General features: G+C 39.8%; 30 protein-coding genes, 3 long non-coding RNA genes and 1 pseudogene across 55 annotated transcripts in view; 17 read left to right on the plus strand and 17 right to left on the minus strand.

The window, feature by feature from the left end:
- Window positions 1-9939: 9939 nt before the first annotated feature.
- Window positions 9940-36174, minus strand: lrrc1 (leucine rich repeat containing 1). 3 transcript variants are annotated; one of them, XM_018688259.2, is made up of 21 exons: window positions 35434-36174; window positions 28301-28418; window positions 27584-27662; window positions 26093-26182; window positions 23021-23077; window positions 22764-22827; window positions 21921-21995; window positions 21636-21780; window positions 21065-21183; window positions 20185-20268; window positions 18525-18640; window positions 17826-17998; window positions 16613-16755; window positions 16026-16145; window positions 13298-13486; window positions 12763-13002; window positions 12477-12566; window positions 12181-12258; window positions 11383-11658; window positions 11132-11230; window positions 9940-10902 (listed from the first exon to the last, which is right to left on the minus strand). In XM_018688259.2, exons 1-21 carry the CDS (start codon window positions 35590-35592, stop codon window positions 10750-10752), a joined length of 2667 nt encoding a protein of 888 aa, XP_018543775.1. In that variant the 5' UTR covers window positions 35593-36174; the 3' UTR covers window positions 9940-10749. The 3 variants fall into 3 exon arrangements, with proteins under 3 accessions (XP_018543775.1, XP_018543776.1, XP_018543777.1); XM_018688260.2 differs by lacking the exon at window positions 13298-13486 and having other exon boundaries at window positions 35434-36111; XM_018688261.2 differs by lacking the exons at window positions 9940-10902; window positions 11132-11230; window positions 11383-11658; ... (2 more) ...; window positions 12763-13002; window positions 13298-13486 and having other exon boundaries at window positions 14672-16145; window positions 35434-36080.
- Window positions 36175-37774: 1600 nt separating this feature from the next.
- eloal (elongin A, like) lies at window positions 37775-61934 on the minus strand. 2 transcript variants are annotated; one of them, XM_051076471.1, is made up of 12 exons: window positions 61894-61934; window positions 61695-61754; window positions 42494-42550; window positions 42280-42392; window positions 41255-42182; window positions 41063-41162; window positions 40817-40984; window positions 40626-40723; window positions 39204-39384; window positions 38912-39026; window positions 38257-38354; window positions 37775-38046 (listed from the first exon to the last, which is right to left on the minus strand). In XM_051076471.1, the coding sequence occupies exons 4-12, from the start codon at window positions 42282-42284 to the stop codon at window positions 37985-37987; spliced, it is 1755 nt and encodes a 584-aa protein (XP_050932428.1). In that variant the 5' UTR covers window positions 42285-42392; window positions 42494-42550; window positions 61695-61754; window positions 61894-61934; the 3' UTR covers window positions 37775-37984. The 2 variants fall into 2 exon arrangements, with proteins under 2 accessions (XP_050932428.1, XP_018543741.1); XM_018688225.2 differs by lacking the exons at window positions 61695-61754; window positions 61894-61934 and adding an exon at window positions 43582-43938.
- Window positions 44508-48619, plus strand: klhl31 (kelch-like family member 31). 2 transcript variants are annotated; one of them, XM_018688227.2, is made up of 3 exons: window positions 44508-44653; window positions 45609-46814; window positions 46903-48619. In XM_018688227.2, exons 2-3 carry the CDS (start codon window positions 45640-45642, stop codon window positions 47633-47635), a joined length of 1908 nt encoding a protein of 635 aa, XP_018543743.1. In that variant the 5' UTR covers window positions 44508-44653; window positions 45609-45639; the 3' UTR covers window positions 47636-48619. The 2 variants fall into 2 exon arrangements, with proteins under 2 accessions (XP_018543743.1, XP_018543745.1); XM_018688229.2 differs by having other exon boundaries at window positions 44538-44653; window positions 45612-46814.
- gclc (glutamate-cysteine ligase, catalytic subunit) lies at window positions 51103-59719 on the plus strand. Its single transcript, XM_018688230.2, has 16 exons — window positions 51103-51772; window positions 52761-52873; window positions 55340-55522; window positions 55715-55828; window positions 56146-56204; window positions 56314-56450; window positions 56648-56722; window positions 56940-57056; window positions 57182-57320; window positions 57446-57558; window positions 57666-57758; window positions 57876-57980; window positions 58116-58197; window positions 58286-58395; window positions 58759-58879; window positions 58990-59719. Exons 1-16 carry the CDS (start codon window positions 51623-51625, stop codon window positions 59169-59171), a joined length of 1893 nt encoding a protein of 630 aa, XP_018543746.1. The 5' UTR covers window positions 51103-51622; the 3' UTR covers window positions 59172-59719.
- Window positions 61935-62892: 958 nt separating the features above from the next.
- elovl5 (ELOVL fatty acid elongase 5) lies at window positions 62893-76026 on the plus strand. Its single transcript, XM_018688231.2, has 8 exons — window positions 62893-63106; window positions 66665-66729; window positions 67091-67278; window positions 69971-70048; window positions 70699-70870; window positions 71417-71541; window positions 71929-72063; window positions 72664-76026. The coding sequence occupies exons 2-8, from the start codon at window positions 66672-66674 to the stop codon at window positions 72790-72792; spliced, it is 885 nt and encodes a 294-aa protein (XP_018543747.1). The 5' UTR covers window positions 62893-63106; window positions 66665-66671; the 3' UTR covers window positions 72793-76026.
- A 2547-nt stretch (window positions 76027-78573) lies between these two features.
- Window positions 78574-85019, minus strand: fbxo9 (F-box protein 9). 2 transcript variants are annotated; one of them, XM_051076497.1, is made up of 13 exons: window positions 84835-85019; window positions 82972-83043; window positions 82561-82683; window positions 82387-82444; window positions 81931-82030; window positions 81356-81486; window positions 81133-81247; window positions 80786-80904; window positions 80294-80384; window positions 80120-80215; window positions 79911-80004; window positions 79102-79256; window positions 78574-79015 (listed from the first exon to the last, which is right to left on the minus strand). In XM_051076497.1, the coding sequence occupies exons 1-13, from the start codon at window positions 84868-84870 to the stop codon at window positions 78907-78909; spliced, it is 1299 nt and encodes a 432-aa protein (XP_050932454.1). In that variant the 5' UTR covers window positions 84871-85019; the 3' UTR covers window positions 78574-78906. The 2 variants fall into 2 exon arrangements, with proteins under 2 accessions (XP_050932454.1, XP_018543740.1); XM_018688224.2 differs by lacking the exon at window positions 84835-85019 and adding an exon at window positions 84061-84230.
- Window positions 85020-86023: 1004 nt separating this feature from the next.
- cilk1 (ciliogenesis associated kinase 1) lies at window positions 86024-92936 on the plus strand. Of its 2 annotated transcripts, XM_018688274.2 has the most exons (14): window positions 86024-86211; window positions 87955-88223; window positions 88340-88394; window positions 89256-89377; window positions 89493-89572; window positions 89677-89809; window positions 89915-90086; window positions 90239-90406; window positions 90507-90896; window positions 91005-91213; window positions 91356-91499; window positions 91597-91712; window positions 91806-91913; window positions 92064-92936. In XM_018688274.2, the coding sequence occupies exons 2-14, from the start codon at window positions 88123-88125 to the stop codon at window positions 92213-92215; spliced, it is 1950 nt and encodes a 649-aa protein (XP_018543790.1). In that variant the 5' UTR covers window positions 86024-86211; window positions 87955-88122; the 3' UTR covers window positions 92216-92936. The 2 variants fall into 2 exon arrangements, with proteins under 2 accessions (XP_018543790.1, XP_050932509.1); XM_051076552.1 differs by lacking the exons at window positions 91597-91712; window positions 91806-91913; window positions 92064-92936 and having other exon boundaries at window positions 87959-88223; window positions 91356-91581.
- Window positions 92937-93940: 1004 nt separating this feature from the next.
- On the minus strand, window positions 93941-94551 carry LOC127143396 (uncharacterized). Its single transcript, XR_007814768.1, has 2 exons — window positions 94414-94551; window positions 93941-94283 (listed from the first exon to the last, which is right to left on the minus strand). It is a non-coding gene; the product is annotated as an uncharacterized LOC127143396 (long non-coding RNA).
- On the plus strand, window positions 94499-96475 carry gsta.1 (glutathione S-transferase, alpha tandem duplicate 1). Its single transcript, XM_018688272.2, has 7 exons — window positions 94499-94647; window positions 94727-94847; window positions 94956-95007; window positions 95308-95440; window positions 95570-95705; window positions 95868-95993; window positions 96113-96475. Exons 2-7 carry the CDS (start codon window positions 94761-94763, stop codon window positions 96248-96250), a joined length of 672 nt encoding a protein of 223 aa, XP_018543788.1. The 5' UTR covers window positions 94499-94647; window positions 94727-94760; the 3' UTR covers window positions 96251-96475.
- Window positions 96476-96582: 107 nt separating this feature from the next.
- tmem14a (transmembrane protein 14A) lies at window positions 96583-98368 on the minus strand. Its single transcript, XM_018688223.2, has 5 exons — window positions 98269-98368; window positions 97671-97753; window positions 97458-97559; window positions 97281-97368; window positions 96583-97141 (listed from the first exon to the last, which is right to left on the minus strand). Exons 2-5 carry the CDS (start codon window positions 97744-97746, stop codon window positions 97099-97101), a joined length of 309 nt encoding a protein of 102 aa, XP_018543739.1. The 5' UTR covers window positions 97747-97753; window positions 98269-98368; the 3' UTR covers window positions 96583-97098.
- Window positions 98369-99461: 1093 nt separating this feature from the next.
- On the minus strand, window positions 99462-110041 carry agpat5 (1-acylglycerol-3-phosphate O-acyltransferase 5 (lysophosphatidic acid acyltransferase, epsilon)). The gene is made up of 8 exons (XM_018688271.2): window positions 109187-110041; window positions 108408-108477; window positions 108202-108317; window positions 107995-108084; window positions 106796-106886; window positions 105512-105673; window positions 102228-102351; window positions 99462-101603 (listed from the first exon to the last, which is right to left on the minus strand). The coding sequence occupies exons 1-8, from the start codon at window positions 109403-109405 to the stop codon at window positions 101378-101380; spliced, it is 1098 nt and encodes a 365-aa protein (XP_018543787.1). The 5' UTR covers window positions 109406-110041; the 3' UTR covers window positions 99462-101377.
- Window positions 110042-111172: 1131 nt separating this feature from the next.
- mcph1 (microcephalin 1) lies at window positions 111173-139812 on the minus strand. 7 transcript variants are annotated; one of them, XM_018688250.2, is made up of 17 exons: window positions 139713-139800; window positions 139229-139290; window positions 138818-139032; window positions 138443-138504; window positions 138249-138340; window positions 138025-138143; window positions 137830-137914; window positions 137292-137403; window positions 137079-137210; window positions 136892-136972; window positions 134911-136077; window positions 133518-133633; window positions 130755-130792; window positions 130463-130625; window positions 130295-130372; window positions 111783-112020; window positions 111173-111688 (listed from the first exon to the last, which is right to left on the minus strand). In XM_018688250.2, exons 4-17 carry the CDS (start codon window positions 138474-138476, stop codon window positions 111636-111638), a joined length of 2508 nt encoding a protein of 835 aa, XP_018543766.1. In that variant the 5' UTR covers window positions 138477-138504; window positions 138818-139032; window positions 139229-139290; window positions 139713-139800; the 3' UTR covers window positions 111173-111635. The 7 variants fall into 7 exon arrangements, with proteins under 7 accessions (XP_018543766.1, XP_018543769.1, XP_018543770.1 ...); XM_018688253.2 differs by lacking the exon at window positions 139713-139800 and adding an exon at window positions 139452-139686; XM_018688254.2 differs by lacking the exon at window positions 139229-139290 and having other exon boundaries at window positions 111173-111684; window positions 139713-139812.
- On the plus strand, window positions 116781-129212 carry angpt2a (angiopoietin 2a). The gene is made up of 9 exons (XM_018688256.2): window positions 116781-117542; window positions 120788-120943; window positions 122230-122351; window positions 122488-122726; window positions 123316-123443; window positions 123936-124037; window positions 124760-124926; window positions 126200-126330; window positions 127929-129212. The coding sequence occupies exons 1-9, from the start codon at window positions 117279-117281 to the stop codon at window positions 128099-128101; spliced, it is 1482 nt and encodes a 493-aa protein (XP_018543772.1). The 5' UTR covers window positions 116781-117278; the 3' UTR covers window positions 128102-129212.
- Window positions 139813-140279: 467 nt separating the features above from the next.
- Window positions 140280-145604, minus strand: npy4r (neuropeptide Y receptor Y4). Its single transcript, XM_018688221.2, has 2 exons — window positions 145356-145604; window positions 140280-142696 (listed from the first exon to the last, which is right to left on the minus strand). Exon 2 carries the CDS (start codon window positions 142624-142626, stop codon window positions 141274-141276), a length of 1353 nt encoding a protein of 450 aa, XP_018543737.1. The 5' UTR covers window positions 142627-142696; window positions 145356-145604; the 3' UTR covers window positions 140280-141273.
- A 60-nt stretch (window positions 145605-145664) lies between these two features.
- si:ch73-288o11.4 (beta-microseminoprotein) lies at window positions 145665-147629 on the minus strand. The gene is made up of 4 exons (XM_018688270.2): window positions 147495-147629; window positions 146683-146788; window positions 146271-146373; window positions 145665-145982 (listed from the first exon to the last, which is right to left on the minus strand). Exons 1-4 carry the CDS (start codon window positions 147495-147497, stop codon window positions 145862-145864), a joined length of 333 nt encoding a protein of 110 aa, XP_018543786.1. The 5' UTR covers window positions 147498-147629; the 3' UTR covers window positions 145665-145861.
- Window positions 147630-147763: 134 nt separating this feature from the next.
- On the minus strand, window positions 147764-154141 carry LOC108891120 (sphingomyelin synthase-related protein 1). 4 transcript variants are annotated; one of them, XM_051076803.1, is made up of 7 exons: window positions 153997-154120; window positions 152523-152680; window positions 150837-151463; window positions 150583-150678; window positions 150267-150384; window positions 149943-150093; window positions 147764-149414 (listed from the first exon to the last, which is right to left on the minus strand). In XM_051076803.1, the coding sequence occupies exons 3-7, from the start codon at window positions 151457-151459 to the stop codon at window positions 149110-149112; spliced, it is 1293 nt and encodes a 430-aa protein (XP_050932760.1). In that variant the 5' UTR covers window positions 151460-151463; window positions 152523-152680; window positions 153997-154120; the 3' UTR covers window positions 147764-149109. The 4 variants fall into 4 exon arrangements, with proteins under 4 accessions (XP_050932760.1, XP_050932761.1, XP_018543778.1 ...); XM_051076804.1 differs by lacking the exon at window positions 153997-154120 and adding an exon at window positions 153497-153957; XM_018688262.2 differs by lacking the exon at window positions 152523-152680 and having other exon boundaries at window positions 153997-154141.
- A 240-nt stretch (window positions 154142-154381) lies between these two features.
- Window positions 154382-155330, plus strand: LOC108891122 (dual specificity protein phosphatase 13-like). The gene is made up of 3 exons (XM_018688268.2): window positions 154382-154729; window positions 154809-155023; window positions 155122-155330. The coding sequence occupies exons 1-3, from the start codon at window positions 154419-154421 to the stop codon at window positions 155328-155330; spliced, it is 735 nt and encodes a 244-aa protein (XP_018543784.2). The 5' UTR covers window positions 154382-154418.
- Window positions 155331-155802: 472 nt separating this feature from the next.
- On the plus strand, window positions 155803-157004 carry zgc:153981 (dual specificity protein phosphatase family protein). The gene is made up of 3 exons (XM_018688269.2): window positions 155803-155937; window positions 156094-156311; window positions 156397-157004. The coding sequence occupies exons 1-3, from the start codon at window positions 155813-155815 to the stop codon at window positions 156606-156608; spliced, it is 555 nt and encodes a 184-aa protein (XP_018543785.1). The 5' UTR covers window positions 155803-155812; the 3' UTR covers window positions 156609-157004.
- Window positions 157005-157113: 109 nt separating this feature from the next.
- On the plus strand, window positions 157114-160805 carry LOC108891093 (dual specificity phosphatase 29-like; annotated as a pseudogene).
- Window positions 160806-161011: 206 nt separating this feature from the next.
- LOC108891121 (dual specificity phosphatase 29) lies at window positions 161012-162562 on the plus strand. 2 transcript variants are annotated; one of them, XM_018688264.2, is made up of 4 exons: window positions 161012-161214; window positions 161629-161814; window positions 161915-162138; window positions 162242-162562. In XM_018688264.2, the coding sequence occupies exons 2-4, from the start codon at window positions 161636-161638 to the stop codon at window positions 162463-162465; spliced, it is 627 nt and encodes a 208-aa protein (XP_018543780.1). In that variant the 5' UTR covers window positions 161012-161214; window positions 161629-161635; the 3' UTR covers window positions 162466-162562. The 2 variants fall into 2 exon arrangements, with proteins under 2 accessions (XP_018543780.1, XP_018543783.1); XM_018688267.2 differs by having other exon boundaries at window positions 161632-161814.
- A 1016-nt stretch (window positions 162563-163578) lies between these two features.
- On the minus strand, window positions 163579-172036 carry adka (adenosine kinase a). Of its 2 annotated transcripts, none has more exons than XM_018688234.2 (11): window positions 171869-172036; window positions 169404-169478; window positions 167836-167889; window positions 166385-166463; window positions 166079-166251; window positions 165890-165998; window positions 165488-165658; window positions 165316-165351; window positions 165101-165215; window positions 164904-164990; window positions 163579-164801 (listed from the first exon to the last, which is right to left on the minus strand). In XM_018688234.2, the coding sequence occupies exons 1-11, from the start codon at window positions 171958-171960 to the stop codon at window positions 164677-164679; spliced, it is 1116 nt and encodes a 371-aa protein (XP_018543750.1). In that variant the 5' UTR covers window positions 171961-172036; the 3' UTR covers window positions 163579-164676. The 2 variants fall into 2 exon arrangements, with proteins under 2 accessions (XP_018543750.1, XP_018543751.1); XM_018688235.2 differs by lacking the exon at window positions 171869-172036 and adding an exon at window positions 170889-171049.
- On the plus strand, window positions 171121-177309 carry ap3m1 (adaptor related protein complex 3 subunit mu 1). Its single transcript, XM_018688232.2, has 10 exons — window positions 171121-171240; window positions 172881-172962; window positions 173332-173609; window positions 174479-174650; window positions 174776-174913; window positions 175030-175115; window positions 175209-175342; window positions 175534-175741; window positions 175920-176064; window positions 176171-177309. Exons 3-10 carry the CDS (start codon window positions 173337-173339, stop codon window positions 176269-176271), a joined length of 1257 nt encoding a protein of 418 aa, XP_018543748.1. The 5' UTR covers window positions 171121-171240; window positions 172881-172962; window positions 173332-173336; the 3' UTR covers window positions 176272-177309.
- A 397-nt stretch (window positions 177310-177706) lies between these two features.
- LOC108891115 (vinculin) lies at window positions 177707-200790 on the minus strand. 2 transcript variants are annotated; one of them, XM_051076806.1, is made up of 23 exons: window positions 200361-200789; window positions 194215-194285; window positions 193038-193188; window positions 192234-192342; window positions 191064-191186; window positions 190171-190331; window positions 188025-188115; window positions 187775-187922; window positions 187529-187682; window positions 187150-187325; window positions 185889-186056; window positions 185768-185793; window positions 184997-185196; window positions 184502-184630; window positions 184191-184340; window positions 183956-184075; window positions 183497-183785; window positions 183270-183394; window positions 182488-182673; window positions 181148-181324; window positions 179922-180125; window positions 179735-179839; window positions 177707-179612 (listed from the first exon to the last, which is right to left on the minus strand). In XM_051076806.1, the coding sequence occupies exons 1-23, from the start codon at window positions 200526-200528 to the stop codon at window positions 179466-179468; spliced, it is 3378 nt and encodes a 1125-aa protein (XP_050932763.1). In that variant the 5' UTR covers window positions 200529-200789; the 3' UTR covers window positions 177707-179465. The 2 variants fall into 2 exon arrangements, with proteins under 2 accessions (XP_050932763.1, XP_018543764.1); XM_018688248.2 differs by lacking the exons at window positions 181148-181324; window positions 185768-185793 and having other exon boundaries at window positions 183497-183800; window positions 184997-185224; window positions 185897-186056; window positions 200361-200790.
- Window positions 200791-204101: 3311 nt separating this feature from the next.
- On the minus strand, window positions 204102-207932 carry plaua (plasminogen activator, urokinase a). The gene is made up of 11 exons (XM_018688220.2): window positions 207768-207932; window positions 207012-207116; window positions 206866-206911; window positions 206626-206764; window positions 206462-206544; window positions 206326-206367; window positions 206056-206236; window positions 205747-205892; window positions 205502-205642; window positions 205261-205409; window positions 204102-204675 (listed from the first exon to the last, which is right to left on the minus strand). The coding sequence occupies exons 2-11, from the start codon at window positions 207060-207062 to the stop codon at window positions 204481-204483; spliced, it is 1173 nt and encodes a 390-aa protein (XP_018543736.1). The 5' UTR covers window positions 207063-207116; window positions 207768-207932; the 3' UTR covers window positions 204102-204480.
- A 4605-nt stretch (window positions 207933-212537) lies between these two features.
- LOC108891107 (inhibitor of nuclear factor kappa-B kinase subunit alpha) lies at window positions 212538-218960 on the plus strand. Of its 2 annotated transcripts, XM_018688239.2 has the most exons (22): window positions 212538-212824; window positions 213288-213433; window positions 213528-213622; window positions 213733-213850; window positions 213925-213994; window positions 214089-214177; window positions 214285-214374; window positions 214471-214595; window positions 214744-214851; window positions 214944-215079; window positions 215212-215412; window positions 215854-215956; window positions 216149-216272; window positions 216348-216499; window positions 216599-216660; window positions 216738-216847; window positions 216940-216989; window positions 217332-217440; window positions 217568-217715; window positions 217856-217911; window positions 218169-218268; window positions 218585-218960. In XM_018688239.2, the coding sequence occupies exons 2-22, from the start codon at window positions 213329-213331 to the stop codon at window positions 218642-218644; spliced, it is 2211 nt and encodes a 736-aa protein (XP_018543755.1). In that variant the 5' UTR covers window positions 212538-212824; window positions 213288-213328; the 3' UTR covers window positions 218645-218960. The 2 variants fall into 2 exon arrangements, with proteins under 2 accessions (XP_018543755.1, XP_018543757.1); XM_018688241.2 differs by lacking the exons at window positions 218169-218268; window positions 218585-218960 and adding an exon at window positions 218009-218162.
- Window positions 218961-220873: 1913 nt separating this feature from the next.
- Window positions 220874-228538, plus strand: erlin1 (ER lipid raft associated 1). 3 transcript variants are annotated; one of them, XM_018688237.2, is made up of 12 exons: window positions 220874-220963; window positions 222126-222243; window positions 222780-222861; window positions 223679-223725; window positions 223836-223897; window positions 224007-224132; window positions 224280-224353; window positions 225072-225130; window positions 225266-225357; window positions 225523-225612; window positions 225707-225786; window positions 225881-228538. In XM_018688237.2, the coding sequence occupies exons 2-12, from the start codon at window positions 222131-222133 to the stop codon at window positions 226070-226072; spliced, it is 1017 nt and encodes a 338-aa protein (XP_018543753.1). In that variant the 5' UTR covers window positions 220874-220963; window positions 222126-222130; the 3' UTR covers window positions 226073-228538. The 3 variants fall into 3 exon arrangements, with proteins under 3 accessions (XP_018543753.1, XP_050932440.1, XP_018543754.1); XM_051076483.1 differs by having other exon boundaries at window positions 220881-220963; window positions 222130-222243; XM_018688238.2 differs by having other exon boundaries at window positions 220902-221044.
- Window positions 228539-231804: 3266 nt separating this feature from the next.
- On the minus strand, window positions 231805-235923 carry spef1 (sperm flagellar 1). Its single transcript, XM_018688236.2, has 7 exons — window positions 235768-235923; window positions 235454-235565; window positions 234823-234970; window positions 234595-234640; window positions 233354-233438; window positions 233153-233258; window positions 231805-232640 (listed from the first exon to the last, which is right to left on the minus strand). The coding sequence occupies exons 1-7, from the start codon at window positions 235874-235876 to the stop codon at window positions 232527-232529; spliced, it is 720 nt and encodes a 239-aa protein (XP_018543752.1). The 5' UTR covers window positions 235877-235923; the 3' UTR covers window positions 231805-232526.
- Window positions 235924-236065: 142 nt separating this feature from the next.
- On the minus strand, window positions 236066-245079 carry adam8a (ADAM metallopeptidase domain 8a). Its single transcript, XM_018688247.2, has 25 exons — window positions 244950-245079; window positions 244720-244829; window positions 244538-244611; window positions 244370-244448; window positions 243360-243436; window positions 242692-242923; window positions 242187-242264; window positions 241969-242037; window positions 241093-241262; window positions 240906-240987; window positions 240666-240808; window positions 240381-240558; window positions 240192-240281; window positions 239827-240022; window positions 239654-239735; window positions 239369-239549; window positions 239197-239283; window positions 239024-239108; window positions 238534-238645; window positions 238207-238405; window positions 237842-237889; window positions 237670-237726; window positions 237496-237546; window positions 237299-237379; window positions 236066-236984 (listed from the first exon to the last, which is right to left on the minus strand). The coding sequence occupies exons 1-25, from the start codon at window positions 244993-244995 to the stop codon at window positions 236940-236942; spliced, it is 2652 nt and encodes an 883-aa protein (XP_018543763.1). The 5' UTR covers window positions 244996-245079; the 3' UTR covers window positions 236066-236939.
- A 1111-nt stretch (window positions 245080-246190) lies between these two features.
- Window positions 246191-248973, plus strand: znf511 (zinc finger protein 511). Its single transcript, XM_018688242.2, has 6 exons — window positions 246191-246490; window positions 246614-246687; window positions 247337-247538; window positions 247684-247808; window positions 248186-248455; window positions 248774-248973. The coding sequence occupies exons 1-6, from the start codon at window positions 246356-246358 to the stop codon at window positions 248844-248846; spliced, it is 879 nt and encodes a 292-aa protein (XP_018543758.1). The 5' UTR covers window positions 246191-246355; the 3' UTR covers window positions 248847-248973.
- A 394-nt stretch (window positions 248974-249367) lies between these two features.
- Window positions 249368-251864, minus strand: msx3 (muscle segment homeobox 3). Its single transcript, XM_018688244.2, is given in 3 exon segments — window positions 249368-250940; window positions 251357-251564; window positions 251566-251864. Coding segments are annotated over 3 exon segments (771 nt in total). The 5' UTR covers window positions 251722-251864; the 3' UTR covers window positions 249368-250533.
- Window positions 251801-263137, plus strand: LOC108891112 (uncharacterized). The gene is made up of 3 exons (XR_007814753.1): window positions 251801-251884; window positions 257570-257674; window positions 262611-263137. It is a non-coding gene; the product is annotated as an uncharacterized LOC108891112 (long non-coding RNA).
- Window positions 263138-270825: 7688 nt separating this feature from the next.
- si:ch211-217g15.3 (uncharacterized protein LOC368914 homolog) lies at window positions 270826-272360 on the plus strand. The gene is made up of 4 exons (XM_018688243.2): window positions 270826-270916; window positions 271102-271165; window positions 271325-271362; window positions 271456-272360. Exons 1-4 carry the CDS (start codon window positions 270909-270911, stop codon window positions 272171-272173), a joined length of 828 nt encoding a protein of 275 aa, XP_018543759.1. The 5' UTR covers window positions 270826-270908; the 3' UTR covers window positions 272174-272360.
- Window positions 272361-272364: 4 nt separating this feature from the next.
- fuom (fucose mutarotase) lies at window positions 272365-274169 on the minus strand. 2 transcript variants are annotated; one of them, XM_018688245.2, is made up of 6 exons: window positions 273824-274160; window positions 273527-273595; window positions 273376-273446; window positions 273190-273288; window positions 273009-273082; window positions 272365-272733 (listed from the first exon to the last, which is right to left on the minus strand). In XM_018688245.2, exons 1-6 carry the CDS (start codon window positions 273906-273908, stop codon window positions 272667-272669), a joined length of 465 nt encoding a protein of 154 aa, XP_018543761.1. In that variant the 5' UTR covers window positions 273909-274160; the 3' UTR covers window positions 272365-272666. The 2 variants fall into 2 exon arrangements, with proteins under 2 accessions (XP_018543761.1, XP_018543762.1); XM_018688246.2 differs by lacking the exon at window positions 273527-273595 and having other exon boundaries at window positions 273824-274169.
- A 3183-nt stretch (window positions 274170-277352) lies between these two features.
- LOC108891095 (uncharacterized) overlaps window positions 277353-278181 on the plus strand; it is a 6031-nt gene continuing 5202 nt past the window's right edge. The window contains exon 1 of the long non-coding RNA XR_001962238.2: window positions 277353-277602. This is a non-coding gene — a long non-coding RNA (uncharacterized LOC108891095). The remainder of the gene's footprint in view (window positions 277603-278181) is intronic.

The raw sequence follows: 278181 nt of genomic DNA on the forward strand, positions 1-278181 counted from the left end.
CACTATACTATGACATTTTTTGACCATTTTTAATGCCTCACTATACTATGACATTTTTTGGTGGTTTTTCATGCCTCACTATACTATGACATTTTTTGGTGGTTTTTGTCTTACTATGACTTTTTGGTGGTTTTTCATGCCTCACTATACTATGACATTTTTTAGTGGTTTTTCATGCCTTACTATACTATGACATTTTCTGACCATTTTTCATGCCTTACTATACTATGACATTTTTTGGTGGTTTTTTCATGCCTCTTCAGCCTTATACTATGACATTTTTCTTTTTGACTGTGGTTTTTCATGCCTCACTATACTATGACATTTTTTTGGTGGTTTTTCATGCCTCACTATACTATGACATTTTTTGGTGGTTTTTCATGCCTCACTATACTATGACATTTTTTTGACCATTTTTCATGCCTTACTATACTATGACATTTTTGGTGGTTTTTGACTCTTTACTATGACATTTTTGGTGGTTTTTCATGCCTCACTATACTATGACATTTTCTGAACATTTTTCATGCCTTACTATACTATAATATTTCTAGACCATTTTTGACCCCTTACTGTACTATGACATTTTCTGACCATTTTTGACCCCTTACTATACTATGACATTTTTTGACCATTTTTCATGCCTCACTATACTATGACATTTTTGGTGGTTTTTGACTCCTTACTATACTATGACATTTTCTGAACATTTTTCATGCCTTACTGTACTATGATATTTCTAGACCATTTTGGACCCCTTACTATATTATGATATTTTTTGGTGGTTTTTCATGCCTCACTATACTATGACATTTTTTGACTATTTTTCATGCCTTACTATACTATGACATTTTTGGTGGTTTTTGACTCTTTACTATGACATTTTTGGTGGTTTTTCATGTCTCACTATACTATGACATTTTTTGACCATTTTTCATGCCTTACTATACTATGACATTTTTTGACCATTTTTCATGCCTTACTATACTATGACATGTTTGGTGGTTTTTGACCCTTTACTATACTATGATATTTTTTGGTGATTTTTCATGCCTCACTATACTATGACATTTTTGGTGGTTTTTGACTCCTTACTATACTATGACATTTTCTGAACATTTTTCATGCCTTACTGTACTATGATATTTCTAGACCATTTTGGACCCCTTACTATATTATATTTTTTGGTGGTTTTTCATGCCTCACTATACTATGACATTTTTTGACCATTTTTAATGCCTCACTATACTATGACATTTTTTAGTGGTTTTTCATGCCTCACTATACTATGACATTTTTGGTGGTTTTTGACTCCTTACTATGACATTTTTGGTGGTTTTTCATGCCTCACTATACTATGACATTTTTGGTGGTTTTTGACTCTTTACTATGACATTTTTGGTGGTTTTTCATGCCTCACTATACTATGACATTTTCTGAACATTTTTCATGCCTTACTATACTATGATATTTCTAGACCATTTTTGACCCCTTACTGTACTATGACATTTTCTGACCATTTTTGACCCCTTACTATACTATGATATTTTTTGGTGGTTTTTCATGCCTCACTATACTATGACATTTTTTAGTGGTTTTTCATGCCTCACTATACTATGACATTTTTTGGTGGTTTTTCATGCCTCACTATACTATGACATTTTTTGACCATTTTTCATGTCTTACTATACTATGATATTTCTAGACCATTTTTGACCCCTTACTGTACTATGACATTTTCTGACCATTTTTGACCCCTTATTGTACTATGACATTTTTTAATGGTTTTTGGCTCCTTACTATACTATGACATTTTTTGGTGGTTTTTGGCTCCTTACTATACTATGACATTTTTTCACCATTTTTGACCCCTTATTGTACTATGACATTTTTTAGTGGTTTTTGGCTCCTTACTATACTATGACATTTTTGGGTGGTTTTTCATGCCTTACTATACTATGACATTTTTGGTGGTTTTTGACTCATTACTATGACATTTTTGGTGGTTTTTGACTCATTACTATGACATTTTTGGTGGTTTTTCATGCCTCACTATACTATGACATTTTCTGAACATTTTTCATGCCTTACTATACTATGACATTTTCTGACCATTTTTGACCCCTTACTATACTATGACATTTTTTGTTGGTTTTTAACTCCTTACTATACTATGACATTTTTGATGGTTTTTGATGTTTTACTATACTATGATATTTTTTGAACATTTTCAATTTCTTATTATACTATGACATTGGTGGTTTTCGATATCTTACTATACTATAACATCTTTTGGCATTTTTTGATGCCTAAGTATACTATGATAATTTTTGGCAAATTTTATGCCTCTCTATAGTATTGACCGTTTTTGTTAACTTACTGTAGTATGACATTTTTTGTTGCATTATTGTACTACGACATATTTTTGACTTCATTTTGATGCCTTTGACATTTTTTTTATGTCAAATGCATACTATGTTATGCATTATCTTTTAAATTTTGATTCCTTACCAAGTCTTTTTTTTGGTTAAATGTTTGATGCCTTACTATACTGTCACATTTTCATCTTTCTTTGAGATTACTATTACTTCTTATAATAATATTACTTATACGTTATCTTTATATTGGAGATTACTTCTATCTTTACGCTTTTCTGATATACTGAATACTGAACAGAAACAGTTTAATGTCAGTGCTTTGTGTTGGACAGTTGATGTAAAGCAGTTTGTGAATTACCTGGAGGCCTCTGTCCTGGTCTCAAAGAACTTCTTCAGTTTACGACGACTCTCTGTGATTGTGGACTATGTCTCTGTGATCGTGGACAATGTCTCTGAGATTATGGACAAAGTCTCTGTGATCATGGACAATGTCTGTGTGATTGTGGACGATGTCTCTGAGATCATAGACGCTGTCTCTGTGATCATCGACAATGTCTCCATGATCGCGGGCAATGCCGTCAAATCGGTGACCCCCGTCTCCGCCGATTCTATCGCAAGGTCTCTACAAAGCATGGGACAATGTCTCTGATCATGGACAACGTCTCTCTCATCTTTGACAAAGTCGCTCCGATCATGGACAATGTTTCTGATCATGGACGATGTCTCCCTCATCCTCAACAGTGTCTCTCCAATCATGGACGAAGTCTCTGCGATCGTGGACGATGTCGTGGACAAAGTGGTGACACCTGGAGGAAATCAAAGAGAAACATACAAAGGAAAATGATCAATACACTACTAGCTATTCCTCATCAGCAGTTTAACCATGAAAACACAGATAAATATTCAACATTACAGCTGAAACAGAACATTTGATGGCTTTACATGCCTTACTATACCATGACATTTTAGTGTAGTAAGAAACATATCATGGCCTTTTTAAATAATATTTTTAACAACATACTATTGTACTGTTTTAACGATATACTATTGTATATACCATGCCATGACATTTTTATGCCTTACAAACTACTTCTAGTAATAGATTACATTGACCATTACATCTTACTTCTGATACTGCTAGTTACTTTTACATTTCTTCTATTAATATATATTACTTATACACTATCTTTATATTGCAGATTACTTCTATCATTACACTTTTCTGATATACTGAATACTGAATAGAAAAAATTTTATGTCAATGCTCTGTCTTGGACAGTTGATGTAAAGCAGTTTGTGAATTACCTGGAGGCCTCTGTCCTGGTCTCAAAGAACTTCTTCAGTTTACGACGACTCTCTGTGATCGTGGACTATGTCTCTGTGATCGTGGACAATGTCTCTGAGATTATGGACAAAGTCTCTGTGATCATGGACAATGTCTGTGTGATTGTGGACGATGTCTCTGAGATCATAGACGCTGTCTCTGTGATCATCGACAATGTCTCCATGATCGCGGGCAGTGCCGTCAAATCGGTGACCCCCGTCTCCGCCGATTCTATCGCAAGGTCTCTACGAAGCATGGGACAATGTCTCTGATCATGGACAACGTCTCTCTCATCTTTGACAAAGTCGCTCCGATCATGGACAATGTCTCTGATCATGGACGATGTCTCCCTCATCCTCAACAATGTCTCTCCAATCATGGACGAAGTCTCTGCGATCGTGGACGATGTCATGGACAAAGTGGTGTCACCTGGAGGAAGTCAAAGAGAAACATACAAAGGAAAATGATCAATACACTACTAGCTATTCCTCATCAACATGAAAACACAGATAAATATTCAACATAACAGCTGAACCAGGGTATTTAACAAACATTAGAGGGCTGTGTCAGAAAATATACAGTTGACTGTCATCACCTCCTGAAGAACCAATAGCAACACATATTTGGGTAAAAGTAAAATGATTATTAATTTTTATTTAATCACTGAGGCAATCATGTATGTTACTGTGAACTGCACAACAATAATAAACACTATCAATTAAGTACATTTTTGAATGCAGGATTTTAACTTGTGTTGTTTATTATTCTTCAGTAAAACGTTTAAAATGTCTCTGTTTTGTGTTGTTTTCGTTTAATAAATAACAACCGAGTTTACAAAGGTCTTAGCAGCAGCTTATGTGAACATTTTTAAGTAAAAAGTAAGTGTAGAACTGGTTGTTTCACACTGTAAAGATATTGTTAAAATCACTTTCTGACCAACAGTTAAAATTAACACACTTACAAACAACTCACTCCAATAATGTATTTGTAGAATTGATATTGTTTTGTACAGTGTAGTATAGTGTGTCTAGCACATACACATAATCAAGAATTTGTTATCATGTACAATTAAACTGAAATTAAGATATTTTTCAGTCCCAGTTTGACTGATCCTTAACAATAACATTTGACTTTTTTCTACCTTCCTATACAAAAACATTTTTTTACATTTTTGACCACATACTATACTGTGATAGTTCTGATGCCTTACTATAAAGTGAAATTTTTCCTTTTATTTTGGATTACTATTACTTTTACATTGTTTTTATATTACAGATTACTTTTGCTGTTACCTCTAATATTAGATTACTTTTCCCATTACATATTACTTTTCTTATTACGTATTAATTCTAAATTTACAGATAATGTTTACTGTTGCGAATTACATCTAGTAACAGATTACTTTGACTATTACTTTTATCTTCTGATATTGCTAATTACTTTTACTTCTATACAGACAGCCTGAAGACAGGGATGGGTATCATTAGGGTTTTATCTTTATCCATCCAGCTCATCCTCGTTCTTTTTCATTATTAAATGATTGTGAAAATGATTTCTTAATTTTTCATTTTTTTAAAGAATACATTCAGAACAGTAGTAGAGTTGAGTCATATTTTAAATACAACGAAATAATGTTTCTAGAGCAGCAACAGCAAAATCACTGTAAATTCAGTAACTCACTGAAAAGAAATCTAAAATGTCGAGAGGCTAGTTTATCTTATCAAGTGAGGTTTACAGGAATTTGCCAACTTTTTAGATTAGTGCCAAACTAACCACTTAGACTACATACAGATACCTTTCGTTAAGACAATTCGCCATTAGCTTAACCAGCACACTGTGGTTGTGTTAAACACGTCGTGAGACTGCGAACAACTGTTGAATATTTCGCTTTTCTAAGGGCTTGTTGAACAGGTGATTTGATAAAGAAAAGATAACGGCCAGTGGCTTTTACTTTTTAATGCACTTAAGAGTAATGGGCGTAGTCATCGTTAATGCGAGTTGCCTAAATTCACCCGGTTCACTTCCGCTCCGTGTGTCCATGTCCATGCAGCCTCGCCCCGGGCAGCGTGGTCAGAGAAGCAGCGTGAACATAAATTATATGGGCCGCCACAAATAAAATATTGTTTAGGAAACAAGGAAATAAGATCAAAAAAAGTAACTACAAGAGAAGGCTACTGCTAACGCCCGCCGCTAACGCAAATGCTAACGCTAGCTGCTAGCTAGCTCCTTAGCCTTACCTTTGCGCCGCAGGTGTGCTCGGCGCCCAGCCACACTCGTGTTAGACAAAAAGGCAGCTTCAAAGCTTGGTTCAGCATCCAGGCTTCTTCGGCAAATTAAGTTTTCTCACAGTACTGACAAACCGAGACGACGGCTCAAACGTTGGTTTACATCTGTTTTCCGACTTAGTTTCTCCGCCTCTCTGCGCTCCCCCCGTGGCCAATGACAATACACGCAAACCAACAACGGCAACAAAAAAAAAAAAAAAAAAAAACAGTTGCCCTCCTGATTGTGTTCCGCCTAGCAACCGCCTCTGATTGCTCTCATAATAAATCTACGGGGAGGGTAGGATAGGAGGTCTGGACCGTCAATGTATTAACTTCTAAAATTTTGATTTGAGGGGACAAGACATTTGTTTGGGGGAGCGCTGCCCCCTCTTGCTCCTGCGTAGAGCCGGTCCCGGTGATGACTGTCACATAATCCTTTTCCCCCGATTAATATCCAGCAACTGTGAAAGGCACAAAGTCACATCTATTTGCTCTGATTTATGGCATGTAACATGAGACACCTACTCTTAGCTTTTAGCCTAGAGGCACTTCTCTCATACTGAAACCTTCAATTTAGTCTGGTGTAAGCCCATTAGTGAGCACCAGCAGAGATACATCTCTAATTAAAGCGATTAACTGTTTTGATGAATCCAGCCTTGATTGTGTGATGTGTTTGGTTTGAATTGCTGCAGTACCAATGTGCAGTATTTATCATTACATAATTTGTGAAATATTAAAAAAAAACACTTCCCACAGAGAAAAAAATATGAAATACAAGGTTGTGAAAAGTGACTTTAAAGTGCTACAAATTGCCACCTCCACATCCTCTCCGTCATGTATAACTGCAGAAAAGCAGACTAAGATGTACGTGTGAATCTGCTATGGCGTTTATTTCATGAAAGTAACAGACAAAAAAGGAATTAAGAAACATGGCTGATCCAACAAACAGTTTTGGACTCCTCTCATAATTTATGCCACTGCTGAAACAATTAGTTGCATGACTGTGAAAAGGGGCAATTATGGGATAAATGTAAATACTGCATCATGATGCACTGTGTAACAGTAGCAGTCAGAAGGGTGACACAGCACAGTTTATCTAAAGTTTGTTAGCATTAGTCACCACATGATACTAGCTGTGTAAGTCTTAAGTAGGCTAATGAAAATGCCCCCAGTGTATTGAAATGGCAGTTTGTTAACCCCTGCCCCTGCCAGTTACTGTCTCCATGTCTTACAAATGATAACCATGGCAAAATGCCAGTTTGAGAAAGGGTTTCAGATAGAGGTATACAAAAGAGGACTTCTCATTTTTAGGTGATCAATCAGTTTTGCTTGTCCCTCCCTCACAAATTTAATCTATCTAAGTAATATGTGACGATTGAAAACACTGTCTCCAGTATGTTTTCTGTTTTAACAATAAGGGAAAAGACAAGTATAGTATTGTAAGGTAGAAGTATTGAATCTCTACTGATCCCTGACATTGAAACCAAATAGAAAGCACACATTATGATAATAAACTTCAGACTTTCACCAATTATCTAAAAGGGTACCTAGGAATTTTTGTTTATTTTTTATTTTATTAAATTGCTATATATATAGAAATCATTTTTACATTCTAAGTAAGGTAAATGACAGCAGAATCAATTTAAATTTACATTATGAAATGTACTATTCACACAAATTTACAAAATGATTAAATGTGCATTAGAATATTTATCAAACTATATTTACAGATCACATATATAGAATGAAAAAAACAAACAAAAAAAACAAAAAAAAAAAGACAATGAAAAGGTCCTCTAAGACACCCCCACAGTAGAAGAACCACAATAAAGTGCCATCTATAGGAAATGCAGTTCTGCAACAGCAACCTTACTTATGGGTAAATCAGTATAAGGTTCTCTATAGCGTGCCTCTGTATGTGACCATCTTGGATGAAGTGTTCTCATGTGTGCTGTTTCAGTGGAGGAAAATGTGACAATGCCCCCACAAGCAAGAAGACATGAGTGCCCTTTAAATCAAGAAGATGTAATTCAGTGCCATATGTGTTGCCATAGCAATGTGTCTGTATGGGTGCTAGAGGTTCTGTATGGGTGCTCTTCTAGTGAAAAAAATGGGGGGAAACTGCCATTTAGAGTGACCCTAAATCTAATGTACTGAAGTGCAGACTTGGGTGCACTTTCAATGTAAAAAACATAATTAAATGTGCCTCCATATTTGAGAAAATGTGATGAGTGTCCTTTCAATGAACAAAATTCATGGTGGAGGGCCATTTAGGTGCCATGCTCTGTATGGCAGAAAAACATAGTGAAGTGGGAAACACACTCAGATCTCAAGTAGATGAGATGGACATCCCAACTGACCATAACAAGGTCAGTAACATTTACAAACTCATGGCCAAAAGAAAGATTTTTCCTTTGACTTCATTCGTTGCTTTTCACTTCCCTAAGAAGCCCAAAACAGCTAATTCTCAAAATGTTAATAATTCCATGTTTGTCCTACAACATGGTAATTGCCATGCTTGAGAAACAAACATTTAAATAAATAAACATTTAGTTACTCAAAGGTCTGCTGCTAAGCAACAATGTTTACACTAAATTTCTCAGTACATAAGAGGCAGTTGAGTATTGATGATGATGAGAGATGCTGAGCCTTATATTACTTGGTTGTAATTCAAGCAGAGGCCTGGTATTTGCTGGCCCCAGTGAGTGAAAATGAGACTATTTCATATTATTAGACATACTAATGGATAACATTAGCCTAATGCTAGCTGGCACTTACTGGCAGCAAATGGGATAAAATTACAATAGTTAAGAGTAAAAAGTTCAGTAGAACAAGAACCATGTATGTGTAGAAGTATTTGTACACCTAGATGCACTGGTCACTACTGTTGTTGTCAACATGCTTACTCATTCTATGACCACAACAAAGTTCAGTAATTATACATGCATATATTAATACTAAACACCTTAAAGATTATGTGTAGCAAAGATCATTGTCCTATCTTTATGTTAACATACATTTGTTTGGAAGTCTTGATGCAGCCATCCTCTTCCCCAGGTGCAACCGCTCTGGTCATGTGACAATTTATACCAAACATGTGACACATACTTCATTGAGATCTTTCATTATTTAAGCACTATCTGGAAATGCTGTGATGCATCACTCAGTAACATCTTCAGCCTTCTAACTGAAAACATATTTTATGGTCACTATAGTGACAGATGGGATTTATTTATGGCCTAATATTGGCCAGTAATATTGTTGCACTAACAATAGCTACCTATCAGCTTTGGTCTGCATTTGAATCAGTAAATGTTGGCAATAAATGTGGAATTACAAATATTTGTGCACATGTATGTATGTTACCAATATATTATTTGCCACATAAACATGCAGTACAGTTATATAAGTAATGTTCCCAGAGTCCCAGTTTTATTACTGAGACATCCAGATCTGTGCTCATCCTCCCCAGGTCCACCCACTGACTTTACATGCCCATCTCTTGAGACAGACGAAGACTCATATCTCTCAATATGAGCCCAAGCTGCCAGTAATTGACTCTGAATTGAATTTCACACACTGGATGTGCTTTTCAACAAGTTGTGATCCCAGAAGATTTTCGACCAGCAGTCAGACATCACCGCACAGCACCGCTGATAAAACAAGTAGTGATCTCACTTTTTATGTGGTTAGGAGCAACCACACAGAGGTTGGACACAATCAGAGAGACAATTGTGTAACATGATGCAATCCAGTACAACACCACCACAAGTTACAACTTCAGTATCTGTCAAACTAACACCTATGTGACACACTGTCCACAAAAAGTGATGGAAGTGAATGTTTTTTTGCAGGGGTCTATCACTGAATTGCAGTATTCTGTGCAGGAGTGCATGTAACCGTGTCCACATAGCCAGTATAAACATCAATATAGATTTGTCTGTCCTGCCAATCAAAGAAAAAAAAACATCTCTTGGAACAATATATTTGCACTTTATTGAGAAAATGAACACTTAACAATTATCTCTTGTTACTGTGAAAATATTGTAGTATTGTAATAAAGTTGTAAAATAATACAAGGCAGGTATTGACATCTATAGTTTGTACATTCTAGACTTTAATCTGACAGCGTTTCTTTTCAGAAACATATCATGTATACTAAGAATGTCTAATCTCACGAGTCTGACTTCGACTTGTACAGCAGGTGTGTGAGGATGTGAAGCAGAGTTCAGTCTGTTTTAGGACTCTGCAGGACTTGGACACCCTGCTGTGAACTCTGTTCAGCCATGTGGTATTTTATCTCAGTACAGACTATAAAAAGTTTGAGGGCCTCACAATGTCACAGGCAGGTACGCTATTTACCAGCACATCCATAACTTACAGCACAGTGATGTGAAGTAGAGGTAGCCAGCAGCATTCAGTGTTTAATTGACTGTATTTAACATTATTTCATTTGGACATTAGAGAACAGTCTGTTCATGTTTTGCTGTTCACTGTAATTATAAAGGCAAAACTCTGTTGGTTTTAGTAACAAAAATAAAATCAGTAAGTTCCCCATTCTTGTAAATGACTTTAATATCACCAAATACTATTAGCAGCAGTTGAATCTGACACAGAAAAAGCTTTACAGTGACAGTAAAAAAAACACATTCCAACAGCTTTGTTTTACACTAATCCTCCACAGTAACATCACTGAAAATTCTTCAGTAGCTAAAAAAACAAAACAAAGATCAGGGTAATAACAGTCTGTGTCCTTCATGTACCATGCACCCCCATCCTGTGGTCAGGGTGGGTAGAAGGCACTGTCGAAACAGTCAGGGTGTTCACGTTTGTCAGGAATGTCAAAGTCATGTCTTGCCTCTCTGCCAGGGTTCTGTGTCAAGAGCTCCACATCTTCATCTGAGGTAGAAGGATGAGTAAGGATGATCCGTGGGATCTGCCAGATGATTGCCAGAGGAGGAAACAGGATTAGGAAGGAAAATAATTCATGAGTCATGATCCATTATGATGTGTAGATGCTGAAATCTGAGAAAAATCAGGTCATATAACACTCAACTGTTTGCTTTTGCAGGATGTTTGAATTTGGAAAAGGATTAAATGAAGTGATTTCAGTGCAAGATAATAAAATGGGTAGTATAACCCAATGAGGGATGAGATCTGCTTACTGTCATTGTGTGCTTGCCAACTTGAAGTGAATCATTTTTCGTTAATGCCTCTGCTTCCAGTTCAGATAAGGTCCTATTCAGGTCGCTCTCCAAATCAGACTGGAAATAAAGAGACATGAAAGAAAACAAAGAGAATAAGAATGAATGGAAGAAGGCGTAATCCACAGATGGCTTGAGGTTTCTTGTAAAACAATGGTGAAATTTGAAAAGAGTAAATTCTGTTTGTGCTGCAGTTTGAGTAAACCACCCACAATGCCGTTGCCGTTGCAGACAACCGCCTCAATCTTCTTGGACAAACAGTCTTCTGTGCTCTCCATCTTGGACTGTTTGCTCCTCTGGCCTCCGCCGTCCTGGCTGCAGAGCTGTCGTCCCTTCACAACCTGAGCATCCTGAGGCTTGTCCAGGTCACACACCTCTTGATGCAGCAGCCTGTCTCTGAGCACTTTCATCTTGATGCAGCTCCCGGCATTCCTGAGGGCGCTGACCGCCTCGTGATGGGTGGCCCCCTGCATGCTGAGGCCGTTGACCTGGATGGACCGTGGTCATATTATACTTTTAGGGGCCAGTGAAAGTAGGAGTGCAGGTCAGAGGTGAGGATTTGAGTTGCACCATGGACTGCATTAGTCACACATACACAAACAGCATTGGGTCTCTTAAAATAGAACATCTATCTATTCCCACTGCAGGCACTGATAAGGATTTCTAATAAATCTAAACCTACCACTGTGTGAATCTAAAGATTGATTTTGAATTATTATCCAGTGTTTCCAATTTGTCAGCCCCATATTGGCTTCATCACTGAACTAAGTCCCAGCTGAGCGAGTGTCCTCCTCTGCTGGTCTTTTGCTGCCCCCAATTGGTTATAAAAGGAACAGCAGCAGGAAGGAGTTGGGTTTTCTAATAATGTTCCTACAGCCAATATAAAGGACATGCATGTGATTTACATTCAGTCAACAATATTTCACACACTGATTTATGTATTTAACAGTCAGTGGTTAAGAAATGATGAAAAGACATGATAAACATGGGAAAAATTACTCTCCTCCTACCTCCAGCAATCTATCTCCAACATGGACCCCTGCCTTTTCTGATGGCCCCCCTTTTGTTACTCGGGAAATGAAAATGCCCTGAAAGAAAACAAATATTCCAGAAATAAATACACAGTCAAAGGTTTTTCTGTTATTAAATTATATTCAAGCTGCTTGTGTATTTGTAGGAGTTTAAGAAAACTAACTCAACCAAGGTAAGATACCCAAGGCTGCTTCTTCTCTTTACCCTCACAGGCAAATGAGTGAATAAGCTGCAGGAGGCTGAGCAATGCCAGCTCCTCTGCACCAGCACTTACTTCATCACGGTCTTTGTAAGGCAAAGAGCCTTTCCCACCAGCAATGCTGATTCCCAGACTACTCCTCTGGCCACACACTTTGATCTGTAACTAAGAGGAAATTGTTTCATTACATATAAAAAAGCTAGACTGCAGTTCAGGCCTGAGTGGAGCAAAACACTTGAGAGTTAACAAACAAAAAATGTAATTAGTCATAATTTGCCACAATCAGTATGCTCTCCTACAGTGCCTAGTGCAACCCCCTCAGACATCATTTGACATTTAAAAAGATACAGTGTGCAGTTACTCTTAATGGCACTTGAGAGATGAGTGATTCCTGAGGAGGGGTCTTCTCTGTCACCAAAGAAGATTTCAGATGCCCTGTGATGGAGGAGATCTTTATGTTGTGGACAGGGTCTCCATGGAGACCAGACTCAGTATTAAAAGCTCTGTGATGCTGAAATTTCCTGCCCTCTCGGGTTTCACCCCTCTGATGGCGAAACCGACGTGGGAAGGCGTCACTCTCTGACAGCTGGCCGGCACCATCCTGGTGAGGAGAAATGAGTGGAAGCTTTTATTGTCTGACTGCAAGACATGTCAGTAGAGCCTAATATATCACTACATTAGCAAAATGAGAGAATGCATACGGATGAAACATTCAGTTAAACATTTTTTCAGATAGGGTTTCTTGGCACATACTGCACAATGATACATCTGGAATGAATGAAAAACCTGCAACAGGACTACATTTGATGAATATCTGCAGTGGAGGTGCTAATAAAAATGTGTATCCCCATATCAAGAGAAGATAAACAAGGACTGGCTAAATTGGAAAACCTGACCTCCTTAGGTTGCTCAATTTCCTCTGCCGCCTTCTCTGCACTGGTGCACCCACACATGCGGTTGCTGGCTGGGAACGGTTGAGGTCCCCCCTGTGGACACTCTTTGTTTGCCACCCAGCTGAAACCTGTGGTGGCCCAGTTTTGGCTACTGGTCTTGGGGGACGGGTTAGTATGAGGATTTCTACACTCCTGGAGATGATCAGAGGACACCACCTGTTGCTGAAAATTTCATTTAATTTCAAAATAATACCTTCAAGGTAATGACTAGTGACAGTGATGGATTAGTGGTGGATATGTACTATAAAACCATCCCCCTCATCTTGAATGCAAATGTAAACCGGTCATTAACAAGATAGGATTCAAAGAGGGAGCGACAAGTTTTCTCTAATTGACCCTGGGAGGAATCTCACGCCTGCCAGTAAGGCAGCACATGAATAAAATCCTGCTTGACTATTCATAATGCATGCATATTTTGTGCACCAGGGGTCATTACTACAGAGCATAATTCTAGTCCTTTCTCATTGGAATAATTGTTTTGAATACTTGTAAAGCAGCTAAGAGAAAAGCTGGATCTCCAAAGCTTAATTTGTTTGTGTCTCTTTGTCTGAAAAAAAGATGTCTCAAAGTGCATCGTGAGTGGGAGGCAAAGAAAGAGAGAGAAAGATAATGGCGTGCTTGAAATGCAATGTCTCACTGAAGAAGCTTCCACTTAAAAATAGTGGAAGGCCACATGAAGCACCACTATATTCATAAGTACAAATGGGTCAGTGCTTGAAACTTAACAGTAACAGCTCTCTTTTCATTTATTCCAACACAAAAGGCAGCATACTTGTCTTCATATGCCTAATCAAAAATGTTCACTGAAATTCAAATAATGGTGCATTTGCCATGAACATTCGCCTTGCGACTACAATCTGGGGTGATGTGTCATTGCAATGTGTTCCTTCAATTGGTCGTTCCTGTTTCACCATGTTTGGGATGTGATGAGCACAAAAAAAATATACACATTAATTTTCCAATATTCTGGAAACATGCTTGCATCAGTACAACATGCAGCACGTGCAGGGTAGACAAGTCAAATATGGCACATGCTGGCAGAGCATTACAGAAACGTCATGCACTGCTGGACAGACAAAACAAGCAATGGAGGGGTCAGGAAATGGAATATCTGGGTTGTCAATATATTATTTTTTACATTCTTATTATATATATAGTAAGAAAGACCAGGACAAGTGTGTCTTATTTTTAAATTTGACATTTAAAAGTTAAGTTAAAGTAAAACTAAGATGACATGAAGCCAGGAAGTCTTTGATATTCCCTCTAAACTCAACAGGATGACTGGTAAAATTAAAGGAATAACAAACGTGGTTTAGTGTTGCACTCATTTTATTGATCAGTGGTTAAGAAGTCATCCAAATCTCAAGGCCCAGTGCCTATCTGAGATCTGTTTTGTGCAGTTTGATCAGGAAATAATTAAAAACATAAAACCAACACTTGAACCAATTTCTCTGGTCCACTTTTTTTGCAATCAATTTAAAAACAAAATAATACAACTTATCATGTACCATAGAAAAGAACAGGATCTGAGAAACGCTGAGAAGTGCATTAAAGTGGAACTTCCAACAACTGTAGCAACAGTTTTAAAGGATGCCATCCTTGTGGTGTGAACCTCATTGTCACCAAACTTCTGACAATTATTCTATACAGTACTCTTTATTAAAGGGTAGGAAAACTTTTAAAATAAAATACAGCTGTTTTTGGCATCTATTCGTAAAACATCGCAAAGCAGTGAAGCACAGCACATATAAATAAGATAGCATTGTTATTTCTGCATAATTACATTGCAGATGAGTAAAGTCTGATGTGCAGCACTTAAATCCAAACTTAATTAATTATCAAATCTATTTATTATCCAAAAAATATGGGTCTGGATATTTTACAGATTAATAGAAAGAGGATTCAAGGCCATCCACTCATCCAATGACAATTATATGGATCGAATAAGACATTAGTGACTGTGTTTTGTTCATTGCTTTGATTTAAAAAAAGAGAGCGAGAGAGGAAAAGTACCAAGTTTGGAACAGAGAAAAAAAAAGGTTTAAAATGTGAAACTGATTAAGAAATTTACTATACATTTTTATTTACATCTGAGCTGCCGAAAAGTATAAAAGTATCAATATTCACAAGAGACTATACAATAATCCTTAATCAGTAGGTCCAAAAACTCCTGCTTTTATGTTTGCCCAAAATGTAAAAAGAAGTATTCACCCAGTGTTTTAAAAATAGATATAGAACAAATATATAATACATTTAAGAAGATTTAACCATATTATAAAGACTTATGATAGTGCAACTACCTAATGTATATTTTTAAAAAGAGGCATTTAAAAAAGTAATAAATCTTTAAAATATCTTTTAAAAGAGCATCTCTGTGCAGATTATTGCTGTGGACGTTAATTAAAAAGAGGAAGGCACAGCGGCCCTGGTAGACTGAGTCAAACACGTTTTACACAGGACTCGAGATGGAGTAAGGTTACAGGTGTCCCGGGGTTTAATCAGGGGAGGGGTAGACCACACCAGGGGTTTGGAGGTAAAAGAAAAAAAGGGGGGGACGGGGGAGGGGGCTGCGGGGGTTGTGCAGGACGACACTGCGAGACACAGGAGGTAAAAAACATTTCTGAGGTAAAGGTCACACAGACGTGGTCAATCTGTCTGCAGCGTTATTGACCTCATTTTTGTTGGAGTCCAGGCCTTTGGCAGCGTTCAGGTCATTGCGGAGGTTCTCGGCTGCTTTCTTCATCGTTTTCAGCTCACCGGGATGAGGCGTGGCCCGCCGAAGTAGAGTTCCCTGTGAGAAGGATCAAGGGTCATTGTTTATATTTGATCTCGGTGGTGAGCGATGAACAGATGGGTTGAAGGACAAGGTCGGCTAAAGCCTACATCATTATGAAATGTCTAGCATTTCCTTTGTAAACAGCAAAATGTAACAGAGAAATGTTAAAGCAAATATGACCAAATTTTGCAACCTGATCCTGCTGAGCATGAGTACGTTATTATTGTCATTGTGAACAAGTTAGCATTAATGTTGGCATTTAACTCAAAGCAGCTCCTTATTCCAGTGTCAAGAGTCAGGAACACACAGTATCACCCAGTGCAACCATAATGCAAACAAATAAGATGTATCAGGCTTTGGAGACAATTCACTGTTGGCTTTAATCTTTTCACAGGATTTGTTGACAATGAGAAAAATCTTTAATCCTTTTGCCTTTTCTGTCACCATATGCCATATTGTGCCCTCGAGCTCACTGCTCTCACCTTTTCGTCATCCTCCTCCTCATCATCATCATCCAGGAAGTGAATGGCACTGGTCCTGTTCATGGCTTTGTTGTTCCATGTGTCATCTGCCATGTCATTCACCAGGCTCTCCAGGGCTCCAAAGCGGGCAAGTTTATCAGAGCCTGGGGTTGTTTATAGAAGAGACAACACAAATTGTAGTACAGGAATTCATGCACGCATAGAAATGCTCAGAGTGAATTACAGAGTGTGAGCTGAATTGAATATTTGAGCAGATTACAATCAATATGGTTATGATTGCTTTTCTGCAAGCTGCCAACTCAAGCAATGAAAGCTGTCACATAACCCAGCGCTTATAAGAGAGAGCCTGAAACTGCCAGATCACAGTTTCAAATCCCAGCTTAGTCACAGGCTTACAGCAACACAATCTTCCCTGCCCCCAACTTCAGCTTCAGCCTCACTCGTTTGACCTCCACTGGTCTTACATCTGCATCTCCCCCTCAAGAGAAAGACAGCACGTCATATAAGTGAATGAATAAATGCGCCATTTCTTATGGAGGGAGAGGCAGACATCTTTTGAAATGCAAAATACAGTGATATGATGGAACGGGCATTTTGCAGTGAATGACAAATACTCTACAGATTTACATGCAAGTCTGTGCATGACAGCAAAGGAAATAAAATTACAATAAACTGTTGAATCAGGCAGCAATAGAGCCAGCCCTCAGCCGCATCTCTATACCCAGTGGGCGAGCTTTCAATGGCATCAGGCCAGCAGCTAAGCCTCTTTAGCTGTCCAATCCATTGCATTTCTGAAAAACATAACCAAGGAGAGCCTCAAGGGACAGGAGAGGGCCTGATCTTTTATAGGCGCTGTGATCCTTTACAGGACCTCATAATCGACAGGGAAGGATCAGAGAGCACAGAACACACTGTGCTTCCCCAAGCACATCATGCGATAATGTCACCAAAAGCGCAGGGCACTAAATACTCAGAGGCAATGCAAGAACTGATGAGGAATATTGCTCAAATGTCATGGTGCTGGCTACGGAGTTGTTTCACTCAGAAGACTGACACTGAAGGACCATGGAGACACTGATCAAACACTGGTTGTGAACACACAAGACCAGTATGAGAAAAATGTCCACTGCTCTGGATGGCACAAATGATTCATGATTTGGTTATTCAAACCTTCAGAGGCTTATCTCAGGCCCCCACTTGATAAAAACATTACCTTTATTGTCTGGTTCACATGGCTGTTGAGGCAGCAGCACGCAGGTGAGCACCTTCTCGCCCGATTCAGGATCCTCGTCGGTCTGAAAGGTGAGGAGAGGCTGCGACTGGTTTTCTGACAACCACAAGGCTTTTAGTCGTAGCGTGGTCAGTGACATTGGTAAGTGGGTGAGCCTAAAAACAAACAGGAAATAAATCACCAACTGGCTCATGTCATATAGGTTATAAAGGAACCACAAGATACCTGCGGTTTATTTTCACAACACTGCCTTGTTAAACATTTCGGATTAGTATTTGTATTTTGACAGTGTTGTTTTGACAGCAAAGTGGAAGGGAAACACTCCCCAGACACAGAGGTGATCATGTTTGTGTGTGTGACTCAAGCAGCAGGCATTGCTGCAGCTTTCTTTGAAGACAAAGCTTGAACCAAAACAGGTAGAGGCAGAGAATCAAAGCCAAAACAATCCCTGACTGACAGTGACTGAGGAATATAGTCAAAATATCAGGATAATCTTGGGGGATCAGACAGTAAAAAAATAAGTATTTAACCAAATATCGTGTTTCATGTTTTGTAACATTTTAGTTTGTTTTTGCTTTTTTTTATCATTATCACTTAATCAGAAAGTCTTTAAATTACTGAGGCAGAGTGCGTTTTTACTGATAAGTTGCTAAAAACTTCTCTCCAGCTTGTTGCACATACCTATTGCCAGATACATCGAACACATGGAGTTCTGTGGCTTGTGACAGCTCTGATGGTATCCTCGTCAGTCGGTTCTCTCGTACACAGAAGACATTCAGACCGCAGCAGCCTCCGATCTAGGTAACAGAGGGGACATCATGATCAGGCTGCATGTCGGTCACAGTGACAAGTATCTCTTGAAGCATAAAAGCATAGTATAGGCACAAACACAAAATGTTTTCAGTGAGGCTTTTTTAATTTCCAGGTATGTGTGTATATAAATCTGACCTTTAAACAATGCCAGGACAAAAGAAACCAGAGTAAATCTCTTGTCAATATTTGGGCACTTTGTCCCAGAATTGGTGATCTCGATAGCAGATTAGTTAAATGTCAATGGGATGTGGCAGAGGGACCTAAAATTAGGAGCAATTAGGCCTAGTAGCCAGACAAAGCAGAGACTTCGTGGGCCAGCTGAACTGCAGTTGTGATCTATTAATCTGCTCAGACAATGACCTGCAGGAGCAGAATACCAATATAATTTCAGAGATTCATCATGTTAAAAGGAGCTGGTTAAGCTGATCATTTAAACGAGTAAATATGTTAAGTGCTTCATTTATCCACAGGAGAGAAGTTAGTAAATGAAAAACAAGGAACAAACGAAAGGTTTTAAATCACCATTTTTAGAATGATTCGAATACATGATTTCATGTGAGCGGGGAAAAAGTGTTCAGAGCAACTAATCAACAATCAATGGAATCCATAAAAATTGGGCCAATGGTCAAGTAGCTCGGCAAAGCACAAATCAATACTTGGGCCATGGTTACACTGTGATTGTTAGAGAGGTCATGCAATGCTGGTTTGAGAAAACAGTGACACCATCGATTCATTCTCCAGGCCAAGTGTGTTGAACTGTTATTTTTCTCCTAACACTGCAGTCCTTGCATGATTAAGACACAGGGCCATTGTACAACGTCTAAAGAAGCCTTTCAGATGAAGCTTTCGACCAGGCGTGCTTTCACTTAAACAGACAAGAGGTTAGAAAAGTATGTCACGTACAAACACAATGGAGACACTCAGTCAGTGCTGAGCAGACCAAGAGGCCAGTAAATGTGAAATGAGGAAGCACAAGAAAGTGCATTGTTGATCCAAAATGTGAGTGAACTTCAGATAGTTAACAATTTAAACCAATGAAAATCTCAAAGTCACTCAACAGTTACATTAAAGCATTATATTATATTGCATTATGCAGTCTAACGACCATCATGACTTCATGTTTATAGTATTTGAAAATGTGTCTCAAAACTACAGTTCATTCAGAAGAATGTTCAAAAGAATGTGTCTATGTACGCATCTACAGCAAAGAAAGTTATAATTCTGCAAATTGTAATACTTGTACCACCTGCAGGCAATGAGTGTTACAGCTCCTGTTTGTGGTTTTTAGCTTTACATTTATATATTCAAACCTGCTAAATGTAAGAGTTTTTAACTGGGCATATTTTCATCATGTCATTTTTTGCTGACTATTTCAACTATAAGCTTGGTGTTATTACATTATACATATATATATATATACACAGAAAACTGACCTCCTGACTATACAACCTGTGAGTTTTATGGTCATCAGTTGTCTTGGAGTACACTTTTTATTCAAATGATACTGGTTGACATATGAAAAGCTTACCTCCTTGGGTAACGACACTAGCTGGTTTCTGTCACAGTTGAAATTGGAAAGATGCTTCAATTTCCCAATACTCCTGGGCAAACTCTGTAGCAAATCAAATCAGCAATTAGAAAGAACAGCATTAGCTTGCCCAGTTTTTTAAATACACTGGAAGCTTAAAAACAAAGGCAAAGTAAAAGTATTTCCCTATTCTGTTCTGTCTCTTTACATTAACTTTAGTGTTTAGAGAAAGTTGTTAGACAGTTTGTCTCGTTGGTCGATTTAAAAAAAAAAAAGAGGACAACATAGACATCCAAATCATCATGTGTCATCAGTATGGTGTAAGACAAAAGGAGATGTGGTGGAAAAACAGACAGACTGGACGTGTATGTATCACCTAAATGTGGTTTTCAATCCCTGTCTCACTGTGTGTGTCATCACTATCTGTCAGTGAGTGAGTGCATCCATAATAACCTATCCTGAGCAATTTAACCTGAACTGGGAACAATGACCTCCCTGTGCTTCTAGCCAGTACTCAAAACATGCTGGCCCGCACCATACAGACCTCTAAATGATAAAAAATTGTTGTGTTTCTTTTAAATGATAAAATCTATTCATTCCTAAATTTGAAAACATGGGTGATTTTGGTGGGTATGTTTTTATTACTCATTGCATTCTTTTCAAACTCCAGATGTTTTACATTTCTGTGTTTAATAGATTATGTCAAGTTTAAACATGTGCAATTCAATAGTCTGCACATCAGCCTTGCCTATAGCCATTTTCCAGTTTGTTAGCATGGGCTAGTCAAGGCCAAACTCTGTAAATTAAGTGTGAAGTTACTGATTCCATAGTGTTTCCATTACATTTTAAAGACTACGTGTTAATACCGTTGCAAACAAACCTGTATCTGGTTCTCTGTGAGCACAAGTTCAGTAAGACTTTCACAGTTGCCAATGCTCTCTGGAAGGTATGTTAATTTATTCTGATCAGCTTTCAATATAGAAAGTTTCCGTAGTTTTCCTGCAGAGAAAGAAAAAATGTAAATTAGATATTATAAACCAATTAGCAGGCTGATGGCGCAGTCACTGTGACTTTGTGGAAAATGTATGTAGTTGTCTCTTAAAAATTATTATTTTCAATACATTACATTACTGTGCATTCATTTGTCAGACTCTTTCCAGAGGCACTTACAGTAAGTGCATTCAAACCAAAACATCCACTTGTCTTGGTACTGGTCACATTAAATGTAGACATCAAATCATATTGGCTCACCAAATACAATACATACAGCATCTTATGTTCCCTGGATTTAATATATGAACATGCCAACCAGCCATTTTATATTAACCTTTAAAGGAAGAAGCAGTATTTTCCCATACATGAGAATCCCCAGTGAAGACAAATAACCTGAGATCAAGTGTCAAAACATAAACAAGACAAGCTTGCAAGACAGCACGAATTCACAAGCTTACCAATGCTTTCCGGTAGAGCATCAATGAGGTTCTGAGACACCAGAAGGTCAGTTAGTGACTGCAGGCCTCCCAACTCCTCAGGAAGTTGCCCTAGTTTGTTTTCTGACACATCCAGACACAGCAGGCTTTTCATACTGCCCATCTCCTGAGGTTCAGAGCAGAGACTTGCAGTAAGCAAACACATATGTCTACAATAACCAAACACTGAAACAGTGGTACCAAAACTAATAGAGAGACAGTAACAGAATCTCAAATACAAGAAATACATCTGCATGTATAACTTACTGCAGGTATTTCAGCCAACTGGTTTCCATCCAGCCACAAGTCCTTTAAGCTGACAAGACAGCCTATTGACTCTGGCTATGTGGGAGGAAGAAATGCAGAGGTTGAAAGAGTAAGAGCCAGGAAAATAGAAGAGGAAGAGACAAGAAAAGACAACAAAGCAGAAAAAAATCAATATTAATGACTTTCTTCTAGCAATGTACTTCTTTCATTTTTTTTAAATTCAAATACGTGGTGTGTACACATAGCAAGGTGCAGACACTGGAGGCTTAAGCTCTAAAAATCAATTAAAAATATGGATCCACAACTTTCCCATGTAGTTCTATTAATGCTTATTTTCATTTTAGAATTCACTGCTTTCTACAAGAGGACATTACACCTATTGTGCTGCTTTTTGGCATCATGAATGGAAAAAAGTATAATTCTGGAAATGTACCAACCTATTATCACAGCTCAGCAGAAAAAACTCCAGACAACATCCAACAATGTTAATATCTGAGTTCAATGTACAAACAACTCAGTAATACATAGTAAATAAAACAACACATAAAAATTCATTTCTTTCCAGTCTGACTTTGCTTGATCTGTCACTAAATCATTCACCATTTGAGTTAGACCGCTCACATAAGATTACAACTTAAAACCACAGCTCAAAGCAGATGGTCATCCTCTCAACTGCATGATAAGAGGTGAAAGCTGTTCTCGAGGGACGCTAATCTACTTGGACATGACAAGAACAAGGAAATGGGAAAAGTTTCATTCTGCTCATTTTGTGAGGGGCCATGTGGCATTCTTCTGAGATTAAACAAGTTCACAAGCACCCAGAAAAAAAACAAAAACACTTACCAGACTGTATAGTTCATTATTTCCTAGGTCGAGTTCTTCAAGTCTATGAAGCAGAGATAGTGACCTGTGGATAACAAGGAGAGTGCAAATGAAAATAAGTCAAAATAAAAATGGAGAGGTTTTCAGCATGTTCCTCTGTTAACAAGACAAAGTTTCTCCTTGAAATGTAGTTTTAAAGCCTCTCTTTCGTACTAAGGCACATAAAGTAACCTTTGGAGATAAATGATACAGACACATATACAAGATTGATTACTTACTCTGGTAGGAATGTGAGCAGATTTTCTCTGAGTTCTAGTGATACCAAATTGGAAAGACTGTAATGACAGGCAGAAAGAAAGATTATTATACGCCTCTGTACTTTCTATACACCCTCTACTCATATCTCCACAACACAGATAAATATTATAAATGATGCTAGTGAATGTTTTTAAAACAAAGAGTTTTAATGAGAACTAAACATGGCTGTAAAACGTCTCCTTGCAATCAGATGTCTGGGAACAGGAAGTACTTTAGAGGTGTGTCAGGCTTATCAAGGCCCTGAAATTGCAGCAGCATAAACAACTGCTGCGTACTTTAAATGAAGAGCAAAATGTCTAAATGGCTATCACAGACCAAAGTGCAGGGTTATCTTCTTTTAATGCTGCTTATGTATGCCTGAGTGCTGTACATGTACCTAATTAATGGAGGATTTTATGACAACAGCCAACTAGTCCAGTACAAAGTCCGTCTTGTTGATCAGAACCCAGACTAAACTATTCAGCCTTCGAATAGGATTAGACATGGACCAAGGAGTTAACATCGTTTTCAACATTTTCATGATCTAAATGCCAAGTTCTATTGTGGCCAAAAAACTGATCAAGACGTTACAGCTACACTGCAGTTTTCATTCTTAGATGGTATGTTTAAACTGGGGCTTCTTAATTTAATCTACATAGAGTTTAAATGACCCTCAACTGTGACGACGTGAAATACAACCACTACTTTTTGTTAATCTTGCTTTGTGCCAGTGTTTTTCATTCACCACAGCAGATCACTGAGCCAGAGATTAAAAGACAAAATCTTCTAGCGTACGCTGTCTGAAATCTGGTCTCAGTGATCGGCTAAATGATGTAAACAACCACCTAACGTCATCAAGTGTCTCAGATTTCTGTGAACACCATTTTCTTTGCTTTCAGAAAACACTCCCATCTCAGGAGATAAATGATGTCATGTAACCCCTCGAATATTTATCTTATCCATGTTGTTCCAACTATGTTATGGTTTTCATTACCTTCTTCCCTTGACAGAGAGCAGGCCTCAAGTCTCTGCATTATGTAAGAGAGATGTGAGACAAATGTGGGGGCACATGCTGTACCATGGAAAAATGGTGAAGGGCGATCTCTTGAACTTTAGGTGACTTTGTTGATAGGAAAATTATATATGTGATACAAAATAATGTAAATCAGATACAAGCACAGTTCCAGCCCTTGTCTGTGTTCAGTTTGTAGCTGTTGCCATGGCAAACAACATGAGAAACAGCTTTTATAGACAACTAGGTAGACTACAAAACGCAGATTTCTGAAAGGAAGCATCAGTTTTCTAAAATAAATCTTTTTGGGAGAGCATAGAAATAAATTCTGTGTATGAAAAACACTGTTGCTAGGAAGCACATGGTGTGCAAGAGGGCAGACCACAAATCTGCAGTGTTATTAATGACATTTACACAGGAACATTCAATTCAAAGCATCCAAACCTTTGAATCCTGATTGACTTTAGCTGTACTGTTTTTATTTTTGTTTATAGTTTTTAAACAGCAAGATTTAACATGCTGCAGCATATTTCGCAACCGAGGAAATATATGCAACCTGAGAAAAGCTCAACACACAACACAGATACACATGTTTTAAGTCAGTTTCAGTAGCGTACAGACTATCAATGATCCATTATAATATGGCTCTCATCAAAAAATCTATCTGGTGCATTGTGTCTTGCGTGAAATCTAATTTAGGTCTGTCATTAGGCTAATATTGTATAACATCAGATTGACATTTAGCTTCAGCCCATCTATACGTATTTAAGTATTATTTCAAAGTCCATAGTTCTGACCTGTGAACACTAAAAGAAGTGAAAAATATATTTTCTTAAATCACACAGTTAGGCCGTCATCCACAGCCCATGCATTATCTCTGAGACGTTAAGCAATAATCCTTAATTTATGGCACCATGGCGAGCCAAGACAAATCTCTGTTTAGTTAAGCTCCAGCTCTTTAAGCAGTTATCTAATAGTTAAAATATGCCATCCAGACCACTGCCAATAATCATTTTAAAGTGTACTCCTGGACAACATTAATGGGAGTTTCACTGTAGTAATCAATATCAGAAAAAGTGCCTTAAAACAAAATCGCCATTGACATCTGTTCTTTATATTGTGTTTCAATATAAAGTAATCAATTAACAAGGCATTATGTATTTTTTTAAAAAGAAAGTGTCTGATGAAAAGGTCATTTGTAGCAATGGTTGACAGTAGCTCCTGAGAAAGCCCATCAAATATCAGAATATTATCAACATTTTTAACCACAAGTGCACATCTAGACTAATTTTATCCCTTAAAATCCATCCCTGTAAGGATTTAAGTTCAGATTCTTGTAAATTCCTGACTTTCACTAAAAACATCCCTTGTGGCAATTCGACCCAAAAGCACATACTTCGGTTATTAAATCCAATTATAACTGAACTCAACAATAATGGAGGAGACCTCACAGGAATAAGAATGTTGGCAGAGAGGAGTTTTCACTACTCCGGATTATATGCTATCTCACAACAAGCCTTTTGCCTTTTATGAACATGGACAATGCAGCCAAGGAGTGGACACTGACCAATGTGTCTGTGAAGAGTAATGTGATTGGTATGTTTTTCCCTAATGCAGCAAGATGGAGGAGATTTTAGAAGAAATTATTACAATCAGGGAGACAATAGAAATCCAAGTACTTTGACTTGCTATATAAGTTTCTGTTGATAATAGCATTTATGATTATTGTACAGAAGGAGCTGTACTAATGATCTGGAAACATTAAAGATTTCTTAATTCTTTTATCTAAGAAGGAACACTGTCATACCATATGTTAATTGGCTGTGTAGGAGGACCTCAAGTCATCATGTTGATTGGCTTAAAAAAAAAAAAAACGGCCAATTTGCCACTACATAAGGAGTCACTCACACAGATAAGTGCCATTGTAAAGAAATGTTCTGAGCTCAGTGCATTTTAAAAAGAATGTTGCTGCCTTTAAAGGGGAGATCCACTCATTATGTCAAGGCAAATGCGATGAACTAGCACACACAGACATACTTACTTTCCAATGTTATCTGGAAGAACTTGCAATGAAATATCATTGATGGAAAGGCATGTAAGATTCCGCAGCTCTGGAAAGCTTTCAGGTAACCTGTAAAAATAAAACACAATGTGACCACAATGAGAAACGCCAGCAGAAAATTTAAGAAAATAATCAAATTCAAATGATGATGTGTCTGCTGAGAATCTAAAGCAATGTTAAGCAGGGGTTTACCAGCACTTTCATCAATGCAATAAAAATCGGCACTCTGATCTCCTAAAAAAGGGGTTTACCCACATGCTCATTTTGTAAGTGGACACATCATCCACTTGTTCAATACAAAACTTTCTTTTGTTAAGTTTTTACATGGTTACATCATCCTCGTTAATACTGCAGGCTGGTCAGGCAGGACTACTTAGGTGCTTTTTGGATATGCGTACATGTGAGCATCGTACATAAATGTGGGAGAGGCAAAAAAAAAAAAAAAAAAAACACTACTCCAGTATTTCTCCCCAGGAACATTACTTAGAATGAATGTAAGCCAGAGATCAAGAAAGCTATCAACAAGTAATAATAACTGACTAGACATCACCTGCAGCCTGAGGCTGGTATTTGGACCCCAGCAACCTCTTATGATTTAGTATGGAGCTCTAGGTAAACTAAAACTTGCTGATATAAACCCAGTGTCCACCACTGACATTCAAATGTCTTGTTTTTAAAAACAAGACAAAAACTATTTCTATGTTTTACATTTTGATGTGTTGAATCACACACAAAATGCTTTTATTCCATATAAATTTCATATATTTATATACCTGTTATTTTTACACGTAAAAAATACAGTTTGGGCCTTTATTTCATGACTGACAACAGAATGACATCACGTTCCTGCTAACCCACAGCTGGAACTAGACCTTTACTATAAAACTGTTAAAACAGGACAGATGAAAGAGCGGAAAATGAGGTTACTACTGTGGAAAAAGAGTGGTGTGTTTGTGTGAGTGCATGTGCACTTTAAAAGTATTGAACACCAATGCCTCTGTAATACTATTCATTGTTGCCTCCTAAACTATAGACTGAAAAGCATTGTGGTTTTTCCCCTGCTGGGGTGCAAATTAGACTTGGTCTCACCCACACAATATAAAGCAAACTATGCAATTTGTCAAGGAGAGTGTATGAATTTTCACAGCGGCAGGAATAACAGCAGGGGATCTTAAAACACACACACATGGATTCCTCTCCACAAGAAAGATATATTTTCTGTTAATTTTCAAACATTTATTCCCTGCTTTTGTTATCAACATGTTTTAAATCTGGATAAACAGAGAAGAAGAGATCAATATGTATCAAGTATAAAAATCAATAAATGTGAAATGATTATGATTTTAGCAATGTTACAAACCTTTACAGATGAATATTTCTGGAGTGAAAAGCATTAAATATAAGTATTAAATATGACTGATAATTTGTTTCCTCTTTTGAAAAGTAAAACAACATAATCTGTGGGACTACCTTGTTAATGGATTTCCACTGAAATCTGCCACTTGGAGAGCTTTGCAGTATGAAATGCTCTCTGGAATTTCCATAATATCTGAGAAAAGACACATGTCAAAAACACCTTTTAATAATGCTACTCAGCTTTTAAACATCTAATTGTCACATTCTAATATTCAAAAACAAATATAAGACAGATTCAGCATTATAGTTGTGTAAATGTATACATAACAGACAGTTGCTTTGAATGCAAGTGAAAACAATAAAAATCACATTAATGGTGCAGAGCGGTGTGCAAAGATGCCATTTTGTGGTATATCAAATGTACCATTGTTTAAAACAAACAGGACAGTGTGTTAAATGTTTGTACTTTCTTTTAACTTGAATTTGATTCGCTCTCCAGCCACAGCTGTGAACAGGCTGCTGCTCTGTTGCAGTTGGAGAAACCTCACCAGTGTATCCAAAGGAAAATGTTCAGGTCTATACAGCCAACTTGGAAGATTCAGGCTAATGCAAACCATGTTTTTTATGCTTGTTTGTTGCATCAGCTCCACTAATGAGGAATAAATCTGTCAACTGTCATTCATTAGTTGAATTTAGTGCTGTCTTACTCAACTGTAAAAGCATATTCTCACAGATATGAAGAAAATACACAGAAATGCAGTTTTAAAATGTGATATGAAGCAACTGAATATTAGTTACTTTGGTGCTGCTGTGGTATATCACCCTTCTTACCATTTCGAGAGACATCCAGCTCTACCAGTTGCATGAAGTTGGCTATCTCTGGTGGAAGTCTCTGGATCTCATTGTCACTCAGACCAAGTTTTCTTAATTTCACCAGCTGGAAAAATGGCTGAAAGGTAAAAAGAAATGTGTATTCAGAATAAAGCTTTCAAGTAAAAGTAAATCAGTAAGACACACTGAATCCTATACAATATATTTATTGAATTTATATTTAACTGAAGGTGATTTTATGGTTGGTGACACAAATAAAACGTTTAAATTATAATCACATCTTTAACAACGGTTGATTTTTTCTTGCAGCAGCATGCAGTAGCATTTTCAGAAATTATAATGCCTGAGCGCATTTTGCTTTTTACATTTGAAGGCAGTCCACAGACCCACAAGCATTCTCAATCATTCTGGCTGATTAGACGTCTGCTCAGGTTGAAGCTTGACGGGGCTATGATGGGAAGTTCATGAGGTCGCCACAATGTAAGAGAGACAGACAAAGGCGCAAGATGTCTCCTGCTCTAACAAGAGTCACTCCAGTAAGAAAACAGAACTACCTGCAGAGTAACTGTGTACACATTCAGCACTCCACTGTGTGCAATGCATTTGAATAGCAAGCAAGCAAAAATGACAATAGGTGACTAGAGGGCTTGACTGGAATCGAAAGCAAGAAAAAGACTGAAGGTCGAGGCATTCTTTTCATTTAAAAGATTTAGCATGACAATGTGAGCACAATGATGAAGGCCAGTGTGTAGCCTTAACATGCTGTGTTTTATTACTGTTTAGTCAGTCAGTCAACTACTAGTCAATAAGGGCTTTTCTTTATTCCTTAGTATTGCCTTGAACATGACCTTTTTTTTTTTTGCTTTGTAACTCTAAGGGATTCTTGATATACACTGAGCATAGTCTGATATCATCCACAATTACATTCAAGCAATTTTGTGAGACGTGAGTAGCTATTATTCTTCTCTACTTTCAAATCTTGTGTTACCTTAAATAATAGCATACAAAAAACCTCCTGTTTCAGTGGGAAGCCATTTTTTGAAGAATTACAATTAACAGGACAAATGTTCTCACTGTGAAATATTTAGATTTTTTTTTTCAACAGGCTGTACTGAGGATGTCTGACAGCAGGTTCTACAGTCTCCCAGTTAAAAGTCTAAGCTGAGACCCTTCTCCTCTATACTCTGCTTTTCCAACACTATCAGATAGGATGCCAGGCCTAAACTCATAAAATTGTTTTGTCACAAGTCGCCACTTAGAAGTACAAACATCTGTCTTTGTTCTCAATCTCTGAGAGAGAAAGATCCAGTTGGCACACTAATTTAAAAAGGCAAAAGCAATTATCATAAGCAAGCACATACTTGACGCCCATAACAAGAGCGGGCAGAACCTTGCTTGTGCAGTGGTGAAACAGGTAGCTAACAATGCTGCTTCAGGTTCCGCTAAAGTTTTGGCATGAACAAAACAAAAACCAAAAAAAAAAAAAAAAAACTTCCTCCTCTGGTCTTTATATTTTCTCTGCTGTTGCCTGTTACATGGCAGGCCAACTGTGCCTGAGAGCTCATTAATGAATGAATTTTCAGAGGAAACTAGATCAGTGCTGCTCTTTAGATCCCCTTTATATCACCTTACTGTCCTGAAGCGGCATGCTCAGGTACATTTTTGCCTGCATCTCAACAAGGTTATGATGAATTGAAAACTTTACTGATGTGAAAATATGTTAAGCTGTAATAAAGGTTCATTATCATCCGTGCAGCTGGTGCGCAGACAACCCACACATCTCATTATTGTAAAATTAGCCTCACTCTTTCAGCACATTACCACCCTTAATGATCTCTGATTAATTCTTAATGATTGTGCCACTTGCTGCTGCCCTCGAACGACAGAACCTGGTGCATAAGTGTTCTGTCTCTGGATTTTTAATGTGGGCAAGGAGGGGAAAAAAAGTTATGAAAGCTAGAATCACAGGCAGCACATAATAAAACTATAATGTTATTAGACTGCCAGATCACCTGAATATCTGATCTTAGCTAATGTCAGCTAGGTGTAAAGGCAATCTGTAAAAATGTGTTTGCATTTTTAAAACTAACGATCAGGCTGCTCATTATCCATGGACCGTATCCAGATACAGATCACATTTTAATAATGCAGTGCACAATAAATACAGCCCAAGAGTCCAAAAGTCAAACTCCACCCTATTACAAAATGCACATGACATTCCAAGGTCTTAAGAAAGTTCAAATAGTCTCTAATCCATCATTTCATCAAGCAAACAAACCTGTCGTCTTACAAGTAACGACTGTTTGTCTGAGCTTTTACATCTTAACCACCTTAATTTCACTTTCAAATTTCACTCACTCATAAAAAAAACTTGAGTACAGTCTCTGTCTCCTAAGTCAGTCTCCCAATCACAAGTCCTGGGCTCAAAGATTTGTCTCTGTCTTGATGATATCATCAAGGGAGTCTTGGCTTGTGCAGACTTGTTCATTTCCAGAAAGCCAACCTGAAGCGTGACAGATCAGGAAAATACTGCAAATTCAGTTTTGATTTTGATTATACCAATGCCTTTACCACTTTCAGACTTCCTACTTGAGCTATGCCTCTCCTTTATAACACAGCACTCGCAGTCGGAGGCAAACACAGGTACTTTGAAACCTTCAGTATCAAGGACTCAAGAGAAAACAAAGGCAGCCTCATTTAAATGCTTTTATCTGGTTTTCTAATCCTCCTGATAACAAAAAAGACAGTCAGAGGAGTAACAAAGAGCAGCATATAATTGATTCTTCTGTCGCAAAATTTGTGACAAGCTTTGTGATTCTTGCATTAACATACTGAGAGAAAACCTGTTCTTCCCGTTAGTGTCATTCGGCACCACGCCCCCAACAGTCACCCATGTGTGACACACAACAACTAAAACAGGCTGAGTCAAGAATACATTAACCATTTTCTCAACTTCCAAGTCAATGTTTGAATCTTCAGTTTCACCCTCAGCACTGATGGTGGTTTTGGGAAGTGAGCAAGCTGTCACCATACAAGATTTAAGTTTGTTAGTTTTGTAACAAAAAATCTTACACAACCTAACCAAAAGGTTATAAAATCAGCATTAAACGGTTTCATTTATTCTAGATGTAGAGTTTGATAGATTATTTTAATTCTCATGTCTTTCACTTAAGCCTTCATGTCTTAAAGACATGAGTGTTGAATGCCTAATTCAACACTCATGTCTACAACACTAATTCAAGTTTCACTGTAAGGTTACATGTAGGTTACATACTCATATGTACATGTTATAGTATATCACAGCAGAGGCTAAAGTTAAAACTGTCTCAACCACAACCACATGTCAGAAATTCAGCGACTGCACTAACCTTTATGACACTTCTCTCTCTACAAGTACCTCTTTTCTGAGTCAGTTTAACCACCATCCTCCTGCTCAGGGATTCACAGCACCACTTTCTTCACCACATCAAACATGTCATAAACCCTGCAGCTTCCTGTCTCAGACCGGATATTCTTTCTTCCCACCATCACTGTGATTGTGTGTGTGTCAGTTTTGAAAGGCCTAAATGGCAGTTAAAACAGCAGACCCCCAAACAGTTGCAACTATTATTTCCATTATCAATTCATCTGCTGATTATTTTATCATTTTATTGTTTGGTCTGTGAAATGTCAGAAAATTGTAAACAAAAAAAATGCTCATCAGAGTCTGATTGTTTTGTCCAACCGAATGGTCCAACAAATTCACTAACAAACTCTAGTCTAAATGCCTTTTTTGATTTGCATATCGAACAATGAGAAAAATAAACTTGAGTTATATAATCATTTTATTGCTTGTCAGGCTGGAAAATATAATAATTTTATGGCTGCAACTAACAAGAGTCTTAATTTTCGATTAATCCTCCTAGTGCTTGTTTTATTCATCCAAAGAAAAGCATCACATCCGCTCTCTGAGGAAACTGAGACCACAGAATGTTTGGCCTTTTTACTTGAGAAATGACTGAAATTATTCTTTTTTTTTCTCAGTTGACTGATTTATCGATTAATTGTTACAGTTCTAAATAATTCTGCTATACAGAAGTACATGTAAACGGCTTCACACTGCTTTAAAAAAATGTTTAAGGGTCTTTGACGCAGCCATCAACACCTCTCCGTCTTGCAGTTTCACTGGAGCTGGGGACACTGGAAACTACATTCATTTTTAAACTGGATAAACAAGCAAACACATTTCAACAGCCAGCTAGACTTGCATTCCTATTCACCCTTGCCAGGTAGTTTCTTAGTTTGACTGTTGTTTAATAAGCTAATGACTGCTGTTTACAAACCCGTCTGATGGTATGTATAGTGAGGAACAGTTGCTTAAGGGAAACTTTGAATAAACAAAGAGACACAAGTTACTTTTTGCTAATTTAGGCCATTGTCTCAGCACAAATAATGCATAAAACAAACAGAGGAGACATAGGGCCCAGCCATCATACACACAAACATATACTTAATGTTTCCATGACTTGGTCAGCAGAACCTTCTTTGTAAAACTATTGAAACTATCTGCTCAAGTTCAACTTGCCTCATCTTGTCACTGTAAAAACACACCTTTACCGTTTCATCTTGCTGTTGAGGCTGCCCTGTGCATGTTTTTATCTGCCTGCTGTGGTTGAAATGATTGACTTGAAATATGTTACTGCGTCTAGGCTTTGTTACATCATTGTCAATACAGTAACAAAGTCAAGTGGTCAGCGTTTATTCAGTTAGCCACCTCTGAGGCAAATGTGATGAGGCCACACAGTGAGCACTGAAGTGGACGTTTCTTGGGTTCACTCAGCAAGCATTGATGACATTAGTTACATACCAAAGAACACAATAAACAGTTTCTCTTGTTGGCATGCAAATAATCCACCCCTTTACCCCCTAAACATACTTAGAATATTTCCAAACTGAGTATAGAGATTACTAAATTGTTAAACAGTTGCGTGTGTGTCTGTTGTCACAATGAGAGAGTACACCTGCTAATCACATCTAATGCAGGGCCAGACGATGGAAAGAGAGTTAACACTGCCAGCACCTAGTTTGGCAGGTGTATTGTCTTCTCTGTGTGTGTTGTTTTATGGCTTTATTGGGCTGTACTTTTCAATTCAGGTCGACGATTCATTAGAAAACACTGGCACATACAACTCCACGAGTGAGGCGACAACAAAACACATAATGCTGTCTTTGTTTTCAGTCAGAATACCTGTTCCTGTGCTTTTCTTCAATGGACAAAGTGAGCAGTGTGACACAGCCACGGGAGATTGCTAACATTATCTCAGTTTCATCAAATTTCTATGAGCATGCCAAGCCCAGAAATATTCTCTCTGCTGTCTTTTCTTTTCTCTATGGACTTCTGTAAACTGCAGACCTTCTATTTAGACGAAAACCAAGAAAGGAGGAAACATCGCAAAGGCAAATAATAGTCCTTCAATCCTATCAGCTTTACAGCTGACCCACCACGACTTCAGTTACACGAGGTCAGGACAGTTTTATTCCAGCCTAATTCCATACTCTCTCCACTTGTCAGGAACAGCTGTAAACCCAATAAATTACCAAATGTACTCCCTGCTTTTGAAGGTTATACTGAGAATAGCTAATACAGTTTTCTAAGGCTTAAAATATACTCTCCAGAGCGGAACTGAGAGTACCATCTACAGCAAAACCGGTTTGGCTGAAAAAGTTAAAGGGAATATGCCACAAGACCACAAAGTCAGTAATCCTCTCCCTCACTGTGGCAGCTCTAGGCTATATGAATGTCGCAAAGACACCACAGCTCAGACTCTGGGATCTTCAGCTTCGAGCCCGGACATAGAGACATACTAAATGAACCATTCTCACACGTGGGAAATAACATGCAAATCCGTTAACTTGTATCCCACTTAATCCGGAGCACTAGGGTCACAAGTAAGAAGGCTGGGCTTGCGTATCCTCACCTCACCAAGCTACACTGCAGACTTGAAAGATGACTTCATGTACAGCTCTACATTGGATAGACAGTGTTGCATCGATTTTGTCATTATACTTAATCACTCTGCAAACTGACAATTCATTTGAGTTGTTAATCAAGCAAAAGTACCAACTATACACTGGTTACAGATTCTCAGACGTGAGGATTTTGCTACTTCACTCAGAATTTAAAAAATATTAAAAAGACTCGATATCTGGAGCTCAACTGAGTGCATCTCTAAATGACTATGAGAAAATGATCAACAGATTAATTGAAAATGAAAATAAATATATAGCTGCAGCCCAAAATGACAACATTGCAAGATGAGATTACAGATCATTTTACAATATATTTATCATGATGATCTATGATGTATTTTTGTCAAAAAATAAATAAATAAATAAATTCTAAGCTCAAGGTCCAATTACTGGGATTTCTCTGGAGCTTTCGGCCACATCTCATGGCCTTCATCAGTGGATGCAGTCTTCCACTTCTACAGTCAGTAATGCACCTTCATCCTTAAGTGGAATAAAAGTCTTATTTGCAAAAGTGAAAGCCTCTACCTGCTTGCCAATCATACCCACATTACTGGTATTTCACCTCTACCACAAAATAAATATGCTCTGGAGCACCATTAGTCACACTCCTTTTATATTAGGGTGCTGAGTCATAAATATTTTGACTTTAGTGTTGTTTGATGTAGTTCAACTCTACTGCCCCTGAAGAATTAGATATTTCATGCCCTCTGCTTACAGTCATGGCGCCCAGAGATCACAGACAAAGGGTCATGGGTATTTCTGACCTCAGCCTGGGATCACCTGCCCAAACAGGTTTGACAAATCAGACACAATGCCAGGGCTTTGCTGAAACATCTGGGACTCCTATAAACTTTGTTTTACGATCAAAACCCAGACTGTGGCACAAGCATTGAGTTAACCTGCGGTGTGAGGAAATTTCCACCTCCACAGTGTGCCTGCCTTGCTGATCTTGCGTAATTGTTGTCCCCCAGGTCCCACCAGACTCTCACGGGACGCCTGATCAGCTCAGTTAGCGGGTCCGTGTCAGTAGCTCTTTGACCGAGGGGACACGTTACATGTGACCAAAAATAAGCTACGATACCCTGCCCCTGAACCTTAGCGAGCGGAAGCTGTTTTCTGCTTACCTTGGGCAAGTCTCGGAGTTGGTTGGCATCCAGCAACAGCTCCTCCAAACTCCGTCCATAGCGATAAATCTCATCGGGCACATACAGCAGGGAGCAGTGGCGTTTATCGATCATCTCAACATGACGGTTGCACCGCCACAGGGGTATACAGTGAAACATCACGGGGGAGGTGGGAATAAATCTCGTACCCGTGCGATAAACAAACGGCGGGGAGAAGGAGGGGAGGGGGGGGATGCAACAGATTGCTTACGGCGGGACAGTCCTGGACTAAATTCACCGTCAAACACGAGCGAAGCGAAACTCACACGCGAGTAAACACCGAAACTCCAGCTGTAAATAACGTTACCGAGCTAGCGTTGGTTAGGTCGCGGCGAACATGGGAATTACTCTCCGTCCGTCGTTGTCTCACTTTGGTTACTTTGCAGGCACCTGTTTTTTTTTTCCTTCTCCACTTGGTTCCTCGTCTCACGTCGACCCCCGCCGCTTTAAAAAGCCCTCGTTTGTTAGCGTAAAAAACACAGGCTACATCTCAGTGTAGAGGCGGGTAGCATTCTCGTTTTTTTTCGTCTCGTCCCGCAGTTAATTTCCTCTCCCGTCCAGTTTCTGACCCGGAACATTCACTCCCTCATTCCAATCCTACGTCACCGTTCCAGGCTGCTCCTCCCTCCGGTCCCTCCTCTGGATAGTCCCGTCCCGCACAGGGCCGCCATGGTGGGGCACAGAGGACCGATAGCAGCCCCTGGGGACCCCCCAAACCGAGGGAGGACACCCGGAATAAAAACCACGAACCTCTAACGTGTATTTAAAATTATTTTAGACACTTTATAAGCTTTATTTAAAAGATAAACAAGTAGAATGTAGCTATGAGAAAGGCTTTACTATGTCACTTTTATTTATTTATTTAATGTTTATTCTTATAGGGCTAAGTGTATAGCATGAGACAATGCCACATATTTATAGCTGAAGCTAATTTGCAATATTTCATCTTTTACCTTATGATAATGTGTGTTTTGTACTGTTTTGGACATCAATACATAAAGATATATTTTATGATGCTTCATTCTGTCTCACTTCAACACACATGGAAGTAAAGTATGTTCTATTTGACAGCTCTACTTACTTGCTACTTTGTAGATTAAGATTTTATATCAAAAAATATGACGACACTATAAAACATGATGGCTTATTAAAGATTTAACTACCCAACAGCGTCCTCAAGTTGTTAATAGGAGCTCCACCGCAGCTAGCTGCAATATCAAAATGCTGCTCACACAGTGATAATCAAATGTCAAAGATGTCAAAAAGCAGGAAAGTATTCAATAATTGAATGATAAATTAATGTGTGTGTCTAAAATGTCACATCGCCTCCTGCATGATTTATAATTCAGCTTTCGAGATACAAATTATGACAGATGTTACTTTAATTTTAATTTCTGAATGAAAAAACCTTTAAGATATGTTTGGATATTTTTTCCACCACTTTGCTTCCGTCTGGGTCAAAGGTCAATGTCAGCTCCAGCTCTCTGTTGCAGGGTACGCTTGCGGTAACCATCAGGTAATTTTGCCACCACCCTGCAAGGGTAGTAGAACTTCAGCTTTGTCGTGACAGCCATCCAACTCTATTACACATTTAGAGTATTAACAATCAGTAATATGAGAGTATTTTTAAAGTCCCAATCTGTTTTTATAGCAATCGGTTTGTCTCTTTGTTGTCATGTATCAATAGATGTATGAGAAAAGAGGCTTGCTCACTCATAACCTTTTTCTTTATGTCTGTTAAATCACTTGAAATAAGCCTAATTTTTTTAGGCTTCAAGTAACACAAGTCCCATAGATATGACAACAGCTCACCTCAAACCAATAAATTAAAAATGGAGATGGATTGATGACGTAGTCTTGGCAGGCTGCCACAGATGGCGCTGAAGGCTGTAGCAGTTTCAGAGCCTTTCCTCTAATATCTCGAACAGTTGTTCGAACATACCCACTGGAACAAAAATAGACAGGAAGGGTCCACAGGAAGGGTCACAGTTAGCTCACAGTAACTGTGAGCAATGAATCAAATGCTTTCAGTTATAACACTTATGGTTGCTCTTTGGTTCGCTTTTAGTCTGATGTAGTGTTAGGAGAGGTGGGAGGAGTGTTTTCAAAAATATATTAATCTTATCAAATTTATTGAGATAATCCGAAATGTTATGTACAGCAATGAGGAGAAATGTGTAAATATACAGAAATGAATATTTCTCCCTGTTTCCTCTAGAGGGAGCCACATCCCATTAAATAACCTACAACTGGCCCTGTTAAAGCTCAAACAGATTGAAAGAAAATATCAAAATCAAGTGAATTTGCTGACTTCATTGTCCATTTATTTATATTTGGTGAAGACAATTCACGGTTACAGAGAAAAAAAACATGGCAATTGCCTGTATATTAAGACAAAGACACAGAAAAATCTAAGGTGAACACAGGCCTGGTGCTGTCCAAAGTTAATGAATGATAGAGTGCACTTTCCCCACATCCTCACAGTGGAAATAGAAAAATCATATAGGAGCATTCATCTGCGTTCAAATCGTTTTCTAAATGCCTTTAAGGACTTTGCCATCATTGGAGCAATTCCTGTGAGAACAAAAACAACAACACCAAAAAAACATTTAAAACACTAAGTAAAATAAAATATAAATCAGAATTACACAAGTTAAATCTGCATTTCTGGTTTTCAATCTGACCTTTGACAAAACAATGACTGGAGGAAAAAGGAAACCAAAACAGACTTATCTGAACAGACCAGTTGGATGAGTTTGGAAAGTTGCAGCAAATTTAGCTCACTTGTTTTTTTGCGGGGGTCTTGTGCATTGCTTCCCCCTGAACTGGAGCTGCCGGGCTCGTTACAGCTCGGCCTCAATCTGTTGTCCTGAGCCTTGACACTGGAAATTTATGAAATAATAGCACAGAGCTTAATTCGATAAACAGAAGTTATTACTTACAAAACAAAAATGACACACATAAAAATTAGTCTCCATCCACCTCCAAATATCAGTGTTACGGAACAGTTAGTGAGCATAACATCCCACGTTGCAACAGTTGACAACAAAGGACCCAAGGCCGTCTCTAACCAGAATAAAACCAGTTTATCCAGCACATTGCTCCAATTCCTGTGTTTGGCTAAGCTCACCCAAAAAGCATTTCACCCACTGTTATCACACGGGTCTCCAACAGGTTATGACCCTGCTAATCTGCTGCTGTGAAGCAATCACTTTGTGGTTAAGAGTTTTTATGTGGAAGAGGAGCGGAGCAAGGTAAACACATGAACAGCAGTCTTTACAATCTCAAAATCTTCAGTTTATTCATGAACTTTATAATTAGGAAAACAGCTTAGCTGAAAGTAATGTGTTAATGTGAACAAATTCATAAAAATCTAAATAACAAACTAATCATGAAATCTATGTAGATATTTCTCTTTATTTAGGATGCTGAAACCTACCTGCACCTGGGCTGATGAGGCTGCTGAACAGCAGTTCCATGAATTTCCTGCTGAATTCGCACATCTCTCGGTGGCTTAGCAACAGTATGAATAAATGCCATCTTCACCTGCCGACCTAAAAAAAAAGTGTCACAGTGCACAGATAAGATGTAATAAGGACTAAACAAAATATTTTTGTATGGTGGACAATGTGTATAAAATAGTCACTTTTTCATGTTTATGATTTTGTTTCACAATGGATCAACACAAAAAGACGTTTCAGTAGCAGCCACATTCAGTATACAGCACACACCTTTGGGTTTCAAAGAATGTGCAGAAACAATGCTTTTTGTCAGTCTCTGGAGTTTCCTTTCCCTCTCCTCAAACAGCCTGATGTACATCTCCTTCCATGATTCATACTCCTGAAGTCTGGAGTCTCTGAAGTCCCTCTGACAGTGTTTCCCCCACAGGTGGTCTGTCACTCCAATGTAGATCTGTGGGAACAAACAGTTACAAGGCTGGTGGAAAACACACCTGTGCACTCAAACTTTCACAACAACTTTTCTAATCTCACACTCAGTGGCCACTGTAAGTAAACCTGCTCATTAAGACCAGTAACAGCCAGCTTCTTCAAATCTAGCAGGAGGTCAGGAGGTTAAGATACTGTCCTATGCATGATATGTTGTGCAAATGACTTTGGATGTGGCAGGATGACCAACGCTAGATGTGACGAAAAAAGCTGCCCTCCCAGTTTACAAAACAAACAGCATGTAGTTAATGCTTCTCTGAAGACATAAAGCCTACACCTTGACCAGCCAGATTAGCTAACAAGAAGGCCACAAGCAGGCAGTAAACAGCCAGATAAGCAGAGGCAGGTCACTGATCATACAACTTGTTGAACTTTGCTTGGATGCAGCTACACCATGATGTGTCCATGGCTACAAAAGTAGAACTGAACTAATTTATTCATTGGTGGATTAATAGAGAATTAATCTGCACATTTTTAAAGCAAAAAATGCCCAACATTCTCTGAATCCATCTTCTCAATTTTGAGGATTTTCTGCTTCTCTCCATTTTAAATCATTGCACATCTTTGGATTTTGGGCTGTTGGTTGGACAAAATAGGATATTTAAAGGTGTCACCATGGGCTTTAGGGAAATTGTGACAGACATTTTTTTACTGTTTGTTCTGATATTTTACACACTAAACAATTATTGATTATTCAAAAAGCAGAAAGTGAGCTGCACTGGGCACATGATTTAAACAGCTACGTAAACAGCAACTGTTTGGTTTAAATGTTAGTGTAATAACCAGTCCTGTTCTCTGTCTAATTTGTAAAATCAGCTGTATGTTTAACAATAACTTAAATTCAGAAAACACTCGAAGTATAACCCTGTGTTGAATTAGCTGCAGCATACAAACAAGGTCTGATACATACAACAGATATTTAGATTTAGTAAACTACCACAATACCACTGGCCTACTATATGTTCTCTCTGCAAGCTTTTCTCTAGCACCAAAATGTCAACAATGAGAATCTTAAAAGCCCAGATATCTATATGATTTTTAATCCTCTGTCAGTTTATAACTTAAAACAGGATAATGTGCCATATCACAGACCACTCATTATTTTAAAATAGTGCCAGGAAAGTTACAGTGCTCAGCAGGTGTACCTACTATAGGGGCCACAAAGTGGACGCCTGCACTAAATTCATTCACATGTCACATTCTTACTGGGTTGCATTCTTCAATGTGTAGCAGCTGCTCCGGTGTGCACCTCTCCAACACCGGCTCGAGGATTTCAAACGGGACTCCACCAGTTTCATTAAGCACTGAGAAGAGATCCCTGCACCTAAATATAAACCCAATAAAAACTGAAAGACATCAGAGCCGCACAAAATAAAGGCTCTTTGGGCTTTACTCACAGTGAATATTGTTCTGGAGTGTGCGGATACACTGTTGGTACAAGCTCATCATGGCTGGGAGGAAGACGGTCTTGGCACCAGAGTACACTTGCATCTTCCTGTTAAACCGCTGACCAGTGAAGACAGCAGACTCCTCAGGGACGTCGCAGAAATCAGACTCCTTCTCAACTTTAAGACAAAAGGAGGGGCGTCAAGACCAAAATAACCAATATGAAAATACAGCTGTATTTGCTACCCATGCAGTACCTTTCCTGTCAAAGTACTCAAAACTGGATAGATTGTCACATTCAGGCAGAACAGCAGGTAAAGGGATGCTCAACAGGTCCATTACGGACTCCTGAAACTTCTAAAATATGAAGGATTATTAGTCAATATTAAGCAGTCATGACCTGTGATGTCAAACTAAAAGAAAAACTTTTAGAATCATTGTCAATATACCTGTTTTGGAGGGCTAACATTTATAGACATCACAGCTGACTTGAAAGGTTTCATGCCAGAATCCTTTGCTTCTTCTGCTTTAACTGCAGTCTTGATTTCTTTGGCAGGTTTCTTCACTCCACATCGTTCTTTTCTCTTGAAAACATTCACGTCATAGTTCAAGTACGATTCAAAAGACATGGAAGGCTTCTCTTGGTCACCATCAGTTTCCTGGTCTTTGTGCGTTATTTTGGCCTTTTTGTTTTTGTGCTTTGAATGTCCCTCATTTTCAGACTCTTCTTTATGTTTAAGACCTTCATGCCTTTCTTTACTTGTTTTTTTCCTTTTCCCCTTTTGGGCCTCTGAGTTCCACAACTTTCCTGGAGACCCAGCATCTTTGGTATTGGCCAGTTTTAACATTTTTGGGTATTTGTCGCCGGACTCATAAGAAAAAAATTCCTTGCTTTCCTTCGAGGATTCTTTTGATGGCTTTGATTTCTTGATTGACTCTTTTTCTGACACAAATCTTCCACTTTCACAGTTGCTTTTCAATTTCTCCCTGGATCTCTTGTTTCCAAGCAAAATATCACTGTCTCCTGATTTTCTGTCACTCTGATCATTTTTCTTCTTCTTGGAAACAAATGAATCATCTATTTTATCCTCCTCAATTTTCTTTTCCAAGACGTCACTCTGAAAGATATTCCAGTTTACTTGGTAGCTTTTTTCTTGATTGTCATTCTTTTTTCCTTTCAGTTCTTCACACCGGTGTTTCTCTAAATCAGCCTCCCTACTCCTTGTTTTGAAGACAGCCTCATCTGAAGAATCCTGACTCTTCCTGCGAGATGTCAGACGATTATTGTTCAAATCCTCTGTCAAACTTCCAGCATTTGGACAGTTTTGCTCATCCAGTTTGTCCTTAACACACATAGTCTCCCTATCATCTGCGCAGCTACATCAAGGGCAAATTAAATATTAGATTTAAGATGTTAGAAACAAAACTTAAGCACAGTCAGTTGGATTGTACAATACATTAAAATACACTTCACCTCATGCACTCCTTAGGGACCAGCTTCTTCCAACCTCTAACTAGTGACTTGGCAAATTCTCCAGCCTGTTCATGCCTGCGCAGGGAGTTAACTGTTTTGCCAATTCCAGTTTCCTACACGTAGACAGTAGTTAGTGCAGCCAGTGAAAATTTAATGAATCCAAAAATGCATATGAAAGTATATCAACAGAAAATCCTTTGCAACTGACACTCACAGCAAGAATGTCTACTGTGATATCCAGATCCTTGAGTTTTTGCAAGATTTTTAGAACCTAGAAAGAGAATAATCAACATTTAAATCCTTCTGGTTATGTTTTAAATGCTTTTACTAGCATTTCAAAAAGTATTTGGGCAAAGATCTAGTGTGTGTTTGTATGTGGATTTCACACACACATTTAAGACATAAAGCTGCTAAAATGTGAACTAAATTGAAGAAAACCTGACAAGCCAAATATGGCAGTCCTGGTTTTGGATCACCACAGTTGCTGATCGTGCATTCAGAGCAGAAGCTATGTATGGGAGCCTCACACACCCACTTAGGCTGCTCCTTTTACTGTGAACTATAAATGGTCAACGCTACTGCTGACAAATAAAATCGAAGTATACAACTGAGTTCAAAGTTTTCAGGTGGTGTATTTAACTTTCATTTCATTATAATGAAATCTGAAGACCTGCATATTGGTCAGTTTATATAAATACACCTCCGAGCAAAATCGACTTGAACAGGCCTGCACTGCGTCACAGCCTCCATGGATGATAGACAGCAGACATAAGTTGAACAACTGGAGGAGCTGACAATTTTAGCAGCAAAGCACCTCCCACTTTAAACAGCCTGACCCCCACAGTTTAAGTGCCTCCAGTGCTGAGTGGCTGCAGCAGCGCACATGTCAATGACTGAAACAGAACTCAATCAGCTTCTGTCCACGAAAAGAAGCAGAAAAATCGTACACCCTGTAGAGAGCAGACGGTCAGTTAATCATAAGGCAATTCACTTTTCCATAGTGTCCAATGTAAGAGCAGGTGGTTGGAGACTAATGAATGAACGTTGACTGCCAGTAGCGTTTTATTTGTTACTATAAAACCACAACAAAGCCATGAATGAAAGATGGTGGCATTTGTGCAATAAAACAGAGTATGCAGCTGGAAAAACGTGACAACTTCGGAAGCAGCACCGGTATTTTTGAAGCAATAAGTGGTTGTGTGATTATATATGGACCGGAAAATCCTAATAAACGGGGAAATATGTTGCAAACAATCAACATCCCAAAGGCTGCGCGTATAAAAACATAGTCATTGTATCTACCGTAGCAGAGTCTGCTGTGTCTGTGAGCTTAAGTTTGAACCGCGTGACTTTCTTCACCACATCAGAGCTGCTGGCCATCTCGGTGATTCACGTGCGACCGTCTACACACACCGGGCAGCGCGCGCCCGTTGATGACACTATTATAATGGGCGGAACCAGCGACAGAAATTATGTGGTGTGTAATGGTTTAGATATGATGTAACCACTCAGAGTAAACACTTTGATATGAGAACATGATAAATACTCAGGATAATGATGCCATACAGAACAAGATTAAATATCAATGAAAATACTACTCTTCTGCGGTTTATCAAGAGCTACTGGCCTCTTGAATGGACATATGGGGCTAATAAATGAAATATTTCCCATCCTTCAAAACCAGCAGCAACAATCAATATTTGAAAACAGTTGTGGATGGCTAAATGATTTTTTTCTAATGGCAGGAGAGGCCTTAAAAACAAAAAAGAATGTTTTTCATAGATTTGTACACCTTGTCAGAAAATAAAATAAAAATATGAGCTGGACCTAGATGGCATGTATTCTCTTGCACTTCCTCAAACTACTGCATTCACCTTTCTTATGTCCCCACAGACTACTATATGTGCTCTTCATAGAAAGCTGCACACATAACATCATTAAATGTGCTGGTACTGGAGGGGTAAAAGTAACTTTATTTTTATTTGAGAAGGATTTATCAGGAGGAGTTTTGTACAATTAAAATATCCAAATCATGATGCAACACTTAGGAATACACTCACACTAATTTATTTTTCTAAAGAGTCTAAGGCCAGATGAAACCCTGAATATGACGTCCCATTGAGGATATAGGGTGAGCCCCCACAGTATGTTGACATCAACTGATTGGAGACTATTGTTGGACACTATATGTTGGGGGTGCGTGGTCCCTGCCCTCTACCACATGCATTGCACAATACTTGATTGGCACTCACTGCCTTAGAGGAGGAGTTAACTGCATGTCTCTTTCAGCAGGGGTAACTGTTGGTCTCTCTCTCCTGCTCCAGTAACTGGAGGCACAAGTTCCTTCTTCACCAGCCTCAACTTCATTTCTCAGGTAAGTGGAGCTCTCCCATGCTTTAACTGTTAGCAATTTTAACAATTAAAAAGGCAATGCCGTGCAATTAATGCTTCAGCTTTTGTCAGTCATTTTAGAATGGAAAATGTGCTCTTTCCCCACTTATTGGGGATCAAGAGGCTAATAAGTTGCCTGGAGCTGTTGACCTTTTGGTAAAATTTAGCTTTTACATGCAGCTATGGTGGTAGTCAGCTTCAAGTTTGCCTTGTGGGTAAATAATGTGAGGAGTGGCTTTTTGTGAGACGTTTTTGTCTTTTAAATGGTATTAATTGCCGACTTATCCAAGGCAAGCCTGAAACAAACAATAGAATAAAGAAAGGGGACAAAAATTGATGTTTGCTCAAAGCTGAACTTAGAAGTCAGAGGACATGAGGCCTGCTGCTCATGTCTCAAAGTCTATAAAAGGAACGTCATGGGAGAGCCATCCAGCGTTGCTATTCCTGGACATGCTGATAAATTGTGACAGATGCAAAGAGGGGCATGTTGACGCACTCACTCACACATCACCTGGTAGCACACATGTTTTCATAGGTGTCAATAAATTCCACTAACTCCAAAATGTAAGAGAACATTTCTCCTTAGATCCAACAAGTTAAATGTACAATGACTTGATATTATTGCTTAGTTTTTGGAAAAGCACTACAAAAGACATGAAATAATTGGAAACTTTTCAGCAATATAGACTATTTTAATGTAGTTCAGTCTTGTGAATGTGGTACACCCTCAACTCCTCTTTTCAGTCAAATTACTAATAATTTGATGAGTAGACCAAACTAAATGTAACCCAGTTCTTTGCCAGAATAATCATCTGTCATGATTTGCCTGTAGCATGCAGCTTCATCTGGCTGGCTGATACAATATGTCTTTGATTTCTGTGTATCATCTAGTTGTAATACCCTTTTCAAAGCCTGACATGTTGTACTTATATTTTCAGAAGGTCTGGGCTGTGTTCTGCTGCTACAGCCATGGCACCCAAAAAGAACAAGGCGACCAAAAAGAATAAAGGAGACATAAATGAAATGACCATAATGGTTGAGGACAGCCCCATCAACAAGATCAATGGGTTAAACACTCTATTAGAGGGAGGGAACGGCTTCAGCTGCATTTCAACTGAAGTTACTGATTCTGTGTATGCCCCAAACCTCCTGGAGGGTTTGAGCAACATGAGACACGAAAGCTTCCTCTGTGATCTAACAGTTGCCACCAAGTCAAAGTCATTTGACGTCCACAAGGTTGTCATGGCTTCATGCAGCGAGTACATTCGGAACATCTTGAAGAAGGATTCGACCCTCCAAAAGATCGACCTGAGCGACATCTCACCGGTGGGCCTCGCCACTGCAATTACGTACGCATACTCTGGAAAGCTGACCCTGTCCCTGTACAGCATCGGCAGCACTATCGCCGCGGCCATACTGCTACAGATTGGCACCTTAGTGAAGATGTGCAGTGATTTTCTCATGCAGGAGCTCAGCGTGGAGAATTGCATGTATGTGGCCAATATCGCTGATGCCTACGACCTCAAAGAAACCAAGGAGGCAGCTCAGAAGTTCATGAGGGAGAACTTCATTGAGTTTTCTGAGATGGAGCAGTTCCTGAAGCTCACCTACGAGCAGATCAGTGATTTCCTCTCAGATGACTCCCTGCAGCTCCCCTCCGAGATCACAGCCTTCCAGATTGCCATGAAATGGTTGGACTTTGATGAGAAGAGGCTGAAGTATGCAGCAGATCTCCTAACTCACATCCGCTTTGGCACTATCTCTGCCCAAGACCTGGTGAATCATGTCCAGAGTGTGCCTAGGATGATGCAAGACTCCGAGTGCCACCGTCTCCTTGTTGACGCCATGAATTACCATCTGCTGCCATACCAACAGAACATCCTCCAGTCACGCAGAACAAAGGTACGTGGTGGCCTCAAGGTGATACTCACAGTTGGCGGACGCCCTGCCTTGACAGAGAAATCCCTCAGCAAAGACGTTCTCTACAGAGATTCGGATAACGTGTGGAATAAGTTGACAGAAATGCCAGCAAAGAGCTTTAATCAGTGTGTGGCAGTCTTGGATGGCTTCCTGTATGTGGCAGGTGGTGAGGACCAGAATGATGCAAGGAACCAGGCCAAACATGCTGTTAGCAACTTCTGCAGGTGAGAACTAATTGGTTCAAAGTCAACATTTGTCATATTAGTTTGTGTAGAATCAGAAAATAACTTTGTCCCCTCTGACATTCTTTAGATATGACCCCCGCTTCAACACCTGGATTCACTTGAGCAACATGATCCAGAGGCGCACCCACTTTAGCCTCAACACCTTCAACGGCCTCTTGTTTGCAGTTGGAGGGCGTAATGCTGATGGTGTTCAGGCCTCTGTGGAGTGCTATGTGCCTTCATCCAACCAGTGGCAGATGAAAGCTCCAATGGAGGTGCCCCGCTGTTGTCATGGCAGCTCCGTCATCGATGGCAAGATCCTTGTATCTGGAGGTTACATCAACAACGCCTACTCCAGGGCCGTGTGCTCGTATGACCCCTCCACCGACACCTGGCAGGATAAGAGCAGTCTCAGCACACCCAGAGGCTGGCACTGTGCTGCCACTGTGGGAGACCGAGCCTACGTCATCGGAGGCAGTCAGCTGGGAGGACGTGGAGAAAGGGTGGATGTCCTCGCCGTTGAATCTTACAACCCTCACAACGGGCAGTGGAGCTACTGCGCGCCTCTTCACACAGGAGTGAGCACGGCCGGTATTTCCATTTTGAACAACAAGGTCTATCTCCTCGGAGGCTGGAATGAGGGTGAGAAGAAGTACAAGAAATGTATTCAGGTTTACAACCCTGACCTCAATGAATGGACTGAGGATGATGAATTGCCGGAGGCCACAGTCGGCATTTCATGCTGTGTTGTCACCATACCTACACGGAAAACACGGGAGTCCAGAGCCAGTTCAGTTTCATCTGCACCAGTCAGTATATAAGGGTTAAATAATAATGATGTAGTTTACATGTCTAAAGGTCTCCAGCTTGTCTGTTGCATAAAGCTTGGTTCTCAACTCTACCTATAGTCCCTTTTTTGGGGGGCTAAGATGATCAGTTTAAATGGTCATCAACTTTCTTTAGCAAAAATTTGTAAAATGTAAAAACTGCAAATTTGGGAATACAGTCTTATAAAATTGGTGACATTAAAAAAATCTCATTCATTTGAAACAAATTGCTGGCAAAGAGAAATCAGAAACTTTACATTTTAGTTAAATAATTAGTATATTTAGTATCATTAAGGTCAGATAATGTTTATGATAGAGACTGTGCATAGTAATATGTGCCAATCTTGAAATTTCCTTTTGGGGCCAATTCAGTTGGGATAATTTCATTATACCTTTATGTAGTAAATGCAATGTTATATGAAGGGTAAAAAAAAACTAAATCAGTGTTGAAATTAATTTGTAACATAACTGTCTTTTTTACCCAGTAACATGGAAGTAATAATACTGGATTTTGTGACAGTCCAGTTTATGGTGACTACAGCTACTGTGATTCTCAGATACTTGAACAGAATAATGAGCATCAGAAAGCTGGACCTAGAATATGTGTTGGCATCGCCTACCAGGAGTAGGTGCTTGTGATTAGTGTTTAAACACACCACACAGTAAGACTGCAGTTTCTCTACATGCGTAATGTAATACACAATATTCAGTAGTCTTGTGTCTTATGTTGTGTGATCATCACAAACACCATCAGATTCTGTTGGGAAAATGTTGGAATGATGAGGGTTGAATGGGCTTCGATGTGACAATAATTAACTATTTTGTAAAAAAGAAAAAGAAAAATATGACTTGGAAATGATGTTATCAGCCTGAGCTTTCCTGGAATCAGTACTCATGAATTCCCTGACTGCTCATGTATTTTCATTCTTTCTTTGTTTTTAAATTAAACTTTAAATTAAAGAGATGAAGTGTACGCTACTCTGAGCTGTGGTCATTTATTATTTATTTCTATGCTTTTTCTTTTCAAAAGAGATATATTTATGTGACAAACTTTCCTAAAAGATTGGGTCAGATTTGTTTTCACCTATATAAATCAACAATTTAAACAAAGGATTATTTTGCTCTCTCAATTTCTCTCAACTCATGTCTATTTACTCTTTTTGGTGGTTTCTTTTATTCTTTTTATTGAAAAGGCCAAGGTGCAGTTAATATTGGTATACGGCTTGATGGGTTTGAAAACAGCTATGAAAGATTCACTAGATTTGCTTGGTATTCAATACAGTGTTTGTAGACCAGGAGGAACAAGTGGTGAGGCCATTCAGAGGGCTACTTTCTCTTTCCCATTTCGACTTCCTGTATTTAATCCTACATCAGTGGTGTCAAGAGCATAAATATTGAATGTGTCCAGCCAAGAGATGCATGCATTTGTGTTTACACATTACACTTTAAGTATTTACAAGGAGATAGCAGGTTAGTGTTTATGAAACGTCAAAAATTTCAGCTCTGTGAGGAGCTGCAGCCTGCTCATTTACGCTGTAAACTCTTTACTCAGTGAGAGCAGACACAGAGCTTCAGGCATGTAACATGAGTCAAATGAATACATAAAAGGGCTATCACATTATGCAATACATAATTTTTGGTGTACTGTTTTCTCTGATGTGCAAGTTTATTGGTCGCAAAGAGTGAAGCATTTCCACCAGAGTAATGTGCTCTCGCAAATCTTTTTTTTTTTTTTTTACAAGCCATTAGGTTCACATTACAGAAACGTAATATGTAAGATGTACACTGCTGATATGGTGATGGGTCATCACAATCGTCCTAGTTTAATATTCAGCTAAATGTAAAAGAAATTGGACTATGACAACTGAGGCTTTAGCCATGTTTGTGCTTGATAATCTACATTATACTGCGAATGTGAAGTACAACATTCTACTTGATACTTTGTTAAGGCTTCTCTGTTATCCAGATATATACTGTTTGTGAAATTCAAGGCCTTGGCATAAAGACAGAGGTGCTATTACAGCCTTAACTGTGAAGTTATACAATCAAGGTTAAAGGACCTTGCTTAGCCTCTGACTATGAGTGATGATCCTGTTTGAACACAACACACAAGTTTACAACCATTTGACTGCTTGACATGAGAGATTTCTGCATTTGTGTTTTTGTCCTCATTTTTCTCACTGGGGCTCAGGTGGAAAAAGGTGGTGTCATGTAAGCCTACTCTCGTGCAGCAATCAGAGACAAGCAATATTTTAATCAAAGTATGACCTGATTTATCCACCCAATGGACACAACCTCTAAGAGAAGTCAAGTGCTGAGTCATTATTACGATCAAATTTCTTCTTAGCATGATTTTGCAGTCAAGTGCTTCTGATTAAGCGGGCGCATTCTACTCCACTAGTTGTAAACATGACTCAGTCATTTTAATGCTTTGTTTTGGACATGATAAGAGGTAAGTAAATAGCTTTATGGTGTTAATTACCTAAGAAAAAACAAACAGAACTGCTTTGAGCAACCACAGTTTTACACTCTTTGTTTGTGAGCACCTTTTTTAATTTTGTTTTTTAGTTAGGGAGTTGCTAGTAAATCAGTGTGACAAAAGAACGCAAAACAAATACTTGTTTTATTTTTTAAACACATCCAACACATATTATGTCCTAAAGTAATTAAATGTCCTATGCACTATTAACAGTATTATTAATTAGCCCATGGAGAACTTACAGTGATACATTTACCTCACTTTTCTCCAGTTTTAAGCACTGTCTATAAAGACCCACCAAGAGTGGTAACTGTTAAGTGAAAAAGAGACAGAAAATGCAACAAAAATCTGCTACTTGCATTGGGAAATAGTTTAAATTCATTATTATTGTAAAAATGTCAATCACTCTTTGTTCTAGCTTCTCAAATGAGAGTATTTGGTGTTTTCTCTGCCCTATATCAAATTAAAATTAAATAAATTTAATTGAAGTACTGGTGGTAGGACTGTTGTTTGCTATTTGAGGACATTATCTTTGCTCTGCCATATAGAGGATAATTTGGCCTTGAATTTAATTTAGATTGAATTTTTTGAAGAAAACTAATAATCTGTTGTACTATTAAGAATATTCAAGTCACAATTCTTAAAATACAAAATCATCTTACTGTTCTCCCTACTTTTGCATACTCTTTTAGATTTAGTTTTTCAAGTTAAACAGCACCAGGGCAGTGAAGTGATTTCGGTGGCCATCTTTGACATTTGAGGAAGCTGGGAGCAAACGTCGCTGCTCTACTTCTAGTATTTCTTCTCTCCCAACATTTTTCTGCCTGTGCTCTCATAAATGCTCAGACAGCACTTGAAAGCAGCACGACCACCCGCTCTGATTGACAGGTCGGTAGGAGGGGCCGAGCAGCGAAGAATGCTGAGTCACGGTGACATCACCGCGCTCTCCGCTCCTCCTGATAACGTCACGTGTGCAGAGCCAGGAGGGCGTTCATATGTTGAACTCAGCCCAGCTCTCTGGAGCAGATTGGTTTGGCAACAACGACCTACCTACCGGTCCACCTCGCTGTCAGTTCACCTCAGAGCTACACGGTAACAGCCTCAGTCCGCCGTCGTTACCGGAATCAAGGCTAGCACGCACTTATTAATTCCTCGGGTTTCTTTTGTTTTTATCAGCCCACGGGGTGTGCGTTACCGAACTAACCAGTCATTAGCAAGTGATGAACAGGGGCCTGCTTCTCCTGGATGCCCAGCTGAGGTTACCGACAGGGCACGCCGCTTAAGAGCAACCCAAAGACTGAATTCAGGCCGTGAACTCTCTGACAGCACCCCGAGGATCCAGACCCTGTCGTTTGGTTGGACCGAGACTTCATGCTAGCAACGTGCGTGGTGGACAGACCAGCTAGCTAGCTAACGCTCGGCGTGCAGGTTCAGTGCAAGCAGCCAGCCAAAAAAAAAGACAACACCAGCCTCCAGTTTACACTTTGCAGCCTGTCTGTGCGATGGGTTTACTGTCACAGGGCTCTCCACTGAACTGGGACGAAAGCAAGAAGTATGCTGACCACGTGAGAAAGCACGGCATCATTCAGTTTCTCAACATCTATAACAAGGTGAAGGATCGTCAGAGAGATGTGCTGAAATGGGGCGATGAGGTAAGAAACTGTTTTCTGTTTTTGTTTTGTTTTTCTCTCTTTAAACTACGTGAACACGTGGAAAAATGTCCTGCTGCTATTAATGCCTGTGATCTGCCAGTCATGATGGTTGTGCATGATGCAACAGTGGTCTTTTATTGATACATAAAAACTGATTCAATGTTTTTTGCTCTCCGTGCAAGAAAAAATACAACATCCAACCCAAATAACTCTTTCAGTGTTGCTGTCATCGACATTTTGCCATTATACAACGGTCCTTAATCTCAGTTGACTGACAAGATAATGGTCCAACCCGTTATTACTGGTTACAAACTCCCTGGAGCTACTTGGATAACACTGAATTTACAGACTGTTTTCTTAAACCAAGTCTAGAGATTTCTACAAGAATAAGTCTTAGTCTAAAGGAAGAGGATTATCAACCATTGTTAATAGTAGTTATCCAACAGCTTCTTAGAAATGTGCATACTGAGTATTACCAGGCAAGTAAATGTCTGCTGAAGACACTCCCTGTTGCGTAAAGATTTGACATAAAGCCTCCTAAACAATACCCCTTAGGCTATTTGTCGGGCTGGGCTGCTGCCTATTGTGGCCTTTTCTTCATTTCAGAACTTCACACAAGTTTGCATTTCTAGTTTTTGCCCGCCACCAGTCCACAAAACTTCGGTGTGCTACAGCATGAACAAAGTGTTTTGATTTCGAACAATGTGGAATGCTGTTGTTATAGATTAATCCCTCTTTCAGACAGGGGATTTACAGGGTAGTGGAGTCAAAGTCAAGGAAACATGACTGATGAATTGGAATTGATGTGATGGCGTCCCAGTCTGATCTTGAAAACGTCGGCTTTGTGCTGTAGTCTAGCACTGACTGAAAACCTGGTTTAGAAGCCAGAACCGTATGTTGAATTTAAATAACGCAGTGGCTGTAATGCCGCGTTTGACTGTGTTTGTCTCTTGTGTCTGTTTGTTTGTTTTCGATTATTTGCCTTTAGGTTGAGTACATGTTGGTGGAACTGGATGACAAGGATGAGAAGGTTCGACTTGTGCTGAACGGTGGAGATGTTTTGGACACACTCCAAGACCAGGGTGAAAATATAAACCCCAAGTAAGTAAGCTCTCCACAGCACCTGTCTGAACATTCAGCTTAATATATTACAGATGGTAAAACTTGTAGGTGTCTTTATACTGTGTCTTTTTAAAGCATCAAATAATTATGTTTACATTTGCCTTATGGCTACAACTTTGTTTCCTTTCTCCCTCCAGAAACATTTTTTTTTTGGAAGACATAAATGGGTTAAGTCATTGTTTGGAAGCCACTCAGCTGGAACACAGAAATAGCAACACTTAAGTTCATAATCTAAATGGCATTTAAGTAAATACCACACCTTGAATACCAACAGTAGCGACCGTACCACTGTAAGTTGAATGAATTGTTTTGTGTTTTGACTGGTTGGCAGTAATTTAGACTAACCCCAGTTAAATTAAACCTAAGCCTAACATATCATACATCATAAAAAGTAGAGGCAAGACTAGACTCTGCAAAACAGTTAGATAAACATTCACCACACTCACACTTTCATAAGTATTTGTGTCATTATCTGTAGAGCCACAACACAACCACTCAAGTATTTTATTTTGCCTCATAAGGCCACCTGTCAGACGGACGTTTCCCTGATAGAAAAATGCAAACATGAATAGTAGCAGCTGAGGACAAACACAGTTGCTGTAAATGCATCATGAGATTTGTAGTTCCTCACATACCATAGCTGCCAAGATAAAGGTTGTTGTTGCCAAATGCACAGGCAAAACTGACACTACATGATCGATATTGGCTAAATATTTTTATCCACACACCTGGTTTCTGTTATAGGTTCATTAGTGACTAACTTCAACTGTGACACCTGCACAAAGACAAATAACCTTGGCGTAGTTAGCTCCACTCAATTGTGAATAGACCTCTAATGAGTTACAAAAACTTTAAAAAGCGGTATCAGTGTGCAAGGTCCTTAATCTGATACTGTGTGAGGCAGTGGTTTCCCCTATGGGATCACAAGGTAAATCTTAGGAGGCACATATTCAGAAACAGTGAGAAAAAAAATAACACACACAAAAATATATTCATTATTGCAGTGTTTGCATTTGCCTCCTCAGCCATCTAAAAAAAAAAAAACCCTTCCAGTGAAACAGTCTGAATGAAAAATTCAGTCCTTGGTTGAACTCCCCACTCTGATTTCTGAGAACCTGTGATTAGGGGTCACAAGTAGATAGTGCTTCATTTTTAGTAGTAAGTAGTAGTAAAAAGTGTTGGGAGCTGGTGGTGTAGAGAGGCAGACAACACTGCTCTCTGGTCAAACACACATGAATTTGCCTGTTTACCGCTGACTGCCTATTTGACTTTCAAAGTCACCATTCATTACTCATATTACATGTGATACTTGTACTGTCTGCTTTTACTGCCATGCATGAAGCACAATACACACAAGTGCGATCCCTTTCAACACAATGCTGAGGTCTTTATAAACAGCCAGTACTTAAAAGTTTTTGTCACTGATCCCTCGCCAGCAAAGGTAATGCGCTGCCGTATGTTAATATTTTTCTTTTTGCCTAAGTTAAGTGAATTTTCAGAAATGTCAATTTATCATAAATACAAATTTGCAGTTTCCCATCCATTTAAATACATATGAAGACCCTCTACTCACTGCTTTGTGCAGCAGTAAGAGCAACTAAAGCTCTGAGTCACCCAGAGTATGTCTCTACAAGTTACACTAGGATTCTTCAGTTTGAAACCGATCCCCTCAGGTTCCATCAAGCCTGAAGGAAAGTGTCAGTTTCCAGGTGGTGACAGGTTTTCAAAGAAATGAAACTAGTCGGTCCTGAATACTGTTAGTTCCTGCTGCTGAGGAGGTCCTTCACATCATAAGGCTGCCACTGATTAGTATTGATGTGATGAGCAGTGTGTTTCTTCAGATGTTGGTATTCAGTTCAGAGGGTTACATTCTTGTCTTACCAGAGCAGAGAGGCCTTTTCCTCACACTCACAGTCAATCATTAAGTCAAGTGTGGCAGATGTGATTCTTATCCTTATCCTCTGCAGAGGATATGTTACAGTCTGAATTTACTTTGACCTATAGTGAGCTGCAGGAAAACATTTGCATGCCTTAACTGTGGTAACATACCTTTTAAAAAATGAGGAATTCTCTGCAGGCAGTGTGAATGTGTTTGTACAAGCTCGTGAGTGTTATGCTTGCTCGCTGCCCATGACGTCAGTCTAAATCTGTGGAGCCAACTTCACCCAGGGGAAATACCAGTGGCAGTGGGAATAGTAGAGCCGATGCATTCCTCATTACTGCCCCTCTGTCGCACACACCACAGAGCACGCTCTGAAGCACAAATACGTTGAGTTCACTTGCCCCGCCAAGATTATAGCTGACATACGATAAAGGGAGAGCGGTCAGTTTGTTCAATCAGAAAGGTCATTGCGATACTGAGTCCAGGGCCTTTTCTTAATGGCCTGCTTTCCTTCTGACCTATAAAAGTGACACGTTTTCGCAATGCTTTTTATATTTCTGCAGTCACCCCACGCTCTGGAGACCAGAATATGGCAGCTACATGATTGAGGGAACTCCAGGGCAGCCGTACGGCGGGACAATGTCAGAGTTCAACACCGTCGAGGGCAACATGGGGAAGAGACGACGAGAGGCCTCATCTGTCCTGAACCAGAACGAAACCCTCTGCACCATCACCTCATTTCCAAGGTATACTGAGAAAGTGTTGAACCCTCTTTAATAATTGTTAGTGGAGATAAGAAGATAAGTCTTGCAGTAAAGTTATTATTATTTCTCAAGATAAAACAATTACTTAAGTAATTAAAAAAGTAAACAGAGTAATAAAACTAATCATTAGTGGCAGCCCTATAATAGTTCTATATGTGCTGCTCCTTTGTTTAGGTTAGGTTGCCCAGGTTTCACCAAACCAGAGCACCGGCCGACTCCTGTTGAGAAGGGAGCATCAAAGTCACTGTTCTTCCCAGATGAAGCCATCAACAGACACCCAAGATTCAGGTAGGTCATCATGATTGCAACTTCAAGACAGCATGCACATGTGGTCATCTCACTGGTATGATTTTAAATTAGATGGTCTACTATTATATTGCAGCAAAAACTACTTTAAAATAAGTAAATTATTAAGGATCCTGTAACACAACTGCATACTAGTTTGTAGTTTGCTGTTGTGAAAGATTGTTTTCTTTTAGGCTGATTTTTACTGTAGATGCAGGTAGATTTCGACAATAACGTTTCATCCTTTCATCCTTTTTTACACTTATTGTTTTTTTTAATAAAATCTACATTTGTGCGTGTACATGGATTTGTTTTTTCAGCGCCCTTACCAGAAACATACGTCACAGAAGAGGAGAGAAAGTTGCGATTAATGTGCCAAGTAAGAGAGAGATACAAACAGTATTACAAACTACTATTATATAGTCTTATTTCATGTGCCTTTTGGTCTGAATGGAATAAATAAGACCACATTCCTTTCTATGTTTCAGTCTTCAAAGACAAGTGTACTCCATTTCCATTTGTGGAGGAGTTTCTTGAGGACGACGGTGAGGCAGCGAGAGCGGCTCTGCCTGATCATATCTACATGGACGCCATGGGCTTTGGCATGGGCAACTGCTGTCTGCAGGTACTGAACAAACTGACGAACCAACATGGCGTCCCAGCGGCTTTGTTGCCTTGAACGATCTTTTTGTTTTTAGTGGTGAAGTTGATGTAAGTATGATGTAACCTGGACTGTTTAGAGTTTTTTGCCACTGTAGCTGCACAATCTCAATAAGTGATTTATAAATGTACTTCAGCCTCCTTTTTATTGTGTTGTTGTAGGTAACATTCCAGGCTTGCAGCATTGATGAGGCAAGGTACCTTTATGACCAACTAGCAACTTTCTGCCCCATTGTGGTGAGTAGATAAATAAAGCATGTGCTTCTTGTCATATATTATGATTATTTACCTGACCTGTTTTTCAGCAGGACTATAACTATGTAGAACTTGGCAATATTTTCCAGTAGCATGCAAGTTTTTTATGTATAAAAAGGTTAAGGTAAAAAAACAGACTGACTACACTTGATTTCATTAAACGCTTCTTACACTTCATCATGTTTTTTGCTCTTTAAAGATGGCATTGAGTGCAGCCTCACCTTTCTACAGAGGCTATGTGTCAGATATTGATTGTCGCTGGGGAGTTATTTCTGCCTCGGTGGATGACAGAACACAGGAGGAACGCGGGCTGAAGGTGAGGAGGTGGAGTTGAAAAGCCAGAGTGATTTTCCACTTTTGTCCAATTGAGGAAATGCTGCTGTTGTTGTTTAAGCGCTAGGTTTTGTTGGTTAATGCTTGAAAAATGACTTTCCCTTGCAGCCTTTGAAAAACAACAAATACAGGATCTTCAAGTCAAGATATGATTCCATTGACAGCTACCTGTCTAGCTGTGGTGAGAAGTACAATGACATTGATCTGACGATAGACAAAGAGGTCTACGAGCAGCTGCTCAGCGCAGGTACTGTCATCTGGGAAATTGGAGAAACTGATCTAAAAACATCAATGCTGTCATCAGTAGGGATGAGTGAAATGAATGGAAAGCTTTCACAATAACAAAATGAATAATGAGCTCTCTGTTTATAGGAATTGACAAGCTGCTGGCCCAACACATTGCACACCTCTTCATCCGAGATCCAATCTATGTCTTCAAGGAGAGAATACATTTGGATGATGAAAATGAGGCTGATCACTTTGAGGTGACTTTTCTGGCATCTCTTAAACAATTTCTTAGAAGAAAGATAGCCATATAGGTTTGACTTCAGCGTACCTGACCGTTTATTCACACTTGATACACGTCTTGCAGAACCTCCAGTCGACCAACTGGCAGACAATGAGGTTTAAACCTCCACCTCCAAACTCCGACATTGGCTGGAGAGTTGAGTTCCGCCCCATGGAGGTAATCAGCAACTGCACTATCACTTAATTGCATTTGTTGTGATCTTGATTCATATTCAGTGACATGATAAATAAAATACAGAACAGAACAAATTTCTATTTTTGCGTTGTTTCTCAGGTGCAGCTAACTGACTTTGAAAATGCTGCATATGTGGTCTTTGTTGTCCTGCTCACCAGAGTGATCTTGTCCTACAAGCTGGACTTCCTAATCCCTTTGTCAAAGGTAAGAGCAGCCTCACAGTTCTACTGATTTTATGAAGAGAAATTTAACTGCTGAAGTAGGACATTTGGGTCGTTAATATGTACTTGAGTCTTTATATTCAGTGTTCTGATACAGGAAACACTTGTCTTTCATTAGGTTGATGAAAACATGAAGGTCGCACAGATGAGAAATGCAGTCCAGGAGGGCATGTTTTATTTCCGAAAGGACATCTTCAAAGGTGGGTAAAACAAAAAGTGAAATTTAAGTTTGATGCTCATGGTGAATGCATCAGGAGTAGCTGATAGATTTGTTTCGTCCATCAAAAGGCTGCAACCCGGTCCTTGATGGTACCCCTTCGGCTCAGAATGGCTTGGAGACTGATGGTGCTAATGAGGAGTACACTCTGATGAGCATCGACACCATCATCAATGGAAAGGTGATTGATGCTTTTTACTTGAAGACTTTTGACTTTTTAGCCTTGCTAGCAGTGTGGCTCAGTTGTGAGGTCCAGCGCTTTGGTCCAGACTGAAATCTCAACAGCTAGTGGTGGTGGTGGTGGTGGTGGTGGGGGGTATTTCCAGCACAGAGATGTCCACCACCTTGAACACAGGAGGTTCAAGGGAGGTTGTCCTGTTGTTCCAGTTATGTCGGCATTGCATGAATTCCTTGAGAGTATTCATCTCAAATCCCAGCTGTGCCTGAGTACAGCCTCACAGAGCTGCTAGTATTCCTGCAGACTCCTCATCTTGTTGTAAGCCATCTAACAATTACTGCTGTTTTCTTCTTTTTACATCACCAGGAGGGGGTTTTTCAGGGGCTTATCCCAATCCTTAACTGCTATCTGGAAAACATGGAAGTTGATGTGGACACCAGATGCACCATTTTGAATTATCTGAAGCTCATCAAGAAACGTGCCTCAGGTAAATCAAGCATCAAGCGACAAAACTTAATGTTCTCATAAAACAAAAACAGATTTTCTTCTCATGCAGCTTCAAGTCTGACCATAACTCTTTTTGCTGATGTGAAACAGGTGACCTGATGACCATGGCCAAGTGGATGAGGGAGTTTGTCGCAAAGCACCCGCAGTACAAGCAGGACAGCGTCATAACCGACAAGATCAACTATGACCTGTTCCGAAAGTGCGACAGGATTGCAAAAGGCGAAGAGCAATGCCCGGAGCTCATCGGAAACCCAGTAAACAAGTTCAAATAAGAAACGCAGTAGAAATGCATTGTCAGTATAAAAACACGCATGTTAAGAGAGACCAAATGTGTGGCTCAGAGCGAAAGATGTCCAAGTGTAAGAGAATGCAAAATGGCATGTGTGTGTTGTAATAAACACACCTGCATCAAATGTATGTATATATTCTGTTTAAGATTTTTATGATTACAAAATTATTTTAATAGGGTTAAGACATGCAAAAGGTTGTGTAATAGAAATCAGATCTGTATTTATTTTTCTCTGGAAATTTAAGCCTATCTGTGAGAATGTAAATGTAGCAAAGAGTTGTACAGTAGTCTGCTTTTAATCCTGTGTTCTGTAAATACTGTATCTCTGCTCTTTACAACATTAACATCATGGGTATTTTTTGTTGCTGGATATGGTTTGGTAGAGTTTTTTTGTTTGCTTTTAAAGAGAAATGTTTGCTTTGCTCTGCTGACATTGTAGTGGGATCTTGAGGGTATGTTGCATTTAAGTCGAAATGGTGAACCATTGTTTGCAATGTGATGCTGCTTCAAAATAAATCTGTACAACAGCAAGTTAGTCAGTTTTCTTATGACTATACAGATTTTTGGAAAGCTTTTTATCTTGAGGAGCCACAGGGAATTGATTACATTTTTCAAAATAAGTTGTCTAAGCCACCATGACAGCATCATCAGAGCTTGATTTTGATTAGCCCTTATTAAAAAAAAAGTCTTGAAATCCTTCCAACTAGCCACATTAGCAGCATTTTGATTGACGCACCTGTAGGAATACCCGCAGTCAGCACATTTACATCATTTGAATGTAGGAAAGCAACCAGGGAGGGCAGAGAGTCAGGCCACAGCATTGTGACTATCATGGTCTGTCAGCAGCGCAGCACCACATACTGTAATACTACATACATCTAAAATACACCTCCTGTAACCATATACGTGTATTATCTGGCTAAATCTCTCACTAAATGTCCACATGCTGTTGTTTAATATAATGTTTACCATATTCACCATTTTAGTGTGTTGGCTAATCACAAACTTAATTCAGGGAATCAAAGTAATTCCAAGTCATTCTCAAGGGACTGTGAATTTCTTCAAAAATATTTCATGGCAGTTCATTGAACAGCTGTGGTTACAACTGAGGTGGATTGACAGATAGACTGACATTGCTTTCCCTGGAGCCATACTACTTCCCTGGCTAAAAGCAACAGAACAAAGACCACCTTCTGCTACTCTTGGAGGGGAAAAACATCATTTTAAAAAGGGAAAAGAAAAACCATTGTAGCTACAACATCTCCTCCTCTCTTTTTTTTGTCAGCCAGTACCTGACCATTTTCATCCACAAGATGGTGGTATTGAACCACTGCTTTACATAATACCAACCTGCAATGACAAATAAGAGCATTGCCTCAGCTTGACCTCATGGACTAAATAATGATTATGGCTGGTACAGGCCTGCCCTGTGAGACAGGAGGCACAGTTTGATGCTGAAAGAAAAAACAACTTAAACACAAATGAAACTCTGGGACTCACTGGTTTCATTAATGCAACAGACAGAATAAAATGTGTTTATGTATTGCTGGTCTTCAGCACAAAAGAGATTATATTCTGCACAAACGTCCTGACAGGGATAGTGGGATAGAATAATGATATGACAACACCAAAAATTACAACTCACTGCAGAGTTCACAAATGAGCCCCTTAGAGATACAGCCCTGTGTAAAACGAAGAACCCAGTTTTTAGAGGTCAGTGAATTTTAGTACAGCCATCCATCCCCTCTGATCTCCAGAGACATGGAACAGAAAGCACAGGTGTTACTAATAACATTAACGGTGGCTCTGTCCTATTCAAGTGTCCCAGTAAGCCATGACAGTGTGACAGTGACCCAGCATGCACAATAACAGAACCAGCTAAATGGAATTCAGCCAGCATTCTTCTTATTATGTAAACATGTGCTATTACCTCTGTTACAAATCAAAATTACTTATGTAAAACAGTTAAAAAAAAATAAAAATAAAAGAAAAAAAGGAAGGACAAGCTCAGGCCTCACAAAGTAAACACCTGCCACAAGTTAGAGTGAGGTCACTCAGGCCCTCTATGCACAGTTTTCAATATGCAGTGCAATGAGCATTCCTATAGAAGCCCGGTACACGTGATGTTTGATCACTAGGCCCTGCAGTGGCCCATGACTGCGCTGTCACATATCTAATGAATCCCAGGACAGGTGACGCCATTCTCTAGCCCTGACCTAAAGAAACTTTGAACTGCCTGCCTTATCCATCGCATATATCACTGAACAGTTTTCCACAGCTACCCCACCCTGACAATCAGCAAAACGCAAAACACACACACACACACACACCAAGAGCATGTTGATCCAACAGGTTGTCAGGTTATCCAGCACGCGGCCACCTAGCCCCATCAGCAGCATGTGGCTCAATCCACCAAGCAAACCACACAGACATCAACCGAGCAAGCGACACACCACGCACCTCTGTTTCCAGCATCAAGAGTTCATATTTAAAGTTATGCACTCACCTAAATTGGACCCGGTCACCTTTCTAACCCGCAGCCATTCACTGGAACCGGCTGTATGCCCTGTACACACAGAGGAAAACAATGCACGTGTTTGTTAATAGATCGGATTATTGGAGCAATACTTTTCAAACACACTGCTAACACGTTCATTGGCAGAGATTTCACCACCTGAGATTGTAATGACATGAGCAAAAACTACCTGTAATTCGACAGAAATGCTGCTGCTGTGTTTTGAACGTTGTTTCGATCAGAAACAGCACCTGGCGGTTGTCAGTGGTACTGCAGTGTTCTTGTCTGCGGTGGGCATGTCCACCTAAAACTTTTACCACAGCTGAGATTTGAGACTTGGATCAATAATAATACTCAATACTTTCAGTTACATGCTGTTAACAACACAGTCATCATTTCCTGTGCTTGTCACTGTGATAACTAATCATGCTCTCTATCAGGCAGATTAATTAGCTTCTACTTACAGCTGCACTAATTAAGATTTCTATATTAATACTGGATCATTTAAATGTGCTGCTCATGGTGAATTAGCATCACCTGACTCTGCAGATCCTCTTAGCTCTAGGGCAGAGTTTTATCATCTCACAGCTCATTGTTTTGGTTTTCCAGCCCACAACTTTACTGATGTGATTCTGTTCATCGCAAAAAGTGAATATTGGACTTACAGTACAGTCGTTAGTGGTTGCTTATCCGAGGTTTTCTGCGCTCTTACCTTTGATTATTTGAATTTTGCTGATAATACTTCACACTCTCTTATTTACGATCCATTTTCAATGAAATTCTTCTATTTTGCTAATGGAGTATTTCCATGATGACACTTTTACTTTAGGGTCTGAATACTTTCTCCACTTCTCTCAGTTAATCAGAATATTTATTTGCACACAGAAACTATAAGTTTTATAAAATTGGGGGGAAATGTTTTCTTTAAGTTTCATATATATATATATATATATATATATATATATATATATATATATATATATATATATATATATATATATATATATAAGCAGCACCCATGCAGTCTTCGCGTGCCTCGAGTTAATAATTTAGGGACTACAGCCATTTCATTGTAAGTATGGGAGGGCAGAGATCGCCCTCATGTCATCTTTTTAACCCGATGTTGTATGTGATGTTGTAACACACCGGGTCACCTCCTGGCTGTAACCCTCCTGCGGGGCAATGGGCCAGTCTGCATGTTCCTCCCACTATTTTCCACTGAGCGACAAGGCTGCACATTGTGCTCAGACCGGGCCAGCCAGCCAAGGTTACACTACAGCCGTTCTCTCTCTCTCTCTCCCCCCGCCTCTGAAGGTAGACAGTCCACGGCGCACACAGCCGCATCTCTTCATCCACATTCCACATCTCGCCTCTCTATCTTAACACGGCTGTGGGACTTTATGGTAAGGCTTTCTATGATATTATTTTGGGGAGAGAAAAAAATGTTGCAACGCGCATGGCGTCTATAGCCTACTACATAAGCGATGAGTTTGGGTGATGCTGAAGCGGTGACCTCCATAGTTACTGTAGCCTGGATGCGATCGACGGGATGCGATAAGTTATCATTATTATTATTATGTTATTCATTCCTGTCTGGAAGTTTCAGTTCTGAGATAAGAGGGTGATGTAATGAGATAACCGCCGTCATCCGCTCTTTTATTTTAACTGGAGACCGGGCTGTTGTTGTATACCGTACAGTGGGGGGGCTACGGTGCGTAAAGTGCAGTTTAGATTACACGTGTGACCCTGATATTATACAATACTGAGGTGCAAAGCAGCGGCAGGACGGAGTTTTAGTTCAGCTTTCAAGTGCGTTTGTCACACATTCGCGATGCTACACGATCATCACAGTAACACTAAAATATGCCGCTGAAGACATAACCAGCCTAATGCTGCAGAATGTTTAGTTATCATACTCTACTGTGACAAAGTTATTAGTCTTCCTCCGGGTGAAAACTTTTGAATGTTGCTGCTGCTGCTGCTGCTGCTGTCTTAGGAGTGGCTGTGATTTTGCAATTTTGCATGCCTGAATGATGACATGCACAAAATATCGTTTTTAGGAAACATCTGGAAAGCCAGTACAAATTCAAAATCCTGCTCTACACTAATGCTACTATTGACCCTTTGTAGTATATTTACCTCGTATACTATACGCCTGTGTCTTCATATGTGTGTGTCTATGTAGCTCCACTGTATATATCCATAGTACTACTATGTAATTGTATACCAACACAAGACAATGTACAGTAGGCTATATACTAGCCTTGTACTAACCATGTACTGAATATTATCAGTATACATGTTCAGAGATAGAGTTGTAGACTGGTTTTTAGTTTTAGTTTGTTTCCTAGTCAGGATTTCTTTTCTGTACATATGTATGTATTCCTATCTATCTATCTATCTATCTATCTATCTATGTGCTTAACAGGGGTGGACGATGTGACTAAAATCTACTTTCATGGTATATGCAATTTTATATTGCAGCATCAATATATGACATGGTAAAGTTTATAGAAAATCTACAAAGAAACTCATGATGATACATTGGTGTTTTGGGACGATCCAGTTCCTTCTTTCACTGGGCGTGTTAGGCATGGCCTGAGCATGTGCTGAGCAAAGACTCATTGACTGGCTGCTAACATGGTCTCCTGTTGTGGCTCATCATGGTCTGATTAAGGCCTTGCAGATTATCATGTTTTGGTGCAGCCTAATGCATCTCTGATAATCAGAGCATGGATACTGCTGTGCTGGGATTGATCAGAATAAGCCATATTTAGTTCCTGCAGATAAGTGATTACGGACAAATGAGATGATCAGTAATATGTGATTTGTTGCTATTGGCAGTAATTCACTGTAACATGCATGGTATAAAACAGCCTAAATTTGTATTCTATATATCTGCACAGAAAGTCCTTGGTAAGCTAGAGTAATTTCTCTTTTTATATAGTACACATTTGCTCCTTCTAGGCTATTGTGCAACTCAGATGATAAAAATATTGTTACTTAAGTGAATTTAAGTGAATACCTCTTCATGTGGATTTTGAAAAAAGTACTGAATGTATGTAAACAAAGTCACTGACATGCCCCCTCAGTCCTATTAGTTATATTTCAATATCATATGACTTTATATAAGAGCTGCATGCAGATTAAATTGAGATGCTTTAGCTAAATTTGATAGATCTACTCACATTTCTGTCTGTAAAGTCCAAGGTTATTCTGTTAACCCATGAACCTGAGTTTTACTTTCACCTGTTAAGGAATGTGTCTTTGTGAAAGAAACAGGCCAATGTACAGAGGTTCACATGCTCCACCCCCATTATACAGCAGAGTAAAAGCCACAGTATCTCACATCTGAAGGAGGTATTGTGGAAGAAAGACATACACAGAACAGACTAGAGTCTATATTTTATCATGTGTTACTGTTTCCAGTTGCAGACGCAGGTGTAGAGGCTGTCCAGTGGTGCAGCAGTCTCTGACGTAAAAGGACTGAAATGAATGTATAGCTTGGAAGCTTGTCAGTGGAAACAGAGAATGCATACTGTAATTTCTTGTTGCCGTGAGGAGGCACTTTGTGCAAAGCCTTAGGTGATACAGCAGGGTCTTGCAAACAATATGAAGGCCTGCAGGACTATGTAAATACCTCTGGGGTGATAATGAAAAAAGAGTGTGCCTGAGAGTTGTCAGGCTTTCAGTGAGACAATCAGCTGCAGGGATTTGTACAGCTTTTGCTCGGTAGTGTGAATAATCTTGTTCACAACTTTATATATGAGCTGAAAACCAGAGGGTTTATTTTTCCTGGAACAGTTCACCTGATCATACAAGGTTTTGTGTCAGTGCTGCTTCAAAATATGATTTAAAAGATTTCTGAAAATGTCCTCTATTGTAAGAACATGACTGTGCAACTTAACATGTTTTTCTAGGCTTAGATTTCAGTCAAAATACTGCCTGCAGGTTGATGAAACGTTTGTAGGGAACGGACAAACAGGCTTGAGAACAGAACCTGGTAGTACGAACTTATAACACATTTGCTGAAAGAAAATTGCCCAGCTGTGAACATCCAGACATTCATACAGTCATGTAAATGGCCTTCTGTTTTACATCACAGGGCTGATCTGACTGTCAGAAGCAGAGCAGTGGAATCTAATATTATACTGTATAATACATATGGTGTTTATGGAAAATTACAGAGAAAACCCTCATTTTTCAGTTTTTCCCTGATAGGCAGCTGTTCAAATCAGAATGGACACACCAATCATCTGTTTGAAATGCTAACAAAGGATTTAGTGGTCAACAGATGCAAAGAGTAATACACCACTGTTACAATTTGACAGCTTTGGCAAGAGAGCACGCACTAAAATAATTGTAGCAGCACTGCCTGGGCCAGACAAGATTCTGCCATTATTATTGCAATAGCATGTTAAGGTTAATAAATCTGCACAGTTTGACATCTGCATAACCTTTAGCAATCTAAAAGCCAGAGGATCACTGTACGGTGGTCTTACCTGAATAGAGATGTAGTTATCTTCTATATACACACCTGCCTGCCGCCTTCTTGTTTTGTGTCCCAGAGTGAGAAGTGACCACATTTAATCTGTTGTTTGAAACAGGGATGTGAAGGATCAGTTATTGGGACATGGGATATAGCGTTTAGCAGACCAAACATAGAGCTAAGAAGAAAGTGAATACTGGACTGAAATTACCAAGTCACCAAAAACACAACTCCAAATAAATGATAATGTTGCTCTGTGCCTGCTGGATGTGTAAATAGGCAACTGTTTCAGAACACATTGGCCTTGTCAACTTGAAACGTTGCATAGTATGCAAAATGTGTGTGTGATACTCACACGGATTCATTATGCATTATTATTTTTTTAATTAATGAAATTAATTTTTAACATTACAGTGGATGCAAAACCATAATCTAATGGTTGTGTGTTGGCTTTCATGCATGCTGTTTTTAGGTGACAAATGGAGACCTTCAATCATAAACTGAACACTTACATAGAGACATGGATGGGTCCCAGAGGTAAGTCAAGTCTATGTAATCTTCTTAGTTGCTGATATAAAATGCATTGTGCTTGTTTGGTTTCCAGAGGTTTGCACATACTGTGACTACTATGTGAAGGCAGCGGTGAAGGTAAACATTATCTAAAACCTTTGACCCAAGTCGTTTGTTACATGCTCTGCAGACTTCATGGACTTGCACAAGAATTCTGCTGTGATTTTTCACCTTCTTTCTGCTAACCTTTCAAGGTGTTGAGCAAACACTGAGTGTGCGCTGCTACTGTTTGTCACCTCTCAAGTTAATCTGCTGTTACCAATGGCCGCCTTATCAGCCCCCTCACAATCTAGCTCTAAAAACTGGCCTCTTTATCTCCATATTTCAGATCAGCGGGTGAAGGGATGGCTGCTGCTGGACAACTACCCACCAACCTTTGCACTCACAGTCATGTACCTTCTGATCGTGTGGATGGGGCCCAAGTACATGAAACACAGGCAGCCGTACTCCTGCAGAGGCCTCCTGGTGCTCTACAATCTGGGCCTCACGCTCTTGTCCTTCTACATGTTCTATGAGGTAAACAGGCTGCCCGGCACTGAGAGATGTGTTGAAGTGGGCCAAAGCAATCACTGCAATGTCACACAGCAGACAGATTATGAAAAAATAAGAAGATGACAAAATTGACCTGAGCTGCATACTCACTAAAACTGTAGTGTGTGAATATGTTTAATTAAAGTAAAGAATAATTTGACATTTTGGAAAAATTCTTATTAACTGTCTCGTCAGTTAGATGAGATGATTGACTCTCTTGTTTGTATATTAAATATAAGGCTGACTTTAGATCTTGGAGACTAGCTGTTTCCCCCTGTTTGCTGGCTGTAGCCTTATATTTAGTGTACAGACATCAATAAAGTGAACTATATATATATATATATATATATATATATATATATATATATATATAAAACAAAAAAAAAACAAAACAAAAGACCACAACTTGCACTTTTTTGCACATCAGTTAAATAATAAATAAAGTCAGCCTCACAGGTACAGGATTTTGCCAGGAGACAGTTAGCTTAGCTTAGCAGAAAAGTAGAAAACAGGGAGAAACAGCTAGCCTGTGAAAAGGTAGCAAAACTCACGTGCCGGCACCTCTAAAGCTCACTAAAACTTAAGTGTAAGACAACAGGCTTTACTTTATCAGGTGTGAAGCTAAGCTAGGCTAACACAGCTGCAACTTTATATTTAGGGGACAGATATGAGAGTAGTATCGATCCTCACATCACCCAAAAATGTCAAACTATTTCTTTAGCACTTGACTCTGATTAGACAGGGGCCTGTGGCTGCTGGCGTCTCTCACTGAAAGCTACCATGAGAGACAATGCTATCAGGGAGTGAGAGGGACACAGCTGGACGCTGACAGGCTCATTGTTTCAGCCATCAAATCCCTCATATACCCTCACAGACATCAGCACAGCCCCCTATTGTTTGCTGGAAAACTGCTTTTTCATAAACAGCTGACTAAATAAATGAAACTGATAGATTGCACTGGTGTAAACAAACGTGGAATTGCATTCTTATGTGGCAAGTTTGCAGAGTCTGGGCTGAATTTGACGTTTCAGTCGTAGCACAAGTGGCCAGGCTTCACTTACTGTAGTGATAATATCTGTTGTTTAGTGTACCTGTACCAGGACCACACCAGACACTGTGTTTTAGTACTTGTGTAAGTCTAAGGTATCTGTAATCTCCTCCCCATCCAGCTGGCAGAACAAGCTTCTTGTCTTTCTGTCTGTGTTGCATAAGGCCCTGGTAGACTGATGTCTGTGTGATTCATTAAACCCTGTACTCTGACCATGGCCTGGGTATGGGGTGAGCTTTTGCCAGTCCAAAATCAATGCCACCTGATGTGAATGTGAAGTGCAGAGCAGTTTTGTTCTTGTCAGCTTTCCAGGGTACAGCTGTTAATAACACAATGATTGTGATTAAAACTGATTGTAATAATTTTGTTTATTTATATGCTGAGTAGTATTACTGTAGGTTTGAAGAAATAATCAAGGAGGTACATCAGGGTAGTGGGACGAGTATGTCTGTGCACACATAATAAAATATGTGATGTTCAAAAATCAAAGGTCAATCTGTTGCTAGATTTTAACTGATGGCAGTTTTTTGTCAAATGTAGTTAGCGTTTTACAGGGAAGTCTTTTACAGCACTGAACAAAGACAGTGGATCTATATTGATTTGGTGAATCAGAATTAAACATCTCTCTGCATTTGAATATTTATTCCTCAAAGAGGCACGTCATGTATTATATACATAGAGATTCATTTACTTGTCACACAGAGTACTTCTCAGCCTGTGAATGTCTTTTGTGCCTCCTGACAGTTCTTAGAAACTAACCCTGATGATGTCAACTTGGACTTAGAGATTTAATATTTACAATAAAAAAGTCTTTGTTACATGTCTAATTAAAGATGCAAACATCCTTACTTTTAGTTTGTCCAACTTCTTGGTAACATGGTGTGTGTGATTTTTGTATCATGTGTCTGACTTGTTCAAGTCTGTTTAATGTTGTATGGCACTGTATACATATTAGAATTGTGAGGGGAATTCAGATCAAAATTAGCTTCATGCTAACTCAGGTACAATACATGAAGTGGTAATATTTGTTAATATCACATATGGACCCTTAAAAAAATTGATTAAAAAACTAAAAATGGACTAAAAGTCTTGGCCTTTGCTGCATGAATCTTAACCTGTATTACTTTCCCATGCAGAATTATAAGGGGATGCCACGGGTGCATTGATGTGCAGCTTTGGATTGTTACTATCTAAATGCTTTAAAAGCATCAGCTTAATTACTTCCAACACACTCTTTGATAACATCAAGGTCTTAAATGACCTGAAGACCTTTAAACATCATGTCACACATTCCATTCCAACAGCAGGGAGAGCTCATGGTGTTTTTACTTTGAGCCAGATTAAATATTTCTAACCAACGTCACCAGTTAAAGATCGGTCACCACAATGCGATCACAAACAGATACATGATCAAATCTGGTTATCTGACTTGCTATCATGTATTTATTACTTGTCAGGAGCCGAGAGTCACATTTTACAACACCATACTGTATTTGTCAAGTTTCACTTTTATATTGCATTTGTGCATTTCGGTGTCTGTGTCTGTGTTGCATATGTATTCAAAGATTTTGGTAAAATCCAAATTCAAAATCACAGTTCATTCATTCATCTTATTGACCTTTTCTTCAGCTTGTTACTGCTGTGTGGCATGGTGGCTACAACTTCTACTGCCAGGACACTCACAGTGCACAGGAAGTGGATAATAAGGTGAGTCTGTGAGACTTAACCATTTTATGTTTATTGCAGGGGATGGGTTTTCCTATAATCACATTTCTGGCCTAATTTCATTCATAAAGTATATGATTTCTCATTCTGTCTCTTGACATTATTAACAAGACAATAAAGGTCTAAATACCAGTTACTATAGGACAGCTAGAATATATGTGTTTTGTTTTTTGTTTTTTTCAAATGTAATGCTTAGATTTCTTTAGGCAAGTAGCTGTAAGTCCTAGTAGATAAGCTGCAGAGACAGGAAATCAATTTAATCCGCCTCTTGTCATCATGATGACTGTCTTCGGTGTCCCTACTGAGCTCTGCAGTGAAGGTGAAAACAAGGCTCACAGTGAAATGTGCACAGCTTTGCAGTTCTGCAGTGATTAAATAAAAACTTTTACCAACATGTTTCTGCTGCAGATAGTTAAATTGCTTTATGATTCATCCTGAACTTTCAAAGGCCTTCGGGACACATATCTGCTTATCATTGTATTGATAAGCAGTCTGTGTCGGAGATTTTGCACTCTGTATTTATGATTTTCCATCTAATATTTTATCTCTATACTGTATATTTATCTTCAGGAATATCTTTTGTTCTATTTCAGTCTTTTAACCCATTTTTGTTTTGCTGCGTCTCCTCTCAGATCATAAATGTCCTGTGGTGGTACTACTTCTCCAAGCTCATCGAGTTCATGGACACATTCTTCTTCATTCTACGAAAGAATAATCACCAGATCACATTTCTTCACATCTACCACCATGCCAGCATGCTGAATATCTGGTGGTTTGTTATGAACTGGATACCCTGTGGCCATTGTGAGTGTTTAAGACCAACTTTGCCCTCCAGTGACTCAAATCATTCCAGTAACCACATTTACTGTTTGAGCGGCGAGCTAAATAATTCAAGTGCTCTAATGTTAAACCCATTAGCCCTGAAAACAGCCTGTTTTCCTCACAAAGCCTTAAAGGACACAGAGTGACACTTATTGACCTGAACACTGCTGCACTTTTTTGTTTTTCTATCACAGAAAGCAGCACAGCACTCTATGAGTGAGAAGTTCGTAAACTGAAAATCACTTCAGATATGATGTTTACTGTTGACTTAAATGTAAAGTGACATTTCTGTTTTATTATTCATCAGATGCTCAAAGTATTATTTTTGTATTACTTTACTGTTAATGGCCTCTATTGATTTTACATGAAATTTGTTGTGATGGTTCCAAACAGAACAGCCTAATGAAAAGTTTGTTATTCCCTGTATGATCATTGCAGCCCTGAATGCCAGTCATTTGTCATCCACTGACTGTTATTGCTCTCTGTAGATGAATAACCTCCTGTGTCTCTCTTCCTGTGTCTGCTCAGCATATTTTGGTGCGTCCCTAAACAGCTTCGTCCACGTCGTGATGTATTCTTATTACGGCCTCTCAGCCATCCCAGCCATGCGGCCGTACCTTTGGTGGAAGAAATACATCACACAGTTACAGCTGGTGGGTTCAACCTTAAGTTTATTCCCAGTGCTGTAAGAAGTAATCAGATCCTTGTCTTATCTAAATGTCGCAATACGACTGTGATTATGTCACTATTTTGGTGGGAATTTTTGCATTTCATTTGAAAATATATAGAAATGGTGAAGTGTTTTTTGCTATAAACAAACATGCACGTTCGCTATCATCTGGAGAATATGATTTGTAGGCGTATTTAGACCTTGGGTGTTTTCTTTGACTATTTTCTGCAGCACCATCTTACAGTGCAGACATGTTTACCATCCATTAAAGATATTTTAGGCTCTGGATCAATATTACCTTTCTATAGGCTCTGTGTGTCACCTTCTCTCTCTGGTATATGTGTGCATGTGTGTCATGTTTCCTCCACAGATCCAGTTCTTCTTAACCGTGACCCAGACAATGTGTGCAATCATATGGCCGTGTGGCTTCCCCATGGGGTGGCTGTACTTTCAAATAAGCTACATGGTCACGCTCATTATCCTTTTCTCAAACTTCTACATTCAGGTCAGTTGTTTTCTCTTTTAAAGTTATAACAAATGAGTTAAAATGATAACTGGTAATATTTTGTTACTGTTGGCAAACACCTTGAAAAGGCTAAAAGCGTAAATACCTGTATTTACTAAAGCACCAAATGTGTATTATTCCACAGCTGAAAATAGCCCCCAACAAATGCAACAGTTCCTCCTGATTGAGTAATGTTTGCTAAAAACTACATTGCTCAGATTGTTTAGAAAATTACTAAGCAAGTTAAACTATATTTGTGATCCATTTTGAAAAGATGTATACTCTATATTGCATTGTTGGTTTTAGTATTTTCAGGAGAATACGTCAACTGTTAAAAAAATAGAGAATAAAGCCAGTCTATCCTTTATATTATAAATAAAAGTGTATATTTGTCTTTTTAGACTGATAAAAATGTTACATTATGCTTATAGCCTGTCTGATACTAGAGGACGTTTTGAGGTCGATACTGACATTTAAAAAAGTTCAAGTTTAAAAAAATATGTAATTTTTCTTTGTGTCTCATTAATTAAATTATGATGTAATCATTCTAACATTGTTTGTAATAACATGTTTTGTCTGCTTCTCTTTCTCTCACACAAGACGTACAAGAAGCACAGTGGTTCTCTAAAGAAGGAGCACCAGAATGGCTCTCCTGTATCAACAAATGGACATGCAAATGGGACACCATCTTTGGAGCAAACTGCACACAAGAAACTGAGGGTGGATTGACATTTGAGAAACCGCCACCCAATGCTCACTGTAGCGTGTTAGCTAATGCTGCTAGGAGGTATATGTATCTTCTTATCTAGAATAGTCTAGCATTCACTTGAGATGAAATAAGCCATAGCCACATATATCCAGAGACTTTCCATGTTTTGCACACACTGCTACTCATGGTATTGAAATATTAAATTAATATAGTTAAAGGAGAAGAGTATTGTAGTATCGTTGACGCTGCACAATATTTACTCCCCTACCCTCTAGAAGAAATTTACTCCAAAGGAAAAATCTCTCTCTTGCTACCAGCAAACAGACACACATTTTGACTCATTCAATGATGCTTGACACACAAAGAAGGTCCAAAGATGAAAGCTCCAGTGAGTGTGTTGGCAAATGAAGGTTTCATCACACTTAATGACATCATCCTAAGGGACAATTAAAACAACACAGTGCTTACTATGGTCTTTAATGTGTAACCAGAGCATGCATCTTGTGTCTTGCCTTATCTAACTCCTGCCTGTGCTGTTACATAATCCTAATTTTCTTTGCCCGTTGTACTATTGTAATGCATTTTTACTGGCAGGTAGTAACAGCAGAAGTTGCATTTAGCTGTATATTTGCAGCGCAGGGGCTCCAATTTGGAATGTTTAGCCATCTAAACAAAGCATAACCAAAGTATAGCATACTTCATATGTGAGGATTCATATTTAAACCAGTATAAGACAAAATACTTGAGGGCTGTTGTTGTGTTTTATGAGCAAAGTTTAAACTCAGTCCTCCTTAACATCCTCCATGTTACAAAAATCTGTTTTTCTCCTGTCACTCTGTGTTATATCTATTGTAGCTCTATCCAGTAAATGCAGTTAGAACTTGAATTCACTGATGTAAATGAGGCAATGCCAATTAGGTCTGCAGTGCAGTGCTACATATTTAGGTATCAAATTTATTAAAACAATTTAATCATACTCTATGATTGAGCTCTAAAAAGTCAAATATATTATATCCTGATTAATTTTACTATATAGTTGAGAATGAAAGCTCACTATGGACCATGGAAACAGCAGCTGAAAAAAAAAACAATCTCATGAATAAGGTCCACATTTAGTAGATGCTCTGGAGCTTTGGCTTGTCACATTATCTTTGTCAACACACATTTGCCCAGATGTCATGAGAACATTCTCAGAAAAATGGACACATCTGCTGAGGAAGATCATGTGATACAATCAAAAGCTCTAGAACAGCTATTAAATGGACCTTGTAATGGAATTATTTTGGCAAATAATTTATTTTTGAGTCTATACATAAATAGGGTGCCTTCTAGACCAGTTGATTTGGTTTCTAATGTAGCATTGTTCATCTTTTCAATATGCTGTCACCAGCCTTATGTTGGTCCATTTCAGACAGACATACATCCTGTCCAAATCCTGTGCCTGACTCTTTATTTTTATTTTTCTTCAAATCATCAAATGTTCTCAATTATCATTCATAACAACTGGCACATACTAAACACAATAATGATGTTTATCTCTGTTGTTGCTGAGAGTTAGATCAGAGAATGCTATATTAAGCTACGGTCAGCAGCTCGTTAGCTTAGCTTAGCATAAAGACTGGTAACAGGTTGCCTAGCTAGCACTGTTCAAAGGTAACAAAATCCACCCACCAAAACCTCTAAACCTTAGTTTGAATCTTGTTAAATTTGGACAAAGCCAGATTAGCTGTTTCCACTTTTTAAGCTAAGCTAGGCTAACTGGCTGCTGGCTGTAGCCCTGAATTTGGTGGAAAGATATGAGAGGTATCGTCTAAACTATTGCCTGGCAAGAAAGTGAACAAGCATATTTCCCAAAATGTCAAAACTATTCTAACAAAAAAGAACATGATTCTTCCTGAAGTAAAAACAACAAAGTAATTGCATAAGAATTACTTCTTTTTTTGGTGGGGAAAGAAGGATGTAGTGATGCAACTATTTATTTCTATGTGTTTTGTTAATGTTGTCAGGGGCCTATTGTGAACAGTAAATGCTGGTATAGTAAACAAAGGTATAAAGATGTTTGAATCATGAACTGTAAATCTGACACCCTCACTGTAGAGCACTGCTGCATCGCCCTACCACGCTGATTCAATTTAATGAGGTACCGTATGGCCTTTACCATTGAATGAGCATGACATGTCGCTCAAATATATACTGTAGGTGACCTAGATTCATGTTCACTGTATCAGAAATGATTGTTAAAATCTGAATAATACATACAAAGGCCACGGTTTCTCTGCGTGATGAATCTGGTCCACAGACATCAGCCAATAACACAAAACTGGTTTAACAAGCATGAACCATATCTACTCAGAAATTTAACTTAATTTTAATTTAATTTTTTTTTATTTCCAGCCACACTCCCACTGGTATGACAGCTGAAGGTAACATGGTTTACATATTTAAGGGCAAAATTAAATTACTCCCTAACTTATAAGGGCCAGGGAAGCATACAAGTTTGAGATATTACATACATTTTATAAACTGTTAAAATAAATAGATAAATTTTCTGAAATCTTGGGTAAATCTGGGTTAATACGTTGTGACTCATGCTTTACTCATTGTAACACATTAAAAACAAACTGAGATTATAAACCTTCTTGTTTTCCTTCCTTGAAATGATGTAAATGCTTCAAATAATATTGTTTGAAGTCAACAACAATATCTGTAAGGCAACAGAGTTGAGAGTTCACTGAGCCGCATAAATATTCTAAATTTTAATTTTAATTCTAATTTAATGGCTTGTGACAACATTTATCAGCCATGCTTTGTGTTTTATGCTATATTAGCATGCTAATACGCTAAACCAAAATGATAAACATGGCAAATATTATACTTGCTAAACATCAGCTTGTTAGCATAGTCACTGTGAGCGATGTTAACATGTTTATGTTAGCATTTAGCTGAAACCACCGCATGGCTGTAGACTTGTTATTGACTTTTAATGAATATGATGTAAGGCAATATTTATTTTTATTTAAACTGGCTCTACTGAACAATATATACTGTAACATCATGTTTTATCTAAACAATACAGAATAATTTAGAGAAGCTTTTTAAATGAAAATGTCAACAAATATTTCGCAAAATGTTGTTAAAGATTTTTTGAGCTATGCAAAAATGCACCTTATGAAGATTCTTACTGTTAGTAAACATGATGTAAAGATTATTCATTATTAAGACAAATGAAAATAAAATGATAAACCTTCACCACATTGGCACATATCTATTTAATTTCAATTTATTATGTGTATTACCCTACTGCAACTTATTTGCATGTAGTAAAATTATATGTGAATGTTGGTCTGTGGAAAAAGCTTTTTGTAAAGCCCATTTCTACATTTGGTTATTTTATAGTGTTAATAGGCCTCAGCAACATCTGGTTCATGTATCTGCTAGTGCAAATATGACATTGACTGTGAAAATGTTTTAGCTGACAAATAAAATCCATAGATTGGCATGTAAAATACTGGCATAACGTTTTACTATAGCCGCAGAGGTTCAAACATGCTGAAAATCTTTGAATCATTTAATTATTTTATAGAAATGACAGCAGCTTCATAGTTCTACTTAGAAATGACACATAAATTGGCAACATAAAAACATGAATGAAAACATTCTTGGTCGCTTCACTTGCACAAGAACCTTCTCTAAGGAAAACAGTTTTTCTGTTTTCTCTGTCCTGATATAACTTTGTAAGCTTTGTATTGATAAGGCCGAAGCCTGAGGAATTTTTGGCATTCTTGCTAATAATAGTCCAACACTGACAGTAAGCTAAGCAAACCTGGTGTGGATCAGGTTTAATTCATTTATTCTGGTATAATAATGGACACATGGCTGGTGAAATGTTGCTGAGCTTGCTTGTTCCTTCCAAGGAACCAACAAGAAACAGATTTTCCTGAAGCTGCTCCTCTCCTGACACCTGATTTGGCTAAGGGAGTTCAGTGATTTCTCTCTCTGCAGTCAAATGTTTAGCCAGTGATCAATGCTGAGACGGCACCCCACCTTCACTCCCCTCAGTCTTTTCCACTTAAGTGGTATCACTCGGACCTCCTCCTCATGAGCGCTGTGTGCAGACTTGATGCACTGGAATACTGTGTGTTACACACACAGCTCACATTCGGAGGACAGAGCAACTGTTTGTGAGCTTTGGTGGCGTGTCTGCTGGCCAGCCACTATGCAAACAATGCCTTACTCACTGATTTTACAGAGGCCATGGCCTGAGGGAGACAGAAAGGGTGGGGTGACGGTGTCGAGGTTTTTCCCCTGAAAACAGCAGTGCGGTCAGCATTTAGTTATTTATTTATTTTTACTCTAAGTGAAGTGTCAGATTTGTAATCTCTATTTAGCATGACTACAGGTGGTCTACAGGTTATAGGTAACTGTCTATCTCACTTCCTGCACACAACCACTTTGACATTGTAGCAGTGACTTAGCCCACAACAACTACTTCATATGTCAGGCTTCAACTGAAAAGCAACAATGAAACTGTTAACAGGGAAAACTGAGTGTGAAATGCAACAGTTCAGTTTAGTTAAAGGAGTAGTTCAACATTTTGGGGAATACACTTAATTGCTTTCTTGAGTTTGATAATAAAATGAAAAGATGTAAGAAACTGTTACTTACTAGCTAATGCTGCCCTGAGTGGTGGATGCCCACAACAGACCACTCATGAGTAAGTGAATAAACTATGTACTGTTCTTGGGAGGGATTTCCACCAATTGCATGGTATGTTATTGTAAACTAAAAATAATAAACTATGGATAAAAAGCAACATGACCTCTGGTGATAAAGAAAACCTTAATCTGATTTGACTAAATGTGCGTCATCATCTTAAGTGATTTTAGTCATACCAATAGCACATCATGCAAATATAAATAGATCTTCGTGTGCATTTTAAAAGACTGCATTGTTCAGAGTAGATGACCATTTATTTCAAAGTTCCTCTAATTAAATGTACTGCACATTAGTACCTGCATTTTAATAAGTTTAGGTGCTTTAGCTCTGTGACAGATGAAAATTCAGCAGGATTAGTGTAATTAAGAACATGAGGATCACACCAAAAAACCCAAAAAGGGATCATGTGAAAATCAACTCAAACTTTATCTCAGATTTGCAGCTACAAACAAGAACATCTAAGTTTATAATTGTTCTTCTGTTGTTTTCTCCTCTCAATAGTCATTATCTGGTTTTGCCCCACATTCGTTTCCTTTCTTGTGAACTCATCCCAACAGCTGTTTAGAAAAAAAACAATTGAGGATTTGCTCATCATTTTAATTTAGGATTTACAACAGACTATAGTTTCTTTAGAATATTTTTGAAAAACCAACCAAAGTCAACAAGCCACAAATCATTTTAGTCTAATCCAATACAACTTTCACATTTATTATTTTTTTCTCTGCAAATCCTGTTTGATCTGTCCGCGCTTGGTTCCTAGAAAATGTAATACGTGGATTATACCCGTGTGTGTCCTCAGCAAGACAAATGATAAAGTCTGAAATCACATCGCCAATGTCTTTTTACTGAGGTTGCATAACAGAATCGCTACAATTTTACTGAGATGTATAATTTTTTACATGCTTAAGAATTGCTAGAGAAATTTAGCAAAGATAACCTGCTTAGTTACTCATTACTAGCCTGAGGCTGAATTTGTATTTATGTTTTAACAACACATTCTAACATTACCCAGAGTCTTTCTATGTTGGCACTTGTATTTGCCATACAAGTATTTCCATTTAAACAAACCTCATTATAAGAGCATATTCTGTTCACCACTTTTTATTTGAGGGAGAAAGTGCACCATGAAACAAAAACAGTATGAACATTCATTGCTTGGAACAGGTGGGAAAGGTTGCTAATTATTTTAGCTCTCAGCACATTACCATAATTTCTGAAATCAGAAAATAAGTAGTATTCTATTATGTAAACCTGAAACGTAACATGCTCGCGTGTGGGAAACATGAGGGTTCATACATTAACACCATAATCCAGCTGCAGCACAAATTAAACAGGCTGAAGAGTATGCATTTAGTTAAAATGTTGTTTGAACGCTTGCTGTGGTCTTCATGGGATCATGTGCAGGTCTCCATGCTGCTTTAAAGAGGCTGCTCGGAGAAAGCAGTGTAACTCTTCACACGTGCAAAGAAGAAGGGTGTGTACATCCTGTCCAGCTCAAATGCTGTGACAACTGTTTCCCCAGTCAGCCTAAAAACATAACTGATGTCAATTACAAAAAACAAAGAGGGGAATAATTTATCTTTGCCACTACTGCTGGTGCTCATGTGTCTTACTTGTAGGTGATGTGGCAGGAGTGGTGGATCCACACCAGCTTACTGAAACTCTGGCGCCCCCCCGAGGATAGATGCAGTCCCACGTGGAAGCTGTGCTCAGCTTCCGGAGCTGGGTTCCGCCTGCAGAACCGATTCCTTTGAAACTCGGCCGCTTTCTGGTAAAAAATAATACAGTTTACAGCCCGAGCCATAAACTGACTGATAAGATTTTATTTTGGAGATTTAATTGAGTTGTATTTTGACATTCTGAATTGCTCAGTAAAATGTTACTGTGAGGTCACTAGTTAAGGAGTAGTGTAACAATTCATATCTGAATTTTAGTAGTTCTGTGAGATTACAGTGACCTTGACCTTTAGCAATGAAAATCTAATCAGTTTATCCTTGAGTCCAAGTGAATCTTTGTACCACCTTTGAAGAAATTCCCTCATTACTGAGAGATCGTATTCACGAGAATGGGATGGACGGAGTCACGGAGGGACAGCATTTCAAAAACATGCCTTTGGCTACAGCTGTTGGCGACACAGAGGCCTACAAATGCTGTAATTCTGAATATGAGATAGTAAGTTTGCTTTCTTTAATAATCATTTGTTACTTTCGATCTCTTCTTTCTTTTCCTGGTGGATATGGGTTTCCATAATGAAGTCATTAGTTTTTATTTTATTTACACATTGTGCAACTTTGTTGGGAAAAAAAAAGTTCTATTACCCAGATTTTCAGTAAACAAAGCAAAACCTTATCTGCAGCACTTCAAAGAATGTCTTTCCTATATACCTTTATCTCCCCCCTCGGCACCCCAGACTTATTCTTACCTCCTCCTTTTTCTTGCAGACAACAGCGAAAACTTTGGTTTGATTGTCTGTCTCCTGTGACAGACGGAAATGACCGAGCAGAACAGAATCCATTCTGTGAAATGAAATGAAATTCAACAGTCATACAAAGTGCTGGCATTCAACACATGACATTATTTTTGCTGCTGCAACGTCCATTCTAGCCAAGTTTGCAGAAAACATAGATGGACCTGGTGTTCCTAGTACGCAAGCGAGGGACAACGGACAGAGGGTCCTCAGGTGTGGTTAGCATGATGACGTGGCCGTCAGGGAAGAACCGGAGGTACCTGGTAACAATGTCAGCAGTTAGCTCTGATATCTGTAAAACTCACAATAAAAAAGAATGATTCAAGTCAAACATGTACCTGTAGTACTCAACGTGGTGCCAAGCCCTGTAAAATCCATCCAGCGATTCCTCTCCTTGACGAATGTATGATGTCTTGCTGATATAGACACCTTTGAAAATAATATGAATGAAAAGTTCAACATCCCAATAAATCATCCTCATCTTCTTCCCAAATGTGCAGTGTAGTGATTTTCCATGGCTGTGTTGATCAACACAGTGCCAGTAAAGTCTGTTCACAACAGAGCCGGCACAGTGGAGGCAGCAATTTCACACCACAATTTGTTTTTGTGTACTGAAACCAAGTGTAACCACAGTGGTATCAAATTTTACAAACTGGCACTTTTTCAGATTTCTACGGTGATGGACTGAAATGCTCAAAATATTTTGCACCTGAATTTATGATGCACACTTAAATATGCTGATATTCTTGGGAAAATAAAAGATATCAGTACTGGTCTCATAAACTATGACAGAGCATCCTAGGTTTGTTATTGATGAAATGTTTCATTACCATCAAAACGGACACGCGGCCTTTGCAGAAACATCTCCCTCCAGGATTTGAAGGGTACAAGTTTGGTGCAGTTCCGTCCCCACACTCGTAAACAGGCTGAACGCCAAATCTCTGGATCCCTGGAGAGAAATTAAAAGTGAAAAAAAAAAAAAACATTACGAGTGAGTGAACATAAAATCGTATAAACAGAACTGGCTTTTAATTACTTAATCTATCATGCAGCAACAATGTGAGATCCTAAACTGGCTAATCCCAAGACAACAATTTTGAGTGGCAAACTCTGAGAAAAGAAAGCTGTTGACAAACAAGCTGTCACACATCTGATCTGTTATAACAGTGGGGCTGACCTCGCACAAATATAAAACCCCCGGCAAACCAAAGAGAGCTGCTCCAGGGCTCGCATGTCCAGATCACTCGACACAACCCAACGAAATATGTACATCAGGATTTCCCGTGGCAAGGCTGCAGTCAGATAAAACAGGGAACAAATCATTCAGTTACCATGAACGCAAGCTAGTAACGTCTTTAGACATGTTGATAATCTGATAAAATTATCAGATGTTTCTTTACCTGAAATGTGCATCTGAGTCATTTCCAACTCAGGAGTGCAGATCTTTGGAACAGAGCTTTCCAGAGTGAGCTGCTGCTCAAAGTAGGCAAGTAGATCTTCAATCTCACCATCGACATCACTATCCTCCATGCTACAAAAAAGAAACGATATGTTCAGTTTAAGAAGTGAGAATATCCCTTTCTTTCACTAGCCAACCTGGGTGTGACTGTTCAGCTTCAGTATCAGAAGGGTGAACATCTGTTTTTCTAACTTCAGCTTTTATTTCTAGTGCAGCAACACTTTAACATGACAGATAATTATGGTCCTCTCAGTCATAAATTTAGCTGACAAAGACATTTTTACCTTGATTAGTAATGAGACAAAGATCCTGCATTAATTTCTTTACAACAAGCACTTTTTAGTGCTGGCAAAGCACACTGACTCATGATAATCATATTAATTTTATTTTTTAAAAAATCACATTTTGAAGAGATGATAATATTTTTAAAAAAAAAAAGACTTTTCACTGCTTGTTGAAATGTTACAGACACAGTTTTAGTTCAACAGAGGCCATTCAAAATAAATAGCAACTTACTAGTTTGCTCCAACTCGGTCTGCGTCAGGAGGACGGCTGTAGTTGATTTTAAACTCAATGTCAGGCACAAGCTGCATTGCCATGCGATAGAACTTGATAGCTGCAAGTAAAGAAGTCAAATTATTCATACAGAGGAAAATGAAATGATAAAGAAATGTAATCCCATTTTGGAACCTCATACAGAATTAACAAAACTATATGGGTGGATATCAAACATGCACAAGTACTGTCAATGGCCATAACACCTATATTGTTGAAATCATTCATAGTTCATTGAAGATAATGACTGATAATTAGAAATTTAAAAATCTGACACAAAGTTCCTCAAGCTTACTCTGTGAATTAACTATGGCATCAGCATCTGCTAGTTTCTACAGAATCTGTTTTTAGTGATTAACGTCACATTTCATATTTTCACTGGTGATTTTGACCAACATATATATCCTACAGACGTACCCTCATAGACAGCTCCATTCTGCTCTTCCTGAACAGCTCTCAAGAACAGCTCTGTGGCCTGAGAAAACATGACTCATGTCAATTTATTCAGCAGCGCTATAAATTTCAATGACAGCATAAATACACTAGATGAAGAGGTGAACTTCAACCTGAAGAAATTACTTCACAGCTTACTTTCTCCTCCCGAGCAATTTCTTGTGTCCTCTTCAGACCTTTAGTTCGCAGTAGTCGGTCACTTGTCCCAGAGCTCGTTTTGAGTTCAGACATCCACTGAGCTCTGAACGCATTGAGCTCCAGCTGCAATTAAACTAAGAAGTTACGAAGAGCCAAAAAAAAGTCCTGAGCAGCCCTGAGAGCGTTGTCATACCAAAACAGGGTTTTATCAAGAACTGTTTCTGAATTGCAACCAAACTTATGTGCCCAACCAATCTAGAGCACATTTATTTAACCTTAATATACAAGGTAGGTTCAGTGAGCATACATGCTCTATTAATGCCACACCCTGTTATCAAAGAAATTACAATTACAGTGCAGAGTCAAATATAGGTGTAAGAGCTATTAAAACAGTCAATAATGAGTTCTCACCTGAAGGTTTGGGTCATCAGAACCTTCATCTTCATCCTCTACAGTACCACCAATATCTGCATTTTCTTCAGCCTGTGCAAGGAAGAAATGAAGTATTAGGAGCTATTTGTCCTTGAGACCTGTAACTACTGTGGTTGTGGTTTTGTTAATCATTTGAATGCTCTGTGTTGTCTTGTAAATGATGCTTCCAAGGGGAAATCAGCCTGTACTTGTGAGCAAAGCAGCACATTTTGTGTTATCTTGTGACTATAGTTTTTGTTTTTAACCTTTATTATGCACACTTTGTTTTTATAATCCATATTTCACAGTGTTTTTGTTGTCCTTTACACAGCCCAGAGGTGACTGTCACTTTCCATTTCAGTGTGCACCCTGTTATGTGCATGTGAAGAATAGAAATCCTTGAATTCTTCCATTATTGCTTTATCAGCTTCACCTCTGTCAAAGACATGTGATGTTAGTTGTGGGAATTTTGATTATAATTAGTGGTGGAATGTAATTAAATGCATTTACTCAAGTACTTTAGTATTTTCTTTTCATGCTACTTTACACCTCTACACTACTTTTCAGAGGGAAATACTGTACTTTTTACTACATCGCATTTATCTGACAGCTGTAAACGAACACTCACGAGTAACACTTTCAAGCAGGGTTTGTTTACTTACTTACTTTTTACGTATGTAAAGGATCTGATTACTCCTTCCACTGGTGATTATAATCATCTTATCAAAAATAGCTCAGCGCTGTTCGATAACCTCATCAATGACATTCAAACTCGCTGCTCTTTTAACAGCTGCTGAAAACAATCCTCTGTAGCTAAACATTAATTAGCTAATGCTAACGTCACCTCAATCAAAATCAAGAATGAATCTGCAACAAACTAATATAAGTATGTCATTGAAGTAAGGGTCTTGTCGCTAAATTCAGATCACAGGAACACTTTAAGGTGTGGTAACTAGCCGTTAACCCCGAAGAGACACGTCGTGCACCGTCAACTCCAGGTAGAGACTGCCAGGTGACATTAGCTACGTTAGCTAGCTAGCTGGCTAACTACTGTCTCCACGATTAACAAGTTCAAGCACAGCGACCCACCATGACAGCTCGGCCGGCAGGTATTCTTTTTGTCTTCACAAGCGGTCAACACTGGCGTTTACAGTTCACGGTCGGAGAAACGGACAACACAACGGACATATTTACGAGCTCGCAGGAACGCAGCCATTTCGCTGAGTAGCCCGGAGCTTCACAGGAAGTCAGGACGTGTGGTGAAGTTGTTGGACAGGGAGCAGAGCAGCGCCCTGCTGTCTGCCCTGGACTCTTTATATCAGAGTGTCTGGGAGCTAAAACAATTTTAAATTTCACCATATTATCACGTACTTAGGAGAGTGATCCTTGGAAAAAATATGAAGGACAGAAATGACTTGTAATATGCATAGAAACACCGGACTCTCTCAGATAAAATAACAATCCCACATTGGTTTATGTTTTGGCTACCAGTTTTGTGAAAAAAAGTAATTTCCTACAGAATGACAAAAGCCAAAATGGTGTTGACATTTCTGTTCCAGTAGCAAGGTAGAAGACTTGTAACAATCATGTAACAGGTGTTTCACCATAACATATCAACTCCGAATGAACTCTGAATATTGACAGGTGATGCGTTTGTGCTCTATAAACATACCTTAAACTACTAGCCACTAGTTACCTGCTACCACAGATCAAATTTTCTGACCACATCCAAATACTTGATGCAATTTGTTTTGGTAAAAGCTATCAAAATGACAAAATATTTACAGTGACAGTTGCATGCTCCATATTTATCATTCATTAATTCAACTGTGATTCAACTGAGGAATGAAATGACAGGCCTACCTCTGCATTGAGCAGCTCCCCAAATTTATTATACATTACTGGAATTAGCCTGTCACTGAAAAGCTTGCCCACCCCCTCAAACTATTGGTTAACTATTTTAATGTCCAAAACAACAGTCAGCTCCAGTGAAGATCACTGTAAATCGTGGTGAAATTTATCCTGAAAAGTAATGACTGACTTGACTGAGGGTTGGCACAGTAAAAATGTGAATCTCTCAGGGATATAAAAGCTGTTGAGGCAGTCTTCCCCAATGGTAGAGCTGCACACAGCATGTCCACCAGCAATGTAGCAGTAAATTTGAGGGCAGACAAGTTCTGCAAGTATAGCTGGTGGAAATATTTTGTTTTGCAAGCAGCTGCCAACGCCACTGAAATGTCTGTAAGATTTATCTGCATGAATATACCAGTACTGCAAAGTTTCCAAGAAGATCAGGTTTCCCAGAAAGGTGTTTATGTGCGTGTCAGAGATGGAACAAGATACTTTAATTTTGTAAGAGTTCAAACTTTTACACCACTACCTTTCAAGAGGGGACTGGACTTTTTCTTACAGTACTTTTCCGACAGTTGTTTAGCCAGTGCACATTGCAAACTATTTTATAAACAAAATTATAATATGAAAAACCTGCATCTCAAAGTCCGTTTGAGGAAATCTGACAGCCATGTTTTAGCAAGAAAATTTGCATTTTGATAGACCTTATTTCAAAGCACGGCAGTAACCAAAACGGAAAACTACGAACTAACACCATTAAAATATTGTTTGTTTAATAATCACTAATTTAATCAGCTTTTTAACCTCCCTTACTCATCAGTGCAAGTTTGGGTAGCTAATCAGTCCACTTTCGTGCACTTTCAAAGCAGAACTTCTTTCTCCATGCTGCATGTGAAGACGAATGCAGAGCAAGAGGTTTAACTGTCGCTCACTTCCGTCTTCGCTTTACGCCCGGAAATCTTTATAATTTTTTGTAATTTTTATTTTTCGTTTGTTTAATTGTTCATTAATTTGTGAATCATTGTTTCACTCATTTTCAGCTCATATTAAATAGCCTTTGAATGGCCATCGATTTTACACCGCGGACTTTAGCGGAGAGCAGATGGTCGAGATAGCGAAGCAGAGAGTTATTTTAACCTCGCGTTGCATCTTTGGGGAGCTGTGATTTGTTGTGACGAAACTGTTGTCACACAACGCGAGATTACCGACGAGCTTTCCGACCAACGGGCCTAGCTGAGATTTTATTAATGTTGTGTTGTGGTTGGAGGGGAGGGGGGACACTCTGGATGCGGTTATTATCTCCGCCAGCTGACTATCCCTCTCAGCCATTTGTTGAATTTCGACTACGGATGCTCGGATATGTGGTGTTGTAGATTTGACGTGAGGAGGGTGAGTGTTTTCTACTGCCTCTCGTTTTTAAAATAGTTAGGAGACCATTCAGGTCTTTACAATGCTGTTAATGTTTTGGCAGCAGCTGGGCCACCACCATCAGCGCCTCAACATAATGAATTGTACCACGTTTATAAGACATACGTTAAAATGTAACTACAAGCGTACAAGCCCTGGTGTAGTATTAGCTAAACCAAGGCATCTGGACGTAACTTCAATGTGAATTATACAATAACAATGGATATTTAGTGCTAAATTACCGTTACGCTAGCTTTCACTCCACACTGTAAAAACTAACAATACAGCTAACGTTAGCTGCGTCTAAACCAAACGTGACAAAAAGAAAAATATGGAAATAACATGGTTTTGAAGAATGTAGGCTTTTAACCCACTCTAGCAGGTAGGAGCTATGCTAGCTAGTTGCTTTTACTCACAACTAAAATACATTTCCGCAAAAGATGATCAGTAGCATGCATTATTACTTAAGAGCAGTTTTTATCCTTATCTACTACTGTACTACTATATACTACTACATCTACTATTGAAGAGGATGTCAGGATGATTCATATGTACTAAAGCTGACTGTTACACTTATCATTTAATAGTTAAAGCTGCTCCAGACATGTACAAGGTGTCTGATTGATTTGAGTTCTCCTGAATTACCTTGCTGAACATTAGTTGCATCTACTCCTTCTCCCTCATTGAAAAAAACAAAACAAAATCTAGCATCTGTGAATATAAGTTAGTAGAATAATAAATAAGCACTGCATGTGCACTGAAGACTTCAGGTTTACGCTGTGAAAACTGCATTTTAGATCATAGACATCCAAGAAAACACATTTTTAGTGAAAGTGGTATATTTTGGATTATCTTTATCCCAGACCCTTAATTTTAATTTCACATGCAGATATATGTTATTTGTCCAAGAGTCATCATTACATGTAGTAGCTTAATAAGGATATGATTGAAACATGCAAGGCAGTCCATATATCACTTGATTTGCATCACTGAGAAAGTGTTAATTGATATAACTTATTGCTGGTACATACCAAGAAATGCCAAAGATTTGTTTGAGGTCATTTAGAAACAGTGTCTCCATATAAAACACTTGATACTAAGGACTGTATTAAGGGTATGCTGATTCCCAGGTAATATCTCAAACACTGTGGGTGTGCGGTCAGGCACAATGAAACACCAGGACAAATCCAATCCAAACCAATTGTGATTTATTGCAGTCAGGTGATAAGAGTTAACATGTACAGGTGGTAGCTGGTCAAAGCAATGGAGGGTGACAACAATTGATACTGAATTTTTATCTATGTGTTAACTTACTACTATACATTCAACTTGATACACAGAAAAATATCAAAGGTTATCCAGTGTGACATACAACTATAATCATTCTAACTTAATAGCTTAGTATCTCAAGCAAAATACTGCAAGGTATCAAGAATATAGGAACTCACATTTTAACTCAGTTGTAGCCAGAAGCAAGGGTTCTGCTGCAGGTGGTGAGAAACGCTTTACACCTGAACTCAGTCCTATATTTAAGCTCTGATAAAGCCAGGCTCCTCCTCCCTCCTGCTCCTCCTCAGACAACTCCTCCTCCAGACCTGCTCTTCACATCATGAAGTTTTCCAAACTGTGGTCATGTCATACTTGGTTTATTATGGACTGTGTATAATGTAATTCATACACTTACACGTACTAACAACAAGTTTTTGTCGTCTTACTTTTTCTCAGCTAGAAGGAGGCAAGTCCATGACACCATGAGTCCTCCCGCCCTGCCCGTTGTCTTCTGCTGTTGTCACAGGAAAATCTGGTTGCATTCAGCAGCAGGAGGTGAAGACATCTCTATTTTCAACCCAACTATTATCTGCCCCCAGATGATGCTATGGAAGGACAAGCATAATGAATAGATACACTACCATCAGACAGCTCGGGGATGGCACCTACGGCTCAGTCATCCTCGGCCGCAGTCTGGAGTCAGGAGAACTAGTTGCCATAAAGAAGTGAGTGCCTGGAAGTTGTGTGTTTTACTCCAATCTGCAGTAAATCTGCAACTTTTTCAAGTTCAGAGCTGATGATCATTTCCAACAAATTAGTTAACAGGAACAATATTTTTCAGAATGAAAAGAAAATTCTACTCCTGGGAAGAATGCATGAACCTCCGTGAAGTCAAGGTGAGTTTATCTTTAAACGCTTTTAACACAGTTTCATACATTTGAATAGCACAGTAGGATTATGGGAAAATCAACCCAAAATCTTAAAAAGAGTTCCCTTTTCTTTACTGTAGTACTGTACCTTTGTGTCAACTAGAGAAGGTATAACTAACTTCATGATAACCTAATGATCTATGGGTAATGCAATGACAATGTGTTTAACATACTGTTCATTTTAGCCCGGTTGTCAAATATTCAAAACTTCCTGTTGTTTCTTTTCACACCAATTCAGCATGTTACCGTCTAAATTTCCTCGCAGCTCAAAGTCACACACCAGCTGTAACAGTAGAAGGTGATTCTTGTGTGCCATTGGTTTTGAGCTCTGGTTCCCATCCCTGGCCTACACACCCCCTTTCCTAGAGCTTTTCCTTAACACAGCAAAACATATGTAGAACACGCTGGTCCTTAGAGTCCTGCTAATTAGATTAGAGCATGTCACATCATAAAATCTAAAAATCCCTTTACAGCTTTTCCTCCTTACTAAAATATAGCATGGTTAAACCTTTATCATCCCAGTGCATGGGAAAAGTGTACATATCTCCATCCTGCTTTCTATTACTCAGTATTTATTTTCCTTTTAAATTGTGAGCAGAAATCCCACCTTTGCAGCATTTACCCCCAAAACAACGTTGTGTTCTTACACGAGCCATGTGTTAACGAGAAGGTTTTGATTTTTAGCTGTAGGACGTGCTTTTGAATGTGCTGCAGTGACTTGTGTCTATTATCCAGCATGTTTAGATTTACTTTTGTTTCTAATATTTTTTGTCTGTTTGTTTATGCATGCCACATATTCTTACATAATCTCTCTCTTTATTTTTTCAGTCCTTAAAGAAACTCAATCATGCAAATGTGATCAAACTTAAGGAGGTAATTCGAGAAAATGATCACTTGTACTTCATTTTTGAGTACATGAAGGAAAATTTATATCAGCTAATGAAAGACAGGTGCGTATAGCTGCTATTTGTTGCATTATTTATGTCCACATTTGAAACAATGTTTGGTAAATTTTTACAGCTGCTTAACTAATTGAGTTTTCGATCTGTTTGTGTCTTGTTACAGGACTCGGTTGTTTCCTGAATCTGCTGTAAGAAATATTATGTTTCAGATACTACAGGGGCTCGCATTCATTCATAAACATGGTACATCTGTTTACAATTCCAGTGTGCTACATGAAATGTGGGACAACTAACTTTTTTTTAACATTCTTTGAGTCAAGATGGTCACACAGTCTGTCTTTTGTTAGGGTTTTTTCACAGGGACATGAAACCTGAGAATCTTCTGTGCATGGGCCCAGAGCTGGTGAAAATAGCTGACTTTGGGCTTGCCCGTGAGATCAGATCTCGACCACCATACACAGACTATGTCTCAACTAGATGGTGAGTCAACATAACGAGCTTGTACTTAGCCAAAATGAAAGCAAGTTTAATAATAGTTCAGCGTGCTCAAGTCCTAGCACCCTCTCTCTCTCTTTTTTTGTCCAGGTACAGAGCCCCAGAGGTTCTCCTCAGATCCACATCCTACAGTTCACCCATAGACCAATGGGCAGTTGGCTGCATCATGGCAGAGCTTTATACCCTCAGGCCTCTTTTCCCAGGCTCCAGTGAAGTAGACACCATATTCAAGATTTGCCAGGTTTTGGGTACACCAAAGAAGGTAATATTCATAGTTGATGTGAACAGCCACACTAGTTGTATTAGAGAGGGGGAAGACTCCTACTTCTATTATTACTGCCAATAAAAATGGATTTTCTTGGTAAATCTGATATAAATGCAGCTTGTAAGATGGACTCTGTCTTCTCCCTGTAGAATGATTGGCCGGAGGGATACCAGCTGGCCAGTGCGATGAACTTCCGTTGGCCACAATGTGTTCCTAGTAATCTGAAAACACTGATCCCAAATGCCAGTCCTGAAGCCATCCACCTGATGACAGACCTGCTTCAGTGGGATCCCAAGAAAAGACCAGCTTCTGCTCAGGTACTGTCTGACCTACACTTGAAGCATTTCCACAGTCATCATTGTTGAACACACACAATGAAAGCCGATATCATTCATCAAAATTGTTATATCTTTTCAGGCTCTTAGGTACTCCTACTTCCATGTGGGCCAGGCTTTAGGCACACCTCAGCAGATCCTGGAGCAGGGTAGGCCTCAGCCAGGGCTTGTGCCACTGCAGGCTCCTTTACAGTCACAACAGACGCTGCTGCTGCAGCAGCAGCAGCCCCTGCTGCTTAAGCCTGTACCCCCCTCCCAGCCTCCACCTCCCAACCAACACTGCTCCCCCTCCCGGCCTCTCCAGCAGATCCAGCCCTCCCCTCTATCCGCAGCTGCTCAAGCAGCAGTGTACCAACGGCACACAGAGCTGATGCTAGAGCAGCAGTCAAAGCACATCCTGAAGCAGGAACAGACAGAAGGAACACCACAGAGCCATCTTCCTTACATTGTAGACAAGAGTCTCCAGAGCAAGGTGAGGCATGCATACAGTATAAATGGAGATGGGTATAATTGTGTCTATGAACATATGATCATGCAAAATATTCCAGTCATCTACAGTTGATGCTGATTATTCTTTTAGCAAACGAGACAGGAGTCGGAAAATGCCAACCTACTGAGCTATCAGTTGAAACCCAAAGGAGGGCGGCGGCGCTGGGGCCACGGCACGGGTCACCTCAAGGGTGAAGACTGGGACGAGTACGAAGAAACTGACCTGACATCCATAAGTATTCTTGGAAAAAGCAACTTCTCCACAGAGAAGTCGAGGCAGGGGGAGGACGCACTGAGCAGGTGAGGTTCTAGTAACTAAGACACTGTAATGATTTAACATCTGAGTGCAACACAGGATCTGTAGCCCGAACCAACATCCACACATCAGTGTTACCTCAAGCAGGTAATTCATTAGTGTCACTGAATGCCCACTGTCTTCCAGATATGGAAATGTTCTGGATTTCAGTCGCCCCAGTGGAAAGGAAGATGCACCTTTAAACCTAAACAAGACTACAGCCTATCAAGAGCCATCAAGAACCGCCTCTGCCAAACAACATTACTTGAGGCAGTCAAGATATTTACCTGGTAATACACTGTAGTGTATATTTTTCTTTGTAGGACCAGGGGCAGTCATGTTTTTAAAGGAGAACCTGTCTAATAATCTCTTACTGTCTCCTACAGGCTATCAGTACAAAGAAGAACGTGGCCATAAATGCCAGTAAAGACTTCAGTGGTAGCCATCTTTGGGGTAACAGTAGTATTCCATTTGGAGGGACTCTACCGAGCAGAGGCGCTCATGGTAATCTCCCATGACATTTTACACCATAACTTCACTGTTAACTGTCTCACTGTTAACTAATTAATGGATGTGTCTGTTTGTTTTGGAAATCAGGTACAAATACGATCCCAGGTGGATACATGCCGTCGTTTTACAAAAAAGACATTGGGTCAGCTGGTCACAGAACTCATCAGGGTCCTTCAGTGGAATCAACAGCTTCAAGTGAGTACAAAATTTAGAGCTTTAGCTTTCTGTAGTATTCCTCTATCTGTATTTCAAATGATATGAACTTTTATAGTACCCAGCCATCTAACAGTGCCTTTTAGAAAACTACAAACATATCTGTTATTATTCATTGTATATTTATTTTAGATTATGCAACATGGCGGTCTGGCCGGAGTCAGATGAACACCTCCACCAACATGCCGCTGGCCAACAAGAGCACCCCTGGTCTGCTGCCTCGCCCGCCGGTACAAACCATCCACGGGCGAACGGACTGGTCTGCCAAATATGGACACCGCTAGTGGCCTACCTGGAGCTCTGATCTGTGCCCTGCAAGAGAGATCTGCACTCCTATGAACTCTTTCACCTCCAAAGAGTAGGCCTAGTTGTTTTATAATCAAAATCTGTACATACATCTTACACAGCAATAAATTTTGTTTCATTATGTGTACTCTGGATGTTGTGAGTTGTAAAATATCTAAGTGTATGTGTACGGCTAAATGCAAGTGGCCAAAATTTGAGCCCAGATTTGCTCCTCAGTGTTTTATTTTGTATTTCTGTAATTTAAATGCTGTCTGACAGAGGTTACACTACATCTGTATCCTCAATTTTGTATCAGATTTATCATTGAATGTTGTTCACCAACCTGTATACAAAATATGCATATTATAACTTTATGAAAACTTCACTGTGACTTGTTTTTGGCTAACTAATTACTTTGCCTCTGTACAGTACAGTTGTTGCTTTGTTTTTGTTTTTTTTTACATTCCTGCTGTTTTTGTTTTATAATGCTCACCTTGTCATTCGGGTAACTATTATTTTGCATTATATGTTTTTAATGAATTTCCAGGGAGTGCTGTAATTTCAGTAAAAGGAATACAATGGTTGCCACATTGTATAAATCTGTTCAGTTTCAGCAGTAAAATGATCCACGTTAACATGTTCTACCCCCTTGGCCAAATTGAGTGTGATTATTGAATCGCCAGTTATTGAGCATAATTAAACTTTTGACTGGGTACCACATTTTCAACACACTGTGATTCAAATTTATTTGACTACAGTTGAGACATAATATCATGAAATTAGTTTTTGCCTGCATTAGTACCATTATATTGTACTTAATTGACACCACACAGGGTTATTTTCACATCCTAATGGCTATGTAGGGAAAAATAATCATGTCTGCAACCATAAATCACAACCACAGGACTCCAGTGAAGTCACAAGCCAAAGGAGAATAAAGGAAAGTCAATGTTTCTCCAATGTCACCCCAAAAGTATGTTGTTAGCTATATAATGTGAGAAATGACAATCATATCATTATGCAATAACATCATCCTAATAATAAATGCAGATTCAGGACATCTGGCTATATAATGAGTTGTATATAGTTCAAGATTATCAATAAAGAGACAGATTGAGTTTCCAGTGCTCAGTTGATACCTTTTACCATTATATTACATACTATGGCTGCAGCTAATGATTATTTTCATTATCACTTTATCTACCAATTGTCTTCGCAACTAACTGATGAATCGTTTTGTCTATAAAATACAATTCCCATCATATGACATTTTAAAATTTCTTTTGTCCATCAAACGGTCCAAAAGCCAAAGATGTCCACTCAAGTATGACACAAAATCTTGAAATTGAAGAAGCTGGAACCAGGATTATTATTATTATTATCTTTTTTTTTTTTTTTTTTGGTCAATCAACTTATTGATTAATGTTACACACTCTTTATTATGATAAAACCTCTAGAGAAAGCACAGTGTATCAAACAAGAAAAATAAGGTTAGATCCAGTTCAAAAAGGAAGTAATTTCTGATTCAAAATATTTACTTAGTAAATTATATTTAAAAACTTCTCTTGACTAAAGTAATTATACAGTGGATTTTAAATAGGACTAGGGTCACTGATAAAGTATTTTCTGCAATATTTCCTATTGTGCTTCATTCTTTTAAAAGAAAGTTTTTATCTATTATAACTCTTATAATATATCAAAATCAACATGCTCAAATAAACTGAAAAGGAAGGCAGACTGCCACGTGCAGCGCCGCATTTGGATGTGTCTGAAGCTTGGAGCTTGACTTCCCTACGTTTCTCCTACAAATGGGCCTTGAGCTTGTTTGGAGGTTCTAGCAGGGGAGCGCAGCTACTGGTATACCGATGGATGGTCGTCCGCCGGGGGGACATCGTCCTCTTCCACCGAGCGCGGAGCTTCGGGAGGGACACACATGGAGCGGTGAGGGAGGAAGGGGACACCCGCCTAGCCAGCCAGATCAGCCGAATCAACCCTAGCGATCAATGGGGTGACAGATGTCGCAGCCAGATCGCCCTCACATCCAACGTAAACCTTGGCGGGCGTGTCCTATATATAGCGGTGTACAAAACAAACGTTTACTATCATGGTGCGAGTATCGAAATGTTTCCGCCTACGAGTTTAGTTCGTTTGGTTTGTCTTTACATGTACACTACGTCGATACTTTAGTCGAACTTACCCAAAAAAGTCGAGTGAACGCAGCAAGTCAGGATCTTTCCCATGATGTTTAGCGGCAATGTGTTGATATCTGTGTTTCTATTGGCCAGAAACAACCAATGGTGGTCTTTGTATGTTTTCTCCGCCTTTAACGTTTTTTTTCTCTCTGATAGTATAAAGTTATATTACAGCTTGAACTTTGCTGGTACTGCTCACTTCACCCTGATTTCTCCACACCAGACAGAGCAGTGCACAGGTAGGGGAATTGACTCAAGTCAGTTTTGTTTCTCTATTCAATAATATGTAGTGTGTAATTGTTTCCCCCCTCTTTTTAGCTTTACAGATTTCTATTTCCAACATACAGTAGCCATGGCTGGAAAAGTTGTGCTGTACTACTTCAATGGGAGAGGGAAAATGGAGGCAATCCGCTGGCTTTTAACAGTTGCAGAAGTGGAGGTAAGTGCAGGGTGTGGTGGTGTCAGTCTGAAGCTTGTAGGAGTCTTAAAGGAGCCACAAAACCTCTTGAATGTGGCCTAAATCTGTTATGTAATTTAACATTCACAGTTTGACGAGGTGCACCTGACAACCCGTGAGCAATATCAAAAACTCCTGAGTGGTAAGTTGGTTACAAAAAAGTGTTAAAAGCTAAAATAATGTCTGTGGGTTGACTCTTCCCTGAACTGTTTTCGTGTCACATTTGCTTTTTCAGCAAACATTTGCAATTTCAGTCTTCTTCTTCTTTTTTTTTAATCTGTCAACTTCACCCCACATTCATGCAGCATGTGATGACACAGCACTTTTGAGGTGAAGGTCTCAGTCATCTAGTGACAGTCTCAGCTATAGTATACACGGTAGATTAATGTTTCACCACCAGTTGTGTCGTTCTGCATGACCTGTTGCTTTGTTCCCTCTGCAGATGGAGCGCTCATGTTTCAGCAGGTTCCTATGGTGGAAATGGACGGTATGAAACTTGTTCAGACAAAGGCAATCTTGAATTACATTGCAGAGAAGTACAATCTCCATGGAAAAGATCATGAAGAACGTGTCAGGTATGATCCATTACACGTGCACTGTTGGGAATGTCTACTGTACCATATGATTTTAGTATTATTAGTATTATTATATTTTTAGGATTTTAGATATGTTGACATTATCTGTGGATATATGCTTTCCCTCAGGATCAACATGTACTCAGAGGGACTGATGGATCTCATGGAAATGATAATGATGTTGCCATTCACTGCAGATCCAAAACCAAAACTGGATAATATTCAAACTAAAGCAAAAGAGCGCTACCTGCCTGTGTTTGAAAAGGTATATGAATGGTTATATGAAATGGTCTAATAAGTGTTTAATTTTGGTTAAAAGCACTTGAAAGATCTAAAATTGATCTAAAATTTATATATATATATATATATATATATATGATTGTTGATAACTAAATAACATATTGTACATCTTTGACAAACTTCTCAGGCACTGAATGGGCCTGTGTACCTGGTAGGAGGTAAACTAAGCTGTGCAGATGTGCAGCTACTTGAATGCACCCTGATGCTGGAGGAGAAATTTCCTGGAATCCTCTCTGAGTTTCCCAACATCAAGGTAAATGTGACATCCTGCATAAGGCTAGAAATATAAAAGAACAGCACAGTATCAGGGTTCAAAAATACACACCTAATACTGACTCCTGTGTTCAAAGACAACTTTCTGTCTCCCTCCAGTCTTTCCAGGGTAGGATGACTCAGATTCCCGCCATCAGCAGGTTCCTGCAGCCAGGCAGCAAGAGGAAGCCACAGCCGGATGAAAACTACGTGAAGACAGTCATGGAGGTGTTCAACATCAAACAACTATTTCCATGAACACTGTAAAAGATCTGGTACGCTTCTCACATAGGCAGTATGAATGCTTCATTATACAAGCACAGCATGTGCAACGCATACAACAGTCAATGTTTGCTGTTTGCTGAATATTGCACTAACAATGAAAATCAAACAAATCTACTTTGCATAACAGGAATTTGTGTAATCCTGTATGGTGTTTTTAATGTGAAGAGTCTGCTAAATAAATTTGTTATTTTCGAGGAACATGTGAAAAGCTGCTGTGTATTTGTTCTGTGTCCAACGAACAGCACTTACTTCTCCGACAGAATTTGAAATATCATCACATCTCGCGCACAAAAAGAGAAACATAATTTTAAAAATCACGTCCATTTATTTAGTTTTCTGTTCTTACAAAAAAAACCCACAAACACATTAACTTTCATTCTTTTTTGCTCAAAGACATAGCATGTAAGAGGTCAAGAATCCATTTTTTTCTATAAACTTGTTCCTTTTATCAGTAATTTGAATACTTCAGCTTACTAACTCAGACATTTTTGGAGCCTGCAAGATCAATGTTGTAGTGTCTACAGTAAACCCACTGACCCACTGCCAAGACAAATAAGAACACCCACAAATAAATCAATGGTAATAACACAAAATTAAAAATTAAAAAATCAATATAAAATCAAACCAAAAAGATTTACTGCAATAAAAGTTCATCTTAAATCTGTTAACACCCACTGGTAGATTTTGCGAGGTTTCTGGTCACATGAAACTTAGCTTGCAATAAAAAACAGACAACTTGTTTTAGTGTGTTAGTTGGGAATGATGTTTCCTTCAAAGTAAGGGACAGACAGAGTCAATCTGGGTCAGTGTCGTTCCTCCAGTCACACCATGATCAGGAGTAACAGTCGAAACACCATCAACAAACTGAAAGAAAGAGACAAAAGCAAATCAAAAATTACTAAAATCAACACAGTGTGTGGAAGCCGTTAGATTATTTCACAATTCTTGATTTCCTCAATAAAATTCTGCTAGTTTCAGCATGTTGTGCAAATCTGACTCTAACCTTAGCCCTGACATGAGGCCAGCTGGCAATATTTTCCCAGATTTCTTGTATCTCATTCCCATCACCAATGAGAGGACTCCTGAGGCAACTGAAAGAGAGAAAACACCACGACATGACAGTTGCCGGACATTCTCCAGTTCTCTTGTGAAATGATACAATGATCTTAGCCATACTCACGTAATGAGACTTTAATGTCCTTTGGGTCATTAGAGATGTTATAGGCACCATAAGCAGATAATCCACCAAAAACTAAACCAGCCATCAGGGACATCACGCTGGCTACAATGAAAAAAGGGACACATAAAGATAATCAGGGCTAATCATTTAATAATTTTATTGTGTGAAGACTGTCTTTGGTTGAGTTCTGCACCAAAATGAAAATACTGAGACCTTTTCTCTTGTATCCCATAAATCCTCCAAAAGCAATGGCCGCTGCATAGCCAAATCCAATCCAGTCCACTCCCATCGTAAAGCTGAAGAAATACAGGGCAGAATATCAGGTATGGTTGGTATTCATAACGAAGCTCTCAAAAGCAGCCTGGCTGATTCATTTAAGTGTTAAAAGTCTTGAGATGATTCACTTTGCACCTTCAACAAAATCCTTCTATGCGCCTTGTGTAATAAAGAAGAAGCAATGAATTATGATTATTTTGAGGTGCACATTTTACAAATACTTTTAAGTAAGTTTAGTATTTTTTCAGCTAATACGAAGAATAAGTTAATAAATTAATACATTTTTAAGTAAGTATATCTCCTTGCTAAACTTCTAAACTTTTTAGAAAACTTCTACGTTATCTATCCACCAGTAGGAAGCCTGACAGGCCGCTAGATGTCGCTGTGACTACAACATAGAACAACAACAGAGGACGCTTTCACACAAACGCATTGACGCATATACACGTTAATGAGTTACTCCATGTGGTAGCACGTATTGTGTATCTTCTTATCATTATGTTGTTGTTTGATTCGTTTCGGTGTATTATGTTACCTTGAGTCCAAAAAAGACAGCGGCAGCACTCAGAAGCGTCGAAACGTTACCCTCAACCTGTCACTAAACTTCCTTGTTTCTGCCCACAAGTCGTAATGCGCATGCGCCCTGTTGTGTTCGCCACCTTCGATAAAGTGGGAAAGTAGTACTTCAGAACATTAATATTTGGGTCGATTTTTTTCGTTCAAAATAAAATTTAAAGAATATACACCGGAAAATACACAGATAATATCTGTGTGATAAATAAAAAACATTAATTTGAATGATTGTATCAATAGGCATTGTTATATACTGCTGTGCCCGTAGGGAAAAAAGTGATACATAACATAAAAAATGGGTCATTTTAGGTCATATGGTCCCTACTGGGTTTCCATCATACTTCTTCTCCCGGTATGATCATGAAACAGGTATTACATTGCATTCTACATGGTATTTAAAACTCAATACTAGTGAAATTTTACTTGTTGAACCCTGCAGTAACCATGGTTTCTGCAAAATAAAGCTTTTGTGTTGAACTACAACTTTCCTATCCTTTACTATCCTTGGGGAAATCTCTAGTCTTTTAAGAACAACTGAAGGCAGCAGTCAGTCTTGGGCTCCTGTGCAACAATCTAGTTTTAAGAACTTTGTTATTTGTTTAAATTGTGCTACGTGGTGCTGATTAAAGTTACCACAAACTTACACAGAGAAAACCTAAGGACAGGGTGTATTATTTCAACATAGTAATGCTACTGTCTCTGTGTTCCTGGGCTTATGGCAAAAACTATCACGTATAGTTTTGCTGTGCTTGCTGTTAACATGGAAGCAATGTGTTAAATACACACATATGGAGAGCAGTAAGTTGGCTGTGGAGCTGGGTGGTCAGTATGGTCCAAAAAGATAATTTAATCTGGCCCTGAGTGGCCTTCTGGCAGCTCAGGCTTAGACCTGCATGACTTACTTTAAAATTCCAGCTCTTTTTCTTATGAAAAATTGTTCAAAATGTTTCACTGCAATTATCAAAATAATTATAAAAATGCCACCTTAGGTATTAATTTTTAACCTTAGTGAAAATGGGATTGTTCAAAACGTAAATGTACTAAGAGAGATCACTAAATCACTGTGTATATGCATATGTACAAGTGCATCTTTAATATCTGTGAGGTTTTAATAATCATGTGTTCTGCATGGCAGGACAACAGAGACAACTGGACTCTCCCCAAAAGAAAACCACTTTATTTCACTCTGATCCCCCATTTCCAGAACTTACACACATTAAAGGTTTCGTCGTTTAATAGTCCTCAAAAAGTGTAAATCAATGCATTCTTAGAGCAAAATAAGCCACTATGAACTGTAGACAATGTGACCACAAGCTGCAGTGAGCAGCAGCTCCAGCTGAGTGCCTTCATGCAGTCACCCGCTGGATAAAGAGCCACTGTGGCCCTCTGTGGGAGGGATGAGGACCAACTCCTCCAAAGAGAAGGCACACATTTCCAAAAACAGTTGGCATTGAAATACTGTCTACATAGTTTCCTGATGAGTTACAGTCTGATCTTGTCAGGATAAAAATGACTATAAAATGGCTGACAAGGGTCATTTAAGAACAAGGAAGGATTATTCAAGTGAGGTATTGGAGCGACATGTAAAAACAATGGGATTGACTGGACTATCCACATGAGGAAAACACAGTGCAGACTAACAGTAGAGGAGGACGAGACGGCAAATATGTAAAGTGACTTGTGGAAAATGCAATGGTTTCATTACAGTAAACGACGACGATGGACACAGTGCATTTCACAATACAGTGATGTTTATAATACAAATGGCTTTGAGTGCACAGGAACCTGTGATATACTGTTAACATGGCTTTGTCAGCTTTTTGCTAGGTAGATACTTTCAAGTGAGCTGTAACATGGTATTCAAAGTAACAAATGCATATAAAAGTTATGGAACAGTGAATAAACTATTATTTAAAAAATGCAATTATCATGTAATTAGGCCAAAAAGAAAAAAAACATTGTTTCTTTGCTGTCATCATGGCTGGCATTAAAACAAGTATTGCTCAACTTAAACCACCTGCAGAACATCATGGCAAATACACCAGGTTTTGGCAATAACTGACATTTTAAGGTTCAAGTAATATTTTACAATGGTAGAACATTATCATTTTTAACAGGAATTCCTCTATATGAGCTCACTGAGGCATCTGCCAGTTTTCAGTGACAACGACTTTGCTCAAAATGTACAATAGATTGTATTTTTTACAGATATTAATGGGTGTTGGAGAAAAAAACCTCTTTCATGGATATATAAATGAACATATTTTTTTATGGCTACATTCATTATCAATATAAAACAAAGTGATGTCGGTATGAATATTTCTGGTAAACAGTGCAGCTGGTGTCATGTTTATGAGCTCCTATAGAGGACTGCATGCCATTTACTTTGTTCTACTAATGTAAAAACATAACTTTAAATGAACAAAGTGCATAGTCCTCTTGACATGGGACTTGGCATAAAAAACTGACATTAAAACAAATGTCAATGAGTCAGTGCACTTTATAATAAATGATCCACGATCAATAGGTTAGTGCACTGTGTCAGTTACATACCGTAGCTGATCATCATCATTAAATGTGTTTTGAGATTACTCAGCACACTTTGTTGTCAAAAATAAATGTCATATAAGTGCTTTAAAACTGGCCAATGTTTGATGGAAAAGTGAGCATGCAAGAATACTAATTTGGCTATATCTGATGAAGGGGGGGAATATTTTTAGAGAAGTATGTAGCAGTTGTTATTTCATAGTGGAGATCAAGAGGGATTTTTGAGAAACCTAATACTTTTCAACAAATCCACTCATGTTTTCTCATCATTTCAGGCTGCAAATCCAAATAACGCGAGGGGCAACAAGTAGCACAAAAAGCTTTCATTTCTCACATTTCTCTGTATTTCCATTCAGCTTTCAGGTCAAGGTCAACAGAGAGCCAGACATGGGATAAATCTCTGAGCTTCTTATCAGATTCTGCTCTGCATCTGGAACACACCTTGTGTTGGTGTGATACAGGAAAATGGCACCGTCTTTCCATGTCTTCTGTGCATCTCATCATGGCAGCCTGTGCCCCGTTCGTTAAGGAAAAATGTTCACCCACAGCCAGCCCAGCAGTGTCCCGTACACCCAGGTTCTCACGTACAGTTTCCTGCCGTTCTCCGTCAGCAGTAATGGCAGTGTCAGCCCCCCCAAGATCATCACTGATGGGATGGTCTTGGAGAGGTTCAGCGGAGATGGTTTGCCTTCCCCGGGGAACCTGCAAATTTTGTCTGCGTCCTCAGACTCGTAGAAATCCGTCAGCAGCCTTTAAAAAAAGAGAGAACTCTTAGGAATTCAGCCTGTCTTAGAAAAGCACAGGATTTAAAGAGAAACTGCAACGTGAGGTGGAACAAAAAATCTATCTGACGAAGGTTCACATCAGGATTTTTACAACACTTTTTGTGCTTTTTGTAGCTTGGCTGGTGTTGTTAGTATTGGGCTTAATATATTACTTCTTTCTAACAACAAGTATTTCAAAGCTCTTCTGTAATTCACAGTCTACAACAATGTTTCTGGACTTTTTCTGTCACGTCCCACAAAAATGAAACTACTAATTATTTTCATTATCCATTAATCTGCTGATTATTGTCTTGATTAAATACCTGCTTACTTTATAAAATAAAAAAATGAATGAAATGAAATGGTAAGGAATTAATCATAATCTTCCAGTTTTCAAGTTATATTTAAGGAGAACCAGAGCTACAAGAAGCTAAACTAAACTAGAGGACTGTATCAGTTTCAGGATTTTTAAAAGTTAAACAGAAGCTATGATACATTGAAACTGATGGCGTTCAGAATCAAAACATTCAAAAACCTCACTGCAGTTTACATATCGATTGGATAACGTACAATTTCAGCATGATTAATTGTTCCACCCACACACACTTACCGGTCCTTGATTTCGAACCGCTCGTGCAGCCACCTGCGGAAAAACACTGGCTCTGGAGGAATTTCCTTTATGTCCACACGGTCGAAGTGTATGTGGACTCTGGGACATTCTTTGCACAGGAATTCTGTCAAACACAGAAAATAAAAGAGACTAAACAAAAACAGGAAAAGCCTTTCAGCAAAACGGCACGTAGAGTAAGCACTTAAAATCAACATGATGTGACAGTGATAGAGTAGAGCCGCTATGACGCTGTGGTGCCAGGGCCCTTTGATTCAAGAAAGTAAAGACCCCTGAGGTGCAGCAGCTTGTTGGTCACAATGGTTACATAACTGATTCTCAAACAGGAGCAAATACAGAACTGATAATGAAATCAGCTGAAAACCTGTGTCTATGTAGAGGATATTAAACTGGACCTGTAGAAGGTCCAATTCAATATCTGAAATGAAATAAAGAGAGAGAAATAAATCCAATTCATTGATTAAATATAATTTGTTTAATGATGCAGATACATTTATCTACAGTAAATAAGTTAAAGTGTGTTTAGTCTCAAGTCTCAAACTGTCAGGGAATTGAGCGGAGAAAGAACGCCAAAGTGTCTAAGAAGGTCAGACATAAAAATGTAACCAAGTGTGAACGCTCAAGGCTACACGTGCATCCCGAGAGACCTTCAAGTTCCTGTTTCCACAACATGCAATATTATCAGGAAACTTGGCACTGCTGCCAAAAGAGGAAACTTGATCGAAGTCAGCAGCGAAAAGACTGCTTCGCTGTTGGAGAGCGCACCTCCATCAGCTGCTGCGCGGATTTAAAATTGACCTTCAGACACAATATGAGACAGTTTAACAAAACAATCGCAACTCAGTGAACCTGCTAAAAGAAAGCTGAGTTTCCACTACGGGTCATGTGTGTGTGTGAGCAGAACAATGTTCCAAAACACTTTTAAAAACAACAACCTGGAGTAGATGAAGGAAATCAACTCTTCGCTCTGGAGTGACAAACAATCCTGATTTTTGAAAAACAAACTCTAGTGGAGCTGAAAATCTGAGAGAAGGAATCTTTAATATCTGGAGACATCTGCATACAAATAGGAAACCAAACAGCTACATGAGAAGTGAAGGTAACTCATTCACCACAACAAGTACTTGATGACTCTATTTTTGTTGTTGTGGAAAAAATGTGATATTCAACATGATTATTTGGCACCAAGAGAAGGTCCTGGACCACATAATGGTTTTGGAATAATGCAAAAACATTTCTCTATTCACAACTGCAGGCTCAGAGTTTAAAAAGTGAGTTTCCTTCATAGAGCAGTGAAGGCTGGTATGTCCTAAACCACCAACAAATTAACATGCCAGCCTGATTTGAATGAAAATTTTCTTACCAAAAGCATTTCCCAGAGTACACAGCTTGTTAAGCTATAACAAACAGTAGGTCCCAGTTTGTTAAATACACCTGTAAAACCTAAAAATAATCATAATAATGCATAATTTGCTACATTTAATATTTTGGACTTGTCGCTAAAAAGCAACAAAATGGAGTTTTATTGAGATTCAAATTTGTTTTTTAAAATTCATTGCTCAAATACCTTATCAGCTTCGATATTGCAGCAGTCATGGGCCACAGCAGAAGTTTTAAAACATTATTATGGACAGAAACGCACTTTCTGTTGCTGCACTTTTTAATGACTGACTGACAATCAGCTGTTAAAATGTCCAAATATCAGTTAAGGAAACTGCTTAAAAATCTGCATCCATATTCTCCATCAGTGACTTCACAGTTAAGAGCTGAATATATTCAAACACATTTTGTGCCATATGCCACTGTCCAAAACTATGCCATCGAAGCAAGTTGAAATGATTCAGACTGTTCATAACGATGAGGAACATTTGTCAGATGTGAAACAGAAAGAACATCAGTAACAGAAGTGGACCAGAGTGTGGTCTCTTGCAGCTGCAGTGTGAATGCAGCCTCGAGTCACTTCCACCTCCCCGTGAAATTACTAAAGTCACCTTCACCACATGAGGCCAGGAAGTGCGTGATGAGAAGAGTGCTTTTCTGTTCTCTCTGTTCTGTTTGCTAGAAAACACATCAATGTTTATTCCTGACTAAAGCGGGATGTTTGTTTTTTAACATTCAAACAGAGCTCGTCAAACAGCCGGGATAACAGAATAATCAAAAACTCCAAAACACAGAGTCATGCTGTTTACAGGAAGACACGGCTCTTAATAGGTGATGTTTGCTATATGATTAATTACTGAGGGAGTGTACACAGAGTTGCAGGATTGATAATACAGTGCCTGCAAGACTCTGATTAACAGGAAATAGAGGTGGCTGCTGTTTGACAGTATGTGACTGTTGGCTGATGAAATGCTACTTGTATCTCTGTGTTGGACAAATCACATCTCCTGCATTCATAACTGGTATTTACATTCATTTTTCATTATTGCTATCAGGTTGAATTTTTCAAATACCAGTATGTTAGAAGGTGGCACTGACAACTTGTCTTAATATTATTTATCATTTATAGTACTACTTGTGTGTATCATATGTACATATCATGCTAATTTGTTAGTCTGCATTGTCAGCTTGTATATTTTATATTATCACACTTGTGATGATTAGTCAATGTTCGTTAATAGGCCCCATTTACACCTGGTATTACTCTCTATCTGGGTACATTATCTGGATAATCACATCCGATTCTTGCATTTATACCTGGTATTAATAAGCACTCCTGTTATGTTGATTCTCCCAGCACTGCGTATGGATCTCAGTATGGAATTTAGTTATGCGGAGCTGGTGGATTTGTCGAGGTTGAGGGAAACATTGCCATGGATGAGCTTCATTCATTTTTGAAATACTTTTTGCAGGTGAAGAGTTAGAGCTGTGAGGTCTGATCACAGCATGAGCTCTTGCATTAACATACACATTCTCTTATCCACTTTCAGATCATTTTCATTGTCTTCTGCAGCAGTATTTAAGTTTTTTCATTATGTTATACTCATATCCAGGAGAGTGATGACTCAGAACATCTTCTGAGTCGATGTGATGCTTGAGCAGGACAGTTGTTTTTTTCTCTGTCTTCATTTCTCTGTGATTTTTTTTTTAACTGTACTTCATTGATTCCACTTGTATTATTCAGTTGATATTCATATGAGACATTTTTTACATTAGATAAATATCCAGATACAAATCACTCTCTGAAACCAGGTTAAATGGAGGAAATTGTTCTCCTGCATGGCTTAATGTGTACATTTTTTCAGGAACATGTACTGTCTGCTTACCTGGCATCGACGGTGCAGGTCTTCTTTGACCGGAGGCATCCAGCGTTCCCTCGTAGGCCACTGTGATGTCATACACGGCGTCCAGGTGGCTCTTCATTGTCTCAATGGCTATGTGAGATGCTTTCATCCTGGGTGTAAGCGTGTGCCTCAGAACAGCCAAACCTATAGTGAGGCCACAGAAAAAGTAAGAAGTTTACTGATATCATATGAGGCATGTCGTATTAGCCTACAGAACATGAGTACTGCTTGTCATTGTTTAAAATATTTTAAATATATATATAAACACATTATAAAACCATAATTTAATGTGAGAACGCTTGTGTTTGGGTCAGTTTCTGCACTGTCTGTTGTTTCTGTGTCCATTCTCTGCTCACTAATACCTCACTAATAGCAGATAATGTCATGTGCACATGTTGGCTCTCCAGAGCGATTTATTTGGATTAATGGGGGAAGGTGATATTCAGAGCTGAGGTCCAGAGATAGGCTTAATCTCTGCAGAATGAATACAGTTTGTGATCTGACCTGAACACCACACTGCACAACACCATCATAATAATCATGGTGATACAACTAATATATTTAACTATAAAATCTTGAAGCTATAATGAAATGTACATTGCAGTAAAACAGACGCGTTTTGTAAATCTGTTCACTTCCTCTTGTGACAAAAATAACCAGAGGACACATCTCTCTCAGACAGACTCTTTTTAGTGCTGTGGGTGAGCACTGAATTCTGTTTTATCGACCAGCAGCACATCCATTTATCCCTCAAAACTTTGATGAGTTACATTAGCTGAATATTTAATAAGCAGTTTTGGTAGAAGCTGACCAGTTCCTGGCACCACACCAGTAATCCAATGATGATATAAATGACTAAGGCAGTTTTGATGTTTATGAAACTTGACTAATTGATAACAAAACAACACACAGAAAATGGTCCAAAAAGCAGATATAAATGCTGTGCCAAAAAATATATTTGACCTTCATGCATGTTTGAAATGTGTGTTTTTGAGGCTGTTTCTCTTTCTGCCTCTGTTTTACAGTTCTTAACTTTTTAATCCATTGTTCTAATGGATATTAGATACACAATAAACACACAATTTGAACTAAAACTTTTTTTAAAATTAATCTGTATGCAGGTGATGATCATTGGTCAGACAGCAGCTTGCAAGGGTGACCACAGGTCACACAGCAAAACTTAGTCAGCTGTTTTACAAACTGAGTGGGCTGTGCTGAATTACTATGCAGCAGTAGAGCAGTAAATGGATGCCATCAAGCCAGTACCTTCTTTTGTAGCAAAAGCCTGACTGTCAGCGATTACGTTCTTGAGCTCTGGGTTATACCGAGTTCCTTCTGGGAAGATGACAAGGTACATCTGTGGGGAAAAAAAACACTTCTTCACTTTTGGTTCTTCTTGCACTAGCGAAAGTGGAATTTCTGACACTTACAGAATTTGTTGAACAAGAAACATGGAACTCAAAACATTGTGTTGAACTTGAAATGCTTTTTTAATCTCCTAATTTTCTGAACATCAGTTTGGTGAAGAAGACACCTCCTACTTCTCAGGTCTTAAACTGTATCATTTCTTCCCCAATGATGTCAGATGTGAAAATTTGATACCAGTGATGTTCTCTGTAAGGCCAACAATTGCTAGTAAACCCTGCCCTTCTGATAATTTACTTTAGCAGAGGTACTTGAGGTATGAATATATACTTGAATCACTATTTTTCATCTTCTACAAAATACTCAAACTGTAAAGGCTTTTTAAACAAGAGAAACATCCTCATATTGGCAAATGATGAAACAATGCAGCAGTTCACTGAATGTTTCATAACTTGTTTGTGAATTACTGGAATCATTTCCTATATCATTTAAAATTCTTGCATTCGTTTCCAATATAATTCTGATTATTCCCAAGCTAACTCTTATTTTCTGAATTTTTGTCATTGTAACAACTGATTATGCTTAAACTTTTAAGCTTTCGTGGTGCACAGGGCACCAGGACAAACGCCACACACACACACACACACACACACACACACACACACACACACACACACACACACACACACAGGGGAAAAACACTAATCTCCCACAGTTTAATCCAAAAAAGTGATTAAAAACAAGCCCTTCCGACACAGTAACACACACTGTAAGGGGAACTTCATGATCCAGTGTCGAATTATCCATTTCTGTTCATGATGTTCTGTTCATGTGCAACAAAGTCCTAATTACAAGTGGGGCAAGAAGGAATTTTAGAGGGTCATTGCAGAAAAATCTGAATTTAAATTGTGAGGGTTTAAATTCAAGCTCATAACGATCAGATCAAAGATGGAGAGTAAGACCCACTTTGTCTCTGAAGTCTTTGCTCAATACTGAACATCACTGAAAAATAAACTTTTGTCTTTTGGAGGTTGACATAACCACAGACAGTATGTCTGCCTCAGAGTAAACATTTTACAACATTTATGAGGCATACTTACTGGTGCTCCAGACTGAGTCTGAGAGAGGAGCTTCTTCTTCATCGCCCCTTCGTTAAACTTTGCACTTCGTTTCACGTAGATTCCTCCATGCTAAAAGAGAAAGATACCCCAATTGAAACAGCAGTGTGAATGTGATTTATATTACATTTCCATCTTTACATCTGTATTTTACAAAATGACATTTAAATACTCACACAGTTTCATTACCTGAGAGAAATACCATCCATAAAGTGGGAGCCATTTAAGTCCATCTTTAAGGACATATCTGACATGACCAATAGCACTCTGTCTGATGGCGAGCATGTCAGCAATGATCCAGTCGGCTACAAGGAAGGCCATCGGTAGATATTAGACACTTAAACTGTGTTTCATGCTGGACTATGGTTATTGAACTGCATATCCAAATATATTACCTGTACATTGATGATTAGACAGGTAGATCACGTTCTCTTTGTTCTTTGGTATATCTCCATATATAACAATCTACAGAGAAAGTAATAATAGTAGGAAATATGTTACACAGAAGTCCTGGACAGTCATCAATTTTCAAATTTATTCTACAGTGAGACAAACAATTAATTTATTTTGTTAAATAAACAAGCTGTGTCAGGGATTTGGTTCCAGTTGCTAATTTTTCCAAAAACTAAACCTGCAAAGACTGCAGCCCCTCGATAAACCCAAAGGGATTTATTAAAAAAAAAAAAAAAATCTATCCAATCTACTCATGTGGCCTCCAGTTGGCAGGTTGGCAGAGCAGGTAGTTAACAACACAAAAAACACATATAAGAGAAAAAGGTTACAACCCCGACAGCACTATCACTGATATGTTTGTGCACAACCTTTTGTACAAAAAAACAACTGTACAAGGAGTGACAACAGCAGGGCACAAGAATGCAGACTTTCTTGCTGTGTGTCAGGTTTATCAAGATCTTCTTGATCATCCCCTGGTGACTGACTACAGTTTACCTTTTGTTATTTTAAAACTTTCAATAAATGCAAAGACCTGCAAAGTATAAACTGATCTGCATGAAATGTTCAAAGCCTGCAGGCACAGGCAGTCAGAGGCAGCTGTCACTTATGACTGAGATTTAATGGGTAAAATTCCCCATCCTTGACAGACACAGCTCCACACATAGTGACCACACTATCAACACCAGTTTAGTCTTTAACAATCAGATTTTGTGTCACTCACCTCTACTCCTGTGTAGTTCTCAAAGAAGAAGAGGACCATAGTCTGGTAGATGGAGTACAACCGGTCGTCCAACTTGTGATACACTCTCGCTGGTAAGACAGTTGATAGTAAACGCCAAGCCCCCCATGACAGCAGATAAGCTGGAGCTGTCCCCAGCATGATCGTGGCTGGAAACCAGTACCGCAGCGAGTATGTGTGCACAACCAAGGAGAGCAGCATGATCCCACCTCTGGCTCCACTACAAAAAAAATCCCTGAAGTAGACTGTTGGACTTGGTACCACACTCTGTGAGCACTGCGGTTAAATTACGGACTATCTATCCCAGGCCACACCTGGCCTACTTTCAGCACACCTGTCCTGACAAGTCAGCATAAGAAAGTGAGAAAGCTGCAGCAGGGGGGGAGTGAGGAGCTAGCTGGCTAAAGCTAATTTTAACCTTGTGTGCAAAAACGCAGTTAGCCAAGTCGGCTTAAGCGCTAACGTCCACCCATACTGCGATACAAAAAAACGAAATTAACCGCTGCTATCCGATTAGTATCATCATCTCAGAGCGGCAAACCGGAAAACGACCTCAATCCGAACTCCGTGCATTTACTATATAAGTTAAGAGACAGCTTTAGCCTACTATTTAACGTGTTTGACCAGAGAGGAAGTTTTAACTAACGCTACGTTTGACATAAACTGTCTGCTCTGGTGTGGATGTGACAGCAAAGTCTAACCCAAACGGCAGCTAAGTTATTAAAAGACAAAATGTTTTCTATTTCCTTTCCTAGTTGTTCATCTTTATCCGGTTAGCTCATGGTAAACTAGCTTCATGCAGCAAATGTCACACACGCCTCCCTACGTAATGGCACCCTGTAACATCGACGAAGCTGATTGGTCATGTGACGCAGTAGAGGCTGCCCAATGAGCGGTCTAATAATAAAGTTTTTCTTACAAAAAGCTCAGTCAAGTATGGACAAGTTTGAGGCATGAAACATGGCGACTGAACAAACTCTATCCACTGAGGAAGAAATTAGTTGTAATTGAAAGGCCTGAAATAAAATAAGAAATTAATCTTGAGTTCTTTTTTTTCCCACCAAGAATTAACTTTTAAACAAAAGGGGAAACAGTTTTTACATATGAATGGTCTCAATTATTTTAGGAGCTCTTTTACAACAGCAAATATGCAGACATTCAAAAAAAGAAATATCAACATATGTTAAATGTGATATATGTTTAGAAGGGGTTCAATAATAAATTTAATGTAGCATTTAGTGATTCCTGGTGACTCACCTAAAAAACAGTGGTTGATTAAAGCTTAAAAAACTCACACCATAATGTTATATTTTGTGATAAGTAACTCAGCCTGACACAGTTAGATATGATTTAGTAATGTTTGCACTGAAGGTGAGAAAATAACAGAGGGTGTAGCCCAGAAGGCTGTTAGTCATATTGTGTTGAGTAAAAAATTGATATAATTGGCCTGGTTGAATGGACTGGCTTCAAAGTTGCACACAAAAATAATTTGGCAAGCAAATGTTGTAGCTAGAATTAAAAACCACTAATTTGTTTATTTACTTGGCAAATCACTTTTCTTTTTTGTAATGTTTGCTGATTTTTAATTTAATTTCTCTGTACATGAAGAATTTATCATATTACAAGTCCTGGATGTATTAAATATTTCAGAAAATATATTGCAGTTTATTTTATAACTAAAAGGTAGTAAATGAGTTACTTTACATCTCTGCTGCTTACACATGACAAGTTTAAGCCAGCTGTGATATATCGCTTGTCATTTGGATTCTGATTGATTAATCTAACCACTGTATTTTGTCCTTTTAAAAATCAGGTTATTATCAAAAGGCTGCTAAATTCATTACACTGTCAGTGTGGAGTAAATGTTACACACTCACAATTACATTTATTTCTATTTAATTGTTGAAATGACCTTGATATTTAAACAACTCTTCATTTGACAGAAAATATGAAACCCAATGATCAAAATAAAAAAAAATCATAAAAGCTTTTTATTAATAATGACATCACAAAACATTTCTATAAAGGACATAGTACTGTATCTTCATTAGAGTATTGATCTGGATCAGAAAGTATCTTTAAAGTCACATTGTTAGAAATGAAAGTAGTGGTTTCTACATTATGAAAAAAACATTTAAAAAATCAACCAGTAAAGGATTCACATACAGTTTCACAGTATCATGAACTATTGCTGACTGTCCTTCGAAGTAACTAGTTTCCATGGTAACCAGGACCAAAAAGTCTTCGAAAACAGAAGATTCAAAAGGATTTATGTAAAGCCTCCAAGCATGTTTGCAAGGTGAGACGATAAGCCTGCACAAGAGGGACACTGTAAGATAAAAAGTCAAGGTACATGTGACGTGACCAGACAATGTCCAGCATAAAATTTATAAAAACTAAACTTCACAGCCAAAGAAATAATCAACAGCTTTCACTCCAAATCGTAGTTGTCATATGACAGCTGCTTCAGATGTGTGATACTATCTGGAATAAAACCAAAAAAGTGAGAGAAACAATTATTAGTGACATGATAAAACAGTTTAGTATTTAATACAGAGATGAGCAGAAAATGTCTTACCCAGCACCCACTGCTCCGACAGGATCCTGCTTCCCTCTGGTCTCCTGCCACTGTACCTCCCTATGCAGATACCTGCCTGCCGCACAGTTTTGCAGACTGTTCCTCCACAGAGCTGGATCAGTTCCACCAGACTCTGAGTGGGCGGCTGGGAATGCTGGGACACAAACATGGCTGGTTGGCCTTGGAACAGGTCCTGCTGGTGCTCCCCGGCAGACAGGTGCCTCTGGAGACGACACATCTGAGAGGAGAAACTGACAGTTGAATACTGGACAAATTAACTCCTGTCAGAGAGGTACAATCAGGACGCAGAAGCTGATTCAATTTAGCTTTGCTATTCAAGCAAATCACCAGAACAACCAACAGCTCAATATGCCTTCTTAAAGGATCAACAGAAAAAACTACTTTTCAAAATAAACTTGTGATAACCTGTTCCCATTTTCCGGAAGTCTTGAAGGAATAGTTTGACATTTTGGAAATACAGTTTTTGCTTTCTTGCTGGGAGTTAGCTCACAAAGACTGGAAACAGGGGGAAACAGCTACTCAGGCTCTATCCAGACATATTTAAATCCACATACGACCACCTTCAAAGCTCATGAATTAACACATTATATCTTCTCTGTTTAATTTGTACAAAAACCAAGGTGTTATAAAGGACGATTTGTTCTTCTACAGAGGGTTATATGCCAGGCTATTTCTTGGCTGGGACCTATTGCTAGGCCACCAGAGAAGACTCCAAGAAGTTACTGTTCACTGCCAAGAAATATTTCACACAGACATAACAGTGGTATCAATTTCCTCACCTGACTGTCAGCAATAAAAGTAATAAGTGTATTTCCCAAATTGTCAATCTACTACTCTAAATCTAATCTTAAAACTATAATGTAAATTAAAGGTAGTGAACCTGTCGCATCAAATGTTTTCCAGCTGTAAAATGTCATTTAACAGAACTATTCACACTGGCAGAAAGTTGTTAAATTTCAAAATAAATTCATTATCATCTTTTTTTTAGTAACTCAGGGTAGTGAGTTTGTAATAAGTTTGTCAGTTTCAAGTCATCTTAAAATTTCCACTGACAACATGTAGATGTTACTATGTGGGTTTTCAAATACTCAACAACTAGTGGGTGGAGATATGCTGGGAATTATTATAATGTCACCAAACTTTATGAATGAATGAATAACAACAGGCATTTTCTCAGCAGCCTTTTTGACTTGAGATAGCACGAAAAGCACAGCTGTTACTAACAATATTAATAACGGCTCTGTGTGCCAGTGAGCCAGTATGCACAATACCAGGACCCTGAACCTGAAGATGCTAAATGTAAGTCAGACATTGTTAATTTAGTTATTTACACCCGTGCTTGTCTGTAAATAAGGTCCATGATAACAGTCTAAGTAGTGCCAAACAGCAGTGCAACAAAGCTAAGAGGAGAGTGAGGGAGCTGTCAGTCAAACACTGTATCTAGTTTAATGAACGTCCTGCTCATTGTTCACTCAACTCAGCAAATTAAGTTTATTATGAAACATTGTTAGGATGTTGGCGTGGTTCCAAGCATTCATTGTTTTTTTTGGGTTCTCAAGAAACCTTTCTCCCTTGTAGCTCTCGTGAACTGTGGCTTAAAACGGAAACTCATGTCTCCCATGTTTCATGGATGTACTGAGTCACAGGTCTTTTCTCTGATAAACATGAAAACAACGCTAACCATGATGAAGATCATCAACCTGCATTAACACCAGCCTGCCTGGATACAGTCTTTTCCCCTAAGTTTTGCACATTTACATCATGTTGATAAATAAATAAAATATCCACCTTTCCCCCGAAGAACCTACTTTGTAGGTCATCACAGCCACAAATTTAAAACCTTGATTTAATACCAAAACTGGCCTGAAGGTGGCTGCTAGTGATAGAGCAGAAGCTGAGGGAATCTGGCAGTGAGGCACATGGGAAACAGACTGTGGAGCGCCACTACTAAAAGACTAAATGTACCATGAAATCCAATCTAAACGGCAACTTTTGTTAGTGTTCATAAACACTGTTAAGTCATTGCTGAAAGTGAAACCTACACAAATTTTTCAAATCATTAATAGACTGAGTTTTACAATCGAATGCGTTTAACAAACTTTGAACAAACTATTATTAGGTATTTTTGTTAGGTCACAATTAAGATCACTTTTATTTTAAAACTGAAATAACTACAGATTTCAGGAGAATCACATTAACTAAGACAACTCTTATCTGGCTGTTGAGCTCTGAGTGCCACAAAGATGAGCTACAGTGCTATCTTATGTGCCCGGTTTAATCTCTGAAGCCCACATTGTTCAATTAGTATCATCAGCCCTGAGTGTGTGAATCTCTTTGAGTTTCTGTTTCTTTTTGGGTTAGGTGCGTGACACTCACTACTGGCCCGCTCTGTAACCTGCAGGGGTCAGTTGCAAAACTGAAGGGGACCAATCTCCTCTATTCGAAGTTGAATGCCAGGAAACAAGCTTTAAGGCTTTTAGTCTTTTGTCAATGTTCACACAGGTTTCACTTTACGTCAATAATCAGGGATTGGTCGGAGGGTTCAGGGACAGGGTCAGGTTAACGTTAACCCACATTGTGCACTTTAAAGAGAATGATTAAAAGCTATATGTAACGTCTATTATGTGAGAAAAGAGGCTTTAAAAACTAGGAAAAACAGTTCAACACAAAAGGGCAAAATAAAAGAGTGATAAACAATATGCTGACACTAAAAATATATATACAGGAGAGGATTAGTATTCTACTTCTAAGAATACAATTCTAATCCTGTGAAAACTTTTCAATAAATATATAAAGCTGTATGTGGTGTGTGGTCAAAGCTGGGTTCTCTCTTGGTTTATTACTCTGAGTTATATCACACAAACAATCTCACAGTGCCTCTAACAACAGCATCACCATGAAGACTGTCAAAGGACTATTAAACAAAATGTCACTGAGTATTTTTACTTGCTGTGGTGCGTTCAGCAGCTGTTTGGATTTGCGTAAATTTCATTTCATATCTAAAATAATGCTGCATTAAAGATACATTCCTCATAACTCACATCGGTCTGCTGTCAAACAAGACACTAAAAATATTCATTCGTAAACCAGCTGCAAGCTGAAGCCTGCCTGTTTGCTGCATTTCTTGGTATCAGAGTGCAGAATTTTTCAAATCTCTAGAGGACGGGTAACAGAGATGCCAGCGGTAACAAGCTTTCTCTGATAAACACTCTAGAAATTGTAGAAAATTTATGATTCATGTGGGAAAAATCCCACCTCCTTACTCTGATAACCTAATCAATACCTGTGCTGCCACTAATGTACATGTCTATGTATATATGTTTACTTATTATGCACAGGGAATGTGCAGCTCTAACAACCAATACCAGGCAAGAATAAATGTGGCCTAATGGTCCTGTGTAACGAAATACAATATGTGCTTGACAGTCACATTATTTGCTCACAGAATAAGCAAACCATCTATATTATTGACAGGATGTGGCTCAGTGACAAAAAAAATAAATGTGCTGTTTGAGTGATTCAGCATGGACACCTGAAAAAGTCAGTGTTTTTGGAATGACGACAAGTCCTTCCTCTTTGGTAATGCGCCTTAAATATGTTGCATTTCCCGTATACAGTAACTATTACATCAGCCTACTTCCTACCATTCTGTTTCTGTGCTTCTATCCCACTGCAGAGGGCAAATCTAAGACTTTCCTGTCAAAAAATAAAATGCAGTGCAGTTGACACTAAAATGTGGTTATGCCAAGGTAATGGCTATTCACACACAGTATAAAGCTGAATTGGGCTGTAATTATTTTGTAGACAGATAGAATAGAGTCTGCCTGTTTTATTAGGGAGTAAAGAATGAAGCTACTGAAGCAATGGCTGACTATCTGTGATGGAGGCACATTTCTGCAGCATAGGACAAAACATCCTTCCTGTAAAGCACACCTGCATTCTCTTCCCCACTGTGACACAAGAGCCTTCAGACGGACTTAATTTGACTGCAAAAGTGTTGTCAGACTGGGGAAGTGCTGCAATTAGGGAGATGACCCCAAACCTTCCATTTGTGTCTTGCAGGATAGCAACATAACAGGTAAATGCTGGATATGGCTTTATTGTTACCTGCTGTGGTGAGCCAGCCGACTAATTTTCCTGCAAAAATAACCCAGGGGTGATTCATTTCCAAAACCATTTTCTATTGAATAACAATTTTCTTAAAGCCACAGAAAACAAGTTATTCACTCAATACTTTCAGGCATGTTGTTCACAGAGGATGCCTGTAGATATTCTTTAACAACATCAGAACATTCCTAAAAATGACAGTACTGCATTTTAATCCAAAGAACATTCAGCCTTCTTGTAAAAATCTGTATTAATCTGATCATTTTCACACTCACACAGATTCATAGTTAAAGTAAACATGTGTTTATCTGTGGGCTATTTCAAGCTAGTGTTTAAAAAAAATAAATTTTTAATTTTGAGGCAAAAAAAAAGTAAAAATGCCCCCATAACTTTTCCAGTTTGAAAGGTTAACAGCAAATACTGCTTCATTATACTAATGACTGAGAGATCTGCCAAGTATGTGTTGAGTTTGAAATTGCATAAATCTACCCTGAACCAGATGCAAATAAAAAAGCCATGACTATTTTGTGGTCAGAAATCTTGATTTAGTTTGTACCAATAACAGATAATGAGACTTTATGGACTCTGAGACCCAAAGAAAGATCAGGGAATTTTGGACTGTTTCACAACATCATGAACTTGTGAAATAAGCAAAGAACAGAAAAAGTCTCAGGAAAAGGGAACATCGGTAGATTTAGCTTTTAATATAGATTAAACACAGAAGGCAAAATAAATGGAAAGAGTAATGTCTTTTAAACTAAGGCTTTCTCCTTTGAATCTCCTGTTCAAAGATGCTAGTGTGTTTGTCGTAGACCGGGAAACATTCCTCAATGAATGGGATGGACACGGCTACTATCAGAGTGTCCTGAAGGTGGACAGCTGCATCCTGAGTAGCTGTTCGACTACAGCAGAAAAAAACATGTGGGTATTGTAGAGGATATAGTGAAAGATGTGTAGTTTGTGCATCTGCTCCTCTGTGTTGTTCAGTCAGTGTGTACTCAAAGGGATCTCCACTTCACTGCTCTTCACAGTGACTGGCCACAGCAAGGGGGGGAGTGGTTAAAAAAAAATCACAGCTAGCTAATCAGAGGGGCTGTGGGCAGCTCAAACAAGTGGCTAGAGTTTTGATGAAAGGCGAACACATGCAGTCTGGCACCGGTAACCTACGGGAATAAAACACTACCTCCAATTCCTGATGGCCTTTTCTCCTCCTACCACTGAGAGGTAATAAAAGGACTCTGCAGAACCTCAAGAGGATTGTTTACACTTGGATGCTGTTGGAGAAAGACGCACAATCACTGAGAGATTGAGGAAAACCTGAAGTTCCAACTGTGCTACATTTATTTTTTTTAGCTTAATAACTCTACCATGAAGATGCTGAATGTGGACTTGCTAGTTTTAAGTTTCTGCCTTGGTCTAGGGACAGGATACAGTGCTGCTGGTAAGAGACAATATCAGATCCAAAACGGCCCATGTAGCTACACCTTTCTGCTGCCAGAGCAGGAAAACTGCCAAACCCAGAGCAACAGCTACAACTACCAAAAGGATGGACCCATGGACAACGACGAGTCGGCTCAGAGGCTGGAACAACTGGAGATCACCATGGAGAACAACACACAATGGCTGCTTAAGGTAAAGTTGAAACATATCTAACACAACAAACTCTGATACTAACGACTGCCTTTATTACAGTGATGTGAGACTTAGTGGAAAAAGAAAAAAGTTTGTTTGGGTGTCTGAGAAAGATGCTGACAAAATGTGCTGAAGAACTGAAAGAGCCTCCACACAGGTGTCAGAGGAAGGATTCTCACTTCCACTCATGTTTTCAGTGCGAAAGAGGGTAGGAGTTTTAGAGAAAACCAAACACCTAAAATGGATTGTGCAAGTAACTTGATTACGGACTGATTTTACTCTAAACTCTCCTGGAAGTACCTAATTAACTTCTGCAGGTGAAACAGACAAATTTTTGCATCTAGAATGACAAGAAACCTTTTCTTACAATTCACAAAGACTCTGAGATAGCTGTTTTCATGTGATTGGCTGATACTAAACACTTTTGTTAACTGCAATGCTGACACGAGTGACACTTGACCAATACCATAAAATAAAAGTGATAAAACTGCTCCACTGAACAAAAGACATGAGACATTACATCAACAAGAAAAACAGAACAAGAGTTTTCATCTATTTTGAGAGAGCAAAGGTGGAAACAAACAGTCTGTGATGCGCTTTTATTCAGTACAAAAGGACAAAAAGGCTTTGACGACTAACAAAAACTCAGCACAGGTGTCCTCTCGAGAGATGCATGCCTTCCTTTCAGTTTGCTGAGCCATTACTTGTGCAGGAGAAAGAAGTGAACTTCTTCTATTCTAGTTCCCTCTCTTCACCCACTTCAGAGTGTGATTAACGATCAGACCTATAAAAGATGAGCCGGACAAGACGAGAACACCTCACAGCTTGATCACACCCGTTCCCATCTTGTAACATTAAAACAAGCTCTCCCCCGTTCCACAGGGGAGCTCAGAGGGCACTCGTCTTTGATGTTTGTCAGGATCTAGACGTCGCTATTCAGTAACTACACACACATAGACAAAAACTCACATGCTGCCTCAGTTATCAAAGGCTGTTGACAACACAAGCAAACATTTAACAAAGCCAAAAAGCACATCTGATATAGTGACAGGTTGCATATGTCTTATACAGAAAGCATTGCTGATTAATAATGTCACCAAGGCTGTAGCTGTGCCTGTATCAGTATGCTTCATCTATTTCACATCATTCTGCATAAATCCAGGGGGACTCCAGTACCTTCTTCTGCTCTGTGACTGCAAATTAATTTGCACTTGAGAAGATAAATATGGGAGCAGAAATCACGGCTAAGGTGTGAAGACTAATTGTTAAATTTCATAACACAAATGTTCCCTCCTGAAATAAATGTGATATTGAGTCATGAAGAACAGATTTGTAAGAACACAATACTCACACTTTACAGCACCCAAGTAAAACACAGATTCTCACTATTAAATATTATGCTTTACTGTGGCTCTGCATAACCAAAGGGGAAGCATTGGACGCAATGGTCTTAGCAACCCAGAAAAATTATGTGAAAAAGACTCATTTAGCCTCGTAAGCTGTTGAGTGTGGCAGAGAGGTGAGGTGCTCCTTAACCTGTCATCACAGACAAAATAAGAGAGCCACATTTCTCTTACAGCTCAAAAGACTAAAGACTATCACCAGTTGTGATTTACATACTTAAAATCATCAGAGTACAGTCACTTAATTCCTGAAATTCCTATTTACACTGCACCAGCTGAAGACGGCTGAGGAAGACAATTTGCTGTTACGCTCGCATGTGAATGAGGAACACAGTCATTCTTCATTGACGCCTTTGAGGCACACGGAGTAAACAACTGATTAGATCGTTGAGTGTCAATGGGACATCCTGCCAACAATTCAAATGAAAAACTTCCACCTAGCACACATCTCTGTGTGTATTCAAGAACATAGACTGGAAAAAGAAAGAAAGGAAGACAAACAAAATCAGCACTAATTGCAGCTATTAGTTGTATTTGCCATGTGAAAAATAATAACAATAAAAATTGGATGTTTGGAGCCACATTACTGACTGATGAGTAAACAACACAAGTGATTGTGCAAACTTACTGTAGATGACAAAGACACTTTCCAGTTGTACACAAGTCACACCGTCATGAAGGATGTAACTCCTCACTCAACACTTCCATCCTGTTTACGAGTCGTGTGACCTGATTGGACACTCAGGAACACAGCGCAGGAAATAGCTTAATGATTGGTGTTGGTCTAAATCTGGCAATACTGTAAGGTACAAATCTCGTAAAGATGAAACACTGACCACCCCACCACCACCCCCCGCTCTGAGCCATTGTATTATTACTGTGATTAAGAGGCTTAATATTTGATAAGGGAAGTCAGAACTTTTATATCATCTTGAGACAGTTTATTAATTTATAGTGTCATTACTTTGCTCTGAAAATATTTCCATATTTTGACCTTTAGGACAAACACTCACATGTAAATGACTTTCCTGTTTCAGCTGAAGGAGGCTTTTAAATATTAGACAGCGTATAATGAAAAAATTTGAAATACCTACATGGGGCAATTCTGTTAAATTCTATCCTCAGGGCTCTTCTTAAATAACTTTATTTCACTCTGGCACAGCACCATTATCCTATTTTCAAAAATGGGGTGCATATTATTACTCAATTTTAGCATGCAAAAATATACAAAATATAAAATTAATACAGATTTTTGAAATTAATAACATCATTGCCAGGGCATTTTGGCAAAACCTCTGCAGTCCTTATCTGATGTTAAAGTCAGAGAGAAGTGAAACTGTTGAACTATTCCAACAAAACCACATGGTTTATAAAGTTAGTGTTAAAAGCAGGGAGCAAAATAATACAAGAATAAAATATAATAAAATATAATTCCCACTATGTGCTGTCAAGAGAGGTTTTTAAGTTTCAATATAAGAAATTGTGAACCTATGTATTTCTTAAATAGCTCTCCTGTAAGACAACAGCTTTTCAACCAACAATAATACACAGTATGTCCATTACAAAGCTGGGTAGCTGTCCATACTTCAGTGACGCTCTTATGACAATGGCATTAACTACTCCAGACTCAGCGAACAAAGACCACAAAATGAATGTTAGTCCCTGAACCAACAAGAAGAGAGAACAAGTAAGAATGATTTCTCTCTCATCAACTACAAATTAGACTGCTCAAGAACTTGAATGTAATGCAGCACTTGCACATGCACAACAACAAAATCACTGACACTAATTGCAAAATCTTACAAACTGTCTAAAGCCTATTGTGTTTCTTCTGTGTTGCAGCTTGAGAGCTACATACAGGACAGCATGAAGCAGGACATGGTCCAAATCCAACAGACAGCTGTACACAACCACACCGCCACCATGATTGAAATCGGGACAAATCTGCTGAGTCAAACTGCCGAGCAAACAAGGAAACTGACCAATGTGGAGGCACAGGTGAGGCTGTGCTTTCAGTCATTTCCTAACATACAGAAATGTAACATGCAGAAAAGTCATGCAATACATTACATACAACAATTTGCACCTGTCTCTAAATAAGTACAACAGATTTCTCAGCAGAATAATGTGGTTGCTCAACACCATGGTCTATGGTAAACCGCATTAAATAATGTCACTTCAGAACGTTAAAAAATAAGCAGGGGGAAAAAACAGGCATGACTGCGTCAGTTTATTATTGTGGCTACACGTCAATGACCTTATGTGAGCCAACTGTACAGCATTTCCTGTTATTAGCACACTCGTATTCCCACAGAAAGGGTCTATCAGTTTGTCACAATCAGACATCCGTCTGTTCAAAGACATCAACAGCTCCATTGGAGACACATAGCTAGGATCCATGTAAACAACCTGCTTTTTGCTGAGTTCAGTTCCTCCAAAATGGGAAATCAGAGGCCAGGTCCCCAACCCCAGAGTTTAGTTCAATACATCTGTCTGTGAAAATACGTGGATTTTGAAAGTTTCCCCTTGTTCAGGTACGTCTGCTGTATTGGAATTTAGTTGTTCTTTCCTGTCATGCTTTTCCATTTTGCGAACGGCTGTTTGTTCACTCCAGAAGTGCAAACTGGGCGTGTGCTGTGCTTGATCCACTAATGCAAGAAAAAATGACAAACTGCCTGTTGAACAAATATTTTTGGATTTGTATTCTAATTTGCATACTAAACTTTGTTGAGTTTATTAGGTACACCTAGATAACACTGCAATGCATTTTAATACAACAGTCTTGTGATAAAATCTCCTTCATGAAGGTTATTTTTATTCAGATTTTTATAAATGTGCTGATTAAACTTAATGATTGTTGTGCTGTATAGCATTATACAGAGGTGTTTCTGTTATTTACAGCCTCCAAAATTATGACACAGTTGAATGAACACCTCTCTGAAACAGTTTCAACAAAAAGGTAAACATTATAATCTCCATAAAGGAAGATTTCAAACTGTACTTAATAAACTGCCAATTAATCTAAATTAAATATTAAAAATGGGAAAAGTCAGATGCAACTGTATCATTTCTAATTAATATATTTCTCTGCTCGCAGTATATCAGTGTTTCATTAGAATAAATCCTGTCTCTGTGAGTTAAATTTAGGACCATGCTGTGTAGTGTCGGGAAGCAAATGGCATTACTAAAGGACCTTCAGGCCTTTTTGAAGCTAATGTGAAACATTTGCCTTGAGAGTTTACAACTCTGGTACATACCTGAACTTGGACTTATTTTATTTGTAGGTAATTCATCATACAACTCGACTTGAGCGCCGGCTTCTTGAGAATTCTTTGTCAACAAACAAGTTGGAAAAACAACTTATTGTCCAAACAAATGAAATCAACAAGCTGAGTGACAAAAACAGGTGAGAAAATCAATTGCATGGCAAAAAGAATTTCAGGGTCACTTACAGTACAAACTGTACCAACAATACAGTACTGTATCAATGTGCAAAGCACAGATAAAGATCACTGTTGAATTTGCGGTCTGCTTTTCTTCAGCTTCCTGGAGAAAAAGGTGGAGGAGATGGAGGAGCAGAGGCAGGTGGAGCTGAAGATGCTTCGAGAAGAAAAGGAGCAGCTCCAGACTCTGATACTGAGGCAGACCGCCATCATAGGCGAGCTAGAGCAGCAGCTGCTTAAAGTCTCCTCCAACAACACTGTCCTACAGCATCAACAGCAGGAGCTGCTGGACACTGTGAACAACCTCATTCAAACCATCTCTGTTGGCTCAGCTCAAGGTGAGTCAACACTTCAGGTCATCATAACCTCTTTATTATCAGTGAAAGGCAGACTCAGTATGCACTTTAAGCATCATATTAGTACACCAACAGTATTGTAGGTAGCCACTGGAACTTCTGAGGGGCTGACATTTTTATGAAAAATGCTTATTCACTCCGATGAAGCTATATCTAGCTTAGCTTAGCATTGAACAGCGCCAGCTTACCCAGGGGTATGTGATGGGCTACTTCTTGGCTGGGAACTGTAACTTCCTGGAGGCTCCAGGCTGATTGCCTGCCAACTGCTCAGAGCCAAGAAATAGTGAATTGTTTTATTTTGGACACAGCCAGGCCAGCTGTTTACCCACTTCAAGTCTTTACGGTAAATGATCGAGTGGTATAATTCTTCGGAGTTTGGCCAATGCATTCAGAGTTTTCAAGGCCATAAAGTGGTCATGGCATACTTGAGCACACAGAGGACCTACCTTGCTGCAACAGTCACACTAAAGAAGTAAATATTACCTTTATGTCATTAGACAATGTGAACTCCTCAAGGGAGGACATTTGAATTCTGTGCTTTCAATTTAACAAGGCTGATTTTCCTCTGTAGAGACCAAAACGGTCATGATGCAGGACACTCCAACCACATTCATGGATTGTGCTGCTGTCTACAAGTCAGGAAACACCAAAAGTGGAGTCTACACCCTCACATTACCCAACACTACAACAGAGGTTAAGGTAAGCCTGTTTAACTGTCTAAGTAAATATATGCACTCAGATCAGCTTAAGCTGGAATAAGTTCAATAACCCAGAGGTGAAGAAGAGGACTTGTTTTACTGGATCGTAGAAAACAAATCAGCATGTACATGTGTATGTGCACACAATGCCATGGCAGGGCACATATACATGCACAAAGGCATGCATTGACCAACCCACACTTACACAATCTTGTAAAAAAAATACTGCATGCTGCTGAATGAAGAGATCAGTAAACAGTGTTGTGTTCGAGGGCGGGGTAGTTCAATTAAAATGCTCTCAGACTTCCATTAATGATGTGCATGCTTGAGCTAAAACTGTGATCTCCTTAGATACTTTTCAATGATTAAGACTTAGACTTCAATTCTGTCCCTGCAGCTTAAAAGTTATTTTGACAAAATGAACGTGAATTCTTTACGGAGCCTTGATTTTGAATTATTAATTACACCAACTCCTTTTTCCTTGTGTTTCAAGGCTTTCTGTGACATGGTGACAGAAGGAGGTGGCTGGACAGTCCTACAAAAACGCTTTGACGGCCGTGTTGACTTTCACCGCACGTGGCAAGAGTACAAAAAGGTAAAACTATCAAGAGGAAATTCTTCCCTTAAAAAAAAAAAAAATCCTAGGCTACCAATTTCATTCCAAACGCACAAGACAGTGGCCAGATTTAGTTTTGGTCTCCTAGATGCAAACTGCAGCCACTAACATAGAGATCCTAAGCGATCACCATCTGCTATTCATCAAAGAAATGCTTACAGCCCGCTCCCCTTCCACCATTTTGAAACCACAATAAATTTAGCTATTTACCATTTTTCAAATACCACATTCAATCACAGCATATTTAATACTTCTGTCCATGCATCTGAGGCTGTGCTTATAATCCAAGAATGACTTCTAAAAATAGTGCCCAGCATTACCAATGCCAAGCAGGAAATAAATGGTCCAACACCATGCCAAAATGAATCTCAAGTCCAATCTCAAGTCCCCACAGAGCAATCTTTACAGAAGAAAGCATTCCCTTGCAGTTGAAAACTGCAAACTCTCATATTAATATCTATTTGTAAATGTGAAAATTTGTGATTGATTTGTTTAGTTGCTTGAAGTATTTTGAGTATTCTGATGAAATACGTCAGTCATATCCCAGAGAAAAAACAACAACTTTCAGTGAAAAGCCAAGAAATGAACAGCACATGGTGATCCTCTGTCTGTTTGCTGTTTTGTTAATGGAAAAGGTAATCTACATGGCTCTACTGCAGGGGTACAACAAGGTTTAATTACATTTCTTTCATGTCTTTCAGGGGTTCGGAGAACCTTCAGGTGAATTCTGGTTGGGAAATGAATTTGTCTCTAGACTGACAAGTCAACAGTCCTACAAGCTAAGGATCCAGCTGAGTGACTGGGAAGGAAACTCTGGATTTTCACAATATGATCAGTTTTCTCTTGACAGTGAAGCACAAAATTACAGGTATATCGTACTGGACAACATCTAAGAAATTTCCCCCGAGTAATTAATGTGTCATAGAAAAGTTGCCCATTACTAAACATTTAATTTTAATTAATTTTTGCTTTGAGCTGAAATTTCACAGCTCATGTAGCTCAAGTTATTGAGGACCCACCAGCAAATATTACTGCTTCTGTCTTAAAACAGTGCTTTTGAAGTTGCCTCTCCTGAATGCATAACAAAAACGGTTCCCAGTTTTCAGCCGAGGAGCAGAACTAAAGTGCACCCTCAAAACTTAAAGCTTTGCAGTTTTTTATGAAGAAATTAACGACTATGTTAATGACAAAATTCAGAAGCTATACTCCATGAAACAAGGTGTATTCTCCACTACTCATCAATTGACTGTGAAGATGAGATCATGTTCGGGCATGATTTTCCACTGAATTTGCTCTGGTTGTCAACTCCCAGCAGTGACATGCCAGAAGGCTTGATTCTACAGTCCTCTATACTTTATTCTGAGACACACCGAGTGTCCTTGAATCATACAATAAATATATTTATCTCCTGAAAACCACTTTTCTGGAGAGAAACTGGCTCATGATCATAACTTATGACCCACTGCTTCTATTTACAAGCACAGCAAATTATGTAGACATTTCTGATGGTCCTCTGGTTTGTGCTGTATAAGACTACTCACTTCCTGACACTGATGTACTGGCATGAGCCCAAAGAAAATGTAATAAAACTGGTCAGTATTTGAAAAATAGGAAATACATAAAATGTCTTGGATTTCTAACATTCAGTCTGCACCTCTTGCTAATAACACAACCTTCAGAAGTTTTTTCTGAGCCTAAGCTGATGTCAGGAGTGGAATGGATACCTCCTTTCTATTTGACAAACAGACCTTGAAATGCTCCAATTCAACACAGTTCTATTCAGGTCTTAAGTCTACTTCATTATGACCAATTTGGTCCTAAGTTACTTGGCTCAGCAACTTATAACTCCTACAAAAAAGCTACTCAAATAGCATTACACAAATCATTTGCCAAATAAAATAAAAGTAGCATGACAAAATATGAAATCATAAAGCTGGTTGTTAAATTCACAAACAGCAGCAAAAATAAACAAAAGTTAAGGGAGCACACACTTAATCCTTATGCTAAAACCCATTTTAGATCCAGTAGCAGTGAAGCTACGGCCAAACAACTATATGATTGAGCTGGACGCTGCCTTTTGAGGAACAGCACTCACGAACTTCCTCCTCCTCTTCCTTTATTTTTCCTTTTCCATTCTACAGGATACACCTTAAAGGCTACAGTGGAACAGCAGGCAAAATAAGCAGCATCGGGCAGCCAGGAAGTGATTTCAGTACAAAGGATGCAGACAATGACAAATGTGTTTGCAAATGTTCACAACTGACAACAGGGGGTAAGAAGCACACTTTTGTAAATAACTTGTTAGTCAGGAAAATACAAAAATCACATTAATTTGTGATGGGCACTCGCTGTGGGACAAATTCCCACCCGCCCAAATCTTGGCACTTCCCCCAAAAATCTTCAAGGGCATTTTAAGGGTGCCCTTACTTTTGTGGCCAGGTCAAAGAGCACAATTAGCTCAGAGTTAATCACTGATCAACTCATTGGGGAATTCAGCCCCTACAATGGCTGACATTAATAGCCTGGGAACAGAGCTTGAAGGTCCTCCCCCATTCCCTTGAAAGTGACTCCGCTGCCAGAAGTTTGTCTCCCTCTGTATTGGGGTCTGCCAAGTGAGCATGAAAGCATGAAAATGCTAACCCTATCCCTTTTTTCCCATGAGGCGTCTGAGTCTTACAGGAGACTCAATATGCACATTATGCACAATTGTGACTGACTGGCACTGACCCAGTGACAAGAGTACAATATGAAGTTGCCTGTTTTGAATGAACAAAAATTTGAATGAATGTAATAAATCTGTATATAAATGGAAGCTGAAAACTTATTAGATACACCTCTCAGGGTAATACTGTTCAATACAACACATCCATTAACTATGGTTCCAAGTTACAACAATTTTACATATCTTTCATGGCTCCAGTGGGAGCTGCACAAAATCTGATAAATGTCTTCAAAAGATGTCACTGGCATCAGTATTGTTTAGGACTGAAGATACAGATAGATTTGAAAATAGATAAGTGTAAGATAAGTGATAAGGGTTTAGATCTATGTTGCACACTCCTTATTCCTGCTTGAGACTAGCTGCTCAAGGCTACATTAGCCACTATGAGCATAACATACCCAATACTCCAACCAAAAATGTCAGTGGTTGATTTGCATTGTGGGTAATGTAGGCACCAGGTTTTGACAAGGAAGAAGAATGTGTAAAATGGATATCTATGGCTCTGCTGCACCAGTTTTGAGTGACAATGTTACAGCAGTGCAATTCTAAATATTAAAAAATAACTATAGACGATGAATCATTTCCTGTCTGATAGAGATTTGACAATAAGCTGTAGAGAGGACTATTTATTGGGTCATACTAAATTGCATTAAATTGTTTAGACATACCTTATAAACACACTGATCTTAAACAAAAAGCGGATGTATGTCGATGATAAGTGACAATCCACCACCATGTAAGAGCAGTAGCAATTATACTGTCACAGCTAATTGTGGTGAAAAGCCTGCCTCGACACCATGACATGACAGAAGAATGTACTGCCACTTCAGCTATAAGTGCACCACAGTTGTTGCAAGTGTGTTAATACTATTCATTCCATAAAAACCATATAATCATTACTATAGCTTGAAAAATCTGAGTCAATGCTCTTTTGCTCTCTGAAATCTCAGCTTTCTCTAGTCATTTAATATAGGGTAGATCAGCTTGTTAACCTCATGTTGAATCATGTCTCATGCAAAATCTTCAAGTTGCTATGTTATACTATATAAAGAACAGCAATCACCATTCATCTTCTACACAGAGCTGTATGCATTATCCTTCTTTACAACATTACAATGAAATTAATAATGTCTGTTTTGATGTTCTAGGTTGGTGGTTTGATGCCTGTGGTCCGTCCAATCTGAATGGGATGTATTACCAACAAGGCCAAAACTCAAATCGCTTCAATGGAATCAAATGGTACTACTGGAAAGGCTCGGGCTATTCACTGAAGTCCACCACAATGATGATCAGACCAGCAGACTTCACAGGTTCCCTATGAACTGTCATTCTCAAATTAAACAAAGTGGGAAGGAAACTCTGCCTGACAAACAGTAACAAACAACAAAACCAAAAATAAAAATTCTCAAGGGAGCCAAAGCACCTGATATTTTACATACCTTTGAAAATACATATTTTGGGCATGTTTATATGTTTAATAATTTGAATCAAATGGGTTGTTGCAAAAACTTGTGAAATATGGACTGACAAATATCTATACTGAAAATACTTTGCCAGTGGTATGTATAGATAACTACAGATATAATACTTACATTGAGTGTAACAGCTAGCTAACCAAACAGGAGGGACCAGAGTAAAATGTGACACTGATTCATTTAATTTTTTTGAATGATTTTATTATAGTTTAAGCAGCCATTTAACTATGTTTTGAATAATAGCTGTCTATGTAATTTTAAGAAAGAGACTATGGTACAACATGCAGACAAACAACTGGCTCAAAATGATTGTTGTGTTCTGAAAAATGTTCTGTTGAATACCTAAAATGTAAATGCAAATGTAAAAATGCCACAGAAAATATTTCTCTTGGGACCGTTTTTCTCCAGAGAATGTATGTACATTTGTTGTTTAATTTATATGTAGATTTTAAAGTTGATATTTAACATTATTATATGTGATAGAGATTTGTTAGACAGATCTGCCTCCTAGTTCCCAGCTAATTAATAATTTCATTGCACATAAACTTGGAGGATATATTTTAATATAATTATGCAGTTTACCTTCCCACATGCTCATACATGTTGATGATCTCTTTGCAGTCGTTTGGGACTTTTTTTATTATTTATGCAACATTTCTTTTGAAGCTACAACAATGAAAAGTAGCACAAGCGAGGAAGGAATTTCTCACCACTGGCTTAAGGTTTTGTAAGAGTGTTTGACTGTAATACTCTACGAGCTGTTATATACCTAAAGTTGAATATTAAACACAACCACAAGGCAAAGAACTTAAGACATACTGTAAGCCTTAGTCCAATAGTCCTGTTCTGCACTATAACAATGAACAGTCTTGTGAATGCACAATTATCAGACTACCACAACTTCTTCAGCAATGTTTTATCATTTCTTCTTTAAAATAAAAATTTTCCAAAATTCAATTTTTGTTGTTCATTTTCTTTTTAAGGTTACTAATCACACTTAAACTAAGGATTTCAAATTTACCTCCCACATCCTCAGAAGACATATGTATAGATACATGTACTATGGCTTGTGGATAAAACAGTATATTTAACTTTAAACTGCAATATTGATATATGTAGTGACATAAAATTTGGGGGAAAGTGAGACTGCTTATGGGCAAAATAACCAGATATACTGTAACAGATTAATAGAAAAACCTGTAAACCCAATACAGCCATAAAGCTGCCCTGATCATTGATTTGTAACATTTCCTATAATGTTCTAATGCAGAGATATTAAAGGGAGAGTTAAAGTAGAGCCTCACACATTGGCCTCATGTGACACGTATGCGTCAGTGTTTTAATCTTACTACGAGCTTATGGTTAGCATGGTTATTTGAGTAGTGTGAGCGAATATGCAAGAGATGTAAAATTCACTGTGAAAACGGTCTTTTTAAACAATGCTATTAAAATCAGTTTCTATCATCAACCTTGATAATAGCTGAAGGCAACACCACTGCGCTCCACAGGGCACAGGATCTGAATAAAAAATAGGGAGGCATGTGGTTTGCCAATTGCTGGATGCATCCATAAGAGTAAAGGAATGGTAAAAGGCCTTAAGGACATAAAAATATTTTGTCTGTCACAACAAAAGCCATCACACAGTTTCAAGAGGAAATGTGTTGACATTTGTCACCATCAAGACCCCATGTCTTCCCTCACAGTGGCAGGAGAGGACAGTGATTCATGAATGACGAGTTCAGGAAGAGGCAACATCCACATTTCACACAGGATGCTTCAGGAAACACAAGCGGATTGAAAATAGATGACTAGCAATAAAAATTAGCAGGTTTCCGTCTGACTTCCTCGGCTTTGGTTTTACAATGCTCTATTAGTTTTGAGTGTGAAAAAAGATTATTTACATGGATATGCTTAGATATATACAGAAGAAAATAACCATGAATGTAATGGTTTACAAGGTTTACAGTGAAGGTTGATGCTGGCAGCATCTGTGTTGTGGACACTTTTACTAATATTACTAGATTAGTACTGGTACTCACCTGTGCTGCTGGAAAGTGGTCTGAAAGTTCATATGGTTCCTCTGGAATCCACTGCCTTTGCTCCAAACACCAGAGAATCTACTCAGGGAAAAACAAAAGACAGATGATGACTTCATCATCAGTATTAAATAATATGTAAAGGCTTCTAAACATTAATAAATGACATACCCATTCAAAAGAGAGGATCCAGCAGCCACGAGCTATGCCCAACAGAATATTGAGAGTCCGCCGGTGACCCCCAGACACCACATGGGTTGTGCTCTCACAAACCCGGTCAACGATTGAAAAACCACCCAGTGCTTTCACCACCTGAACCACTGTGTGCTGTTTCCTTCAAGAGGCAAATAAAGTAGAAGGCATCCAAAATGAACAAATAAATAAGATATCTTTTTTACCAACAAGCTCACAAATGCAATGAAAGTTATCTTAAAGCAAAGTTATAAATGTCTGAGGTACTTACTCAGTGGGCATGCTTGTCATCACCAATGTTCTCATAGCCTGAAACAATGACAAGCACACAAAACTTATGACAGGGGTTAAAAATGTTTTCTTTACCAGATTTCTATTTTCTTAAATGATCCTGGACAGTTAAATTAATAATGTGTGAACAAATGTAATTCAGAAAAAAATTGACAATTGAAGCAAGAAGACAACAAATGAAACACGCACAAGTTCTTGAAGATGAATAAGTATAAGTCTGTGTTCAAATCTTTATGTTTTGTCACAATATCCATATTTTTGGCAAACAAATATATGTGGACAAGCTATAAAGTGTCAATAAAAGTACATATCAATTTTTCTTTCTTGGCTTGTGTTAGGAGCAAAAATCACAGAAATCTTTGAGCTCCATGTAGAACAAATCTATGCTCGAGTAGCCAAGATAATACAGTATCTATACGTTTTAAAAATGGCTTAAAGACCTTTTCTGAGCACAAAAATTATGATCATTCAACAGCCAGACAGGCCGTGCACTTTCAACAACACTGACAGATAAATAGTTGCATGGAGACCGAAAAGGAAATCAAACACCAAGGTCATGAGTCGAGAAAACATATTCAGAGCCACTGAAACGGAACTGTAAATTTGTAATCTGACGACTGTGGTCCATCCAGCTACGTACTTTGGCTCCCGTACAGCAAGCTATCATCAACACAAACACCTGAGCAGCAGTTGCAAACACGACCACCAGGCCTGTCCTCCAGCTGGAAGTCAGAGGTTAAGGCCTGCTGAACATACCGGTGCCAAAACGGTCTACCAACCCCGCCACTACCAGTCAAGCATCCCATTATCCCTGATAAGCAAGTTGGGAAGTCACAGACTTAATGACAGTCATCCAATCACTGCTACTCCTCGGTCATCCTGACAGAGGGAAAATGTTTTGATACTCCAATTTGTCAATGATCCAGGACAGGGTTATCTTCTGCTAACACTACAGAATGTCCAAAATTGACTAAAAGAGCTGCTCATTTTGAGGCCTTTCACTAAGTCTAAAAACTCAAAACGCGGGAAGCTATTCCCTGAAGATTCCTCAAAGGGGACTTTGGCTTATCTTATGCAGTGGACATGTTTTGGCAGTGGCACAAGAAAACAGGCACTGAAGAATGAGTTGAACATAATGAGCCCCCGACAAAGAGCTGGTGTGAACTGCAGCGGGGCCTCCGAGCACAAATGAAGGAAATTCTTCACTGTATGACTACGTCTCCTTGATGGCTACTATTTTGTGCCCACTGAAAATGACGTTATCCAGAAAGTCAAAGAGAGATGAGGATCCTGGGTCTCTGCAACAGTGGAGATCAAATGGAGCTTTGAGAGACGATCACAAATAACAGTTACAGAGAGTAGAAATGCCAGATTACCACTTGTCACAACTAAAGAATACCTTGCCAGACAGACGGAGCAAGCATTTTAAAAGCACCTTTATGCTTTATGGTAGAACTGACAGTGGAGAGGTGACTGGGAATGAGGAGAGAGATGGGGAATGACATGCAACAAAGACTTCCAGTTTTAGTGCTTTAGCTACCCTGAAAGATGCTGTAATGACAGCAAGAAAAGAGAGGAATCATGAGGGAAAAAAAAGACAAATGTCATGTGACAAATCTGTATTGGATTTGAAGCAAAGATGGCTGGGTTATATAGTACGTGCTTCCAGATCACTAGACCACTAGTGGACCCAACCTAAATTCATCACTGAGCATTTGTAATCTGTTAATATTTGCTTACAGCTATATTTAACAGCAGAAGCAAATCTGCACTGTCTGTACCCAAAGTCAAGCAACATGAAATTTATCATGGTTTACCATCTGCACTTCAAAGATTGGTGAGCCACGCAGGTGTGAGTTTCAAGTTCTCATTACAGACAACTGTGTTTACCAGTACTGCCTAAATTTGAAAACCATATTTGTATATTAATCTGTTACAACAATCTTTATAGAACCAAGAGAACAAGTACAACATCTTTGTAATCAGGCTACAATAAAGTCAACCCATAACAGATCCCTGGGGGGGGACATGACGTCACTTTTTGCTTTTTTCAGCCACAGCTTGTTGAGGTTACCAGTGTAACGAAAACAGAGCCCAGGTGCATTTCACAAGCAAGGAAGTTGTACGCTACTATCACGGAGGCAAAACACAGGAAACCCTCAGGACCAGACAGAACCTCTTGGCTAGATGCGTCAAAACGCCTACAGCCATGGAAGTGTATGACCTTATGGAGGAAATACTTAAAAAGAATTACACATACACACACACACACACACAAACACCTAATGTTTAGTTTACTCCATAAACTTCCTATATTACGGACAACCATGAACATCAGGGGTTTGTCATATTCTGCAGCTGCTGTAGTTTTGGAAGATAGATGAACTCTCTCAAAGTCAACTGCATGCACTCTACCAGACACCAAAGCAGTGTGGACAAATAAGTTTATTTTAGATTAGTTATTAATTCATTAAAGATACTGCAAAAATACAGCAATATCTTTAATGAAACCAAAGGCATCCCACTGGTGACTTAATACTCGTAACATCCTGTTTTTGCAGCCCCATTCCAATTTTTTCCCACAACACTGTAGGAAATGTACCATCAAGGTGCAGTTTTGGGGGAAACTTTCTAATTCAGTGCAAAAGAAATCTTCAAATTCAATCATCATAATCAACAGGAAATGATACAATCGTAGTTTGAGTCAGTTAGACGTTTAAAAACAACCATTGTGTCTTCTTACCTTTGTTTTGTTGACCATTTTCTGAAGACTCAAGCTGACTTGCTTATTGTGATTTTCTTCGTCTTCAGAGGGGAGCTCTGTTAAACCAGCTGCAACTGTACATTCATTTCCTCTACCTACATTTGGAAACAAGAAAAACAATTGAAAACAGTGTGGGGCGGTGTCACTCAAGCTATCATACAGCAGGCACTGTGTGTGTGTATGGGTGTGTATTTATGTTTGCTCATCTCTGCTCTGTTACACAGAGCTGAAAACCTATATTAAATTGTACATTGCAACAACACTTTTAAACTGATGAATACAGCCTCACCACTACTACATGAGTAACAGATTAATTTCAGGTTATTACAATCTAAATAATCTCAAATTAATCATTCAAGAATAAGTTCAATTAGATATAAACGCAGATATTCTCAGACCTTTTGAGCACGGCACTGAAAACTGCTACTTTGCTCAAATAAGTCTTTTAATACAGATTAACTTCATTGAACTTATTAATGTTTTCTGATACTGTAAGATTAGTTTATATCAGAAATGTTTTTAAACAGTAAAGTTGGCTTTGGAAACAGATGCTGATTTTCCACCTGAAACTTTGTTCAGTTTCAAAACTACTCAGGACCTTGGGGGGGGTGGTCAGGCTTCAGCATGTGTTGAGCCAGATGCAAGGTACGCCCTGGACAGGTCGCCAGTCTATCACATGCTGACAGACCAGAAAAACGCACACCTACAGGCAAACAGATCTTCCAATTTTTATATTCATCTGTGCTGTCACTACAAGAGTTGCTAAATGGTGTTTCATTGTTTTGTAACAGTGACAATAAAGATCTATTCTATCTATTCACCTAACTTGCATGTCTTTGTATCGTGGAAGAAAACCAATAACCCAAAGAAACATGTGGAGAATAGATCTCAAATCGTATCAAAAAATATATATATATGTATATATACACATGCAAATGTATTATTATATGTGTACTTATAGTTGAAATGTATGAGGAAGAGTAAATTATGAATTAGGCCTTTAAAGGACAAACACACATACAGAATATTAAAAGAATATTCATATGAAAAGGCCTCATGTAATTACGTCAGTTATTTCTTTATTCTTTATGTGACATCCTGAAATAAAAATTCGTCTTGAGAAAATCACGTACTGATGCGAATAAAGCAGTCCATTAAAGAGTAATTACGTGTCAAACCTTTTGAAACCGAAAACATGACCCAGAGATTAAAGACATCGTTACAAACCTCTACCACTGTGACAGTTTAAACAACATTAGCAATACTTTTGTTTTGTTCAGTTCATCATAATGAAGGTAATAGAGGAAATGTGAGTATTGGGTTCATGGTTATTGATGGGCATGTTTTTAACTCTGGCAGCCTTATTACTCACTTTCCAAAGTGTGAGAGAGGGCACTGACATCAGAGTTTTTCTGCAGTTCCAATGCTGCGTTATCCTCCGTTAACACTGTTGGTTGTACTGATGCAGATGCTCTTCTCTGTTTTACTGCATCACTTGCAGTTGTACTGGTGCTTATGAACGGCAAGGTGCTCTGTCTTTGCCTTTTAGCCACAAGTGCTACACTGGCACTTGTATTATCTAATGGAGGCAGAGATTCTTTAACATCCTGTTGCAGATGATGACTGCTTGCATCAGACTGCTGACTCTGATTTTTGCCAGTTTGACTTTCTTCCACTTTCCTCTTCTTTTTACTGCTATTTTCAGATCCACTGATTTCACTTCTCCTTTGTTTTCTCTTCTTTGGGACAGGGTCCAACTCAAAAGGAATGTCTTCTTCCACAGGTAGATTAGACAAGAGAGGTCTTTTTGATCTCTGGCGGTGATTAGCTGGGGAGAAATAGTCCTCAAACACATTATCATCTCCATCAGTGGAAGCTGTGGCAACACTCTGAGATTCACTAGACAGAGCGAAAGATCGTACCAAGGCAGAAAATGATTGTCTGGCTAGTTTAGGTGTTTTCTGTTCCATTTTCTGTAATGAAGCAGCAGTTTCTTTTGACTGTTCAACTGCAGCATCACCTGGCACTGCTGGTGACAAGAGACAGCTAGAAGAATTCACATCATCAGGGCAAATACTGGTCTTAGTCTCTGTAAAAGATTTAGTTTTCATCTTTTGTTTTCCCTTTTCAGATTTGTTAGGTGTTGAGATAGATGATTTTATCTGTGATCGCCTTTTTTCTTTACGATAGTTCTTGCTGTTGTCAGGTCTCATATCCTGGCAACTACTTTCTAATAAATCTACAGATTTGTGTGTCTCTGCTAGCTTTTTTTTGACCGAAGTCCTTGACTTTGACTTTTTTTGCCTATTCCCTTCTTTATCTTCTTCTTTGTCCACCAAGTCAGGACATTTCAATGGAGTTGAAATCCTTTTTGGCACATCATGGCAGGGTGACAGCCAGGGCTTTTCTGAGCCTTTCCTGTGTCGTTTTCCAAGATGGCCATGGTCAGTAACATCAACTTGTGTTCTCCCTTCTTCTTTATCAGGTGAGCAGCCAGGTTCAGCAACAGAAGCACTGGAATCATCATCAGACTGATCATCTATATTGGAGAGAGAATGATGATAATTTTGGTAATGGTTTTTATGCATTTATCAACAACATTTGGTGGCTTTTGTTTCCCAGTGTGTTTAGCTGGGTTTGCAATAGCACTCACTGACCCTACTACATAAAGCCATGAGCAACTGCTCGCGCTTCACAAGCTTCACACATCTAGCGTGTACACTACTTGCCCACTGTGAAATGGTGTTAAGCAGAAGTAAACAAAGGGCAGTAGAAAAGAACTGCACATGTAGCAAGTTAAAGAGACCAGGATATTTTTCTTAGCAGCTGTCAGAGCAAATGAGGTCAAAACACAAGTAAACACTGCACATTCAGAAGCTGACTCCAATGGGATGCCAGTGTTGCTCTGTGTCTGCCAGTTGTTGTTAATATCTCTCTAGTAGCTGAATTCTTTTAATGCAGCTTTAAAACAGTTAGATGCCACAGACACATAAAAGAGTATCTTTTTAAGCAAACACTGACAAACAGAAGAAGTATTCATTGTAGCTTTATGCTTACCAAACTATGACTTCGTTACTATCTTTAACAATTTGATACTAGAGGTAATTATTAGGTACTAAAAAACTTTCTTGGACTCTAACACATGGGTTCATCTGGCTTAATCTTGTTTACCTGTCAGCTAAAACTTTAACCATTCAATAGACATCCTCATATCATATTAATTATTGTGTGTATGTGTGCATGTATGTGTTACATATATAGAAATCAAATACGGTATCAGGATTGAATTTGGGAGTAGGGAAATACAACTTTCCATTGATCTGTAACAAGACGATCACACTTAATTTTCTTACACATTAATTTGAGGATGGTTGGTGTACTCCCAAGAGAAGGTTTCAGCCCAGTGGGTGAGCGGGATTCAGCCATTTGTGAAGCTGAAAGACAGCGACATTTGCGTGAATTGGTTGCCATTTCCAAAGTGGTAACGTTTTTTTATGGCCCTATCAGTTCATCAGTCTTTACACCTGCTGCTGCACATACCTGTGGGTGAGAGATTTTCCCGTTTCTCTCTCATGTCTTTCAAACGCTGTGCCATATAATCCGATCTTTTCAACGCAGGGCTATAGACTATTCCACTCTCTTCGTCAATTATGATAGGCGACACATCTGTAACTGTGTAAAAATAATTGTAAGATGGCAAACTACATCCTTTGCTCTTGAGTTAACATTTCCAAAATGGTAATAAGCTTTTACCCAGAGGTTGTTTTGGAACCAGGTCTTTCATCATTTTGTCTAATTTCTTCTTCATGCGCCTGTCATTTTCAGGTGTCCTCTCTGGGGAATCTTTTGGCTGCATGCACCGATGCTATGTGAATCAAACACAAAAAATGTTTTAAATAGGAAATAAATAAATACACATTTTGAATACCGTCAGGGTCATAATTGCAATGTCAATTAAAAGGGCTTCAACATTAACACTAGGACTAACTAGGGAGTTTCAGTCAAGAGGTGGCACAACCATAAGAGGTAATAATTACAAGGAGCCAAATGCATGTGTGTAATAAATCTAAAGGTGATATACAGAAAATACAGGTAAGCATTGGTGCTTGTATCAAAGCTTCTGGTTTTACTGCCACATAATGTTGAGGTTGAACAGCTCACAAACTCATATTTAATAATGCCCTTTAGTAATGCCCTTGGCTTGACAAATAGTGGCCCAACACTAATTTACAATGGCAGGTTAAACTGTGAAACTAACATTAACATCACATGTAAATCTGACTCAACTCACTTTTTTGTTCTTCAACACAGGATTGCTTTCATCATTTAAGGCTGGGTACAACTCCTCATCCACACGCACACCATCATCGTAACATCTGGACATCATTTCACCAAAAATAAGCCACATCAGGAGACTCAAGTAATGATACCCAACAGCAATGAAAAAAAATCGTAGAATTGTTGAAAAAGTAAACAACTCTCTTACCTGCCTACCCAGAGAACAGAGACGAGCCTGACACCACTTTTCTTGGCTTTTTTCCATGTAGCCGAATGGCCATTGTTGAAGACTACATGTGTGACTTGTTTATTGAATGTTTTTGATACCTGTAAAAGAAACAGCAAATTTAGGTTTTGCAAAAAATACATATCTGCTGTCAGTAAATGGCTTACAACATAGTACAAATGTGCTTATGTGCCCTGTGGTCTCACCTGAGCTCCCATTTCTTGCAGCTGTTGAATGAATGGTTTTGAATAGTTTGCGGTTTTGTCTGATGACCACACATCAACATAGGCAACGACATCTGCAGACACATTGAACAGAATTATGAAATAACCATATGAAAACCATATGAAACTAATTCAGCCTGAAATAACAGCAGTAAAACTAAGATGATGTGCAGTACCTTTAAGAACTGAACAGCTGTCGCTTGTGGTCATTACTGGCCTCTTAAGCACCAAGACTGACCTGCACAAAAATAATGAAGGCATTTTTGGAAACAAATGATCAGTTTTCACAATCCACAGAAATTTTACTGACAGTCCTTGGTCCACCATGTCCACCAATCAGGAACAATGACGGAAATTTTTTTTTATCGGAAAGTCAAGTCAAAATCAAAGCTGTAAAGTCCTGTAGTACAGTACTGTAGCAGTGCAGCTACAGTACTGTAAGATTCAAAAGATTCAAAAATAATGCCAAAACAGTTGAACAGTTTTTTATTTAACAACCCTTAGCCTTTAAAACAGCACCAGTTCTCCTAGCAGTTTTTCAAAGTACTTGCCAGGCAGGTTGTTCCGATTATTTTGGAGAACTTGCCACAGTGTTTCTGTGGATTTAGACTGTCTCTGTTTCTTCTGTCTCTTCATGTGATCCCAGATTGCTGTTGAGAACAGGGGTCTGTGGAGGCTAGACCATCTCTTGCAGGACTCCTTGTTCTTTTTGTCTCTGAGGCTAGCTCTTTATGAGTCTGGCTGTATGTTTCGACTTGCTGTCATGCTGCAGAATAGATTTGTGACCGATTAGATAAGAATATAAAGATTTAAAGTACCTCAAACTTTTGCACAATACTAAACTTGTTTCAACTTGTCATGCCACAGTACTAGAAATTAGCAGTCTAGTCTCTATGAAAACCTGACTTAAAGAGGTTCATTTTTTCCCTTTGAGGATCCATACCATACGCCTTCCTACCCACCTCTACCTGCATTTGCCAAACACTCTTCTTCTGTCTTGTGTTTTGTTTTATAAATCCACAGACTGAAACATGAAAAGACGTGTTGACGTTAATTAACCAAACCGCTTATGTTAGCCACGCTAACCGAAGTCAATGACGGTTATCTAAGCTTACATATTTTTCACGTCAGTTACAGCGTAACGTACAATATATATGGTACATATGTTGATAAAGCACCACTGACCTTAGCTGGCATCCCTAAATATTTACTGACCAACTAATAATAATAATGTTGATGCTAATTTTCAGTTTGTCAGTTTACGCTACTTTTGCTACTAAACGGGTGAGCTAACTAACTTTCTTAGCATTACGCTGCTGTGGCTAACTTGGGTTAATACTTCCGTTATGTGATGACATACGTGTTACGCATGTTTTTGACTCTTAGCAGTACACAGGGACGAACGCAGATATCAACCAGTATTTTCAGTGGTTGTCGCACACTTACTTTATGTGGCAGTGAGGTTTAAATTGCTCCGTTTCCAACAATACTTGACTACAAGGTGCATCGTTCGCGCGTGCAGTTTGTGATGCAAAGCATTATGGGACGGAGGGCACACATTGGTTCATAGGAAACATACGTCACTTCCAACCCAGAAGCGATGCTAAAGGGAACGTGCTACTGTCCCTAAAAAGGACGCTTAGAAATCGACTTCAACTCTAACCTTTCCTTTCTGAATTAATCTGAATGAATTCATTTAGAAGTACGAGGGCGACTGATAAATTCGTGGCCTAAAGTAGACAGAGATTAGTCAACAGTAGTCGTTACGTGCACGTGTAGTTTTAGTAATTATGCAGAAAGTTTGAAATAAATAACTTTTGTGGTATTACTGAAAATTGCAAGGTGGCACTGTCTGAGACATGACTACACTGCCCCCATACATACACAGTCACAGAAGAGTATTTGGATTAAGTAGTGCTGTTATTTAATCCTGCATGTCCGCACATGTTAGGTGTTATGGAGGATATCTGAGAATTATTAAACACTTAACTAGTGTTAGCTATAGTGCATCTACAAAGACTCCCTGATTTACAATAATAGACATTTTAATATGTAAAAGCCTCACATAAATGCATTTGTCATTATTTATTTATTAAACCTCTCTAAAGTAATTTACAGCTAAACAGTTGTATAATTTGTTACATTTTAAGTCTCTAAATTACATTAAGACAATAGATCTTGTGTTTGTCTTCACTAAGCTAACACATTAATTTCACAGCACAAATGCCATAAATACAAAAGTAGTAACAAAATATGAGGAATACAACAGCAGCTGTCCACTAATAAAAGAAATTATTTTTTACACAAGTATTTATCACAAAATGCATCTGTGTTATACAATACAATAAGAGTAGCACAGGTGCACACCTGTGCTTCTACAAGGACAAATCCAGATGCACTCTGTGATAAAAACTTATTCAGTGACCATTTATACTCTGTATGAATGCATTTGTCATGTTTCTCATTTTCTCAGTTCTTGTCACCTCTATGTACATTGATAACATACCAATATGCAGCTTGCAGTATGGTTCCAACATATGTTATATTTAGTTTTGTGATTGTTAAGTTTAATTGATACCCAAGTGGGTACATATTAGCTAATTTCCTGTTACTATAAAATGGTAAAATATGTAGATTTCTTTTATACCAACTGCAAAAAAAAACTGTATAATGGCATGAATAGTGTATACTGTTTACAATTATCATGAAGCATGGAGTCAGGATACAGCAACAGATTACCTTAAAATGACACATTCTTCAGAAACATTTTTTTTTTACACTAACACCCTCCTTTTATAATTTTGAATTAGTTGAGAACAAGATAAACCAACATTGTACTGCACACTTCACTTCAAACCACTGACAAAAATGTTGCACTTTAAACCACTATCAAAACTGTTTTACTGTCATTGAAGGTAGAACAAACAGCAGAAGTTTGCCCAACAACTGTACAATTTATGTGACTACATCCTACTACAGCAGCATCTTTTAGGTTGTAGTGTTGAAGTCAGACAGAGTTGCTCCTGCAGTTGAGAGGCACAGAGGTGCGGGACACTTCCATGTGCACAGTCGACATGGGGAAATGCTCACACTCCTCCTCTAGCGGGTAGCAGCGGCAGTGCAGGAGCACCTCTCTCACCTCCTGCCGAAAGTTGGAGTTGAGGAAGCCGTAGATGATGGGGTTGATGCAAGTGGAGGACATGGCCAGCAGGTGGCAGAGGGAGAACAGCAGGTTGTGGTGGCAGATGGGCAGAGCCTCCTGGTTCCAGTCTGACACCACGTTGAAGATGGTGAGCGGCAGCCAGCAGAGAGCAAAGGCCGTGATGAGGGCAACCAGCATGATGTTGATTCTCCGGCTGTGGGTCATGCGCTGGCTCTCTGGGGTCCTGGCGCGGTCAAGCATTTCTTTGCGGTGGCGAAGGCGCACAAAGACTCTGACATAACACAGCAGGACCAGCAATAGTGGGCCACAGTACTGGAACAGCAGAAGCCATGTGGTATAAGCGAGCCTGTGTTGCTGAGATGGCCAGTGCTCCAGACAGGCCTCCATATGAGGGGTTGTGGGGACATAAGAAAAAAGGGTGCGGAATGAATTTGGAAGTACAGATGAGTTTTTGTGAGTGTAAGAGACAGGTTGAGGTGGAGATGTATTGAGATAAGCCTGGAGAGAGGCTTGGTGATGAAGGGGAGACTGGGGCAGGATTACATTAGTGTAGGGCTCATTTGTGAGTAGCTGAAAGGCCAAGAAAGGTGTAGAGGTGAAGCAGGCTAGAATCCAAATGAGAAAGACTACCATGTAGGCCTGAGGAATGCTCGGTTTCCACCCAGAGGGGTTAATGATCAGCTGATGTCTTTCCAGAGCAATGAAAACCAGAGACAGCACAGAAACAGTCACAGACATACACTGGATGAACGGCACCAGCCGACATAACAGCGACCCAAACACCCAGTGGTCCATAAGCGTGTAAATGACAGTGAAGGGTAGGCAGAAGACACACACCAGAATGTCAGAGAATGACAGGTTACAGATGAAAATACTGGTGACATTGACTTTTTCCCTGCGACGGGTGATGATGCAGATGAGGCCGATGTTCCCCACCAGCCCCAGCACCATTGTAAGGCTGTACCACACCACTAAACACCCTGTGAGGACAGAAGACATATGGCATTGCTCATCGTGCGCAAGAACAAAGAGGTTTGAGAGGAGCTGAGTCTCATTCTCTGGCCATTCCTGCAGAGGCTCGTGGCTGGGTTTTTCTTCCTCCCCTGGTAAGGAACGTGGAGAGGAGGAACTGTTGAAGGGCAGAGACAGAGCTGTTGTCAATGGAGAAGAGTGGCTTGTGTTGCCACTCAAGGACATCTCACCAGGACTTCAGAGTCACCAGCCTCCAGGAGCAAACTGTCCATCCCAGCCCTCTAAAAGCATGCATCTGAGACACACAGAGAGAGAATGCTCAGAGGGAGACAGAAAAAAAACATTATTCACTTGCAAAGCTTCAAAGGATCTGCTCACGGAAAAGTGATATTGTTGTTCTGAGAAAAGCAACAGTGTCAAGGAGAGTTTATTCTATGGCTGAGGAGAAATAAATCCAAGGAAAGGTGCAACATGTGGAGACTTTTTGCAATTTACTGTAAGGCACTGTGACATTTGGTCTAAGAACACACTGTCATTAAAACATGCTGTATTTTTAGTCAGGCTAGTGGCATGGCTCTTGGGATTGCAATGTCAGTTTGCATATTAGTTGGTCCGCCACTTTGGTCCAAACTAAAATATCTTAACAACTATTTGATGGATTGTCATGAAATTTAGTTCAGACATTCGTGTTCCCCTAAGACATAAATTCATATATCTTCAGTGATCTTCTGCCTCTTTATTTAGTGCCAATCATCAGGTCAAAAACTTCAACTTGTCTGATACTTTAGTTTATGTCCAGTACCTACCAACCCAATAACATTCCCTTCAGCTGGACTTTGTGTTTAGTACTAATGTTAGAATGCTAGCACGCTAAACCAAGATGGTGAACACCACAAAACAACATGAGCATGTTAGCATGTCGATGATCACATTTAGCTCAAAGCATTGCTGTTCATTTTTAGTTGGTGTGATATGGAAGCTCTTGGATTATTTGCAGACAAATTACTGTCCTTATATAACAACATCATACACAATAAAAAGGAAGAAAATTAGAAAATCTTTACAAGTTCTACATAATTTACATTTACAGAGAGAATGAAGTTCATCTTTTATCAATATTATTGACATTTTGTACCAAGCAACACTGCAGTTGTACTTGTTTGAATTATTCATCTTACAGTAACCTTCACTCTTTCTCCTCTTATTTAGCCATCTTAAGATCTCAGACTTGTCAGTTCCCCTCCCACAAATGAATCCACCAGTCAGGTTTCAAGACTGAACATAATAGCTTAATGACAATAAAATTACTGTGCATACATTTGAGTACAGACTTCTATTTTTCAAGTACACAATAAATGATGAAGTGTGTTGAAGTGAAAGGGCATGACATTGTCAGAATCCTAAAAATGGATTCTAGCTGCCTCCCCCTGAAACCTTTGCCATGTGCTGTGAAAACCAGTATCGCAAAGAAAATGAGCCTGTCATTTTCCATTAATGGCACACACACTTAGCTATCAGTCACTTCACACTGCATCATTACTAACCTACTCTGTCAGTGTGTTGAGTGAGCTGCAGGCAGGGTGGCAAAGCATTGATCATCCTTTATTCAGTGAGAAAAAAGCAAGTGAAATGTCATCGGTAACCAGATGTAACAAACAGCTGCAACAGAGCGGAGGAACCATAAACACCAACAATGGGGGAAAAAAGGAAAATGCCCAGTTAATAGGAAAATTTGAAGCTGTCATGTTACAGTGATGTGACACTGTAGGATGAACATCTAGTTGTTTGTGATCAGTCCCCTCCAGAGCAAAATCTCTGCAGGATAAGGAACACAGTGACCTGGCACCACTCTGTCCATCATGTGTTTCTTCCTCAGCAAAGTGTCCTCCATCTCTGACAAAATAGTGCTCTCCGACAGGAAAATGAAAGAATGGCTGACTGTCCTTTTCCTTATAATTCGTTGTGAAATTTATTATTTCTTTTATGTTTGGAAACTTCAAGAGTTTAAAATTTAAAGGACTGTAGATGTGAGCAGTAAAGGAGGGCTGAATAACTGGATTGTGATTTGATTGTATTGAATGTTATTTTTCCTTGTAATGAATTAGGCAATTATACTGCAAATAATAAGTCTGAAAATAAAAATCACATGAGGATATCTTGCACATATGTGTAAACACAGAGAAAGCCAAAATCTCTAAATTCGACTCTGTGCAGTTACTGGTTCATATATATTCATATAAAATGAGTATCTTAAAAGATGCTTATCAGTAGTGTTGCTTCTTTTCACTTATATTACTTATATTTTTTAATCCCCCTTTTTATTACAGCTTTCCACCAGACCACCAGTCAATATTACAATTTACTGTAATCTGTTTTTATGAATTCATTTTGCACAAATATCCAAAACACCAAAACAGTATTTCCATATGCACGCTCAGTCACTCGGACTATTCAGAAACAACCTCTCTTTGCTTTTGCCTCCTGCATGTGGAGGAGCAGGAAAACGGCAGTAGGCTCTGTGATGTGTTTAACCTGAGATAATGACTTAAGCCTCACTATTCTCTGCTGGGGGTGTCAGGGATTGTGGGTGATGCCTCCCAAGACATGGTGCTTCGAATACTGTCATGGGCATTGGTTTTCTCCAAATGTCCACACAACATATGAAACATTCATGCAAATCTGGTACATATTTTTCCCTGGTTTCCTGTTTTTTCCCCAGTTTACTTGCAGAAAATTGGATGCTTCATTTAATAAATGCCTTCTGTGGACTGCTATTGTTTGGATTCATCATTCAAAAACATTTGCAAAGGTGGATACACCATATCAGCAGACACTAAGCAACAAGCAGACAGTGGAGAAAAACAAAGCAGCATAAATTTGATAATTGATTAACTAATAAAAGAATGATTTTCCTTGACAAAGATCATTTCTGTGAGTAAAAATAAAGCACTTACGTAGTGGGTTGGCAGAGTGGAGAATCTCTGTGATGCCAGGATGACAGAGAAAACGATAATCTGAGCAGGTGTGAATCCACAGAGATGAGAGTTGGGGAAGGAGCTAAACATCATAACAACCACAGCGTTTCTGTCAGAGACAGCAGCTAGGGGAACATGGCTATTATTGGGCTGTTAGAGCCCTTTGGGTGCCAGAGACCCTCTGAGCACCACGCTCTGCTGTCACACAGTGGTGGATTTATTCAATTACATCCTGAACATGACACAAGCTGCATGTGCTGTTAAAGAGACAAAGAGCAGACAACAAGCCAGGTTTCGGAGCAGGTTTTAACTTTATTTCAACTGAGATTTAAAACATGATGAATAAGACAAAGAACAAAGTTGATTAGTCTTTGTTTATTGGTTATTCATTGTACGTACACACCATAAACTAGTTGATAAAATATGAAACAAACAAACAAAAAAAAAAGACTCATCGCTTGTTTGGATGTCACTTTGTGGTGCTTTCAGTTAGGGTTACACTCCTTTGTTTTGTCTGACTTCAGCACCACCTTGGCAGAGCAGGTCTCCTTATTTACAACCAGCTCACATTCTTCAGAAATGTCTACTATGCCTGTGTCAGGGATCCTGAGAGACAAAAAGAAAGATTATTACCCTATGATAAAACAGGGACTGTACAAAAAATATTAGGGATTGGAAGGATACACATGTGATGAACACCTCATCTCTATATAATATTTTTTAGGAAACATGGGGGTTGGGTTTTTCATTTTTATTTCTATGGGAGTGCCCATTTAATAATGGTAAAACAGGTCTAGCCACCCTCCCCACCTCAGTCATTTTCATACAGTCCCTTGGAGAATAAGACTTATCCTTAAGCAGGTTTTCACAATAAATCAAGCATGAAAAACTTACATGTTACAGCAGCTCAAGCCCTCCGTTGTGCAGGAGCACTGCATGCAGTCTCTCACCCATTTGGAGCCAAAATTATGCTGCTTTCCGTCCTTATCCTCACACCCTACATGTAAAGAAATAAAACCACAGTTCAGGGGAGTTGTTGACCCACTTATCATGCTCTGATAAATTTGTTGCAGTGAAATATTGTGTGTGAGGGTGTATTGATGTGTGCACAGGTGTGGTCTTGATAAGTTTTGAGTCAGCTGGCAGGTTTTAGGTAAACACACAACAGCTGGATGATGCATCTGACTGGAACACTCAGACTGACGAAGAAGTACTGAACACTAATCCAACTTCTGTCAAACATAGCAGAGGAGTTTTTCCACTCCACTAAATCTGCTGCTGCTGTTATTGTTGTATTTTGACTGACCATTGGGAGGATTCCTCAAATCTTTGATCACTAACTGCTGGAAGAAGCAGTCAGAGTGGCACAGGACAACCAGTCCCAGCAGACAGACAAACACATGGAGAGAAACCTGATAGAGGAAATAAACAGAGGAAATAAATTACATTTGTAAACATGGTGCATGTTATATAATATTTGTGCATTTCTACATTCAGCTGAAAGTGGACAGGTAGGTTTTATTCATGCTTTAGTCGTCAGTTAATACAATTATGTGAACAGGAATAAAAAGCCCCATAAGGAATACAAAAGTGTTTTACTGTCAGTGTTGGGAGGTTTTAGTATTGTAGCTGTTGTGTAGCTGCATGTATGTTAACTGTGGTTTGTCATAATTTCAAATGATCCAGTATTACACAAAAGAATACTCTAATGTTTTGCTTGACTTTGCCTGGCTTTTTTGCCTTCATTTCATTCTGCAGAAGATGATTTGTAATGATGATTGAATGATTGAATTACAGTTTAAAGCACTTAAAATTCACCTTTAACATATGGGAAATTATCATAAGCTGTATTTTGAAAAGTCACTACCACTACTACTACTACAAATAATTATAATATTAATAATAATATAATAAATATAAATAAGTCTACAATTTAATACAATTACTTACATTTTGGTCATAACATATAAATAGTTGACGGCAATGATGACTTTAGAGTCTAATATGTCTCTCCACATCTAAATTTAAATTGATTTTTTTATTTTAAAAAAGGTTCTATGAGTCTACAAAAAGAAAGACAGTTTCTTTATTCCCAACCCATCCCAATAAAATACATACCATCCTCAGATGTGATGTGACCCCGTCAACAGGGAGCTGCTGTGTGCAAGAATTCTCTAATAGTGGCTTTATATTAAGGTGCACACCCCTTCATATCTTCATTGATGATATTTGAATAGTGATGTGATATTTGTTTTAAGGTGGGGAAGGGAAGCAGGTATGTAGGTTATGTTGATAATTTAAATTAAAGGCACACCTTGCTGAATCATTACATTTTCACCTGCAATAAACACTGTATGCACTTTTTACTAACGCACAAGGAAGCTGGATTTATAATGATAATTAAAATACATTTTGTTCAACAAATGCAAATAGAAACACATTAGTGAGAAAGCAGCTGAGGAAACGGTCAAACTGAAATATAAAAACGGTTTTCCTTATCTGTAAACCTTTATTGTTGTAGCCAAAAGGCAGAGATAGTGTACTTGCACTGAAAATAAAGTCACAAATTGTAAACAATTATTAAAAATATATTGTTTTACACAACATGAAATTGTGATAGTAAACAATATATACTTTTAAATCTTTGTTATCTTTTTGTCAACAGCTGCATTAATGAAAAGTCAGTTTCACACTGTGAAACTGAACAATAAAGCTTTGACAAACTCCAGCTCCATACATTTCTATAGTCATTACATAATTAACAACCTGTAAAAAATAGAAAACCATAACACAATGTCAAATTAGTATAACAAAATAATTAGAATAAGGGCTCATTGGCAAAACTGAACATTACAATAAATGTTCAGATATTTGGTTCAGTTTAACTGTGAATGTAGGAAGCACACTATAATGTCCAAGTGATGACACCATCAAATACAATAAAGCTGTGGGGTGCACATTGTGAAAATGAAAAAAAAAAAAATAAAATAAATAAAACTGAGTGACTGAAACAGAGCTCTGTCAGTAGAGAACAGGAAGTATTCTTCCTGTTGCACATCAAAAGAAACAACTGTTCCTTTGGTAGGAAAGTTACCAAACTGGTTTCAAATCCTTTTGCAGCAAAACATGTGAACCGTCGTCACGACCACTCCCAAAAAGTGACAACTACAGCATCAACCTGCGTTACAGCTGTGTGAAGACTGATCAGTTTTCAACAGTAAATACTGAGAGTGAACAACAACCCAAACCACATGTGAACCTTAAACATCCCCAAGGTGCCATATGAATAATGAAAGTGATTAAAAGGCAAATAAGTCTCCAAGAAAAAGTCTGTACCTGCAGCTCTTAGGCCCGGTCATAAACCACATATCTTTGTCTTACTTGGCAGTGTGTGATTTAACATAGGCATAAATAAAAAAGGAATAAGTTTACATTTTGGTAGAGTCAGAAGTTAGACACTGCTTCATTGTCCATTAAATATGAGGCTATAGCCAGCAGCTGGTTAGCTTAGCATCCTTCCCAATCCTCACCTCACAAAGTGTCAAACTATTCCATTGAACATAAAATTGCTTAAGAGAGTAAAGATCATCTATTTATGCAGATTAGGGTAAAAAAAAAAACTCCCACATATCATCCAAAGATAAGAAGCAGCATCTCCAGTAAAAGGTCTCTCATTCAAGCTGTAATATTATAGTCCATGCACATTGCAGCTGGTGATCGTTGAGAGTATTCTCTATCCAATCAGAACTTTCATGAAGGCAGGCTTGTTGAAGGGCCAGTGGTACTGGTTGGGGACAGGTCCGTTCACGTTGCACTCAAAGAAGGAGAACATGGGGAACCAAATGCGCGCCCTGCGGCTGTGCTGGTAGGCACGGGTGTTGGCTAAGGTGTGATAGTAGAGGAAGAGGCGGGTGGTGATGTAGAAGGCAATGAACACATCGATGGAGTAGTGCTCATGAGCCGCCAGGATAAAGAAAATCCCAAACAGGTTTAATACCCAGGAGATGGTGTGAATCAGATTCCATGTTCGGGGAGTGTCTGCAATTGAAAGGAATCATAAAAGAATAAGTCTGGTATATACAGTATATATAGTGGTGTATATGGCTGGTTTCTGTGTGCCATTGACCTCCAGGATGAACTCAACAACTCAACACAATCATACACGGTCCTGCTGCTGTAAGTACATCAGATGTGTATTAATCCACAACTGAAATTAATCCCAGACAAATGCCCTACCTATTACTGTTAAAGTGAAGTTTGCTATAATGACAGTGCCCAGCTGTTTTAGGAACTCACTAAGCCTTTTTTTTTTTAACTGAAACTACATATTTGTGGCCAATTTTTAAGGATTTATGTAGGAACCAACGGGCTTAGGGCTGAGAGCTATGGACAGGGGAGGAAGTCAGTGAGTGTGAAGAGACTGGCTAACATATTGTTGGTTTTAATCCCTTCATGGGATTTGCTGACAATGAGAAAAATACAGAATAATGTTGGCTTAAAAAGGTCACGCATACTATAAATCTACACATTCTGTAGTTAAAGGCCAACAAAAGTACAAACACTCACATTCGGTCACAAAAAAGTTGAGCAGCGTGATGACAACCGTGTGCCCACTGAACATGTAGTCTCCACACGTTTGGACGCCAGTCAGAGTCATCCCAAATCCACTCCAGATTGCTAGTGCCCTCTGTATCTTCCCCCAAGTATCACCATATGTCTGGGGGAACAGAAAAAACCCCAAAAAACAGCAGTCATCAGTTAGCGAGGCGATAAGGCTGAGTGGAGAGTAAACTGTAATACTGCCAAAAGCTACAAGAATTGCCAGCCACTCCAGAATGAAAAATTGCCAACACTATCTAATCTGCACAGAATCTCAAGTGTGCTTCCCACCTTACTGGCACACTTCAGGTGCTGCCCAGGCACAGACAGTGAGGTGACAAACATGGTGCAACAACGAAGTAAAAACACAGTTCCCATTAAAGAGCACAACCGCCTGAAGAGGATGGACCTAAAACAGAGACAAAACAGACACTCACATTTTATTCCATGCACAGCACCTTATAACCTGCATATATTAAGATAATATGTATGTAATAATACATATTTGCATTAAAAATATTATGTATGCTGCACTAATGTTGTCTATTTGCACATTTTATTATAATACCGTCTATCAGTGATGCAAATAAGTGGAACAGTGGACTACCTGTGTTTGTGAAGGAGAAGGATCAACAGAAACATGTAACACAGGATGACACCACAAGCCTCAGCCATTGCAAAAGCCCAAGGGATTCTGGGAACACTGTCAAGAGTACAAAAACATCTGTATCAGTGTGTAGATTAGATATGAGTGCAGGACAGTGTGTACATGAACTGTGGAGTCTCTGTAGCTGGTCAACATGCAGTGGAATCTTAAAACAGTTATTATTAAAACATACACACAAGATATATAGGCTGTACCTGTCCAGGAATATATCAGGCAGCGGTGGGTATGTCCTCATGTCTGGGACGCGCTCATGTACAATGACCATGACAAAAGATGTGAATCCAAACACAAAAAAGACATATATGGAACTGATGACTGTCTTCCACACCTCTGGGTCCAATCTACCAGCCAGATGCTGCCTACACCTCCCGTTGGAGTGTGAATGACACAGCGACGCTCCTGAACCGTATACAGATCGATCACTGTTCCTCAGCCGCAGCTCAGTCCCGTTACATGAGCGATCACCTCCGTTATACCTCCTGTCGGCTCCGTCACAGCTCCACTCGACCCCTGTGGCGCCTGGCGAGAGCCCAGCGTGAAGGCTGTCTGAAGGCCGGAGACCCAGCTCATCCAGCTGGGCCTGGTTCTGTCTCTGGAGCCGGCGGAGGGCTAAGGTCAGCCTCTTGATGTCTCCCAGCACAGTCAGGCCCAGTGGAGGACCCCGCAGGTCAGCCTCAGTCAGAGCCAGCAGGCTGAGGCCATCCAGGCGGTGCTGGGTGCACAACAACTCCACATACTCCCCGAAACCTTCTTCCTGCAGCCACTGGGCCACCTGTTTACAGCTCCAGGTACTCACACTGTCCTCTGACAGTGCCATGCCACTGCACATACAGACATATACAATGTTAAGTCATGCTGGGTGTGAAGAAGATGAAAATAGATGGTCAAGAACAGAACTTAGAATTTCAAACCAACAACTAGAGCCAAAAAGATGTCATCAAGAAGACTTTGATGATAAAAATACAATATCCTGTTTTAAGTGATCAAAGCCTCTTGAAACAATTCTCAACTTTTGATATCAGAGTATCATTACTGTCTTTGTCTCTCTAAGCCAAATTGTTTGAATGGAAAATGCCTTAAATCTATTGACTTGACTATTCAATTTGCATACTATTGATCACAACCACATGGCCTATGTACAAACGAACGACAGTCATTTGTTCTGTATGGAGAACAGGCTGCAATGATAATGATAATGATGATTTCACACTTTCTCAGAGCCAACACTGACAACTTCATCCAACAGCCCTCAAACTCAGAAATCCACTATATTCATTTCATTTGCTACTATTTTGATAATCAATTAATTAGTATAGTAAGTATTTGAGAACAAATTCCAAACAATCTCTGTTTCCAGCCTCTTAAATGTGAGAATGATCTGCTTCTCTGTGTTTAAGACTGAATAATTTGTGGACAAAACATGTGATTTAAAAACATCACCTCTAGGAAATTATGACTATTTTAAAGACTAAAGACTGAAGATCTGAAACCAGAAAAAAAATAACACTTTTGGTGAATAAATGATTAAAACATTTGATAAAATCATTAAGATTGAGAGTCATTGTGTATATGCAGGCATGTGGCAGTAATGTTACACAGCTAATGACGACTAATCAGGAGTCTGTGCAGAGGTAATCTGCTGTGGGGAAGCTTATTTGTGTTCTTATTCGACATGACCCAGCACTGAACACCACCGGCTACTTAGTGCTATTACATCATCTGTGTTCAGGTCAGAGACTGTACAGGGGAGCAGAGGCTTACAGTGTAAGTATGCACTGACACCCTGATCCACATACAGAGGGCCAAAGCAAAACAAACAACCCTGTTCCATGGGTGTCATCTCATAATAAAAGTTTTAAAAAAGACAATGAGTCACTAACCAGTCAGGTTCAGAGTCAGTGGGTTCCTCTCCCGCAGACAGACTCAAGTGCTGGTGAATCACTCTTCTTTGCTTTGCCTTTCTCCCATTTCACCCTTTGACCTTCTGATAAACTCACCGCAGTTCTGCTCGCCCTGTACTTCCTACTGCTCCAAAGGTCTGCCAGGTTCAAACAACGCAATTGTACCACTGTTAACTGCTGAATGGGAGCGATAGCCAACATGCTGATTGGACTGTAGATACTAAATTACCAAAGTAAGCAGCTTTCAGCTATCAGTAATGCATGAGGCGTCACTGGCTTTTAGATAGCTAATAAGATGACTATGACCAGCACCAATAATCCAAACCCAGACGTATTCGGTTTACCAAAGTGTGAAACAAGAAAAAGCAGCTAATCCTCAGCAGAGCTGAAACATTTGGTTCATTAATCAGTTAGTAGCAAAAATCTCAACTATTTGATGCTTTCAGCATTTGCTGCTTTTTGTCTTACAGCATAACAAACTAAATATCTTTAGATTTTGGACTGTTGGTCAGACAAAAAAAAAAAAAAAAAAAGATATCTGAGGATATCACCCTGGACCAGAAAAAAATTCTGATACGTAATAGAACAAAAAATTAATCTATTAGTCAAAAAAATGTTGGTTGCAGCCCTAATCTTGGCTGATACCAATAAATGTTTGGTATTTTTGCTTGAAAATTGACATCTGCTAATCTACTAATCAATTAACTGTTTTTTTTTTTTTTACTTAAATATTGTATTCTAGTCTTAAAGGTTGAATTAGATGTCAGTTTTGTAACTTACTTGAATGTATTTGAGTGAAATAAACAATTAGAGCTAATGACAATCACACCAACTACAGTTTATTGTATACCATCAAAATGCAGATCATATGGAGACTGGCTGCGAGTAAAGGATCCAGACAGAACAATAACTATCAAATTAAGCTAATAAACTGATTAATATTAAATACTTACATGTCTGAAAGCTAAATCACCTGAGTAGCTGCCGCTCAGTCCCCTCACAGAGAAATGTTATTTTTAACTAGCCTCTAGATTTTACTGGCAACATCCTGCAGCTTCTCTGCCCTGAGGCTTTACTTGGGGATTCATAAGTGCCATGTCAGCTTGTTTGGCTGGCTTACAGTGAGTCACAGCGAGCAGTGACACACAGCTGTGAGAGAGAAAGCTCTTCAGTGTGAGTGAGACAGAGACAATTTGACAAAGGGCTCATAGTCTGTTCACCACAGGGCCACAATGTCACGTCAGACTGCCACATTTCAGCATGAGATCAACTCTGAGTGGTTAGAGATTTTTTTTTATCATGGAGTGGAAAGGTTTAAACAGGATTTTCATGACATTTTCAAAAAAGTAGAGGGGTACACGTTCAATACAGAACAAAAAAGTCACAGAGCGTACACTTAGATGTCTCAAAGTTACTTTAAAAGATTAAATGTAGCTGTTGTTGCCTCTCTTACCTAGAAATCCACTGTCACTGTGCCGTTAGAGGGTGGGGGTGAGCTGTCTGTTTGTGCTTCAACTCACAGGAGTACTTCTTGGCCAACATGCTTCTGACAACTAGGCAACACCAAACAGGAAGAGACAATGATAAACAAGACAAAGAAAGAAGAGCTGGTGGCCTCATTCAGGGCTGCTGCTTAAAGCACACTGACATCTACTGGCCACATGAAGGAAAAACTGGGACATTTTTATAGCATATGTTTCTCTATATCCCTCCAAAAATGTGGATTTCATGCACAGTTTGTTTGAATGTGACATAACATGTACAAGCAGTGCTTTTCAAGCTAGAAATGTAACGCTGTAAACACATTTCCATGAGCGAGAGTTTGACTGAGAACCTGTGCCAAAACAGCCACCACCTGTTTTTGACAGTCACAGGATGCGTGAAGTGGAGCTGCTGCTGAAACAGAATCACAGCAAAGGCAACAGGCAGCAGGGTGATTTAGTTTTAGGGACAGGTCAGAACAGTTTACGGCCTTTAAACCTGAAAATGTCTGACAGAGAGTCGATCACAGCTGCTGTCTCGAAGGTGGGATGTAACACTCAAAACTTAGATCCAGAACAGGAAGACCCAGAGAAGAATTTGTGCAAGATCCCATCTCTCCAGGAGCTGGAGGAGGTTTTACATTCAGCCCCACGCTCCTGTCGCCATGGAGATGAGGTGTGGCCAAACCTGTATTTGGGAGACATGTGAGTGTTCTGCACCTGATTTCAGTTCACATGTACAGTATGAGTCTGGATTGTTATTAATGTATAAAATTTGTGCCAGGTTTATGTCTCACGACAAGCTCGGGCTCTGGCAGCTGAGCATCACTCACGTGCTGAATGCCTCGCATGGTAAACTGTGCTGTAAGGGCAGTGATGATTTCTATGGAACCACAGTGAAATACTATGGAGTCCCGGCCAACGACCTGCCGACATTTGACCTTTCACCTTTTTTCTACCCGGCAGCTGAGTTCATTCATCAGGCTCTGACATCAGGAGGTACTGCACGTTGCCACACTACAACACTACATAGAAACTGTAAATGATAATATAGGTGGTTGGGGTTACCTATCCCTCCGGTGTCTTATGATTTCCAGGAAAGGTGTTTGTGCACTGTGCTGTGGGCGTGAGTCGCTCAGCTGCGTTGGTCCTAGCCTACCTGATGATTCACCACCACCTCACTCTTCTGTCCTCTGTGCGCTGTGTGCAACAGAAGCGCTGGATTTTCCCAAACAGAGGCTTTCTGCGACAGCTTATAGCCCTGGACCAAAAACTGCAGGAGAAAGGGTTGAATGAGCCCAAATAAAACAAAGCAAGGAACAAACCTACATAATAAACCCACAGAAACTGTCCTGACTTAGCTGGCAGGAGTTAATGTCCTCATTTACAGCATGCAAGACTTCCTCCATTTGTACCATTTACTGTATGTTCACACTGAACACTGTGTCCAGCCCTCCCCTCCTTTGTCCTCTCCTGGTGTGACCTCAGCGGTCACAGAGAAAGTCCCTGTCTCCTCACCCCCACCCCCACCAGTGGATCTTTGGCATCAGTGAACAGAGCAATCAATGCAATGGCAACATTAAATAACTCTACATCCAGTCAGAGAGAACACACTAAACACAGAGAGCTAATTTTGGAGTCAAGCAGCATTCACAACAACCACCTGCTCATGTCTCTCACTGAGCTGCAGATTCTGTTGGTGGTGGCGGTGTAGGTGAGGGGACAGTGGACAGAGGCAGCAGGAGCAGCGCTGGAGTCTGTTAGAAGAGCGCTCTGTGTCCAGGGAGAATGTCAGGGAGCAACCAGCGACAGGACCTGGTGCTCATTAAAGAGCTGGAGCTCATTTTGGATTCCTGCGCGCTGGAGCTCACACCAGTGGATGAAGTCTGGCCTAACCTGTACATAGGAAATGTGTGAGTGTCTCATGTTTGAGGAGTCTGTTGCAGTGGAAAAGGACATCTTCCAGAGCTTTGGAAGAGGGGCATTGATGAGTTTTAATAGTACAAGACATGTGCAACTGTTTGAGATGTTTATTCCCTGTGTTTGTCTCTTTTGTGTGTGTTTTCCAGGGCTGTGGCACAGAACAGAAAGACATTACACAAGCTCGGCATCACTCATGTCCTGAACGTAGCGCACTCCAAGCAGGGCAGCATCGGTGACCAGAGTTTTTATGGGAACACCTGTGTTTACTTAGGGATCCCAGCAGAGGATTCAGACCACTTTGACCTCAGTCAGTACTTCAAACCTGCAGCTGACTTCATACATAAAGCCCTGAAGAGCAAAGATGGTAATGTATATGAATGTGACAAACACTGTCCCGTCAAAGTTTTACCATTTTTGTCTTCTCTTACATTCTTCATCCTGCTCTACAGGGAAACTGCTGGTGCACTGCATTATGGGCGTGAGTCGATCAGCCACTTTGGTCCTGGCGTACTTGATGTTGTGGCAGCGTCTCCCTCTGAGAGATGCTCTGAAGCATGTCATCCAAAAACGAGCCATTTACCCCAACCGGAACTTCCTGTCCCTCCTCCTCAAGCTGGATGAACAGCTGACACTCAAGCGAAGGTTGTGTCCTCTTCTCTGACGCCCATCATCCATTAGTCACCTCAGGACCTCTCTCTTTCCATGTGTTACACTCCAGTCTAATCAATATTTCATGACAGTATTTGTAAATAATGATTTGTTATCACAATGTGTGTGTGATGTAGTTAGCGGTGTGATTCTGATGGTGGAGTTACACTAAATTCCATATTTTTATTTTTAAGGTAGTCCACTTTTGTTGCACAAGTTTATAATCTGGGTACAGCAGCAATGGTCATGTTGTTAAGTACTGTAAATATTTAAGTACAGTGTCAGATTTGTTTTTCATATTCAAAATGTTACCTGTCAGTGTTGTCAAGCATGTCCACGAGCTTTGTAAATATAGTTTCATGATCATTGTCAATGTCCATTAAAGACATTTTATGATATTTCATTTAAATATTTTGGCTGGATGGAGATTAAACAACTGTTTTCTGAAATAGCTTTTAAATTACGCACATTAGATTTTTAACAAAATCTAACTTTGTACAGTTTACTTGATAAGGTACCTTGTCGTTCTTCCTTAATTTCTTAAACTGCAGTTTGTTTTTCATTTTCAGCCAAATCATTTTTGCATCAATGAGAACACATCTTCTCTGATCGAAAACACTTTTCACTGTTCCATGCTGACAAAAACAAGCAATAGACTGATGTAGCACAGTTACAAATTCAAATCAAAAATTTCATTTTCACTAAAAAAGGAAATCTTTGATGAGATGAATAATCTCAGCTTTCTAGATGGCTTTCAGTGTGAACTTAAGTGTGGACCTGCGCACTGTCTGATCAGTCACTGAAACACCAATTTCCATAGATAATCCATGTGCCAAGTTAGAAGAACATGTCTGTCTGTTCTTCAGTGCAAAATTGCATTAACACTGAATCATGCATGGTGTTATTTTTCAGAGAAAAGCCACCTTTTATTGGTAGTATCTTCCTATACTTCCTAACAACTGCTGCAGCTGTGTTTCACCTTATGTTCAGTAGCCTGCTGATGCTCTACCAATCTGTTTTCTTACTAGTTCAGGCAATTCCTTACCATGTGCAGCTATGCACAAAAGTACTGTGGCTTGAAGATTTTTTTCAGCACATTAGTTGGCCATGTTAACTGTCACTTCTATACTTTACAGTCATCTATAGAAGTAGAGAGAGCTGTACCTACTCTGTATCCTAAGGCCATACATGTATTTTGTTTGTTTGTTTTTTGCAAAATACAATAAGTATTACCATGCATCTAAAGTTAACACATTACCAGTGAATGCTATAGCCTTGATCATATTTCTTAAAGGAGCAGAGCAGCACACGTCACTTGGCTCCTGGATGGCAGCACAGAAACACATGCAGGACAGTGGTGTATTACATAACAGTCTGTGGTCGTCGTGGAAAGTCAGCAAGTGAGCTAATGTTGAAGTTGACAGGATAATGCTGCATTGTTGTCCTAAAGAATGAGACTGCAGGCATGTAGTCAGAATTGATTAAATGTGTTTTAAAGTGCCTGAATACAGTCTGCAGGATGTGTTTGTCACTAATGAGTGTATGATTACAGAGTTATAAAAGGAAACAGGCTACAGTGGTGTGTGGCTGTGAGTGTGTACAGAGAGATAAGAGCAAGCACAGTAAAAGAAGAGTTTGCGCCACCTTGGAGAGAGGTGAGTTCTTATGATTCAGAGTGGAAACAGGTTAGCCTGGAGATTTTTCAGGTTTTTTTGCTCAGGGTGTCACCTCTGGCTTTACCACTTAAAATGTTTGTTTGCTTTTTAGTGTGGCTTTCTAAGAGATCTATTTACTGTTAAGAGAGGCAGCACTTTGCATATGTCTTTACATTTACAGAACATATTTCACATATAGTGAAAGCTTAAAAAGTTCTTTGCCTCTGTTTGTGTGTTAGTACAGTATGTCTCTTAGGGATCCACCATATGAACCTCCCTCTGTCTCAGAGCTGCAGGAACTCCTGTTAGCAGACAGACGACCTACAGGACACGTCAATCAAGTCTGGCCAAACCTTTACATAGGCAATGAGTACGTTTACACACAACGACATGCTCACGGTGCATCTATATAAACATCTTTGAGACATACAGAAGTGAATGTGTGATTGTGTTTCAGGGTGGCAGCTCGTGACAAGGGCACTCTCCACAGTCTGGGCATTACTCACATTGTAAATGCTGCTCATGGACCCCCCAACCCGGGCCCCGGTCCCTGTTTCTGCGTCAACACCGGCCCACGTTTCTACAGAGACATGACAGTAGATTATTACGGGGTGGAGGCAGATGATGCAATAGACTTCATTCTTAGTCCTTTCTTCTACCCAACAGCACGATACATCAGAGCTGCACTGGCCATGGGAGGCAAGTCAGTCACACTGACAGTTATTTTAGTGAAGTCCAGTATAACACCATCTTAAATTAATGACAGCAAAATGTCCCTCTCCCAGGACGGGTGTTTGTCCACTGTTTGATGGGTGTGAGCCGCTCTGCGACCTTAGTGCTGGCCTTCCTGATGATTGCTGAAGGCCTGAGGCTGCAGGAGGCGGTGGCTGCCGTCAGACCGCACAGAGACATCTGCCCCAACCCAGGCTTCCTGCAGCAGCTCCGCAGCCTCGACATGAGCCTGGAGAGGGAGAGGAGGAGACGACGACAGGCCCAAACACTGTAAAGACCCACGCAGACGCACATGTAGCCATAAACAACAACATATACGCACACAGACGCACACAGACACACACATCTTTATTGCTACAGAGGTCACTTAACTCAAGAGGAGGAAACACCATCTCTGACAGAGCTGAGGCAAATTATCTGGGCAAACAGGAAGCCAGTGGCGCCTTTCAATCAAGTCTGGCCGAACCTCTACATCGGAGATGTGTAAGTAAAAAAAATCCCATCCAGCACCTTGAAATGTTATATAAAAATATTACAATAAATCAGCTCATCTGTGGTGTGTGTCCACAGGTCTGTGGCGCGAGATAAAGCCACGCTCTCGTCTCTGGGTATAACTCACATACTGAATGCTGCAGCAGGTCGACACCGGATCAACACGGGTCAGCAGTTCTACAGTGACCTTGAAGTGGAATACCACGGTGTTGAAGCTGCAGACCATCCCGAGTTTAACCTCCGACCTTTCTTCAGCCCAGCTGCACAGTTCATAGACAGCGCTCTTAAGAAAAATGGTCAGTGGTTCCTTAGATCTGTTATATTTTTGGTTAAAACATCTTCCGACTTTTTCAATGTGCTGTAAAGGCCTATAGTAATGTTATCATGACGCATGTGTTGTTCAAACAGTCTGTAAACTTGGATTACAATTGAGTGGAAGCTAACATCTGAGGGCACTCAGGGTTTTCATTTGTCAGTTCAGCATAAACAGTTATATGAGCACACATAATCAGCACAGAAACACCTCTGTAACACTCACAGTGTTTGGTTAATTCAGCTGTGATGATGATCTGGCTGTGGATGCTCCTTATGCAGCCAATTATAGGCAGCCATATTCTGGAAAAAGAACCTTCGAAAGTGTGTGTTGGTATTTATACCTTTCGGTTTCCTTTTAAAATGTTTTCAAGACTTGACCTGTCTGTTTATGGGCTATGAGTAAATAACACATATTAATGTTGGGTTGGGAGGGTCTGTACAATCTTGTATTGAACATATCAATCAGTTAATCATTACTGAATAAATGAATCACTGTGTCTTCCAGGGAAGGTGTTTGTCCATTGTGCCTATGGGTGTCAGTCGCTCTGGAGGGCTGGTTCTAGCGTATCTGATGATCTGCCATGGCCTGTCGTTAGTGGAGGCCATCATTCGCTGTGCGTCTGAACCGAGACATTGGACCCAACTCTGGATTTCTGGAGCAGCTGAGACAGTTGGAGCTGAGCCTTAGTCTAAAGAGCAGACAGATCACAGAGGAGGATCACACAGACGTGTCCTGATAGTGAACGCAGGATCATGCCATTTCACCTCGTCAGTCACCTGTTTTATTAGAATCCCCATTTTCTCTCATAATAATTGAATCTGACAAACAGTTTATCTCTGCCTCAGCAACAATTACTAAAGTTTAACAACTGAATGCTTTCAGTTTTATGTCTCTGGAAATAACTCTGCACTGACAAATGCTAACTGATCCCTACACCTGTCCACACATTAGTGGCATTCCTCTGATGACAACAATGCAACATGTCACTCTTACTAAACTTCTTCTTGTTTTTTGAGTTTGTGCCTCACAATTCAGTGTGTTTCTTTACCACACAGGCTAAAGGAAAGTAATCACTTGACATTAGAGTACACAGTAAGCTGTGAGAAAAAGCATCTGTGTGTGTGTGTGTGTGTTGTGTGTGTGTGTGTGTGTGTGTGTGTGTGTCACGTTGTTGAGGTCAGGTGTTGTAGCCCAGCTGCCTAAAAATATCATCTTAAACACAGGGCCCTAGAGAGCAGTTACCATTCAAGATCTGTATTTCAGCCTTCATGCTCACTGTGGACGGAGGTCTCGGTTGATACATGCACACAGACGCACACACTCACAAACACACACACATCCATTGAGGAAACGTGGAAGTGCTGGTCAGTAATTGTGCTCAGGAACAGATAAACGGATAACTTTTCACAATTACAAGTAAAGAGGTAAGTCATTTTTTGACCATAGAACTTGTATTTTCCAATATCAAACACCTAAAGTCTTGTGGTTGGATTTAGTTAACCTTGGCTCTTCTCAGCACTGTTTTACCCCAAGCCACTTAACCTGACAATGATGTATGTGAGGAGCTTAGTACAAAAAAGGAGCATTAAAAGTTTGCCAGGTAAAAAAAAAATGTAGAATGAAATTAGAATGAACTGAGATTAATAAGGGAAAGGTTAATACGCTACCTCATAGCTCAAAGTAGAAATTTAATAGGGATTTTATAAATAAAAATCAGATACTGTATGTGGTGTATAGGTGTTAATATTACATCTACACAGCTTGGAGCAGATAAAAATGTTCAGAGCTTATTTCAGTTTTTGATCAAGTTCAGGGATATATGTTTTTTTTTTGGGCAGTAGAGACATGTCCTCGTGTGTGGTGAAGTCCAGGAGTAAAAACCCATACACAGCGGTGCAGGTTGACCCAGACAGCAATTACATCACACCAGGGACATTAGACCTGGAGCAGCTGTTCTGGACCGGCACTGGGGCCCAGTACGCGCATGTCAACCAGGTCTGGCCCAGTGTCTACATTGGGGATGAGTGAGTAAATGCACAGAGATGGTTTTGAGGTTCTGCAGTACAAGTGTCAAAACTCATGATGACAGCTTCATACTGACTCTGTGTGTTACATTAAAAACAGGAAAACAGCTTTGGAGCGGCCTGGCCTCAGGGACCTGGGTATTACACATGTTCTGAATGCTGCAGAGGGGAAGTGGAATAATGTACTGACTGGTGCTGATTACTACAGTGACATGGGCATTCAATATTATGGTGTGGAGGCTGATGACAAACCCACCTTCAACATTGCCCAGTACTTCCACCCTGCAACTCAGTTCATCCATGAGGCCCTCAGTCAACCACAGAGTGAGTCCTGAAGGAAACCAAAACCTTTAATTGAGATCATTCTCTGGAGAAGAAGCCTGAACTTGACTCCACTGACTCCATATTATTTAAATTTTTGTTCTAGACAAGGTGCTGGTGCACTGTGTGATGGGTCGGAGCAGGTCAGCGACTCTGGTCTTGGCGTACCTGATGATGAAACACAGCTTGACTGTGGTGGATGCTATTGAGCATGTGCGACAGCGCCGTTGTATCCTGCCCAATCATGGCTTCCTAAAACAGCTCAGGGCCCTGGACATCACACTGCAAGAGGAGAGGCTCAGACAAAAAAGAGAGATCCAAGCCCTATAGTGCACAACAGACAAGACAATAATCCATCTCAGGTATACAAAAATGTTCCTTATGTTTCTTAAACTGTATCAATAAACTCTATTTTGTTTTTTCACAACTGTGTCATGTTAGCGTGTGAAAGGTGCTTTCAAGGGCCTAGTGATGTTTTTCAGCGTATACTGTTGACCAGTGCTGGTACTGGTCATATTTACAGATGCAGATCGGGGAGTGGATAGAAATTGCCTGGGACAGGTAAGAGTAAAATGATTATACCTAGCCTGGATGCAGCACTGCCTCAGCTCTGCCTCTGTATCCAGCAGCACAACTGTGACTGATTCAGATATGGGACCATGTGTGATATTCCACCATCTTATAGCTAAAAAATAAAATATTTATTTCAGAGAACTGATGAGATTATTCTTCAGCATCCCAAAGATATTTACAAAAGTGGTCCAACAGAAAGAGTGAATTGAGTTGTTGACATCTGTGTGTGAATACTGTGAGCGTAATGGATTTCATAGACCAAGTTTCAGAGCTGAAGCTACTTTTAGAGGGATTTATAAAGCAAACATTAAATTTAAAAAACCCAGAGAGGAAAAATAAATAAGCAATTGGATCAACTTTGTAAGGATTTATTTTAAGTTTTCGGCATCACTGTCTAGCACAAAGATGGGCGACTTGAGTGCTACTGAGACCAGAAAAAAAAAAGGTCACGAGGCTTTTTGGTGTACCTGAAAATATAACGAAACAGTCTGTATCTTTCTAGGCTATTGTGACATTATTTAGATTATATTTATATTCAACATAGTTGTATTCAAGTATTCATTGTTGTGCAGACCACAACATAACACAGACCCATAAGTACAGTTAGTTTGAAATGTTTGGTCCCATAACACAAGTTTAGCCTCAGCCTGAATTAAGCTCATGATCTTGATTTCCCTGCAATTTTTTTGTTATCCTCCATTTTCAATTTGTAGCATTTGTCAGCAGTGGTAGCCCAACAAAAAAAAATGTAATCTGACGATGTGAAATTTATATTTCCACTCCAATTAAATCTGATTTAGCAAAGCTGGTAGTGCTGATGCTGGGTTACACATTCTACAACATAGCAAACAATCAGCATACACCCAGAAATAAAGTACCAGTAAATTTTAATGCCCACTGTATACCTCTGACAGAAAACATTCAAATACAATGACCTCTTTCCCACAGTGCCAGATACCTTACATGCATTTTAGCCCAACAAGCCAACAGCTGCTCATCACTGGTCTAACATGCAAGCTTCCCTATAAAGACAAATGCAGTTTCACCTGTAGGCCTCTGCTCATCAAGACTTTAAACTTATTAACATTTACATAGAGGGAAAGGAAAAAAAGGCACTCATGATTAGAAGGACCTGCCCAAAAACTGCCACAAACTTCCACAATATTGATGTTGAAGGTAACTTCTGAACATAAGTGACATAGTACAGGTGACATTTAACACTGATCACAGGACGCATTGGGCAGAAGCTTCGACATATTTAAAAGAATGCACTTAAAATAAAAACATTTGGTTTCTTAACTAGTCTGTTCAATTAAAACAAGTCTTAACTAATATTCAAGATTAATTCATCTTTAAAAAAATCTAAAACAAATCACTACTGCACATTATCAACGCAGTATACGAAACCTTTAGCCCTCTGTTTTCATATAAGGTGTCCTCCCGTTGTAAAATTAGCCTCTTGTGCATTGATTCTGTCTCCAAGAGGAAGAAGTAAAAAACAGACTTGTGGGATGTCAACACAAGAACTTGCAGCAGAGTCTGATGAGTTTAGTGCAGCCAGATGCTGGCACTGTCAGAGCCGAAATACATCTAGAAACAATCCTAAAACTACAGCCTATAAAAACACTGCATTTGAATTAAAACTGGTCACATTCCATGGTGTTATCACGCCTCCTTTACGGTCCATTTATATGTGAATAAATTCCTGCATTGGCTCATGATCCTCTAGTGGCCCCAAGTGGAGGACACAGAGACAGACACACATATCAGGAAGCACCAAACCAACAACTGGTAAGAAATGATGTGTGGATGGATTGAAAAACATGGACGGGTGGCTGATTTTAAGAAATGGTGTTACAAGAACTGATGGCAGCACTGGTACAAAATAGCAGAGTTTATGGGTTAGAGTTGTGTATGGTATGGTGTGCATGCGGTTTCGGGCTGAAGGAAAAGCTGTCCATGAGTGTGTCATTTGAAGTCAGGCTTTTCTGGGAAGGTGCAACCTGCTCGTCTGATGATGATGTTGGCAGCGTAGTGTGCAGCCTTCACGCATTGATCTAGAGGTTTCTCCTGGACCAGCTCAGACAGGAAACCTGCATAAGAGAGGACAGACTTTAACAGAAACCCACAGAAGACGCGGGAAAGATGCAAAGCAACCTAGAAACGTATTAAATGACAACACAGGAAAATCTTACCTCCTACAAAGGCGTCACCTGCACCATTTGTGTCGACAATGTTCTTGGGGTCAATCTTCAGTACAGGGAACGTCTCAATCTTGTCGCCTGAAGGGATATGAGAAGAAAAATTATACCTAATTAAAGTATAGCTCTGTAAGAGGACATGGGACAGAGAAATTAGAGTGACATGAGGAAAGGAAAAAGGAAAATCTTACCCATGGCCATAACAGTGTCATCCTTCCCCTGGGTCAACACTACAATCCTCTGTCTCTTTGTGTTGACTTTGGGTAAAGCCTGGGCTTTCTTAGCAATTTCCTTAACATCATTGGTCTATAGACAAAATACACATTAACACAACCAGTTTATAATACACACAATGCATTAATAAACACAGCACCGATTGTGTTCAAATGCTAAATGTGTCACTCACCTCAAAGTCTTGCTCTTTAGCAAATGCTGCTGCCTCCTGAAGATCCAAAAAAAACAAAACAAAACAAAGACAAAGACTCATATTTTACATACTTAGTGTACAAAGTGTTGCATAAACATGTGCAGTAAATGCAAAAAGTATCTGAGGAATATACAGTGAAAATCTGGCTTACCGTCTCATTGCCAAACAGCACATCAACGTAGGGCATAACCTGCATGAGGTTGTCCTTGAAGAACTGGCAGATGAAGGGCGCAGAGAGGTTCAGGCAAAACAGCTTGTTATTTTCAGCCGCGTGCTTTGCCACTTTCAGGATGGACTCCAAAGAGACAGTCAAGAAAAAACCCTGGAAGGAAGGAATGACACCGGGTCATGGCTGATCTGTTTTTTATATCTTGATGGGCTTTAATGAATCACATGCAGTAAGGTCCTGAACAGAAACTGCAGCAGTATGGCCAGAAATCCCCCTGTGGGTCCTCTGATGATCACACATGGGTACAAAGGTGAAGTGATAGGACATGAGTTGTCCTGAATATCATATGTAAACACCATACAGTGTTTGGTAACCACTACTCACTGCAATATAACAGACTTTGGCCTTTTCCACCAGCTTCCAGTTTTCTTCCAGGTCTAGATGCTTGTCCTTCTTATAACAGTTAGCAGCAGCTAGGTTAGCTACCAGAGACCTGAGAAGGGAAAACAACAAATATGTTACAACCAGATAAGATTTATAGTGAGATAAATACATATTACTTTATTTAGCCACCTGTTATCCCCAGTGATGCAAGCAGCACACGTCCCTGTGGGCTCTTCATCTTGCTCGTAATAGTGGGCGTCGACATGGGCCTCCTCAGCCTTATGCTTCAGGATCTCTCCAAACTTGTCTTTGCCAATGCAGCCAAAAAATGTGCCCACTTTATGGGGTTCTTGAATCATCCACTACAAGACAACAGCTCTGATCAGCAATGGTCAGTGAGACCAGTGGCTACAGTAAAATTTCACAGAACATTCATGTGGTGAACATTCCTGTAACAGCACAGGAAGTTGGCGAGTTTGTGTGTGTGTGACCAACCTGAGCAATCTTTATAGAGTTCTGTGTGGCTCCTCCAGCGTGGTACTCAACTTTAAACTTCTTCACCAGCTCCTCAAATCTACACAGAGAGAAAAATGATGCCATTCTCATAATTCATATATTCAAAAGAGGATTCAGTCTTCACTTCTGCAATATTGAGACTCACAATATCTTTCTGTGGTTGGTGCTGGACAAGGTTCAAACCTCACCACACACAAAGTATCAATTATGGCTGGGTAGTGAAACTGTGCCTGTCTGACACCGAAGGCTTGGCCAGATTCTTAAAGGAACAGTTACGACATTTTGAGAAATATGTTTATTCACTTTCTTGCTTGGAATTAGATGTGAAGAAAATATAAAACTGCACCCTGTAGCCAATTAGCTTAGCTTTACTGTGTCCACCCCCATGGCGTACATGGTGGGGGTTGTAGCTTGACGGCACATAACTTCATCTGGCGTTGGGCTGTTCTCTGCAAAATATTTCCTCCGGGTAAAATATAAAACACATGCATGACTGATCACTGATTATACTACTTGAACCATTTATGCCTGTTACATAACACAATGACTGGAGCAGCGCTTTGATGTTCCGCTCAGGGCTCTCTAATTTGCCATGTTATGCGATCTAAATATAGCAGTAATATCAACCCACACACAGTTATACAGCACATCTGTGTGGTGTATTTGAGTGAGAGACAGTGAGTGTGTTCAAATATGTCATTGGGAGGAAGAACAGGCCGACTGCTGTTAAAGGTCCTGAGACTGAGCCAGAGGTTGCAGAGGAGGAGACATCTGGGAGGTGGAGGGAAAAATCAAGTAGGGGTGACTGTCTATTGTGGAGATTATCTCACCTTTTTTGTGTGTGTGTGTGTGTGCATTGTGTCAGTTAAGTCTTTTAACTTTGCTTTTCTATCCCTCTATCCCACTGAGCTCCTGACAACATTACTTGACTAACGGACTAACGGTAATTATGAGTACAGTTCTCCCCTGACATTAATAATTCATATGTCTGTAGTGGTTGCATAAAAGCTGACTCTATCTTTATTAATTCAAAAAGTCAGAATACATGACTATAATCCTCTCTCTCTCACAAGTACAGTCACACATGACTTTCTTATCTCCTGCTGTTAAATGTTTGCTTTCTGGCTCTTGTCTCAGAGGGACTGGGAGGTGAAGTGCCCTGTTTTGCTATTGGCTGAGACCATCTCCTTCTGCTGGATCTGCTGCTCTGCCATTGGCTACCTACAGAGGAACGGAGGTCAATCGCGGTGATTTCTGGTGTGTGCCTGTTTTGACTGGCCAGCTCCAGAACAGTGAGGAGCAAACTAAATAATGATACAGACATATTACTTTCCTCCCTGTACAGACTACAAAACTCAGTTAGTAGATGTGTAATAGCTCTCTCATAACCTTTAATCTACAGAAAATAGTGCAGTGTAGGAGATACGAACAGTGCTTTGTGTTTGTCCTCTGCCAGAATCTGGTCATTGGGCTTCAGAGTGTACCTGCAAATAGTTAAAGGAGAAAAAAAGACGCATTAGTTTCTCCAGGTCGTTAGAAACACATGCTAAATCAAACCCTGCTCATTCAAAACACACACAATAAGAGTCTGGATTATGGTTATGTGGATAAGCACTGGGAAGAAAATGGTCGTGCTGCCAAATAGGTTGGTCACTCCAATGGAAAATGTGATTACTGAAATTTTTCAGCTATCAAGTCACAGGGAAAGGCTCTGTGAAACCGGCTTTGTTTCTTGCCACCACCACTCGGTACAAATCAATATGTTGGTCAATAATGCTACACAGACAGTAGCTTCCTTGAAAGACAAACACAGGTTGGCGATTAAGGTTCTGCTTAAAAACTTAGTTCTGCTTTATTCTACATGAGACTGAATTAGAGCTCTGGTTGGATGGTTTAGCTCTAATCCAGGAGTTTACGCAAGGGGTTTGACAGTGGACTCTGAGCTGGCACCCAAAGAAGTCCTTTGCCCTGGTCAACTGTGACAGAGCTTGGACAGACCAGAAAACTACTAACCTGATTGTTGAACGAATGAGTAAGTAAATAAGCATTGAAGTAAATCAAATCTCTGGATTACTGCAGCATAGAATAGTGCCTTTACAGGAACACTACAACCTTAAACTTTTACTAAAAGACAAACTGAGTCACAGAGTGAGTTTTCTGTGGTCTGCTTACAGTATTAAAGGCTTGACTGATAGGATTGAATAACGCTGATAAACAATCAATAATGTGAACGTCACAACAGTGTGGAGTGGCACTCATTGTGTCTCTCAGCTAACACAGTCTAATACATATCACTGTCATGCTAAGGATACACGGTCTCATACATTACAGTATATCTGCTGGACATACAGCTCTGCTGATGCTCTGCTCTCTTGTATAATCATTATCTTGTATCTCCATTGATCAAATTACATCATAGAGCCTGTTTCCCTTAAGGTCAGCCTGTCATAGGGGTGACCTCACTGATAACAAATATCATTATATCACTTGATCTAATTATGTCTGAGCTTTACAGAGACTTTACGACTAGACTAATTTACTTTAGGTTTTCTATCATTTTACTGTATTTTACTGTGTATTGATGTATTTTGTATTATTGTCTTAGTGTTGTATTTATGTGTTCTAGTGTTTTATGTGTGCTGAATGTATGCATCCCACTACTGCATAACAAGTTGCCCTACAGGGGACAAATAAAGTCACTGAGTGATTGAAAAGATGGACTCAGGCTCTTTATCTTGAGTAGTGCATAGTATTAGCCAAATATTTGCTATTTCTTGTGCTTATATAATTCTAGAGTTAATTGTGCAATCTGTGAATTAATGTTTGAATCTTTATTCATAATAACCTATAAGGGGACTTCTGTGCAACTACAGAGTAGCATTTTAATACCACACTAAGCATTTCTAAACCAATCAGCAGTGAGGATTACAGCCATTCATGACAGTATTTTATTTAAGTGACAAGAATTTTATTCCATCACCTCAGTCCTTTAACTTACTTGTCCAAGAAGTCTTTGTCCACTACAGCAGAGATGTCCAACAAGGGGTTTCCCATTCCAAAGAGTGAATTAGGGCTGAAACATAAAGAATAAGTGTTAAAAGAAAAACACAGCTACAAAGGGCAGGACATTAGTGTTATTTACATTAACTTAACCAACATGACAGTAAAAAAGGGAACATCTCACAGAGTCCAAAATGTTTTGGCCTGTTTGTCTCTACTTTCTGAAGCTGCTCTTAATAATTCAACAGGATTTGAAATTAGTTATAGCTTTAGCCTGGCCGGTTGATTTATTAAAAAAGCAGAAGGTTAATTCATTCATTTCAGCACAGTGTAGAAAGTTAAAATTCAGCTGAGTGTGCTGGGTTTTTATCCCTGTATTGCCCATTAATTTGCACAGCTTTGTTTTCATGTGACTTCAATCACATGATTTAAAACCTCCAATTTACACACACACACACACACACACACACACACACACACACACACACACACAGCGGAAATAAAACAAGTCCGAGAGACATATTTTGGAAACACACGACTCATCAACAAATAATACAAAAGAATATGAAGGTGTTCAGCAGTGAGACAGACAAGTCAGTCATGCATGTAAACATGTTATATCATTCACAGCAAGGCAACATCAGGAGAGTAGTAGGCTGTGTGTGTCTTTGTGTTTGTGCATTGTGTTCTTTCCTGAGGCAAACAACTGAGTGCAAGGCTCAAATATCTTTGCAAATCATAGTCTTGTGATGCCAGAAAACATCATTTTAAAAACAGCATGACAGCATTCCCACCACTGAGGCGCAATGAAAGCAACTACAAGGCACCTCTGTGCTTTGTGTCAACACATAACATTCCCACTGGAATCGGTCTTACACATCAGTAACCACTTAAAGCCAGCGAGTCGGTCTGAAACTTTCGCTTTCCTATAAGCTTATTATCATACTATCTGTGAGTAATACTACAAAACCACAAAGCAAATGTGGCAGCATGTTAACAACACATGCATCAGATCTGTGTCTCGTGTTGTCTTCACTTTTGCATGCTATTTCTCGATGTCGACTCAATCTTGTCTGTGTTTCTGGGAAAACCCCAGATGGAGGACACAGCCCTTGACAGATGCCAGCTCCACATGAACATGTGCTTGCACATTTTCCCATGTAGCCTGTCTTCCTGCAATCGCCTGAGGACAAGCAAGAACGTGGAGCAACATGGAAGAAGGCTTTTGAATATGCAAAGAGAGGGGAGACGTAGTTACCGAGCAGACAGTGACTCAAGCTACACAGACAGGTTTTTGCCGCTGAAAAACAGAAAAATGCATCAACCAGCGTGGCAGAGGTCTTAAGTCTCATCATCATTTCCTACTGCACATACATCTGGCAATGTGCATTCAGGTGATAGATGGGGTTCAGCAGCCAATTACACTACACCACAACCAATGCCTGGCTTTACATCAATTCCCTATATGTCAACGTGGTCTTACCTTGCAGTAGACATGGTGTACCTCTCTCTGTGTAGCAGCTAGTTTCTGATAGACCTGTTGAGCAGCCTAAAACCGGCTCAGAAAGAGCTAATCATTCAAAAACTTCACAATTTCAGCTCAGTGTGCGAGGTTATAGATTTTCCACCTACAAAAACAGCTCCTCCTACTTGGGACTGTATGATTGGAGGCATCTCGGGGAGGAAGGTTCAGGACACTCTGTCTCTTGTCTGATGATTGGCTTGTCTGGTCGAGTCTAGCCTCGATCCACTCACTCTTTTTGAAGCTAAAAACACGGCGTGAGAGGCGTGCTGATGACAGAGATACCGTAACTGCAAGGTTTCGGCTGGGCTGAGTAAGAGACGTCGCCGGGTGATGCACCGTGCCGGAGGCAGATTTATTCAGGAAGGAAAAAACACCATAAAAACATTACACATTCACGGCCATGTGACTGCTTCGCATTTCATTGTTTGGGAGCTGGTACAGGATGGCTCAGGCCAGCTTTCTCTGCAGTAATCGATGCTATACCAAGAATGGATGGAGTGCCCAGAGTAGTCCAAGTATTTCTTTTTGCAGCTTTAAAACATGCAGGGGCAGTTGGTGGTCACGTTAAACTTAGATTAGATATTTGGCACGCACACACCTGTACAAAAAACTTGTTGCGAGAGCTAACAGACAGCAGCAGCGTCTGAAGTGTCCCTGACACTCAAGTTTACAATTAGCAATTAGCTGCAGCTGCGTGTTAAAAGATAACGACACTGCAAAGGACTTTACACTGACGGCCTCCTCTCCCCCGTTGTGGTGGTTCGTACATTTAATGGTTTCAAGACACCCACCGTTTTCAACCTCAATTATTCATAATGTATTCAGGTTAACACTGCAAACTTAGAGAAAAGAGCGCACATTAGCATTCAAACAAGTCGTGTCTCCTGCTTTCCGACGGCCAGTTTGCTAGCCTTTTTTTGTTTTTATCTTTCGGTCACCTTAGTTTGGCAGGAGTCTCTTTGGTCGGAGACTCCGTCTTCTCCTCCACCGAAAGTTTGGGTTTCTTTGCTTTGGGTTCTTCAGAAGCCATGGCTGACACGGTAGTGCAATGCACGCTGCAAACACCTTATTAACCGGCGTAAAAAAAAAAAAAAATGCGGTCGAGCTAACGGAGCGAGAAGTTTGTCGCCCTGAGTAGAGCCTCGCAGGCAGCCGTCGCCTTGCCCACTCCTCCACCAATCAGTGGTCTTACACTGAGGTCTTGCTGAGGGTGAGGGGACGTGGCCGACCACTTTTTCAGCGACCCTGCAAGGCATGTTTATTTGTGTAACACAAAGTGCTTTACGAAAGGCATTAAGACAACTTGTAAAAGAAATACAAGGCAATGTAAGAAGAGTCACACATAAATAGGATTTTAAAAGAGTAAAATAAATACAGTACAGTGCAAGATATGAAGAAAGTGTTCCACATTTAATTTAAGGCAGCTGCACACAGAAAAATTAAAAGTTAAAATATGAAATGAGAGTAATTTTAAATATTAGTGTTTAAGTTTAAATATTGAAAAAGAAAAAGCTTGAACAGTCTGTAATCTGTCCTCTAGGGATTCTGTATCATAAAGTCAGGTAAAGTCTACATCAAATTACGGCAGCTATTTGACCTGTGACATTTGAAATCTAACACGAGGATTAAAGGTTAGAGTGTGCAGAATCTGCTACATCTCTTCCAAAGGACTAAAATGTATGTTACTCTAGGAGGAGGGATGGCAAAAACACCTGAGAGGCTCTGCACAGGGCAACAAAATCCCAAATAGCTGCCCGCAAACCTCGCCTGATTAAAAAGTCAGAAACTTTGCTCCGAAAGTGCTCATGAGATTGACACAAGATTCACTAAATATTTAAACTTTCCGGAATATATTTCAGTATTTTACTAAACTTGTTTTGGCCTTTTTGTGTGGATTATTGACTTGTACTTGTACTGACTGCGTTGCGTTTACGTGTCTTAAATCTACAGGCGTCTCTTTCAGCAGCTCACACAGTTCTGCCATATTGGCACCGAGTTGTACACTCCTGATACAATCAGCTGGAGTTAGCAGGTAAAACTTTTAACAATCCGTGAAACTTTGTTCCCATTATCCTCTATTTAGTGCTTTCATGTCAGACTCGTGGTTGTTTTGTTTTTAGCATTAGTATGTAGATGGTAAAAATGTTGACGAAGTTGCCAATCAATCAGGGTGTTACCCAGCCGGTTAACTTACCTGAGGTTGAAGTTAGTTTGACTCATTGACAGTAGGTAAATGTTTACATTATTACACATTACATTAGCACTGTGCTTTGTTTTGATTTGTGGACCAACAAACTGTTGATGAGGGCCAAAGTATTTAAAACCTGCTGATGTAAGGTGTCTGTCTCAATAACACGGAACACGACTAACAAAATCAACAACAACCGCTTCATTGTTGCAGCTGAGATGATCCACAGTCTGTTCCTAATTAATCACACGGGGGACATCTTCCTGGAGAAACACTGGAAGAGTGTCATCAGCCGGAGTGTGTGTGACTACTTCTTCGAGGCGAAGGAGAAGGCGGTGGACCCGGAGAATGTGCCCCCGGTCCTGCAGACCCCACACCACTATCTCATCACCATATACAGGGGCAAGCTCTTCTTCCTCTCCGTCATCCAGACTGAGGTCCCCCCGCTGTTTGTCATCGAGTTCCTGCACAGAGTGGCAGACACATTTCAGGTGTGTTTTTCTAGATATATTCCAGGTTTTATTGTAGCCTGTGTAAGCAGATTGTGTTCAGATGTGGTTTAGATGGACTTTGGATCACATGACACTAAACTGCATCTCAAGTGATCAGATTTTACTTCCTTGAAACGATTTAATAGGAAATTGCAGCAGCTGATGAGGACATATTTGCTCCTAAGCCCACAGCAACGTGCAGTGTAGGGCTACAACTCACAATTATTTATTTTATCAGTTCACCTGCCAGTTATTTTCTGAATTAATTAATCTCAACAGGTAGTGAAAAAGCCCACTGACCTTCCCACAGCCCACGGTGACACCTTTAAATTGCTTGATTTGCCTGTTCATCAGTTCAAAACTCAAAGATATTTCATAAACTATCATGTGACAAAGAAAAGCAGAAAATTCTTACTTTTAAGGGCTGCTACTGTGGGTTTATAGTGGTGTGTACTTGTTTTTTTCAATCACCCAAGATACATTTTAGTGTCAAGTGTGAATAGGAGCTGTGGTGTAATTTCACATTATGTACTGAGCAGGTTTTCAGTCTGCAGTGTGTTCATGCAGAGAGAGTAAATTTGGTAGCTTTTGGGTGTGCTGATGCAACACAGAAAGGAAATGGAGGAGCTACTCACAGCCACATGTTAAAACAAATTTCACAGTGTGAAGTTAAGGCAGTGGGTGTCTTTGTGTGCACGTATTGCAGAATTTCCCTTTAGTAGTGAAGTACTGTATGTTTCTTTTCTTGTATACTCATTGCAGAAAGAATATTCAGTACTCTCAAATTTAGTGTATTGCACACACTGCATGTATACATTAGTTTGTCAGTCAAATGTTTGCTTCAGTGTAACAGGTTTTTTTGTCAACAGGACTACTTTGGAGAATGCTCAGAAGTAATTATCAAGGACAACGTGGTGACAGTGTACGAGCTGTTGGAGGAGATGCTGGACAATGGCTTTCCACTGGCAACAGAGTCCAATGTCCTCAAGGAGATGATCAGGCCTCCCACCATCCTGCGATCAGTTGTCAATACACTTACAGGTAAACAGAGGTCACCCTGACTCTGGTGTTGAATTTCAATCTGAACTCTCTAAACCAAATCTGAAATAAAATCTGCAACGTTTATGTGCACATTAATGTTTTTGCCTTTTTCGTGTGCTTTCCAGGAAGCAGTAATGTTGGAGATACGTTGCCAACAGGTCAATTATCCAACATCCCGTGGAGGCGGGCTGGTGTTAAATACACCAATAATGAGGCATATTTTGATGTGATAGAGGAAATAGATGCCATTCTGGACAAATCGGGTATGGACAACCACTTGTTTGATCACCACAGATGAGGAGTGTGTCCATGGCAGTAATGTTGGATATAATTAAACTCCTTAAACACGCTCGCATCTCCGTCTACCTTTCTTATTCAGGCACAACAGTATTTGCAGAGATCCAGGGTGTGATTGAAGCCTGCGTGAGGCTCACTGGGATGCCTGACCTGACTCTGTCCTTTATGGTGGGTTCATGTCCTTGTTGCTCTGTGTTTCTCGGTGTAAAGTGTAAAACTCACTCATCATCATCGTGATTGCTGCTGCTTTTGTGGTGACAGAATCCTCGTCTTCTCGATGACGTGAGTTTCCACCCGTGTGTGCGGTTTAAGCGCTGGGAGTCGGAGCGTGTCCTCTCTTTCATCCCGCCAGATGGAAACTTCACACTGATGACCTATCATGTTAGCTCTCAAAAGTAAGCACGAGCACAGCTGTGTGTCTGATTCATAATTTTGAAAGAACAAAGCCAGTCCTGGGCATCTCTATGGTCATGAACAAGGAGACGTAGACTTTATACATGCTTTCAGTATCGTTTAAATATGTGATCTAGCAATCAGCCGAACTGTTTATTGTACCGTGGTCAATTCTGTCTGTGTCCACCCTCAGTCTCGTAGCCATTCCAGTGTACGTGAAGCAGAACATCAGTTTCTTTGAGACGGGAAATTGTGGTCGCCTGGACATAACGATCGGACCCAAGCAAACCATGGGGAAGACGGTGGAGGGCTTGATGGTCACTGTCCACATGCCTAAAGCTGTGCTCAGCACCAACCTCACAGCCTCACAGGGAAACTACACCTACGACCTCGCAACCAAGGTAACGAACCACGTATAGAGTGGTCCTATGGTTTTTGAATGTGGACCCTTTTATCCAATCAGTGTCTATAATAATCCTTGTTTTTTGTTAGTCTTAGTACACTAAAATTAAATAAGAATAAATAATGAAATACATTTTGTTTACTGTCCTCACTCTGATCATGTCTGTGTTTTCTCAGGTGCTGGTTTGGGACGTTGGAAAACTGAACCCCCAGAAGCTTCCTAACCTGCGAGGCAGTCTGAGCATGCAGGCGGGAGCCCCCAAACCTGAAGAGAACCCCTCACTCAACATTGACCTAAAGATACAGCAGCTGGCCATATCAGGTAATCATCAACCAGTCACTCCCTTTTAGCCCCATTCCTTCTTTCATGATGTAGTTGATTTGCACTTTCAGCCGTTTCTCACTTTGCTTCACTCCCCTTGGCACAGGTCTCAAGGTGAGTCGTCTTGACATGTACGGAGAGAAGTACAAGCCATTTAAAGGGGTCAAGTATGTGACTAAAGCGGGGAAATTCCAAGTGCGAACCTAAGTGATGACTGTCAGAGGCCAAAGGTCAACAATCCAATGTGCCAAATAGGGGGCAAAGTTACCACACTGCTGAGTCAGCTCTCCAATAAGTCTTACATATGCTCATGGCTCATTGTTAGAATGCAAAATCGTTCATTAATAACAGTTATTTATTATGTGTTTGGCATTACATATATGTATGACTGGATGATATGTTTGGCCTGTAAAGGGATGCCTTAATAATCAATGTGACCTTTTTGAAGTGCTATTAGTTTCTACCCAGTTTAATTGTGCTGCATTGTATGAATCATTCCTCTATCTTTTTGGACTATTCTTTTTTATTTTTTTCTGTTTCTTTTCTGTTTTTGTCTAACACCTTCTGAGTGTTGCCTAAGGGGAATATTTCAGGTTGAAAAGGGACACTCTCAGCTCACTGCCTTGCTTGTCACTACTTCAACTCACCTATACAATCTTACTTGCATGTTGCCTGAAAGTAAGCAGCCATGCCTTTGAAAACCATTTTACATAATATAAGGTAGCCAGTTTTATACTTACACACACATATGTGTATATATATATGTGTTTATTTTTGAAAAATCTAATGTAGTATCTACTTTCTGAGTAGCTGCAGTGTGTCTTAAGGCACTGTCTTTAGTGCAGGTATTTTTGCACACATTCACTCTTCAATGTGGCCTTGTAAGAGTAGGTTTAAGTGCTTTGTGAAGCACACACTACAGAACAAACCACATGTTTTCTAGGCCTGAGGGAAGTACATCTTAAATTTATCTTATATCTAAGGTACATATTTTGACTTAGGAAGGGAGCACAACAATCTTCAGGGCCTAGAAATGACCTACTGATTCACACAGTCTGTTGGGAACAGTTGTATAAAAAGCACTCAAATCTATAAGATCCTCTTCACAATCTTGAATGCAACTTCTTTACTCAGCACAGCATTTGCACAATCTATTGTCCATGTGGAAAATACTACTTAAAGCTCTGGTATGAAGTTGAATCTGTATTTTAGTGTATAAGATGTCTTATAAAAGCTTTAAAATGATTATTATGTTTATGTGTGCTTTTTTTCTGGTCTACCACTTTGGTCAAGACTGAAATATCTCATCAACTACCCAATGCTTAATCTTGACGTTCATAGTCCCCAGAAGATGAATCCTACTTACTGCAGTGTTGACATTTGTTGTTTTAGTGAAATGTTTGCTTGCAAACATGATAAATTACATAAGATGAACATGTTTAACATCATACGTGCTTAAAAGTGACATGTTAAATTGCCACTGTGAGAGCGTTACCATGCTAATGTTAGCATTTAGCTCTTAAAGCCGGTAGCATAGCAGTAGACTCTTTGTGTATTGATCTATTTTAAGTCATGAACCCCCACAACTCTCTCTCACTCGTTTCACGGTAATGCTACCAGTGACTTAAGAGGCCGACTCCAGTCATAATTATAGTCTTTTATTCTTCCAAGGCACAGCAGATGTGTTGGCAGGGCTAGAAGCTATCAGAATACATTCAGGGTGTGAATGAACACATCAAGCACACACAGAACCACACCCTGTCGCTCTCAGTGAGGGGTCAGTGACTGCTACATGCTCAGTAGGCCCAAATAAAAACAAAAAATGCTGTTTACATTCTGTGCTGCTATCCAGAGCTCCATCCCCGACCATCATGGGGACGGCTCACTAGTAGTGTCTAAGTGAGGAGGCTTCACACATACACACAGGCACACATGTACAAATTCTCCATTTAACAGTTAAATTTTCCCAGCCATTGTAAAAATAAAAAAAAGGTAATAAAAATTGATGAAATACTGTTGAGGGAATGAAAATATGCATTCACCGACCTTTACCTTAAACTGCTGTGTAATTACTCCAGACAAGAACACTCCTTTAAAACAAACTAGACCACTGGACTGGTGTCAATGCCTGATAATACATTAAAAGGTTGTTTTTGTTCTCAAACCACCAGGGTCGTCTCATAAATCTCCATTAAAATGATGCTTCAGAGCATTCAGAGAGGGACTACTGAGCTCACACAGGGAGAAAAGTCTCAAAACAGGATGTTGGATGAATGTCTATGACTAATTTTGAAAAACAAAAATCCAAACAGTTCAACTGTTACAGAGATAGCACAGAAACAAAACAATAAAATTAGTTAAAAAATGCAAAGGAGAAGAAAACATTTTTTTCTAAAAAAAGTAACAGACCTCAGAAAGTACTCCAGGGTTTCCAAAGAAAAAGGTCTGTCTGTTGTTTTTAATAACCTGGATTTAAATGTTAAGAGAACTTTCTGAAGCTTACAGTAATAAAACAAATCCTTTGGCATTGTTCACTGTGAAAATGAAAGAAATTAAAACACACATACAAACATTTGAACTAACCTTGATTTTTACGTTGCTGTCACGCAAGTGAAAACCTCTCGTCTATCTCAACCTTCCTGCAGTCAAAAAAAAACTTTATTGACAATCATACATTTTGTCAGTTATACAATTGCTTTTGAAACTGTATTGTTTGCCTAAAGAGTCATAACACCTTAAATCCAGAAGACCTTTTAGTTCTTCAAGTATAATCATCAATGGATCACAGCTGTGAGGATGTGTCACCTTTGAATTAATAGATCCAGATAAGAACAGTGTTATCACTAAAAGTAAACATGAAGAGAGGAGCGTTCGTCATCAGCCCACACAAGACTCCACACTTTAGTGTCAAACTCAGTGAATAAAGCTCATAGCTGAGTGTTGTTCATAAAACAAATAATTACTGTATATACAATAGACAATAAGAAACTCTCACTGAGAAAAAAAAATAATGAAAAGTAAATGTTCTCTAGGAGATAATATCTTACTGTCATAATTTGCCTTTAGAAAATAGAAAAAATTTTCATGCAAAAAATATATACCTGGGATCTGGATAAACTCTTGTAACACAACATACCAAAAATATATATTAAAAAGTTACAGGTAAAGGGAACCAGAGAGCAAAAGCTGAATTCACACCAATAAATGAAACTTGCTCGGTACCAAATCTAATGGTCCTGATACATAACACCCAAACTACAGTGGAGAATGGATCCAAATCACCTGCAGTTTCCTCTTTGAAGAAGTGCATGTTCACCCATTACGAGTATGCACGACGCTACTTTCACATGAGGTGTGTGCTATCAGTGCAGAGTTTTGCTAGTTTCAGTGACCCAGTTTGTTCATTGGTACCAGGGAGTCTTGCGTACCCAGCGAAGGGTGAACCCTGCATCTGTGCGGATCTTGATGGAAGCTGCCTCTGCCTCTCTGACAGTCTCCTTCACTGACTGCATCAGATTCTGGGCGTTATGGACCAACATCTCTGTGGCCTGGTCAGGGAAATGACAGGGAAGTGACACAGTTAATAAATGACAACAAGTTATTAGTGGTGAGGTACTTGTTGGATAAGTGCATCCCTATATGTGATGTGCAGTTTTGCTTGTGAGTTTACCTGCTCTGACTCCTCTTCACTGATGTTTGTTCGTCCCAGCATGGTGGCTTTCACAGTAGAGAGGATCTTCAGCTGAGTGCTGATGGTAGGGATGCGCTCACACACCTTTGGAAATAGAAAAATGTGTTAGGTATTTTTCTGTAAGAGGACTTTTCTGTGCATGTGCTCATATCTGCATGTTTCACACCTGTAGCAGATTAGTTCTGATGCGTCTGTCGGTGCACTGCTTGGCCACCTCTTTGGCCAGTCTCGTCACCTCGTCTGAGGCTTTGGCGATGTCCTTAGCGCACTGAATCAGGGCTCGTTTGTTCCCGCTTCCACCGCGCACCAGCCGAGACATTTCTGCCATCAGTAGAGCCATACGCTTGGCTGCTGCGATGATGTCATTACCCTGTGAAGAGGCGGGAGGGAATAGAGGAGGAAGAGCTGTGAGCAGGATACTGGAGAGAGTGCATGGCTTTGGATAAGAGATGCCATGGAAACATATTGCACAGGTAATGTTTCCACTCTTCTCTGATAATAATCTACTGAAAACAGCGTTAGCAAACACCAAAGAATGCTGCTTTCTGTGAATGAGTTACAAAAGTAAAACAGGCACTTAACTTAGAAGCGTGTTTAGCAGAAAGCTACATGCAGTGTCAGTGCACGTTAGCACATATTCTTCAACCCTCATGGAGGAAGGTAATTCTGATCAATATTTTAGACAGAAACAGTGTTGAGGTTCTCACCATCTCCTTCACATCACTGTCGACCTGAGGTTAGTACCCACATGAGGTGAGGTTCACAGTGTTGGAAGTGATCATTACACACCCTGAGGCTAAGAAGCAGAAGCAGGCAGTCATACTAGGCAAGCAGGCAGTCTAACGCCAAAGCTACGTCACCCAGAAGTCTTTGGGAAACTGTCATCCTTGGCTTCACAGGTTGGCCAGGCAATGAGTGACTGCCAACAGCGATAACAGGGAGACAGGGAGACTTCTTTAAAGCACTTTACCTAATTGTGAACATTGGGGAGGGACTTGTGAAGCCAGTACCAGTTTATCCACGTGGTGCAACAAACAAACTTGCCATTCCAACAATCCCCCGACCTTTAGTGCAACCTTAGCATGGTGTCAGCATAACCGCGTGTCAACCATGTCTGAGTGTGATGCAACAACTGTAAAAAGAGCAGCCACAGCTGGTTGGAGGTTTCCATGGTAGTGTCAGATGCAGAGCTCATCACAGTGATGACAACTAGTTCCTCCAGAGGGTGTTTCTTTGTCCTGCAGGATTTGTCTTGTGTGTTTGCATGCTTGGGTATGTGTGTGTGTGTGTGTCTGCATGGGGGTCAAACAGTACTTGATCCTCCAACTACAAATACTGTCTGACCCACATCTGGTTGTGTGTGTGCGCTCATGTGCATGTATGTGCGCAGACCTTGCTGGACCACTTGCGCGCCTCCTGGTGGAGAGACTGGGCAGCTGCCAGAATGGGTTGATTGACAGGCTGGTTGGAGGGCATCATCAGCAGCTCTGGCTCATAGTCATCCTCACCATCAGTAAATTCATCTTCATCATCTACCTCCCTCTCCTCTACTGCCTCCTCATCCTCAGGCTGGGCAGGGCAAGGGGGAGTTGTTGGAGGTGTTGGTGGTGGTGGTTGGAGGAGTAGGGTCGATCAGGATGGGGAGGAAAGGGAGGGAGGCAAAGAGGGTGGGAGGAAGAGGAGGAGGAGGAGGAGGAAAAAAAGGAGGAATGTGGAGAGGACGGGGGAAGGAGAGAGCAAGGGGTGGCAGGTGGGAAGGAAGCACGGGAAAAGGAGGCATTTAGTACAGTATGAGAGGCACCGGATGGAAGAACAGAGGACAAGAGAATCACAGGAGGGAGGAGGAGCAAATGCAAGCACAGAGAAGGAGCGGGGAAGAGGGAGGCGAAACCGCACACACAGGCAAAGATGGTTTTGGTGGGAAAAAAAAGAGCAGAGAGGAGCTGGTTTGGGCAGGTGGCAGGTGGGTGATGTGCCTTACTCTGAAGCTGTGGCTGACAGTTGATTAAGCAAACAGGGTCTAACTGTAACTAAAACCAGTGGCTGGCATCCTCATAGTGTATTTAAGAGCCTAGAAGTGTGTTTGTGAACATAGTGTGACTGTGGAGTTATAAGAGACATTTTGTGCCTGGTTTCCAAAGACACCTCTGATGCATAGATCATTAAACAAGCGTGGAAAAACTTTCAGGAGAGCTATAGAGGGGAAAACAGTTGTGAGCTTCACAAAGAGAGTGACTGGGCATTATTCCTGGATAGATCAGTGGGTATACACACAGTTTCTCCACACAAAAAACACTTGGACACACACATACAGAAGGAACACAAACACCAATAGTTCTCTGCTTTCATCGTAGATGCTGTAGATGGGAGACTGTCTCTCCAAAGATGGCTCTTTTTCTGATATTTACTCTGTGCATGTAAGTGTGCACGTATATGCAACCTTACATGCAGACACTACGAACAGATGACAGTTTCCAGTTTCCGTCTGAAATTGGAATTGAGCCACTGATCTCCACATTTCAGGATCAACATTATTTCAGGATATTCCCAGAGTGCGAGGGGGCACTTCCTTATCGGAGGAATCATTTCAGTCATGTCTGCTAGCATGATATATGACCAGCTAGCTTATTTTACCCAATACTCTATGTATGCTTCTGATTCTGAAACTATACACATTTGATGGGGGTGAATATGCAAACTGTATATCTCTCAGTGTGTCTGTGTGAACTGACCTTGCTCGACCACTTGCGTGCCTCGTCGTGCAGCTGCCTGGCTGCCACCATCATGGGCTCGCTGAGCACCTCTCCGGCCTTCTGCTCTGGGAACTCCTCATCCTTTTCCTCTGGAGGAGGGGGCCGAGGCGGGGGCACCTCGCCTTCTGGCAACGGGGGCTTGGGTGGTGCCTGTTCATCACTGACCTGGAAAATACACACATATGTTACTTACACATATATTATGTTGTTCAAGAGCAAAGAGGGATATGAGGAATAGGTAATAAAGATATTTAAAGCCCCTATAGCCCAGAATATTTGAAAGATACTATAATCAGATAAAACACTACACACTGGGCCTTGTGATGAAACATGTGGTACAATTTTGGTGTTCATGTAACCCCCCTTGGCTTGATTTCCCAGACACAGAAAAGTTATTACTAGCACTTTTATCTCTAGCAGTCTGGACTATCGTAACGTGCTCCCATCTGGTGTGTCACATGATCTAATAAAGACCAGACAGAGAGCTCACATTATTACTGTCACAGAATTAACTTTAAGATTCTTTTATTCATTTTTAACTCACTGAATGGCTTTGCTCCAACTTATCTGTCTGACATGTTCAAGACTTATGTGTATGGAGGGGATTAGTTTGTTGACACTTTTAACGACATCTTAAGACATCTTTCTACCACTGTGTTTTTATATAACCGGTTGTTTTATCTTGCCTTATCTTATATAATTAAATTTAATCCTATTGTTGCTGTTAATGTGGATAATAGAGAGCACGTATGTCTGCTTACATGGAGCTGGTCCAGGTCAGGAGGTGGAGGTGGGAAGTCAGGCTCCTGAGGTTGGAAAGCTTCTCTGACTTTTCCGACTGCAGCCAAGATCCTCAGACACGAGTCCAAGTAGGCCTTTTGCAGAGCTGCAGGGAAACGTGTATGAACATTTAAATGAATAAAGCTGTGTCTCTCTTTGTCTAAAATATAGTCTCTAAAACATGTGTTTACATAGTGTATTCCTGTACCTTTATCTTGTATATTCCCAGCTACCGCCTTGGCATCCATCACCATGGGCGAGATGGTGTGTGAGAGGATGTCTGACGCATGTTTCACTGTGTCTCTGAACCGCGGATCTTCAGAGTTCTCCACTTCCCTCTTAGCCACCAAGAGGACCCGATTAGCTCGTCTTGCTATGCTTGTTGCCCCGGCAACAAGCATTTGGGGCTGAACATTTGCCATGGCAACTCGGCACTTATCGATGTCTTTCTTTATCGCCTCCTCAGAGGCATCTAACAGAGATTTGGTGTCGATGGCCTCAGTCCACCAGACCTGAGACACACATACACACACACAGATTAACCTCTTTAAATTCTACCTATGTTAATGTAGTTTGGGAACTCTATCTGTTCCAGGTTTCTGTAACATTGGAACTACTTCAAAATGTGAAACTGTCAACAATTTAAGTAGATGTAAGAAATGTTGACACAATCCTCACCAGTGAGTTTCTCCACATTGTCGATCCACTGGTTCTTCATGGTGTCAAAGTGCTCGTATGCTGCTTTGTTTCCAGGATTCTTCAGCAAGATCCGAGCAGCAGAGGTCACCTGGACATTAACAAACATATCACACACACACAGTGCAGGACAGACTCTAACAGCTTCACCTTTCATCAACATATGTAATCATGCAAATCAGTGACATTAAAACAAACAGGAGCACCTGTGGTGTGAGCTCCCTGGCATGTTTCACAGCAGCATGTATCCCCTCCACTGTGCTCTTATTGGCTGTTCCCACGGCAGCAGCCTTCTCTGCGGTTGCCCCCAGCCGACCTGCGTGGGTCTCAAAGTTTCCTGCACGCTCTTCAAAAACCTACGGCAAACAATAATGTTAGTATTGTCAGACTAAAAACACAAAGTATGACTGGGTTCCCATTCTTTACACACACAACACCTGGATAGTATAAAATCAGCTGTGAGGATTACTTGCTTACTTGCTTACTTTACCAGCACAGATTTTTGTCTGTCACTCACCTCCTGCCTGTTGGGGGCATCAGGGGGCGCAGTTGCAGCCACAGCCAGCAGTTTGATAGGGGTGGTGGTGTCACTGAAAACATCAGATACTTCCTGGGTCATCACCTCCTGCATGTGCTGCCTCAGGTCCTGGTAGAAGAAGAGTGTGTCATATGAGTCCACTAGGTGGAGCTCTGCACCAACACTTTCATAACCAACATGCATGTGTACTGTATACACAAACCTCCATAGACTCCATGTATTTTATGGATTCACCATTTGATCTGATTGAGTTGAAAATATTCTAGATGTGTTGTGCATAATTTGTTATTCACATTTCCATAAAATGTTAGCCTGACATATCTGGTATTTGATGATCTTCACTATAATTTCAAATAACCTCTGTGGCTTTGAACAACATTTAGCTCTATAGCATTTCTAATGACAATGGAGTTTAAACCTCAGCCTTGATTCACTGATGAATCAATATGTGTGTTTGTGAGACTGCTGAGCTACCTTGAGGCTGTCCTGTAGCTGTGCGGCTGTGGCTCGTGCATGAGGAGCCTCAGCCTCTCCCCTGCCAGCCATGTCTGCCAAAGATGTCATTAGAGCCTCTGTTCGGTCACAGCGTCCAATCATATCCTGCCTGTATGGACCTAACAAGCCTCCTGCCAACCTCTTCCCTTCTCCGACCATTCCTCTGATTGCTGCCTGACCTGGAGAGAGACACACGGCAGATGTCATCTGGATCACATCTGGATACCCATTATCTTCTTTGATGGTCAATAAAAACCCAGGTATAGCAATTACAGGTCTTTATTTGGATATGGAGCATTTGCAAAAGGTGACAAATGACTGCGATTCATTTTCATATCTTTCTTTGTATCAGGTTTAGTTGTGAGGGGTTGCTGTATTTTGTGGCAAATGCTGACCTCATGAAGTTTCCAGGACGTCACTGTGTGATTAATATCTACAGTGTTTTGTTATATCTTCTAAGAAAGCATGTAGCGGGCAGGTACCTGTGTTCCACTGTAGCCTCTCACACTCTGCTCCCATAGGGAAGCATGGGAGAAAATAGGAAATAGACATATGACAAAACAGGGATATAGCAACAGGCATAAAACAAAGCATTCAAAACAATGCAACACTCCCTGAATGACTAAGCAACTCAGGTTAGTCAGTGGGTGATTAATGCCTGAGATACATCACTGTGGACATTTAAGGAAATGGCATCATTCACCAGCGCAGTCATTTCTGTACGACATTCAGAAATGTTTCCTGACTGACAGATCTTGTGGTCAAACAAACCAGCACATCTTCAAGATCACGTATCTATGCAAGAGTCTTCACACCTCATCATCACTAACATAGGTCAGGTACTGACCACTATTCATCCTAGGGCGTCACCTTGTTCACCTCCCAGCGCAGGGCCTGCTCCATCTTGCCCTCCAGTGTGACAGCAGGCTTGGCTGGTCTCATGTTGGCCACGGCCCGGTTGGTTTTGGACTGCAGGGTCAGCAGCGCTGCCCCGATCTGCTTTGCCAAGGCACGGGCCTCTGGGCTGTCACCTTTACCCCTGAGACAGTGACAGAGAGATTAGAGGGAAAAAATGTAAAAGCCAAGGTCTAGAAATTAGCTGTTAAATAAAGATTTCTAGCCTGACAAATTTACAGAGTTTCACCATACCCCTGTTAGACACCATCCTGAAAGGGAAATACCAACATCCAAGACTGATGCCACTTTTGTCAACATTAATTTTTGTCTTGTGTAACCATTAAATAGTGATTAATGCTTGTATTACTGGTTTGTCCTGGGAGCATGTGCAGTTTCCACAGACATAAGTACAAATTATGGTCAAGGACAATAATTCAGGGCCCTTCTAGCACAGTTCAAGTACATTTCAAAGGAGTTTCATTAATACTGACAGATCTGAGGCCAGAGGAATAAAATTATGAAGTGCATTATTTTGAAAGATAACAGTACAGTCAGTTTTTATTAGATAATTCAGGGACGATGTGTCTACAGAGTTACATATTATAAAAGTATGTTCCAGATTAGAAAGTCTTGATAATCACCCAAAGTTTTCCAGTGTAGTTGCAGAGTTACAGTTTCTTTCCTTTTAAAGTTCAGATCCACAGTTTTTGTCTAGATCTGGACAATGGACTGAGTCATTTGGTTTACTTTGTCATGTTTTTCTCTGCTTTCCTTCTATGGTCAATACGTGCAGTGGAAGTGCTATACAGAAAATATATCTCTAATGGTGACTCATCTTGCAGTGATTCACTGAACTGCAGTGGCATTTGGGAAATGTACTGTTCTAAAACTGAAACTGAAATTGATTTTGAAAATGAAATTCAGTGGCATGACCTTTGAATTGAGTGGTATTTTCCTTTAATGTCAAGTAAGTGCTGATTCTCAAACTGACCCGCCACATAACCACATACCACAGCCCCACCTGATTCCACACCATATTCAAACAGTTAGAAACCTTATGGTAGGGCTGATGCCCAAGGTTGACAGGCAACAACATATTTTCCAGGCAGGTAAAATATGCCATCTATTGGTGGCGTGAGGTTGCAGTTTAAGCCTAGAAAAAGAGGGTCTAAGAATTACTAAGTAATCACAAAACATCATTATCTCAGGCGTGTTTCAGTAGAAGGAAAGCGTACTGTTTGCGTAGCTCCACGAGTCTGGCGGTGAGTCCTGCGATCTCACTGATGGAGCGCAGGATGTCATCCCTCTCTTTGGGATCTTCGCACAGATCGGCGATGCGTTTGGCCTCCGCTAGCAGTGCTCTGATGTTCTCCTCCCCCTCAGGACCACCGTTAGGATCGGCCAGCCAGGCCTGAAGAATGCACATATACAACTTAGTTCTTTTCTGATTAAATAAGCAACGTAAATTTGTATAAAAACACCACACGAAAGCTTTGAGCATATGAAAAGGCCACTAAATTGCTTGGAATTGAACTGAAGATATGCAGAGAGGAGCTATGATTCACTGGGGAAAGGGTTTACATGGATTACTGTGTTGTTGTTGTTTTATCTGACCTGTGCAGCATCCAGCCTCCTGGCAATGGCCTGCTTGGCATTGATTAGTGCCTCCAGTCTGCGGGCAGCTCCATCCACTTTGCCAAATAACAAGTCTAAGCCCTGTGAGCACTGGCCTGCGCGCTGCACGCACCCCGGGGTCGGGCCCTGGCCTCTGTCATAGAGGAAAAACGCACACAGTTGACACATGATGACAAAGTACATCACATGAACACACAGAAGTAAAAACAGTTTAACTCTCTCTACCTGGCTCGTAGATCTGCAATTTGATCAGTCATTTGTCCCAGAGCCTTGGCAGTCGCCAGTATATCTTTCCTCTCCTTCCCAGCACACAGCTCTCCCACTTTACCAGCTTCATCCAGTATCACACGCAGGGCAACCTCACCAGGGTCTCCTGGGGATGACAATATACCATAGGATTAGATTGTATAATAACATCCAAGGGGCTGATTGGGTGTTGCAGCTGAAGGCATGAAAAAAAGAAAAACACTGTTACCTGGCTGAGCATGAGGGTCTCTGAGCCAGCTTTTAGCTTGTGCCATCTTTGACTCAATCAAAGCCAGAGATCTCTTCAAAGCCTCCATATCCTGGGGTAAAGAGAAAACACAGCACTGTATAAAGCTTTACCCAAACAGCAGAGGGAATCTAATAAGATGGTACCAGTCAATAAAAACTAATAGTACTGAACTAGTAACTTCATTTTCATTTTTAACAATAATATGCAAAAATAAACTGTGTTGATAGGTTGTGGGCCTGAATTAAAGGCGGAGATTGGTTATTTTACATTTTTCTCACCCTAAGAGAAAAACCAAAACTAACAATGTGTTATTGTGTTTTCTGATGCTTTCCAACTGCCCTGTCCTGCTTGTGGCACTCAGCCCTGAGCCCATTTAGTCTTGTTGAGGATGTGAATTTTTAAAAATGGGTCACAAATAATAGGCTGTAGATGGGACTGATTCAACATAAATAACAGTGCTGTATTCAGCTTCCATATATAAGATATATCTGCCCTTGGGTACAGAGGTAATGATATTTTTGTTGACAGTAACAAAAATATTAAATATTACCTGTCTTTTCCTTTGAAGTAAAGGACCCACAAATTCATATATATATTTATATATTTTAATCCTTATTAATTCATTGATGATTTACAAACATTTGAAGCTGCAAACTTGGTGACAATTTCTAAAGTATATTGTTGTCTTGCAGCCAGATGTATTGATTTAATTGAGGGCTGTCAACCTAGCGAACCAAAAGTTACTTTAATTAATATTTATTATGTTATACATGATTTATTTGCCATGATTAAAGTCATTAGTAATAACACAAGCCTTTATATTGTATTGTAAATGAGACCTGTAGCAGTTTTCAGAAATTCTACGCAGCCCAACTAATTGATGATATGCCATTAAAAATCATGATTACTGATGATAGAATAATTAGATATTTAAGGAGGTACAACAATTTCACATCTAAAATGCCTCAAAAACATTCATTGCTTTATACCGGGGGAAGAAAAAAACAAAAACCATTTCCCAGCTCAGAGGAAAATGAACCACTTAAGTAGAACCGTTCAATACAGCCCATCTATTATGGATGTGTCTGGACAGCAACCAGTTTATTTCTATAATTCATGACCCGAGCGGAGGACAGTCATCGTGTGCCAGCCGTTTCCCCCGCACACTGACAGTAAATGCTTATCACAGCTCATACGCAGAGTATGCAGTTTTTCCACAGCAACCACACACACACAAACAGATAGATCATTGTCTGAGGAAGCTGTGTGCAGAAAAACATGCAGGGTTACAGGTTAGACAAGTGAAACAGATCTTTACCAGTAAAAGATCCCATTGCGCAATCTCTCACTTATGTGCCCAAAAATATCTTAGAATTATTTTCCAGGGAACTATATTCTACCCAAAACAGCATCTTATTGCATTTTGGCAGCTGTATCACACAGTAAACATGAGCAGCACAAGAAAGAAAATATAATGATTGAAGATTCTGAAGCAGTTATTGTTAAATAATATAAAAAATAAAAGTTACAGAGCTTGAAAACTTAAATAACTACCATCTGTTTCATGCCATTTGACTCAAATGGACATCTAGAGACAAACAGATGCACATATAATAATACAGTGATGAAGCCTGTGTACTATACATCATCACATCAGCTAACAGTGAGTGGACTGAAACACATGACATACTTACAGTCATGACAGATATATACATACATATATATATACACAACGTAAGCATGGGAACATACAGTATTTCCTTCTCTCTCTCACACACATACACACTTGCATGCTGGAAACTGCAGAGGGGGGAGAGAAACAGGCTTACCTTCTACAGGGAGGAAAAGAATGGAGGAGAAAGGTAAAGAAAGAAAAGAAAAAGAAAAACCAGGAGTTATACTATCGAGCAAAAAGAAAAGTAGAGTCAAAGTAAAGAGTGATTTTTTTTTTCAGAGATGCTCTACAGCACAGAGGGACATGTGGATAGAGTGTGGCTATGTGTGTGACACTCCAAATCAAAAGTGACTGTGCAATTTAAGGAAGGTGGGGAGTTTTTTCTAAAGTTGGGGTTTAGGGTACAAAATGAAGAAAGTCTGATCTTCACATGCGCAGCACAGGTCATACCTTATTGGCCCACGCATCTTCATCCCACGTGGTGAGCTGTAAGACTCGGATAATCTCGTTGATTTCAGCACTCATCTTTTCAAAAGTAAACCTTCTGTTCCTCTCCGCCTCCTCAACACCGGCACCTCGACTGGTCTTGGTTGCGACAAAAATCTTTATAGCTGGGGACAGAAATATGAAGGGGACAGACCCCAAAAGGAAAACCAAAAACTACCATCAGAATAATGTGAAACTTCTCATGTCATGTCATGTATTACCTGATTTTTTTGGCCACTTGATGGCGGCAGATGCATCATTTAATTTTGATTGGGCAAACTTGTTAGCACACAGTTGCTTACTTATGTATCCAGCAGATACACAGCAACATTAGTATTCATTTGGACTCATGTTTCTTGCTGTTTGATGAATCTAGGTCCAATCACTCTCAATTCACTCTCTTTTAGCTCTATTTTTGGTGTCCACCAGCTCCTGAGGGAAATATCTGACTATTTAGCTGCTAAATGTTCCACTGTGTTTGCCATTTTAGTTGCTAACTTTACCTTTTTGCTAACTGAGAGCTGTGAGAACGAACCAAAACAATAAAACTGTAGCCCATGAAACCAAAACGATGAGCTGAAAGATGCTAAAAAGCATGGCATGATACTGCATTCACACTGAACATTCATGTTTGAATTTACAGCTTGCAAAAGCTGTAAAAGTGTATCTCCTCTTTGCTGGTGAAAAATGCTGTATGAGAGATGCTAGTAGAGAAGCTAGTGGGCGATGTGTGTGTGTGCAGTCAGTCTGACATCCCCAGCAACTAATGACTGTAATTATCAGCGTTGCTATAACAACTGTTGGATGCTCAGTGACCTGTCATTTGCCCACACACACACACAGTCACACATACACACCTGATATAAGAACAGGCAGCAGCTCTTTGATAGTGTTCATGGAGCTGACTAGCATCTGTCTGTGTTCTTGGTGCGTTAGCTCCTGCTGCCTCTCCTCAATCATCTTTGACATTTTGGTCATCCCTGAGGAAGAAGAGATAAATAGGGAGAATTCATTGTCCTGTGAAAGTTAAGAGGTTATCAAAATCAAACCAAACAGCAGGTAGCATGTAGAAAATGGTAATGAGCTTGGGTTTGGCACTAGCATCACAACATTAGCCATGCTTGAACAATCAGAGGGTGAGGGCGTCCCTCAGTGTTTTCACCAAATGAGTAGTTCCAACACATCCAAACATCATTACCTCATGAGCGACTGATCTTGTACAATGACAGCATCAGTCAAGTGTGAGAAAACCTTGGCATCGGATTTCCTCCCGCTCATTATGCCACAGCACACTGACAACACAATTGACCTTTTACCTCTGATGATAAATAGCCTGTTTATGGTCCTGCTCTCCTGCCAATGATAAGACTCTGATCCTCAATCACAGCATCTTAGTGTCAGAGGAGCAGTTGGCACTTAATTTAGTTTTTCACTGTGACAGATGGATCTTTAACCCAGAGAGCAGTTTAAAACAAAGGTTGACTGCACAGTTCATGCTCTTAGAAAACATCACCACCAGTGATAAATAATGTGATGCATTTGCAGTGACCATGGAAATGTTTGACATCTCTGCTTGAAAAACTATATAAACAATTAATCAGTTTTCAAAAATTCATCAATTGTTTTTCTGTCGATCAACTCTGATCAATTAACTCACCGTTCAGCTGTGAACTTGAACACAGTGACCCTGTTGCAGAGCTGTTGTGCCTCCTTTAAATGTATGTTTTCACTGCAAATTTACTGTAATAGTCAGTGATTTTGATAGCTGGCTTCTTATGTAATATTTCCTTTCAACTTCCCAGATTTGATTCTATCTGAGGTCCTTGGTTGCACGCTCCCTCTCAAGGCATAAAGGCCCCAAAAGATCTGTGAATAATCTTTTGAATTGGTGCTCTTCCAATACGACTTGATTCTCTCTTTTAGTTGTAACTGCAGGAAACTACATGTAGAGTTGTTCTCACTTAGTGACAGCTTTTTTTTTTTTTTTTTTTTTTTTTTTTTTTTTTTAAAAAAAAGGTCCTGCTAACCTGGTCCCAGGTTCTTGGTGTAAGTGATGAGGTCCTCCATGGTCTCCACCACCTCAGCTACAGTCAGATACTCTAGGATACCTTTACACACTCTGATTATCTTACGCACCTAGGACACAACACAGACATAATCACAACCAGATGAGATCATGTGTACAGGAATAAAACAAAGGCTGATAATGGTGATTAGAGACAAACGTCTTCATTAGAGAACAAAATTCAATGTACGCATGAGCTTTTTTTAGACAGCGTAAAAGTTACCCTGTTATTTGTGTGGCGTCTTTGTGTGTGCCTTGTGTGTGTGTGTGTACAGTCTTGTGATGTACGTCTTGTGACTGTGAGAAGTTGCCCTTACAAAAATGAGGCTAGTGAAGAGACACGGTGAGCATAATCACGTGCCCAATGTGATTCCACTTATGGAGCAACCATCAAACATTCAGAACACACACACACACCATGCAAGCTGGCACATACCATATCCTCTCATACACGCATATATACACAGAGCCAGCCACACACACACACACACATACATACACACATCCTGAGTTATGACAGAGGGAAGTCATTTGATCTCAGTGATTAGATCTGCCTGCATTTGAGACTCCATTACAGCTCGAAGCTGAGTTCCTTCTTCCTCTGTGCAGCTATATAAAGCTTTATTTCCCTGAAAGATACCACACCTCTGAAGTAAGAGTAATTCTCAGGACACACACATGGATGTAAAGAGGTGCACACGCGCGCATACACACACACACACACACACACACACACACACACACACACACACACACACATACACACCTCTGCCTCATCAAAGGTAAGGAGCAAGTCTGACGTCCCAGACAGTATCCCTCTGGATCCATCAATCAGGTAATCTCGCGCGGGAACAGAGTATGGATCTGCCTTCAGCATCTGAGCGGCCTGGACGAGCTTGGAGGACGAGTTCTCCACCCTGAAAAAACACACCTGCCTTAAGATGAGCAGTCAGCATATACATTTAGCAGAAACAGGAATTTATCACCCAGTAAATCACACAGACCAGATCAGATCTAACATTCAACACAGAAGACCAAAACATCTGCATTGAAGAACACTGCTCTTCTGGTAAGATGGGATGGTTCGGCTCACAGATTTTTACAGCTTTATGAAAATACAGAGAACCCTGATGTTTTCTGTGTATGTGTGTATGCAATTTATAGTTTATAGTGAAGGTTCTCAGCTTTCACTTTTTGGAGTTTAATGATTAGCTTAGCCTGAGGAAGGTGATGGATTTTAAGAGGACTTGAATAAAGCCAAGTCCCTCCTCTTTCTGACCCCCATTGGTCAGGGTATCAATGGCTGCTGGTTCATCTATATTTAGGTGGGTTCACATTCCCACATGCCCCCCTCCTAAGCCCTGTGAGTGAGATTTATGGTGTAGTGCCCCGTGTATGTGCGAGTGAGAAAGCAGTGTGTGGATCTGACTGAGGTGACCCTTTCCTTGAAATTAAAATTTGAAAAATGAGCAATGACTGGAAAGGATATGGGGGAGAAAACTAACTGGAAACAGATAATATCACTATAAAAGCACTGACATGTACACAAATGCAGCTCACATCCAGGAAAGCAAACACAGCCTGATGTCTAAGTCCCTGGACTGCTGAGTAGCAGCTCTCAGCCAGCACCCAGAGTTCATGTCAGCTCTCTGGATGCAAGCTGGAAAACAACAAACAGCCTCTCAGCGGTCTGGATGCTGGAGCCGGACAGTCACACGGCCTCGGCCTCAGAAGTGGCTCTTTGTTGCAGCTGGGAACGCAGCCACATTTCCTAACATTAAATCGCCTGGAATCCTCTTTTTAACAAGTTCTCTGTCTGCTGAGATAAAGTGGACCATTTCCATAATTTTGTCACTGGGTATTTCTGTGACCGACTGTGGGTGAGAGAGGGACAGAGGAAGGTACACAAAGGAACAAGAGCAGCTCTTCAGACACAGACTTACTTGATGAACGCTGGAGGCATGTCTCTCTTCATCACCTGATCTTCGGTGGTTTGAACTGTTTCCTTCCCCACCTGAAACACACACAGGTGGATCATTATTTTATTATCATTAGCTGCAGCAAGACAGGAAACAGTATTCAACTGAGTTCTATTAATAGTCTGAAAGGTGAACGAGTGTGCATCAATTCACACCTATTTCAACCATGCGTGCATGTCATATCTTTCAAGCTTCGAGGGGAAGCAGCTCAGGCTGCGGTTGACTCGGCTGTCTGTTATTCTGCATGAGGGCAGGTCGGGGGAAAGATGTTTATTCTGCTCTGGAATGAACCATGTGTGGCCATGAACGAGAGGGCTGCAGTGATGATATCACATAGTCATCACTACAGTGTAAACAATGCAGGAAATATTTGCTAAGAGTGTAATAATTCTCCACCAACATTCGGGACCTGGTAACGGTAAATGCATGAGCTTTCTTTTTGCTGCACGAATCGAACTTGACAGTTGTAAGTGGGAGTATTGATTTTGCTGTTAGAGTAGCTCGCTTTTACATCTGTATGTGCCCCACAATATTTTCCCTCTAAATGTGATTCAAACTAAAAACTTTGATTTTCATGCCCTAGAATTGGCTGTAATACATTAAAGACATTGATTAAATTTTTCCATATATGTGGTTGCATGCAGTTAATACTCTCACTTCACAAATATGTAAACAGTCAACCATTTCAATGAAATTCTGTGAGAGTAAAATGAAAAGAGAGTGAAAGAAACTCATCCTATAACACACACGAGCATGCATACACACACACACACACACACACGCACACACGCACACACACACACACACACACACACACACGCACACACACACACACACACACACACACACACACAAACACTTGAGATGCAATAACAGCGAGATGATGACCAGTCTCTTGCTGCTGCGTCGTTGAAAGTCGGTTAATAGACTTTGTGGCTCTGGAGACTGAGGAGGCCTCCATCACACAAAACGTTCAAACAACACAGTTTCACCTACACACAGAGATCCGACCAGTCACATGTGACTTCACAGACCATTTTGCAATTACAGACATAGATTTTATGCTGACGAAGACTCCTCCTCCTTTCATCACAAGAACTAAAATCTAGCAAGAAAACTGATTTCAGCTGATGTTCTGCTGCTCTGCTTTTATTAAATCAATCATTAATGTCATTATCAGTGGTTGTATTTTATTTTCCACAGAAACACAACATCTAGTGTAACTAGGGCAAATGTGTGACTAATGCGACACAAAATAACTCTTATTTTAACACCAGTAAAACTGTAATCTTTAACAAGACATGCTTCACTGGCAGTCAAAAAAAACACAGACAGCATGAAAAGATACAGAGAGAATGAGCTTTCACACCCTGATAAAAATGTATTACATGATCATTCAACCCTTTCTAAACTAAAAGTATACTTTACTGCTTATTCACTATGTAGGTATAAATCTGTATGCTATAGCTCTCAGTGTTTTAATTCTGTTGATGTTAAACATTGTAATGGATATTCACACACTAAGCCAAAATGTCTTAAGGGATATGATTAAAACATCTGAATGGTCTAGTGTGTCTTAGTGAATTTCTGTCTTAAAAAAAGCAGGGAGATTCCCAGCTCTAAAATGTGAAGAATGCAGCCCTACAAGAAGAGCGCAGGTCAACAAAAACCCCTGGAAAACTTCAGCAAGTCACATCAGGTGACTGATCAAAGAGTTTCCTGTAAGCAGCAACATTTGGCATTGATTGTTCAATACATAATTAATGCACATTTGAGTGGTTTGTTGGACACCCTGACGGTGTGATGTGTGTGTGGTTGTACAGACTGGAAGGGGTGACTGCTCCAGCAGGAAACAGACAGCTGTCAATCAAAGCTGACACAGCACAATTAGCCTGGTTTTATCTCAGATCCACAGACATCAGCTCTGATGTGGGGACAGCTTTCATGCTCTCTTTTTATGAACTTATTGGTTTGGCTTTCATACTATATGGAATCTAACAGTCCTGTCTGATTCAAGCATGACAGCCAAAGTCAACCCCTGCACATAATGTATGACAAGTACCATGGACTAATGTCTCAAAATTGCATTTGCCAGGAGCTGAAAGACTGAACTAGAATCTATAATGTTACATTGAGGAAAACAAGCAAATTTGCACATACTCAAAGGATTTTGGAAGGAGTTTGGTATCTTAAAGCTGTACATTTTTTTGCAGCCACACAGGACAGTAAAAGTCACAAATCATACACATTTGACACAAAATGGCTCCTTTAAAACCACTGTATGTTGTAGCTATTGTGCAAGCAAACAGTTTCCAATTTGCACATTTAGCAGAAGAGTCATACCTCCGTCCACCAGAGGAGTGTAAGTCCAATATTCACTCTCTTTTTTGCTGTTTTAGGCTCCACCAACTTATAAGAACAATATCAGGATCATTAGCAGCAAAATGCTGTACTATGTTCACCCCTCCATTCTCCAGCTGTGTCTGTCTGCTGTGTGGTTCTGAGCAGGTAGAGTTTATAAAAGGTTTTCCCACTGGAAATAGACTGTAAAACCAAAACAATGAGCTGGAAGGCACTAAAACGCTTTGAAGAGTGGAGGGGACCTGCAGAGTTGGGGGATATTTTTTGTGAGTTCAGAGCTACGAGAGACCACATTAAAAGCATGCATAGTGCAATATTTGACCCATTAATCATATAAATGTATTGTATGGTGCAGCTTTAAAGACATACGTTAATGAAAGCCAGTAGTAGATTTAAGGCAGATTGAGAAGCAGAGGAGATGTGTGAACAAACAGCCGGAAACTAAGACTCATTTTGGTTCTGCCAATGAATAAGAAGAGTTGGCTCATATCTACATGGCAGAGCAGACTGGGAACAGTTGGTGTGTGTGCATGTATGTGTGTGTAAAGGGTGGTGGAAGTGGGAGGGTGGACTGTGAGGCTTGGCAGAGTCTAGCCTGAAGACACCAGAGACACTTTCCCTCCCTTGCAGGGTGCCGGCGTCCAACTGTAAGTGGCTATTTCTCTTCCTCTCCACATCTCTCCTCTTCTTTCCTTATTCCGCATCTCACTGTTCAACAGCTTTAGTTGCGACTCTCACTCCTCACATCCCTCTGCTCCCTCCCTCTCTCTCTCTCTCTCTCTCTGCTCTGTTCTGTCAGAGTGTAGTTACTTCACTCAACGGTAAATCTATTTATTCCTTCTTCCCCCCTCCCCCAGACATACTCAGACTCTGTGTTGACTCCTTCAGGAGCGCATACTTCTCAAACAACACTGAGGTGGCTCTTTCATCAACACAACTTCAGCAAGCCTCACACTTTCAGCCGAATACACCAAAAGCATCTTTCAGATCTTTCGTTGAATCAGCGTCAACCCACGCCCAACCTCTGAGACTGACACCATCTTGTGTGTGTGTGTGTCTAAGTGACCTAGATTTTTAAGTACCCCCCACAGTCAGCCCACCCTGGACAGGGTTAACAGTGTAATTGTATCAGTGTGCAGTGGGACTCTTGTGGTGATGGTGGCATGTCGCTGTATACTGCGTTATGTCTTAGCTCAAACTGCGCAAGTGTGGAAATGAATAAGCTTTCTAAAATAAAGCATATGCACTCAGAAGTGTGTGTATATGAGTGTTAGGTGTCCTTTACATCCAATTAAGTCTGTCTACCCAGCAACACGCCACTGCTGATTTTACAAGCTCTGTTCTCAAGCACCTTTTGTGCTCTCTTTCAACACCTTCTTGTCAACCACTTCTAACTCTCACCCCTCTATCAGGGTGTTATCCGATTGTCCAGTAGTGTGTGAGAGCACAAGTACAATCTTACATCCCCAAAAATACACCAGTAAAAAGAAAATACATTAGGTAAGAGCTGAAGAGGAAGTAGGGCATTTAAACTTTTTATTGGATCCTACTTTTATTTCTTCATTCCTTTCACTTCCTGTATCTGACACCTTCCAGTGTCACTGTGTCTTCAGCCCTCATCTCTCCCAACAGCCTCACATCTCCATCATCTGAGACCCAGCAACGTGCCTGAGGCTGCTATTAGCCTCCTTCTGCTCACTGTCTGGATGGATCAACTGAATGGATCAGCTGAGGACAAGCAGAGAAAGAGAGAGATGGAGAGGTGTGCCCCGTAGCAATGGGATATCAAGGACTCGGTGTAGCTGGATGGTATCACTTGAAAGGGGGATTTTTCATCGGGACACGCTACGGTGTTTGAGCTCACACTGAACAGGCCTTTTCATTATCAGTTAATGAGATATTTATCAAAACGATCTTGCGTGTCCCTGCACAGGGAAGCAGCAGCCTCGTGTGAGAACTATTGACAAGACAACAATTAGAACAAAAAGGCTGCCTTATTCACTGGAGGTTTCTTTGAAACAATTCACACAATAAGCATACTTCCTTTCTTCCTCTTACAGAGTGTAGACTATCCATTCAAAATCCTGTGTAAATCACACCAGAACTATCTGAGAAGACTGATCACACTTTGAGTTGAAGTTTCTGTGTTTGGGTGAATTATCCTTGGATATCTATGACTAGAGGGGGATTTAGAGCGCAGCTAGTAATCCCAGGTTTTGCAGTGTAACATTTCATATCAACACATGCGATAAATTGAAGGTAAATGGCTTTAATTGATCTTGTGTTACACGTAGAATGCAACACCACATCTAAGTGACAATTCTAGGCTTGTTTTTTTGGCAGAGGGAACATGGCCAGAAGAGCAGCAATGTGTGACAGTGTGTGTCAGCTGCAATACACAAAAATGCACAAGGGTAAAATACAATTAAAAATCATTGAGAAGTAGGAACAAAGTAAAACTGCCAAAGTGACTAATGAAGCAAAAGAGCAGTAGTAAAGCAGCACCTGTTAAATTCTTGACCAAACATGAGCATTTGCTCCTCCCCGAGTCTGTCACAAACCCACAGTTCAACATGATCAAGTCTACTACAGCGAGTGCCCTCCACCCCCATCCCCAACACACATACTTTCAAATCCATTTTTTGCACAAATTAACATGGAACCAGCTTCTTTTCTCCTCATCGGGTTCAGTAATTCAAATGTAAACGAATGGGTGTTTCCTAATGTCTGCTGCCCATTTCTCCTGAGTGAGTGAAGCCCTCTTCATCAATATCAACAACCACAGATCAGCATTAATGATGTGGCCTGCATTGATTTTTCCAGTCGGTGCATGCTGAGGAGACATCAGTGTTTGACTGAAGCTTGACCCTCTCCATACAAAATGACCATTTAGACTCAAGACAAAGAAAGTGGAGGAGTCATAGATGTTGGGAAAAGAGAGAACAGGGAGGAGAGAGCATGGGAGTAACTAGATGAAGGAAGAAGTCAGAGTCTGATAAATGACCTAAGAGTGTATCTATTCTCTGTGGAAGTTATTACAATGAAAAGTGCAAATTCTGCAATAATCCAACTCAGTTCACTGAAGGGACAGAAACCTCCAGTACACCTCTCCCTTTTAGACCCAAGTGACATTTCCCTGTGATCACACAGTGTGTGTGTGAGAGAGAGAGACAGAGAGAGAGAGAAAGAAACACGCATCCTGTTAATTCAATCAGTATTCGTTTCTTCCGCCCCACAAACTTCATTGAGCTCAGCAGCCATCTGATGATCAATCGGGGGGGCAGAGTTTGACATGTTGTGTGTGTGTGTGTGTGTGTGTGAGAGAGAGAGAGGAGAGAGAGAGAGAGAGAGAGAGAGAGAGAGAGTCTGTGTGTGTGCTGCACAGACGCTCAAAAAAAAAAAAAAAAAAAACACTACTGCAGGAGCTCGTGAAACACGCATGAGCGTCAGCTGGGTGTGTGGCAGTTTTATATCATTTTAATGGCGAGCAAAGATCAAGCTGGGATTGTCATAAATGTATCTGGAGGCCACACAGGGAGGAGGAAAAAAATGAACTGCTGTGTGTGCAGTGCAGGACAGTTTGATGACCTGCCTTTCTAATAATTTGTGACACTGGTGAAATAAAAGCCACATAGTGTCAGAGCAGTCACTGCACGAGTTCATCTCCAGAACTGTTCGAAAGTTCGGATGATAAATGTCAGGATGCACGCACTTCCGTTGAGGTTTAGTGGTTCAAACTCGGGACTCACCCGCACAAGGTTGCTGACTGCCGCCTGCACCGCGGCCACCGGCACCGTCAGATCCGGGATGGCTTTACCGTCCACCTCCCCCTCCTCGTGCATGATGACCAGGTGGGAGATCTGCTGGGCCACCGGCTCCAGGATACTCTCGATGGTCTTGGTGTGAAACACCGGCATCGTGAACGACTTTTACCGCAGCCCCGACAAAACGAAAAGCGGCTGGTCGCTCCAGCACTGAAGATCCAACCTCTCTCTTCTCCTCTCCTCTCCTCCGCTCTCCTCTTCCTCTCCTCACCGACAACGACAGGAGGACAAATCCCGAGTTGCCAGTCCAAGCCCCTGAGAAGAAACCCTCATGCGTGCATGTGCCGTCTCCTCTGCTGAGCACCTCAGTAAAAGCTGGACTCAGACAGTCGGTGTCCTCCGGTGGGAGCGACCCAAATCGTGACAGAAGGAATCACCGCCCTCCAACCAATCACAGCGAAGGAATACAGCTGCCAAGCGGGTTGGTGCTGGTGCGCACTGACGCTTTCCCTGCACTCACGCACACCATACACACACACACACACATTGAAAATGAGAGCTCTTCCCAAATTACGTCATGCATGCGAGTGGCCCAAAAAAGGAAAGTGTTGGGGTAACTTAATGGGTAGAGATCGTAATTTCAGGATCAGGGAGAAGAGGTATTTGGAGAGGAGGGGTGTGAGGTGCAACATCTACAACAGAGGAAGGTTATAAACATAGTTGTGTTGTGAAGCTGCTCCCTGCAGCCTCATAAAGGTCAGCTTCATATCTGTGAAACCATAGAGGACGCAGATCTGCAAGCTGCACCAGTGCCTTATAATACAGAAGAAAACTGGTGGTGTGTTTCTCTTCATGAAGCTTCAACCTGCATCTGACATATGATCTATGTTCATTAAAAGGTGGGTCAGGAGTTCATGTCTCCAGGCCTCAATGTCCAGGTCTAAATAAAGACCGAGGATTCAGCTTGCTGCTGGCTGCAGCTGAGAGAAGGAGTCTCAAAGATCCTGCGCTGCACCCATACACTGTTTCTCCCACTTCTTTACTCTGACACAGAGGATCCTCCATGAGCAGCTGCCTCGCTGGTTTAAAACCCACCTGGCTGGTTGCACTTGAAACTGTGTGTGCATTAAAGTGAAAGCAGCTGTAGTTGTTAACATGTTAAAGGAAAACATTCAGACTTATCCTATACCGTAATTCATGGGTGAATTGGCACTTGTCTGGTTTCTCGCTCTCTTTCTCTCCTTCTCTCTCTTTCTGTTTGTGTGTGTGTGTGTGTGATTGCTGGTAGGGTTGTCCCCGCTCCTCAGATCTGAATCTGTGTTGGGGAAACCAGAGAACGTAACAGCAAAAACAGCGGTATTTATACCTCTGAGACCCCGTGTTAGCCAAAGAGACTGCAGCCAAGAGAGCCCCCTGTGTGTTTGTGTGTGTGTGTGTGTGTGTAACGTTGGTGTAGACAGCAGGCTGCTATCCAAACCAGAGAGACTGGGTGCTCAGGTCCATCTTGTTAGAATAGACCCTGTTACTGCCCTCTCCTCTCCTCTCCTCTTCCTCAGGAATTGTCCTTAAAGAGGAGTAAGACTCATACTCGCAGCATCTCAAACCCATATATGGATTGAGAGAAGCGGTAAAGTAAACTGGTGTCTGTGAGTAATTGAGGGGGGACAGGACAGACTCTGATTGGCTCCAGTAGCCCTGCTGCAAAATATCTGTATATGTGGACTTGTCCAAACAGACTTTGATAGAAAGCATTGCAGCAGGTTGCTTAGAGAGGCTCTGAAGCATGCTCTCAATAATGACGTGATGACCAGCTGGATTGTGGTTGTTCAGCACAACAAAATGTACTCAGATACTTACACCACAATTAATCTTAGATCACTCTGTGTTGCTCTTGTATACGCAGTTGCCTTGATTGATTGTTATGATTGAAGGACTGGTGCTTAGCAGCCCTGTGACAGGTTTCTTTTTTTGGGAGGGGCGGGGGTGTTGGAGGTATACAGGATATTAGACAGAGAGGTGTGAGACAGTAGACAACTGAACATGTAAACACTCACTGCTGCATGCTGAGACTTTTCCTGGGGGTCATACGCTCTCTGACAAGTTGTGATGCTTGGCTTTGTCCTCACTGTAGCAGAGCCATGTTTTGTATAGCTACTTTCAACTGTGTAGTGCTGCACACAGTTAAAAACCGCATAGAAGCAATTAAAGCATAGAATAGTATTTTGCATGTGGGCACATAGCTGGTGTTTGATTTTTTTTTAAGTTGATTATATATGACACCTCAAATGACAGCAATGATTCTGACAAAATCAACTGTATTATGGATTTTTAGCCATGCTAACTGCCTGGAAATGTTAGCATGGCTTCATGATTCATGTCCCATGAACTTTAGCTATACTTTGTCTTTAGTGCCATGCTAACATGCTAAATTAAGTGAGCATGATAAACATTATAAATGTTTAAGATTAGCATGCTAGCATTGTCTTTGCGTGTTAACATGCTGATGTTAGCTCACAGAGCCAGCAGCATGTCTACAGACTCCCACTCTTGTTTCCTGACCCTTAAACACATTATACCTTACCTTTAAAACATCTTTCCTCCTTTTCTTATCTTTCCTTTTCTTTTTCTTTTTTCACTGTGTTTTTGTCCCAGTGATCTGTTTATTAGTTTTTTTGGTCTATATTTATAATAAGGAAATAGATTTTGTAAAAATCATACTGATTTGTAATCCTGAGGACAGAGACTGACATTTTTTATACCTGAACTCTCTCTCCCTCTGTCTCTATCTCTCCTTTAAAATCATAGGAGGAAATATTTTAACAATGCAGGACAGAGAAAAGAGATGTAGCAGTTTACCCTGTTCCTTATCGTTATCGCTCTGGTAGCCTTTTACCTTCTTGGCATGAAAGACAGGAGATACAGATTCTGGAGGCTTGACTCCACCAATATGTTTTTGTTTGTAGAGGAGCTTCATTTTGTGGTTTTAGACAATGGTGTCTCATTTGTAGTGCTTATGTGTCATTTACAGCTTAAATCATTGCCTCTACTGCCATGCATTTTTTGTTTAATGTTACTGACTCAGTTGTGTATGTCATAGTTTATAATATAACTTTTTATATTGTTATAATACTTTATGTGATAGTGTGTTTGAAACAATGAGCTACCTTTAAGTAATTTTCACACAACAGTGCCCTCTAGTGTTTAACCTAGGGACTCTCACCATAGCCATATACAGTTCTCCATATTTATTTATCCTATCTCATTCTTATTTTATTCTATTTATAGTTTGTATATCTAGTTAAGAGTTGACGGTGCATTTTTTAAAAATCCTATTAAGAGTTTACTGCCTATTGTTTATTTTTTTTATTCTATTCTCTATACCTGTTTGCAAGCAGTTGCTGTTGTTTGCAAACTGTCCTGTGTGCTGCTTCTGTCTGTATAAGCTGCTGGAAACTTAATTTCCCTGAGGGAGTCATCCCAAGGGATCAATAAAGTCTAATCTAAGTCTAAGTCTCATACTAAGGGGCATTCTGTAAGAATTTAACTGAAGTGAATGCACACAAACTGTCTGACCTCCAGACACTGCTGCTCTTCTGACATAAAGTAGGAAGAGAAAGCCAGTAAGTGGGTGTGTACATTTTTATGTGTTTTTGTGCACTCACAAGAATGTGAAGATGCAAAGGAGAGACAGAAACATTTGAGGTTTGGGGATTAATGAACACTGGATATGTAACACAAATACTTTATTTATCATCAAAAACAATTGCTTAACAGCAGGGCCAGCCTTGTGCAATAGGAAATCCTTATAAAATTAAATTAGATAAATAAACTTTCTTATAGCTTGTTTTAAAGTCCATGCTCTTAGCATGAAAAGTTCATGTTCAAGTAATAAAAAATATTAACAAGACATACTTTTAAAAAAACTTTCACTTTGAACTGGCACAGTAATATTTCACTGTGCAAAACTATTTTCAGTGCACATTAATAACAATGCTTATCAGCTGCAACATCTTCACATGCTTTCATACACACAATTCTACAAAATTGCTGCCATTTTTCCTTTAAAAAACATGTAATGCCCAACAAGTACCTCTTTGCCTCAGCTTCATTTTTGGGGATACATTTTTCCTTCCGTGTATTCTTGGAGCTCTGTCTTCACTGCGATCCACTTGTTGTAATTGGTGACTTGTGTGTAAACGCCTGGTTTGTCTTTCTTGGCACAGCCGTCACCCCAGCTCACCACCCCGAACAGAAACATCCGGCCTGACACTTCACACACCAGCGGACCACCAGAGTCACCCTGTGAAGAGAGGATACAACAGATAAGAAGAATTTATAATTATACACTATAATTCATACAATGACATTAAATTCTTCCTCTGAAACCACATTTATTCACAATTAAATATTTCTGGGTGATAAGAAGATCTTTAGGGTAAAATGACCAACTCTTAAAATCAATTCTGGTGTAGAATGATGTCATAACAATCTGTCACACTTCTTTCTGAACTTGTGTAAAGAAATAAAGTAATAAAGAAATTTTGGCTCATAACTAAGCATAAATATACACAAATATAAAGAGTGAAAGATAATAATATGAAGATGTAACCAATCTAACATGAGGGTAGTGACACATTCGCAAGAAGAGGAAGAAATACTCCCCACATCCTGTTTGATGCTCCCAAAGGTCACTGAGCTTCATACACATTATATTTCTGCATGTATGATTACAGCTTCTCTCACACTCTGGCCTTTATGCACTTCTGTTTTAGTGTACATTTCTAGAGACAGACTGAAGACATTTTGCAATCAAGCAGTTTTTTTTTCTTTCTTCAGGCTCTTTAAAAATCCCTTTCCTGGTTAATACACAGTGTTATTTGCTCACCTTGCAGGCATCAGTGCTCCAGTCAGGGCTCCCAGCACAGAACATATTCTTGGTGATGCGATCTCCATAGTATGCTTCAGTTTTACACTGGGTCTGGGAGAGCAGTCTCACCTCGCCCTGTTTTAAGTACTGTGAGTAATGCCAGGCCCCTGCAGACAACAGCAGTGTCAGATGTAAGAATCTACTTAATGTCTGAGAGATGAGTCACAAGTCTAAAGGTTAGAGGTCATGCCGTATTTACCATTTCCCTCCTTCCCAAATCCTGCGATGCTGCATGGAAATCCGGCAGGAAGCTGGGTGCGTAATGGAGGAAGACACACTGTCCGTGAGGACGCCGACTTCACGGCACACCCTCCATCTCTGCTTCTGATCTTCAACAGTGCTGAAACGTAGAGACAAAGGCATCTTTGAGTCCTGCACACACAGCACCCATACAGCTCTTTCTTTTACTCACTCATACATACACCCAGTGATGTTTGCACTCACCTATGTCATTATCAAAGGTTGATGAATTATATTTTTGGTGGATGATCAGTTTTTCCACAGTGAAGCTCTGCTCCCTATCAGCATCTGTTTCATTGATGGCAGTCTTCCCCAGGTATACAGATATATACTTGGTTTTGGTCACCTCACTGCACAACACGCAAGCACAAATGGTTAATAGACACCCACACACACAGGTGTGTAAACATGTTACATACCCATATGAGTCATATTGTCCATTGTAGTATGAGAATTGCAGTGGAGGAAATTATAGTGTATTATGTTTTCTGTGTGTGTGTTCTTTATTCTCACCCATCAACGAAGCAGTGTGCGGCTGTGACAACCCAGCAAGGTGAAATGAGAGAGCCACCACAGAGGAATCCTTGGCGCTTATGGAAGAGAGCGGCCACCCATGGGTGTGATTCTATCGGTGTGAAAGAACCACCCACAATTTTATGCATCCTCCGCTCTGACCTCTCACCGCATGTCAGCTCTGTAGATACACACAGGACGGGTGTGTGAGTGCTGATAATGGGAATCAGGAGATGCCACATATGAGATGTATTCAAACAACATAACTACCTGTATCGACAGCTGGTGGAGGTTTTGTTGTTGGTGTAGGACCTGTATGAAAGCAGAAAACAGAGATCATTTAAAAAAAATCTAATCAAACATACAATATTTCAGTGATTTTTAAATTCCTAATTCTCAGTCTTACATGGGGGAATATTGCAGAATTCTCTCACAAACCTCCTCCCTCTTTTGACATGGCACCACGGCATCAAGCTCTGGTCAGGATTCCTATTGTTTAAGTGGAATGATATTAGACATGTGACACTTCTCCATGACATATCTAGGTCCCAGACTTAAAGTATACCATACCTGCAGTAAGTATGAAGACCAATCCCCTTCGAAGGTCCCCAAGGGTTATAAAACCTCTTCCAGTTGAGACAGTTGCTGCCGTATACCGACTTGGAAACATATCCCCTGTAACTGCTCCCATCCCCAGACTTACAAAACTCTGAGGATCACAATGCAGGGAGAGAAGATGAAGATGAATGATATTGAATGCATCTGGTGACAAACAATGAATATTAAGTGTCACCTGGACAGTTGGCTCACCTCCATAAGTATCCAAGTTTTTGTTTGACTGCCTTTGCGAAAAAGCCTGTGTGGAACACAAACAAATTCATTCATACATGACTAAAACCCTCTGAATCTTGGTATGACTATTAAAACTACAGTCACTTCCTCTCATTGTTGCTCACCATGTCCACACTGACTGCTGCAAGGATGGCGAGGATGAGGAATGGGTTCATCTTTATTTCTCGTTTCACTTCTTCTTATTGGGGATATTTCTGTCTGAGAATGGGCTGAAAAAAGAAATGGAAATTAACAACACTGGAAAACCAGATTTAAAGCTCTTCTTCCCTTACATGGAGTTTATCTTAAAGCACGTGACGGAACAGAAATAAGTGTAGCTGCTGTAGAGACATGTGGTTTCTTCTTCTGGGTTTAAGTGTGCCTGTCTTCAGTTCACACAGTGCTACATCTCTGGTGATTGCATGTGTGTTACAGAGGAGAAACTGCGCTATTGAGGTTTTAATGCGAGAGCAGCAGATAGAGCATGCTCACTGTGTGCACTTTGTACTGTAAACATAATCCTTATCTTTACAGTGAGTGCGATATCAATTTAATTTGTTGATTACTGCATAGTATGTGCACACATTTTTATCACATTAGATTTGCAGTGTGCTGTTGAATTTCAAGATATTTTTGGACACAGTTTCAACTTGATAATGACAAAAGAAAATGGTTGTATGATTAAAACTTCTGACAATTTCTGTCAATAAACACATACATGATTTTCTTTTTTTTCTTTTTTTTTTTTTTTTAGCTGAATGAGTTTTTTTGCATTAAAATATTTGCTTCAAATTTTCACCATTGTTATAATCTATAAATTAAAACAACTTTGTATATTTTGTTGGCACTGTCTAGGAAACTTTGTTAGAGATCTCTTTTACCTTTCTGTCCAAAGTGGCTCCTTGTTAAGTCTTCCAGCTGAAGTGCCTGTTTTCTCCTCTCTCTATCCTCTGATATGCACCTGTGTTGTGGGAGGACTCAGACTCTCACTGCTCTGGTGCTGAAATGCTTATCTTCCCCTGTGTTCCCTCCCATTTAAAAACACATAGACTACAAGTGGGAGGGATTTATGATAACATCACCAACACCTAAATGCTGATCTGCAAAGAATTTGTCATGTCCTGTGACACATCTGCACTGACCACCCCCCTCCTCCCCCTTAAACCACAATAATACAAAATTGGTAACATGCACAATGAAACCTGGTGCAGCTGTGGGAGCAGAAGAGCACATCTAATTTAAAGATAGAAAGAAGAGTTTGAGAATAAAAATAATTAAATAATTGAAGAAAGAGATTTTAAAATATTATTAAACAAAACTTGATTCGTGAACAGGGGTTTGTTCAGCATAAACCAAAGACCACAAACACTAACAAAATAGGATCAGTAACTTGGATGCTGCAGTACCTCATACTTACACAACACAGCACAGTTCATGGCAGTGAATAAAGCACATTCATGTACTCAAATGACTTCAGCTCAAACTGGCATTTAATATCTTGATACCTTTAAATCTCTCCATAGGTAGCTGTGAAATTAGATACAATATTTTTCACAGTTTTTCCAGTATATGGTGATGTCACATATATATTCTGTGTTTGCTTGGTTCAGTCCTTCACTGAAACACTTACATGGACTGACCTGGTTCAGTCTAATGATATGCCTTTTGCATTGCTTTAATTTACTAAATTTATGGAAGAGGTGAGAAGAACAGGCAGGTAGCTACACTATTAAAAAACACAGGGAGGAAGATCATGTCTTGATTAGTGCAATGCTTTGTATTCCAGCCACAACACATACATCACCATATCTGCAGCTGACACAGAATGCAGCTGCTGTGGCTTTTCACCAGATAAGTCTGTTTTTGAAATCTTTCCTGTAAACCTACTTTTATGTATTTATTTCATTAGATTTTGTGCTTTTGTTTTCCTCTTATTTAATGTATGTTTGTTTGTTTGTAAGTGTCTTTGTTTATTCTGTGCTTGTGCTATATGATGTTTCTCCCCATAAATAATCATGATTTTATTGTTTTCACTCACGTAGCATGTAACTTTGTTTAGAAAGGTGCTATACAAATGATGATTATGATGATGATGATGATGATTATTATTATTATTATTATTATTACTATTATTAGTAGCAGCAGTTGTAGTTGTTGTTGTAGCAGTAGTACATAAAAAGAAAGATACACATCGTTATTACCAACACAGTAAAACCTAAGTACATGAATAAATATAAAACAGCTGGACACTGTATAAAATAAAATGATCTCTCTTCTTCTACAAGTACACCACACATTACATCACTGATTTATACATTGTCTTGAATCATCTGCCTGCTGGGACCATGACTATGACTATGGGAGTCTTTGCTCCTGAATCTGGTTTGGATAACAGAGCAGCTGTCTTTCAAGACGAAATTCTTTGGACATCGTATAATGATAATGCAACACAACTTCCCCTAAAACAAAAGGTATTGTTATGAATTTTGCATGGGAATTTCTAGGCTAAAATCTCCCCCATGCATGTTACTTCATCATGACGCCTGTGTTACTCACATTTCCTCCTCTTTGATGGTGACAATAGCCAGAAATGACACCTTCATGGAAGGCTTTGTGGACCGGAGGTCTTTGAGTAATGAGATAAATATGTCCAGCATGTACGGTGCCAAGTCAGGAACAACACACATTAATTAATTAATTTACTGACTCCAGTAGTATTTGCTAATAAAAGTCTACTTCAAGTCCCACACAGGTGTTTTACCAAAAGAAGAACTGCATATAGAGATGACCAAATCCAGGGAAACCCAGGATATTTGTGGTTGTAACCATGTGCAACCTGGAGTGTTTGATTTTGTCATTTTGTCTGTCTAGACGCCAGTCACCCTGCATATACTATCCTACAGGTTCAAAACTCACCTCTTTGACTTCCTGGTATCTTCTTCAACTTTCTCTAATAAATACCTTCTAGATTTTTAACTTTACATTTAACATTTAATCTTGGCAGTTTCTTAACATGCTCATTCTGCAGTTGCCCTAAAGTGTGACAAGTGTGATCAAATGTGACCACATGTCACACCTACAAAAATTATCGTGGTGTACTGTATTTTATTGTATTGTATTTTAAAGGATTTGGATTGACAAAGGGCATGGCTGCAGAATCTGTGTCTACATCCCACATTCAAGTTGAGTTATTTGTGTGTTACCATGGTTTTAATGTGTGCTGCATTATGCAGCTATAACATTAGGGTTTTGTCATGTACTGTGACATGTGAACGCTTCTATATTTCTGTAGCTCGTGGGAGTTTGGACATAGGAAACACGCTGACATCAATACAGAGAATTGAGGAAATGAGAAACAGAATCCGCCATAATCAGGTGATTAACATCTTGGGTTTTTTTTGTTGCTTTTTTACCTAATCTGATATACAATTAGAGCAGACCACAGTGTTGCCCACTATCTTGATTAAGATGGGGTTGCTACCTTATCTTGGATGAGAGTGAACTTTTAAACTCAACAAAGAGAGTTATCGTTTCACATTGTTTCACATCAAACCCTGCCGGCCATTTTAACAGTCCTTACTCTCTTTTTTTTTTTTAATGTTTAAACACTTAATACTTGAAGAGCTATGGAAGACCACAGAGAATGTGCATTTTCACACCCCAGACTTCACACTTACACCAACTCTGTGATGATGAGAAATTCAGATCACATGAATTTTCAGCTTCTCTATTCAATCATGAGATGCTTGTCTGCTTCTCCTTTCCAGTACACTGAGAAAAGGTGAATTCTCTTTATATAGAACTGGGAAACATTGAGGCAAAACTATAATGGCTTTTAATTGGAAAAGTTCTCACGCTTGAATGAAATCTGAAATCTGTCTTCTTTCACAAACTCAACAACAGACGCAACAAAGACACAGACAGTTGCAGTGAACGTTGCACTGGTCCTCGTTGCATCAGCTCTTAATCATCTTTGTTGTCACACTTCCTAAATTGTGAATTTCTAATGGTTAACTACAACATCATCTTTTGTTTAATAGATTGAGAAATCATGAGTTCTCCCTGATAAGTCAAATCTATGTTACTTAAACCCATCTATTGCACAAATACTAATAACACTAATAAACTTTCTATTCTTGGTGAAGATTTATTCAGGTTTGAAATGCAGGTTTTTACTGCACTTGTGAAAGCTCAGCAGAATCTTCTAAATGCCTCAGAGAAATTTTCCTTTTTAATGGCAGTTTAATGGCATTTTTGTTTAATAATTGAAAGACTGGGACCAAGAAATTCAAGGATCATTGATCATTGGGAGTGTGACTCCCAAGTTTAGCATATAAAATCAAAATTGTATTTTTGTACAGAAACAAGTAATTTTTTTCTTCTGCTGATCATTTTTCCATCTACAATTATTTTTTCACATGACTATGGTGATGTGATATAGTTTATATGCATGCCTCTTCCTCCAGTTGTACTGTACATTATTATCCATAAGGCTCTCTCAGTAAAAGAAACAGTTACAAGTGAAAGTCCTACATTCAAAATTTTACTTAAGTAAGAGTGCATGCATTTCTTACTATGCAAAATGAACTGTCTGCAAATCATATATTTTATATATGGATCATATTTGGTTTACTTTGGATTATAACAATAGATGCATTAATCTGTAAACAACATTTTAATGTTGCAGCTGGTTAATTGTAACTATGTAATGGATATCTTAATCTATGATACATTGCAATTTATCAGTTGATTATAATTTGCATCAATTAGAAAGACTTGCAGTGTAACTAGTAACTAAAGCTGTCAGATACAGAAAAAAGTATTCACCTCCAAAATACAATGGAGTCGAAGTATAAAGTTGCATTAGGTGGAATTACACAAGTAATGTACAAGTACCACAAAAACTTTCAAATTAACTTCATAATACCAGACAGATGGTGGTGAGCATATACACGGTGTACACAGTAGGAAAAGCTCTTTTTTTAATTAATAACATGAAATGTAATGCTTGATGTGTAGCCTAATTAAGGGATGATAATGTGAATTTTTCTTGTATTTCCTTTTGTATATATGATTATTTTTTTCTGGTTTGATGATGATTTTTTTCTGTTGATTTGTGTGAAATCTGCTTTATATGCTGTGACCTCTTGAACTTTCCTGTCACACTCGTTTTATTCTGGTTTATGTTTTTATGCCATCATATTATGTTTGCAAGCAAAAACAAATGTCATAATCATGCATAATCACTGAACTTGAGTAAATGTACTTGGGAGCTTTACTTTTCACCACTGGGGTTTAACTAAAATACACAGAGGGACAGCCAATCTTACATCCTCCCCTTTCAGTGTGTGTCACAGCCAGTAGCCCTAATAACTTCAGGACAGAAGCTGTGCATATGGCACCCTCTAGTGAACAAATTAAAACATTGTCAAAGTTTTGAAAATATTCTTTCTTAACTGCAGATACTGGCCCAGTTGCTTTTATGGTAAAAGAGAGTTTAAACGAGCATTTATATTTAACATTCCTGATTATGCTAAATCCCTCAGTGCAGACTCAGCTGGTTTGGGCTTGTGGATTGGTGGGAAATCCCCCCGCAGAGGGAGTAGTCCTGCAGAGAGACCCATGCGCCCTACCCGCTGCTGTGAGGACGGACACGCATGCGCCGAAACACAGCCTCCTGCCTGTCAGGACATACTTTCACTTTGTGCTGATTTTGAGCTGTCCCTAGCTTTCTTCCCGAGGCTACAACAAAAACACAACATAAACTTTAACTTTAAAGCCGCGTTTCGGGGACTTTATAAATTGTCGCGGTATAATTTCACCGGTTCAACCTTCTCGCCGAAACACTAGACAAGAAAACGAGCCGTAAACAACGCGTTTAGCTAACTCTGAAGCAACAATGTTCTGACATCTAAAGCTCATTATCATCAGCCGACAGGTGAGTTAATCGTGTTTGTGGAGTGAGGTTGTTTTTAGTAGACATTTCGTTTACATAGTCTTCGAGTTATCTGACGTCACTGAACCTAACATTAGCTAAACAGTAACATCAAGTGGCTCTTGACCCTGGGTTTAGGTCACTGCAGCCAGAAGTTATATTTAACAAGGTAAACACGATTTGAATCCACGTGAAATGCTGGAATATTAAAAAAGTAATTTAGAAAATCTAGTATTTGAAGCAATTATAAAATAGACTGAAATGTGGTTGATAATTTAGCATGTTAAATAGAGTGGAATCTGGGTTAATAACACTATTCTGTCATTTGCTCATGAAGGAAAACATATAAGACTTAAATATATACGATTGCTACCACTTAACTGTTAGCAATAACACTGTTTCTCCTGGAAAAATGCATGCAAAATTGTCTTCACCGTTTTATTGTTTTTTTAATTGTCCTTTGCAGACTACCTCTATTGCCCTGTGGCTCCTGGTAGACCTCACACTATGGAGCGGACTGCACTCAGACAGAGCCAGCTCTGTGGCTCCTGGGAGATGAAGGAGAGACTAGGGATGGGAGGCTTTGGGCACGTCTACCTGTACCAGCACATTGTAAGTTCTGTTGTTCACCTGCATACCAAGATAGACATTAACTCCAGAGCCAAATCTTTGGATTGATGTTATTCCTGATCTGTGTTTGGAGCAGGAAATGGGAGAGAAAATTGCTGTGAAACTTTGCCGCCTGGAGCTGAACTCTAAGAACAAAGACCGCTGGAGACGAGAGATCCAGATCATGAAGAAGTGAGTGTAAATAATCTGCTTGTGTTCACAAAGTGGCCAAAGAACTAATTTCACTGTACATTTTCTTCTTGTCAGACCATTGCTACATTTAATTTTCTGTCTTTCCGTAGGTTGAACCATGTGAACATTGTTCAGGCCAGAGAAGTACCAGAGGAGTTGAGCATCATTGCTTTAAATGACCTACCTCTGCTGGCCATGGAGTACTGCTCAAGAGGAGACCTACGCAAGGTACCAATCCAAAGACCCTAAACAGTTTGCCTTCTTAAACAGTGCACTACTAATCTCTGTGTCTGTACATTTAGGTTTTGAATAAACCAGAAAACTGTTGTGGGCTAAAGGAGAGTGAAGTCCTCTCGCTGCTCAGTGACATTGGTAAAGTTTGCCCCAGCTTTTACTTTGATAAAAATCAACTGTTACAGCATTTTAATATATACTGTATATGTAATACACTTCATCACAAACACAGGTTCTGGTGTCCAGTATCTCCATGAAAACAAGATCATTCACAGAGACCTAAAGCCAGAGAACATAGTTCTGCAGGAGATGTGTGGGAAGGTGAACTCATTTCTTTTTGTACATGGAGGCAGCTTGTGTAATCCAGTGTTATATATTGCATGGTTTTCTGTGCCTTGTTCTCATCACGAAACATTGTTTTCCTCCAGATTGTCCATAAAATCATAGATCTAGGTTATGCAAAAGACCTAGATCAGGGCAGTCTCTGTACATCTTTTGTTGGAACTCTCCAGTATCTGGTAAGTGTAACACCAGTAATACATTATGCTGCAAGCAATTTTGCTGTTTTTTTTCAGTACATCTCAACAGTCAGAATCTATCTATATGTATGCCAGGCTCCAGAGCTGTTTGAGAGTAAACCCTACACTGTAACTGTGGACTACTGGAGCTTTGGGACAGTGATCTTTGAATGCACTTGTGGCTTTCGCCCCTTCTTACACCACATGCAGCCTGTACAGTGGTGAGTCAGCACCAACATCTTCATTAATATGCAAAATATTTGTGTGTTAAAGGCGAAGCATTTGTTTGGAACATTTTGTGGATCTAGTTTTCAGTTCGTTGATTTTATTTTTTGCTCTCTCTGGTGGCATGTTTGCCTACATTTGTAGGACAAGTAAAGTCAAGAACAAAGGTCCCAAGGACATCATGGCAGTAGAGGACATGAATGGAGAAGTCAGATTCTCCACACATCTCCCATATCCCAACAATATTAGCAGGTAGAGACAAAAAGACATTTCTTCATGCCTACCACCGCTCCTCATTCTAACTGACAGCTAACCTTTGTGTTTGGGTATGTGTGTATTAAAAGACCACTGCTGGAGCCAGTTGAATCACTACTACAGATGTTGTTATTGTGGGACCCTGCATCGCGTGGTGGCGGGCTGGATCCTGACACCAACAAGCCATACTGCTACACACTGCTACAGAATATTCTCAACATGAAGGTCAGTAATAAGAACATTTCCTGTATTTAGACTCACTAAAACCACATTTTTATTGAGTGCCTTTATACATTCCACTAGATTAGAGGACAGTCAGCAAAGCAAACTTCTCATTTGGCACTTTTATTTCTCCAGGTGATTCATGTGTTGGACATGACGTCAGCCCAGCTGCACTCCTTGGTTTTAGGAGCTGAGGAGAGCTTACACTCCCTGCAGCTTCGTCTGGAGACACACACTCAAACACGCATCTCCCCTCTGAGTCAAGAGCTGCTGCTGGAGACGGGAATCTCCCTCGACCCACGCAGACCGCCCGCACACTGTCTGCCAGATGGATTGGTACGAGACACATACGTAAACAAAAATGACTAACTTCAATCAGGCCCAGCAGCAAGTACATACACACCAGTGGACAATAGAACCTCCTGTTTTTTATAAAAATATTGTTTTTCTTTTGAAATTTTGGGTAGTTCTGCATTACGCTGTACACTTTGTATTTCTGGTAACAGGAATAGGGTTTTTTTCTGCCATTGTTTGCCTTAATATTTTAACAGTGGCGATAGTTTGACATTTAGTTTGCAGTGGGTCTTTTGCAGAATAAAAATAAATAAAGAAAATAAAGTGATTTGCAATAATTGGCAAATTGCAGACTGTATGAATGAATGTATTAGACTGTTTGCATCCAGCCATTCTGTTTCCTTTGGAGGAAAATTGTACCAGCAAACTTTTTAATAAGCAAACCTCTGCCAGTAATATGCGCAGTGATATTTGTTCTTTCAGCGAGGCTGGGACAGCTCCATAGTCTTCTTGTTTGATAAGAGCCTGACCAAGTACTCTGGACCACTGACTGCCAGACCTCTACCAGACAGTGTCAACTTTATAGGTGAGAAACATAACTGTATACTGTACCTTCAGTCTTTGTCTGATCTCTGGAGGGTTTCCTTTGGTTTTGAAAGTTTCCGACACAGTGCAAGTAAAATAAAGCAAGACATTTGTTGATGTTTTAAAGTTAGTTAATTCTTTAAAATTGGTGTCCAAGTTAATGTTGGCATTGTGTCTCTTGATGTTGTGCCAGTCAGGGAGACCAAGACGCAGCTCCCGCTGTCTGCATTGAGAAAGGTGTGGGGGGAAGCAGTTAGCTACATCTGTGGACTGAAAGAGGACTACATTCGCCTTTACCAGGGACAGAGGGCTGCCATGTAGGTGCATAAACACACACGTATACACACACTTACACTCTGAAACATCCTTATCTTGTGTATGTGTCTGTGCAGGCTGAGTCTGCTGCGTTACAACACCAATTTAACGCGGTACAAGAACCTGCTGTTCTCCCAGTCACAGCAGCTGCAAGCCAAACTGGCTTTCTTTAAGACCAGCATCCAGCACGACCTTGAGCAATACACCAAGCAGAGGCACACCGGCATCTGTGAGTTGATGTTAATCTGCTGCCATGATACATACTGCTATTTAAAATCATCATTAAATCCTCAAGTGAACTGTCTGCTGTTGTTGTGCTCATCTGAAGCTTCAGAAAAGATGCTGAAGACATGGCAGGAAAATGAAGAGAAGGCTGATGGGTTTACAAAGGTAGGACAGTTGTTAATTTCATAGTAATTCTATACAAATTAACTTGTAGTTATTTGAGCTGGTGTTTTCTGCCATAGGTTGCAGATGTGGGGTATCTGGATGAAGAGATAGTGGCTCTACATTCTGAGATTGTGGAGTTGCAGAGGAGTCCATTTGCGAGGAGACAAGGGGATGTAATGGAACAGCTGTTAGTATTTCTGTTTTATTTACACTGCAATTATTTCCTCAAACCTGACTGTGAAATGCACAAATTAAGTCTCTCTTTGTCTTTTTTTCCAGTGAGGAAAAGGCTATTGAACTCTACAAGCAGCTGAAAGCTAAATGCAAAAGTTAGTATAAATCATTACATATATAAAACAGTGGACATTGGTTATAAGGTCCTGTTCTTTTCTTCATTGTGCTCCTTTTTTTGACAATTACAGTTCTGGGGAAACTGATAATGCTAATTACTATGCATACAGTTCAGCACCACAAGAACTAAGTTGAATCTCAGAAGGATTCGTTGAACGAATGTGTTCCCAGTGGTTTAATTAATGCCTCCTCTGTGTTTGACACAGAAGTAGAGTATGGCTATGAATGGAAATAGCAGGCTGGCGTGTAGTATGTGTTTACATGGCTGTGTCAGATGATAATACATGGATGGTCATAGGTGTATGTATGTGTTTGTACAGGTCCTGACCCTCCACATGGCTACAGTGACAGCTCAGACATGGTGAAGACCATACTCCAAACAGTTCAGAACCAGGACAGGGTGCTGAAAGACTTGTACACTCACCTGAGGTAATTTATCTGCAACTGTAGTCCAAACAGGTACACACACATGCAAAAAATGCAAAGTTCAGCACAACTGAGGTATCATTTTACAGTTCTCTGTGGTCGCCCCCCCATTCTCTCTTGTTTTCTGTAGTACAATCCTGGTGTGTAAGCAGCGAATCGTTGATTTGTTCCCTAAGCTGGAGAGGGCGGTAGAGAGCATAAAAACTGCAGAGGCAGCAGTGATGCAGATGCAAATGAAACGACAGAAAGAGTTCTGGTATCTACTCAAGATTGCCTGTGTGAGTATATAACACATAGCACAACAGAGAATGATCTTAGCTATCAGTCATGTTTTAGGAGCCTGAAGCTCTGCAATACAGTGTTGAATGTACAAGTCAAATGACTCTATAGTTAATGCAGGGTGTGGTTGTGTGTTTAGGCCCAGAGCAATTCTCCATCACAGCCACAGCCACTTATGCAGCGACCCACTGCCAGGTAAGAAATGTGACATTTGTCACAGTTATATTTGAATGACACTGTTAAAAACGAATAGTTTTGCTAAAACATCATGTGGCTGTTTCTCTGTCATTAGCTTGGCTCCAGTTTAGAAGATGATCTGCTGAGTTTTGTGCAAACTGCAAAACTGCCACAAGAGGTCACCACATAGTAGCTTATTGGAAAAGGACACACACCCTCCTGGATTACTAAAAACGCGAACACACAATCAGTTTAGACTGTCTTGTCTCTTGCAGTGAAACTGTTCATCAGTTACTGGATGAGAATCAGCGTTATCTGAGTCAGCTAACTTCTCTGCTGCAGGACGCCACCCAGGAGATGGAGCACAGTGTCATGGTATGGTGTACATGTGTGAATGAGTGTGTTCATGCATATAATCAGATCCCTGAAGTAACAACTTAGAACAATGTATACAAAGTCAGTCATTCACTATTGATGCTTCACTTGGCAGAAGACCTATGTTAAAAAATATAAAATGTCTGATTGTTGTAAAAATGTACATTTGCATTAAAACTTTATTAGATCATGCTGTTTCACCTGCTCCATTTTAAGGTTTAAGTTTTAAGATGGAAGATAATGTTGTGTATTTATAAATATGGTATTAATGATCTGGTAGTGGTAAAATGCTTTCATCTCTTTGTTCTCTCTCCAGGATCAGGACTGGAGCTGGACCCAGTACAGAGCAGCGAAAGCCCAACCTCAGAAGCTGTAGAAAATGACCAAAGACTCAGTGTTATGAGTCAAAGATGTATACTGTAAACGAGTGCCTTATCAGAGTTATACAATCTGAAAGCTTTGTGATTCCATACTGTTTCATTTACATACAAGTAATGCTGTAAGACAACAATGTGTGAAGCAGCATGGTGTGGTAAGCTATTCATGTTTTAATTTAAATTTATTTTATTGAGTTTAAAATCTATTTTGAGCTGTCACCAAGATGTATTTATTGAACTGATATTGTTGAGTGAAACATTGCTGCTAAGAAACTATGCATGATGGAATTTGAGTAAATTTTAAAATGTATGGCACATACTGTGTTTTTTCTTTGTTCAAGTAGATTTTCTTAGAATCGGTTTGTCTTTTTTTCTGCAAGTACTGAAACTGTTGAAGATTGTTATGTATCTGGATATCTGCATTCACACAGTGGACCAGACGACTGTCTGCACACATACAGGAAATTGCTTGTTTATAAGACCCTGGGTTCAAAATTCTCTTGGGAGCTGCTGAAATCCAAACAGCAAGGATGTAGCACAGACTAATATGCATAACTTCATATAATACAAAAGAAACAAAAAGCTTAAGAATGAAAGAATGAGGGGGGCAATGTTAGGACATCTCACACACAGTGTGATTTCAATAGTGAATTCTTTTTATTTAAATTGTTAAAGGAGTACAAATACTGTCATAGGTGGAAGATTTCTTTGTAACTGCAAATTTAACACAGTATGCAAGGCCATGCTTCATCTATGCTTATTGTTTTACTCTGGTCTCCTCCATTATTAAGTCCACATTATAGATTAAGATGTCTTTTTCAGGCTTGAACCATTATCTGAGCAAACATTTCATTTCAAACATTTCATATTTCAGTCAATATAAGAAGTGCATCAGGGTATCACCAGTTTAGTATGAGGGTAATTTGAGACACTGATATAATAATAATACACTACAATACACCTACACGATACACTCACATACAGAACAGCCTGTGCAGCTGCATCAAGCTAAGAGCTAAGAACTCAAGGCAAGTCAAACCAGAATTTTTATCGCGTGTTCCTCGTTTAAATATCAACAAGGTGGATAAAAATGGCCGAACGTGGCCATTGCTCTAAGTAACCATGGATTTATCAATGTTTATCAAATGACAACGTTACATGGGACTGCGAGTACTTCTAAGACGCATTAACTGTGTCACTTAACTAGTGTTGACTTGGGGACTGAAGTACAGCGAAACTGCGGTCTGTGGTTGGTTGGCTCTAACCAATAGAAACGTGGCAAATTAACATATTGTCGCTAAACATCATGGGTAATTACTGACAACTCGCTTTAGAGATTTAAATCACCCGAAATGTTAGCGTGTCCTACCCTGTTAAACAAATTTTGCGAACTATATACTATATACACGTCGCAGCTGTTGTGCTGTTGTGCGAATTTCAATTCGACACCATAATAGGAAACGTTTGTTTTGTATACCGCTATATATCGGTCCCGCCTACTTAAAGCGGTTGGATGTGAGGGCGATCTGGCTGCGACATCTGTCACCCCATTGATCGCTAGGGTTGATTCGGCTGATCTGGCTGGCTAGGCGGGTGTCCCCTTCCTCCCTCACCGCTCCATGTGTGTCCCTCCCGAAGCTCCGCGCTCGGTGGAAGAGGACGATGTCCCCCCGGCGGACGACCATCCATCGGTATACCAGTAGCTGCGCTCCCCTGCTAGAACCTCCAAACAAGCTCAAGGCCCATTTGTAGGAGAAACGTAGGGAAGTCAAGCTCCAAGCTTCAGACACATCCAAATGCGGCGCTGCACGTGGCAGTCTGCCTTCCTTTTCAGTTTAAGTCATCCTGAAGTTTTAGTATTTATTTATATTATCCTATACTATCATCGATTTACTATCCTCATAGACATGGACATGTTTAACACACATTTAATATTTAATATTTATATGATACATCTATGTATGTAAAGAAAATAACAGAAGGAAATTGTCTACTATGTCAATAAAATAAAAAATAAATTATGTGACAGAAGCCGTTATCCATTAGATTTTAGATCAGTGCTTTGTTAAAAGTCATTTTGCACATTACCGTCCTCATGTTAAAGGCTGTTTTTATTTAATTTTAATTGTTTTTTATTTGTTTATTTTTACCAAGCAAAGAGTTGTACTGAATAATAATCATAATATTTCCAACAGCGCCTGAAGGCAGCATCATATAACAAGTAAAAGCGAGAAACCTGTGGGAGGCGGGATGAGGCGGGGTGAGGGGGATGGGTCGTTGAGTGATAAGAACAGAAGGGGAGGCAGTTCGACACAGTGGTAATTTTATTTATAATAAACCAGCCGCTAATTCTAATCTAACGCTTACATATCGATCATTGTATTTCAGCGTAGCGCAAGGTGAGTTAACGCGTTTGCTTTACGCTAGCAGCCTAACAAGCTAACGTTAGCATGAAGCTACAAGAAACTGACCCACCCGATAATGAGAGCTAGCTGGCTGGCTAACCCGGCTAGCTAGGTTAACGTTACTAAGGCTGGTGTGTCAGGCTTTGCTATGGTTGAATTAAATTAATTCAGACGTGCAGTGTGATGGTCATATCGCAGCTGTTGTGCAATGATGTTGCTGCCTGTGCTGGTAGAGGAATTAGTCGCCAGTTTCTTTCCTACATGTCATTCTGCAAGCTAATGTTGTATGTTAGCGTTAGCTGTTAAATGATCAGGCTGCTCGTGAAGTGCACTTTTTAACCCGAGGCAGGTAAATATAATGCACTATTTTAACAGTATACTATACACGCTAAGTACTAAAGCAGCCACTTTAGGGTTAAAACATTAACTATAAAGTTGCCGGAGAAGCTTTTAAATGTTGAACTTTCTACTTTGAATGACTATGGGTTGCGTTCAGTTGACGTTTTTAACCTGGGTACACCTGTGTTAAAAGTCAGGATACACTACATCTACCAGCTAAATTTCAGTCTTAATGTATGATGCTTTCGTTATGTTTTACATCTGTTATTATAAAAAAGGAAAGCAAGAGGAAACAGTCTCATGGAAGTTCATAAACCTAGTTTATTAACGAAAATGCAGCAATATTCAATGCAATATTATATAACAGTCAGTGCAATTACTTTTAAAATACTACTATATAATATTTTGTCAACTTTCACTCTAGACTAAAACGCCTCTTGGTATAATGCAGTGCAGTTCAGCAACACCAGAAACTACAGCCTCCAAAACAAGTTTTGATCATGAAGTTGAATCAGCACCTCTGATGTTCAGAGCTGAACATTAAAACCTTTGTGAAGGTAGAATTTATTGCAAGGTTTGCGGAATAAACTGCATTAAGTTTGCCTGTATGTCCGAAATTAGCTGGTTATTGACTGTATATTGCTGCTGAAACTGTGAAGGTCTGACCATAAGCGTAACGGTGGCCCGAGTACATTATGTTGGATAAATATTTTAGTGTGTCTATGCTTCTTTCTAGCAAGGATGACGATGCCACATGTAGGGGCAGTATTCGCAGCAATAGCAGGAGTGATGGCCATCATGTTGCACTCCTCCATTCACAAGATAGAGGAAGGACACCTTGCTGTTTACTACAGGTATCACCACACTGACCCTTTGCTCATAACAGAAACAACACTTATTGTTATTTGTAGGAGGCCTATTTCCTGATAATGATTCACAGAGATTCGGCCTGGATATGGAAATATCTGGGGCACTGATGCTTCAAACCTGTTTGACCAAAGAGAAGAAAGAGAGGACATTACCATATACTTGTACAGTACAGTATTTTCTGTTCCAGATCTGAGCATGGTTGTACAAGTGTCTGCATTTGTACAAACTAATTAAATGTAACATTGACTATATGATTTATTACTGTTGATACACAACAGTAATAAGGAAGGTTAGCTCTTGAGGGAAATTAGATTGACTAGAAGTTCACAACTTGAGTGTAAAGTACATGAAAATATAGATATTAGACCTTAATAGTTTTAACATTTATGAGATTGCCTAAATAACAGGATCACATTGCTGAAAGAAACACCTCTCTGTCTTTTTGTCCTCTTTAAATAAAACCAGTAGACAATCTTATATTGAAAGGTCAGACCAAATAATTTGTTTGTATTTGTTTCAGGGGTGGGGCGTTGCTGACTTCTCCCAATGGACCTGGATATCACATCATGCTGCCTTTCATTACCACCTACAGATCAGTGCAGGTAAACTTATCTTTCAGCCTTGAAACTTGGGTCTTTTAACAGAGACATGTGGAAAGTAAGAGTCAATCATACGGTGCTGCACCATGAAAACCAGAATGGGATCTTCTAAAAATAAGTCAGCTACCACATGCAAACAGTTGCCATTCAACCATGGCTGCAGGGCTGCTTATTTTAATCAAGTTTATGCACCATTAGTTGTGTGACTAAATAAGTGTAGTATCGAATGTGTCCTAAAATATAGCATGTTCTATATTACGACATAATTACAAAAAATATGTGAGCTCATATCTCATATTTAGGTTGCAGTCTTTATTTATTTATTCTAATACCTACATCATTTTATCATTCAGAAATTGAGAAACGCTGCCTTTTGGCTCAACGAAAGCTAATTAAAGTCAAAGTGGATTATACACCACACTCAAGGTTCAATCATCTTTTGTTGCACAAGTGGAAAAATTACATAAATATGAAAGACATTTTGTAGTAGCCTACAATCTGGATATGAGATTGAACATAAACAGTAAATTTTAATAAATTATCTTAACTCAAGGTCTATTACCCAGCATTTTCCTGAGCTTTTACAACTGCATCTCATGGTCAAGGCTCCAGTGTCATGGAGAATGTTCTGTGTTTATTATGTGATAACATTTTGTTAAACTACTACTTGACAATCAAGATTAAAGGTGAAGTTAATATGTGATGTATGTATTCTACACCTCATTCATTCTTGCCTAAATATGTCACCTGTAAAATCTAAATGCACATTCACGAGTAGACCTTTGTAGCAGGAGAATAAGCATTGATTTTTTTCTTTCAGACTACTCTCCAGACTGATGAGATCAAGAATGTGCCTTGTGGAACAAGGTAAGACTGAGTGCAATGATGTAACTGTAAAAAAAAAGAGAGAGAGAAAGAAAAAAATCAATCCATTGATGAAAATGATTATGTATTTAACATTCTTTTTTTCTTCACAGTGGTGGTGTGATGATCTATTTTGACAGAATAGAAGTTGTTAACATGCTGGTCCCTTCTGCAGGTACAAAATGTTCCAATTTACTTCATTGCAAAAGTTCCTCTTCCTTTGTGTCATGAACCCTGCCAGCTACTCAGCATCACAATACGTACTTTTGTTCATTTATGTGCAGTGGTGGACATTGTGAGGAACTACACTGCTGATTACGACAAAACTCTAATTTTCAACAAGATTCACCACGAACTCAACCAGTTCTGCAGTGTACACACACTACAGGAGGTTTACATTGAGTTGTTTGGTGAGTACAGTTTTGATACAACAGATAGTACTGTTTGGTTTCAGTGCATTACATAGAACACAACTTGTGTGTTCATTTCTGAAATGCCTACAATGTGACCCATGGGATGTTGTGTATTCAAACAGCTGCTGTTTTTTTTGTTTGCAGACATTATAGATGAGAACCTGAAGACTGCATTGCAGAAAGATCTTAATGCTATGGCCCCTGGACTCACAATACAGGTATTTAAACACCTACACACATAACTTGAGCAGTAGAGGTGCTTAGTGAGTAGAGGGACTGGGCTTCGAGTCAGTGGGAGCTAGAGGAATCTGGCTTGCTCGTGGCTAGAACATGCTGGTTACGAACAAAATTTGGTGTTTTTCCAAAGGGTGTTGAAAACATCAGCTGGATTTATAGTTGTGCATGAGGGTGTTATGGAGTATCTATGGAGCCTTAGGCATAGCTGCTGTACCTTCACTATAGACTGTGCCATTGCCAAGCTGCACCTGCTTAAAAATGTAACTACGCTGGGGCTATGTCAGCCATAGAGATAGCATGTCGTGACTACAAGTAGTGTGATTGGATCTATATTTACACTGCAAACCTTCAACTCACTGTGATCACTACTCTGCATCACAGTGAATGAAATAATGTATATTCTATATGACAAAGTGAAAAAAAAGAACATAAATGCAGTGACTGCAGAGAACACAGTGGAAGCACAATACAACATGTCTGTGTACGTCACATCTGTCCAAAATGGAAACGTGGCCCAAAAGGCACATGACCAGTTGTTCCATCCCAACTAATCAACCTTCCACTCAAATTCTGAATCAGCACTACGTACTAGCCCAGTTCTCACCAGAAAACCCTAATATATTGGCAGATTGATTGTGAGCTTGGGCCCATTTTGTGTTTTTCTCTTTTCCTCTGCTCTGCTTCAACACCGTGATGAAGGCAGTCCGTGTTACCAAGCCCAAGATCCCTGAGTCTATCAGGAGGAACTTTGAACTCATGTGAGTTTGTAAATCTATCCTCACCAGTACCGTCTTCAGTGCACGTTTCAGATTCCCTGTGACCCACCCTCTTAGTTCAAGTAAGACCACGCAGAAAGGAGAATATTTACAAGAACCTTTTTTGTGTTTATGCAGGGAAGCAGAAAAGACTCGTCTGTTAATAACAGCTCAGACTCAGAAGGTGGTGGAAAAGGAAGCGGAGACTGAAAGGAAGAAGGCCATTATAGGTAACTGTGGTGTTTTACTGTAACTCAGCTCGGCTGTGTTCTCATTTGCATGACCATCATTACAATTTTAGCAGTTTCCCCTTTTCAGGCAGTCATGTGTAACCCCACCATCAGCCTCCACCTTCTGTACAGTTGTTGAAGCTCACAGGTTTCTCTGTCCTACAGAGGCTCAGAAAGTGGCTCAGGTAGCAGAGATCCAGTTCCAGCAGAAGGTGATGGAAAAAGAGACGGAGAAGAGGATATCTGAAATAGAGGGTCAGCTTAACTAATATCCATTTTCTTCAGTGGGATGATTTAGTGTCTCTCTTCTGGTGAGCAGGTTTTTCATGTTTCTGACTCTTTGTCTCAGATGCTGCCTTCCTGGCCAGGGAGAAGGCAAAGGCTGATGCAGAGTATTACACAGCTGCCAAGTTTGCTGAAGCAAACAGGGTAAAAAAAAAAGAGCAGACACAGTTTCACATATAAACATACATTATAGGGTTTAATCCTCACATATTCTTGTCCTTTTCCCGAATCTTTACAGCTGAAGTTAACCCCAGAGTACCTGGAGCTGATGAAGTACCAGGCCATAGCAGCTAACAGTAAAATCTACTTTGGCCAGGACATCCCCAACATGTTTGTAGAGGGAACCAACAGTCCGCCAAAGTCTGCGCCCTCCCCTAATCTGCCCAGTGCTGAACCAGACATACGTAAAGGAAAGCCAGATAGGCAGTGAGTTCGCAGTCCTGCCTCTGCTCAAGACAGACTGATGAGGACTTGTTTTGTCTGTGGGGCGGAGAACACAGAACTGAAGGTGATGGGTGGGATGGCGTTTGCAGCTATTTTGGTGAACAGCACGCTTCAGTCTTAAATCTAAATGGCAAAGGAAGAGTGGGAAGATGTAAAGTGAAAGACAAGCAAAAGTGAGAGGGGTAGGAATGTTCAAGATCAAAGGGAATATATTTTTCCACCTTCCACTCTTTGGGAAAAGACGAGTTTTAGGGATGGGAATGATGCCATAGTTAAAAATCAAAAGCATAATAAATGCTTATGCCTGGGAAGGCGACAGCAAGTAGTCGCCCTAATTTACACATGCTTGCAATCAGTGCAGTGTTGAACTTTGCTTTTGGATCTGCATTCATTTTGTTGGTTGTATGCAAGAGGAATGATTTGTAATGAAAATTAACATGATTTTTGAGAATTAATTTCTGGTTTAGCTGAACTGGAATCTGACAGGTGACACTAATTAAAGGCAAGATGGTTTGTGTAAGTGTGCCAGGCAGGAAGGTACACTAGTTGGCTCTTTTCTCTCCACATGAGTCAGTGTGAGGGCTGTTTAGTCACACCACATATCTAGTGTTGCCGGTGGTTGACTTTAAAATAGTTTCGACAGGTTAATACAGTAGTTTGAGCATTATAAACATGGATATTGCAGCACAGCCGTTCACTACATGGAGCCCTTTTTTTAAAAAAAAACAAAAAAAAACAAAACGATATTGCTCTACAATCAAGTGGCCTGACTTTGTTAAATTTTCACCTGAGCCTGTATAAAGTAGATGCTTTTCTACAGATACTCAAGTCTTTGAGGTTGGAGGGTTGTCGTCATGTGTTCATAGGTAAGTTAATATACAGTGGTGAAGGTCTGGTTGTAATGTAGTTTATTTTCTGTTAGCATGGTGATGGTTTGCTGTTGTTTGTAGTTGTGACTGAGGTCCCAGCTGCCGCAGAAAGGCTTGAGAAGCTGCACTAAGATCTACTGTGGCGTTTACTGTGAAGCCAACTGAGAAAAAAAAGGTTCTAGTGCTGCTAAAAGATTCTGATTTTCTCTGAACTAATTCAAGATGATTCATAGTTAAAGGTTAATTAATATGGAAATGAAACAATAAAGCAGTTTAATACCAGTGGGTCGTTACACTGGAAGAAGTTTCTTTCTGTCCTCCATCTGGTTTTGATCTTTGTGACCATGCATGGGGAAATTTGTATTGGCTTGATTCAGATGATTAGTAGTGCCTGCGTTGTCTGCTTACTCTGTTCTTTTACAGCTTATTGAGATGTGGCTAAATGTAAATTCTCAGGAAATTGACTTTTACTTTATTTTAACAGCTGCTCAGTGTTGGACAGAGCTTATACTCCTCAAAAGTCAAAATTAAAGAAAATGAGCTTATATGCAGTGAAGCAGTAAAATAATACAATAATGTTTTGAGGACAACCAAAGCAGTGATTTAATGTCAAATTAAAGTTGATTGTCTTAAAAAAAAAAAAAAACAAACACCACTTTCATTTAAAGTTAAAATTTGTCCCCGGTTAATATTTAAGGTGACATTTTTATTGCACCTTCGCTGTTTTATTGCACCATCTATTTACAGTAGGTGTCTGTGACATTGAACATTATGAGGATGTTGGTTTGTCAGAGTAGAAATTATACAAACAAAAGCTCCCTTCCACTTCAGTGCTTACATTTTTTTGTAATTAAAGAATTGATGTACTGCAAAGTTTTTGAGTCTTTGCCAAACAAGATAATCTAAAGGATTTTAATGCCAACACACAGCTCCTAATTATAGAGTAGAATTTGTTTAACCTCTAATCAGTTTTGTGTAAAGACATGAGTTCCAGTACGACACAAAAACAAGCTTTGTTGTATTTAAAGATGAATGATGCTTAGGCTTAAAGCAGATGCAAGTTGGTGCTAGTTTATATTGTGTTTAAGCTTTTGGATTTTGTTCAGCTCTGTGTTTCAGAAACATGGAAATACTTCCACTATTCAGAATTCAAGCCTTAAATAGTAACGGGTGACCCCAGATTGAAAGATTCAGCAGTTCATATAAACTAAAAGGCTCCTCCTGAACTTGGCTGTGAGACTTCTTAAGAGCTTAGATGTACATGCTGTACTGTACGGCCTCATCGTAGACTCTAACATGGGAAAGACACAACTAGCAGTGGACACTAATAGTGCTTGAAGGATGTTGTGACATTTACTTGACCTCCGGATGCCAGTTAAAGGCTGCACTCTGCATTTGCTTTGGTGGTGGGTTCAAATAGAGATGCAAAAGATGGGTATGAATCACTCATGAAAAAGATTTTTTTTTTGTCAATATTTTGTACAATCTGTGAAATTTAAACATCGTCTCCTTGTTTTAAAAGGTTTATATGCAAAAATGTTTTCAAGTTTTGACAATGTTCTAAAATAAAACCTATTTTGGTATCTCTCTTCTCACTGCCTATTTCTGTGTGGATGTTGTGTAGTACACGTGGATGCCAACAGGAGGAGAGCTAACACTACGTTAAATACTAAATGCTCTGATTCATTTGCTGGAGAACAAGTCTTTACCAAATGGTGATTGAGAGACAAAGGAGACTGAGCTAAATGGAAGAATAAATCACAGGCACAAAAAAGAGTCAATAAAATACTGCATAATGAGAACAATGTTTAGAGAAATGTTTGTGAAAGTTTAGATAGATAAAAATGTACTTTCTTAACATGGGTACAGCTTTAATAACAATAATTATGTGAAACTTGGACCTCAGAGTTCCCATACTGTGTTGGACACTTTAAGTACACAAACCGAAGTTTAAAGTTTGGTTTTGACCATAAATAGTTCAGTTTCACTCCATTATTTCTTAATATCATCCAGCTCAAAATCTTATGACTAATTTCAGTCCAGAAAATGACTATTACATTTGTCAGAAAAGTGAGGAATCATACAATGTGCACATGATGACTAGTTATTCATTTAAGTGGCTGGGTGGTTGTGGCAACACCAGGATGACCCAGTGAACGCTTACTGAATATATGTACACAGTCTATCACACTGTCCCTGTTGTTCTAACCCACATAATGTGTTGTAAACATTAGAAAAAACATATGTATTTGTCTGTTGAGTTTGTAAACTGGTCATCCCGAGAGACTGACTCCAGACCTCAAGTCCTGCCCTCAGTGAGGCCAGTCAGCTGTTCACAAAGGCTTTCCAGGAAGCATACAAAGAGTGTGTGAGTGCGTGTGACCACTGGCTGTGTGACCAGATGAAGGATAGTTTCCTCTTATGAACTCTCAGTCCTTATGGAGTCCTCACAGCCAAACTATCAGCCTTTGCAATCTGGGGGAGGGTGTTTAGTCTTCATCTGACCCCAGATCTGAGTTTTCCTCGTGTCAGATTTGTGAGAAACGTGATCATAAAGCATGTTTGTGAGTGTAAATAAACTTCACTCATCCTCATCTTGTTTTCATAAGTGAAGAGGGGTTTTTTTTTTGTGGATGCCTGATGGTGTGTGCTCATTTTAACGGGTGGTCTGATTTGGTATCTGTTGCACAAAGTCAGCAAACAAAGTCTCAGGAACTGAGGTCAAGGTCAGGTTTTCTGGATGAGCCAGCACTTCTCTTTCCTTCCTTTTGTCCCTGACTTCAAATCATCAGATCCTGTCCCTACCCAGAAATACAAGGGTGTGGTCCCTCATCTCTGAGTGTAGGACTGTAAATCTAGTCTCCCAACAGCAGTGTGATTCTGAATATGATTCACCAGCAACAGACAGCGCCTGCATCAATAGCTGCTCTGTTCTGCAAGTTTTCTCTCACATTCCTATCCTGTGTCTGTGTGTATTTGTTGGCGTGAAACACACGCTCACACAAAGAGAATTACCATTGCTGTTTCTCAAAGATCTGTCTGACCTCCGCTACATTTCTGTGGTGACCCTTGGATGGATTTTGTGGTTGTGATCGAGCGATTTGTGCTTTGTTCTTCTTTATTCTTCTGCCATAGATTATCAGTTATTAAGGTAAATTGCATTCAAAGGGGCTCTCCATCAACTTTACCCTTAAAGGTCACTTTACTCATCGTGAGGAGCCTTTGCTCAGCCTTTGGAAGCACTTGTGTTAAGGCATGTGTGGCTCTGAATGGGGCTTACTTCTGGGCAAATAATCCCGATGATGTCAAAAACCTACATCATAAGCTAGGGGGATGGAGTTTAAAAGATGAGGGCATTTAACAGGCAGAGAAGGTTTAATGAAAAAAGAAGCTGAGTTGCATTATGGGAACCGGAGGAGTCAGTGTTTGTTTAGCTTGACTCACACTAGGGACTAGGATATCTTTGCCTCTGCTGCTTAGATTTTGACCATTCTTTGTTAAAACTGTGTCTTACAAGTCCTGCAGACTTGTGGAAGTGCAAAACAAAATCGATGAAGTACTCTAAAACCAGCTGATGGTGATTTTATTTTTCCAAATTCTGGAAACCTTGTTAACGGTCTACCACCAACATATTGTTCTGGTTATCCCTTGTGATGTTGTTAGTCAAGTTTTGCTGTGCTACAATACACGTTAGCTAGTTTTATACTTATAATGACTATACTTTATTCCACAGTTTGACTTCTTTGAAGTGGATTGCCAGTCTGAATATTCTGGTTTGGTTTTGGTTAGCATTGATTGCTCATGTTTTCTGCTGGTTTCAAAAACAAAAACGTTTTTCCTCAACTTGCTTTAAATGTGTGTTATATAAAATTATGTGTCATGTTCTTTTACTAACAATATATATTTTTACACACATATACAGTATATAGTATATTGTGTCATACATTTTAAATGGAACAATTTATTATGTTCAGTGATTAGCAGCAGTGGGAGGCAGAGTGATTCACTACTATATTCAGTGAGATGGGACATGTGGCTTTATATCAAGAGCTAATTTACCCAAAAAATATAGAATGAAATTAAATAAATGTGGAAACAAAATGACATTTTGTTGCAGGCGTTACAGACTTGTCATCCTGTCTGGCTGGCTGTTATGTCAGTCTAACCCATATTTACACTGTATAATGTATATATAATACATGCATTACAGTGTTCCTTATTCCTGAATGTATCATTGACCTCATTTCTAATTATCAGCACAAGTGTGACAAAAGCCTAAATACCGTCTATGTTGAGTGATGAAAGATGTTTAAGTGTTAAGGCTAAAAAAAATTAAGATTTGTTCACGTGTTATACTGCCTCAAGCTTGATAATAGTGATTGATTGGGTGATGTGAAGGTGATCAATACAATAGAAATCAGTCACAGCAACAGGCAGCTGGAGAAGATCAGCTGCTCCTGATATTGCTCCACAGGGGGCAAGCTCAAACACACTATACTGACTGACACCCCCAGGTCACAATGGTAATGTGACAACACAGAGCAACCCACCTAACCCATCTCATGATCTGATCTGACAGGAAGTGATGTAAACTTTACATATCAATAGACACAACACAGGCTGTGGTCTGCGTCAGCCGTGCTTTACCATATTTGTTAGCTTCATTGTACATTTACTCTGAAAGCCAACGCTTACAGTGGAAAATTAGATCATTAGAAAACAGCTTTCTATCTTTGACCAATCTTCACACTTGAACAGGAACAAGAGTTTCATAAATGAAATGATGATGTAATTTTAAAACTAGAAGGAAGTAATAGTCACAGTGTGACAACACTGCATGTAAATTTGTTTGTAGCAGTTAGTTAAAGCTTAAGTTTCAGATATCTTCTCTGCTTTTTTAGTACATGTGGCTCACATCTAAAAAGACAGGGTGAAAAGTTAGTTAGTTAGTTGATTTATTGAGCACTTGGCAGTCAAACGTCATGGGCTGTGTGAAGGCACAGAAGTCAGAGAATACATTACAAAACACTATGAAAAATGCATTCTACACACTCGTCACACAGAAGCTATTATCTGTAAAATGTTTCATTAACAGGCCAATAAATAATATACAGCAGAATTGCAATCATCTGAACATCACATTGGTTAAACTCAAAGACGCAATATTTGCACATATGGAAAAATATTATTTATCATCTATTATGGAGAAAACTGTTGTTGCTTTGCCCTTGTTTGGTCATGATAGATATATCACAGCCTCTTGAAATGTGCAGTTGTCATGTTATGAAAACACACTGGAATCATTAGTATTACCAAACCCCTGCTTTTGCATCACAAAAACACACTTCACTTAGAAAAGATGATGATGAACTCATGCATTTCAACAGGTGTCATGCATTTTATTTGGTAGGACAATATTCTCAGAACGTTATAGGAAACAATCATTTGCCTTGAGTAAAGTTTTTTGGAGAGTTCATTGGAGTTGATGTTACAGGGTTAAATCTCTTAGCTACTATAACAAATTTTGTGAGTGTGACTGTGTGTTACATATTGTTGGTATATGTGTTTGTATCAGCGTGTATTGCCTTTGGATTTGTACATCTCCAGGTGCCGCGTCAGGTCTTCAATACGCATGTCCTTCAAATGAATCAGATGCTCTAACCTGTTCACCTTCATCTGCAGGATCTGCACACACACACATTAATACACACAAGAAGATGTAAAAGGATGTGGTAAAACTCAGAGGAGGCTTCTATCTTAAGCTGTGACTTCATTAGCGCTGATGAAAACGCTTGAGGTGTTGCTAATTTGTGTCATTATTTGGGTCTTCCTGAGAATGCAGATCTGGCCATGGAGAGAAAGGAAAAAAAAAAATATATATCCGCTGAGCAGAGACTGACTCACTGACCACTGCTGACACAGCTTATGACACATACATCACACACACCTAAACTTCTCTCTCTCTCCCACTTAGACACACACACACACACACACACACACACACACACACACACACACACACACATACAGATTACAGGTATAACTGTATGACAATGTTTTTCCCCTACAGGATATCAAAACGGAAGATGATTTTGTTTGCAGATGTTTTACTAGTCAGCAGTGTTACCCGTTTTTGAGTGAGTGTGTGTGTGTGTGTGTGTGTGTGTGTGTGTGTGTGTGTGTGTGTGTGTGTGTACCTCCACAGTCTCCTGCAAAGCCATGACAGCTTGCTCTTTTTCCTGCAGGATTGTTCGTAAAGTTGGGTCCATGTCTGTGTAAAACTGCACCGTGTGCTGTGGTTTACTATTCAATAAATAAAAAAGAAGACACATTACTTCTGTTACAAACTCTGCTACTGATTAATTTAATTCAAATTAAAAGCAACATTTTGCTCATACCTGTTTCTTAGTCTGCTCTTCTCATCTTTTTTCTTCTCTTCTCCTGCCAGCTGAGCCAGGAGTTTCACTTCAGCCTGACGAATTTCTAATGACAACAAAACTAAAATATAACATTTCTCAGACAATAATGTGACTAAAAATTTTTGCTGACATTAGAAACCTGCAGTGATTCATCCAACAAATCTTATGGACACATCTGGGGTAAAGGGAGGAAGATAGGAGGAGGAGATATTCCACAAAGCTAAAGGGAGGTGAAGGGAAGTAAGATTATAAGATGGAGAAAGAGAAAAATCGGGAGGCCTTCAAGTCAAGTAGTGCTGTGCTCAGGCCAGCGATAAAGGCCATCTGGTGATGTTGGGAGCTGATATGAGGGCCTGCCTGAGCTGTGCGTCTGATTGTGGATGAGGTGTAGATGGAAGAGGAAAAAGCAGAGGGAGGAGGCGCTGGCCTGAGGTCAGCTTTACAGGGTAGTCTCGGGGACAAATTAGGTGTGGGAAACGGAGGAGGGACACATCACTGATTCACTCCCTAAAGGTCGTGGCATTCTCTAATCAGTCCTCTGTGATGTTGTTAAATGTAGGTATGTCTGTGTGTGGTCACTGCTATCTCTGGGACAGATTAGCATTAACTGAGAGCTGTTAGCAGGGCATGGGCCCTGACCATATCAGAGCAGGCAAGAGAAGACAGAAAGCAGAGAAGATCTTGGAAAAATATTTCAGAGGAAGAATCAGACTTCACAGCAGTCACCACATACTTCTCTCACACAAAAAAACACCCCCAGCTTGTCTTGAATATGCTGATTTTGTGTTTGTCAGCTGACCAGTAGATGAGACTAGACAATTTATTTTAGTAGACTATTTAAAACTGTCTAAAATTATACCCACTTCCCTGCCTGTGCTAAAAATGAAAGCAAATTTTGGACTGTGCAGCTTCACTCAGCTAAAGCACTCCACAAATGCATAGGTCATGTAGTAGACATTAGGTCAAAACACAGTCATCATATTCTTGTTAACTCAACAATTCAGTTTCTGTAATCTGGGTGATTTTACTGACTTCAGTGTGGTTTTGTAACTTCTGATGAAACCTTCACCATTGTCGTGTGATGTGATATGAAGTCAACTAATGTCAGTCAGAGGACAAGATGTCTAACTGAACTGATGGCTAGATGGATTGTGTTTGATTGAAAAAAAGAGAAAAAATGTATGCTCTGTTTTGTGTAAATGCAATAACAGCCACTCTACCTGCATGAGGTTTCTCGTGGTTCCTGGTATCAAAGTATTCCAAATCCTGAGTTCAAAAGAAAAAAAATGTTTCAAATGTAGTTAGTTTTCAAACTTCAATGCCTTGCTCACAGCTTCATGATCCACACTGAAGAAAGAGACCACAGTAATTCATATTTTGGCTTAGCATCCAAACAAACAAAACGTGAGGCATGATATGTATTTCTCTCATTCATAAACATCACACACTAGTATATTGTCTGTGGTGTGCTCCAGTTTCCTGTCTATCTTCTCCCTTAGGGCGCTCAGTACAGACTCTATCACTCCCGCAGTGTTCAGTACAATCTTCTTTACTGTCTCCTCTGGCACGTGAAAGTTCAGCTTGGAAAACACCTTCCTGTCCACAGAGAAAAAAATACAGATGTTTCTAATTTACAAAACTAATTACAATAAGAGCTGCAGCTTGAAAGTGATTTAACTGATGATGCATGATGATGATAAACACCGTAGGGGCCAATATGTTTACAGTGAAGTCTCATAAATCTGTGGCTGGCTGTGTGCCATATCAATGGCCAGGGAGAGGAGGAGTGGGTGTGTGTTGGGACTGGTTCTCAATGCCAGATGGCCAGTGGTTGTACTCACCAAAAGCATTTGTATCAAAAGTTTATCAAAAAGTAAAACTTGAAGTGTTAAGAGTTATAATACATTAATAAAAACTTAGATTTTCTTGTAACAACATCATTATCTGTTAGAAATGTCTGGTTATAAATAATAAACAGGGGTATTTAAAGTGTAACCCCTATCCTATTCATAGCCACCCTCACCAGATCCATACATGCGGTTTGAATAAACAAATAAATAAAAACAACAGGTTTCTTGCCTGTTGAGAAGGTTCCAGTTACTGAGCTTCTGTGGTGTGGAGTTTGCAGGAATATAGTTGTGCAGGTCAACAAGCCTTGGGAAGAAGTATTTTATAACCTCAGCAGCCATCACTGCAGACAGTTTAACAGAGGCAGAGTCAGCTCACAAGTAAATACATAAACAGACATTTGAGCTGATAAACCACGTAAACTAAATGACCTCAGTGGGGGATAGTACGTGACAAATTTAATACGAGGTCATATTACTCGTGCTGTCTTTGTCGTTTCTACCTCCCTGTGGACTGCTAACAAAGCCAAAGGCTACGTGAACTACCTCCGTCGCTGAAGTCTCTTGTGATGTGTCTTTTTGGCCGGGACAGTGGTATTTTGTCTATCCATGCGTACAAGTCCTGCAGCTCCTCTTCGTTCAGTTCTCGATCCATTATTCTTAAGGCGACATCTGTTTCGGGACAGTTTGTAAAGATCCAAACTGTTTAACTGAGCTAGCTTGTTAGCTCCCCTCTACCAACAGGTTGTTTAAGGCGTTGCTAGGCGACCGCTGATGTACCATGGCAACAAAGAATATGAAGACTTGACAAAAAAGAAAGAGAAAAACGACCCAAACACTGACAGACTGTAGCAATTCGTTTTTATTGTCAGCTCCATTTTACAGACAAAAAGAAGATTTCCATAAATATAAACATTCAAACAAATGTTCAATTCAAAGTTTGCAGGAAAAAATGAAAAAAACAAAAGCCAAGGCAGAATCTTCAATCTATGGAAAGACGAGTTATTGGCATTATGAGTAAAGGAGATTGATCATGTCTGCTGCATAGAATATGCAATATAAAATCCCTTGAAGAATTACAATCAAGTCAACACACCAAACAAAACAACTGTGTAGTAATTTGGTCTCAAACACTCAAGCATACCTGGGTTAGTACAAAAAGTCCAAGAAAAAGTCATAACTTTTGTGGTACTTCCTTAATTTAAAAAATGTAAAGTGCCTATGTTGTGCCACATTTTAAAATCCCTTAACAACATTATTTCTTAGAAAGTCAGTACCAAAACCGTGTGAGGGACAAGTAACAGTAAAACGTTTAAATTAAATTATAACCATTGCCTCACAAAGTGTTCACATATCCCAGGATCAAGGCAGAGTGACATTTCCCTTAAAAGATTTTTAAAAAATCATCATGGCAGCACAGCCATTTGTCATTTACAAAGCACAGAAGCTGAGTTCGTCAATCATGGCTTCAGGTTTTCATCAACATACCGAAGGCCTACATAAGCAAGACACAGACAGCGGTAATCCTCAGAGAGACTGTAATTGACAGAAAAGCTCTGTCACTTAACATTGCTGATCTTCCAGTGGATCTTTTTTCCACTTCCACAAACAGACGAGCGTCTCCTGAGAGGATCTTCTAGGTCCTGCTAGGTGGGACAAAAGCTTTGTCCTCTGTCAGAGGATCTCAGTGTTTACACCATACTGCATTATTCCCTCTGTCATCTGGGCCTGCTGGGGGGCATCAGGGCGGCTCTCCCTGCAACCTAGAAAAACAAACAGACTTTGGATGAGCTTCTCTTAGCACATCTGCAATTTTGCTTTCTCCAGACTCCATCTTATGTGTAGATCCTTTCACAGTGTCTGTCTTTTAGATATTCAGTGGTGGTCAGGAAAAGTTTATGTGCCTACTAACTCAGCAACAGTGAGCCACAACTTGTTCATTAAACTGCTCTGCTGGGGCAATGCCCAAAACCACAGACTCTTTATAAACGTGAATGCCTTAAATAACATTAAGAGTGTTTGAATGCCAAGGATTTAGGAAAGTCTGGCTGACTGTGGCTACAGTCTGAATACTTACCAGCTGAGTATGTGGCAGTGGAGACCGGACTGCAGAGGGCTTTGGCTTCACTGGAGGCATCGGAGGCTTTGGCTTTGTGACCTTAGACAGCAGATGTTCACATTTCCAGTAAGTAAGTGGCAATGACAAGAACAGTTAAATGTATGAGTGAAAATATATGAAAACTCTGGGTAAAGTGACTTTTTAATGTCACTTACAGATTTTGCTCCAAGTGGTGGCAGAGGTCTAGATGGAGGTAGTGGTTTAGCCTGATTAAAAAAGACAACAAAAATGACTTAAACAACAATTAATACATCAATTAAAAAAAGCAAACAATTAGTGTCCTTTAAAAGAAAATAAGAAATACTGCCAAAGTCTGTGTGCAAGTTTACCTCAGTATAGACTGGCTTGCTTAAAACAGTTGGTGGCTGCATGAACGGCCTTACAACCTAAAGAGAAAAAGATTACAGGTTAAAATACAGTAGATTCCTGAACAATAAGACTGCAATTCTACATATAAATAATTCTTCATTTAAATAAAGACAAAACATTAGACCAGATTACCTGTTGAATCTTTGATGGTTGAGGTACAGCAGGCACTTTCTTGGGTGGCTGTAAAGGACAAAAAGAGAGATGAGTAAAAGCTAAAGCTAAATTAGTTCATTTTTTTCTGCCTGGTTTTGCACTTTAATTACAATAAGGATCTGTTTATGGAGCTCATTAGCCATCAGCACGTGGCTCTGGGACACTTTCTGTGGCTACCCAAAGCTAATCACCACAATGACACAGATTCAGATTCCATCTACAGCTGCTACAAATATCATGTTTAATGCAGACTAAAAGACAAAACACTAACACACACAAAGTGTGAGTGTCAGTGTGTTATTACTCTCTGGTGCTGAAGCTGTTGGATCAAAAGGGAACCTCACCTCTGGAGCTGCTCTGCTTGGCCTTGGTGCTCCAGTATGTGGTCTGGCAGTGGTAGAGAACAGAGGTTTGCAGGCTTGAGTGGCCGAAGACTCCACAAACGTAGGCTGGCTGATGTGTGTGGTCCCAAGACGAGGGCTGCCTCGTGTGCTGCTTGACCGAAACAACGGGTTTGATTGTCCTGAGGTAGACTGGAGGCATCTTTGAAGAAATACACAGAGGCTAAAATTAAATATGGACAAGATAAAAAGTTGTCCCTATAGCTTCACATATAGTAGTGATCTAACAAAGCCTGAAGGAAAGGAATAACTTCTTTCTTTCTTCTTTACCTTTTTGTAGGTCGCCTTTTCCTCATGCAACACATCAAACTCCCAATAACCAGGACCAACAGCAGAAGTAAACCAACCACCAGTGACACAATATACACCACCAGACTTGACTCTGTAGACACACAAACCCACACACTGATTATGACAATATTATTTTATTGCTCAAGGATGAGCATGTAACAGTCACCTGCTCAGGAAACAAAATTCACTGTAACATCATTACTGCATTTGTACAGACTAACGGGGGAATTCCATTAAATCAGTGTCTGTTTGTGTTCATCAGAACAGAGCACAATTGTTTGAGAGTTCATGAGAAATCTATTCCGAGCGTTAAATCTTGGTGAAAAACAGAACATTAGAGGAACAGACACAGTCATGTGTAACGCATGGTCATTAAAAGGTCAGGCATATAAAGAGGCAGATAAACGGACGCTGGCTATCAGTGCTTTCATGTACATGTGAAGGTAGAAAAGAATAACATGTACAATACCTTCGGGCACCTCTGAATGCCGCAAGTCACAGAACGGCGGGGCCCAGCCAGGGTCGCAGTGACACTTGCGCTCGTGGTTACAAACCTGTCAGAGATCACATTCACAGTTAGTTATGCTGCCGTGGCTCTACAGTGCTCCACAGTGTTGTGAAGATATGAATATATATCTTTACCCCGCGGTTGTTGCATTTAGCAGAGCAGTCATTTGTTCCGTAAGCTTTTATGCTTTTGATGTCTTGACACTGTTGGTTGTAGCAGACCTGAAAGACACAAAAAAACATTGTGAGGCCCCAGATCTGTAGTCCATTTGTTCACTGTGTCAACAGAAACAGTCAGTTTTCTTACCATGTTGTTACCGCACTTGGTGCCAGTAGGAATCATGGCCAGATCTGCAGGGTAGTTATCTTCTGGGTTTAAGGTTGCCTCGTTGCATATTTCTCCATTTCCTACTTTGTAAAAGGATTTCCTGGATGTCACTGGGAACTCCCAGCCTCCGGAGCAGAAAAGCGTCCCACACGATTCATCTCTATAACCAGAAAACACAAACCAATAATCCCAAAAACCATACCACAACAATACCACACTGTTAATATGCCTGTAGTAGTCCTGTTTTGGCTTTTGATTACATACCTGCTCGAGCATCTCTGGTTAAATCGTGTTTTTCTGCAGTTTCCATGCAGGTAGAAACACGCATCTACAGCTACTTCAGCATCTGAACAGAATTACGACAAACAGGTGTAAGAGTCCGGACGTATGAGAATCAGAGCAGATCTAAACCAAACTGAAATTCATTGGTGTTTTACCTGGTCCCCAGAGTCTTTTGCAGTGTTCCTGCCGTGAAGGACACTGTCCGTTGAAGCAGTATCCTCTCCCACGGTTGCAGGGCAGGCCATTTTGGGTGTAGGCGTCAGTCGGACAAGAGGCAGAGAAGCCAGTGCAGTATTCTGCCAGGTCGCAGTCTCCTGTCTTTGGTCGGCAGACACTGCCTGTTGGTTTCAGCTGTAGAGCGGAGAGGAACACAGATGGTGATGTACCAACTACTGAAATACATGCAACTCGCACAGAACCAGCCAGACAGCACAGTCAGACAGTGTCTAGCTATATGGTAACACATTTAGTATCAGTGTGACTTCACTCATCCAGAGAGGACATAGTGAGTATGACTTACTTGGCAGTTGTGGCAGCACTCTCCCTCTGCACACTGGGCTCCTGCGCTAAGTTTGCAGGTAGTGGCATTGCAGCAGGAATTCTTGCATTCCTATGATGCAGACGGAGGGGGTGCAGAACATTATGATTCAGTCTCCTTTGTATGTTTTATTTGTGCGATTGACTCTGTGCGAGTACAGCATGCACAAACCTCCGCAGTGCCACAGTCACACTCTTCTCCTGGCTCCAGGAAACCGTTTCCACACATTGGTCCTCCATAGATGCGATCAGTGGAGGGAATATCCAGCAGACAGGCAGGGTTCACCTCCTCCAAGAACCTGCTGAGCTGTTGCTGACTGCAACTGCTGAACAGCTGCGGATACACAATGCTGGAAGAAGAGATAGCAAGAACAAGAAAGGAGAAGGTGAATATTAGCTTTGCTTTGGGTCTAAGAAGAGTAGATTTGCAGGTGTTTGTGTGAGAAACTGAGCTTACCCAACACTCTCAGCCATGATGCAGCCTTTTTTGGATATTGAGGAGCCACAGACACAGTTTTCAGTATCATGAGACAAACCCAGGTTGTGACCCATCTCATGTGCAATAGTAGACGCCACTCCCACTGGATTGGTGTTATGGTCCTGTAGACAAAAGTGGAGCAGTGTAAAACTGAAATTAACACAATTTCCTTTCATTTCCTTCTAATTTCTATATTTTTACACAGAAATTATACATTACCTCGTTGACAGCTCCAGAGTTAGAGGTGCACATTGCATTAGTGTTTGCTAAGCCGACAGTGGAGCCATCAAAATCCACACCACTGAACGAGAAGAGGTAAAACATTTTAGACACCAGCTCTAACAAGTCAGCAGATTACAGAGTTGTTTTTTTTATTAGTGGGAAGTTGAAGACAGATGCGTCTTACGTGATGAACTGTGCATTGTCGTGTTTGGTCCTTGGCAACAAGCTCCGCCGACGCCACTCAAGGAAGCGGCCAAGGGTGAGCTCAGGGTTGGTGCTGACCTCTATCTGATCTCTGTAAGACCAGATATCCAGACCGACCAGCATCACACGAACACCCACGGGGCGATACAGCTAAAACAGAGCAGGATGTTATCACAAAGAGGAAAGTGAAAATTCCCCAAAACTGAAGTGAATTATCAGATTAATATTTGATATCAATAATTTTGAATGTGAAGCAATCAGACGGGAAATGCTACAAATCACACAGCCAATGCTCTCATCTATGATGCTGTCACTGTAGGGTCTAGTGCCGTCATTCATGCTGGCCTTACTCTTTCAGAGTATGCAAAGAGGATTGTGTGATCTGTGTGAAAATTTTCAGCTTAGGTGTGAAAATTCACAGTTAAAGTTAGATTTTCACAGTAAGGGAACTTTTCATTCCTTTTATTGGTTAAATTCCAGTCAGTAAAGAACAAATAGTATCAGGACAGTTTTTTGCATCTAATCCACAGTGAAAGTGAGGTCTGATGAAGTGCCGGACACGTGGCTGGCTGTGTTGTGAGAAAAATTTAAAGCTTATCTGTAGCCAGTGAAAATAGACTACATTTCTAGACTACTGATAAAAATAGGTGGAATGCCCTATTAAGTTCAGGAGAGAAATTACATTAAATTGCACAAAATTAAAGTTTGAAGTTGAAGTTTAGAGCAGCCTTATTTTACAGTCAATTTTCTACAATTTTCTCCCAAGAACAGAGGATTTATTTATTTATTTATTTTGCCCTGGAAAAATATAACAGTGCTGAATCATTTTAACTGATGGACAGAGAACCAAACATACCTTGTCCACATGGTTTGCTATTTCAAGCATCCTGGTCTCTATTCTCTTCTTACTATCAAACTTCTTATACTAAAAAGAAATGTTTTTTTAAAAATTAGTAACAAATTCAACAGCATCTCAGATATAAAACATATGCATAAAAGTGTATTACTGATAACTATCATTGATAGATCACTGTATATCTGCAATAACAGACTCAGAAAAAGAGGGAAACAAACCTCAGAGTTGTCGGCCACCAGAACCAGCTCCACTGTCCTGGGTTTTACTGTATGGTCTTTGGTTTGGGCTCTGCTTTTCTGAATAACACAAAAGGTGAAAGATATTAACAATATTAAACGTGTATGTGTGTCTATTAGAGATGTGCAAAGGGATGTTTGCATTTTGAAGCTAACTGCTACTTGTCAAATAACAGCTCCAAGTTAAAATCTCTCTCCATTTCTCCCTCGTTTTCTTGAGTCATATCTTTTTCTGTTATGTACCCTTGTTTTCAATACCTTTGTTTTATCATAATTTGTTTTAGTCCAGTGAATGCTTATGTGAATTGAACAACAACTTTGGAGTTTTCAATCTACTACCACTAGTTTCTTTGCAAAACAAGAAATTCTTACAAATGTAAGAATGCAACACAAAATACTGGATATCAGCAGTCTCAGTCTAAAAATATCAGCTGTAGGCTTCAAACCCTGGTGTATATGTGTATGTGTCCACGCTGTGTGTCTTTACCAGACTGCTGAGCTGGAACAGTCCAGACGGACGAGCTCCATGATCATAGAAAGTGGTCGTGTTTCCATGGGAACAGGAGCTTCTCTTCCTCCTCAGGTGTTTGTAATTGTAAACAGCGTGAAGACCCTCGTCACTGTGAGCTTCAGAGCTCTGTCTGTTGTCCTGCTGTCCCGCCTTGGCACCGCCAAGAGGTTCAATAAGGTACATTTGGTCCTGGAGAAGTACAAACCCCCTGCGGAGCAAAATGGGAACTTTAGAGTGGAAGTAAGCAAAGGCCTCATCTTTTTCTTCAGCATATCTGATTCTCAAAATGATCTTAGTCTAACAAATCATAAGACTGCCTTTGTTTCCCATACTTTAGACACTAACATGTCTTTTGCAGCAAACAGGAGGCAGCTTTAATTAGAGAAGTCTGTGTGATTAGGTTACAGGTTTTCAGCACCACATGGAGTCTTAATGGTCTGCGTGATTGAGGAAATGGATGCTGAGGGACTGATCGTCTCTTTGGATTGGACAAGCTGGTCATGAGTCACAGCAGGAGTCACAGTCCCAAATAATCATGGGTTTAATTCAATTTTGGACTCTATTTAGAGAAACAATAACCTTCTGTACCTTTGTAACCTTTGAGATACAGGATGAAATAAATTTACATCCACAATATTACTCACTTTATCCCAGAGCACAGTCCCACACTGGCAGACGAGTCCTCCACTCCCACAATGTGTCCATGGTAGTAGCAGTGAACCTGAACAGACATCCATCATTTATAAGAAGATCAAAGGAGAGATTTCACACTCACAGTTTGGTTTCCCTTAATTGGGCATATGTGGTTACATTTAACTGTATGTGTGTCATGTTAAGAGGAAATTGACCATATATGTAAATTCCTCTTCCACGTAATACTCGAGAGTTGCAGTGAATGGTGTCACCTCTTATAATCAGGAACTTTGTAGTTGAGAAATTACAAGAAGCTTGAAGGTTTATCATGGTATCTGATATTTTGAAATATAAGGAAAAGAAAATGTCGGTGACATGATTTCTGACAGTGAAGATGATGACTGGGATTCATGGTGTTAATTGTGAAACATGAATTAAATTACCTCTGTGTGTTTTGTTATTCATGTTGAAGAGCTGCATTTTACAAACCCAGTTTAAAAGATATTTGACAGTTCAGAGCTGGCACTTTTTAAAGACTGAGAAGGATTTAAGAAAACTACTCAGCACAGGAAGGCAGATGCCACTGAAAATGCATGGGTTTGCAGATGACATAGGATATCCTGTGCTTAATCCGCTGAAACCTGAATGTTCTGTGTGGTAAGATAAATTCTTTGGTACTACATGCTAGTGTGGTTTCAGACCTCTGAATTGCCCACATTGCTATACAGTGATTCAAACAGAATGTATGAAGTGAAATTAAATGGCAATTCAGTCTGATCATCAGGCTATATATATATATATATATATATATATATATATATATATATATATATATATATATATATATATATATAGCAGTATACTATATATACACACACACACACTCAAAAAAAGTTTCCAATAAAAATTGAATGATACAAACATCTGTTATGATACAAACATCTGTTATGTGGGCTGATCATGAGTACAGAGAGATGTTAATGTTAGTGAAACTGTAGAGAGAGAATGCAAAGCTACGTACCCCAAGATCTGGAGTAGTTGTGACTTGGTTGCCCTGATCAGAATAGTGTGTCACAGAAAAGTTTTTCCCGATAAGATCTCTGAAAAGAACAAATAAAAAAAAGTCAATAATATTGACAGATCACGAAAGAAGGTGCAGGATGTGTAGACTTGCTAAAAAAAATCTTACTTGTTCCTTTCCAGGTGCAATGTGTAGTTTTGCCCTGCAATCCTTAAAGAGTACTGGAGTACATCAGGGTATGTCTACACACACACACACACACACACACAGTAAAGGAGACTTTGATGCATACTTCAAGAAAATAAATATAATAGGTAACTGATAATTCTGTACAGTAGAGCGTGTGTTACCTTATGTGTAGCAGCATCGTTAATGAGAGATGAATCCTTCAGCCTCTGAGGTATCACAGTTTGGTACTTCATGACATGAGGTAGAGTCCATACATCGCCCGCAATTATTCCTGTAAGTAGAGAGATTTAATGAGAAAAGAAAAGAAAAGAAGAGAAGACAAGACAAGAGAAAAGAAGAGAAAAGAAAAGAAAAGAAAAGAAAAGAAAAGAAAAGAAAAGAAAAGACATACCCCATAAGGAGAAAAAAACCCATAGAAAATATCCAGTATATCGCATGTTGCTCTACCGGACGCGTTCTGTCATTGCGTGCTGTGTAGTCTGAGTAATAACCGAGACTCCTCAGCTCTCCGCCCCTCTATGCTGTGTAATATCCTGAAAAATCCAAGGCCAAGAAACCACATGAGTCACTGCCAAAAGTTAAACGTTGTCTCTTAGAAAAATGCATTTTAAGAGCAACATGCATTTTAAGAGGTGTTGACTGAGTGAGCCAAGTTACGGTCGTGTTTTCCGGAGATAACACTCTGATAATCTGTAAAAGTTGATGATGCACTTTCATGAGAAATACAATGACTAGTAACAGAAGTTCATATGAGGTTACGCCTATTTGAAACACAACTTAGACTCGTTTTTCTCTGATTACCAAGAAGTTCTAATCTATTTCACCCATTTACCACTCATGGGTCTCAAAGACATTCCCACAAGAAGTGTAAACTAGGTTAACACTTAGGTTACCGAGCAGCTGCATGTAGATATATCTTTTTTCTGGGAGATAAATAGCGATAAATTAGGGGAAACTCCTTATTTATTAACAAAATGTCCATCACACATGACCTAGCCTCTAAGTGACCTTTGTCGCCATCTACTGTTCAAATGGTGGAGCTGTCAGAGCATTTATATTTTTATTTTTCGTGTAAAATCGGAGATATTTTATGTTGAATTGTACATTTTAAAATCAAAGCAAAAATGAGCTGCTCTTCCTCTCGTCCAGTGTTTTCATTTATTTTATAACGCATGAGCAAAACATATTGTAAACATGACTGGTTGAAATATATGAACACCATTAACCCTTACATATCAGTGTATCTACTTTAGTTATTATGCACTATAAGTGTACCTCTGGCTCAAAAGGTTACACAGCAGACATCAGTAAAACTTTTTGTGGCTGTATGGATATAAGTTTCTCCATGTTGGCTGCAGCCAGTTGGTGGCGCCAACACACCATTTTGTATTTAGCCGTGTACATGTCACATCGTGAGAGTGGGAAAACCTTTGAACGTCAGGTAATCGGAGATATCTTGAACCTCTCACAACAACTTGGAGAAAAGAACTACAGGGGTATCACAAGTTGTTGGTATGTTTATGTGGTGTGACCACACAGCGCTCTTGGAATAATGCGGGAATACCCCCAAGTCGGAGTAACGGGTGTTTCTTCTTCTCCCCATTTTGCTGGGTTCACGTGAATGCATCATTTGACAACCGCCAAACGAAAAAAAAAAAAAAAAAAAAAAAAAAAAAAAAAAAACGAATAAAAGACGTCGTCATTCTGCGACAACTACAACCAAAACAGAAGATACTGCTGTCGCGGTAGCTTGTTTTTTTTTTTTTTTTTGGATAGAGGATAGAGTTTCAGTCATGAATGTATTGTGGTTTCAGTGAAGAGTATATGAAATCGTCTGGAAACACGGAGGAGCAGGAGCCGAGGCACGGTGAGCTCCCGTTCAGCTTCACCCCGCAGTGTGTCCACCTGCACAGGGACCATGAGCTGTTCGAGGTAACGTAGCAACAACGAATAGAACCGACCGACCGTTAACGGTGTGCTAACCCACCACGGGTATATTATTACATCCATGTAAACCGTCCACCGTAACGTACTGCATTTGGACGCTGTTTACAGGATGGGGACATCCACAGACACATGTATCTGCAAGACCTCTATACCTCGGAGGTAGACGACAAACCGACACTCAGGTACGAAAAAACTGCCATTGCATTTATATTAGAGCTGAAGCGACTAGCCTGTGGCGTATTTTGACAATGGATTTATCGTTTTAAGTAACTTTAAAAGCTAAAATAGCTTAGATGGATCTAGCCCCTCAAGTATGAATACTTTGTTATTTAACATTAAACTAAATATGCGGTTAAAACACAAATACACAATACAGCTGTCAAGTGAGGGAATTTTCTGAACTTTATATTTGACTCTGCCAATACAGTATGTCACACCTTGTGTCAGATGTTTGGTACTGTTTTACTGAATAAACGTATTATTAGTTTTGTAAAAAGAAGGTTTTCTAGAGCTGAAAATATGAGAATCACCCCCTCAAAACACAGTTGATTAAATTATACTTTGGTTTATTGGAGCTGCTGTTTGTTGACCAGATGTATCTATGTTTTTTGCATTAAATTCTTCTATGAATATGACCCTATAATAGTGGAAAATTGTCAGTCTAAATAATCTGTTGGATAGTCAGTTTGTTTCCTAATATTGATCTAGACACGTGTGGTTGTGGCATCACAACATCTGTGTTTTTTCTAGAGATAAGAAACTGTAGCTCATTGTAATATCACTGTTGGTTGAGCTGTTGGTCACCTTCCTCCACCTCTTATCTCTTCTCAGTGTATCAGAGTTTGCCTGTCACATCTCTGGCTGCAGTGCAGTCTTCAGTGCATTGGAGGAGTATGAACACCACTACAACTCCCTGCACAGGCATGTTTGCTGCTCCTGCCGTCGCTCCCTGCCAAGTGCCCGGCTCTTGGACATTCACATTCAGGAGTGGCACGACTCTCTCTTCACTATCCTCGCCCAGAGGCAAGACATGGTAAGCAAAAGGGAAAAAAAGAAGATATGTTATCGCTTTGAGAAAAAGCTGCACAAAAAGTGAAATATTTTGAACATTCTTTGAAGACAAATACAAAGGCTTCAAAGAGGTAAGTTTTCTCTGACACTTCCTCCACATTGTTCAGTACCAGTGTTTGGTGGAGGGCTGTGGGCAGAAGTTCAGGACAAGTAAACACAGGAAGGACCACCTAATAAGAATTCACAAGTATCCTCCAGACTTCAGATTCGACAAAACCAAAAAGGACAAAGGGTAAGACTGCACTTCCCAATTTATTTCCACTAGATGGCAGCAAAATGTCAGTAGAAATGTTACTTAAGGCAGCGTTTAAGCCTAGAGGAGCCCATGTTTGTAATAGTAAACTGGATTCATGTCTGTGAATTTAATCTTTTTGACATATTTCACACATATTTCTGATATTTCTAAGATTCTATTTGCTACTTTATTCAAACCAATGTGTAACTTAAAAAAAAAAAAACTCAGCTACAGTACAAATTGTTTTAAATGTATATTTTTGTATCATTTTGTCTGACCCAACAAAGAGGGAAAATGACTTAAATGAGTTGTTACATGTATTTGCATTAAATACCCCTGTATATGTATATTTAATATCATATCTTTGTTTACAGAATCAGAGAGACCAAGAGACTGCAGCAGAAAGACACAAACATGGAGGTAGTAGATGATGTGTGTGAGTCTGAGGGTGTGTGTGAGGTTATGTGTGGTGTGTTGTCTGACCAACCTGAGCAAGGGGAATCCATGGAGACACATGTATCTGAGGAAGAAGCTGCTTGCATGGCAAAGCCTGCTGCTACTGAGGAGCACGCCGGTCTTTCTGCTGCAGTTCACGGCAATGAGTGCTCCAGCACAGAGACACTAAAGCCACGCTACTCCTACAGGTTAGTCTGAACAAGTCTGCTGGAAACCCCAACACTAAAAGAAACTAAGTCAGCCATTTTCAAGATGTATTAAGATTAACTCTGTGATATAGGGGCTAGGTTTTAGCCATTAGATAGCAATATTTGTAAGGTAAAACCTTGTGCAGTTATGTCTGGGTTAAACAAATTGTAGAATGGCTTATTTCTATCATATATGCTTAGTATTATATGATTAAAATATATGTGACATGATAACTTCATAATATTTACTGCAGTTTTTCTTATTTAATGGATAATCAATATGGAATACAAGACAACAGCTGTGTTCTTTTCTCTCAGGGTCCCTTCGACCGTGTGCTTCGGTCATGGCTCCATCCGAGGCTTCAGAGGACGACGAGGAAGGAGGAAATGAGACACCAGTATTGCACCTTCTGTTTTTCCTTTTTAAAATGTCTTGTAACTGAATATATTTACTGTCACGTGTCTTGAACTTAAAATAAAATGGCTTTTATATAAAAAAGTGACTTGCATAAGCGTTTGTTTAAATGAGTAAGAAGACCTTTGGTTGTTATGTCTTTTTTTTTTGTTTGTTTGTTTGGGGTTTTTTTTTTTTTTTTTTTTTTTTTTTGGTACAAGACTTTCACATTGCTTCTCTTCCTTGTTGACACATTGAGCCTCTCAGCAGGTGGGACCAACTGGACTGAGTGTTTCACTTAATGCAGGAATGTCATCTGTTCTTATAAGAAACTTTATTTTATACATCAGTTTCCAAAAGAACACACACCATGTGCAATGCTGTTGACCTGTGGTGCACTGGTGAAATGTCTGGCTTAAATCAAAATGCATGTGTTGTATAAAAGAATTATGCAGGTAGTGCTTAAATTACAACTGAAAAAGAAGCTTTTAGTTCAGAGAAAAATTAGAGAAATGACAGAATTTACACAAGAGATTTTAATATTTGTACAAAACACCTTTTCACCCATCAAATATAAAATACACTCTTGTTTAGCATTTTGGAGTGTTTGCAAAAATAGTTGATGAATTCTTGGACTTTTAAGAGCTCTTTGAACATCTGTGCAAAAACGTTCTCCTTTTGAGGTAATGTTAAAAAAAATAATAATAAAAGGACAGTAATAAAGTAGATTTATTTTAGAGTTAATATGTAATTCTATGTATATAATATAATAATATATAAAAATATGGATACACAATTGTGCTAATTGAAGTGTGTCTTTTTCTTGAATGATGATTCTGATCAGAATTTTAGGAATAATACTCATGTCAGACTCGCTTGGTAACTTTTTCCTTCCATCTTCAGCTTATAAAAATAAGTCTGACTGCAGCCATGTTATCAAAGAGTCTATTTAGCTTCCTCAGAATATACAGAAAGTGGGTTTTCAGACTGGATGTGGATATTTAAATGTTGTTGCTCTTCGCTGTTTTCTATAACACACATTTTAAAACCGTGTCCTTTTGAGGTGAGAAAATTTGAAAGGCCTCTGAAATGGAAATAAAACATTCACATGGTCACTTTAGTGAGTCATCGAGTTATTGCTTTAAACCCAAAGCTACAGGCCTTTATATAATCACATCTTCTCTCGCCACATTAAAATTACAGAAGTATTTACGGATATTAAACCAGAAAAGCTCGCAAATGATCTGAAATTTGAAAAATCTAATCCGAGAAATGAGCTCCGTGAGAGTCCGTCATTTAGAGAAAGGAGTTTACTGATTACACTGCAAAAATGGCCAGGTTCACAAATAAGTTACTGCAAAGTAAATCTTAAATAGTCGATAGAAATTTAATGAAATTCGACAATTGAGTGAAAATACTTGTCTGTCCCACGTGTTATTTGGTTGAACCGACTCTTTTAAAACGAGGCCAGTTCGTTCTGCTTATATTTTGTGTGGAAAATATTCTTCTCACGCCATTAGATTTTTCATTATAACCAAAAATATTTTACACAATATTTAATATGAGATTTCAGACAGCTTGACTCATGAGATGGACATTTTTGTATTGTTTGTTATTTGCTGTATGAAGGCGTTTTTCAAAGGCAGCTTTCTTTCCCAACGATGCAGTTCAAAGTTAGTGAGGGTTAAGACAAGTAGTACATCCCATATGGTCCACTGAATAGTCCCGGGACAGGTAAGGCTGGCCGCGGTCCGTTCAGGGCCGCGTAGAGGGACGGTGCGGCCATAGGTGCGCTCAGGGGGAAGGGAAAGGCGAAGGCCGGCAGTAGCGGCTTCGCGGCCAGCTTGAGCTTCTCCAGCTCGGCCTCTTGCAGTCTCTTGGCCTTGGCTCTGCGGTTCTGAAACCAGATCTTGACCTGGGTCTCTGTGAGGCTGAGGGAGTTGGAGAACTCCGCTCTCTCCGCGATGGAGAGGTACTGTTTCTGACGGAACTTCCTCTCCAGAGAAAGAAGCTGAGAGGTCGTGAAGGGAGTTCTGGGTTTCCTGTTGTTCTTGTGTTTCCGTAGATTGCAAGTTGTCGGGCTGGGAAGTCCTGGAAGTACATTTAGAGAGTCACATCACAACACTGGGACAGAAAATATATGATGCCTATATCTACTAGTTATTAGAGTCAAATAGGTGAAATAGGTCACCAACACAGAATATAGGAACAGTTTTTCCTGCAGCCTTCCACATCTCAGAGTTTTAAATTCCATCTCCATCATCTCTAGGTTTCTGGAGAGCTCAACTCAATAAGGACCGATGGTTTTCTAGCCTACATGGAATTTCCTTGTTATTGTTTTCAACTGGAAAACCCCTGGTATGAAATATTTTCCATATTTACTTACTTCAAGGTTTTAAAGGATTTTCAGATTAGATTAAATTGTTGGAAAGTTGAGAAATAGCCTGTTTGTCAGTATTAAGTAAGAAAGAAAGAAAGAAAGAAAGAAGGCGCTCTCCTGCACTCACTTGGAGGGGATGCGTAAGGAGCCTGAAACCAGGGGCTCGATTCCTTGTCACTCGAGTCCAACGCCTCTGGTTTGGACCGGTAAAGTCCCCCCGGTGACGCGCACTCGGTCTCCTCTGCCCGGACGCAGCCTGAGCCGGGATCCGGGGAGTGGAGGTTACTGCCCGGTGGCCTGTCTGATATGAGGGACTCCACACTGAAAGGCAGATCTAAACTTTTTGGTCTTACATCTTCTGACAGGTGATAGGTCCAGCTTGTCAGTTCCCATGCCACCAGCGGCTCGGTCCTCAGCTGGTGATGTCTCCCCTGGAGCAGTCGAGGGCGGTGATCCCTGCGCAGGATTCATTACGCACGACTGAGGTGCCATACAACCAACTTTCCTGCGGCTCTCCTCGTTGCTGTTTTATGTTTTTTTCGCGTTCTCGCCTTGAGGAAATCTGTGACACCGCCGAGGTTCATCCGATGCCGCACGGCTGCGTGGTAAACTTCAGATTTGACGGACGGACTTGCCTCTCCTTCAGTGAAGTGCCGTAAGTTCGTCTCTCATCTTGCCGTCCGCCTATCGGTCTTGTCGACTTTTTCACGTGACTCGACCAAAGCAGATTCTGATTGGTCAGGCTTGTCATGTCAGTGTAGTGGTCCATTTCTTGCGCCGTGGTTCTTGACAGATGTAAACCTCCGATTAGGGTTCGCAAAGTAGAGGAATTAGGATTAATTTATGCGCACTCAAACATTGGAATAACACCTGTCACTACATACAGATATTTTGATTTCAGTGACAAACTTCTTTGCTACGTCTGAATATTGCCTGACACATTTGATAGATTATTTAATATTGATAATAATATTTTAATTTTCTACAGTTTAAATAAATTAAATTTTAGCTGTAATGCAGGCAAATGAGGACCATATCTTACTGTAAGCTTCTTATACGTTTTTGCTTAAATACCTTATTAACTTTAAAGCTGCACTGATTAGTATTTTTATATCAACAGGGAATCAAATGACTAATTGTAACATGTAAGGTGCTGCTTGTAGTGAAGAAGTATCATCCAATGCTGCAGTTTTCTTCAGAGCTGTTGAGGATTTTAGTGTCTTTCAGCACAATGTTTTGGTTTTACGGGCGCATCCTTACGGTTTTGATGTGTCTTCTGTATACACAGGCAACTGTTGGCCAGCATGTTTATCACATTATACCTTTATAAGGTGATTATATGTCATTGTTGTGTTTACAGCTTGTTCTGCTGCTCCCAGGTGGCCCTAAAAATGAATTAAGTTTCATGTGGTTTAACAAAAATGGACACAAAAAGAGAAAGGTGTCAGAGAAAATTACGTTTGCAAAAGTCTGAAATGCTTGCAAAAATTCTGGTGCTTGTTGTAGGGCTTTGTCTGCAAAGTTGTGCATCAATATGTGAATATGCTGACAGTAGTTTATCACTGTGTTTTATTAAAGCAGCAAGACAATCCAGGCTTACACTACTTTTTATACTCCTAAGAGTTATTATCACTGTAAATTTCCATCTTGTGGCCTGTAATCAAATTATCTATGGCTATGTCTTGGCCATATTTCAACCTATTATGTTCATTGTGCGCAATCCCTTTGAGAGACAGTAAAACCCCAACTAATGTCGCAGAAGCCCATTGAAGAGGCCCGCCCAAATTGGCCTTGTTTTGCAGCTCTTTATATCAAGTCAAATCATTGTCAGTGAAACCCAATATGGGAGAGTTTTTCTCCCTTATGGGAACTATTGCTTAGCTTGCAGCAGCACACTGTCTGTCTGTAGGACAATTGGTTAAATTAAGTTAACTGTTCTCTCCCCAAGGTACATTTCTGCTTTGATCCTGCTGCGCCTGGCGCCTGTCTGCTCTCTCTCCCCCTCTCCTTCTTTGTGTGACAGTGATAGATTGCTGGGTAACCATACAAGCTTTCAATGACTGTAATTTAGTGCCCAACAACATTACATTCTCCTCTACTTACTGTGAATATTACCACTCTCACTCTCCTCCTGTTTGAAAAGGGATGTAGGGCTGTCTGTAATGTTTTGTTTCTCTTCCATTGTTTTATAATGAATGAGTAAATGATATTTCCTGCCTCTCTCTGAGTAGCATGCACATGCCAGACAAGTCAACAATGAGTACAGCATTTTGGTTTGCGAAATGAAAATCTATCTATAGTGCAGTAGCTGTACTACAGCTTTTGTATAACAAAGTGTCTCTGGCATGTCTATCCATGTATTATTTTTCAATACATTTTCATATAGAAAATAGTGAAAATGTACAGCTTAGGTTGATGTGAATTAAAAGTTAGTTAGAAATATTTAGTCATAAATCAAAGTATAGGAAAATATTACATTTTGACCTGAGGATCACACAAGATGAAAAATTAGGTCAATGGGATTCATTATTTGGGAATAAATAATGTTTTCTCTTTGTATAGAATTTTATGCCAATCCATCCTGTACATGTTGAGATACTGCATTTGTGATAACTTTAACCTGTTGGTGGCACTAGCTGAAAAGTCACCAAGTCATTAAGATTCAACATTTGGGCCAAACTTCAGGACAGTCCATCCAATACTGGACAAGACATTTCACATTTCAACCAAAATGTCAACCTGCTGATGGCGCTAGAGGAAAAGTTAGTGAGTCATTTAATTCTTTAGGATTCATCCTTTGTGTACTAGAATTATCTGTACAAAACTGAATGGCAATGGACTCCGTACTTGTGGAGATGTTTGAAATGTGGTGAAGAGAACAACAGAACATCACTGCACTCATGTCAGTTGTGGAGCCACGCCAAACAAACAAACAAACAAACAAAAATATTACAAAGTAAGAGAGGCAGTTGTAATTAGTAACCAAGTTCTGGAAAAGTATTCATTCTCTGTTAGTTTAGTTTCCCTCAAAGCTTCAACTGAGAAGCTTCAGCTGCCATCAATCAGTCCACGACCATCAACATCAGTTGATGTCAAGAGCTATTGACTACCGGCAACTACTGTCAAACCAGACTACCAGCAGTCAGTCTGTCTATCTGCCTGACTGTCAATCTGTCCTCCGCCTTTTGTATGCAGCTAAACACAAATTTAGGGCACACAGATTTACACACACCTCTCTGATCCTTGCTGACTTGCCAAAGTGGAGAATTGTTTAAGGAAGTAATTGTGGTTTCCAAAAGAGGTTTCCCTTCAAACAAACATGTTGAAGCAAGCTTTATATATTTCATTTTTTAAATCATTCTTCTTTCATGAGAGTTGGCAGGGCTTCCAGCTCTCCTAAGCAAACTTTGTGGAGGGGGTTGGAGTCATGTGGGATAAACATTTATGAAACACACAGCGGGGAACTTTGCGGTCAAAGTGTATCGTCTTTAAAAGAGACGGGAGGCCTGCCTGGTGAAGCATAACAGAACATTATCCTGTGTCTGAGTGGACCTGCCAACATTGGTATGTCAAAATCTCGATGGACGTGAGATCACAAACTTTCCTTTCCATGCTAAAATTTATAATAAATCAAACTCTATATAAATTATCTTTATCTTTACAGACACAATGAAGTGGTGATTGACCTTTGCAGGAGGATCATATTTATAATTTGGTCCATTTCATGCAGCCAGCAGTCAGTTTTGCTGGTGTGCTTTCATTTTGAAATGCCTCCTACTTAAATGTAAATATCATCAGTGTCCAGTCACAACTCAAGCCTCAATTGTAAATATTCCGGAGTTCACTCCCTCTTTAATATCTGAAATAAAACATATCCTGACATTTTAATGACATATTATGTTTTGGAAAGAATCAAAGCTACTTTGGCTCATCCTCATTTTATACACAATCCAAGTAAATCAACTGGGATTTAACTGAGTTAAGGACATGTGACTTATGTTCTCAGCTCTAAATTTACAGCTCGACAACTTCATCTAGTTTAGCATCATTACACTATCACTGAGGAATATTGACTGACATTTCATGCTATCACATGATGAATGTCACATGGCAGAATCAAGGGGACACGGTGAGGACTTCAAAACGAGCAAAGCTAAAGCTAATTCTACCTTAACAGCCTCCGTGAGATAAACTGGCATCATTGATTTTCAGGACTATTTTTTTTATTTTTTTTTTGTTAAACCTACTCATGAAGCACCAGTTACATAGCACTATGCTTACAGCACCCACACAGTAAACTGCACTGATATGAGCGTTACATTAATTAGTGAAATAATAGCTCACTTGGCTCCAGCTCAGTTTCACTCAGGCCTGGTCGTGTCAACCATGCCAAAGAGGATGTGGAAGGCCTGAGGTCTTCCAGTAATGCTTCTCCTTATGCTGATCTGAGCTTGAAGGGAACTGCAACAACATGTTAGCCTTGATTAGTTGTTTCATCTTTCCCACCGTCAGCATATTGTGTTAGGTGAGCTGCCACCTCTCTCTGCACCCACGCAAGGTCAGGTCAAACCTGTCGACCTAAACTGTGAAAAAGGTCACCGGTGCTGCAGGTGTCACAGAGAAAAACATTACAGGAGGTTTTAAGGCATCAGTATGCTTCAATCGAAGTGCTTGTCGGATGGTTGAACAGCATCTGAAACCTCCTAGCCTCACACTTTTCTGGCGTTGTAACTTAACATAGTGTTTGGTCAGGTGGTGTGAAAGTAATTCAAATCTGCTCTGATGCTGCTCTTTTAACTAGTTTCTTCCAGCCCACTCAAATATATATAGCATGAGAGCCCGCCCTTCCAGGTCAATCTGGCCTATCAGGTCAGAGCTCTAGGAAAAGTTAACAAGTTTGCATATGATTCAGCATTTACCTTAATTAGTTGTCATGTCACCCAGCCTATTATCCAATCAAATCTGAGAACCCACCTACTCATACTCCCTATAAAATGGCCTCTTTTGAGGCATGCTTCCTCTTGAAGCAACAGCACAACATGGCCTCCGTGAGGACTCAAGCCAACAGGTTACTGCTCATTTCTGTATAGGTTTTTCTTATGTTAATACATCTCAGGAAATAAATATAATTCTAACATTGACAACACAATTCTCTGTCTCTGTTTGCTCTATTTAGTTCATAGCTTTAACATAAATTGATAAAAGAAAAATGTGAGGAAAGGTCCAACACTCTCAGCAAAAGGGATTAGCAAATAATGACAGAAGTAGTGAGTCCTGTGATCCCAGAATTCAAGCAATTAAAAGTCGAGATACAGGTGTGCTATAGCCATTGACTCGCATGTTAGGTGAGGATGGTATCTCACTAATTTCCTTCTTGAGGAGGACATACTGTGGACTCAAGTGGCAGATGATGCTTGAAAGCTTTGTAATTACCTGATGGATTGTTGATTGGTTAAGTGCTTTTCATTTATCCTCTATATGTTAGCATGACTCGGCTGCCAGGGGAAAGCGTTGACAGGCAAGCAGCGAGTGGGTTATTATGCCTGTGTGTATTTTGTATGTAGGATATAGGGTTTGGTGACAGGAAGGGCGCCTTCCACATGGCGTCTGACAGAGATGAGCAGAGTGCTTGGCTGTCGGGGACTTGGCGGTGAGTCTTATCCGCAGTGCCAGGTGCTAACAGGTGAACACAGAGATATTGTTGCTCTATTGTTGGGGTTTGGGAGGAACGGAGGGGGACAAAGGGAACCGGACACCCTTTCTGGACCTGGAGCAAGCCAGGGGTTAGGGTGAGCTCAGTGACTGCGCTGACAGCAGAGGGAGGAACTCAGATGATAGCCTGCACTCAGTGATGATAATGACGATGATGATGATGTTAGAGAATGACCCACTAACAGAGACACAGGATGTCAAATTATCATAGGCTCTTTATTGTCTGGTCATGATAGCAGATGTAGGCATCGTTAGTATGAAGGTGACGACAGAGGAGGAGCAGAAGACATCACAGGGCTAATGGAAGGAAAGGAAACCTGACACACACACTCAGAGAAAAACACTCAGAGGTACAGCTCTCCCCATGCAGTGTCTGAGTCTTAAAATATAGAGAAGCTCAACTATATACTGATAAAAAAAGTCTTACATACAATACTGTAAGTTCTTCTCACTGGTTCTGTTTCTTATCTGCCTCAGCTCCCAGAGTCTATAGACTTACAGTGACTTAAATCTCACAAATGTCTGTGTCACAGCATCAGTTTCCCGCTTGCCTTCAGTGAATTGCAAAGTGAGGTCAAACCACAGCTAAAGTGCCATCTTTTAATGTTTGATATTTTTTTTCCTGCAGTGTCCCGTCTGCCCTCAGTCCAACATGAGAGGATGAAGAAGAAGAGCTGGCCAGAGGGAATACTCTACCGTCATCTCGTAAATGCAACAATGGCTGAAGCTATTGGTAAGTTAACAGTTGTTAATGCTAATTTTGCCAGCAAAAACTTCAAGCACCTTTAAGGAATAAATACTCAATCGCAATGGCAAATGATTTCAGAAAATGATTTATTGTTGAGAGTGACTTGATTTGACCAATCTACAGCAGTGTTGCTCAGTTTCAGAGGGGATGTGTCCATATTTCTGATACATATTTCCTCACAGCTTGTGACTCACATTGACTTCAAAAGCTGTTAGGCTAGGCAAGTCAATAACATCAGTAAATTATGGTGTCATAATCTACTCAAAGCTCTGATAATGTTTGCCACAGAGGAGCCGAAACTGGAACAAATTGGGGTTACATGCCTTGCTCAAGGGCATTTTCGCATTAGCTCTTGATGGTGGGAATAATCCACTGCATTCAGTTCCCCTCATGCATATTTTTCAGGCCATCAGAAGTTTCGAGTCAGTGTGATGTTCTGGTCACACGCCTATCTCTGTAACTTTAAGCCAAAACCATACTTCACCTGTCTTGTTCATCTCATATGTGATTGCAAATTCTGCATTGAAAAGTATTGTTTAATTAAAAGATATTTAGGGCAGTAATCTGTGGTTGTGTGAGAATGTGAGTGTGTGCCTGTGATCTCAGCACAGTGACAACCTGAACAAATATGCTGAGTTGATTCTTCTGAGATTACAATAGATTCCACGTCGTCTCATGAAGCTCTGAAAGAGATGGGAGGGCACAGCAGAGGCCCCTGAATAAACAACCATTAAATTCTCCCTACGTCTGCATGAGGGGGACCTTCAGACTTGGGGCTGCGCTTTAAACAAACCAAAACACCAAACGTAGACAGAAACATAATTTAACTGTAGAGAGAGGGTAAAAAATAGTTAGCCCATTTTATCCAGTCTACTTTATCTTTTTAGACTGGATGCTCAAAAGAGGCAGATTAGTGGACAGCAGGATAAAGTGAGGAAGATGGGTGGAGGGAGAGAAGAGGGGGATGAAGTAGATGAAGGAGAAGATGAAAGCTTTGTTGTGCTGATGCTTAATGAGCTGGAAAACACAATTGAACTTCTCTGACTGTGGAAATTGCTGTGAGGGCATCGTAAATTAGCGCCAGTGTGGGAGCTAGCCTGCTGACAGAAAAGGGGCTTTGTGTGGTAAAGGCTTCTTCACAGGCCTGCAGACACTGAGATCCTCACAGCGGTATCGTGGCGCGATCTGTCGCACGACAAGGAGTTTGACGGTTACTCTTAAACAGGGGCAAGGAAACTATTTGGCAGCATTTTTGTTGCCAATGTGATTCTTGTTCTTCACTGTCCCACCTGTTGATCTGTGTGTATGTGTGTTTTTTTTTAAACTTTTACCTTACTTACCTCTTTCCTACTGACCTCAGGCTCTTTATATTTAGCAGTCTATTATTTCTTTGTGTCCTGCTACCTGTGGATTATTACTCCATAAACAGTGAGGCCAGACAAAGAACAGACAGACGAAGATGCGACGTACTGGATAGGGAAGAAAGGGAGCGATGAGGAGATGGGTCTAACTCTTCTCTGATATTTAGTGAACTCCAAAGGGTGACTCCTCATTCTGGCTTTGCAGGCTTGGCACATGCCTTCTGTTACTAAGTGGCTTCATATTGAAAGGCTCTGCGGACGCTATTCTCTCTCCCACTGGGTGCCAGCCTCTCTGCCCTGGCAGCTGCTGGGCTTTAGAATAGACCCATAGTTTCCCCTCTGCAGGTGAGCTGCACAGCCAAAACAGGGCCCCTCAAAGGCCCTTTCAGAGCCTCAATAGGAAACTGACTTGGGGAGAGAGGAACGGGCACACAATGGCCGCCTTCTCTGGACACAGAGAAGATGGAGATGAGCTATTGGGGTGCTGCTTTAGTGTTGCTTATAGCCATGTCGAGGAGAGGTGATGAGAGAAGAGAGGAGACGATGATTTCCCCCTGTTAAGTTTTCGAAGGCGTGGCTCTTTTACCCTCAGTGTTTTTTTTTTTTTAGCTCTGCCACTGTCGTGCAGGGATGTCTTGTCATTCTGCTTCTCTGGTGTAATTGCTGTGCCTTTGAAACCTGACGAAACAAAATGTTTTCTCCATGTCCTGGGGCGACAGGGGTGACACTCAGCTCCTATCCACACCTCCCCTCTTTCCATCCCCCCTCCCCGTCCACTGGAACTCCCTTTAGCCGCAGCAAAACTCTTCCCATGCAGGGAGGAAAGAATGCACCTCCCTCTGCTCCCTCTCACCTCCTTTTCATAGTTTGCTTTTTAACTTTTATTAGCAACAGCTTTCACTGACACATGAAGAGTTGGCAACAGAGAGATAGGGCAAGGGAGGGGATGAGAGATGGAGAGAGAGTTTAAAAGTGTGGGGATAGAGAGTAGTGATGAAGGAAAGGAAAAGAGGGTTATCCTGTCTCTTTGTTCTTAATTGCAGCTTGTCCACATCCTGTCAAAACAGAGCAACCTGGATCTCAGAATCTCTGCCTTAAAATTATGACTATTATGGGATTATTCACTGTCAAGATTTATTGTCTGACTAATTTTATTGTTATAGAGTAAATTACTCTGCTAATAAATTATGGCTTCTTATGGTTGTTTAATCAGTTTGGGACCGTAGAAGTTCATACATTAGTCTCATACCGCTTCCTACACAAAACGTACCTGTTATCCAGCAGTGAATTGTATCTTCATTGCAAATGTTTGCGTGGGGCAAAAACAATGTTAGAAGCTGACACTTCTTTAGACTACTGAGCTCTAGCTGTGAAATATTGAATTCAAATGAAGTTTTCACTCCAGACAGACTTTTATGATTTCATGCAGTAAAGAGGCTGTTTTGATATAAAAAATATCTTTAAAAATTTACCTGCTGCTGGAGAACAAGTAAAATATAAAATTTGACTTTTCCTCAGCTTTTCTTAGAAGATGCTATTTTGACCAAATCACAGCCACTTAAACATATGTATATTTCTTTTGAAACTTGTCAAATTTTTTCTGGTAAAATACTAAAACCTCAGTGACTTAATAGCATTTGTGAAAGGTTACATTTTTACCATCTGACTGTGAATCCTGTAACGAAATTCCTATGGGAATGAATAATGGTGATTGTCATTTTAATTTTGCCCAGTTTACCCGTCCCTGCTCTAAATATTTCTACAGTTTATTCTTCTGTTATTGTTTACATTTCATGTGAGCATTTAAACACACAGTCGTCTGAGAGATTATGGAGCCTTTAACTGTCTAATATAATTAAGTTGGGTAAGAAGATGCTATCAGTCTCTGTCTCATTTTTCCTCTTTTCTTTCACTCTCCCTCCTTCCCTCTCCTCCTCTAATCAGTTCCACTCTGTTATTGCTGGCCCCAGGCTGTTTACCTCTTTGCTAAACTGCTTTCACAAGCATGAGACCAAAGCCTGCTCAAATGTCTATTAGACCCTTTAAATACCCACTCAGGCCCTCAGTCACTATGTGGCTGACCTTACAGCAGTTGTTGCCATCGTTATGGAATCAATGCTCACTGATCTGGCGTTCCTCACACCTTCCTAAGCCAGGAATCGTTTTTCCTTCTGAAGTTAGTCGACCACCTTTTGAAAGGTTAAGTGGTGAATAGGGGCTCTCATGGCAGCGCAGAGGGCCAAGCAGACTGACAGAGACACACTGTGACCGCAGCCCTGGAGGACATTAGACGCTATGAAATCCAGGATAGACAGTTCAACATAAATTCTGAGGACCGACATGCTCACGAATGCACCACGCTTCATGTACTATTTGCTCTGAGGTTTCGAGAAGAAAGAAGCATTTCCTGCAGTCAGGCCAGCTGGGAATGATTTAGGGACATTAGTAAAATCCTATTCTGGCAAGCGTCTTTCCTCAGGGATAAGTTCATAGGGCTATGTAAACCAATAATGTAATAGTAACCTTCTTTAGCGAGATTCATCTTTTGCTGGCTCATTTTAGAGGACATAGTGGTCATCATTATTGTATTAGTTTAATTTGCAAAGAGTACTGTTATATAATATTTAACTCTCATTACTAACATGTATGAATAGTTGTTGAAATACATACAGTACATACAGTCTTCCCAGCCCAGCATCTTCTGCTTTTCAAGCTGCTTAACTGACTTTTAACTAATGTTAAAAAAAAAGAAGTGAGCTATTTATAATTGGACAGAATTTACAGTTGTAACTTTTGCTCACATAAACTGCAATAATTCACCTTTCACTTGATCACTGACCCTCTGAGACCAAAGAGATTAAATTTTACTTTCAGACATTATGTCTATGTCCGCTCAGCTTTGAAGCAAAGCTCAGAAAAACAAAGCTAAATTCTCTCCTTCCAAATCTGCTGTAAAATAAAATTTGAATAAAAGAGGCAAACTGAGCTCAGTGAGAAATGTCAAACCACGCTATGACATGCAGCAGTTACAGATTATCAACAAATATGTGACGCTCTGTTGATAACTCAATAATATGAGGGATAAAAATGTACCTATTAATCCTCAAAGCTTGCCTTTAACTTCCACAATCTTACTCTCACATTGAGAGATATCTACATCACAAGGAAGAGCTGTATAAACATCACTGCAGTATGTCTCTGTGTCTGGCATCTGCTTTTCCTTCTCCTTTTCTATTTCTGAACTTTGTCACTGCATACTATCTGTAGTGGTTTTTATCCACACAATGTAAACATGTCCAACAGCAATAATCTTATCACTGGAGAGATACTGGTGCTTGTTTTATACATTGAGTTGGATTCGGAGGAACAGAGGAGAGAATCTACTGTTGCTTCAGTTTAGTTTGGCAAAACACCACCGGACAGTGAATTTAAAAGACTTATTTACAGTGTTTCCCTTTAACATAACTCAGATACTGCAGTATATACGTGGCAGCAAATCATCACGTATCACTCATGGTGACCCCTTCTTCTTTCATGCTGTGTCTCCTTTTACTCTACAGTTGTCTGCGTTCTGCAGGTATGTAATTATGGTCTGAAAAGGTTGGAGCCAGACGTTCCACAGGGCACAGCGTGGGAACAAAGCAGGGTCTGGGAGGCGAGGTCAGGGAGCACAGTGGCTGCACCGTGTCTACAAACTACAGAGATAGACATCTTAGGGACAGTCATCATCGTCAAATGAAAGTCTGCCAGCGGAGTCGATTCATAGGTCTGACTCACATCCTCTGACTGTGCCGAGGATAGTTTATGTGGCATTGAATGATGTGGAATGAGCAACTTTGCAATGTCGCATGAATGGAGGTTGTTGTAATAGCAATGGCTGATGAACGATGCATTACGTGTAACAGGATTCCACAAATCTGATTACAATTTGTCGTTGTGATGCACTACAGTTACTGACCATAAAAAACAACAAAAAATGTATCTGAATTATACACAGAGGAAAATGCACACTGTGTGTAGGTATTAAATGAAAAAGTACTGCTTGATAGAAGGAGGCATTTTATAAAATAAAACAATTTACATTTTAAATCCCTTTAGTTGTCTTTACATTATGTGTGGTTTTCTTTCACATAACTTTGATTATACCCTAGAATTCCAGTTATTGTAAGGTGCTGGAAAATTAACTTAATTAACTTAATTAGATACTTTTATTTTGGAAGAAGTTGAGATTTCTTGTCAAATTGATCCCTCTATGTTTGGAAACGGCATTGCTATGATGCCAAACCTATACGAGAGCAGGTCTTGAGGCTGTGCTTCAATTAGTTGTGGATAAATGATGAAGACCAAAGATTAAGTAATCAGTTTAATTGAATCATCTGGGTTTGACATTCTTTGTCTGTAATTATCCTTTGACTGTGTAACAAAGAAACCACCGGTATTTGAAGTATGATGATGCACAAAAAGGACACATAAATCAAATTCAATGAGATACAAATAGCAGTCTTTCATTATCAATCTTTACATAGCCTCATGGGCTGGGCCTGTTATTTCTTATGATAGAGGAGTGTATGCACTTCAAAAGATGAGGGTTTTGTCAGCCGATCATATCTGTGCAATATCCCTATCTTTACTGAGAAAAAACCAAAAGCAGAGAGCATAAAAAGTTTCATCTGCCGACATAACTGCACAGAGCGGGCACATGTTTCTTTAATAAGGATGAAAGCGCGGCACTCTTGTAACCGGATCTCTCTGTAGCAGGCAGCTTTCCATCAAGGAACAGCGGGATCCTCTCTTTAACCCAGGAGCATCAGGACAGATGGGACCATGACACGCAAACTCAAACACACAACACACAAGTTCAGAGCGTGACAAAATCTGAAAGGATTTCAGTGCTCTTATGGATGCAATTGTGTTGTGAATATTGGGGGGGGGGGGCACCAGTGAAGGCAGTGTATAGAACATCTGTAACACCTGTCCCCACTGTTAACACCTGTACCCGGTGTCGACCCTCTCTGTTGTCATGACAGTGTTTCACAGGATGTGCTCCCCGCTGAGTGCATTGAGCTGACGGCTCTGTGATGAATTTTGTGGTGCTGGGGGTCAGAGGTCAGAGGTTAGGGCTACTCCAGCTGGCAGCCAGGGCTGCAGCGGACTCCTCAGTGAGGAGGCATTCACTGGCTGGAGCAGGATGGGGGAGAGGGGGAGGCAGAGAAGGTTAGGAGGATGGGGTTGTTTCTCTCTGTGTCTTGTTTGATGTACTCCACCCTCAAGGCCTTTTTCTTTCCTGGCAGCAATCATCGCTACTCTCAGATGTTAACATAAGCTGAAAAACAAAAACAAATACATCTTTTTATTAGATTGTATAGGCCTTTATCTCCAAAAGTTAAAGCAGCTACAATCACATTTTTTATATTAACAATGGATCACATGACTGTGTGTATGTGAAAGGGGTCTTATAGTGATTCACCCAAAGATAACTATTCCCTGACTCAACTTCCCCTCAGCTCTACAGAGCTTTGTAGCAACTTTAAGCTCATTGTTTTGGTTTTCTGGCCCTCAGCGTTTAGTGGTTCACTCTCAGTGCTCTCGTAGTGCCATTTTTGGCCATAGCTGTTTTCAGTGATAAATCTAAAAACCCATTGAGCACTACCTGCTCAGCACCAAGCCGCAGATGGACACAAGAAGCAGCTAGCTGGTGAACACAGATAGCAGCTTAAGTGCCAGATTTTCCTAAAAGTAGAGGGAAGATAGTACTTTCATCAAAATAGAGGATAGTACTGGCAGTACATTCATCAGGTGGTCAGAGATGCAACTTGAAATAAATGCTAATATTGCTATATATTTACTGGATGAGCAAACAGGCGACTATTTGCAAGCAACTCCATGATATCTACTAATCACTACTATTATAGGTCATTGTCATTGTCGTGTTTACAGTTTATTTCTGCTTCCTGCAAGTGGCAAAAAAAATCTGCTATTGTGGGTTTTAAATTTTAGGAAGAAAAACTAACAGCAGATAAAGCCATATCGGTAAATCTACTGCAAGTGCATGTCAGCTTTGAAAAATCTGCACTTCCCTGGTTCATCCTGTAGAGGGCAGATTGTTTAATTAATGAGCCGCATGTGCCAAGTGTTGGCATGATGTGTGTTTCATTTAACAGAGTTTTCCAAAACATTAGTTCTCCTCGAGTGGAAAATGTGTTTAATGAGAAGCGTACAAAACACAGTAAATAGCCATTAAACTTACTTTAACGGCTCCCACATGTTTACTAAGTTTATGAGGGGTGTGATTGAGGGAGGATAAGGGTGTGCGGTATGTTTGTGTGTGTGTGAGAGAGAGAGAGAACGAGAGAGACCACCTGAGCTTTTCCTCTCATTATTGTGTCTATAATATAATATTTCCATGGTTGATACACACTGTCAAAGCAGCGTGATGGCTCCGTGTCAGCTCAAGCGGTTGGCGTCACTAATGGGCAACTTTCACACAGATACTCTGATAAGCTTTTCAGATTAGCTGCCCTGAACAAAAAGGTCAGCCATATTCCTATGCCATCTCCTCTGAAACAGACAAAGAGCCTCCCAATCATCTCTCATCAGTTACATAACAGACAGGGGAAAGTTGCTCTTTCTGTCTGTCTCCTGTGTAGCTGTGCAGCTCCTGGTCCATCTCCCCTCGTCTGCCTCAGCTGTCATCAACTCCATTATTGCTGGAAAACTGTCTCGGGCATTACCTGTGGAGCCAGATAGTCAGGTGGCTCCAGGCCCCAGACTGACTGGCTCATCACTTCCCCTCATTTTACCCCCCCCAAAAAAAACCCAACCTGTTTGTGGAGGAGGCATTTTTTATTAAGCATTAGCATTAAAACAAGTTAAAGCTGAAGTGCCTGCATGCAACTGTTGAACAGATGGCTCACTAATTCTTTCTGCGGCCGCTTCGTAAGTCTGACAGCTCCCCCATTCACCAGACCGTCGTCACAACATTTCATGTTCGCCTCCGCTCTTCCATGGAGGTCCTTACCCCAGCCCTGTAATTCATGCGGTTAAACTCCAACGTGAGATGTCTAATGTGTGTTTAATGGGTGTTGGTGAAGCATCAATTAAGTTAATTGTAGATCATTGAGTTAATTTTAGTTATTTAGAAAACCCCAGCTTTCCTAAATGTTGTGAGTGTGGGGGATATGACGGAAGACTATGAGTAAAGACAGAGGGGTGGTTAGCCTCAAATACAGCCCTACACTCCGGGACGTCCTTTATGGGATTTACTGATAGTAATGATGGTGATGATGAGGTTTTGGTGCTGATGATTGTTTTAGTGTGGTGGAGTGACTTTTCTGTTTTCATACAATTATGTAATATTCCTGATCACATTTCAAACAGCGATACAGCGTGTGTTGAGGTTTATCATGGAGTCTGATGTCTCCGACTGATTGTCGCCTGTCGAATATTCTGTTTTCTATTTGTTTCTTTACCAGCAGAGAAATCTTGATAAAGATGCCACTTTAAGTCAAGTAGAAACACGACGGCTGCATTCCTCAGTCTTAGCAGTTATAGGTTGTTATTGGTTTTGGGGCAGAGCCAGGACAACAGATCCCTTTCACTTAAGTTACAATTTGAAGAAAGTGCTGTCATCAGTGGCAATGACATATTAATCTACTGTATCTGCCTACACATTGTGCATGTGTGTGAGTAAGTGATACTGCAAGCTGTGCACGCATGCATTCACACTCATACACGCACCCCATGCAACAACTGTTTAACAGAACCGTTAAGCAAAATGAAGCCAAGATCATTAATTTCAAAATGGGAATTTAGTCAAATATTCATTTTGGTGGTTTCCCTCATAAATTGCTGCAAGCTGCAACATTTGGAACATGTTCTCTAACCGAGAATTACGAGCATAAATCATGACTTAATGCTGCATTTAAATAGTTACAGACAGGCAATTTATTCTTGGCTCCCTCTTTACATTTTGTGCAATAACATTGTGTGACTTTGTGTGCTTGTGTGTGTGTTTGTGTGTTTCCCAGTTTATTGGGAGCAATCATTACTTGCTGACAACTCCCATGCACTTCTGCTCTTTACTGTTGCTCTAAAAGGCTTGCCATTCACGCGACTCATGCACGTTCATGCGCCGCACCAGCGCACATACTTAACCAACAGCAGGATGCAGGCAGAAGTATGCAGTGTGTGACGGGAAGAGGAAAACATATATGCATGCATTTGGCAGATCAAACCAAGCCTCTGATGACTTCTAGAGGTGTCAGAGCACAATCTGTACACACCACATATAATGATTAAATTATCCTCACATCACCTGCAGCCCTTTTGAAAGAAGAGAGGCTCACTGAGAAATATCCTACCATCGCTCATGCTTGTTTTTGCTCCCAGGCTTGGTAATTACACTACTTCTTCACTTCCACTAGAGATAAGTAAATACTCATAATGACACACAGCCCATATATCATCCTAATGAGATGCAATAACATAAAATATGTTATTTATGCATGAGCTTATCAGAGCGATAAACGTTCTTGTTGATATTACATTTTTAGTTACAGACTGTAGTTTTATTGAGGGTTATGTTTTCACTAATCGTCGCTTTCTTTGACCCTGGAGGCAAATATAAGTGGCAACAAAATATTACAAGTGTTTGACATTTTGGGGAGTGCACTGTCTCACTGTCAAGTTAAATGAGAATATCAACACCCTCTCAAATCTTGATGGTCAAATATATGCTAGTATTCCTACTCAAGTTTCAAAATGAAAATACTGTATGGAAGTATAAAAGGGCACACATTAGTATTTATACTGCTCTTTGCCAGTGTTGTTCTGAAAAATTATCTTTCCTAACTTTTCAACCGATAGTTCTTCTGCTTTCAAACTTTCCGACACTTCATCACCTTAGTGGAGTGACTGAGGCATGATTCAGCTGGATGGAGAGCGGCTCATTTGCTGAGCCACAGCGCTCTGCCAACCAGAGGCTGGTTAAACCACAGAGGAGCATGTTTTCCTGTAAGGCTGTGGGACCATCAGAAAGTTCAGGGAGCAGAGAGTCATGTGGTTAATCTGTGCTAGTAGCTGCTGGGCCTCTGGGCTTCACATGAAAGCTGTTTTACTGATGTGTGCAGAACACAGAGGGTGGATTGGTAGAAGCTTCGGTGCACTTTATCCATCAAACCTCACTTTCAAGGCTTGGAGCTGCGGGATGTCTTCTCCCAGGGTTGTGGTTTCTGGGAGACTGACGGAGCATTTCCGTAATGGCTCACCAGTCAGTTTGTCATGAGAGTGAACCTGGTAGCAATGTTTTTATGATTATCCTCATGAAGACAGTCTTACTTAAAGGAATAGACTGACATTTTGGGAAATGTGATTATTTGCTTTCTTGCTGAGAAGATCACTCTCACATCTGTACACTAAATTTGAGACTATAGCCAGTATCTGGTTAGCTTAGCTTAGCATGAAGACTGCAGACAGGGGGAAACTGCCAGCCTGGCTCTGTCCAAATGTAACAGAACCATCCTACCAGCGCCTAATTAACACATTATATCTTATTTGTGTAAGTTTAAACACACCAATTAGTGGTTTAATTTATATCAACCTTGGGCAGAGCCAGTCTAGCTGTTTCTGCCTGCTCTTAGTCTTTATGTTAAGCCCAGCAAAAGAGTGATTAAATGTATTTCCCAAAATGTCAATATGTAGTCTTAATACAGCAGTAAAATCTGAATCAAACAGCTGCTGTTTGCTTGTCAGTGTTTCACAGACCTTAAAGATGCCTGGCATTTGCTTGTTAAGGTGTTAGGCTTTTTGGGGTCGAAAACAGTAGACCACTCAGTGACCCTGGAGTGGGGCTAGTCGAGGGGCAACATTGGACTTGCACATATGGATCTGATAGAGAGGGCAGATAACCAGCAGACGCGGTGGAGCCATCCCCTGAACATGGCAGGAAGTGTGTGGTGTGTCTGTCGGCTCCTGTTCTACTGTACAGTGTGTGCTTCTGTATGTGTGCTGAATAATGTCGTGAGACATTATTAACTCATATGTTAACTTAATGACCCTCCTGCTGTTGTAGAACAGTGAGGGAGGTGCAGTGAAGAGTTCTCACAGTGCCACAATGACAACGGCAGTTTGATGGAGAGACTGGCAGACGCCGACTGAGGTGAAATGAAATCATATTTCTGAGTGGTGTATGTGTTATGTTAGATTAGTAGAATTAGTTTATGGCGCTGTATTTCAACTTACATATGTTTAACATAACCTTAGAGTTAAAACTTCTCTGCATGTCAGAAAAACTGATTCATAAAGTGAACTGTAATTTAAACAATGTTCTGCATGAATATCAAACATGAAGCTGTGTTATTCTGAAACAGTGAGTTTTACAGTGTGATGGGATCTTGGCATGGATGTAGATTGGAGCTGACACACTGAACAGTTGCTTCACTAAGTGTGGTGCCTGGCACTAAGATCACAGGCGGATCATCTGCCTCCAATCTGTCCTCCTACAGTGGATGTGTATGTGAAGGGTAATTAGTTGTTTTAAATGGTTGAGGCTGTACACAGGAGGGAGTCTATCTGTGACTGAGAAGGTTCTTGTGAAAGTAAGCCAGGCATTATTACTTTGTGGTAATATTATATGCGATAATTTATACAACTCTAAATAATATACATTTTTATTCACACTGTCTCTTTTTCTGAAAAAACTATTACTGACAGCATGACTACCAGATACTGAAGAACAATAATATACACTGACATGCAGCATGATAAAACATGACACAAAGGAGAGCATTAAATAAACAAATCATGAAAATATGTAACAATAGACATCATTCTCTTAAACTGAGCTGCATTTAAAAACACAACTTAAAACAAGAATTAAAAACATGCACCAGCTGGTTCTTGAGTATGCTGGAAATTTCTGCAGAAACTAGAAACAGTGAAACTAAACTGTTGTGATCGAGCAAGCCGTTGAAGCAGATTCAGTAGATTTCTGTACACCACACTAACAGAGATTAGATGTATGCTGGTGGTTTATTTTGTGCTTTATAGATGAACATGTTCTCCAGGGCCAGTCAACTTTTTCATACAGTGTACAGCAACGAAAACCGAATGTATCACATGTGATGAATCTTAGTGTCAAATAGTAAACTGGTGTCAGCTGAATTTTGATATAATGGTCCAGTGCATAATACAAAGACTGGTGGAAAACTAATTTTACTTAATAATATTATTATACTTCATTTATATTGCACTGTAAAGGAGATTGGAGATACTACTACTGCATAATAAAGTTTGTCTTATGATAAAATATTGCTATCTCACCTTAAAGGCCATTGGCCAACCTTGTGATCTTGTACTGATTGCAGATAATGAACATTAATCAGATAAAATCTAGTTTTAATACTGCTAATTGTGTTCGATCAGAGGCAAGAAGGACATTTTAATCACAACATAGCACAATAATATAGGTTAACTAAAACATGAGTGATTCAAACAGAAAATGAAATATATATATATATATATATATACACACTGCATACTATACCTCCACTCTAATTAGACCTGATGACAGTAATGAAGACTGTAATCAATCGTTGGCACCAAGATGCTGTTATGTTGTCAAAATGTTACTAAAGATGTTTTCATTTTCTTCACACGATGAGCCACTTTGTTATGCACAACACAGACGAGATAAGGAAAGATTAATTATGTACAGCTGGCAATCCTGTATTTAGAGGATACAAAGGTCAGGAAAATATAACTGGTTTATAGGTGGAACTTTGGTCCTTTGTGTCAGGTGAACTGAAGTCAGATTTTCTCTTTGGATCTAAAACACTGAGCTGACAGCAAAAGGAGACACCATGTTCAGGTAAGAAAGCTTTACTTCTTAGTAAAGGTTTTCTGACTTTGATCACAGTGACCTGGTTTTAATAGTTGATGGTGTATAGAATGTGTGGTTTGTTTCTTTGTCTGGACAAGAATCTGTTGCGCAATTATATGACACATGGGGATTTGAAATCTGGACATTAATTCTGAGTCTTTTCACTTTTGTAGGGTTTGTCTGATAGTCTGTGTTTCTCTTATATTTGACATCACAGCAAAGCCATATAAGCCCTGGGTATGTACCGATAGCTCCTGGCTGTCCACAATATTACACTGTGAATTTTACTACTTCAAATCACGACAAGTTATATGACAAAAAATGACAAACATGTTTGTATGGTCGCTAGCTTATATTTCTGACAGTAGTCATGTAATATTTGTGCTCTTTTTTCAGAATAAACTTACTGATGATACATTCCAAGATACTGTTATGTAAGTTTCAATTTCCTTTAAATAATGTGAAAGTAAATAATCTTCTCTTGGACTGAGGATATATATACAGACATTGCATGATATTTATTTCAGGTCCATAGATGACAAAGGAAAGATGTCCTGGGGAATGGAAGTGGAGCCTCCAGAGGACACGGATGAGACTCATTATGACATCGACCCTCACATGATGATTTGGAAGAGTATGACAGGCGGGGAACAGCCCCTAAAGGCCGAAGTAGATCTGGATGAGCTGCACCATCCTTCAGTGGCTGATATCCTCAAAGTCCAAATCCAAAACATGGACGTTCTCCCTGCTGACATCCCAGCAGAGCCTGTAAAGGAAGATGCTGGCGTGAAGTACAACGAACCAGAGGAGGATAGAGATGACATTGACCACCCTGTTTTCAGTGAGGTGTCCCCAGAGGAACCTGAGCAGGACTGGGATGAGGTCTACCGCAAAGCAAGGGAGGAGCTGGATGAATATCTGGTCCCACTAATAGCTAAATACCAGGCTGACACAGAGATCCGTGTTGCGCACTCTGAACCAGAGAAGGACGAGGACGGCCTGTACCATCACGACGACCAGCCCTCGCCTGTGCAGATGGAGCCGCTGAGACGTGAGGTCACGGGTGAAAGTGAGGTGAGGGTTCACCTTCAACCAGAGGAGGACATGGACGACCTGTACCACAGAGACCCCCTACAGCCCATCCCTTACCAAGATCACGCCGACCCTGCCGTTCCTGTTGACTTGCTGTCTCAGAGGAGGCACAGCGAACCAGAGGAGGACCTGGATCATCTCTACCACCCATGATCCTTCAATACCCACACAACTTGTGTATATCCATTTCAAATCAGATATAGCTCATACACTGTCGCTGCTACAGATAAATAAATCAGAAGTTTCTTTTGACTGTCTTAACACCTAAATAAGTGTACACATCTAAATCTCAGTGTCGCTTATTCTGTATGTATCTTAATGATAAAGACACTTTAACACATTCATCAAAGACTTTGTGTTTCATTTATTGAAATGCATGTACAACACAGGTGTTATTTACAAAAATACAAAATCATTTCTGCTCCATGTAAGCTGGAAATTAACCAGATCACATGTAAAGTATTAATTATACATTGACAGGAATAAATTGTTTTGATTTCACAGCTTCTGACAGAAACTGAACAAAACTGAAAATGACTTTTGTGCAGAAACATTCACCTTTTCTTGACTTTGACTTGAAAGGATTAGAGTTGTAAAAAATACAGAAAAATCATCATTAGATCATAATTACTTTAAAATGTGTTTATCAGTGTAGCTGCTCAGCAGGAATGACCCCCTTCTTCAGTATCAAGTTACCATACAGAGCTGTTTCCCTGTGCAGACAGAGCAGGGGAAAACATTTATCAGCTGTAGATTTAAAGACACAAAAACTGCCTTGATCCAACCTCAGAGTAGGCACCTAGATCTCATATTTGCTCAGAAATTCATTTAATATCAAGTGAAACGAAAAGGAAGTTTGATCTGATTATTAGAGCAGTATCACAGAAAACAGGTACCCATTTTATGACTTATGGTTTGCTGATTTCTGAGAGGCTATTGTCTCTAGTAGAGCTGACAATATTCAAATTAAGGCAGAGAAGATACACACCCTGTTGCTACGACAGCATAGGCTTTCTTGGCTCGTTCATAGAAAGCAAACCTTTCCACCTTCTCGAGAGGAGCCTATACGTAAACAGGAAATCAAGACATAGAGTCGAAATCAAAGGCCCACACATTTATGTTGTGTTACCTTCTGAATCTTTAATCATTGGGTGGACAGGCTGACTTACCTGAGACCCAGCCTGACCCAGGAGTAGTGTGTATGTGTCCCACACAGGTACAGCTAAAGCTCTCTGTTTGTCACTGTCTACCAGGTCCATGACTGCAGCCTGTAGAAACATTAGATTCAACAAATGAAATTAAAAAGAGAGAAGTTACACTATAGAAATTTAACTTTAGATTTATGGGTCCTGTACCGGAGAGGAGACATAGGTATCCAGGGGCAACAGTTTCAAAATGGCCTCCAAAAGCTGTGGTATTCCCAAACCTACATTGAGGACAGACACAGTTAGAACGAATGCACACACTTCCAACAAATTTTATTTACAGATGCATGTAGTAATATACCGTCAGCTCTAATCTCTTTGGGGCCACAAGCACAAATGGAGGATGCTGGGAAATTTGCATCAGCAAGAACTGAAAAAAGCCAGAAAAGACGCTGAGTCAGTGAGTGACTGAATAAACTAAAACAGATTAACTTTATAACCTTTTCCAGTGCAGCTACAAGTTTAAGATCCGTCCTGCTCCGTCACTCTTTATTTACACTGGTGTTGAGCCTACTGTTCTGCAGTGGTCGCCCAAACGTTATCTGCTATCACTGGTGACGAGAAAAGCGACTTATGTATGTGTGATTAAAAATCATACCCAGTTCATCCCCGTGGCCCATTTTAGCGAGAGCATACAGCAGCTCAGGAGATAAAACAGAGGGGATTCCTATCAGCACGACCATACTGTACCCACAGGGAAGAGACAACAGGAGAGTGTCGAAGCGAACTGAGAGCAGTCACCCCAGTTTACTTCCGTCTTCGGTTAGCTCCGCCACAAACGCTAACAGATAAAACTGGCCAGTGAGAAAAACAAAAATAAAACGGAAAAAGTCATTTATCCGGTAGAGAGTCTCGCATGAGTTTTATGTTGGTGTCTCCTGTGTGTCGTCAAGCTAAATTTCAGGCTGTTTTATGTTGTGGTCCGCCGGACGGGAGTGTTCTCTATCTATCTTGATTTAACTTAATCGTCTTTGTAAACGCGTCACGTGACCAGAGACTCTAATTTGGTTGGCTACCACATCAAGTCCCTTTGACAAAGTTAAAATTAAAATGACACAATCTTAAACGGTCGCTTAGACACATTTAATTGTCAGGTTGTAACTAAATTATTATTATCTATTTTAATTTTGTTCATAGCATTGTGAGGTTGTGCTTAAGTGGAAAAAAAGCAGGCGATGTGTGCACCAGAATTGCCATGTGCCTTAATAAATACGAAATTAAATGTTTTAAAAAATATATTTATGCTCCATGTACAATTACAAATGTGAAATCACGTTTTTGAATACACTAAGCAGAAGTTATTTAATGACATGGTAGCCTGCCTGAAGCTATAAAATAGGGTAGTGCCATTAGTACGACAGGCTGAATTGTCAGTTAATCTTCGGCTCTGTGTTATTTCTGACACCCTTGGGTGGGCATAATTCAAAGCAGACACTGCTGAACGTTTTATTTCGATACGGTCCCCGGTGCCAAGAATGTGAGATAATGAAAATATTTGTCAGATGAAAAGCGCTCCACCCGGCCCTGTTTCATCTGAGCCAGAGAAACCCTCAGCTGGATGGCAGAAAAATGCTGAGGAATCCTTTCCACGACCGCAGATCCTGGTTGTGTGAAAAAAGCAGGACATCTGCATATAAAAAGGCTTTTTATAAAAGTCAAGTCACTGTTTAGCATTGCGGGCTTGTGGGCTTAGGCTGTATAGTGAATTTACAATCCTTATTCAGCTGCTGTTAATAATGAACAGGAGAAATATGCTGGTACTTCACTGCAGATTTTAGCCTATACATGTTTATAAGATTTTTGCATTCCAGACCCACAATGCATTTTGCTTTATACCTATGATGTTCACTTACAGGGCCTCTGATGGTGTGTTTGTAATGTCATCTAAAATACTGTGATTGTGCAGGAAGAAATCACCCACATCACTTTAAAAATTCTTTAAGGAACCATACGTTTATTGTTAGCTTTATAGTAGTCCATGTGCTTCCCAGTGGAAAAGGACTGGCATTTATGTAGCTGTAGCTTCCTTTTTCAAAAAATGAGCTGGGTGTAAAAACAGAGATAGAGAGGCACAGAGGCAGGTAGTGTGGCAATAGGAGTGTGATTTTTGGAGAGGGATGGGAGGCTGCTGAGCAGGAGAAAAGGCCCTTGCAGGAGCCAGGCCTGTCTGCAGGACTGAAAGCCCCTTTCTCCCTCTCTGGACCCATGCTGCTCTCTCTTTATCTCGGCTTCTTTAAATGAGTTTATCACGCTATGAGGGTCTGCGCTGCCAAAATGTAACGTTTTGCCCCCTTTGTCTGTGCGGAGAGCCTCAATTGAGTCTACATTTATTATTTTGACCTTTCGGAGGAGCTTCTTTTCGGAGCCTCTCTGCAGACTTTTGTGCTTCCCCGCGGACTGAGGAGACGAGTTTTTTTTCCACCTCCCTTTTAAAGTTTTGTTCCAGGGGGCTGACAAGAAAGCAAGCTCCAGGGGAATATTGAATGAAAATAAAAATCAATTAGGCCATGGCCTTGTGAAGATATGGGGGCGCCGCCGTGTGAAGATCAGAGAGAAAAAAGGTGCCTTGCGCTGATTGGAGCGGCGATGAAAAGCGCACACTAACCAAATTTGTTCTGGTGTTGTTGTCAAAATTATGGTTTTAAGGTTTTAATATTTTAAGCCGATAGGTGATGTGCAAGACTTAAATAAGCAGATCAACGTGTAAGGCCATTCTTTTTTATCTCCATTTTTTCTTAGAGAAATAACTAGCTTCACTGATGTTTTGTCAAAACGCTTTTGGCCATACACAAAATCTGCACTATGGCAAAATGTGGCTCTATTATTATTAAAAGTAAATAAATCACACGTCAGTTTTCTTTGGTAGACTGGGTAAATATTTTAATCTATTTACAAAACGTTTTACTGACAAGTAAACATTTATCTGTGTGTTGTTATTGCCTGTGTCTGTTTGTTTGACTGTTTATTTTTTTGTTTTATTTTCCTGACTTCACTTTATACTCAGTTGTACCAAATCAGGCGCTCGTCTGCAGAGGACCCGACGCGTTTCGAGGCAACAGGCCCATTCAATTTGTTGTCTATGTCCAGTCTCTGTGCCGCTGTGTAACAACACAAGAGCGCCATCTAGTGGTGTGTAGTAGCCCACACAGGGCTGGTACTTTGTAGGCATATATGAGGGCAGTCAGAACATCGTTAGAACACATCATGTGCCAGCAGAAATTTTCTGTGGGAGTATTTTACACACATTTTGTGGAGGGCATTTTTGCCTATGACAGTGTTTTCTCCATGGAATTGGGTTATTAGCTATGTATCCAGCCCCCAACCTGGAGAAGTGGAGTGCACTTTATCAGGCCTCTACACGACCTGTCCAGCTTGGGTGTCCCACCTGAAGACTAAGCTTATGCTGGAGTAGCTCTTAGGGTCACTGAGGCAAGCAAACCCTCCGACCATGATAAGGTGGCAATCCCTCAGGGTGGAAACTGAAAAATAAAGATGAAAACCAAAATAACATAAAAGATCCTTCATCCAGAGTTTAACGATTAATACAATAACATACAATTTCTCAACACATCTGTGCATCTGTGGCTGAGGGATGCTCCACTCCAGCAGGCACTGCCTGTTCCCCAGTTGAACATATATAGACAGATACGTGTTTTATTTACTTTTGTTTTTGTTGATAATTATCTCGCCACGACGAATTTGACCTGCAGACCTCTACCTGAAGTTCCAGGAGATGCTGATCATCTTCTCCTCCGTCGCCCACTGGCACCAGCGAAGAACTGTTAACCCGGAACAGTTAAATAAACCGAATAAAAAAATATTTGAGACTCTGAAACCCTCTATCAGGGGCAATAAAGCTGCTTCTAGCTACTGAATACATACATTTTACAGGAGCATGCTCATTAGCTTGGGTATTACAAATAAAGGAGTTTCATCTTCAGATTTTGTGCACTGATGATGTGTTTGGCGCATGAGTAATGCTTCTCTCTTCTCTCTGTCTATACAGTGGATGTATTTCAAGACCAATCAGAGGCGGTTGCTAGGCTGACCAAAATCTCCCGGGCAATCAGCGTTTTTTCCGCCAATGTTAGATGACGTATGTCGTCATTGGCAGCGACGTGCCTCGTCATTGGCTAGGAGCTTCTGAGAGGCGGAGAAACTAAGTCAGAAAACAAATTTAAACCACGTCTGATACGTTAGTTCTGTTTGCCAGTGCTGTGAGAGAAACGTCATTACCAACAAGGTCTGGATGCTAAAACAAACTCTGGAATTGTTTTTGTCGTTAATGAAGAGACCTGGATGCTAAAACAAACGCTGGAGTTGACTTTTTGTCGAACACGAGTGAGACTTGACGCTGAACACACCTGCAGCGCGAAGGTAAAGCACACAGTTAGCGGCTAGCGTTAGCGTTGTTATCGGAGAGCGTTAGCGGCGGGCGTTAGCATTAGCATTACCTTGTAATGATATTGTTTAATTCTTACACCAGTCATTTATATCATGTGGCTAAGAGTGTGTTTGTGTTTCTGTGACTAAAGCGTCCCTGACATGAGTTCTGGAGGGTGGTAGCTGTTCAGTAGTCTGTCTGTTTCCAACACCGCTTGCTCTTTACAATAACTCTGCAGACATTTTACTGCTTCTTTGTAATTCTGTGCTCTAGCTTGACCATTTTAAGTTAGTTTATGGCAGATTATCATGTCGATGTGATCATTTTGTGTCTTTATGGTGGTATTGCATCGTTTTGCGGCCATTTTGTGTTTCAGTGTGGTAGTTAAGAATCTCATTGTGATCATTTGCGACTCTCTTTCTCGTCTCTTTGTCGTTTTATATGTCCTTGTAGCTTTGTGGTAGCAATCTGGCCATAGCCATCCATTGATCCCCTATTGTGTATCTTATTTATTAGAAACTTCTTTCTAGTGACTTGAGACTTTATTGAGCCCAGTTTTGTGTTACAAGCTT

This window comes from Lates calcarifer, linkage group LG16_LG22 (genome assembly GCF_001640805.2).
Source record: "Lates calcarifer isolate ASB-BC8 linkage group LG16_LG22, TLL_Latcal_v3, whole genome shotgun sequence".
In the NCBI taxonomy this organism is placed as follows: Eukaryota; Metazoa; Chordata; class Actinopteri; family Centropomidae; genus Lates; species Lates calcarifer.

Bases quoted from the DNA above. Each gene is read 5' to 3' on its own strand.
- lrrc1 (XM_018688259.2), bottom strand. From the start codon at position 35,592: ATGTTTCACTGTATACCCCTGTGGCGGTGCAACCGTCATGTTGAGATG. The intron at 13,487-16,025 runs GTCAATAACGCT...GATCATCTCCAG, and splicing joins TGGACTCCAACAAAAATGAG to GAGTGTAGAAATCCTCATAC. The intron at 13,003-13,297 runs GTCAGGTTTTCC...TCTCCTCACCAG, and splicing joins AAATTGAGCAACCTAAGGAG to GATGGTGCCGGCCAGCTGTC.
- eloal (XM_018688225.2), bottom strand. From the start codon at position 43,659: ATGGCCAGCAGCTCTGATGTGGTGAAGAAAGTCACGCGGTTCAAACTT. The intron at 40,724-40,816 runs GTGAGTAAAGCC...ATCTCTTCTCAG, and splicing joins ACTCCAGAACAATATTCACT to TGCTTAATGAAACTGGTGGA. The intron at 38,047-38,256 runs GTGAGCTAAATT...TTGTTCTCACAG, and splicing joins AGACCCCCGCAAAAAAACAA to GAATTGCTCCAATGATGGCA.
- klhl31 (XM_018688227.2), top strand. From the start codon at position 45,640: ATGGCACCCAAAAAGAACAAGGCGACCAAAAAGAATAAAGGAGACATA. The intron at 46,815-46,902 runs GTGAGAACTAAT...GACATTCTTTAG, and splicing joins GCTGTTAGCAACTTCTGCAG to ATATGACCCCCGCTTCAACA.
- gclc (XM_018688230.2), top strand. From the start codon at position 51,623: ATGGGTTTACTGTCACAGGGCTCTCCACTGAACTGGGACGAAAGCAAG. The intron at 51,773-52,760 runs GTAAGAAACTGT...ATTTGCCTTTAG, and splicing joins TGCTGAAATGGGGCGATGAG to GTTGAGTACATGTTGGTGGA. The intron at 55,523-55,714 runs GTATACTGAGAA...TCCTTTGTTTAG, and splicing joins ACCATCACCTCATTTCCAAG to GTTAGGTTGCCCAGGTTTCA.
- elovl5 (XM_018688231.2), top strand. From the start codon at position 66,672: ATGGAGACCTTCAATCATAAACTGAACACTTACATAGAGACATGGATG. The intron at 71,542-71,928 runs GTGGGTTCAACC...TTTCCTCCACAG, and splicing joins ACATCACACAGTTACAGCTG to ATCCAGTTCTTCTTAACCGT. The intron at 72,064-72,663 runs GTCAGTTGTTTT...CTCTCACACAAG, and splicing joins TCTCAAACTTCTACATTCAG to ACGTACAAGAAGCACAGTGG.
- fbxo9 (XM_051076497.1), bottom strand. From the start codon at position 84,870: ATGTATAATAAATTTGGGGAGCTGCTCAATGCAGAG. The intron at 81,248-81,355 runs GTAAAGAAACAT...ATCTGACTGCAG, and splicing joins GACTCAGATGCACATTTCAG to CCTTGCCACGGGAAATCCTG. The intron at 79,016-79,101 runs GTAAGACACATG...TTATGTTTTTAG, and splicing joins TCCTGCCACATCACCTACAA to GCTGACTGGGGAAACAGTTG.
- cilk1 (XM_018688274.2), top strand. From the start codon at position 88,123: ATGAATAGATACACTACCATCAGACAGCTCGGGGATGGCACCTACGGC. The intron at 89,573-89,676 runs GTACATCTGTTT...GTCTTTTGTTAG, and splicing joins CGCATTCATTCATAAACATG to GGTTTTTTCACAGGGACATG. The intron at 90,407-90,506 runs GTACTGTCTGAC...ATATCTTTTCAG, and splicing joins AAAGACCAGCTTCTGCTCAG to GCTCTTAGGTACTCCTACTT.
- gsta.1 (XM_018688272.2), top strand. From the start codon at position 94,761: ATGGCTGGAAAAGTTGTGCTGTACTACTTCAATGGGAGAGGGAAAATG. The intron at 94,848-94,955 runs GTAAGTGCAGGG...TAACATTCACAG, and splicing joins TAACAGTTGCAGAAGTGGAG to TTTGACGAGGTGCACCTGAC. The intron at 95,706-95,867 runs GTATATGAATGG...CAAACTTCTCAG, and splicing joins ACCTGCCTGTGTTTGAAAAG to GCACTGAATGGGCCTGTGTA.
- tmem14a (XM_018688223.2), bottom strand. From the start codon at position 97,746: ATGGGAGTGGACTGGATTGGATTTGGCTATGCAGCGGCCATTGCTTTT. The intron at 97,560-97,670 runs GTCTCAGTATTT...TTTTCATTGTAG, and splicing joins TATGGGATACAAGAGAAAAG to CCAGCGTGATGTCCCTGATG. The intron at 97,369-97,457 runs GTGAGTATGGCT...TCTCTCTTTCAG, and splicing joins GGACATTAAAGTCTCATTAC to TTGCCTCAGGAGTCCTCTCA.
- agpat5 (XM_018688271.2), bottom strand. From the start codon at position 109,405: ATGCTGCTCTCCTTGGTTGTGCACACATACTCGCTGCGGTACTGGTTT. The intron at 108,478-109,186 runs GTGAGTGACACA...CTTTCTCTGTAG, and splicing joins AGAACTACACAGGAGTAGAG to ATTGTTATATATGGAGATAT. The intron at 108,085-108,201 runs GTAATGAAACTG...TTTCTCTTTTAG, and splicing joins ATGGATGGTATTTCTCTCAG to CATGGAGGAATCTACGTGAA.
- angpt2a (XM_018688256.2), top strand. From the start codon at position 117,279: ATGAAGATGCTGAATGTGGACTTGCTAGTTTTAAGTTTCTGCCTTGGT. The intron at 124,038-124,759 runs GTAAAACTATCA...CATGTCTTTCAG, and splicing joins CGTGGCAAGAGTACAAAAAG to GGGTTCGGAGAACCTTCAGG. The intron at 124,927-126,199 runs GTATATCGTACT...TCCATTCTACAG, and splicing joins AGTGAAGCACAAAATTACAG to GATACACCTTAAAGGCTACA.
- mcph1 (XM_018688251.2), bottom strand. From the start codon at position 138,476: ATGACCACAAGCGACAGCTGTTCAGTTCTTAAAG. The intron at 136,078-136,891 runs GTAAGAAAATTA...TCTCCAATATAG, and splicing joins AACCATCCTCAAATTAATGT to ATGATCAGTCTGATGATGAT. The intron at 112,021-130,294 runs GTGAGTACCAGT...TTCTCCTCTCAG, and splicing joins ACCACTTTCCAGCAGCACAG to ATGTGTCGTCTCCAGAGGCA.
- npy4r (XM_018688221.2), bottom strand. From the start codon at position 142,626: ATGTCCTTGAGTGGCAACACAAGCCACTCTTCTCCATTGACAACAGCT.
- si:ch73-288o11.4 (XM_018688270.2), bottom strand. The intron at 146,374-146,682 runs GTCAGTCAAAAT...CTTTACATGTAG, and splicing joins TTTGAGGAATCCTCCCAATG to GGTGTGAGGATAAGGACGGA. The intron at 145,983-146,270 runs GTAAGTTTTTCA...TTTGTCTCTCAG, and splicing joins GGCTTGAGCTGCTGTAACAT to GATCCCTGACACAGGCATAG.
- LOC108891120 (XM_018688262.2), bottom strand. From the start codon at position 151,459: ATGGCACTGTCAGAGGACAGTGTGAGTACCTGGAGCTGTAAACAGGTG. The intron at 150,679-150,836 runs GTACAGCCTATA...TACTCTTGACAG, and splicing joins CCTGATATATTCCTGGACAG to TGTTCCCAGAATCCCTTGGG. The intron at 149,415-149,942 runs GTGAGTGTTTGT...TTTCAATTGCAG, and splicing joins CAACTTTTTTGTGACCGAAT to ACACTCCCCGAACATGGAAT.
- LOC108891122 (XM_018688268.2), top strand. From the start codon at position 154,419: ATGCGTGAAGTGGAGCTGCTGCTGAAACAGAATCACAGCAAAGGCAAC. The intron at 154,730-154,808 runs GTGAGTGTTCTG...AATTTGTGCCAG, and splicing joins AACCTGTATTTGGGAGACAT to GTTTATGTCTCACGACAAGC. The intron at 155,024-155,121 runs GTACTGCACGTT...TATGATTTCCAG, and splicing joins TCAGGCTCTGACATCAGGAG to GAAAGGTGTTTGTGCACTGT.
- zgc:153981 (XM_018688269.2), top strand. From the start codon at position 155,813: ATGTCAGGGAGCAACCAGCGACAGGACCTGGTGCTCATTAAAGAGCTG. The intron at 155,938-156,093 runs GTGAGTGTCTCA...TGTGTTTTCCAG, and splicing joins AACCTGTACATAGGAAATGT to GGCTGTGGCACAGAACAGAA. The intron at 156,312-156,396 runs GTAATGTATATG...CCTGCTCTACAG, and splicing joins AGCCCTGAAGAGCAAAGATG to GGAAACTGCTGGTGCACTGC.
- LOC108891121 (XM_018688264.2), top strand. From the start codon at position 161,636: ATGTCCTCGTGTGTGGTGAAGTCCAGGAGTAAAAACCCATACACAGCG. The intron at 161,815-161,914 runs GTGAGTAAATGC...CATTAAAAACAG, and splicing joins AGTGTCTACATTGGGGATGA to GAAAACAGCTTTGGAGCGGC. The intron at 162,139-162,241 runs GTGAGTCCTGAA...TTTTTGTTCTAG, and splicing joins GGCCCTCAGTCAACCACAGA to ACAAGGTGCTGGTGCACTGT.
- adka (XM_018688234.2), bottom strand. From the start codon at position 171,960: ATGGCTTCTGAAGAACCCAAAGCAAAGAAACCCAAACTTTCGGTGGAG. The intron at 169,479-171,868 runs GTGACCGAAAGA...TTTATGTTTCAG, and splicing joins GAGACTCCTGCCAAACTAAG to CCCTAATTCACTCTTTGGAA. The intron at 165,659-165,889 runs GTGAGTAGTGGT...CCTTCCTTCCAG, and splicing joins CCAAAGTCTGTTATATTGCA to GGTTTTTTCTTGACTGTCTC.
- ap3m1 (XM_018688232.2), top strand. From the start codon at position 173,337: ATGATCCACAGTCTGTTCCTAATTAATCACACGGGGGACATCTTCCTG. The intron at 175,116-175,208 runs GTGGGTTCATGT...TTGTGGTGACAG, and splicing joins ACCTGACTCTGTCCTTTATG to AATCCTCGTCTTCTCGATGA. The intron at 175,343-175,533 runs GTAAGCACGAGC...GTCCACCCTCAG, and splicing joins TATCATGTTAGCTCTCAAAA to TCTCGTAGCCATTCCAGTGT.
- LOC108891115 (XM_051076806.1), bottom strand. From the start codon at position 200,528: ATGCCGGTGTTTCACACCAAGACCATCGAGAGTATCCTGGAGCCGGTG. The intron at 187,326-187,528 runs GTCAGATAAAAC...TGCATTCTTCAG, and splicing joins GGAGGCTGGATGCTGCACAG to GCCTGGCTGGCCGATCCTAA. The intron at 182,674-183,269 runs GTAAGCAGACAT...TGTATTTTCCAG, and splicing joins CTGACCTGGACCAGCTCCAT to GTCAGTGATGAACAGGCACC.
- plaua (XM_018688220.2), bottom strand. From the start codon at position 207,062: ATGAACCCATTCCTCATCCTCGCCATCCTTGCAGCAGTCAGTGTGGAC. The intron at 206,545-206,625 runs GTATGGTATACT...CTTAAACAATAG, and splicing joins GGTCTTCATACTTACTGCAG to GAATCCTGACCAGAGCTTGA. The intron at 205,643-205,746 runs GTGAGTGCAAAC...TCTACGTTTCAG, and splicing joins AACCTTTGATAATGACATAG to CACTGTTGAAGATCAGAAGC.
- LOC108891107 (XM_018688239.2), top strand. From the start codon at position 213,329: ATGGAGCGGACTGCACTCAGACAGAGCCAGCTCTGTGGCTCCTGGGAG. The intron at 213,623-213,732 runs GTGAGTGTAAAT...GTCTTTCCGTAG, and splicing joins GAGATCCAGATCATGAAGAA to GTTGAACCATGTGAACATTG. The intron at 217,716-217,855 runs GTGAGTATATAA...TTGTGTGTTTAG, and splicing joins ATCTACTCAAGATTGCCTGT to GCCCAGAGCAATTCTCCATC.
- erlin1 (XM_051076483.1), top strand. From the start codon at position 220,896: ATGAGGCGGGGTGAGGGGGATGGGTCGTTGAGTGATAAGAACAGAAGG. The intron at 222,862-223,678 runs GTAAACTTATCT...TTTTTCTTTCAG, and splicing joins CCACCTACAGATCAGTGCAG to ACTACTCTCCAGACTGATGA. The intron at 223,898-224,006 runs GTACAAAATGTT...ATTTATGTGCAG, and splicing joins CATGCTGGTCCCTTCTGCAG to TGGTGGACATTGTGAGGAAC.
- spef1 (XM_018688236.2), bottom strand. From the start codon at position 235,876: ATGGATCGAGAACTGAACGAAGAGGAGCTGCAGGACTTGTACGCATGG. The intron at 235,566-235,767 runs GTAGTTCACGTA...AACTGTCTGCAG, and splicing joins AAGAGACTTCAGCGACGGAG to TGATGGCTGCTGAGGTTATA. The intron at 233,259-233,353 runs GTATGAGCAAAA...TTTATTGAATAG, and splicing joins AAGAGCAGACTAAGAAACAG to TAAACCACAGCACACGGTGC.
- adam8a (XM_018688247.2), bottom strand. From the start codon at position 244,995: ATGCGATATACTGGATATTTTCTATGGGTTTTTTTCTCCTTATGGG. The intron at 240,809-240,905 runs GTAATGTATAAT...TTTTGTCTACAG, and splicing joins ACTCTGGAGCTGTCAACGAG to GACCATAACACCAATCCAGT. The intron at 237,547-237,669 runs GTAAACTTGCAC...TTTTTTAATCAG, and splicing joins GCAAGCCAGTCTATACTGAG to GCTAAACCACTACCTCCATC.
- znf511 (XM_018688242.2), top strand. From the start codon at position 246,356: ATGTATTGTGGTTTCAGTGAAGAGTATATGAAATCGTCTGGAAACACG. The intron at 246,688-247,336 runs GTACGAAAAAAC...ATCTCTTCTCAG, and splicing joins GACGACAAACCGACACTCAG to TGTATCAGAGTTTGCCTGTC. The intron at 248,456-248,773 runs GTTAGTCTGAAC...CTTTTCTCTCAG, and splicing joins AAGCCACGCTACTCCTACAG to GGTCCCTTCGACCGTGTGCT.
- si:ch211-217g15.3 (XM_018688243.2), top strand. The intron at 271,166-271,324 runs GTATGTACCGAT...CTCTTTTTTCAG, and splicing joins CAAAGCCATATAAGCCCTGG to AATAAACTTACTGATGATAC. The intron at 271,363-271,455 runs GTAAGTTTCAAT...TATTTATTTCAG, and splicing joins ACATTCCAAGATACTGTTAT to GTCCATAGATGACAAAGGAA.
- fuom (XM_018688245.2), bottom strand. From the start codon at position 273,908: ATGGTCGTGCTGATAGGAATCCCCTCTGTTTTATCTCCTGAGCTGCTG. The intron at 273,596-273,823 runs GTATGATTTTTA...GGCTTTTTTCAG, and splicing joins GGGCCACGGGGATGAACTGG to TTCTTGCTGATGCAAATTTC. The intron at 273,289-273,375 runs GTACAGGACCCA...ATGTTTCTACAG, and splicing joins ATACCTATGTCTCCTCTCCG to GCTGCAGTCATGGACCTGGT.